We start from the raw sequence: 288358 nt of genomic DNA, 5'->3' as shown, positions 1-288358 counted from the left end.
TCTAACAACAGAGTCAGATTCAGTGGACTCTCCTGCATCCAGGAGGTCCATCTCAGCCTCAAACTCTTTGTCTGAGAGGCCCAACTCCGCCAGAGATGCCGTCTGAAGGGCCGCGCTCTTCCTCTGGCATGTCTGCTGCTGCGTGGGTTTCGTCACCTGGATCGATCCAGTGGGTGCCTTCTTTTCCCACAGCGCCGGAGCACCTTAGGCTCATCATTCTGTGTTCCATCAAATTAGGGTTTTTAAAGTGCAACTACTCACCCGTAAGGGTCTGAAGGCGCTAAGAGGGTTTGTCCTCTGAGTGTCAGTTGAAGAGACAGGTTTTAAAGTCCTTCCTGAATTGGGGTAGCGATAGTGACTACCTGAGGTGCAGGGCAGGGTGTTCCAGCTCTTTGCCGCGAGGTAGGTGAAGGATCTCCCACCAGCTGAGTTCTTTCGTATGCAGGGTATGCTGGCTAGTGCTTGTTGAGCGGAGTGGAGAGGTTTGGTGGGGGAGTAGAAGGTGATGCAATGGTTGAAGTAGGCGGGTCCTAGGTCATGGAGGACGAGGAGTTTGAAGTTAATTGTCTTCTCGATAGGGAGCCAGTGGAGGTCTCTTAGGTCATTAGAGATATGTTTGGGGCGGGGAAGGTCCTGGATGAGTCTGGTGGAGGTGTTTTGGATGTGCTGTAACTTCTTGAGATTCTTCTGGGTAGTACCGACATAGAGGGTGTTGCCACAGTTGAGTCTGCTGGTAACCAGGGCATAAGTTACCATTTGCTGCAGTCCTTTGGGATCCATTTGTAGTTCTCCGGAGAAGACAGTGTGTGAAAGCAGGAGGATGCAACGGAGTTTACTTGGTGGGTCAATATGAGGGATGAGTCCAGGATGACACCAATGTTGCGTGCGTGGTTTGTTGGGGTAGGAGGGGGGGGGGTGACGAGGGTCGATGGCCACCAGGATTCGTCCCAGGCTGATGTGGATGATTCGAGGATGAGGAGCTCAGTCTTGTCAGAGTTGAGCTTGAGGCAGCTGTCCTTCATCCAGGCGGCGACGGCTTCCATCCTGTTGTGGAAATTCTTCTTGGCAGTAGTGGGGTTTTCGGTCAGTGAGATGATCAGCTGGGTATCGTCGGCGTAGGAGGCAATGTTCAGTCCGTAGTCCCTGATGATGGAAGCGGGAGGGGCCATGTAGACATTGAAGAGTGTGGGGCTTAGGGAGGAGCACTGTGGAACTCTGCAGCTGATCTCCATAGGTTCTGACAGGTAAGAAGTCTGACTCTGTGTTCGGCCAGACATTAAGGAACGAATCCACTGTAGTGCCTTTCCGCAGATACCCACTGCGTGGAACCTGGTGCAGAGGGTGCGGTGTGAGACTGTGTCAAAGGCGGCCGATAGGTCTAGTAGGATGAGGGCTGCTGCCGTGGTCCAGGAGCGAGCGGATGTCATCTGTGGCAGCGAGGAGGCCAGTATCTCTGCTGTGATTGCTCCTAATGCCTGTTTGGGAGGTGTCCACGGTGTTGTTGTCCTCGATGTGCTTACGGAGCTGAGTGTTGATGGCCTTTTCGATTACCTTGGCTGGGAAAGGCAGCAGAGTGATGGGGTGGTAATTCTGAGGATCCAGGTGGCCAGCCATGGGTTTCTTCAAGAGTGGGCAGATCTCAGTGTGCTTACAGTCCTCAGGAAAGGTGTCTGTCTCTATGAAACAGTTGAGGGTGTGTCAGAGCTCAGATGCAATGGATGTGTTGGCCTTGTTGAAAATGTGGTGAGGACACAGGTCTGTAGGGGCTCCGGAGTGGATGCTGCTCATGATGGTGCGGGTTTCGTCTGTGGTGAGGGTGGTCCAGCGGTGCAGGGCCTGTGGTGGTTTGATGGGATGGATCTGGGGGGTTGCTGGAGGGATTGGAGGGTCTTGGGATCCAAAGCAGTCATATATGTCTTTGAATATACAGTGAAAGAAGTTGGCTAGCCTATCACAGAGGTCTTGAGATGGAGAGGTGCTTGCTGTTTCTGATTGGGGTTGGCAGACTCTTTGACCACTGTGAAGAGCTCTTTGGTGTTGTGAGCAATTGCGCTGATGCGGTGGTAGTTGGACCACAGCACTCCTGGTGATCCGACTGCCAGATTGTGATCCTGGTGGTTGGACCGCCAGGTTGGCGGCAGTCAAAGTCGTGGTCAGCCATGGCAGTGCTGAGTTTGGCACCACCGTGCTGATCACAACTTTGCTTTCCGCCAGCACGCTGCCATGGAAAGGCTGGAGGAAAGACAGTGCTGGGAGCCCCACTGCCAGCACCCTGGCAGACAGTGGGCATTCCGAGGCAGCTATGTGCGATGGCATTGGCTTCGGCTCCCTAAGGGAGCCAATGCCGCTGCACTGTTTTCAACGGGGTGACTGGTGGAAACGTCGTAATACGATGTTTCTGCCGGTCAGCCCGGTCAAAACATCACAATACGACAGTGGTGAGGCCACTGGCTTAATGCCACCTCAACACCGCTGTATTGGAGTTGTGGAGGTTCAACTGTCCAACTCGTAATTAGGCCCTTTATCGCTTTCTAGATCAGTATAGATGGCACAATGCTAATCCTATGCCTGAAAACATTACTAGAAAAAACAACATTTGAGGTGAGCAGATTCAGATTCTTGCTGGTGGTGTAGGTCTATATAGGAGCTGCTCTCCACCTAGTTTTAGGATCTACCCAGTGTTCAGTGCTTCTTTTTTTTTTGCATAATTTATGTGGCACTCTAAGCCTGACATAAATAGCTTAGTACTTTAAAAAGTATATATATTAATATTCACACATATAACATACAAAATATATACACAAATGACAAATATAAAAAACAATTCAATATCAAAATATATTAATTAATCTCACCAATAAATAAAATAGTAGAATATTAATACCCAAAAAACATATCTACTAGAAATAATATAAGCATTTAAAAATGAAAAAACAATATTAAATATAAAAAAGAAACAAATAATAATATAAATCCTACTTCACCAATTTTAGGAAAAGTGTTGGACTCCGGAAGGATTAGATATACTAGTCCCACTATTCCCACTCCAGTCTAAACAACAGTAGGGAAAGTATTGCACTTTAGAGGGGTTAGATTCATTACTCCTACTCCATTCTAAGCAATAGGAGGGAAAGTGTTGGATTTCGGAGGCTTTAGGTTTACTATTCCCACTACATTCTAAGCAACAGTAGATAAAGTGTAGCTTTATTATTTCACTCCAGTCTAAGCAACCATAAGGAAAATGTTGGACTTCGAAGGGGTTAGATTTACTCTTTCCACTCCACTCTACACAACAGTGGGGGATTTGTTGGACTTCAGAGGAATTAGATTTACTAGTCCCACTCCAGGCTACATAACAGCAGTGAACGTATTGGCCCTCAGAGGGGTTAAATCTACTATTCCCACTCCAGTCTAAGCAGTAGGGAAACTGGTTGACTTCAAAAGGATTACATATATCAATACAAGTCCTATTAATTTACAAACAATTTCTGAACACCTAATATAAAACATTATTAAATTACAGTAGACTGCAAAAAATATGTATATATTTTAACAAAACTACAAAAAAGTATATATAAATTACAAAAAAAAAAAAATGACGTTGAATTATATCAAGATCCCTAAGTATCAAAACATTACCAAAATTATGGAATCATTATTTAACTTCAGCTAATACATAAAAAGCAAATACAATTTTTATAAAAAATTATCATTACACAAACAAAATTTCACAAACACCATTAAATAAATTATTTAACAAAATGATAAATATAAACAAAGTATACATAATTAATTACCAATTAATAAAGTTTAGGTAAATATCAATTAAATATATAAATATAATTATGTATTTATTTTCTTCTGACCTACACATCCAAAATAAAGAGATTTAAAATACATGTATAATACACATATAAAATTCAAATACATATTAAAAAAAATAAAACAGTACAACAATTACACAATAATAAATGAAGTAATTTACATAATTAATAATGAAATATGTAATTAATAAACAATTAACATTAATTTAAACTGCATTTAATTTTATTTACCTTCCCTCGCCATACCGCCACAAACACAGCAACCTGCAGCTAAAATATAACATAAATAAATCACTGTTAATATATGTACATAATTAGCAATCAGTTAAATCATTAACAGTTAAAAACGAATTAATAGTTTTAAATTATTTATAACTCAAATAACTTCCAACCATATACCCCTAAAAACCTAACAACATGCTACTAAAATATTACTATTACTAATAATAAAACTAAAATGAAAATGACAATTTTAAATTAAAACTTTAGCACTTAAACATTTACATAATTAATAATCAATAACAAAGTTAAATATCAACAAGAAACAAATGACTGCTAAATTAAAAATATTTCTAATTTAAATAAAATCCCACTCTACCCCCCCACAAACCCAACAACTCACTACAACTCTATAATTTACTAATGTAAAAAAATATGAAATCACTTAAAATTACCAACTATATTTTATAAAAATAATAACAATCATACCAATAATACTAACACCTAAAATTAGTATATAAACTAAAACACAATAAAATAATTTTAAAACAATATTTTTTACAACTATATCACTGAAAACCATATCAAAAACAACAATAATCTTGAAAACAACATTATCTACCCAAAAAATATTCTTGACAATTATATTCTGTACCGCTGCATTTTTTTAATCACAATATTTTTTTCCTGATATTTATGTTCTCAGATATTTAAAATTCAATATTTTGTCCACACAGCTTGGCCCTGACCCCACTTTGCACCTACATGAGCAGTGGGAGAGCGACAAGTGTATGGTATGTTTTTGGCTGCAAGTGGCTTTCCTGTAACTCTCACTCCCAAAACTGCTTTATTAGGAACACATATCGAGTTGTGGTGGGGAGTCCTGGTAAAAGGAATGCAGAAGAACTTTCTGAAATACACAAAAGCAATAAAAAGACGAATTATATTGAAGAAAAATGAGGATCCCTTTATTGAACTCTTTTTACAATACTATAATTTTTCTGCATGTTGCACTTTTTATTGAAAATCTTTAAAGCTATGGCAGTTGTTGCCAGATATAACAGGTACTTACCATGATGAAGTTCATAAAAGTAGACAACAATAGCTCAATTGCAGAAATTTGTAGATGATAATGACATAATAGATCTCTTGCAATAGAGATTCAGGCTAGGTAAGAATACTGAACCAATAGTTGTAGTGTTCGTAGTTGACCTGAGGGGGGGGGTCCATGGTGCTAGTGCCCTGTTTCTGTTTGACCTATTGGCAGAGTTAAACACTGTCCCCCACCCACCTGCCAACCACAGAACTTCTGGTTCAGAAGATGGATATTAAGTTGGTTGAGTCCTACGTATTAGACTTGAATCAAACAGTAGCACTCATTCCCTCTGAGGCAACTGCTAAGGTCAAATTGGGAGTGTCTCTGAAGCACATGCCGAAGGCCCAGCACCTGTCAACGCCATCCCTTGCAGGGCCACCCTTTAATCTGATGTCTAGCACAGCTTGGACAAACAAATTCACACTGATTGTGATTACCGCCTTTTTAGTTTGCAATGTGACAGAGGAAAATGTGTGGTCATGTTGTCAATGTGCAAACAAGTGCCAGTGCTTGTTTTGTGATGATTTGTGTAGTACTTTAGTATAAAAACATTTTGGTTTCATCAAACAATACTGGCCCTTTTTTCAACAAAAAACATACATTGGGCTGGTAGTTCCTGGCATTAAACTTTTCCTATGTGATTGCATATTGTGCAAGAGCAGAATGCTTCCATTCATAGTGAAGTTAGCTAATGGCTGAAGTGAGCTGACCCTTTGCCCCATGCTGTATGTTGTAGCTGGTGGAAGAAAAATGTGAATGGATGAAGCAGGCTTGATGAAAGTCTCTATAAGTACAACATATATATCATTTTACTTAAATCTATAGGTCTTAACTAGCACCAGACCTAATTAAAACAATAGTTCAAATGCTAACATGATGTGGTACTGGAATATAGTTGCCAGATTATCATCTCAAATAAATATAATATCCTAAATATTGGCCTTAAAAAGGCTTGCCTTGACCTCTTCCACCACCCTCACCAGTTATAATGGCAATACCTTGATCATAGTCCAGTTTCTATTTGCAAGCAGGACAAAGATTAGTTTCTGAGCTCAAATTTCGACATTTTATACAAAAGCTATTAATAGGGAGAGTCCCAGGGGCATGGCCAAGGCGGCCAAGATGGCAGGTGCTCTTTGATGATTTCCCAGCCACCGGGGCCTTGTTCTGTTCTGAATCTTGTTGCTGACCTTCCCTGGGGCAGCTTATGCAGTGTAGCAGTAGGGGAAGGCACCAGCAAACCCCCCGGACACAATTTGTTGCTCCGGTGGCCATGGTGCCCTGGCAGGTGAACTGTGGAGGACGCAACCTGATCCTGCCAAGATATCTTGCCATGGCGGAGTAGAGACAGTAAAAGCACCGGCGACAATGCTGAGACCAGAGATGTGCCAAGCCTCAGGTAGGAGGGGGCAGACTCTGTGCCCTTTTTCTCCCTTTGCCACCCCGAGACTGGAGTACTCTAGATGTGACCAACCCCTGAGAGGCTGAAATTAGGCCTGAGCCAGTACCCGTTGGGAGGCAGCTCGGCCTGCGCGGACACAAGAGAAGCAGCCACCTATCCCGGCTAGACAGAGAGGTGCACCCTCCCCCTAGAGCTACATTTCAGTAGACCCTTCTTGAGAACATGACAGGGGAACAGGGCCTGCACAGGAGCATAGCCTGGCTGCTCGAGGTGCCCGTGGGATCACTCGGCTAAAAATGCCATTGTGCACTCAACCCTGCTGGGGGGAAACTTTGAGAGATATGGGACAGGGGAGCCTCATCCTGGGCGGCACCTCACAGCGACCCAGAGTTGGAGATTGGGGGCCCAAGGACCACACTGAGGAAGGATAGGGTAAAGCTCTGGGGCCTGCCCTGAATGCTGCCTGAGCTGCCTGATCTAACAAGAGTGGAGGAGGGCACCGAGGACCTCGTCCCCCTCCTCTGGTCTTTTCTTTGCACCTGGTGGCGGACTGATGGTGTGCCTCAGCTGACAGGGGCAAGCATGGGGGCCCCCCTGGGTCCCAACAGGGACACGGCCTGCAACCTTGGGTGTATAGTTCCTCAGTGATCCCTGTGCAGGGTGTGGGGACTAGGATGCAAGTCGTGCTGCAGCAGCCCCCCCACAGATTCCTATCAGAAGACCATTGATCGCTATACAACATCCCACTTGGAGACCCTCAAATTGACCGGCAGGGGAGAGGTTACCCAATGGAGACCTGACCCACTGGACGACCTCATGTTATGGAGGCTCTGCAAGCATCCTGAGTGGCACCGGAGACCAGGATCCGGGAACTGGGAGTGGATGTGGCACTTCTGCAGCAGGACTTTCGTAAGACCATGGATTGGGTCACTAGCGCAGAGGACCGTATCTCAGATTTGGAGGATTCTGGTTCTATTCTTTAAATTGAAGTGGTGCACTTGACTTCAGTGGCACGGGTCCTGTGGTTCTGTGCAGAGGATGCAGAGAATTGTGCACAGATGAGCAACCTATGCTTCATTGGATTTCCTGAGGATTTGGAGGAGTCCAACCTGGAGGCCTTTCTGGAGCAGTGGCTCTCTTAATTGGTCCCAGCAGGAAGACTCTCGGTCTGGTATGTGATTGAACAGGCACATAGATCATTTGTGGCGAGACCACCTCCGGGGGCCCCAATCTGGTGATTGCCAAGGTACTTAACTATAGTGATAGGGATGTGATCCTGGGAGCAGCAAGGGAGAAGGGTGCATTGACCTTTCAGTCACTCACTCAATGTAACCGCAAGGTGCAACAACAACACAAATCGTTTGAAGCTGCAAAAGAAAAACTACATACGATGAAAGTACCATATTTGCTTCTGTTTCCAGCTAAGCTGAGGGTGGTTCATGCATCCAGAACACTGCTATTTGATCATCCATTGGTGGCATGGGAGTAGGCTATGGAACAGCGAACCCTACAAGGTTACTTTCTGCTGCCTATGGAGACTTGCCAAATAGCACCAGATAAAACATCTACAGAATGACGTGGCTTTATGGGCACCTGTGGGTGCTCCTGGAATATCTAGCAATATTTGATTAGCCAGCAGTGAATAGTCCTGATTAATCTTTTGGGCCCCGGAAGTGCCAGCTCAGGAACTACTGAACTGTAAAGTTTTTGCCTGTTGTATGGAACTGTTCTTGGGACGATAAATGCTTCTATGGTGCAAGTGTAGGGTTAGGGGTGCCTGGGGGGTGTTCAGATGGGGATATTTTGCCTTGTTGGCTCACTGTTTTAAATGTTTGAGGCAAATGGTCAGATGGGGGGATAATGACCCATTACTACATACTTCAAGGTTTCCCATGTGGGCTGCATGCATGCCCAGTGCACTGGGTGTGCTCCTGGGGTGCGCTATGCCTTTTGAAAATCTAGCCACCAACGTGCCATGACACGATTTACAGTCATGCCATGGAACGTCAGTGGTCTACTTGACACGATAAAGAGAGGGACGGTCCTAATCTTTTGACAATGGGATGGACCCAAGGTCTTGATGCTTCAGGAGACAATTGCTGGGAACGAGGTGTCAGATCCTCATCCGTTATGGTTATGACAGGGTGTATCACTCAGGGCACTTTAGAGGGCCCGAGGAGTGGTGGTTCTCATACATTCCCACTTCCCCCTGGTGGCGTCCTGGGTGTACCTGGTTGCTCAGGGCAGATATCTGGTGGGTTGAGGGGATAGTAGCAGGTTAGGTCTACAACTTCCTTCGTGTTTACATACCTGCGCAGATGAGAGGACCAACATTAAATAAGGTAAAAGAGGGAGTGTTATGCTCACCCAATGGCCACACTGTCCTGGAAGGTGGCTTGAATGCTGTGATGGACCCAAGACTTGACCACAGAGAGGGGACTGAAGGAGAGAATCCGGGTTGGCAAGATGTGTGACTGGTCTCTGCCTTTGCGACGCATCGTAGGTGTGGCATGTCAACACTAGAATATACACATACTTCAGCAGTGCATGGCACATGGTCGCGGATTCACCTCTTCTTGATGCCTATGAGCAATTTGCTTGAGACTACGGGGACAGAACATACTCCCCAGCGGCATCTCAGATCATTCCCTGGTGCTGTTACCGATGGAATGCCCGACTGGGGAAACCCATCCTATAAGGCGCTTGATAGCCTGGTGCCTTGCCGATAAACAGGCCACACGCTTCCTAGCACTGGACCTGAAGGCATTCTTGGAACTAAATGAGAGGTCAGTGGCATTCATGGGTACACTGTGGGTGATCGGGAAGGCTTATATGCAGGTAACTGCCCGATTGTACCTTAGAGTACGAGAGAGCATAAAATGGCAACACATAACGGACGTGGAGGCCTGCATAACTTGCTCAGAGACTGAGCTGGATAATACCAGAAGCCGTCAACAGAGTGGAGAGACAAATCCAGCAACTTACACTACTGGCTAGCAACCCACTGGGCAGCAAACCAGGTTATTCCGAGGATTAGGGGCCCTTCTCCTTGTTACTCACTGGGGCAGAGGTGACTTTGCAGGTGACTATCAAGCCGTATTGGCATTGCTGGGAGCAAGTCTCCCGGGAGACTTTGGCACCCTTAATAGCAGGGACCTGCTTTCTCGGCTCCAGAACGGGCTGAGATGGAACAGTTTGAGTCTTCGTTAATTGAGTACTGTCCCATTCCTTCCAGATCTGCTTTGGTACCAGCAGGGATGGCCCCTGTAACCTCTGCTGTTTTCCTGGCAAGGGAGCTGCTGGCAAACTGGATCAAATGTGGTGCACAGGTGTGGGAAATTGCCCTTTACGCAAACGATGTTCTGCTCTTTCTGTTGTGACTGAAACTACTGGACTCAGGCTCCTTCAGAATAAATGGTCCAAATCTCTGATGTTCCCCATCACCTGGGCCATGGAACAAGGGGACTGGCGTACTAAGGTGCTTACCCGTCTGTTAATTTTTCAAGACTTGGAGTTTATATGTCCACGCTCCGGGACTTAACATGGTCCCTGAACTTAACACTCCTAGTGGTTAACATGAAAAGGGACTTGGACCAGTGGAATCGTTTGATTCATATGATACTAGGTAGTTCGGCCCTCTTTAAAATGATCCTCCCGAGATTTCTATATACCTTCCAAACTTTCCCATACCTGATCCCACAAAAATGGTTCACAGATGTTCGGTCTGTGATGAGATCCTTCCTGTGGGTGTGCAAAACACAGCAAATAGTGTTTGGCAAATGCACCCAGTCCTCTTATGATGGGGGCATAGCAGCAGTGAATGTTCACTTCTTTTACTGGACTTTATAGCGAGTAGTCCGTTAATTTTTTGTTTCTTTACAGTTTTGCTCTATAAAGGGCCATAACCAATGCTTTGTATTAGAATTTGTATAGCCGGTGAAAAGGGCATAGAAGATGTAGACTTATGAAAGGGAAGTATCCTTGAGGAGCTTTGCTGTAATTTTGAGCGTATTCTTATTAAATTTGCTTTGTCCAGTCCAAAATAGTGAATATTTTCACACCCAAGTAATCAAACTCAATTACTCTTTCCAGCCTCGAATCCCCACTCCACCCAATAGGATTCATGAGGATTGAGGGCCATAAATGTTTTTTTGTGTAATTACTCTCTAAACCTCAAGTATTACAAAATTCTGCAAACTTATTCAAGAGCAACTGAGCACCCCTAGGTGTTTTGGAGATGAGGAGTGTGCCATCTGTGAAAAATAGTGCAGGCCTTCTACAACCAACTACTACTGGGGTATCATGTGTACAGCTGTTAAGATGACTGATGAAATCATTTATATAAAGAGAGAATAATGTGGGTGCCATGACACATACCTTTCACAGCCCTCTATTTATTGAGATGCATTTTGCTAGCGGCGATTATATAGGGTTTATAAGGTTTTAACTGTTGCTTTTATTATTTACATTTTAATTTGAGCACACATTGATAGATTTCCTGACTAAGGTGTAGTTGCCGCTCTCCAGTAATGATGGTGCACGCCAATTGTTGTGGAGAGGGCTTCATTATTTTGAAATACTCACTTCCTGTTTGGGTGGGGGTTTCCAGACTAGCTGCTCACCTTGTAGCCAGTATAAAGGCTGATGCAGACGCGGATGCACTGCTTCATTCTGATTGATTTGATTTTATTAATTCATCTCGCAGGGCGCAGAGAGACAACTCTGTCTTCGCCATTCTGGGAACCGGCAGCGAGCAACGCTGTCCGTCGTGAATCTCAGCAGATGATTGTCTTGGGACACGGACATGGCATACGCAGCCAGTATCTGATTTGATGATTCACATTTCGATTGAGTAGGAGCTGGCGGGAAAATCTCCCAGATTCACCCGCCCAACCCCAGGGCTCCCCGCGAGCCCGGCCCCTCCCCCAGCCCGGTGAAATAGGCCTACAGAGTACTAAGAGTACCGACCAGTGGGGGTCACCCTCACATTCAGGGAAGTACTCCCTCATGGGGACCTCCCTCCCGCGATTCTTGGAGAACAGAGGCTAGAGGCACGCACAGCAAGCAGTTATATTCTTACAACTGGCTAGCCTGCAAAGCTCTCCAGTGAAATTACCTCACCACTGCCACGCAATGGCGGCAATTGCAGAAACCAATGCACACTCTACTGACACTACAGATGATATGGAATGGTATACCAAAATAAAGAGAGGATGCAACTGGTGCCCAACCTCACCAGAAAAAGCACCCAAGCTTGTCCGTGCACCACACAAAAGCTTTGAGACTGCCAATCACTTTCAAGCTCTGCAACATATCACAGATTGCAACACTGACCAACTAGGCAACATGACAACTGGAACTGAAACAACTCCTTGCCCTACAAAGCAACTGCGGATCCCACCCATCATTTTGAAGAACTTGCCCACTCACAACGATCTTGTGAAACTCTTGGAGGAGCACTGCACCTCCTCTTTCATGATAAAGCCCGAGCAGGACCACGCCAAAATAATGCTAACAAGTCCAGAAGATTATAGGAGTTTGACTAGCATACTTACGGAGCAAAAGCTGGAATACCATACTTTCTCCTTGACCATTGTAAAAGCACAATGCTTTGTAATACGGGGACTCCTGGCAAATGCATCCCTTGGGCATATCACCCGCAATTTATTAGATCTTGGACTTTCAATAAACACATAACGCAGATTGCTTCGCCTACTGACAAGCATAAAAAGTTTCCACTGTTCATTGCAACCATGTCTGCAAGCCAAGACTGAAAACCTGCTGATCTCTCAGCAGTCACAAGACTCTGCAGCTGCACTGTTACTACAGAAGCACCTAAGGGGAAACAGTGATCAGTTATGTGCTACAACTGCCAACGCTTGGGGCACACCTCTGCTTTCTGTCATCAGAAACCAAGGTGTGTATGCGGTGGAGGGGAACATACCTCCAACCAATGCACCAGGAATAGAGAAACAGAACCTACAATATGTGCAAACTGCACAGAAAACACCCCACAAGATACCGCAGCTGCCCCTACCTACAGAAAGCAAAAAAGGGACAAACCATGAAAGCGAATTCCGCAATAACAAAAGATATCTCGCCCCTCTCTGACATCGACACCAGATGAGGACCAGCGGAAAACATACGCCCAGAAACCCGGAACACCACACAGGATCCCAACCCACTCCTCAAGAAACAGCCATGGCGACACACATGTCGATGGAAGGACCTATGCAGATGTTACAAGGCCCAAGGAAGGCAACCCACCAGCAACAACCACCCCAGTTTTGTCATGCGTATCAAGCACTGCTGTCAACTGGCAGGAACTTATCGTAAAGATTGCAAAAGTACTAGCAGATAGGAATATCCACCCTGTGGTGACAATGATGGAGAACCTCATCGCCAGACTTTTCTATGGTGAAGAAATCAACCGTCATGGCAGCCAAGACTAAGAAAAACTCTACCTTCTTGATGTGGAATGCCAACAGCATTCAAAAGAAAACTGATGAACTCCTGCACTTGATGGAATCTAAGGACATGAGTGTAGCACTTATCTCTGAGACCCATTTACAGATAAACCAGAAGCTCAACCTAGCAAATTATAGAGTATGCCGAACAGACTGCTCAACTGGAGCCAAGGGCAGAGGAACAGCTGTGACCGTTAGCACAAAAGTGAAGCATCACGTGGGGAGCATTGAAGCAACAGGTATACAGATTCAAACATCTGCAGGCCCCCTCCGACTGATTGCCACCTACTCACCACCAGGCCAGCTATGCCCAAGTAACATAGATGCTCTACTGGACTCCAGCATCCCAACATTAATTGGAGGAGACCTTAATGCGAAGCACCAATGCTGGAACTCTCGGACCACAAACAGCAAAGGACATGCCCTTCTTGCCACCTCAAGAAAGAAGGACTTTGCAGCTGCTGGCTCAAGTCGTCCAACACATTATCCAGGCAACGCACGGCAGAAACTGGATATTTTGGACATTGTCATCATGAGGAACCTTTCCCAGTCTATGGAACTAGAGACTTTAACAGCACTGATGTCAGACCACAACCCGGTTTTGATCACTGTTGTAGACTAAATTGAATGCCAACTGCAGGGGGCAAGCTACAATTACAAAAAGACAGACTGGTACCTCTACAAGAGAAGCTTGGATGAAACCTTGACTCTTGATCCAATACGCTGTATCAAAGACATTGACCAAGCTGTTGACTGCTTCACCAATGCAGTCCACACTGCCATCAAAGGCAACATTCCTCAACAGATACCTCAAAGCTGCTCCCAAGCGGCATTAAGCATTCAATGGCTGAGAAGAATAGAGCACGAAGACAAATCAACTGGAGTTGTCTTCCTGGACTTAGCCAAAGTTTTCGACCGAGTATGGCACAGAGGACTGATCTACAAGCTTATTAAGCTGAAGTTTTCGAGCTATCTGGTAAATCTGCTGACCAGCTGCCTGGAAAAACGCACCTTCCACATGGCAATGCGTGAGGGATGCTCAACTATACGCCCTATTCTGGCTGGAGTACCTCTGGGATCAATCCTTAAACCAATCCTCTTTACAATATTTACAAATTATATTCCCAGGGACTTGAAGAAAATAGACCTCGCTCTCTATGCCTATGATATTGCAGTTATCTCCCAATCTTTCAGCAAAAAGGAAGCGGCAAAGAACCTTGTAGCTTCGCTCAGCAAAATCTCTGGATGGTGCAGTGAATGGCAATGAACCTCAACATAAGTAAAACCACAGCAACATTTTTCACCAGGAAGTAGATCAAAAAGCATACAAAGCATCCACAGATCTGCCTCAATGGAGAGGAGACAAAGTGGGAAAGCAGCAGCTCGTACCTTGAGGTGACATTTGACTCAAAACTTAGCTGGAGAAACCACATCGAGAACACATGCCAGAAAGCAACAACCAAACTGGCTGCATTGTACCCGCTTCTGAGAACGAAATCAATGCCTATGCGGAGCAAAGTGCGCGCAATAAATGCGATTATTCGACCCACAATGACATCTGCTTCACCAGTGTGGAGCGGTTCCTAGCTGGAGTATCAGAAGCCTCTGCAGCCACTACAGAACAAGGCCTTACGGATAGCTACAGGTGTTCCCTGCTTTGCAAGAACAGCAGGCCTCCACAGAGATTTGGGTGTTGAGATGTTGGACGACCATCTCTGCAAACTCAATGTGAAATTCTACAAAGGATTGGATCAAAAAGAAAACCTACTGATCAATGAAACTTGCTGACATTTCTGCAAACCCTTCCGACCGCTATCCGCGACCCATCACAGCACTGACCATGTGAACCAACTTCAACTGTGACAAAGAGTCACAGATCAATAAACAAACAAAAGAGTGATTTAACAAGTCCAAAATGTATGTGGAGTAATGAGGCTACCACCTCGGTATCTATAACACACTGCTGTCAGAAGGAATCTGACAGCAAGAGAAGAGAAAACTGATGCTTTTGCTAGTGATGATTATAAAGGGTATTTTTAGCTGTTGCTTTTATTATTTGCATTTTATTTCAAGCACACATTGATTGATTTCCTGACTAACGGTTAGTTGACGCTCTCCGGTCCACCACGGTGCACTGATTGTTATGGAGAGAGCCTCATTATTTTGAAATATTCACTTTCTGTTTGGCCGGGGGTTAACAGACTTTGTAGCCAGTATAAAGGCTGATGTAGGCACAGACGTGCCGAAGGCGTGTTGATTGGCACACCAAAGGCAAGCCCGTCTGCGCTCGTCCGCGCCTGGACGTCACCAGGATCCAGGCCCTCTGCACCTTTTGGGACAGATTTCAGACAGTCTCTCAGTATTACTGAGATTGCTGAAGATTTGCTGGCACTGAATCACTCTGTGAAAGTGAAACCATGTGGCGCTGCTTTTCTTAATGACCTTGCTGGCCCTATTGCCTGTCTATGTTGGAAATGAAAGAATGTGAATGGGGCTTCAAAACTGTCTCTCGGGGTTTCTGAGCAAACCCTTTGTCATCTTAAACCACCTCGTGTCATGGGCTCTAATTCCGTAGGCACAGCAACCTATGTTCTCAAGCACCCTGAGACACGCCAGACAAAATGCTTTCTTCTAAATATTAGATCTTTTCCAAAACACACTTTTGAACTGTGGGATCTACTACGGTCCTTCTGGCCTGAGATAAGTTTCCGAACGGAAACCTCCACTGCGACCTTCCAGGCATTTATCACATGATTAATGTAGACAGAGAGGACAGAGCTGGGGTGGATTTGCTATTCTGTTCAAGGATACTATGAAAATGTAATTGTAGATCCCCTCATTGCAGATTGGGCAGAAATATGTATTTTTAAATTTGAACTCTTTACCGATCATAGTGGATGTGGGGCTCTAATTTATCAACCACCTGATCCAAAAAACAATTCACTCAGAAGCTTGTGGAATTAATTGCAGCTCATGTCTTGGCCTCACAACAATTTGTGCTACTGGAGGTTTTTGACCGACTTTTCCTCGTTGACCTAATTCAAAATGTCTCAGGTCCCACTCAGCAGGTGATTCTTTGGACCTGATTTTCTTTAATTCCACCTCCCTGACCTGTAACAGCCCCTACCTGGTGGTGTGGTCAGATCATGCTATCATCCACTTTCACATTTCGCTGTTCTATAAGCCTAGCACTGTCAAATGTACCGAAATAAGGATAACAGGATAATAGTCCAAGATTCTACTCTCCTCCTTTGCGGAGGTTTACCTCTCACCTACCCTACTCTTCAAAATGTGATTGACATCGAGATAGGGCTATCCTAATGTCACAAGACATTAACCCTGGCCTTTGACAACCTAGCATCTTTGAATTCCTGCTCATCTCAAATACAACCAAACTCCCATGCACCTTAGTTTTCCTCTGCACTCGGAGAGGAAAAAGCTTCCTGTAAAAAGCTGGGCCAGAGCTGGCAGCTGTTCAAGGAGCCTGAGACCAAGAAACTGTTTAGAACAGCCTTGACCAACTATCACCGCAATTTTTAAAAAAGCTAGACAACTTTATATAGCAAATCAGATTAATACAGCTGGTAATTCTTCTAAAGAATTATTTAAAGTTCTTAATTCCTTCATTAAACCGCAAGCCTGCACCCAATTTACTCAGGCATCCCAAGTTTTATGTGACTCTCTTGCTTACCATTTTGAGAATAAAATAAACAATATTTATCTGAACTTTTCTAATTCTACAGAACAGACAGTCATATATCCTGAGCCAAATAATGTTAATGCTGCATGTCCAGCTCAACTCAAGCAGTTTTCCACTTATGTACCAGAATCAATTCAGCTGATTCTTACCTCAGCCAAATATGGGTCTCACTTAGACATTTGTCTACCCAACATTGTAGTCTCCTTAGCTGTTTGTTCTCTTTTTAACTTATCTATAACTATTGGGAAAATCCTGTCTGCTTGGAAAGCAGCACAAGTTATACCGATTCAAAGGAAATCTAATGCGCCGCCTGGTGATTTAAATAGCTATCCCCCTTTACTACGTTCTCTTCAGTGGGTGCCGGTGCACAGCATGATTATTTATAAAATCTGCTGCATTACTTTTAAGGCACTCATCAGAAAGGGTGCTCGCTGTTTATCCTCTCTAGGCTCTCTTCTTAATATCCAGGTAAAAACGTGTGATTGCGCAACAAAATGCTGCTTACTGTGCCCAGAGTCAAATAGATCAGGGCAGGGAGGTGCTGGTGGGGGTGGTTGGGGTAGATTTTTCTCCTTTTTGGCGCCCACACACCGGAACTCTCTCCTATTGCAACTACGACAATGTTCTAACTCCTAAATTTAGAAAGCTACTTCAAACTGAGTTGTTTTAAAGTAATGCCTTTTGGTCACCCTGCTACTGCTTAGTAAGCTCTATGCGCTGAGATACCCATCTCGGGATACAAATTGTCTTAACATCAGATAACATAAAATTCAGTCAATTCGACCTTGTCTCCTCACCTCACTAGGGCGTAATTTCTATAACAGAGATAAAATTATTCGGGATCCCCATTTGGTCTAGGACAGCCCACAGTTTTTAACGAGGTTTCAGGTTGAAAGCTGATTTCAAGTCAACGAGTATGACATTTATTTAGTACTTCTATCTTCCAGTAAGTAATATAAAGCCTGATATTCTAATCAATTGTTCTCACATTTTTCCTAAAGCCAGCTTGTAAGAGTGTCAGGATTTTATAGTCATCAGCCCATTCATGTAAGTTACAAGACAAATGTTTTGGAGGCTATGAACTAAACTTATCAGCCGATAATTGCATGGGTTGTCTCTGTTCCCCTTTTTGTGAATTGGGACTATTTCTGCCCACCACTCAAGATGACATTAGATAAAAGGTTTATGTATGGGGTCCAGATATCCAATTCAGATGCAAAGAAATCCCCATGGATTTTATCAGTTCGGTGCCATGTTTTGCGTCTCAGATAGCCCTCACTGTATCATCATTTAAAGTTTTATTGGCTCAGAAGTATTACCAAAAGTAGTATACCCTAGCACATGTGGGGTTTTCCAGAGGAGCTAGAGAAATAGCTATACTGATTAAGAAAAACATTCCCTTTCGGGTTACGCATACATGGGAGGGCCCGCTGTGGCAGATATGTTGGGGTGCAGTTATACACGGGCAGTTTGAAATGACTCTGGTGTGCATATATGCCCCTCCTCGACTCCAGACTTCCACCATGGCCAAAGTGATAGACATCTTTCTAGACTCTACCTCTACGATTAACATAATCGGCGGGGATTTCAATGATGTTGTGGCCCCAGTCCAAGACCATTCCAGGACCCATGAGTACGCTCAGGGGACGGCATTGGCACGGTTGCAAGCAGATTTGGATTGGTCGACCTTTGGTGGGACTTACAGCCAATGGATAGCAAGTACTATTATTTCTCGGGAGCCCATTGGGTGTACTCAAGACTAAACTATATCTTCATGCCCAGGGGAGAAATGGAAGAAATATGTAAAACTGAATACTTGTCAAGAGGCCTAACGGACCACTTCCAGTTGCTGGTCTAAATAGGGCACTTCTGCGATAGGTGCAATGCCAAATGGAGGCTAAATGCTTGGGAGTTGAAAGATAAGGATGTTGCAAATAGAACAGATATACAGCTCTATTTCCAGGAAAACGAAGAGACAGTAGATTCCAAGGTCATCCTCTGGGAAGCCTTTAATACAGTCCTCCGCGATAGGATCCAGAACAGAATTGCACAAAAGAAAAAGAAAAGGTGGAACTTGAAGGGCTTGAAAATCAAATCCTCACACTTGAACGGTCCCCTGGCATGGAGAGCGATCCTCCAGTGCTCTGACAAATTGCAGTCCTTCAGACAGAGTACAGGGATACCTGTAGGAAGTTGGCCTGGTGTCTGGTGAGGACCTATGGTATCATCACCTTTTGCCAGGTCTAAGTATCCCCTATTAGTGAGGTGTAGTCAGTGTCTAGGAAGCCAGGCTCTCTAGAGGTAGCTGTGGATGAGCAGCCAAGACTTATCTAGGAGACATGCAAACCTTATGCAATACCACCTTAGTCACACAGCACTTAAACACATGAAAGAACTGCACAGTGTTACAAAAATAAAGGTATTTTATTTTAGCGACACAAATACTAAATTACTATATAGGCAATACCCCAATTGGAGGTAAGTAAAACACACTAATATATGCACAGTAGCAGTTAGGAATTAGCATAGAAAGCAATAGAAAACAGTGAAAGCAATAGACAATACTGAAGGCCTGGGGGGACCAAACCATATACTAAGAAAGTGGAATGCAAAAGTTGGGCCCCCACCCAAGGAAGTGGAATCGGTAGAGGGGAGCTGGAGGAACTAGGAAACCCACAAGGTAAGTACCAGAGTGCCCTCTAGCGACCAGGAGAAAAGAGGTGAGTAACTGGTTCTCCCCAAACCCACCAGAAGTCCGGAGGTGACATGAGCCACTACCCACCCGTCTGTGGATGCAGGATCTGATCGATGGTGAGACAAAGACAGTCAGCAATGCAGCCCTGGAGGAGCTGAAGAGTTCCTGAGCGATGTAGTCGACGTCCCATGCTGGATGAAGAATTGCAATCGGTCTGTGGTGTGGGAACAACATCAACAAGCCTTTGCAAAGGCAAATGCCGCAAATGAAGAAAAGTGGAGCTGCCAGGGACCATGAAGGGAGTCCTGGGTGACCCTCAGCAACCAGGAGAGTCAGAAGAAGAGGAGGCAGCCCCCACGTCGCAGGAGAGGAACGCATAGGGCTGTGTGTTGTAGGGAAGAGTGCTGGGGGCTGGGGCTACACGGAGCCTGAAGATCCCTTGGAGGAGATGCCAACAAGCCTTGGTAGCTGCAAGAGACGCTGTGCAAGGGGGTACTGTCCTGCGTGGAGAGGCAAGGACCTTCTGTCTCCCACGTTGGACACCTGGCAAAGAGGACCAAGTGGACCACGCCAGACCACCACCCATGATGCAGGTTCCATGCAGCTCAGGAAGAGCGGAGATCCACGCAGCCAGTCGTTGTTGCAGTTGGTGCCTGCAGATGCAGGGGAGTGACTCCTTCACTCCAAGGGAGATGCCTTCTTACTTCTAGGTGCCGACCGAAGACTTGCCACCCTCAGAGGATGCACAGCCGGGGAAATGTTGCAGTTGCTGGAAGGGTTCGGAGAAACTGTGTTGCAGAGCAGAGTCATTGCTGTAGCTGCCGATTTTAGGTTCCTGTGGAGTTCAGTTGCAGTTCCAGTGGCCAGAAGTCGAAGTAAACATTGCAGAGGAGTCCTGCTGGAATTTTGCACGTCGAATCTGAGGACCCACCCAAGAGGGTCACCCTTAATAGCCCTGGAAGGGGGATTGGTCACCTAGCAAGGTGACCACCTATCAGGAGAGGGCTGCGACATCACCTGCCTGGCAACTCAAATGCTCCCAGAGGCCTCTGCCCACCTTGGATTCAAGATGGCAGAATCAAGTGTCCACCTGAAGGAACTCTGGGCACCACCCCTGGGGTGGTGATGGGCAAGTGAGTAGCCTCCCTTTCCATTGTCCAGTTTTGCACCAGAGCAGGGACTGGAGGACCCTGAACCATTGTAGACTGGTTTATGGATGGAGGGCTCCCAAGCGAGGTAACACCTTTTTCCAAAGGGAGAGGGTGTTGCCTCCCTCTCCCAAAGGAAATCCCTTGTTCTCCCTTTCTGAGCTTGAGCTGTTCAAGCAGCAGGAGGGCAGAAACCCATCCGAGGGGTGGCAGCAGCGTGGGTTGCCTGGAAAACCCCAGAAAGCTGGTAGGAACAATGCAGGGGGTACTCTAAGGATCCCCCAGAGTGCATGCAATCATACAACCAATACTGGCAATAGTAGTGGGGTATGATTCTGACCTGTTTGATACCAAACATGCCCAGGTTCGGAGTTACCATTATGTAGCTGGACATAGGTAGTGACCTATGTCCAGTACATGCACACACGAAGTCTCGGAAAATAAAGCTGGAGTTCATGGGGACACCTCTGCTCATACAGGGGTGCCCTCACACACAGGAATCTACACCCTGCCCTCTGGGCTAGGAGGGCCGACCATAGGAGTGACTTACAGTGACCTGGTGCAGTGACCTGAAGTGAAAGGGTGCATGCACCTTTTCACGCAGGCTGCAATGGCAGAACTGCAGACACATTTTACCTGGGCTCCCATGGATGGCACAATACATGCTGCAGCCCATGGGGAACCCCTGGTGCCCCAATGCCCTGGGTACCTAGGTACCATATACTAGTGACTTATAATGGGGCACCAGTATGCCAAATGTGGGGTGTTTGTTTTCCAGGCAACCAAATTGAAAGGGAGAGAGCACATTCACTGGGGTCCTGGTTAGCAGGATCCCAGTGCACACAGTCAAAACATATTGACAACAGGCAAAAGTGGGGGTAACCATGCCAAAAAGAGGGTACTTTCCTACACTACTCTACACCAGCTATATGAAACCGGGGATCAGGCAGGGAAAATCCTGGTGTGGTTGAATAAGATGGAACTGGAGCCTCTTTGGGTGTAGACCATCCTTGGGCCAAATGGAGAGATTTGAGACCATGATTTTCTCGTTGTCAATGAGTTTGCCCATTAGTATAGGGAGCTCTACAGGGCTTCATAATACAGACACTATCGCAAATTACATGGCCATGATTCCCACACCGGCCTTTGAAGCGGAGGCCCGAGGCTCCCTGGAGGGGGAGCTAACCACAAACAAAATATTGGCAGCAATAGCTAAATTGCATCTTGGAAAGACCCCAGTGCCCAATGGGATTCCAGCTGGACTCTTCAAACAATATGCTAACCTACTTGGGCCCCAACTCCTGGGCCTCTACACAACTGTCTGGGCCACTGGGGAACTCCCCCCTGATCTTGGAAGAGCCACCATTGTAGTTCTTCCTAAAGATGGGAAACCCAGGGATCGTTCGTTGCAGCTCATACAGCCCAATCTCGCTACTTAATATAGAGATCAAGCTGCTAGCTTTGATTCTGGATACGAGGCTGCTGCAGGTAATCACTCACCTGATACATCAAGACCAGTCAGGATTTATGCTTGGTAGGTCAACTCGTCTTAATTTAAGATGCACACACAACTGGCTAAACTCTGTCCTAAAGCTCTCGGCACCACATGTTTTTATCTCCTTAAAAGCAGAGAAATTGTTTGACGCAGTCCACTGACCATTCCTTAAGCAGACATTACTTAAGTTTGGATTTGGTCCGCACTTCATGAAATGGCAGGCAATATGTGACAAGACCCCTGTGACAGCAGTCGGAGTCAATGGGAAGACGTTGGCCGTATTCCCAATTGGCAGAAGAACCAGACAAGGATGCCCCCTGTCCCCACTCCTATTTGCTCTGTCACTGGAGCCTTTAGCATGTGCGGTTCAGCACCATCCGGGGATCAGAGGGTTCCGCATCATTGAGCTGGATGACCTGGAAGAAAAAATATAGTTATATGCTGAGGGTATCCTGTATGTCGCTGAACCAGAGAGTACCGTACCAACACTTTTTCAGGTATTGGGAGATTATGGGTCTCACTCGGGCTGCACAATCAATTGGGACAAGTTGCCATTGTATGCACCCACCGGCTTGTCCAACCCGCTGCCACTGCCACATGGGCTTAGAGTGGTTGACGATGGCTTCAAGTGAGTATATTTCTCACTGCGAAGCCTGAATATGGGCATACCACAACGCAGGGAGGGTTCTGTAGTATTTGTTTCTTAAGATATTGTTTATTTATTAAGTGTACTGGTAATGGTATGTTCCATCCTCCCCTGCCCTGGCACAATGTTATATCTTGGAATGTGAAGGGATTCTTGAGAGAGCAGTTGGAGTAGAGAGGTGGCTGTGCCAGGTGTGGCTGGAGTTCCTGGATACTATTCCTGTAAATAAATAAGTGAGATATTCCTACAGGATTTCCCGATCTTCTTATTTTTATGATACAGAGAATACTACAGGTTCTCCGAGACTTTCAGGAGGATGTGACATGGTGGAGAGGCCCGCTCACTCTGATGGGATGAGCAGCTATGTTTAAAATGATTACACTCCCCAAATTTCTATATGTGCTTCAAAGCAGCTATTACCCAATTTCCCCTCCACTCTTTGCCAAAATTAATGGGGAGCTGCAGACCCTGCTTTGGGACGGGCGTCGCCCAGGGGGTCTCCCTCAAAACACTTCGATGCAATCAATATAACAAGAGGTTGGCACTCCCAGATATAGAAGGATACTATTGGGCTTCCCACTTAATTATCATAAACAGTTGAATTTATGCCCCACAGATCACCTAACGTTCCGCTTGGAATGAGCTCTCCTAATGCCCAGAACTAATTTACATTACCTGTGTGGTGGGGGGGTCTCAGATATTGTCACACTAAATGCCTGGAATAATGCCACAGAAGTGCTGAGATCAGACCGTAAGATCACCCCTATGGGCAGGTACCTGGTGATGACATTTTACAAAACTGAGAGGTTTCGAATGCTGAGATGCTATCGGCATTTCCAAGGTAAATGATATTTTGGAGCAGGGTGATATCATGCCATTTTCTTCCATGCAAACAGGATTTCATATGCACTCGACTCAGTTTCTAAAATATGCCCAACTGAGACATGCCTGGCTGGCCGAACCATTGTGGTGGAGGATCTGCCTGGCTATGCCCTGCTAGAGGGATGTTTACTCAAGGAGGAACTAGGAAGAGGGGTCATTTCAACTACGTATAAAACTTTCAATAACAATATGCCTGATCCTCTAGGCCAACTGTGAGATAGATGGCACAAGGATGTGGGGGAACTTGAGGATGTAGATTGGGAGGCAGCATTGATGTACCCGCGCAAAATGGCCATGAAATCATTCCTGCGCTTGATACGGTTTAAAATTTGACACAGGGTCTACTATGATTGCAACAAACTCCCAAAAATGGGAAGGGCGCCGGAACCAGACTGTCTGCATTGTGAGGCAGATTACGGGACCTTTATTCACATGATGTGGTAATGCACACACATATGATGATACTGGCCCGCAATTTGTAAGGAGCTTTCGGCCATCCTAGGGGTTCCACTTCCTATAGAACCCCGGTTTGCTTTGTTGGGGATCCCAGGAGACATAGACATAATGCGCTGCAAGAGAGATATTGCCAGGTACTCGGGTGCAAAACAGGTGCCTTCATTACAGGAATGGCAGCCAGGGATGGATTGTTACATGGTGGCGGAAAAAGTGGCATACCGCAGCAGGGTCTGTCCACGAAAGTTCCAGAAGATGTGAGGCTGGTGGAGAACCTACTATGAGTTAGATTTAATGGAAGGAGAGGCTGTTACAACCTTCAATCAGACCCCCAGTCAGAGATGAGAGAAAATTGCTTATTACGTTGATTGCCTACTCAATATTCCTCATGTGCATGGTACTCGGATGTCCTGCAAAATGCACTGGTATCTCTGTGTGTTATCGATTGATATGTATGTTGATCTAGCTGTTAATAGCCTTGATGTATGACCGTATTTCTATAGTTGGTGTTAAAACTTCTACGAAAACTTCAATAAAAAAATATATTTTTAAAAAGTATTATATTCCAAAGGATTGTCCCAAATACCATCCTTAGGCATGACTGTTATATAATATGTAAAATGTTGTGACCAAGGGTCAGATGTAGCAAAGGTTTTTACCCATTCTGTGTCTATGGGAAAAAGTGTTCGTACATATGGCCCCAAGTTACAAACTGAATGTGGAAATCTACACTAGTGGAGCCTGTGTGCAAATCTTGTGCAAATATCTGCCAGAAGTGTTTATGATCTTTTGTCTAAGCTGTGTAAAGCGTATCCTGCCACCTACTGGTGTCCCAATCTCTCTTTGCTCTAAGCTGTTCCGTTCCATAGATTTTCCTACATTTCCTAATCTGATCATGATGGCCCTTCTTGACAGCAAAGATGAGCTCTTTCTTTGCAGAGCTACATTCCCTCTTTTTACAGGACTAGAGACACAAGCCTACACCAGACCACTGAGGTTTAAGGTATTGAGGGGGGTCATTACAACCCTGGCGGACGGTGGTAATTTAGCGAAAGGTACTGCCAACAGGCTGGCGGTACCTATCCCCAAATAATGACATTGGCGGTTTGGCTCAAGCCAAACCACCAATGTACCACTCTGTCCGCCAGGGTAGTGGCAGCCGCCGGGCTGGAGACTTTGGTCTCCAGCCAGGCGGCCGTCATAATCCCACCCTCGAGATTATGACCCCGCCTACCACCATGGTTTTTGTGGCAATCGTACTGCCACGAAAACCATGGCGGTAGGCACTAGGGGACTCCCCTACCCCCCTCCCCAGGGCCCTCCTCCACACTCCCCCTGCCTCTCCAGACCCCCGACATCCACACACCCACACGCATGCACACATACATACCCACACACCGCAACACACACTAACATACATTGAAGCTCACACGCATTCACAACACATAACATACACTCACATTCATTCATTCACACACGCATTCCACGCGGCTCACACCCGCATGCACGCATAAAAAAACAGACACAAAAACAGACACACACACCCCCACACACACACACAACACACCCAAACCCCCCTCTCCTGTCAGAGAACCCGACTTACCGGCTTGCAGGGGGTCCTCCGGCAGGAGACGGGATGCGGCGCTGCTGCCAGCAGCAGCGTCTGCCAGAAAAACACTGCCCGGCCGTATCATGAAACATGATACAGTAGGCGGTGTTTTGCTGGCGTGGTGCTGCTGCTGGCAGCAGCGCCACCTTACCGGCGTCATGACCGTCAACAGAATTCCACCAGCCTTCTGGCGGAATTCCGTCGATGGTCATAATGCGGTTGGCGGCTGGTAGCCACGGCGACGGTATGTTGACGGTCGTCGCGGCGGTAGAAGGCATTTGCTGCCAATGTCATAATGAGGCCCTTATTGTCTTGACAACACAACTGAGATAGCTTAGTACTACAGTCCGTTCTCTAATGTATTTGCTTCCTAGGTGGTCTCTTTCTCCCAGGCCCATCTCCGGTACTCTTCCAAAGTGATTAGATGTCACCCTCGGGGAAAATAGAAGGAGGAGGCAATGAATCTCTGTCCTACTAGGACCAACAAACCCATCATCACTGTTCCCCTTTGTGTCTATCTAATTGGTAATGGTGAAAAGGACTCGTAATTCCCTAAAAGACCTCTTGCGAATAGAAGAGGGAATGCAAAGTCGTCACGCTCCAGTTACCACATGCTTGCCCTTCATGCAGTCTTTCAGAACTCCTCTTGTCTGTATGCCACAAGTAAGGAAACACCCTCTGTTAGAAATGGGGTTTCTGATTGGCTAGGGTATGCACCTAAGCCAGGCAGAACCCACAAACTCTAGTCAGGAAGAGGGAGTTACACACCCAAGATAACCCCTGCTCGCCCCCTGTGTAGCTTGGCACGAGCAGTCAGGCCTCTCCCAGAAGCAATGTGTAAAGCGTTTGCACAACACACTGTGGCTCATATATAACACACCCAGGGCCTACCTGAGTATTTACTCAAATCTAAACATTAAGGGCAGATGGCCCCTGGTCTGGGGGAGGTGATGATGCCCCTTATAGTCACAGATTTGTCAAAGGGAGCGATCTCCTATTGCACCTATTCAGGCTCCTTCCCAGCCGCTTGTCACAAGACCAGGGGCCATCTGCCCTTAATGTTTAGGGCCTCCCAGATTTGAATAAATACTCAGGTAGGCCCTGAGTGTTATATATGAGCCCTTCACTGTTAATTTAGGAGAGGCTTTCTATTCACAACACACTTAGGAGGGATCCCAGGCCCTGAAGAATGCCCCAGACCAGTAAAGGCTAGACGCGTGGGGAGAAACATGTTGGCCATTAGGATTAGAGCGACATTATGAGTCATTATACTCAATAGTGTCCCTACTTTGCTTTTATTTTACCAACAGACACCATTATTAAAAGGTGTGATCCACACTGGTGATCTGCTAGGTAATTTTATTCGTACAACTGGATCCCTATATGATCCAGAAAAACATTATTTCAGCACTCCCTCTGGGTTCATTTAACCACAAGGTTGAGTCCGCCCAGGTGGTATTGTCCTAACTGGGTGGGGATAGGTGGCCAAATGATGAAGCATGACACTATAATGTGTGTGAGACCACCTATTCCATAAGGAGGAACCCCTGAGATAGGTCCCCAATACATGGTTATCACAATCATGTTTTATTTTGATTGGATCATGGAAAAGAGTGATCCTATCCCAGGTTAAACAGGTCCTGTGGGTCTGTTCTGTGGATCCCCCCCACCATACTTTTTGTGTATATGGTCTTTGATTTTGGAAGGCAGTGTGGGGGTGATAACCTTCCTTGTCTCTCTCTATGTATAAGTACTTATTATTCTACAACATAAGCAGTAGTCAGGAAAAATGTTACTGAAGAAATGCACTTGTCATAAAAGTACATAACTGCCCATACCAGGAACATTAGCAAACATTCGTCAAGTCATAAACACAGATTAGCATAAATGCCCATAATAGGAACATTAGCAGACATATGGCAACTTATACAAAACAGGTTAGCATCACATTCCTGCAATATTCATAACGAATATGTGACCATTCAAAGTACCTGTTTGCAGCCTGAAGGCACCTCGAGTGCCACGAGGTAAATTGGGCAGGGGGCCCCCGGTGCTCCTCCGCGCCAAAACGGGGGGCTGTTTTATGGTTAAGGGAGGGGGGCGGCATGCACCTCCTCTGTTTTTATTCAGGGGCCACTCCTGGGGCCTGACCCAAACTAGAGCACCCACGGTCCCTACGGGCCTCCCAGGGCCACAACTGGCCCTCCCAGCGGGAGCTGACCACACAAGGATGAAAAGGGGCCAAGTGATGCAAGGAGCCTCCGAAGAGGCTTCTACCCCACCTGCGATCTCTGTGTACAAATGGGGGCCCGGTGGGGCGGGGAGCCTCCGATGAGGCCTCCTCTCTGCCCTTCTCCACAGCAACTCACCTGGGGACCTCGGTGGAGCGCGGAGGCCTCCGATGAGGTCTCCTCCCCGCCTGTCTGGCTACACACCACCTGGCTCGCCCGCACCCGATCTGGTGAGCGTGTCTGCTGCAGCCCGCCGGGGCTGCAGCGGTGATCAGCCCAGAGTTGGGGCCTGCTGGTGCCTTGGGGGCACTCTTTGGAGCATGCTTCACCCCGGGGGCACGCTAACAGCTTCCCAGGGCCAGGTCCAACACCCTACCCACTCCCACCACCCCTTTTTACAAGTGATCCTAGGCATGCATTACATAGCAGGATGTCAGCAAGGAAACTCAGTACAGGGGTTCTCTTGTCATGCCTTTAACAATGGGAACCAAGGGGAAATGAGCAATGGGGAGACCACTACATCACCACCAGATAAGCATGTGCAGCAAGCCACAAGCAAATAGCTCTCTTGCCCTTCTGGGCCACTTGCCTGAAGCAGTGACTCTTTGACAGAGTCACGGTTGCCTTATCAGTCTCGCCTTTCCCCGGGTGCTTGACTTCAGCGTTGAAGTCCTGTGGCCTGTCTTTCCAGCCTTCCAAGACCATGAACAGTCTGGAGCGCCCTCCAGCGCTGATCATAGTCTGCCACACCATGCTTCCCAGGTACTCTAGGTCTTCTCCTCTGCTCTGCCTGTAGTCCTCACGCGTTCCCTGCGTCCATCTCTTTCAGGGTTCGCTCTCCCCTTCCTCCCGATGTTCCAGCCTTTGAGGTCGCAACAGAAGTGAATGGCTTCATGACTAGAATGCTAGTCATTGCATCCGTGGTGCCCCTGGAGTCCCCACCTTTACCTGACACAGGGGAGCCTTCACACCTATTAAACCTTGATACCTGCTTATTAATAGTGACAAAGTGTTTGGTCACCAGGCTACTAAGTAATTGCCCAGAGTTCTAAATAATTTTTCATGCGTTTCCACAATCATAAATAAGATGTTACCTTTGTTTGATTGGGAACTCAGCAGATCTACAGCCTCCACAATAACGCTCTAAAGGCACAGTAATATTTCTGGTGCTGGTGTTGAGAGATCTTGGATTATTTAATATATTGTTTATTGTTTGCCAAAGGCAGTGCATTGAACAAATGCAAGACAGCAGTGATGTTCAGTCCACACAGTCTTTTTCTTGCTGTAAGGATAATGATATGTTTATAAAGCAGACTGTTGTCCTTTCCCTGTATAGTGTCTCCTCCTTTTCCTGCCTTTAGATCTCCTCCGTCAGTACCCCGGCCAACGAACCATCGGAAAAAGAGGATAAACCCAGGTAAGTGTGTGTTGACCCTCACGTTAAGGGTAAATAAGTATTCCGGTCAGTTGGGTCATGACAAGTGAGCACCGACAGGAAGACAAGGGAGCAGATAGGTACACATGTCACTCTACCTTTGATGAATGTGTGACTACATGGAAGTGCCACTTGTCATGACCAGAATACTTAATTACCCTTGATGTGAGTATGTCACGCCACGAGTCACAGCACGACCCGCTGCTCACTCCACTGCCTCCCTAGCATCCCTCATTGTACAGCAGGACACCCTAAATACTTACCTTCAGCCTGGGGAGTCCTGAAAAGGGCCATTCTTCACTTTACTTTTCACGTAGGCCGAAGGCATTCCTCTTCTTGCGGGGGCATATTCTTGTTCTGTCATTTCTTCTTCCCAGAATTCCTGGGGAAGGGTTTTTACTTAACCAATCCATCCTGGAGGCTCTAGCATCTATTCCTGCAGAATTTTCCAATCCATCATGGTGCTTCACTTCTTCCTCTATGTCACTTCCTATTTGTGGGTAAATAAGGAGCAAAACTGCCTTTCTCCTTGCATTGCAGGACTCCTTGCTCCTGCTGGTGTGCTCTCGCTAGTGTTTCCTTGCTCCTGTTGGTGTAGCTTCACTCCTGCTGGTGTATCTTAACTCCTGGTAATGTATTTTTACTCCTGCTGGTGCCTCTGTGCTCCTGCTTGTGGTTCTCGCCCCTATTGCTTCCCTTCTGAACCTTTCTATTCTCCCTGTTCTTGGCATTCCACTAGCCTTTTATGCATCTTCTAAGCTTGCTGCAGTCCTGGTCTACTACCACCAGTACCAGTCCTCATTAGCCTCCTGGGAGTCTCCAATTGCCTTCAGAAGTGTTTTCTCTTTGGGGGCTTTTCCTCTTGGGGGCTTCTTCTGAAGGGCACTATCTGCTTAGACATTCCATTGTCAGTGGCATCACAGCTACCAGAATGGGTCGCCCCTATCTTTGGCAGGCAAGGACAGTAAAAACCTGAATTCACTGATTTCCCCATTGCTCCAAAGCTGCGAATAGAAGTCCGTCCGCTGAGAAACCTGACAGATTGTCAACAAATTTAAGATTGGGTATGAGGGACGTACGCATCATGTAGTTGCATGGCCTGAGTGTGTACTTTGAAGGGAATCTTAGGAGCCCTGATGAAGGCCTTTACCCGTTAGGGTACTGTGGAAGGCTGAAACATGTAGTAAGGATAAGGATGCTTGAAATATCGTCATTCAAGTAACATCTGTTGTGTTGCTTTTTAATTATATCGTAGATACTAACTTAATAAGGGAAACTTCCTTGGATTTACCACAAGATATTTTAGTCTTTAAAACATCTGTATCCTTGCTCCTGTCCAGTTAAGATTTATCAGGAACTCCCAAACTTTAGCTGAGACAATCAGGGTGGTTTCTATCTTCCCTGATGTGGAGATTTCACTAATTAGGAAGCATGCCATTATTTATAGTGAGTGATTTCTCCAAATTCCTTTTGATAATTTCTTGGTGAAAAAGACACTGATTGGTAGAACCTCTGCGAATGAAACCTTGACACTTGTTGTGTTGTCTAGTCAGGGAAAAAATAGAACACAAAGTTTGATATATGTAAAAAAAGATTCTGTAGCCAAAATATAGCACCTGAATCTCGGTGTCTAACTACTTTTTCTTTCACTGTTTTTTTAGTATGCTTATACAAGATTACCTCAGGGGTACAAGAATAGCCGAGGACTCCTTGTAGCAAGAATAATGGAGGTCTTACAAGAAGATCATGTGGCCCCATCATGTATTAACCCCTAAATTTTAAATGATGAGTTGACAGAACACCTAGATATGGTGGGCAAGATAGTGACACCATTAGCTGATATGGATATATAATTAACATTACACATCTAAAATTGTATATGTTGGTGTGATTTTCTTTGGATATGAATTATCCAGCAGTAGTAAAGGATTGGCACCTGACTTCCTACAGAAGTGTGCTACTTTAAAATCTTCCAACACATTAAGGAAGTTAAAGGCCTTAATAGTGCTTGTTAACTTTGAAAAACGTATTTGTCATATTATGCTGAGTGGATTAAGACCAAATGTACACAGCTATCTTGCATGAATTGCAAGCAGACATGTTAGAGACTACATTTTTCAGCCACAGAACAACAAGACAAGCCTAGTAAGTAGGGTTGTTCACAGCACTTCAGGCTACCAATCCATAGTTTATAATATAATGAGGGACAGATGACTCCCTTGACATACAGATCGCTTTTGTACACTATACTGAAAGAGCATCCTCTTGTTCTGCTTTACACCTTCATCGGGTGCAGTGGGCAGTTTCTTTAAATGCAACTGATGTAAAATTTGAATATAATCCAACACGTTGGACTCAGGAATTTCTACAGTACTCGCAAAATATTTCACAAACTACAAGTATACCCTTCACACATGAGGACATGAGCGTGTCGTCTACTGATGGTTCTGCATAGATTGTAGGTGGTACTAAACAGAAATACTCCATGTCTTGTGTTGCAGTGCAGGAAGATTTGGAAGATGGGATTTCAAGGTGCTTTGCACACATACTAAAAGTTCTAGGTGGCTGCACTGCACAACTAGCAGAAATACATGCCATCCTATTTGCACTTCAGAAAGCCGATAAAAAAAGTTCCCATACTTTCTGTGTCAAACTCAGCATTCTCTGTACAAGGCTACAATGTAGATTTACTGCATTTACGCTTAAACTGATTCAGAGATTCAAAAGATAAATTGATAAAAAGTAAACAACTTTAGGGAAAGTTAGCTGTTCTAAAGGAAATGCTTCTTTTGGTCCATATGCAGCACACCATGACCCAAGACAGTGAAGAAATGGGGCACCGGAGAGCCAGGAAGCAATTTGGCCACTTCTTTGATGTGCTTTCTTGCTCAATTTCAATAATCACTGATTTTTATCCTGCTAACCTTACTGCTGCTGGCCCTTCTCTGAGGGAAGCCTGGCAATTTATCGGTGTGTAGCGTAGGGTACTGACTTGCAGACAGGGCCCTTCTAGCTTGGACCTTAGGCAGGCTTGCTGACTGTGGGCTGTCACTGTGGAGCCAGGGCTGTGCGGGCTCTTGTATAAGTGGGCCTACTTCTCTGCTGGTGCTTCCCGAAGGGCTACTGAAGTTCTCTGCCTGCCAGGGCTGCTGTCAGGCAGGTGGTTGGGGTCTGTGGATTCTGCGGGGTCAGGGATATGGATGGGATCTGCATGATATCACGGCTTGATGAAGGAGGTTACATGCTTGGCTTCATTGGGTGCTGAATCGACCTCTGTGCAATCCATGACTCGTCAAGGTCCGCAGTCACCATTGTGTGGGTGGAAGCAAAAGACATGCCCTGTTATTTGGGTGCCTGGCAGGTGATGTTAGGAGTACTGCCAGAGTAACTGGGCTACTCCCCTGGGCCTTAGAGACATCTTGAAATGACGACGAGGTATTGTGCTGGGTATTGACTAGGCCGCTATGTTGGTGGGCTTGTGGGTCTGCAAAGGGCCATGACTATTTGGGACTGCACAGCTGTTGGGTGGGTGACCATCTATGTGCTCCCAGCAGCTATGCTGGTGAGCTATTGCTTGTGTGTTTGTGACTGGGGTGCATTCTAACACTGGACTAGGGTGATGGTTGGGGCTCGTCTGCATGCATCATTTCAAAACCTGTGGGTTCACTTTGAAGGGGAAATCCTGAATGCTCTGTGTATGGGGAACCTTCCTAAGAATCATGCACAACGTGAGCACCTACCCAACAACTAATTTTGCACATGTAGCTCTTCCCTATCTATGTACCCTATGTGAGCTGATCAGTAACTAAACTGTAGTAGGTGGTAACTGGGAATAGTGGCTAAAATGGAGCGGAAGAGGATACACTTTGTTAAACAGCAGGAGACAAGGCGTTCAGAGAAACAGCAACAAAAGCCAAACGAGCCTCGGGAGAGTGAGACAGCTGTACTTTTTAAATACATGAAAGGCAGCCTGTGGTCTATAGATGGGAAGATCAACAATTTGACCAGGGTAATAGATCAGGTCCAGGAACAACGGGATACGCAGGATACAAGTCTGATGGTGGCAGTAACAAGGATCTCGGATGTGGAGGCCTCACACTGTGAAGCGTCACATACCTTATCTAAGTTGATACGTAAAATAAAAACGGTGAAGCAGATGAACAAGAACACTGAGGTGCATTTGTGAGTGAAACAACAAACGAACTCTGTGGGTCACAGAGTCAAACAGGGTAACCAGTATGGGATCATTTCTCAGACCTTGTTTGAGAGTGAGGACTTCTCTGAGGTTTTATTGTTGAGAGAACACATAGATCCCTGGTATGCTTTGACAAAATGTATGTGTTTTGGCACCTTGTTAACTCGCCGCTATGCATTTAGATATCAGTGATTTGTAACTGGCGAACTATCTGATTGATAGTTATTCACACATATCTGACAAGGTAGTTTCAATTATGTCCAACAAACCACATACTTTTGAATTATGTTTTGGTATAAATGACAGTGTTAATTGCCTTCCGGTGGTCATGTGGGCTAATGGGCTTTGCCTCGGTACAGGGACTGGTGATTTTTCACCGTGAGCCGGAGGCACTCTCCAATGAGCAGAGTGCACCTTCGGTGACAATGTGCCTGTCTGGATTCCTTTGTTTATTTCTTTTAGTTGAAGGTCTGAAACTCGCTAATGGACATGGGGTGTTTTGCCAAATCGTTTGGCTGGGCATTCTGTCGATATCAGGAAGACACACTGTATAAGGTGCACATTTTCACAATATCTGATTTACTCATGCCCCAGTACGCATGTGGCAATGATTTCACTCTGCTACCACACTGAAAATAATTCGCGGGAACATTGAAGGTATCAATAACACTCATAAAGCCCGTAAAGTGCAGCCCAGGTACTTCTCCTCATATTCCACACACTGAAGGGAGATTGTGACTCTTATAAAGAAGACTACCAATATCTTTTCAAAGAAATGGACTAGTGATACACTGGGGAGGGTTCTTCTGGGCAGTTTGGACTTGATGCAAATTGTGTTGGTTAATATATTTGTCCCCGATGTTGAAGCAACCAGAATATTTCGATGATATGCTCAAATGCAGTTTTACATGTCTGTCAATGCTATCGGGGGGATGGGAGAGGGGTGGGAGGTATAACGTTTGGCCCACAACAGGGTACGAATTCTGTCACTCATAGACTGCTTCCAAAAGCTAGGAAGGCATTGTCCCATATTATCTGGATGTATAATTTAATACAATATAATACTTTGCAGGTGGCGGACACAAAATGCAGATGCTATTCATCAGTGCACGATACAAGCTCCCACAATGACCTGTGGCTTGCCTCTCAATCCTTGATGAGGAAAGTCTGAAAAGTACATATTCCACTCAGAATCGTATGGGCCCACTTCCCAGTTGTGCTCTGTTTGGATAGTTCCTCTACCCTGCAGGAGCTTAGATTTTCGGGGCCGAAATACCAGACTCGACGTTCTACCGTGAGGTCAGATCCAATACACTGAAGTACTTCATGTTTAATGAGGGCACAATGCCTGATGTGGGAATGCTGAGGGAAGTGTTCAAAGCATGTACTCTGGCTATCTGCGTTACTAAGGAAGCAGGTATCCTTAAATCGTTATGCACATGTTTAGACTAGCTGGAGAGGAAACTTAAGCGCATCTCTGAGCAGGGATAACCTACACTACTTAAATTGCAGATGACTCTGAAAGATTTTACAGAGACAGCTGAGTGTGAAGTATTATATCTGGGTATGATGTTTTGGGTCAATTCTGAGCTGCATAATTTGACAGCTATTTGAGCTCTGTGAAAGGTATGATGCCTTATGTTATGCTTTCTTTGAAAAAGCAATAAAAAGTACTTTAAAAAAGATTGCTCTGGCTGAGGCATTTGGGGAAGGAGACTGTCAGGAGAAAACATGGGCTTGGGTGCTGAAGGCTAGCACATATAAAGTAGTAAGGTACCTCGAGGACTGATGGAGTTCTAAGGAGTTCCTTCATGTTCCGGCCCCTAGGCTGCTAGATGTATAGACTGCGGCAGTCACTAAAAAAAGACTTACCCCTTCGGCAATGGAGGCTATATTAACTATACTCCCTAAGCCAGGTCATGATCCATACCAGTGTTTGGCATATAGACCACTTTCATTTTTAAATGTCGATAAAAAGACCCTGGCTAAAATCTTAGCATAAAGATTGCAGCCTTTGATGCAGATGTTGGTTTTATCAGAACAATCTGGGTTCATTTCCCAGAGGTCCACGGCTTTAAATTTATGAACTTTCATGGCTGTCTTCCATCGGATAGATCCGAGCTTACCAGCAGCAGCTATTTTACTCGACCCAGAAAAGGCATTGATGCTTTAAAATGGTCATTCGTGTAGGAGGCACTCACATGCATAGGACTTGAAAAGTATTTTCTGACTTTGTTATCTGCGCTGTCATACCATCCCATTGGATCGTGTTAGAGTACATAATCTGCATACAGAGCCTATATACATCAGTGGGGGTACTGCTCTCAGTTGCTCATTGTCTACGTTGATCTTTGCTTTGGCTGCTAGCCTCTTGCATGCCTGTTTTGTGAATGTCACTTCCAGTGAAGAATCTTTGTTAAATGTAGGCCTGTGGTGATCTTGTTTATGCTGATTGCCTTGTTCCATTCTCTCTCTCCTGCTCTAGATCACAGTCTGCACACTGTTTTCCATTTCATTTGCTACTGCGTACAAGAAAAAGCATATAGCTTATTTTTTAGTGGTGAATACTTATACAGAAATGTGAATGTAAAAAGGGTTGTTGTTTTAAAACAGTGCTTAATACCTGCATTTATTTGGGTGCAATGGGCCCAGACAGACGACTGACCCTCTTTTTGTGTGTGAAAAAGGCTGCTTTATTGAAACAGGTGCGCATCACAAAACATCCTAGGTATTGCCTTACAAAGCTACAACCTCACTTTACATTCCCTTATCAACTATCCCCCCACCCCTAAAGTCCCACCCTCCCCTTGAACTTTGCAACACATCCATACGTCATGACCTACTGACTCTGATAATTGTAACACTTGAACTTCCAACCCTGCTTAACAGTAAATATGTGAACATGACTAAACATGTAGATGGCGTGACGTAATCTTAACTTCTGCTCTCTTTCTGTTGAGAACTTGTTCGGACCCTCCCTTACAGCCTGGTTCACTCATGTCTAGCACAATAACCTTCTGTAAAGCCCTGCAAACTTAAGGGCCACCCAATAAGCAAGATCTAAAAAGGCTTAAATTTCCACTTGCGAACCTCCTGGACTGACATGCCGCCAAAAAGAAGACCACCTTTCCAGCTCCCTTATGTCCTCCCGAGACCGTCCCCTTCTTCCATCTTCTTTACCAGCCCCAATCCTTAAGGTGTTTGTGCCGTAATCCTTAGCGGACGCACCTAAAATTATGAGCCCATTCAACAAAATCACTAATAACTGAGAGGAAGTGACTCTCCCACTGTCTGCATTTATAAAAAACAAACTGCTTGCTAAAGGGCTACTCCACCTAAGCCTTCCACCCCACACTAATGGGGAAACATCTTTCCTGTCTTGTGCAGGGAGCAGCACAGTCGTTCCCTGTGACCTCTGATCCATTATGGAACTACGCCGTTGTGAAAAGAGCAAGTTAAAAGCTTTGATTATTTGGATGTGAGACTGGCAGATAATCTGGCATGGGGGCCCTAAGTGGAGAAGATAAGGATCACTTCAGGGCTCGAAAGATCTACTGGACCATTTGCTATCACAAGTTTTATTTTATGAGGTCGAGCTACTTTTTTATTTCACTTGACCCTTCTGGTGAGTGGACAAAGAACAGGTGTTCTGTTCTGTCAAACACTGAATTAGCAATTAAGATGCCTTTAAATCTTATTCTTTTCAGGTTTTCTCTGTGCTCAGAGACAGAGGTCAAAAGTTAGTTTGTCTTCTTGCAATGCAAATACTTTTCCTTGTGACTGCAGAGTTCCAGGATTTGTAAGGTGAACTGTCTGACCCATGTGAAATGAAAGGCTTTTGGTATCAGGTTTTCCTAACACACAACATTTATATAACTGTCAACTTTACAAATATCTCAAAATATATTTCAGTAGCTGTGAAAGACCATTTTTTGTACTTCTGTGTGATGAAAAAATATTTACTGGGATGAAAAAAAGTCAGCACACTTTACTTGGTAATGTGCAAATGATAAATGTTTTCTGAAACCCAATTTTCACAGATTATTGTTAATACACTATAGAGTTTTATCAGTAAAGCTGCAAGTTAGTGGGACGGTTTTTGGACATTTCTTTGAAATGTACTGTCTGTAAATGACAGTGCGCTACCACATCATGCTTTAGTAATATATTTATTAAACATGAGTGTTTAAACATAAACTGAGAAACACTCCTGCCCTGATGGCAAAGCTATTAGTAAACTAAGAGGCATGCATGGATCATTTGTACCCTCTATGTGGGTTAGATTTATTATACATGGAGTAAACGTTTAGTGTATTTAATCAAACAAAAGAGGATTTCTTTTACAACAGAAATGCTGAACTCAGATATTTGAAGGTGCACTCATATGTGAGAATGAAGAAAAAAGTGACTGTAAAATACAATATTTGCCTAGGATCACACAATTTGAGACTCGTTTCCAGGTCAAGTAGATTATAGTTAGGTCAAGTAGATTATTCAAGCTAGTTGACCTGTAGGTCTAGTAAAATGTTTATGATTTTTCAAGGCCTGCTCTTTACGCCAGAGAGCCTTGGCAATAAGGAGGAAGTACAACTCTATGAAGCTGGGACACCCTGTCACCTCCGCTTGGAGTTTATAGGGCCTTGGCTGTTGCGGCAGCCGTTTCAGTCCAGTTCAGTTCCTAAAAAGGAAATGGTCTCAATTGGACCTACTGTTTTTTCAAGTGCCAGTGGCATGCAAGTGAGCCTTCCGCTGGAGAAGAAAGTGGGTATACAGTTGTTATTGAATGCCATGCTTGCTAAGCCTAGGGTCATCGTCCGGGAAGTGCAGGTGGTTTTAGGTCATCTTAACTTCACTCAATCCAGTTCAATTCCTACAAAGGAAATGGTCTCACTTGGACCTACCATTTTGTTCAGGTGCCAGTGGCACCCCACATCCTCCATGAGTTCCTGAAAACTTACCAGCAACTTCTGGCAGTCCGTGGAACCACAGTTCATGACAAAGAATAAAATCATCCACATAATGAGTCACCCATTTGTGGCCCGTGCACTATGTAAATAACCACTGAAGAAAAGAGCTAAATCGCTCAGAATGCACACAAAATAGAGCAACCCATGGGCAGAGCCTTATCCATGTACTATTGTCCCTCGAATAGTATGCCAAGGAGTTGGCAGTCTTAGGGATGTACCAGCAGCAGCCAAAATACTGACTTGTCGCTGTTTGCTATTGTGTGCCATATCCCGCCTGTTCCACCAACTCCATTGCCACATCAACTGATGAACAGGACACTGAGGAAACCTCCTCATCAATAAAATCATTGACTGATAGGCCCGTCGGCCATGACAAGTACTGTGTTGTATTGTCCCAGTTCAGCCTTTGGAACAGCGCCTATGTGGTATACAATCAAATTTTCTATTGGCCAGGCATCCTCTCATCCCAAACTTCTTTGTGAAGCTTCTCCCACACTACTTGTGGATGTGTTTTGGCTGATTTTAGATTCTCCGCCCGCCTCCTCTCACTGGGTCACTCATAACCTAATCTAATACCCTGCATGAAACGCTCCAACAAGATTGTGGCATCCACCCTCTTTGGGTAAAACTGTAAACAAATGGGCAGTCTCTCCAGCTTAATCAGAGTATGAACCCTTTACCCCAAACCCATGTCCTCCTCAGCCACCCCTATAGCTGCCCTGCATGGTGGAAGCAACCCCTGCCCTCCTGACTGTTGCTGCCACTGGCCAGAGCTATTCCCTGTTTGGCCACCATGTTATCCCCCTGTGTTTCCAAAGCATTGCACAAGGGCATGCTTTCCTGCACACTTGGAACACTTGTGTTTAAATTTGCAGTATTCCCTTGTGCAGAGGCCTTTATTGAAATCCCAGCAGGACCCCAAGTCTCCTCCTTGACTCTTGGCTGAGTACCCCACCCCTTCCCAGGTGGGACGTGCCTGGAAGGGCCAGTATAAGATTAGAAAACCCAGTGGTTGTCACAAATCTGTGTCTGTTTCCCCCTCCGGATATAGCCTCCGGATCCACTGTCATCCTTGCTCTGAATTCCTCATCACTCAGGTCTGTAATTCTTTTTACAATCAACACCTATTTCTGAGGATGGTCTCATACATATTTGATGTAAGAGACTGAAACATTAAAACATATCCACTAGTACCATCCCCTACAGCATGATATGATGAAACATGATAGGCTGATAGTCTGTGTAGAACTGGGGTTTCTTGTTCGCTAGGGTATGCACCTAAGAAAGGCAGAACCCACCACTCTACTCAGGCCAAGTAAGTTACATACCAAGGATAACGTGTTCACTCCCTGGTAGCTTGGCACAGAGTAGTCAGGCTTATCTCCAGTCTCCAGAGGCAATGTGTAAAGCGTTTGCGCAACACACTCACACTAGTGACACAATAGATACATCACTAAAGAGACTCCACAAAGGATTATATAAACATATGGCTTCTATTTTTCATATATATATCCTAAGGCCAAACAGTGTCATAAATAATAAGTATTGTGCACATGAGGCAATTACTATAACAGGGCTGATAATACCAGAATCAACACACCTTGCAACATAAGGTCAGTCATTACCTAGAACATGAAACAGTCACAGGTTATGAAATAACACTTGGATCATCCAAGGTCCCAATATAAGTATGGATCACCAAATACCCCCATAAGTACATAGGACGCAGTGACATTGCACGCCTCTTATGCGTTATATGGTGATCAGCAAATACTTGAGACACGGATGTCTGTGAATATGAAAGAGGATACATGAATTACTAGGTTATTGCGAGTATCATAACCTGGTTAGAGAAAACGACATAACTCACATCTGTAATGCAGAATTTGTCAAAGAGAAGCACCCCAGTGACAGTAAGTAAGCATGGGGCGAGTAGAAACCGGACCGGCACTGGAGTCTCTGTGGGTCTCCTAGATGTGTTAAGGTAATTCACAGCGAGCAACTCAGGCTGATTCCTCTCAATGTTCGGTGGCCTCCAGTGAGGTCCCTCCCCAGGGTTGCAGACTGAATAATGCCCCCAAATTGTAATTGATCCAGGGCCCTGGAAAAGTGACTCGGAGGAACACGTGTGAGAGAAAGACCTCCTGCACGTCCCTTCCTACGTGAGCAGAAATACAAGGCCTTCCCTCCTGTGGTACCTTCCTGCGCTCAGGTGAACATGATTCCAAAACAAGCACAGAGCCACCCACTAAGGTAGCGCGGAGGGGTGTGCACTCTCCCCAGGGGCCCCCATTCACCACCTTGCTTCGCTTGGGTACGAGCCTGGTCTCTGGAAAGTCGCAACTCATCGGGATCGCCCAGGGACCATGCACAGTGCTGCGCTCGGTCCCTTCGAGTCAGCAAGGACAGATCAACAATGGCCTCCTCATCTCTCAAGGGAATGCAGGGCCCTGTTAGGAGGGTTCTTGACCAATGCTATTGTTGCTCAAAGCAGAGAGGCCGTGCTTCGGGACAGCACTCGTCTCTCCAGTGGTGTACGTTATGGTCCCCTCACCAGGGACCGCAAGGGGGAAACCAAACACTACTTTCTTGCAAGAGTAACAGGGCACCCCAGCTAGGCACAGTGCTGATCTCGGGGGGAATAAACAGCACTCGCCATGCTCTATTTGTCAAGCAAGATGCTTTTCATCCCAGCTTGTAGTTCACTTGGTGGTTCCTCCTGGCCGCCCAGCAGTGCTTAGTGAAGTCAAAATCAAGGGGAGGCTGGCAGCAAGGCAACAAGCAGAAAAGTAATCCATTGAGTTCTTTAGGCCACTCAGACAGCAGGGCAACAAGCAGACGAGCAGTCCAGTTGAGCCCTTTGTGCAGCGCAGCAGTCCCTTAAATAGAGGTTCAGTCCCAGTTCTAAAAGTGCTGTGAAAACGTGGGATCAGAGCCCCTGTGCTTTTACTCAAAAATGTATTTGATATAAGGGGTGAATTCAAACAAACCCTTTCAAGTGTAACGCAACCCCTTTCAACCCAGCACTGGCTCTAGACATCAGTAGGGGTAAATAAGCCCTTTGTGTGAGAGAAGGACACAGCCTATTGACATGTAAGTTGCGAACAACTTCTCCCTCTCCCAGCCCAGGATGACTAGCTGTATGTAGATGCCTGTTCTGTCACACCCAGCCATTCCTTTATTGTGGATGTCTGGAAAGTATGCGCAAAGTGTAACTGTCACTCTACCCTAGATGTAGATTAGAGCCAGGCTGCAAAACACTAGAGTTATAAGCACAGAGAAATGCCCAGTTTCTAAAAGTGGCATTTCTAAAATAGTAATGCAAAATACAACTACACCAGTAAGCAGGATTTTATTACAAGACCGGAGGCTCATATTATGCAGTCTTTTCTTGCTTTAATTTTCAATAGCAGCCAAGTAAAAAACTACAGTACCCAGAAAAACAAACTACAACGATGACATCATAGCTGAACAGCCAATAGGATATCGAACACCAATATTAATATCTTAACTGCGAGCAACAAGTCCTCTTTTCTTGCTGCTCGCAGTCAAGATAAGTACCTCCATTATTTTCTTCACTTCACACTATGATTGTACTAAGTGCCTTATTTTGACTTTATTTCTGGTATTACCAATATTTAATCGTATACGAGCGTGTTTTCTGTTTAGACGCGCGTCTAGTTTTCTTTAGGCAGCGCGTCTTTCAACGGTCGTTTTCGCCTGTTGTAGATGCGCGCATGCACGGGCACGCATTCCGATCATTCTTATGCATTCCTGAGGTACCTCTTTGATAGAACTTGCGCTGGGACCGGCATTTTGAGTGTATTTTCGCTCGTTTTTTCCCCGGTTGGTCTCAGCTCTCTGCCCTCTGCTGCTCTGACGCTTTCCCCATTCAGTCTCCTTTTAGGACTGCCTTTCGTTGGGGGTAACCGCCCCTATTTCCTGGTTCCTGCCCCCTTTAGCCACTCCCTCCCTCTCTCCTCACATTTAACCCTTGTTTTACCAGTTTCCTTCTCTATTTCAAGTTTAATATTTTAATATATTTATTTTTCTAAATTTAGTATATATTTACTGACTTTGTGGCCACTATGAATGAGGAAGAAGATTCCCAAGTCTTTCAAGAGAATTTGAAATCCTTTATTAAAGATTCTGTCCAGCAGGCAGTGGCTGTTTCCATGTCTGATATAACAAAAAATTTAGAAGCCTCCTTTTCCAAAATTATGTCTTCTTCCAAGGTGCCTTCTAACAAAGGCAAGAAACGTGCGGCTACCCTCCCGGTGCCGTCCAAAGGCGTTTCTTCTGGTCCTTCCACCTGAGAGGTATCTAAATCGGGTCCCTCTCCCTCTCCAGTTCATATTACACAGTTGAGAGACACTGATGATGACGATGATGACTCTCCTAGTCATACCGATGATATGGACGGATCTTCGGATCCATTTTTGTGTGGGCCTCTGGAGAAAAGGCCTAAAATTTCTCCTGGTGACGGTGGTGACGTTCACCCTGTGTCTCATGTGTTAGTCGACCATGCTGGCGAACTCTTATTTGACCCTTCCCTCATGGTTCATCCAAACTCAAAGGAGTGGTACCCGTCTGATCATGTGGCTGACTATGTTTCATTCTTTTTACGCCATCCTCTCGACAAAGCTACCCGCAATAAGCTTAAGTCTGAGTGTCCTCGTCCCTCATTACCGGATAACATTACCTCTACCCCGGTTATTGATCCCAATATGCAAATGTTTTTAACCAAATTTGGCAAGGATCCCAAGAAGGGTGTTGACAGAGCTTGGTCAGGTTGTCAGGACAAGCTCCTGGATTTGGTGGGTCCTCTCACCAGAATTTTTGACTTGGCGGAAGAGGCCAAAATGGATAACAGTCCTATAGACCCTGAAGTTCTCTTGAACTGGGTGCAACGCGCTATCTGCATGTTGGGCAATGCCAATACTCAGCTATCTATTGAAAGGAGGAAAAGTCTCCTGTTGAAGATTGATCCTAAGCTGGCTTCTTTAGCCTCCAAGGATGATGGCCTGTCGGCTAAGGGCCAACTATTTGGGGATTCTTTCATCAAAGATCTTGGGAAATATGTGTCCACCTTTGCCTCCCTGGACAAGGCCCAACTTTCTATGTAAAAGATCTTTTCATCTTGGGTTTTTGCCAGGGCCGGCAAAGGCAGGAGTCGCTTTGCCGGCCACTCCATCAGAGGCCAATATGCCAACAAAGACTCCTACAATCAGCAATCCCAGCTTGAGACCTACACGGGATACAAGCCAAGATTCTATCCCCGTCGATCAAGAGGCTACCGTCACAGGGGCTACGCCAACAGGGGAGACCAAACCTCCAGTAAGTGTTTCCAGTTCTGGCCTTCCTCCAGTAGGAGGCAGATTGGCTCTGTTTCTAAATTCATGGCTTTCTCTCACCTCAGATCCCTGGGTAATTCAATCCATTCAGGGGTACCTGTTAGAGTTTTACCAAACCCCAATTCAATCCCGTGTTCCTCTTCCCCTAGTTTTTTCCCAAGATCAAACCGAGCTTCTGCGCGTCGAAATCCAGTCTCTCCTTTCCAAGCATGCGATAGAACCCGTCCCGTTCGACCCTTCGGGTTTCCTCAGCACCATCTTCCTCGTCCAAAAGAAAAATCAGAAATTTTGTTTAGTGTTGAACCTAAAGGCTTTCAACAATTTTATCATTTACCGACACTTCAAGATGGAAACTATTCTCCATCTCAGGGACATTCTGCTTCAACACAATTGGCTGGTCAGATTAGACCTTCAGGATGCTTACCTCACAGTGCCAATTCATCAGTCACACAGGAAATTCCTTCAATTCCAGTGGCTAGACTCCTTTTATCAATTCAGAGTTCTTCCTTTCGGGCTTTCTTCCGCTCCTTGGTGTTTCACCAAAATTCTCAAACCCGTTGCGGCCTTTCTCCGCTCTCACGGGGTTCGTCTAATCCTTTATTTAGACGACTTTCTGTTGATGGCACAAGACAAACGTCTACTTCTAGACCATCTTCAACTTTGTCAGAACCTTCTTCTCCGCTTAGGCTTCCTTATCAATTTTCAGAAGTCGGTCCTAATTTCGACTCAAAAGTTGGAGTTTCTCAGTTTTCTAATAGACACTACTCTGTCGGTGCTTCAGCTTCCTCAACACAAGGTATCCTTAATCAAAAAAGAGATTCGTCAATCCCTATCCCTTCCTCACATCTCCCTCAGGACTCTGGCACGTCTGGTAGGGCTTCTGGCTTCCTCTATCCAAGACATCTTCCCAGGTCCTTTACATTATCGCGCCCTTCATCGGCTCAAGATCCGCCATCTTCACAAGGGCCCCGCTTATTCGGATCCCTTGGTCCTAGACGCCGAATCCAAGGAAGAACTTCTATGGTGGTTGACACATCTAGACGCCTGGAATGGCAGAACTATCTTCTCTGCCGCCCCAGATCTTGTATTAGAATCTGATGCAAGTCGGACCGGTTGGGGCGCAAGATGTGGTCAGTTCTCGACTGGAGGCGCATGGTCTCTGAAGGAGTCCTTCTTGCACATAAACAGTTTAGAGATGCTTGCAGGTTCCTTTGCCATCCGCACTTTTGCAAAAAACAGAGTAAGTTGCACCATCCTTCTCAGGATGGACAATTTGTCCGCGGTCAGGTATATCAACCACCTAGGCGGTACCAAGTCCAAGATTCTCTCCACCCTGGCGAAACATCTTTGGGAGTATTGTCTACCTCGTCGGATCTCGGTCAAGGCAGTGTTTCTGCCAGGCAGGCTAAATACAGTAGCGGACTGGTATTACAGACATCTTCACGATTCCAGCGATTGGCAAATGCACCCTTCAATATTCAGGCATCTTACTTCCATCTTTGGCGAAATGTCCATAGAACTTTTCGCTTCTCGCCTCAACTCCCACCTTCCTTCCTATTTCAGCTGGAGGCCAGTTCTGCAGGCTCTGGCCACTGATGCTTTCCTTCAGACTTGGCCGTCATCCCTTCTTTACGCCTTTCCTCCCTTCCTGTTCATTCCTTGAGTCCTTGCTCAAGCACGCAGACAACTATCCACTCTGGTACTCGTAACTCCTTTCTGGCAGACTCAACCTTGGTACCCAACTCTATTGGAGTTGGCAATCGATCGACCCGTCTGGCTTCCTCACTTTCCCAACCTCTTCTTAGATCCCCAGGGCCAACAACATCAGTTGATTCTCAACGGCTCATTGTTCCTCATAGCCTGGAGGATTTCGGGTCGTCCTGGAGAACCCCAGGAATTTCGGAGGATGCTGCTAAACTCATCCAGCAGGCCAGGGCCCCTGGTACCTCCAGAGCCTACAAGTCCGCATGGGCCCTTTGGAGCAGCTGGTGTTTGGACAGGAATTCAGATCCCTTTTCAGCTAATGTAGTATTAGTGGTAAATTTCCTGGCTTCCTTAGCCTCTCAAGGTAAGGCCTATCGCACTATTAATATTTACAGATCTGCCATCTCTGCTGAACATCAAAGAGTCGATGGCAGGCCAATTGGTGAACATCCTCTCATCTGCCAATTATTAAAGGGAGTAAGATACGTTTTTCCACCATCTCCTAAATATAATGTCATGTGGGACGTTAATCTGGTATTACGATTTCTCACCACTTGGCCAGATAATGATTTGCTCTCTCTCAAACAGCTTTCGGCCAAGTTAACCATGCTTTTGTGTCTAGTCTCCATAAAACGTGTCTCAGATGTTAAAGCATTGGATGTTACTTCCTTTTTCTTCTCCCCCCTTGGTGTTTCTTTTCAGATCAAGAGACGTTCTAAAACTAATTTAGCTTGTGTTAATTATCAATTTTTTCCCTCTCAACCCAAACTATGTGTTGGAAATTGTTTGAAAAGTTATGTGACTCGTACTGCAGATTTGAGATCATCCTCTGCCTCCCAACTGCTTATTTCCTTTCAGAAGCCTCATAACCCTGTTTCTTCCCCTACTCTGGCTCGTTAGGTTAAATGGGTCATGTCCCTAGCTGGCATTGATATAGGATCCTTCGGTGCCCATTCGGCTAGAGGGGCTTTGGCCTCTCGCGCCTTTTGGGCAGGATCCTCTTTACAGGATATTCTCAAGTCTGCAGATTGGTCTAATGAAAGTACGTTTAGAACTTTTTATTGTAAGCCGATTACTCATGTTTCAGATTCAGTCATTGCTATGCTTTGAACATGCATAATATGAGCCTCCGGTCTTGTAATAAAATTGAGATTTTCCTAGCCTTGGTGTCTGAAAGGCTAGATTTTATTAAAGACACGGAGGCGAGTATTATCCCACCACTGTTTTTAACCCGCCCTATATCTTTGTTTCAGTGCCAACTCCCTCTTCCAGCGTTGGCTCGTCATGATTCACATGGACAACTCTTACCAACTTTGGATTCGGCGTCCACTCTTCCCAGACTGCACTCCGCTTTCGACATTTTCGAGATTGTTGCATGGACATGGGGACTTTGGTTTCTATTTTTTATGCCATTTTGTTTGTTACTTCTCCTCTTTAGTTTCGCATCAAGAAAAGAGGACTTGTTGCTCGCAGTTAAGATATTAATATTGGTGTTCGATATTCTATTGGCTGTTCAGCTATGATGTCATCGTTGTAGTTTGTTTTTCTGAGTACTGTAGTTTTTTACTTGGCTGCTATTGAAAATTAAAGCAAGAAAAGACTGCATAAAACTCGCCTCCGTGTCTTTAATAAAATTTAGCCTTTCAGACACCAAGGCTAGGAAAATCTCAATTTTTCACTATCATTCCAAACATACCAAACATGTGCACACTACTCCTTTCAGTTCAGAAATTACTACTTAAAAGTATCTAAGAGAATTCCCAATGCTAACCTATGAGATGAGCAGCCCTCACAGTAGTGAAAAACGTAATAGGCTGTTTGTCATTATTAGGACATGTAAAACATAAAACTACATGTCCTACCTTTTACATACACAGCAACCTGAGCAACCTGTCCACAGGGCTATCTGGGGCCTACCTTAGGGGCAACTTAGGTGTAGTAAAAAGGGTGTTTAGGCCTTGGCAAGTAGTTTGAGATGTCAAGTTAAGTTGGCAGTAAACTGCACATGCAGGCACTGCAGCTGCAGACCTGAGACAGGTTTGAAAGGCTACTTCTTTGGGGTGGTGCAATCAGCACTACAGGCCCACTAGTAGCATTTAATTTACAGGCCCTGGGTATATGATATACCACTTTACAAAGGTCTTACATGTAAATTAAATATGCTAAATAGGTGTAAGCCAAACATACCATGTTTACGGGAGAAAGCACATGCACTTTAGCTCTGATTAGCAGTGGTAAAGGCCTAAAACCAACAAAAAGGGTGTTGAAGGCAAAATGTTTGGGGATAACCCTGCAGAAAGGGCCATTTCCAACAGTCTGCATTAAAATATTATATATTTATCAGGTTTCAAACAGAGTGCACCTCTTTGCATTACATCTGTATGTATATGGATTAATTCACCAACTTTCATGGTCATTAGTGATTGGATTTTCGTGATTTCAACCACCTTTACTATGCAGAAATACTATGTAATTTACTCCTTAAGGAGTCATTTTTTATCTGTATCTCAGCATGCAGGGTTTTGCATTTGTTTCCCCTTGTTTGTGTTTGGCCAAATGATTGCATTTTTTGCCTCCATGTTGGGAGACCCATTGTTAACGTCTCCTTAGTCAGCTGTCTGTGACTTCCTATCCACGTCTCTGAGTTCATTGTCACTGTCACTATGTAATACTGTTTTTCTGCTCTACATCTCTACCAATCTCACTAGATCCCTGGATCCCAGTTCCCATGTCCCTGGTACTTCCCTGCGGTGTCTCTGTATGTCTGTGTCTAACTCACTATGTATGGCTTCCCAAGCCCTTGCTTCACTATGTACGGCTTCCCAAGCCCTTGCTTCCCGTTATTGTCTCCTTATGAATCTATCTCACTGTGACCATGCTCCCTGTGTTATCATGTGTTCCTGTCTCCCAAACCTGTCTCTCCATGTGTCTACACTACTGTTTTGTATCAATATCAAGGAGCAGACACACTGCTTCATATTCATTAACCTATGGTCCCTAAAACTAGACAGCAAATGACATGAGTAGAGGGTGGAATGTGCCTTTCTGTGCACTAAGGCAAGCTGTGAAAGGATCAACTAGAAATGCTGGGAGCAATGAGTTTTCAGCACGGCACGTCGGTCACACAGTTCCAGTATATGGTCTCCTCAGGGCACTTAAGGGTCCTCTTTTTGCGCTGTGGCAGAGTCCGAAGTCCTGTTGTCTGTGACGGTGTCTTCATTGTGCCTCTTCTAGATTTCAAACTCAGAAATGAGGTTCTGGTCCCAGGGGAGTCCCTTAAATCTTGGTTTATGGGGTGGCAAGGGTGTGGGAGACAGTGGTCAATGGACTACTGGTTCCTCCGGCTAGCCCATCCCTTAAGTGATGACTTCTTGTGGGAGAATGTAATTTTTTTACCCAGAACCCACTGTTCCTAAGGTTTGCCAACATGCAAGGTTCCTTCTTCGGCTGTGTAGACCTCCAGCCCACCCTAAAGGTGTGGCTAGTCACTGGAGTTTACACCTCCTCAATAGCTAATTTTTCCACCTGCCAGTGTGGTCAGGGTGGGAAGGGCTTTGTCCTCGAGTGGGGGACAAGAGATTACACATCAAGAGTGGTGCCACCAGGGTACATTCTAGTTAATCCTGGTTAGAGAATTGTGCTCAGGGTTAAAAAACACAGTGTTCGAGACTAAACATGGGAGAATCGGCCAGGCCATCATGGAGCTGGACATCTGGAGACTGCCCAGGTGCCAGCCCATGTTATCCTATGGACTGCCGGTCACTTGCAGTTGCATTCAGTTTAAAATACTGCTACAGGGCCACATATGCTCATGCATACATGTCCACACTTGTAACACAGTGCACCCTGCCTCCTGGGCTATAGGAGACCTGCCTTAGGGGAGACTGACCTGTGCTATGGCAGTGAATGGACTCTTCTTGCACGTGGTGTGGGTAGAGTAAAACTTGAGCAGGCAAGCTGCTCGTGCAGGCTGACATGGCAGCTTTGCAGGCTTACTTTTACTCTGGTCAGACAGGGTGGCACAATCATAGGTGCAGCCCTGGTGACCCCTTTACCATCCCTGCCTGGGTACCACTGGTACCATTTACTAGGGCCTTACAGGGGTAGTAAAGTCCTTGGCAATTGGATTGGTAATCATCTTAGTACAATTTAAGTGAAAGAACACTAGCTATGAGGTCTGGTTAGCAGGCCTCAGTACACTGACAGGTCAAAAGTAACAGCGTCAAGCAGTGGAAATTGGGGGATGACCAGCCAAAAAGGGGACGTTACAACAGTGAGGCTTCATCTTTGACCTCTCCTCTGGCATCTCAGGCACTACTGTTAGTGGCATTGGATCTTTTGTTAAAACGGGGTCCTGTATCTCCGAAGTCAGGGACAATAATACAAGGCACCTATCCAGTGGCATGAATATGCATCAGTATCCTTCACTAGTACTCATGATAAATACCAGCGCACTGGGCTTGGGAACAACCCCTAAGAACAAGTCATGTCAGTTCAAGTGGTTTCATCTGGAAAGTCAAAGATCGTCCAATTGGATGGAACTTATGACGATCTTCAGAGCAGTTAAATACTTTCATTCCAGTTTGAAAAACAAGAATGTGTTTATAAAGACAGACAATACAGTCATGTCTTCTACATAAATCATCAGGAGCACACTCGTTCCAAGACCCACAATCAGCTGTCCATTGGGGTTCATGGGCTGAAAAGAAGATCATATTTAACTCATCAGCAGTCCATCATTGAGAAAGACAATCTTGCATTGGGCACCAGGAAATTACCCTCAGCCCAGGATCTAACTCTACCTCTACTCCAGAAATACTTTTCTGAAAATATACTAACAGTTTGGGAGACCCTACATGGATCTATTTGCATCAAGGACCAATGCCCTTCTTTGTAGTCTTTGAGCCAGGGTCCCAAAAGTGTATAAGGCTTTGGTGATAAAATAGCTGAATGCTTTCCTTCCCTTTCCATTGATTCACAGGGTCCTCCACAAATTTCAGCTAGGAGGAGAGGAATTGATCCATACTAGCCTCTGAGATCTTGGTTTCCTCAACTGAAGTGCCTGGCACTTCTGCTGCCTTGGGTACTTCAGAGATTCCCTTATCCTCTCAAAGCTTCTATTTTGCTTTTCCGACTTCGACTAACTCTGTCAGCTTGAAATTTGAGAAGTCCAACCAAATAACAAAGGGTCTTTCCTCTTCTTTGGTAGAGGTTATTCAGAGTTCAAGGAGACCTTCCACACTAAAGGCTTATTTGAAGCACTGTAAATCTATTGACATATGGTGTTCTGCTCATAATCTATTTTTAACTGTGTTGCAATACTTTTTTGTTGTTATTCACTTAAATTGTTCTATTCCAATGCTCTGCTCTCAGTGGTTTGGTATCAAAGCCTTCAGAACTTTTTCTGAACCTCTATTATTGAATCTTTGATTTCCAGGCTGTTTAAAAGTTTTTTGTTAGCAAGACTAGGGAGGGCTCCTACCTCTTCATATTGGGGTGTTCCTCCAGTAGTAAGAGACTTACTGTTTCGTCCTTTTGAACCTTTGGAGGGTGAGGACTTGAAATTTCTTTTTTGTAAGTGCTCTTTCCAGTGGGCATTACTTCAGCTCGTAAAATTGGGGAATTTTAGAGCTTTGAGATGCCCACCCCTTACATTTGGTTTATTGATGATAGGGTTGTGTTAAGAACTTATCTTACTTTTATTCCAAAGGTCAGTTATTTCCTAAATCACAAGAAATAATTCTTCCTTATTTCTTCTTCTCTCCCTCTAATGTAGAAGACCAATTGTTGCATATTCTTGATGTCAAACAAATTCTTTTGATTTATGTTGACAGGTCAAAGCAGTACAGAAAGACTGATTACTTATTTGTGGCTACTGGACAGTTTAAAAGGATTAAGAAAGAAACCACTATGGCCCTCAGAGGACTTCACCTTTGGTGCACTTCACTAGTAATGACTGGGACGAGGACAAGTGAACATAGGGGTAATGCCACAGTTACTTACTAGTAATCTTCATCATCCTTAATTCATCTCGTTCTCGTCACAGTATTTTCATCCCACCCACCCTCCTTACAATCCTTTTGACAGGGCTTGGATATATATACTGTAGGAGCTAAGAGTACCAACCTGTTTATGGCACCCAGATTGGGTGGGTGGGGCTAGCATTATGGATCCTCCTGCTTTGTTTCTATTTTGGATTACCACCTGACAGGTTTTCTTCCAGCATCATAGGTATTTTAATTTCCTGGCTGGTCCATCAATAATCAAAATCACTTAAAGATGTATTTTTATCACTAGTTGTACATACTTCAAAAAGCAAATATAAACAGAAAACGCTTTTAAATGTGTTCTAATACATGAGTTAACAATCTCTAACTAATAATTAAACAAAGGCAGAAAAGTCATTTTACAAATAAACACATTCCATTTTGGTTAAAGGTCTATTTAATATGGCATCAAGGCCTTTGCACACTCTTAAAACAACAAACGGACGGTATTTTTGTTCTTGGAAAGGTGGCAACTCGATTCCTGTTTTGAGGTAACATCACCTCACTAGTAATGACTGTGATGAGGTTTCGGTGGATTAAGGGTAATGAAGATTAACAGTAAGTAAACAGGGGCATTTCAGTACCATCTCCTAGACTTTCCAAGACCACATAATGGAGATTTTCTTAGCTTTAGTGAAAGAAAGTCTTGATTTTATTAAACACACTGAGGCGAGTATTATGCTAACTTCTCTTGCTTTAATTTAAACAGCAGCCAAGATAAACTACAAATCCCAGCAGACCCAGCTGGGAAACTGCAAAAAATATGTCATACAGTGTGTAACCAATCAGATTCACAGGAGAGTATAAACATATTGGCTGAGAGCAACAAGTCCTCTTTTCTTGCAGAGCAGTTAAGTCACTCTGAATAAAGGTACAATCAGGAGTAAAATAGCACATGCCAATAAAATTGAGAATAAAGCTTCAAAACGATATACAATATGAACAGTCTTTTGATCAAGATCCGGGATGAAAAGGTCTTGAAGTAGAGTCCTTCCCTGAATCCAGGAGGATGTGGCCATCGGAGTATCCTGGTAGGGTGAAGAAAGAGCCTTTGGATGTCTGGTTGGTAGCGGTAGCTGTACCTGATGAAAATAAAAGGGAGGGTTAAATAGAAAAACAATAGTGGTGGGATAATACTCGCCTCCGTGTGTTTAATAAAATCAAGACTTTCTTTCACTAAAGCTAAGAAAATCTCCATTTTATTACAAGCACGGAGGCTCCTATTATGCTAGTTCAAAGCATAGAAATGACTGAATTAGCTACATGGGAAACAGGCTTGCAATAAAAGGTTCTAAAAGTTGAGACATTTGACCAATCAGCGGATTTGAGAATGTCCCCTAAACTCAATCCTGCCCAAAAAGCCTTGGAAGCCATAGCTCCTCTGGTGGAATGGGCCCCAAAAAGGGAGATATTGATACCGGCCAGGTCCATAATCCATTTTACCCAACGGGCTAGGGTAGTGGAAGTGACAGGATTATGAGGGGATCTAAATGAGACGAGGAGTTGAGTTTCAGAAGACCTTCTCAAATCTTTAGTTCTTGAAATGTATTCTTTCAAACAAGTTCCTACACATATATTCGCATGATCAGGGAAATAAGGATAAAAAACAGACATTAAATTAGTTTTTGTTCTTCTACGAACATGAAGAAAGCACCTTGAGGAGTATACTGTACAGAAGTCACATCTAATGCTCTTACGTCAGAAATACGTTTAAGGGAAACTAGACAGAGGAGAATGGTTAGTTTAGCAGAAAGAAATTTTAGGGATAAAAGGGAATTAGACGGTTGAGATAAGAGAAACTGTAAGATTACATTAACATCCCACATGGAATTGTACTTAGGTAAAGGGGGTTTGGAAAAGCGAACTCCGTTTAACAGTCGACAAATCAGAGGATGTTCACCAATGGGTTTATTATTTATTCTATCATGTTCCGCGGAAATTGCGGACCTGTACATGTTGACTGTTCTGTAGGCCTTGCCCTGGGCTGCCAGGGATGCTAGAAAATTAACAACTAGGACTACATCTGCTGAAGTGGGATTGGCATCCCTGAGCAGACACCAATTATGCCAGACTGACCAGGCTGATTTGTAAGCTTTGGTTGTGCCGGGAGCCCAGGCTTGACGTATGAAGCTTGCAGCTTCCTGCGAAATTCCTGGGGTTCTCCAGGCAGACCCGCACCCATCCATGAGACTAACTGAAGAGATTGCCTGAGTATCAAGTCGTGAGGCTGTCCTTGGGGATTCAACAAGAGGGAGGGAAAGAGTGGAAGAAGAACAGGGAGGTCTATGAGTAATTTGAGAGCTGAAGGGAACCAAGGCTGACCCTGCCAGAGGGGGGTAATCAAAAGCACTTTGGTGGATTGACGACGAACCTGCGCCAAAACTCTGGGAATCATTATGAAGGGGGGAAAGGCATAGTTGGTTTGGTTGGACCAGTCCCATTGAAAGGCGTTGGTGGCTAAAGCCTGGGGGTCTGGTCGCCAACTGTAAAATTGAGGGATTTGAGTGTTTAAACGCAAAGCAAAAAGATCGACAGAGAAGGGACCGAATTTGGAAGAGAGATTGTTGAAGATGGAAGGGTGAAGACGCCAAATCTTATGCATGGAAGATTGCGCTTTGTCCATAGAGGTAAAAGTTTGTACATATTTACTGAGTTCTTTAATGAAAGAATCTCCGAATAGCAAACCATTGGCTTCCGGACCCGTTTCTTTAGCTGCGAGAGTATTGAGTTTGGGATCGATTTTGAGTAGCAGGCTTGTAACCGGACGGTTCCGGACGCCGATATACAAAATACCACGACGGCCGCGATTGACGGCCCCCAACACACTCGAGGGAGACGCCACCCTATGACGTCAGACGCCTTCGGCGTCTGGGCGGAAACTGAAAGAAAAGACGGACCAAGAGGAAACGGGGAAAAGAAGACGGAAGAAGACTCTCGCCGAACGCGACCAGGAGAAAAGGACGCTCGGACGCCGGAGACCGAGAGGAAGGAAATCGTCGAAGGAGCAGAGGATCGGAGGGAGAAGGAAAGCCTCAGGGGCCCTCCCGCCCCCGTCAGTGAGAAGCCGGGAGACTGTGAAAGCGCCGGCCGCGTCCCCGGAAGGGCGTGGCCAACTCAGGTACGTTCGTACCACAGCTGGGGTATTACGAGAGGGTGGCTGTTGGGAACAGGGGGGGACAAGGGAAAGAGAGGGAGATCCTGCAAGGAAGGGGAGACCATCTAGCAGAAGATCCTAAAAGTAAACCTAACCGCACCAAGGTACCGACAGCCAGAAGACTTCTAGACAGAAAGGAATGCCGGAGAACACCTATAAATAGAACCACAAACTAGAGAACTGTTGTATCCTCACCTCCCTTCACTTATGCCTATTCCCCCACCACCTTACTAACCTTATATCCTTACAATATATATATATCCCACTTACCTGTTTTGTTGTCCTTCTTCTATTTTTGTTTCGGAGAGCCTGGCCCACTGACGTAGAGGAAGATCGGAGACCTTCCCAAAGCTGGACCCGGCCACTTGTGGACTATCACTCACAACCCTGAAAGAAAAGAAAAAGGGAACTTTGTTAATTTTCTTTTGGACTACAGGTGCTTTATCCTTCTGAACCAGGAACATAGGATAAAAGGCGACACCCATAAAACCGAAGCACAAATAAATGAACTAAACCCTCACCTTCTGCGCCTGTCACCTTATTCCAATATCCCTTTCATTTGTTTTGGGATAAAGAACCCATTACAGTGGTGTCAGAAGTGGGATATTGGAACAACGACAGGTAACCTAAGACGATGGAGGGTACCCCTACCCTATCAGAGATGATGCAGCAGCTAGCCGCAGGGCAGAGACATCTGCAAGTAGTGTGGGAAGAGCAGCAAAAGGAGGCTAAAGTGGAAAGGGAGGCCCTACAAAGCGCTCTTAAAAGTCAGGCCACTATCATGGCCAACAATCAGTTGGTCCATGAGACTGCAATCAAAAACCTCACGGACACTATTGCCGCCACCCGGGTACATCCGAACGTTCCCAGTTCGGTCCTGCAGCGATACCAGGAGGGCGAAGACCCGGATGCCTTTTTCACCAATTTCGAGCGGGTTGCTACTTCCGCCACCTGGCCCCAGGATAGATGGGGCCAATATATCGCCCCGTTATTAACAGGAACTCTCCAAGCGGCTTATCAAGCTGTAAACCCAGGCGGAACGACACCCTATCAGGATATTAAGAAGAGTATCCTGGAGCGAGTGGGGTTTGATACAGAACACTACCGGGTCCGGTTTAGGAAAGCCAAATGGGGGCCCTCCGAGAATCCCCGGGCCCTGTATTTCCGGATTAAGGACTTGGGACTCAAATGGCTAGGTCCCATCGGGACCAATAGGGAGGATATCATTGAGATTATTCTCTTAGAACAGTATCTAGACGCCCTACCTACCAATACCCGTAATTGGATTAAGCAACACCCAAGTCCAGATACAAACACCACTATTGAATTAGCCTGTGCTTTTCACCGCTCCCTCGAGTTCAAAATCCCTCCCGTACGGCCAACCCTTAACCCCATCCGACAGAACCCCGGACCCTCCCCATCCCTAGGCCGAAAACCAACCGAGGATCCGGGGAAAATGCGAGGACTAGAGAGACCCTATACCCAACAACCACAGTGTTTTAGCTGTGGAGAGTGGGGACATATCGCCCGGGTATGCCCGCTGAAAACGGAAAAATCCGAACCGATGGAAATAGGAGTCACTAGGGGGAGAGTCTTCTATACAGGGGGAAAGGAGACCCGATACAGGAAGAGACTTGTTATCAATGGCAGAACCACAGTGGCACTTATCGACTCAGGTTGCAGTCAGTCTGTGATACGTGCTGATTTACTGGAAAAAAAAACCTTTACTCCCGGACTTACTGTATCCATATGTTGTATTCATGGAGATACGAGAGAATACCCCCTGATCTGGACGACCCTGTCCTGGGATGGAAAAGAAGTCCCCATAAGGATGGGGGTGGTAGAACGGTTAGTCGAAGAAGCTATCATAGGAACCGACTTCCCTGACTTTTCGGAGCTTCTTGACAGTACAAAAGACTCTGAGGACATGAGTGTATGGTGGAAAAGAGCTCCCTTTTCTAGTACAACTATAACCCCACCGGTGGTTAGATACAGACCCTCCCGAAAGGAAAAAAGAGAAAATAGAAAAGTCTACGCCCAAGGAAACATGAGTCCAAATCGGGTAATTACAAAGGTCCTTACCCTTACTGACCTTCCCCCATTCCGTAGTTGTCAGAGAGAAGACCCGAGTTTGGTCCATGCCTGGAAAAGTGCACGACCCCGGAAACCCCAAGACAAAGGCCCTTCTTTCACCATAATTAAAAACCTCTTATACCGTGTCACTGGTAATAACCAAGAAGAAAAGAAACAGCTATTAGTTCCCGAACCTTATAGACCACAAGTCCTACACCTAGCCCATAGCCAGCCGGGGGGGGGTCACTATGGAAGAGAGAAAACAGAGGAGTATCTGTTGAGGAAATTCTACTGGCCGGGGGTCTTTTCACAAATTAGGAGGTTCTGTCAACAATGTCCTAAATGTCAAATGATTGATCCTGGTCCCAAAGGAAGGGCTCCCCTGCAACCGCTTCCCATAATAGACATCCCCTTTTCAAGAATAGGAATGGACATTGTAGGCCCTCTCCTACCTTCTTCTAGGGGATACCGTTACATACTAGTATTAGTAGATTATGCCACTAGATACCCAGAAGCCATCCCACTCAGCACTATTAACTCCAAGAGCGTAGCCCATGCCATGATAGGGTTCTTCTCCCGAATAGGCTTTCCCCGAGAAATCTTAACAGACCAAGGTACCCAGTTCATGTCCACCTTGATGTCACAAATATGTCAGCTTCTGGGGATCAAACAGTTGCGGACAGCGGTTTATCATCCTCAAACGGATGGTTTGGTGGAAAGGTATAACCGTACTCTGAAAACTCTGTTAAAGAAATCTATTTCAGAGACAGGTAAGGACTGGGATAGAAAACTCCCATTAGTGTTATACGCTATCAGGACCCATGAGCAAGCCTCCACGGGCCATAGTCCATTTGAATTATTGTTCGGACGACAACCCAGGACCTTGCTAGATATGGCTGCAGAGTTATGGGAAGAGGAGGATGGAGAAAAATCCCTCTTAGAATATACCCAGGAGTTAAAATCCAACATCCAAAATGTGTGGGAGAACGTAAGGGAACATATGGAGAAGGCCCAAGAAAAGCAGAAAAGATATTACGACAGGAATACCCAATTAAGGACCTTTTCCCTAGGTGATAGGGTATTAGTGCTTCTCCCCAGTTCAGACAACAAGCTGCTGGCAAAGTGGCAGGGACCCTATAAAGTGATAGGGGTAGTAACACCAGTGACCTATAAGGTCCAGCTCACAGACAATTCCAACCGGTCACAGATCTTTCATGTTAATCTATTAAAAAAGTGGGAAGAGCCACAGGGAGAACCAACCAGGGGTTGCCTAGTTAACACCGTTAAGGAACTGGAGATAGGGTGGTGTCCCACTGAACATCCTAGCGGAAACGAGGTGCCTCCCATAAACAGCGAAATCTCAATCCAACAGAGGGGGCAGTTAACCCAGCTCCTCCATGATCAGGCCCATGTATTCTCCGTGATACCAGGCCGGACCAAGTTAGTACACCATCAAATCATAACCCCACCTGGCAAGGTCATACGGTTACGACCATATCGTATCCCTGAAGCTAGAAAGATCCTGGTAGAAAACGAAATAGAAAAGATGTTAGACCTAGGTATTATAGAGCCTTCCCAGAGTCCCTGGTGTTCACCGGTGGTATTAGTACCAAAACCAGATGGGTCTATTCGTTTCTGTATTGACTTTAGACAAGTCAATTCTATATCCCAGTTTGACACATATCCTCTTCCACGGGTGGACGAACTACTAGAGAAGTTAGGAAAAGCTAAGTACATGTCTACACTCGACTTGACCAAAGGCTACTGGCAGATTCCTTTGACGCCAGAAGATAAAGAGAAAACGGCCTTCTCTACTCCTTCGGGACTATATCATTTTAATGTTCTCCCTTTCGGGTTACATGGGGCACCCGCCACCTTCCAGCGTCTCATCGATACCATTCTACGACCTCATACCAGGTACGCTGCCGCGTATCTGGATGATATCGTTATCCACAGCGAGACTTGGGAGGACCACTTGACACATTTAAACAACATCTTTACAGCATTGCGAGGGGCTGGATTAACAGCCAACGCCTCCAAAAGCCGGTTGGCATTCAATGAGATCTCGTATCTAGGATATCATATAGGGAAAGGTATACTCAAACCACAAGTGAATAAAGTTGAAGCCATCCTACGCGTAGAGACACCCACGACGAAAAAGGAGGTCCGGTCATTCTTAGGCTTGGTAGGGTATTATCGAAGATTTATACCCCATTATTCCACCGTGGCCGCTCCCCTAACCGATCTCTTGAGGAAAGGTCAGCCCAAAAATATCACAAATTTAAACCCAGTACAATACCGTAGTTACCATACCCTACAAAGATATCTCACTACCCAACCAATTTTAAAATGTCCTGACTTCACTGTCCCCTTTCACCTCCAAACGGATGCCTCAGACGTGGGCCTGGGGGCCGTACTTTTCCAGAAAGATGAGAGAGACATTAGTCACCCCGTGGTCTTTATTAGTCGTAAACTTTTTCCCAGGGAGCAAAAATATCCCATTATAGAGCGAGAATGTCTCGCCATCAAGTGGGCGATTGAAAGCCTCCAATACTACCTCCTAGGAAGGTCCTTTCTATTATATACGGATCACGCCCCCCTCACCTGGCTCTCAAGATATAAAGATACTAACAGTCGCATATTGAGATGGTTTATGGAGCTTCAACCTTTCTCCTTCCAGGTTTGCCATCTCCCTGGTGATCTTATGGGACAAGCTGACTATTTATCCCGGTTTCCGGGACCTTTGGGGCTCGAACAGCCCCATTCAAGGGAGGGGATGTGTAACCGGACGGTTCCGGACGCCGATATACAAAATACCACGACGGCCGCGATTGACGGCCCCCAACACACTCGAGGGAGACGCCACCCTATGACGTCAGACGCCGTCGGCGTCTGGGCGGAAACTGAAAGAAAAGACGGACCAAGAGGAAACGGGGAAAAGAAGACGGAAGAAGACTCTCGCCGAACGCGACCAGGAGAAAAGGACGCTCGGACGCCGGAGACCGAGAGGAAGGAAATCGTCGAAGGAGCAGAGGATCGGAGGGAGAAGGAAAGCCTCAGGGGCCCTCCCGCTCCCGTCAGTGAGAAGCCGGGAGACTGCGAAAGCGCCGGCCGCGTCCCCGGAGGGGCGTGGCCAACTCAGGTACGTTCGTACCACAGCTGTGGTATTACGAGAGGGTGGCTGTTGGGAACAGGGGGGGACAAGGGAAAGAGAGGGAGATCCTGCAAGGAAGGGGAGAACATCTAGCAGAAGATCCTAAAAGTAAACCTAACCGCACCAAGGTACCGACAGCCAGAAGACTTCTAGACAGAAAGGAATGCCGGAGAACACCTATAAATAGAACCACAAACTAGAGAACTGTTGTATCCTCACCTCCCTTCACTTATGCCTATTCCCCCACCACCCTACTAACCTTATATCCTTACAATATATATATATCCCACTTACCTGTTTTGTTGTCCTTCTTCTATTTTTGTTTCGGAGAGCCTGGCCCACTGACGTAGAGGAAGATCGGAGACCTTCCCAAAGCTGGACCCGGCCACTTGTGGACTATCACTCACAACCCTGAAAGAAAAGAAAAAGGGAACTTTGTTAATTTTCTTTTGGACTACAGGTGCTTTATCCTTGTGAACCAGGAACATAGGATAAAAGGCGACACCCATAAAACCGAAGCACAAATAAATTAACTAAACCCTCACCTTCTGCGCCTGTCACCTTATTCCAATATCCCTTTCATTTGTTTCGGGATAAAGAACCCATTACAAGGCTTTTGCGTCTTTCATGCGCCCTAGAGGCGTTTGTGTTGCCAGGTAGGCAAATCGCCCGTTGGGCCCAATTGGAAAGGATGACCGGGTCAACTTTCTTGCCTTCCATTCTGGCTTCTTCTGCCAGGTCCAAAATTCTGGTGAGAGGGCCAGAGAGGTCAAGCAACCTGTCCTGACAGTTGGTCCAGGCTCTGTCCACACCTTTTTTTGGATCTTTCCCAAATTTAGTAAAAAACATTATCATATTAGGGTCGATAACAGGGGTATCAGTGATGTTGTTGGGGAGGGAGGGTCTGGGGCACTCAGACTTAAGTCTATTGCGTACTAACTTATCTAACGGTTGACGTAGATTTTTTAAAACATATTCAGAGACATGGTCACAGGGAGTCCATTCAGTGGAATTAGGGTGACGGATAAGGGATGGATCAAACATCGGTTGACCCGCAAAATCTAATAAAGTACTTTTCGATTTGGTTTGAGATGACTCTCCCAATTTGTTTAGAGAAGTTTTACGCCTCTTCTCCACAGGCCCTGACCAGATCATTATGTCTGGATCATCCTTATTGGTGTCTTTATCCGTGTCGGAATCACCCATATCGTCATCTGTATCTCCCAGATTAGTGATTTGAATGGGAAAGGAAATACTAGAGGTGGAGGGTTGGTTGGGTACATCTTTTGACGGAGAGTCAGAATTAGCCTCAACATTGTCTGTCTTTCTTTTCTTGGCCTTGGAAGGGGAGGCAGTAGAAAGTAATCGTTTAATAGAGGCTTCAAATGTTTTAGAAAAAACAGAGATTGAGGAAGAAACCGCTTTCTGGACGGAGTCTTGTATAAAGGAATCTAAATCCTCTTTAAATTGCTGAGCGTCTTCATCTTCAGAATAATTTTCCATAGCAACAGGGATAAATGTAATGTTTTAGTCAATTATTAAAGGACTAAACTATGAGTGCCCCACAAACAAGGGTTAACTAATTAATTAAGTCACCCTTCTGGAAACAAACAATAAAAAATATTTATGGGCGTCTGATAGAAAAAGCCTGAAAACGGCTTTGCAGTCTAATTAAATTGAGCCCCGGCAAGAAAAAACGGCTTAGGTATAAGGAATGCGGAAGAAAGCTCACCGGAGTCACTGTTTGAATGAGAGAGAGAGAGCGAGCGGAAGCGCTAATGTAGCGTGACCGCAAAGCTGCGATTTGAAGGAGAAACAGCAGATCTGACGCGCGTTGAATAAACACGCTGTCAGAAGCTGTGCCGGCTCGCGTTCTGTCAATAAAACGCTGCCGAGCAGAGCGCGCGCCCCAGGCGTTCAGTTTAGAACGTTGGGGACGCGATAACAAAACTATGAAACGGCGCTAATACCGGCAATAAAAACGAACCGAACAGAGAAAGGGGTTGAGAGGAAGCACATAACCATATAAATGCATAATGAAACTCTATCAAGAAGAAAAAACACCAAATATACATGTTAAGGAAAATGTAAACACATGAGTAGAAAGATAGTACTTATCTTGACTGCGAGCAGCAAGAAAAGAGGACTTGTTGCTCTCAGCCAATATGTTTATACTCTCCTGTGAATCTGATTGGTTACACACTGTGTGACATTTTTTTTGTAGTTTCGCAGCTGGGTCTGCTGGGATTTGTAGTTTATCTTGGCTGCTGTTTAAATTAAAGCAAGAGAAGTTAGCATAATAGGAGCCTCCGTGCTTGTAATAAAATATGTACAAATGGCCACTATTTTATACTGAGTCAGCAACATACATGCCAATGGATCCGATTCATGCAGGAGCCTCTTGATTTTTGAGCAAAAATGCATTTATTTTGACTGCCTCCCGCCTGAAATGGGGTTTCCTTCGAGAGAGGTCCATGTGAGAAATGCATTCTCCCTAGTATTATTTTTAATATGCTACTTTACTTGTCTAAAATGTTGCCTTGTATGAAAAATGTGGCAAATCCTTGTTGCTAAGCTGCCTTTTGTAAAAGGTTACGAGGTATGCTTTATAGATTCTGTGTTAAGTGGTAAAAGCTTCCTGCCACATCACAGAACTGCTTCCTGCGTGAAATGTAGATTTTCCTAGTAATTTATGACGGAAAGTCTTAATTTTATTAAAGACACGGAGGCGAATATTATGCGTTCTTTTCTTACTTTATTTCAAATAGCAGCAGTCAAGAAACTACAACTCCCAAGAGGGTTAGGAACAGACTAACCAATGGGAGTAAAACAAGAACTAACGATGGACCAATCGCATGAGGCCATAACCATAGGGTGTACACTTGACTGCAAGCAGCCCTCTTTTCTTGAACGAGCCAGTCAAAGAGAATCATAAAACAAAGGGTAAATGAGTCCCACAATTGCAAAGGCCAAGGAAACGGAACAAACTTCTTGAACCACAGTGATAAACCGGGAGTATAACGGTGAGATAAGGTGCTCCTGAGAGGATTGTGATGACACGTCTCGTGGGTTCTTCTTGAAAGATGCGATGAAGGCGCCAGCAGCGTTATCCGGAAGCTGGAGGTAATGCCGGAGTCGCTGGGAGGGAGAGAGAAAGTACATATTAAAAAGTACAGTGGTGGGATAATATTCGCCTCCGTGTCTTTAATAAAATTAAGACTTTCCGTCATAAATTACTAGGAAAATCTACATTTTATGACAAGACCGCAGGCTCTATTATGCAAGTTTAAAGCATATCAATAACTACTGAAGAAGCAGTTCTAACAGGTTTACAATAGAAAGTCTTGAAAACATTATCATTAGACCAATCTGCCGACCTGAGAATGTCCTCCAAACTAGATCCCAAAGCAAAAGCTTTAGAGGCCATGGCTCCCCTGGAAGAGTGGGCTCCAAACACAGAAGTGTCAATTCCCGCTAGGGACATAATCAATCTGACCCAACGGGCCAGAGTTGCGGAAGTCACCGGATTATGATGTTTGCGAAAGGAAATTAAGAGTTGGGTAGAGGAGGACGTTCTCAGGTTAACGGTTCTTTTTTCGTATTCTTTTAAACAAAGACCCACACATAATTTCGGTTTATCAGGGAAAAAGGGATAGAACACCGAATGCAAAATAGTTTTGGTACGTTTGGCAATGTGAAACAAAACACCTGAAGGTAGAAACTGGCGGGCAGAGGGCCTTAACATCGGAAACTCTTTTGATAGAAATTAGGCATAGGAGCATAGTGAGTTTGGCAGACAGCAATTTAAGGGAAAGACCCGGATTGTCTGGCCAAGAAAGTAAAAGGTTCAGAACCAATGAAACATCCCAGACATGGGAGTACTTGGCCGAAGGAGGTTTAGAGAGTTTGACCCCTTTTAAAAGGCGACTAATTAAGGGGTGGATCCCGATAGGATTGCCATCGATATTAGAATGGTTCATAGAAATAGCGGATCTGTAAAGATTGATAGTACGATATGATTTACCCAGACCTGCCTGGGCCACTAAGAAATTAATAATTAGGTTCAGATCCGCTGAAAAGGGATCGGCACATTTTCCCACACACCAGCTTGACCAAAGAGACCAAGCTAATCTGTAGACCCGCCTTGTGCCAGGCGCCCATGCATTATTGATGAACTCTGAAGCTTCCGACGAAATAGGGAAGGACCGCTGGGTAGGCTGGAAATGAGCCAGGTTGATAGGACTAACGATTTGTTGAGAATCAGATTGTGGGGCCGTCCGAGCGGGTCTAGGAGGAGAGACGGAAATGAGGGAAGTAAGATTGGAAAATCTGCCGTGAGATCGAGGAGGGGTGGAAACCAAACTTGAGATTGCCAAAAGGGGGCTATCGGGACAAGGGACGTCATTTGGCGCCGGACTTGATTCAATAACCGGTTGATTAGAATAAAAGGAGGGAAAGCATAATTGAGGGAGTGGGACCAATCCTGAAGAAAGGCGTCTGTAGCTAAAGCCAACGGATCCGGACGCCAACTGAAGAAGCGAGGAAGTTGGGAGTTGAGTCTGGATGCAAAGAGATCCACCTGAAAGGGGCCCCATTTTCTTTCTATTTGGCGAAAGACAGAATGGTGTAATTTCCAATCGCTGGAATCCGAGATATGTCGGGAATGCCAATCTGCATTGGAGTTCAGAGAGCCTGGAAGATACTCGGCAAGAAGAGAAAATTTGTGGGACAGACAAAACTCCCAGAGGCTCTTGGCCAGAAGAGAAAGGGGTCTGGACCTGGTGCCCCCTAGATGGTTTATGTAACGAACTGCGGATATGTTGTCCATGCGGAGTAGAATGGAGCAACTTGCTCTGTCTTTTGTAAAAGTCCTGATCGCAAAGGAGCCTGCAAGAAGCTCTAAACAATTTATGTGCAATCTGGACTCCTCTGCGGACCATATACCGCCAGTCGATATTGAACCACAACGGGCGCCCCAACCTGTGAGACTTGCATCTGATTCTAATACAAGATCGGGCACAGAGGGGAAGATGGATCTGCCGTTCCAAGCCTCTAAATGGGATATCCACCATTGGATTTCGAGTTGGGATTCTTGGTCTAGATATACGAGGTCGGAGAAAGCCAAACCTCGACGAAGGTGAAGGATCTTGAGACGCTGAAGGGCGCGGTAGTGGAGGGGTCCTGGGAAGATGGCCTGGATAGAAGAAGAAAGAAGACCGACGACTCTTGCAAGAGCTCTGAGGGAAATAGAGTCTTTCTGGAGAACTGAAACCAATTCTCTTTTGATTGCGGAAACCTTGGCCCGCGGAAGAGACAGAGATGCCGAAACCGAATCTATTTGGAAGCCTAGAAATTCTATTTGTTGTGAAGGAACCAGTACCGATTTTTTGAGATTTAAAAGGAAGCCGAGTTCTGCTAGGAGTGTAGATGTTACCTGTAGCTGAGACAGAAGAGAGGATTTGCTTTGATGCATAATTAGAATATCGTCGAGATAGATAATGAGTCTGAAACCCAGGGATCGAAGGAAGGAAACAACCGGCTTTAAGAGCTTCGTGAAACACCACGGAGCTGACGAAAGGCCGAAAGGAAGGGAGGAAAAGTGATACGTTTTTGAATTCCAAAGAAATTGTAAATATTTTCTGTGAGAAGGATGGATCGGCATAGTGAGGTATGCATCTTGAAGATCTAGTCTGACTAGCCAGTCGCCTTGGAGTAAAATGTCCCTGAGATGGATAATAGTCTCCATCTTGAAGTGTCGATAGACGACAAACTGGTTGAAGGATTTTAGATTGATTACTGGTCTTAGTTTTTTGTTCTTTTTGTGGATGAGAAAAATAGAACTGATGAAACCGTAGGAATCCGGGATGCAACTTTGGATGGCATCTTTTTCTAGCAAGGATTGGATTTCCGAAGAAATTAGAGATGACATTTCGAGAGAGAACCTTGGAACAAGAGGGGAACCTGACTGGTAAGGAGGAGAGAGAAATTCGATGCGATAACCCTGGATAGTGGAGAGAATCCATGGGTATGAAGAAATTGACTTCCATTTTTGAAGGAAGAATCGAAGGCGACCTCCCACGGGAGGGCCAGAACGTTGGCTTACCTGAGGTAATGGCAGCTCTGGAGATGCGCTGGCCACGATTGCGGAAACCCCTTGATCTTTGGGGATAGAAGTGGGGTTTAAACTCTTGGTTGTAGTAATAGGAGGGGTTAGAATATCCTCTGGAGCCTTGGTTTCTATATTGGCGGCCGGTAAAGCGGCTCCTACCTCTACCGGCCCGGGAAAAAACACGCTGGTTGAAAACCTTCTTTAGAGACTGTTGGGCTTTGTCAATAGACGAAAATGTGGAGACGAAACGACTAAGGTCCTTGATGAACGAGTCTCCAAATAGTTTACCATCGGCCTGAATGCCGGGATCTCTGGTAGCAAGATTAGCCAGCTTAGGGTCCATACGGAGAAGGAGACCCTTACGTCTCTCGTGGATGATGGCCGAATTAGCATTTCCCAAAAGACAGAAAGCTCTTTGGGTCCAAAGAGAAAGGTCCAAAGGGTCGATAGGAGAATCCTCTAATCTAGCCGACTCGGCTAAGTCCAGTATTCTTGCAAGTGGACCGACCACATCAAGGAGTTTATCTTGGCACGTGGTCCAAGCTTTGTCTACCCCTTTACGGGGATCTTTTCCATACTTTGTAAAGAATGTGATGAGAGACTCGTCAATAGCTTGGGTTACAGTAATATTAGAATCTAAAGACGGTCTAGGACATTCAGATTTGAGTTTAGAGCGAGTCTGTTTGTCCAAAGGAAGGCGCAAACGGGAAGAAATATATTCAGCCACGTGATCCAAAGGAAACCACTCCGTGGAATTGGGGTGATGAATGAGAGAGGGGTCGAACATGGGAACACCTTCCGCATCAACCACACTGGTAGAGGGCTCACTAGAGGAACATTTGATACGTTTGGTGGGGGGAGAAGAAGGTGAAAACGTATCATCAGGATTATCTGATAAAGATAATTCGTCCATGCCCTCTTCATCCATGTCCAAAACCTTCGTAATAGCAATCTTTTTTGGCGCTGGTATATGCTTCGATTTTGATTTACATTTAGCATGTGAGCTTGACTTTTTAATAGAGTTCCCCTCCTTAGAAGGAGGCCTGGGAGGAACCAAGTCCTCGTTCTGGTGTGAGACAAGCTCACTCTCTGTATGTGCGCCTTTTGCTGTTTTAAAAGAAGCGTTCATTTTGCGTTTTCTGCCTTCCCCCGCAGAATGGGCCATAGGTTTGGACATCATGGACCTTACTGAACTCTCAATGTTCTTTGACATTGTAACCATGGATGCTTTTAACGCATTTTTAACTGAGGATTTTATAAATTTGTTTAAATCCTGTTTAAAGGATTCCTCATTATCCCCAGAATCAGAACTGACAGATGAAATATCGGTATCCATATTTGTTTACAAATGACAGACTGGGCAAAATTGGGATAGTTGAAAAAATATGCCCTGAGAAAAAACAAGGGAAGTTAAGGGTTAATAAAAGAGCAACACGCTCTTTGAAGCTTGGAAAGGCCCTCCTATGGGCGGGACCGAGGGGGAGGGTCAAAGAATTTCCAAGACGCGTCGCCGAACTGCCCCAGAAACGGCACGGAGCCGGCGCTGAGCTAAAGCGGCTTCGGCAGCCGCGGAGAGCTGAAATGCCTCGTCTGCCAGGCGCGCAATGCGAAAGCGCTGACAGAAACGAGGAAACACTCGAATAGAACGTGCGACGGAGCGCGCGCGAGGCAGGAAACCAACGGTAACCCGGAGGAGCGAGGGGGGGGGGCAGAGGGGCTGGGGCTCGCCGCTATAGAGTTACTAAGCCTCCGGGAAGACGTTATGGTTAAGGAGAAAACGGCATATAAATAAATAAAACAATAGACATGCAAGGATAATAAAATAGCTAAATAAGTAGACGCACGACCAAAAGAGTGTACTTATCTTGACTGCGAGCAGCAAGAAAAGAGGGCTGCTTGCAGTCAAGTGTACACTCTATGGTTATGGCCTCATGCGAATGGTCCATCGTTAGTTCTTGTTTTACTCCCATTGGTAAGTCTGTTCCTAACCCTCTTGGGAGTTGTAGTTTCTTGACTGCTGCTATTTGAAATAAAGTAAGAAAAGAACGCATAATAGAGCCTCCAGTCTTGTCATAAAATTCCTCGACTTTAGCCTTTCAAGAGTCGGCAACTTACAATTAGGGAAAGCAATACCGCAGTGCAACAAGTAGTATATATTAAATATTGCAGCTTGCCATAACGGCGCGTATTTCAAATTTGTAATGCGCAGATGTTTTCAATTTCATAAGACCGATGTGCCATTTAGGATTAAACCCGCAATCATTGTTGGGCGGAAAAATAAAATATCACAGACTGCAAACTTCGGCCTCCGCGAATATCTCAGCACACACACTCCTCCCATAATTCATTGTGAGAATGTAATGTGCAGAAGTCACCAGAACGAGCGACACAAAAGAAGGACTCCATTTGCACCGTTATATTACAAGACTACATAAAAGGTACTGGCCGTTCAGAAAACGTTTCACAGTGTACGCTTTAAAAACATCACATAAACGTTTTTTTGTGTTTCGATCAATTGTTTTCTATAAAATCAACAATAGCGGTACAGAGAATAAGTGAAACAAGTTTAAAAACAAACAATAAATGTTATGTTAGTCTTGTACTGTTTTATGAATTATTTCGAATTTATTTTGTTAGTTCGTATCGGTCTCATTAAACGAAATGGGCTTATTGATACTCCAAGATGGCCGCTATCGTAATGTGTCTCCGGCTAGGGCTGCCTCCGTCCTCTCTCTTCCAAGTCCCAGTCTTACTGTGGGTGGTGTTGGGAGGAGGTGTTGGCCGCATTGTCGCTGTCAGTAACGCTATTCGCAGGAGTCGAGGCCGTGGGGATACGAGCATTTGGTGCGGGGGAGCCCGGGGCGGCGAAAGAGGGCACTATAAGTGGTGACAACCATGGCTGAGACCATCGCAGATACCCGCCGTTTGATGAGCAAGCCGCAAAACCTGAATGACGCCTATGGGCCACCGAACAACTTCCTGGAGATCGAGGTGGGAAACCCGCAGACCGTGGGGGTGGCCCGAGGCCGCTTCACCACCTATGAGATTCGCCTCAAGGTGAGTAAAAGGGGTGCAGGTGAAATTCCTAACGTGCAGTCGGGTAAAGGGGCGCAGTCGGCGAAGGCTGGCATAGACTGAGTTGGACGATACATGGGAAGTATAAGATAAATTGGGCAGCACGAGAACGTGTGCGTTGAAGGATAGAGATATAGTGATTTACGAAAGAGGGCAGTCAGTAAGCTAAAAGCTAATATTGTTCTGCAGCGAAAGCATGGGGATACTAAGCTGATGGGTGGTAAAGGCAGTAAGAATGGTGCCACGGGCAGTAGGGCTGTGATGGCGAATCAAATTGGCGAGGCGTGATTGTATGGACATTAGAAGATGAGGCACTTAACGAAGGTGGAGATGCAAACGCATCCTCGAGAGACCCAAGATGTTGGCGTAGACAGTTTATACAAGTACATTATCATTCAAGGGATGGGAATGGAGATCAACAGACATCTGTAAGGAACTGGAGTATTATATCTAACAGTATAAGCCCATTTGAATGGCGACAGTAAATTGTTAAATTCACTTTCTTATTTCGATAGTTTTATTTCTATCATATGGGGTGCTGGTTGAAGACACAATTGGTTTATCGTTGTGAATTATAAGCCCATTAAAATTAACATAAAGCCGTTCAGGAATGCTTGAGTCTTTCGTGTACAGGACTGTAGATTTGCGTACCGAATATGCATTTAATTCATTCTTTACTGAAGACTGGGCAGAATTGTCAGCATGTCGGAACGTGCGCCAGCTGTTGAAATTAGAAAAGTGGGGCGAAAACATAGTGGCTCCCAAAAGGAATCTATGTGAGCCAGCCCATTTGATGGCATTATTATTATTGAGCTGCGCAGTGGGCTTTGCGACACTGTGATCCAAAATACACAAAAAGTATCACTTTGAAGTTGCCAGATGAGGTTTTTTCCGAGTAGAGGGCTGGTAGCTGTGGAAGGCAGGAAGTCCACTCTGCTTCCTGCCACATGACAGTGGGAGTGCTTCCTGCAGGAGATACCTCCGCGTTCTTTATTGAATCAGCACTTTACTTCTTCGGAAATCATATCTACAGTGCAACAAGTGAATCTATTCATGTTGCTTTCTGGCACAATGCTGCGCACATCCAGTTATAGATGCTCAGTCTTTACATTTCATTGCAACCAGTGTGGCCCATCCTGTTGCTTTCTTGTCAGCGCCAAATTTCTCCCACTTATCTGTAGAAACATTTGCAGTGGCTTGTTGAGGAATGATTTGGGTTACATTAAAATCACACAGTTCTGTAAAGAGTTCAGTTTTGTCACGCACCGCAGATGTTTCAATCAATAACAAGGAAAGTAGAAATTAAGGTGTTTTTGACAGAAAGGGGCGTTGACAATGCCAGGGCTTGGGAATACATTGCTTTTTCTGTCTTAAGTTATTCCACACATGTTGGAGTTTTCTTTCAATTGAAACTATATGTGTTTCATAATATGAGTCATTTGCGATTGAAACAAAAAAGTTGATATGTAAAAACTGATTTTATGGCCTAATGCTAACTAGGCCTCAGCTAGACCTCAACTCCATACTTGTAAAGTAAACATGCCTGCTGAGTTTATAATAGTCATTGCATGTTTTTAGTTCTCATTTATACTACGCAGCAAAATGTGCACTGTTTATTTTGTATGACATGTTCTTGAAGAACTCCCTGGAGGAACAGCCTTTGCAACTTTTTTAAGGCTGTTCCTGCTAGCACACTGTATTGCATTCCTTCTTGATTCATTTCTATTTTTTATGTAACTAGTATGTTCTCATTCATCCGGATGACATTACCTCAGCAGGGGGGAATCAATATTCATATAGTGGGATAGTCACCATATATTATGTTTTAAGATGCTGAAATGTGATTTGCCAAAATAATGATACTTTTGCTGGCACCATGTTGACATTGCAGTGTCTATGATTTTCTATGGTACAATTTGCTATATGAATCCTCAAATTTTGGTGTGAGCTATATACTTTTGGAGTTTTACCATGTGTGTGGACTGATTATTGACCAGCTTAACTTTTGGGACTTAGACTGTTTTTCAGATTGTTCTTCATGCTGTGTTTTGCCTAAACTCTAAGAACTTCATGGCAAAATACTTTTATTCCCCTTTGATTCAGTGAGACTGCAGCTTTGGTATTTTTTTAAATTTTATTTTACTGTATTACACAGCAATAGTTTAATAAACGTTCATGGTTTTATAAGTTAATGATCTTGAATTCAGTTTTTGAGTCATTTTTCGTAATTGACTACATTTTGAAATGCTGTTTTGAATCTTGTCTTTATGGACATATATCCTCATCTGTTCCTGAGGATAACACCGTCCCTCACCCTGCATCTGGTCACTGTGAGCGTTTTAACTATCATGCAGATTATATAAGAGAGAGCACACATACACTTACATCTGTAGATCATTTTTTATTTCATTTTACTGTGTTTTTCGTCCCTAAAGTACAGTAAATCTTAATGTTGTTGATTTGGGACCTGTAGAGACCCTCTCAGGTGCCTGAATTGCCCATCTTTTAATTGTACCTTTGGCATTAAAGAAAATTAAGAACACCTTTAGAAAATTGGAGAATGTACTTTGATGTATATTGTGCATCAGGCATTGAATGATTTTTAATGTCTGATCGTTTATTCTTGTGGCTGTATTCGGGCATACTACTGTTTTTATTCTCTGCTTTTGAGAAATCAAGCTGTCTTGCAATAAGTATATTCCAGCCATCATTCCTGTCAGTCTTTTGTACACAATTAACCTACATTACGGTGAACCACAACGTCCTGATCACTAGATTAAAAAAAGTCAGTATAGAATATACAAGTCTCAGATTGCTCAATTAATGACTTAATGGGAAGACTGAAAGTATGAAGTTGACCAACTTTAGTCAGTCTGGGCGGTCGCTTCTTTTGACTTGTGGGAGCTAAGCTGTGAAACCAACTGCCACCAGCTCTGAGACAAATTCTTCACTATCTTAGATTTAGAAAAAACACCTAAAACCCATCTATTTAAATAAATGCCTGGCCCTTTAGATTATACTGATTCTAGAGTCGTTGCATCAGGAAGCCATTGGTATGAGAATGCTTTATAGGAATCTAAATCACTGTATGAAGAAGGAAATCTTACCCAGCCTTCCTCATTAAAAGAACGAAGAGCCTTCTTTATTATGTAATTCAAAGAAGTGGTGCGTTAAGTCTGTACTGTTTCTCACAGGGGCTGCTCGGCTCCTGCATTACGGCAGAGGACCGTCACCACCCCTCCCCCACCGGCAGCAGCAAGAGCTGCAAACCTTTAGAAACAAAACAACAATAATTAATGTTTACTGTTGTTTTATTTCTACAAGGGGCGGGACATGGGGGTGACGAGCAGTGAGGGGAGTGCACAAAGCACTCCACCCCCCCAGTGCACATGTATGTTTGGCCAGCCGTCTTAGGATGGCCAAACACATATGCGCACAAAGGCTCTCTCCAACCCGGCACTGTGTAGCCAAGTTGGAGAGAGTTGGCCAAGGCTCCCAGTCTGCGTTGGAGCGCCTTGCCAGGGCGCTCCAGCCAATCATAACGCTGCTCTGAGCAGTGTCATGCGTGGCGCAGGGCAGGCTGGGAGCCTGTGCCTGGACTGTGGTGGTGACGCGGCAGCAGCGCAGCGACTAGGTAAGTTTAATTACTTATTTATATGTGTGTGTGTGTATGTATGTGTGTATATATATATATATATATATATATATATATATATATATATATATATATTTGTTTTTCTTTCCCCCACCACTTTGCCGAGTCGCCAGCCGCGACTGGTTTCTCATAGTTTTACCATTGACAAGACACGTAAAGTCTAATTACTGCAGCCATGGTTTTAGAGTTGCAGTAGGAAGGGGTGCATAGATTTATAAAATATCTAACTGTCCATGGGACGGGGATGCGTCATAAATCTACTTGTCCAGTAAAAAAAATCCACTCACTATTGATATCATACACCATGATTTGACAAATTATGTCAGTGTTTTCACAAATCAGGTGTGATAGTAAATATTGTCTCCAATTCTAGCAATGCCCTGATTTTGCTACAATTCTGCAAAAGCTACATACTGGGTATGGTAGCTTCAGGAAGCAGTAGTTTCAGGGTTTGAATACCCTTTGAGTCTGTGCACACATACAAACTTTGCAAGTTTAAGAGTTTTCACACTGGGAAATATTGGTAATTTACCCCTGACCGGGGCAGAAGTAAAACTTTTTCCACAATGGGAAGAAAGGGTTTGGATGGAAAGGGGACTTTGAAGCATTTATCAGATTTTCGCACAAGCAAATATACACATAAGTGTTTTCTAGATATTCGGTTTTCAGGCATGCTTCTGTCAAGTCTTGTGAGTTCTTAAAAATCACAAATCTCCACTAAATACAATTGGTGCACGTTTATGATTTAGCACCCCTAATTAGGTAGGACATTAGCCAAGACCTTTGACTATAGTAAAGACTTATTGATTATATTAAAATAAATTATAATACACTTACGCCGGCTTTCAGCCAGAATTCCTCATTCTCAGTTCTGTTATTGCCATTTATATCTTTCTTCCACTCATTACAGCATACATTATGGGGCAGTTTATCAAGTAGATCAATTTATCAATCTACTTCAGCCATGTCATTGTGCGTGACAGTGTTTTCCTCTTTCTCGAGGACCGTATCCACACACAAAAGTAGTTTATCTTAGTGTCAGGGACTACTATTGCAATATGTGCTTTTTGAGTTCCAAAAATATTCTTACGTTTAGCTAATGTTATATTTTGGCAATGGCCCGCTCCCCTAACAATAAAGATTTATAAAAGCCAGGTCAAAACAAAACATGCATTGACAGACCTGTTGGCTTTCCCAGTGCATGTTTATTTTTATGTTTCCTATAACTTTGCTGAAATTGGTTTTGCGCTGATTCTCTAGTAGTAATCTATTTTGGAAATACTAGATTGCATCAAGCATGTTTTACTAAATGTTGTTTCAAAGAAATGAAATGATATTTAAAATTGCACAATATTTTAGCAAAGAAAAAACACATTTTGATTGCAATCAATCCCCTGACTAGCTTTCCAACTTCTGCACGTATTTGCATCTAATCGTAGAGCATCCTGGAAGCACTATAAGCAGCCTCAAATTGATACACTTTTTACACCTGTGCACATTTTTAAGTTGGACCTTGTCCTTGACCTTGAGCAGTGTGGTCTGGGTATCATGATGTTGTCTGCATGGTGTTGAAAACTGACTGTAATCAACACTGAAATTAGTGGTGAAACTAGTGTGGAAACCACAGGTAAGCTAGACTCATCATATACACTGTGTGGAATTTCAAGCTTAACCTACTTTCCTGTGTCAAAATATGACCATGCAATTAGTCAATACTCCATGATCAGCAGTTATTAAATTATATATCGCTTTGTAATGGGAGGTGACCTGCATCAAAACACTTTTCCACATTAGCTCAAGGATTATTTTTACAGGTTCCAAATAACTCACACAATGCACATTCGTGATCTGTGGGCTCCAGCTGGCCAATGAAAACTTCAGTGGTTTACCTTGGAGGGTTCTTAAGGGTTCTTCATCCATTATTCTTAAGGTACTTAAAGTTACAAAGTGCCCTCGTAACTATAAAGAATTATTAAATACTTAATACCATATGTGAAACCATCACGCTCCGGGTTTGCAAGACCATGTTCCTACCTTTTGCATTCTTCCAATGTTTTAACCCGTGTGACTAGATAAGGAATGACACAGTTGTATGTTAATATTCCCTGAATTCCCTTTTTGTCTTTCTTTTTATGCTTTTTGTAATTACTCTTCTCATTATTGCCATTGATACTTATGTTTCTCCATGTGTGTTACTGAATTCAGAAGGGTGTAGAGCCTCAAGAAATATCACAGACAAGATTACAGCCATTTCTGCTTTCCCTATTTGCACTGTGTATTAATTATTACGTTTATTGGTACGACTAAAGCAGTTTCTTTTAATTCAGAAGATAAGAACATGGCTGGACAGTATTGTCTTAGTTGGCTGTGTGAGTTCTAAGCTCTGGTCACTTGCCCTATCCTCCCTGAAAAGCCTTTGACTGCACCCCCTCACTAACCCGAGAGATGCATGCCGAAGGGAAGAATGTTATTTTTCCCCAGACCAGTAGTTTTAACGTTATCAGTGGGCGTTTTAATGTCAGTGGGGGCTTTGAGATCTGTTGCTGGACCCTCTAATATAAAAAGCAGAGCTAGTTTCTTTTCCGACTCTTTCGGTTCTAGGTAATGTTTTGCAGCGTTTGAAAGTTAATACAATTGTTCATCAACATCACGTACTCCACATTGCCTCTTTTTCAAAAGTAGACTTGCATAATTTACAGGTCTGTTGATCAGTGCTTAAATGGGCCGGTACTGTCCTGTACTGAGTACCAGCACTTTTTTGTTTTGAGAGGTAGAGGACCGGCACCTCGCAAGAAAAACGTAATACTTTTACTTGGAGAATACCGGCCCTTCTCTGAAACAAGCAGGTACTCTGGCACAGAGTACATGCACTTTAATTTTTGCATTTCAAGCACTGCTGTTGATATAACCTGTGCATTTGATGCTGTTTCAGGCAGAGAGGTACATTTCTTAGTTAGGCTATCGGACAGGGTAGCACGTTTAGGAATGTGACATTTTCTGACAGAGTTTTGAGCAATTGTAAAAGCTGAGGATAATCGTAATGACAGAACAATAGCACCTTGTGCACGCGCAGTTAATTTTGTTTGTTTGGATTGAAGTAGATTAGCAAAAAATGCATTTGTCAACTTAAACAGGGGACATTAACTTGATATTGGGCGCCCTAAGTTTATTACTGTATATTCTTTGTTAAGGAAAAAAACACTTAGAATATTTTAATGTGTATATTTTAAAAATGTTATGTGCTTTCCCAGAACTCCCTGTAATGCAGATGTGGATAATGTACTTGCACCTCAAAGTAACTTGTTTTACTTTTTTACCATAAATTAAACTTATTTTTGTGATGGCATGAATCTGCTGCCCTTTTGCAAACACAGACATATATCACAGGAAAAAACTATTCATGCGTGGTATTCTAGAATACAGTTTTTTTCTTCAGAATAGCACTTACAAGTGTAGGAAAGTACCATCTTGCCTGGCATGTTACCCCCAATTTTCACTGTATATATGTTGTTTTAGTTGTATGTGTCACTGGGACCCTGGTAACCCAGGGCCCCAGTGCTCATAAGTGTGCCTGTATGTGTTACCTGTGTAGTGACTAACTGTCTCACTGAGGCTCTGCTAATCAGAACCTCAGTGGTTATGCTCTCTCATTTCTTTCCAAATTGTCACTGACAGGCTAGTGACCATTTTTACCAATTTACATTGGCTTACTGGAACACCCTTATAATCCCCTAGTATATGGTACTGAGGTACCCAGGGTATTGGGGTTCCAGGAGATCCCTATGGGCTGCAGCATTTCTTTTGCCACCCATAGGGAGCTCTGACAATTCTTACACAGGCCTGCCACTGCAGCCTGAGTGAAATAACGTCCACGTTATTTCACAGCCATTTTACACTGCACTTAAGTAACTTATAAGTCACCTATATGTCTAACCTTTACCTGGTAAAGGTTAGGTGCAAAGTTACTTAGTGTGAGGGCACCCTGGCACTAGCCAAGGTGCCCCCACATTGTTCAGAGCCAATTCACTGAACTTTGTGAGTGCGGGGACACCATTACACGCGTGCACTACATATAGGTCACTACCTATATGTAGCTTCACCATGGTAACTCCGAATATGGCCATGTAACATGTCTATGATCATGGAATTGCCCCCTCTATGCCATCCTGGCATTGTTGGGACAATTCCATGATCCCAGTGGTCTGTAGCACAGACCCTGGTACTGCCAAACTGCCCTTCCTGGGGTTTCTCTGCAGCTGCTGCTGCTGCCAACCCCTCAGACAGGCATCTGCCCTCCTGGGGTCCAGCCAGGCCTGGCCCAGGATGGCAGAACAAAGAACTTCCTCTGAGAGAGGGTGTAACACCCTCTCCCTTTGGAAAATGGTGTGAAGGCAGGGGAGGAGTAGCCTCCCCCAGCCTCTGGAAATGCTTTGTTGGGCACAGAGGTGCCCAATTCTGCATAAGCCAGTCTACACCGGTTCAGGGACCCCTTAGCCCCTGCTCTGGCGCGAAACTGGACAAAGGAAAGGGGAGTGACCACTCCCCTGACCTGCACCTCCCCTGGGAGGTGTCCAGAGCTCCTCCAGTGTGCTCCAGACCTCTGCCATCTTGGAAACAGAGGTGCTGCTGGCACACTGGACTGCTCTGAGTGGCCAGTGCCACCAGGTGACGTCAGAGACTCCTGCTGATAGGCTCCTTCAGGTGTTAGTAGCCTTTCCTCTCTCCTAGGTAGCCAAACCCTCTTTTCTGGCTATTTAGGGTCTCTGTCTCTGGGGAAACTTTAGATAACGAATGCATGAGCTCAGCCGAGTTCCTCTGCATCTCCCTCTTCACCTTCTGATAAGGAATCGACCGCTGACCGCGCTGGAAGCCTGCAAACCTGCAACATAGTAGCAAAGACGACTACTGCAACTCTGTAACGCTGATCCTGCCGCCTTCTCGACTGTTTTCCTGCTTGTGCATGCTGTGGGGGTAGTCTGCCTCCTCTCTGCACCAGAAGATCCGAAGAAATCTCCCGTGGGTCGACGGAATCTTCCCCCTGCAACCGCAGGCACCAAAAAGCTGCATCTCCGGTCCCTTGGGTCTCCTCTCAGCACGACGAGCGAGGTCCCTCGAATCCAGCGACACCGTCCAAGTGACCCCCACAGTCCAGTGACTCTTCAGCCCAAGTTTGGTGGAGGTAAGTCCTTGCCTCACCTCGCTGGGCTGCATTGCTGGGAACCGCGACTTTGCAAGCTTCTCCGGCCCCTGTGCACTTCCGGCGGAAATCCTTCGTGCACAGCCAAGCCTGGGTCCACGGCACTCTAACCTGCATTGCACGACTTTCTAAGTTGGTCTCCGGCGACGTGGGACTCCTTTGTGCAACTTCGGCGAGCACCGTTTCACGCATCCTCGTAGTGCCTGTTTCTGGCACTTCTCCGGGTGCTACCTGCTTCAGTGAGGGCTCCTTGTCTTGCTCGACGTCCCCTCTCTCTGCAGGTCCAATTTGCGACCTCCTGGTCCCTCCTGGGCCCCAGCAGCGTCCAAAAACGCCAAACGCACGATTTGCGTGTAGCAAGGCTTGTTGGCGTCCATCCGGCGGGAAAACACTTCTGCACGACTCTCCAAGGCGTGGGGGATCCATCCTCCAAAGGGGAAGTCTCTAGCCCTTGTCGTTCCTGCAGTATTCACAGTTCTTCAGCCTAGAAAGAGCTTCTTTGCACCAACCGCTGGCATTTCTTGGGCATCTGCCCATCTCCGAGCTGCTTGTGACTTTTGGACTTGGTCCCCTTGTTCCACAGGTACCTTCAGACAGGAATCCATCGTTGTTGCATTGCTGATTTGTGTTTTCCTTGCATTCTCCCTCTAACACGACTATTTTGTCCTTAGGGGAACTTTGGTGCACTTTGCACTCACTTTTCAGGGTCTTGGGGAGGGTTATTTTTCTAACTCTCACTATTTTCTAATAGTCCCAGCGACCCTCTACAAGGTCACATAGGTTTGGGGTCCATTCGTGGTTCACATTCCACTTTTGGAGTATATGGTTTGTGTTGCCCCTATCCCTATGTTTCCCCATTGCATCCTATTGTAACTATACATTGTTTGCACTGTTTTCTAAGACTATACTGCATATTTTTGCTATTGTGTATATATATCTTGTGTATATTTCCTATCCTCTTACTGAGGGTACACTCTAAGATACTTTGGCATATTGTCATAAAAATAAAGTACCTTTATTTTTAGTATAACTGTGTATTGTGTTTTCTTATGATATTGTGCATATGACACTAAGTGGTACTGTAGTAGCTTCACACGTCTCCTAGTTCAGCCTGAGCTGCTTTGCTAAGCTACCATTATCTATCAGCCTAAGCTGCTAGACACCCTATACACTAATAAGGGATAACTGGGCCTGGTGCAAGGTGCAAGTACCCCTTGGTACTCACTACAAGCCAGTCCAGCCTCCTACATTGGTTGTGCAGTGGTGGGATAAGTGCTTGAGACTGCTTACCACTCTTGTCATTGTACTTTTCATAAGAGAAAAATATACAAAACAAGGTCAGTGTATATACACATAGCCAAAAAGTTTTTGCATTTCCTCTTTTCACTCTTTTCTAAGTGCTGAAAAGTACTTCTAAACTTTCAAAAAGTTCTTAAAAGTTTAAAAAGTTTTTTTTTCTGTCTTTCCAAAAAAAGTTCTGAAAACTTTTTTCTCTTTGTCTATCACTTTAACTCTCTCTAAAAAATGTCTGGCACAGGCCAAAAAGTTGAACTGTCCAAACTTGCATATGATCACCTTAGCTGGAAAGGAGCAAGGAGTCTCTGCATAGAGAGAGGTTTGAGTGTAGGGAAGAATCCTTCTTTAGAACTGTTAATTAATATGCTTAGAGTACAAGATAAGGCCATAAGTGCCCAATCTGTAGAAAAAGTAGCTAATGGTTCTCAATCTGATCCAGGGACTCCCCCAGGAAAAGGTTCAGGAAAGAAACTTCTCAGCCTGCCCATTACTAGACAGTCTAGCATAGTTGGTACAGAGGTTGAATCACATCATACTGATGATGTGCTCTCACATTATACTGGTAGCCAAGCTGTTAGGGTGCCCTCTGTAAGGGACAGGTCTCCTTCTGTTCATTCCCATCATACCTCTGTATCTAGAAATGTCCCTCCCACCCACCCTGATGACAGATTGTTAGAAAGGGAGCTCAATAGATTGAGAGTGGAGCAAACCAGACTGAAGCTCAAGAAGCAACAGCTGGATTTGGATAGACAGTCTTTAGAAATAGAGAGGGAAAGACAGAAGATGGGTTTAGATACCCATGGTGGCAGCAGCAGTATTCCCCATAGTCATCCTGCAAAAGAGCATGATTCCAGGAATCTGCATAAGATAGTTCCCCCTTACAAGGAGGGGGATGACATTAACAAGTGGTTTGCTGCACTTGAGAGGGCCTGTGCTGTACAGGATGTCCCTCAAAGGCAGTGGGCTGCTATCCTATGGCTATCATTTACAGGAAAAGGTAGGGATAGGCTCCTTACTGTAAAAGAAAATGATGCTAACAATTTCCAAGTTCTTAAGAATGCACTCCTGGATGGTTATGGCTTAACCACTGAACAGTACAGGATCAAGTTCAGAGATACCAAAAAGGAGTCTTCACAAGACTGGGTTGATTTCATTGACCAGGCAGTGAAGGCCTTGGAGGGGTGGTTACATGGCAGTAAAGTTACTGATTATGACAGCCTGTATAACTTAATCCTGAGAGAGCATATTCTTAATAATTGTGTGTCTGATTTGTTACACCAGTACTTGGTGGACTCTGATCTGACCTCTCCCCAAGAATTGGGAAAGAAGGCAGACAAATGGGTCAGAACAAGAGTGAACAGAAAAGTTCATACAGGGGGTGACAAAGATGGCAACAAAAAGAAGGATGGTAAGTCTTCTGACAAGGGTGGGGACAAATCTAAAAATGAGTCTTCATCAGGCCCACAAAAACACTCTGGTGGGGGTGGTGGGCCCAAACCTTCCTCTAATCAGAACAAGGAAAGGAAACCATGGTGCTATTTATGTAAGATAAAAGGCCATTGGACAACAGATCCCAGTTGTCCAAAGAAAGGCACCACAGCTCCTACCACTACAACCCCTACTGCTACACCTAGTGTCCCTACTAATAGCAGTGGTGGTGGGAGCAAACCTACTAATAGCCAATCCAAGGGAGTAGCTGGGCTCACTTTTGGTAATTTAGTTGGGGTTGGTCTGATTAGGGAGACCACAGAGGCTACTTTAGTCTCTGAAGGGGCTATTGACTTAGCCACTTTGGTTGCTTGCCCCCATAACTTGGAGAAGTACAAGCAACTAACCCTAATAAATGGTGTTGAGGTCCAGGCCTACAGGGACACAGGTGCCAGTGTCACAATGGTGATTGAGAAACTGGTGCACCCTGAACAACACATACTTGGACACCAGTACCAAGTAACCGATGCTCACAACATAACACAAAGCCACCCCATGGCTGTTGTAAATCTCAACTGGGGGGGGGTATCTGGTCCAAAGAAAGTTGTGGTAGCTTCAGATTTACCTGTAGACTGTCTATTAGGGAACGATTTGGAGACATCAGCTTGGTCAGATGTGGAGTTGGAGGCCCATGCAGCAATGCTGGGCATCCCAGGGCATATTTTTGCTTTGACAAGGGCTCAGGCCAAAAAGCAAAAAGGACAGGGAAGCTTGGATCCTGGAACAATGGACCAAGTGCTCCCTAAAGCTAGGGCTAGTAGAAGCAAACCACTTCCTACTATCCCTCCCTCTACAGTGGATTCTACTTCTGAGGAAGAAGAATTCCCTCCCTGTGCAGAACCTACACCAGAGGAGCTGGAAGCAGACACTGCTGAGCTTTTGGGTGAAGGGGGGCCTGCCAGAGAGGAGCTGAGTGTGGCACAGCAAACCTGTCCCACATTAGAGGGTCTCAGACAGCAAGCTGTCAAACAGGCTAATGGGGATGTCAGTGACTCACACAGAGTTTACTGGGAGGACAACCTCTTGTACACTGAGCAAAGGGATCCTAAACCTGGAGCTGCCAGGAGATTAGTGATTCCTCAGGAGTACAGAAAGTTCCTCCTAACACTGGCACATGACATTCCCTTAGCTGGACACCTGGGTCAAATGAAAACTTGGGACAGATTGGTACCACTGTTTCATTGGCCTAGGATGTCTGAGGACACAAAAGATTTTTGTAAGTCCTGTGAAACCTGTCAAGCCAGTGGCAAGACAGGTGGCACTCCAAAGGCACCCCTTATCCCACTGCCTGTGGTTGGGGTTCCCTTTGAAAGGGTAGGGGTTGACATAGTTGGCCCCCTTGACCCTCCTACTGCTTCAGGCAATAGGTTTATCTTGGTGGTAGTGGACCATGCCACAAGATATCCTGAAGCTATTCCTTTAAGGACCACTACAGCTCCTGCAGTGGCAAAAGCCCTCCTGGGAATATTTTCCAGGGTGGGCTTCCCAAAGGAAGTAGTATCAGACAGAGGAAGCAATTTCATGTCTGCATACTTAAAGGCCATGTGGAAGGAGTGTGGTGTAACTTACAAGTTCACAACACCCTATCATCCACAAACAAATGGACTGGTGGAGAGATTTAATAAAACTCTCAAAGGCATGATTATGGGACTCCCTGAAAAACTCCGCAGGAGATGGGATATCCTTCTACCATGCCTCCTTTTTGCCTACAGGGAGGTACCCCAGAAAGGAGTGGGCTTCAGCCCCTTTGAACTTCTTTTTGGACACCCTGTTAGGGGTCCACTCACACTTGTAAAGGAGGGTTGGGAACAACCTTTAAAAGCTCCTAAGCAGGATATTGTGGACTATGTACTTGGCCTCAGATCAAGGATGGCTGAGTACATGAAAAAGGCCAGTAAAAACCTTCAGGCCAGCCAAGAGCTCCAGAAGCAATGGCATGATCAGAAGGCTGTTTTGGTTCAGTACCAACCAGGGCAGAAAGTGTGGGTCTTGGAGCCTGTGGCCCCAAGAGCACTCCAAGATAAATGGAGTGGTCCACACACAATTGTTGAAAAGAAGGGTGAAGTCACCTACTTGGTTGACTTAGGCACTGCCAGGAGTCCCCTTAGGGTGCTCCATGTCAACCGCCTGAAACCCTACTATGACAGGGCTGATCTCACCCTGCTCATGGCAACAGATGAGGGACAGGAAGAAGACAGTGATCCTCTACCTGATCTCTTCTCTTCCACAGAACAAGATGCTCTTGTGGAAGGGGTAGTTTTGGCTGATTGTCTTACTGCTGAGCAGAAAGATAATTGCATAAATCTCCTAGGACAATTTTCAGAACTCTTCTCCATTGTGCCAGGCACCACTTCTTGGTGTGAGCACACTATAGATACTGGAGACAGTTTACCTGTCAAAAGTAAGATCTATAGGCAGCCTGACCATGTCAGGGACTGCATAAAGCAAGAAGTTCAGAAGATGTTGGAACTAGGAGTGGTTGAGCACTCTGACAGTCCATGGGCTTCTCCTGTGGTACTGGTACCAAAACCCAATTCTAAAGATGGAAAGAAGGAAATGAGGTTTTGTGTAGACTATAGAGGTCTCAACTTGGTAACCAAAACAGATGCTCACCCTATACCCAGGGCAGATGAGCTAATAGATACACTGGCATCTGCCAAGTATCTAAGCACTTTTGATTTGACTGCAGGGTATTGGCAGATCAAAATGTCAGAAGATGCTAAACCTAAGACTGCATTTTCTACCATTGGAGGACATTACCAGTTTACTGTAATGCCTTTTGGTTTGAAAAATGCACCTGCCACTTTTCAGAGGTTGGTGAACACAGTCCTGCAAGGGCTGGAAGCTTTCAGTGCAGCATATTTGGATGATATAGCTGTCTTTAGCTCCAGCTGGGATGATCACCTGGTCCACCTTTGGAAAGTTTTGGAGGCCCTGCAAAAGGCAGGCCTCACTATCAAGGCTTCAAAGTGCCAGATAGGGCAGGGTAAAGTGGTTTATCTGGGACACCTTGTTGGTGGGGAACAGATTGCACCACTTCAGGGGAAAATCCAAACTATTATTGATTGGATTCCCCCTACCACTCAGACTCAGGTGAGAGCCTTCCTAGGCCTCACTGGGTATTACAGGAGGTTCATTAAGAACTATGGCTCCATTGCAGCCCCTCTTAATGACCTCACATCCAAGAAAATGCCTAAAAAGGTATTATGGACAGCAAACTGTCAGAAAGCTTTTGAGGAGCTGAAGCAGGCCATGTGCTCTGCACCTGTCCTGAAAAGCCCTTGTTACTCTAAAAAATTCTATGTCCAAACTGATGCATCTGAATTAGGAGTAGGGGCAGTCCTATCACAACTTAATTCTGAGGGCCAGGATCAACCTGTTGCTTTTATTAGTAGAAGGTTGACCCCTAGAGAAAAGCGTTGGTCTGCCATTGAGAGGGAGGCCTTTGCTGTGGTCTGGGCTCTGAAGAAGTTGAGGCCATACCTGTTTGGCACTCACTTCATTGTTCAGACAGACCACAAACCTCTACTTTGGCTAAAACAAATGAAAGGTGAAAATCCTAAATTGTTGAGGTGGTCCATATCCCTACAGGGAATGGACTATACAGTGGAACATAGACCTGGGAGTAGCCACTCCAATGCAGATGGACTCTCCAGATATTTCCACTTAGACAATGAAGACTCATCAGGTAATGGCTAGTCTTATTGTCCTTCGTTTGGGGGGGGGTTGTGTAGGAAAGTACCATCTTGCCTGGCATGTTACCCCCAATTTTCACTGTATATATGTTGTTTTAGTTGTATGTGTCACTGGGACCCTGGTAACCCAGGGCCCCAGTGCTCATAAGTGTGCCTGTATGTGTTACCTGTGTAGTGACTAACTGTCTCACTGAGGCTCTGCTAATCAGAACCTCAGTGGTTATGCTCTCTCATTTCTTTCCAAATTGTCACTGACAGGCTAGTGACCATTTTTACCAATTTACATTGGCTTACTGGAACACCCTTATAATCCCCTAGTATATGGTACTGAGGTACCCAGGGTATTGGGGTTCCAGGAGATCCCTATGGGCTGCAGCATTTCTTTTGCCACCCATAGGGAGCTCTGACAATTCTTACACAGGCCTGCCACTGCAGCCTGAGTGAAATAACGTCCACGTTATTTCACAGCCATTTTACACTGCACTTAAGTAACTTATAAGTCACCTATATGTCTAACCTTTACCTGGTAAAGGTTAGGTGCAAAGTTACTTAGTGTGAGGGCACCCTGGCACTAGCCAAGGTGCCCCCACATTGTTCAGAGCCAATTCACTGAACTTTGTGAGTGCGGGGACACCATTACACGCGTGCACTACATATAGGTCACTACCTATATGTAGCTTCACCATGGTAACTCCGAATATGGCCATGTAACATGTCTATGATCATGGAATTGCCCCCTCTATGCCATCCTGGCATTGTTGGGACAATTCCATGATCCCAGTGGTCTGTAGCACAGACCCTGGTACTGCCAAACTGCCCTTCCTGGGGTTTCTCTGCAGCTGCTGCTGCTGCCAACCCCTCAGACAGGCATCTGCCCTCCTGGGGTCCAGCCAGGCCTGGCCCAGGATGGCAGAACAAAGAACTTCCTCTGAGAGAGGGTGTAACACCCTCTCCCTTTGGAAAATGGTGTGAAGGCAGGGGAGGAGTAGCCTCCCCCAGCCTCTGGAAATGCTTTGTTGGGCACAGAGGTGCCCAATTCTGCATAAGCCAGTCTACACCGGTTCAGGGACCCCTTAGCCCCTGCTCTGGCGCGAAACTGGACAAAGGAAAGGGGAGTGACCACTCCCCTGACCTGCACCTCCCCTGGGAGGTGTCCAGAGCTCCTCCAGTGTGCTCCAGACCTCTGCCATCTTGGAAACAGAGGTGCTGCTGGCACACTGGACTGCTCTGAGTGGCCAGTGCCACCAGGTGACGTCAGAGACTCCTGCTGATAGGCTCCTTCAGGTGTTAGTAGCCTTTCCTCTCTCCTAGGTAGCCAAACCCTCTTTTCTGGCTATTTAGGGTCTCTGTCTCTGGGGAAACTTTAGATAACGAATGCATGAGCTCAGCCGAGTTCCTCTGCATCTCCCTCTTCACCTTCTGATAAGGAATCGACCGCTGACCGCGCTGGAAGCCTGCAAACCTGCAACATAGTAGCAAAGACGACTACTGCAACTCTGTAACGCTGATCCTGCCGCCTTCTCGACTGTTTTCCTGCTTGTGCATGCTGTGGGGGTAGTCTGCCTCCTCTCTGCACCAGAAGATCCGAAGAAATCTCCCGTGGGTCGACGGAATCTTCCCCCTGCAACCGCAGGCACCAAAAAGCTGCATCTCCGGTCCCTTGGGTCTCCTCTCAGCACGACGAGCGAGGTCCCTCGAATCCAGCGACACCGTCCAAGTGACCCCCACAGTCCAGTGACTCTTCAGCCCAAGTTTGGTGGAGGTAAGTCCTTGCCTCACCTCGCTGGGCTGCATTGCTGGGAACCGCGACTTTGCAAGCTTCTCCGGCCCCTGTGCACTTCCGGCGGAAATCCTTCGTGCACAGCCAAGCCTGGGTCCACGGCACTCTAACCTGCATTGCACGACTTTCTAAGTTGGTCTCCGGCGACGTGGGACTCCTTTGTGCAACTTCGGCGAGCACCGTTTCACGCATCCTCGTAGTGCCTGTTTCTGGCACTTCTCCGGGTGCTACCTGCTTCAGTGAGGGCTCCTTGTCTTGCTCGACGTCCCCTCTCTCTGCAGGTCCAATTTGCGACCTCCTGGTCCCTCCTGGGCCCCAGCAGCGTCCAAAAACGCCAAACGCACGATTTGCGTGTAGCAAGGCTTGTTGGCGTCCATCCGGCGGGAAAACACTTCTGCACGACTCTCCAAGGCGTGGGGGATCCATCCTCCAAAGGGGAAGTCTCTAGCCCTTGTCGTTCCTGCAGTATTCACAGTTCTTCAGCCTAGAAAGAGCTTCTTTGCACCAACCGCTGGCATTTCTTGGGCATCTGCCCATCTCCGAGCTGCTTGTGACTTTTGGACTTGGTCCCCTTGTTCCACAGGTACCTTCAGACAGGAATCCATCGTTGTTGCATTGCTGATTTGTGTTTTCCTTGCATTCTCCCTCTAACACGACTATTTTGTCCTTAGGGGAACTTTGGTGCACTTTGCACTCACTTTTCAGGGTCTTGGGGAGGGTTATTTTTCTAACTCTCACTATTTTCTAATAGTCCCAGCGACCCTCTACAAGGTCACATAGGTTTGGGGTCCATTCGTGGTTCACATTCCACTTTTGGAGTATATGGTTTGTGTTGCCCCTATCCCTATGTTTCCCCATTGCATCCTATTGTAACTATACATTGTTTGCACTGTTTTCTAAGACTATACTGCATATTTTTGCTATTGTGTATATATATCTTGTGTATATTTCCTATCCTCTTACTGAGGGTACACTCTAAGATACTTTGGCATATTGTCATAAAAATAAAGTACCTTTATTTTTAGTATAACTGTGTATTGTGTTTTCTTATGATATTGTGCATATGACACTAAGTGGTACTGTAGTAGCTTCACACGTCTCCTAGTTCAGCCTGAGCTGCTTTGCTAAGCTACCATTATCTATCAGCCTAAGCTGCTAGACACCCTATACACTAATAAGGGATAACTGGGCCTGGTGCAAGGTGCAAGTACCCCTTGGTACTCACTACAAGCCAGTCCAGCCTCCTACAACAAGCACTTGGTGTTGGAGGCTTCTACTTGTCAACTTATTGTCCCGCTCGCCCGGCGGTCGCCAACTGGACAAGGTCATTCAAGAGCTTTTTTTTTTTTGTGTTTTTTTTTTTACAAATATATATATATATATACATTTAAAAAAAAATTTTTTTTAAACAAAATGCAACAGCAGTGAGATGAGGTAGGAGTGCACCACAGACCATATGATTGCCGTTTTCAAAGTATATGCATAAAGTAAGTAATTACACAACATACTGCAAAAAGAAGAATGGTATTAGTAGGTGCGTTGCATAAAGGAGGGTCTCAAGATATTGTGTAAGTGGTCAAGGAGAACTGTGATGTATCTGACTGCTGTATAGTGAACTGGGAGGGTAGAGCAACCAAGGGAGAGGGTGGGCTTATCACCGAGGAAGATACATGTGGTAGCAACACACTTAGAGAAAATACTAGGAATGGGAGACCAGATTAAAAAAAAGTGGGTAGGAGATAATCCGAGCAGGGTGTCTGAGGGCCAAGGTTGTACAGGTAGAGGGCGCCAGGCAGAAGGAAAGGAGGTGGAGGGGAACGCAGGCCATGAGGGAGGGAATAGAGTACTGGAAGTCAATAGCTGCGTTGGTATTGCAAGTGATGTCAGTTTGGGGAAACTTAGGGAGGTAGGTCATGGTTTCACATCTATTCTTGCAATACCAGTAGGAGGGTGGCGCATTGATAGAGATGGGGCTCTTGTGAAGCCTCGTTGGGCCTCCTTGTACCAAAGGACTTCTTCCTCCGCAGTCCCACACTTACTCATTGCCTCATACTAAGCCTTTATCAGTGAGGGTGTTGGGGAGCACCAGTAAAGTGTGAGCATATGTTTGGCGAGAAGAAACGTTAGGGCTACAAAATGAGTAAATAGTCTGGGTCTCTTTTGCGGTCTAAATATGCCCAGGGCACACGCCTCCCATGTATGTAGGACCTCTTGTAATGTAGCGTGTATGATGCACCAGTAGTTGTGGAGTGACGGGCAGGACCATAAAATATGTTTAAGGTCAGCGTTCAGGTCGTGGCAGCGGGGCCAACTAGCCCGCGCACCTGGATAATAACTGCTTAGGTGGGTGGTGGTGAGGTATGCTCTATATAGTATGTATAACTGAGTATTTTTGAAGCGAGAATTCCATGATACTGGCTGCGTGTGTTCTAAAGCCTGGTCCCATTACTTGTCATGTAAGACGTGCCCAAATTCCTCCTCCCATCTATCCCTTAACACTGTGAGAGGGATTTCTCAGATTTCCTTATAAGGTGATTAAGTGGCGGACTGCGCCCTTCGTGAGTATGAAATGTGAGACCAGATGGTCTGATGTATCCCAGAGAGTATGACTAGTGCTTTGGAGTTGTTGGTATGTAAGAAATTGACCAGGGGGATTGCATAATCTGCCACTAATTGTTCAAAGGGAAGGAGATGGCCCTCATTATTAAAGAGATAATTGATAGTAAGAAATGAGCGCTCCGTCCAAGGGGACAGATCTGCAGGGGTGAAGAAGTTACGGAATCTGGGGAGGCTGACCAGAGGAAGGTAGGGTGTACAGGCTGGCCTGTTTAGTGTGAGGCGATGGACACATAGCTTGCAGGCTCATGCCACAGACACCTGTAGGGACCAAGGAGATGAAGGTAACACTCCAGGAAGGAGGATATTGGGCACCGTAGCGGTCAACAGAGCTCCACGGGTGTCACTAGTTAAACCCATTTTTTCGGACGCAGTTCAGCGTGAGAGCCACTGTAGCGGTGCAGCTAGAAAATAGGCTTCAAATGAGGGGGCACCGAGCCCACCACGTCCTACTGGTAGTTGCAGTTTTTTTTAGAGCAACGCATCGATACTTGGAGACCCACATAAGTGTGCAAATGAGGGAGTCCAGTTCAGTGAAATATGACCGTCGGAGAATGACAGGGATGTTGGTGAAATAATACAGTAGTCGTGCTAAAGTGACCGTCTTCGACAGGGCTGTTTTGCCAATAGGTGCAAAGAGGAGCGATTGCCCAAAGGTCACCTGTGAGCGGATGCCGGCTAGGGCTTATGGAGGTGCCCTCATATAAATCCAAGTGGGGCATGGTATAGATAGACACCCAAATAACAGATTGCATCTTGACACCAACTGAGCTGTGCTCCGCCCAGTGGCGTCTCCAGTACTGGTTGGGTGGGAGTGAGCGGGTAAATTGCTGATTTGGACCAGTTAACGCATAGTCCAGAGATTTTAATGAAGGTAGATAGTACGGTGTGAAGGAAGGTGAGGTCTGATGTGACATCTCTGAGATACATGAGCAGGTCAGCTGCATAAAGCAGGAAGATTTGTGTCTGATGCTCGAGGGGTATACCCCATGTCTGACCCTCTCTGAGCAGTTGTATAGCTAAGAGCTCCATTGCTAACACAAAGAATGGGGGGGAGAGTGGACATCTTGACGAGTGCCATGACTCACCGGGAATTCGTCTGAAATGAGGGGGGCCCAGCCGTATATGCGATGCGGGGTTCTTGTGTAGCAGTCGGGTATATGCTAGTAAACACTTTCCCACATCTAAGCGATCAAGCACAGTGAAGAGGTAGTCTCAGAATAAGGTATTGAATGCTTTTTCTAGGTCTGGTATGAGGCATGCGGCATTGGCGAAGTGGCCCTGAACCTGATCTTGGATGCGAAAAAGACGGTGTATGTTGTGCAAAATGTTCTTCCCCAGGACCAGTTCGTTCTGGTCTATCTGTATAAGCTGTGGGGTCACTTTGGAGTATCTAGTGGCCAAGATTTTAACTAGGATTTTATAGTTGACTCTTGTGATCTCTATAGGCCTATAGGCACCAAGGAGTGTGGGGTAACTGTCAGATTTTGGAATGGAGATTACGAGCAATTCACGGAGTGATTGGGGTGGGGGGAGTTCTCTGGATTGGATGGCTGAATCAAATATTTGTGTGAACCGGGGAGCAAGACCCAGAGATTTACTATGTGCTAGATCTTAAATATTCTGTGTGACCTCTGTAGTCTTGTTAAGGTATCAAGAGTCTCACCTGTGTCTACGGGGATGCGCAGAAGGATTAGGTCTGTGAGAAAAGCTTGCATTACGGCCATGGTAACATCTGGGGAGACCTGGTAAATGGAGGAGTAGTAATAGCAGAATTCTTGCAGGATCCTGGATTGGGAACGCTCGGTTACCCCGGGCGCAGATCAATCTCAGTGATGGGGCCTGCGGAAGGGTCATGTTGGATAAGCCAGGGAAGCAAGCACCCGGATTTGTCCCCCTCCCTATGTACCCTGGGTGCATGGGCTGTAAAGTTGGAAGGGCAGTGTAAGCTAAGCTGTGTTTGCCTTTTGGTGAGCTGCAAAAGCTAAAAGTGTGCAGTCAGAGTCCGTCCATCTTCCCAGATCAGCCATGCGTTTTTCGGCCTGGGTGATCTCATGTTCCAGAGTTCTTCGCACTCTTACAATTTCTTGTACGCAAGCTCCTCTGATCACTACCTGGAGGGCATCCCATTCAGCTTTTCAGGTGTTTGCTGTGTTATGATTTTCTAAGAAGAAATTATGGATATGTTGTTCCTGAGTTGCTCAGAAGACAGGGTCTTCCAGACAGTCACAAGGTAATCACCACGTTGGTGTCAGGGGGCAGGCGATAACCATGTCAGATTCAAGATATGAGCAGAATGATCGGAGACCACACGTCTGAGGTAATCTGAGTACCTCATCAGGGGCATTATTAAAGTGGAGCAGAGAAAGGGACCTAAGCGAACATGCAGATAATGAGGAATGGAGTGAAATGAACAAAGTCTGTCAGTTGGGTGCCTAGTGCGCCAGGGTTCCACTAGAAACCAATGAGTGGTCCAATGTAGGAACAAGGTTGGGAGGCGGGGCAGTAGATGAGGGGGGTGGGAACTGTCCATGGCAGCATCCAGTACGCAGTTATAGTCACTGTCTATGGTCCAAGGTAATTGGGTTTTGTGGGCTAAGACAGTGGAGAGGGTGTCCCAAAAATTCCTCTGCACTAGATTGGGTGTATAAATACTACCAAAGAGCACTGGATGGCCATCCAAATGACCCTCCAACAGGATATATCTACCCTCCCTGTCCACTGTTACAATGGATTATTGAAGGGGATTGCAGGTCTCACCCATATTAGGGAGCCCCGGGCATATGCTGGATAAGTAGTAGCATGAATAGTACCTCACCACCTTTTAAAAAAACTGGTTAATTTTTCAAGCGTGGTGTGGGATTCCTGGAGGAATATTACTTGAGCATGTTGGTGTTTAATTTACATACATACTGCATATCGTTTTATGGCTCTGTGCATCTGGCGCATATTGAGGGTAAGGAATCAAATGTCTGTTGTGGGAGTCATGGCGGTGGTGAGAAGTGAGGGAGGAGTCCCTGGAGGAGGGGGTGAGGAGAGAAGCACTTGGTGTTGCCGTATGTCCCATCCACTTGGTGTATGTTGCATCCGTTAGCCTCTGGTTTGTAGGATGGGAGGAAGGAAGTAGAAATGTTTAGAACCAAACCGGGGAGGAACTGCATGCAGAGCTTCTCGCAAAGGGCGTTATACCCAAACCAATCTTGATAAAGAGAGAGACACTCACCGAAGTGTAAGTGGGGCATGGACGGCAAAAGTGCCCTGTGTTATTGAATGTGGAGTACGTCAGGCCATAGCTAGTGGGAGATTGTTCTTGAGTAGAAGTAAAAATAGGAGAGTGCACAGGGGAACCCCTACGCCTACCCGCCAGCCCCGTGAGATCGGCCATTGTAGCTTAGCAGTGGTAGAGCCACGGGGAGCAAGAAAGAATACTGAATGGAAGGATAGGGAAATAAGCAAAACCCTTGGGGTAGTATTTATTGTGCAATACTTCATACAGCCAGGGTGGAGTACAGAAGTAAGTGTGTTGTGGGCATAGTCACGTTAAGTGAAAAGCACCTCAAAGCAAGCAATAAACCAAGTTCAGAAAAAGAACAGTTTACATTTAGACAGGGCCATCTGTATTCTGTGTGGTCACCAAGGGAAGCAGTGGGGAGTCCTAGATAGCGTCCTCTGAAGCATAAGAGTTGTCTTCAAAAGGGAAGATGTGTGGGCCATTTTTCATCATCTGTGGAGATTGTACTTGTGCCCAGATGGGCCGCTGCTTGTAGTGTGTTTTTTTGTGGTCTGCAGTGGTCTGCTCGAGATCTTGAGCCTGATGTATTTGCGGAGGATTCAGGGAATTGTTGTAGAGAGTCAGTATTGTGCTGGTCTGCCCAGTTTCAAGTGTCTTTATGGGCTGTAAAGAAGTTGGTAGTTCCATCGAAGATGATCTACAGTTGGGCTGGAAATAGTAAGGGATACTGGACCTCCCCATTTGCCAAAGACGTTGCTTGAGTTCCGTAAAAGAGGTTCGGTACTGCTGCACTGTGCATGTATAGTCCGGGATGAGCATGATGGTTTTGTCTTCCACGTGCAATGGGCTAGCTTGTCTGGCAGCCCACAAGATGGCATCCTGATCTCCGAAGTGTAATAGTTTGGCTAACATGGGATGCGGGGGGCCCAGGGGACAGGGGAATGTTGGCCCAGGACCCTGTGGGCCCTCTTCAGAGTATAGAAGGTTCTAAGGTTGGACGCTGAGGTGAAAGTCTTAGACCAGTTCACAAGGTATGAAGTGGGATCTTGTCCTTCAGTGCCTTCCAGCGACCCAGGATGTGAATATTGCTCCTGTAGGCGTGCCCCTCAGCATCCTCCGCCGCTCCTCTACGCGCAGTACTCTTGCCCGTATGTCATGGATCGCTGCCTGTTTGCTGGATATCGTTGGCTGGATGGCGAATAGAGTCTTCTTGCCTTCAGAAACCTTATCAACGAATTTGCGGTGATCATCGCGCAGAAAACTGAGTTAACTGGTCAACTTGCCAAATGTAGATTCCATTGTCACCCTGGAGTGTTCACTTGCTTCTAATACTTGATCCAGCTTGTCAGGCATAGAGGGTGAAGGGAGGGGTCTTGGCATGGGAGTGTCTGGATAGCAGATGGAGGAAGGGTTGAGGTTGAAGGTGGCACTGGTGTTGCAAAGCGTAGACATCCCATCCTGAGTGTCGGGATGAAGAGCACTAAAAATAGTCCAAAGGCTGAGTGAGGGCCAGCAGTACATATCGAGAGGGAGGAAAGATGCCAACGTTGCCCAAAGAGACTGTGGCGTTTTAGGAGTTCCTCAGAGTTCCAAACATACCAAGAGAGTTGGTCTCAACGTGGTCCGCCTTGAGGGGCGATATTGCTCCAAGGGCCAAAAGGTTTGTGGCACCTTGTGTGAGCAGGTTGTGTTAGTGATCAACAAAGGAGTAAGTAAGCCCTAAGACCGCCAAGAGCTGCCTGCAGGTGGAGGGGGAGGGTTTGATGTGGGGCCCAGAGGTAGGTTGGGGGGCCCCCTGAGCCAGAGACTCAGCCTTCCTAAACTACGGGTAATGTTCAGTTGCTCTCCCCTATCTGGTGATGTTCTGTAGGGGACGAGCTGCTCAGTGTCTTTGCTGTTTTAGTCCCTATGGATGCTAGTATGGGCAGTATTAACAGGGCTGACCAGCACAAGCGAGGACTATGTGGTGCAGTAGGGGAAATGGATGGCAGAGGTTTGTGGGCCGGTGACCGTGGACCTCGGGCCCTCTAGTCTCACCCCTTGCCGAAAAAGAAGAGCCCCAGGCAATCGCACGGGGGAACAACACTAGTAGAGTTGAACTGGGAGCTACTAGGAGAGTGACAAAAAGGGAAAGGCACCAGAGTCCAGAAATGTGCCCCCCCCCCCCCCCCCCTTTCATCCCCTCCCCCTCCTCAGTTGATGAGCAAGTCCTGTGACCCCACATGAAGAAGGAGAAGGAGGAGGCACCACGTCGAGTCGGAGGCAAGAGGGATGCCTTGAGCCATTCTGGGTGTAAGCTCCCCCCCCCCACCAAGCTTATCACATCACAACGGGGGCCTCCTTTCTTCCTCCCGACAATCGAAGGGGACACGGAGCACTGTGTTGGGTGGGTCACTATCTGTCAGGGATTCTCCCCGTGCTGCAGCCCCCAGGGCCCGGAGGCCTAGTCTTTGGTTTAGTGTGAGGATCAGGCCTGCCACGTTGTAAGAAGAGGACTGCGCAGGAGCCATGGTGTTCAGGGTGGCGAGGTTGCGCAGGCTCACCTCAGTCGCCAAAAGGAACCCATAGCTCTGGGAGCTGTAAGCCGGTTAGCAGGTGGTGCCACAATGTTGATGTGATTTTAGGTGGGCACCGACTCGGATAGCTTCAGATTAGTTGGACTGGCAGATAGAGTGCGTTTAGAACGCATCCGCCATCTTAGCCGGCTTGGCCACGCACCTCAGGAGCCCCCTTTATCATGTCCTGCCGACAGTATTTCACATGCTGTGTTTTGTAGTTTACTTTTAAAATTGAAAAACAGGTTCTAGGGTGCAGTATGGCATTGGCGAAAAAAAGCCAGAACTGTGTGAATTTGCTTTAGATAACATTGAGCAAGTTGGTGTCTCTAGAGTCTTTGGTGCTTGAACCTGGCATGCGTTCATCATTGTACTAGTAGACGGGGAGGGACTGTCTTTTCACTTAGCCTCTGGTTTGGTGAATTTGGTCGTTGAGAACAACTATTTGCAATGCTAGTATGTTTCACCTGGGAAACCTATTGGTTTGGCCAATGTTTTCCCCCATAATTGGACAGTGCTCTTACAGCAGCCGCCTTGTAATGTTGTTTTAAAAAAAATAAAAAATATATATATATATATATATATATATATATATATATATATATATATATATATATATATACTTGGCTGAGGGTATGCATGTGTGTTTATTTATCATTTGTTTGTATCAAACATACATATAATAATAATACACTTGTGGGGAAGCCAATATAATACACCTTCTGCCAGACCATAACAGTCTGGTTTAAGTGTCTTAAGTGTTTCATGAGGCATACTCGGGCATGCACGTGGAAAGATAAGAGGAAACCGATCCAGTTGTGCATAGCAGGTAGGAGTGAAACTATTCCCAAATGTCCTTCGGGCGAGCAGTAGGGTGTATGTCTGCCACATACGGCGCCATCATGCCACGGAAATGGGTTAAGTCTTTGAGCTGTTGCAGGTAATGTCCTCTGCATCCATTCCATTGCCACTCGTCTCTTTTGCCCAAAACAAGAACATTGATGCCAAGTGACACATTGTGGTAGACAGCATATGTATCTCTGATAGAGGCATCTGAGGGTAGAGGCCAAGGGGCACCTCCAGCATATCACTCAAAATGCCAGATAAGCTCTGCCATTAAAGAACACATTCGGACATGCCAAATTAAAAAAAATAAAAAAAAATAAGTGAGCGAAGAAGGAGGACGGTGGGGATGGAGGACCGGGAGAAGCATGTGCACAGAACCCTCTTACGGGAAACAGTGAAAAAGCTTTTTTAAGGAAATTACCAAAGGGATGGAGAGGAGCAGTGGATGAAGAGGGGGGGGGTGGGTTATTAGTGAAGGGAAGAGAGAGGAAAGCTATGCACTCCCATGAGTGCAGAAGCTGAAAGAACGTAGTCCCCTTATGTCAACATTTGAAGGATACAAGTCTTTTAATCAGAAATCGTGTAAAGAAGCTGTGCTCTCTGTTTTGAGAAAACGCAGAATTGGAGAGAAATCCCTTTGAATAGGAAACAGGGAACTGAGATAGACAAGCACACCATCCGGTCATAAGCAGGGGGCTGACCCAAAGCTCGCATTGTAGGTTGTAATTTGCACAATAGGTGTTTAATAACAAACGTCTAAAACTGTAGGTTGAGACCCACAAATGGGAGAGCACCTGCAGAGGCATTTTCTGGACATTCGCATAACACTGAAATCCCACCCATATTACCCATCCACATTTCCGTTAATGACGTTTAAGTGTCAAAATGTGCTCTAACAGTGCTTAGTGAGGACTGGCTTGTGGATTATGTGATGCCAGTGCCCAGGCACATTTAATTCACTGACATAATTGCATGTTTACAAGAAACTGCTAAGCTGTCTGTTATTTAGATACCTTTAGAGTTAACCCTTGAGACCAGTGTTCCTGGATTGGCATTGTTGACATTTGTGGCCGAAGGTAAATGTGTATAATCTCAATTTTTAGTTTGACTGGAAACGATTATGTTCTCATACAGACTACCTCACACGTTATCCAGATTTGCTAGTAGACTGCTTGGTCTTATGATATACTACAGGTGTTGTACTATGTTCTTATTCTCAGTTATGTGGCTGTCTCTTTCGTTGATCTTAGGTGCGTGATTTTGGTGTTTAATGGTCAGGAATTTCCTAGCTGCCTAAAATGTCATCTAGGTTGGTAGACAAGCTACTGTTATGATGGATGTAATGAGATGTTATGTTTTTTTTCAAACATATTTTATTGAACTTTATCAGTAACATTAAAGGCACATTGGGAGCTCCGACTGCGGCATATCATGTCTTTGCTACAGGTGTATCCGTCTAATCAATTGCAGTGTCTCGTACCTGGAACACAGGGGTACTATCTATACAATAACCAAAGCATGCCCTGAAATGTGGGCTATATTTATATAAGTACACTGTCAATGTTTCCCCTCTCTTCATGTCACCCTACAGTATTGGCGCTCCCATTTCGAGTGCCTAGCCTCGACCCACCCTCCCCCACCTTATGCGCCATGCTGCTTCAAACTGCCAATATGTGCCTGATGTCTGTTGCTGTGTCAGGTGTCGCCGGATGGGTTCTGTCCTCTCCTCCCTGAACTACCTCAGAACGTTGGTGTTGGGTGATAGGGAAGTACCTGTCAGGTATATGAGGTATTGATCGTCTCATGGACCTCAAGGGGATGGTGCATTGTCCCGAGGTGCTTCGTCCAAATTCTTAAGGACGCACACATGAGATGTTACGTTTACATGTTTTTTTGTGGTTAGTGCTGCTGTGAACCTCTTACTAGTTAACTCTGTGGCATGCCTGTTTTTTTTTGGGTGTGTAAGATAGTTTTTTTTCTATGTTCTTTTGTATGCTTCTGTTTATTCTTAGTGGGAAGTCCCTTGTGAACCACAGGATAACTGGCTTTAAAGCATACTTGGGCAGTGTTGGATGGGTATGGTATGTCATGCCTGTTTTATTATTATATTAGGTATTTGAGTGCCCTGTGAAAACAATTCTGACTGCACATTACGTGAGGATTCCTTTGGAAGCTTGGATCATGAGTACCCCCTTCGTAAGCCAGTTTTTCATGCTTATTCTGTCACAGGCGTTAAAAAACAAAAAACACTCACATGTCATATCATGAAGTACCCACCTCCCTGGTCTTCCACAAAGAACTTGTCTTCAGAGCTGCAAGAGAAGTGATAAAAGGAATAATACTGATCCGCATCACATCTGGATCACGAGAGACCTGAACTATGCAGCACAATTGCAGATGTTGGTTTCCCTGTGACTCCGTCAGATTTCTGTAGACGAAAGGGAGGTGGTGATGTGGACAGTGATGCTCTAGCGTCAAAGCTGACATCTCCCTTGCCTGCTGCGGTTCAGAGAAGACCCATACCAGACATGATTTCTATCTGTAATGTAGGTGACTCGAGAAAGGCACTGCCAGCACTGTGCCTGCTCACTCATTGAGAGTGGAAATCGTGGACCTCAGGTTGGAAGTTTGGGGTAGGTGGGATTCAATGCTGAGAGTGTTGGAGGATACCATGTTTTTAAAGTAGTTGTGTTGGAGGGAGTTTACTAAGGGAGGTTGGAAGAGTCTGACCGCGGTGGAGGCAAGTGAGGAAGTGCGTTTTGGGTGTGGGACTTAACCCAACTTCTCTCACTAATCAGGTGTTGATCCGAAGGGCATACACAGCATAAAATTGTGGATGGCTAACTATCTATAGGTCACATTTTTTCATCTCTTGGTTCCAAAAAACACAAATTGTGGCTTTGATTTCATTGTCTGATATCATTTAGAACAACTTTATGGAAAACAACTCCTATATTGATAGCTATTTGTCTATAATTATATATGTTTTCCTTACACTAACTGAAATCATGAAGTACAGACTTAGAATGTTGCTATTTGTGATTAATCCCTCGAAAAGGATCTGTGTGCTGAGAGAGACTTTTTTATTTCAAACTTGCTGCATCCCTGTGTGAAGTTCTATGTAAAAAAAGCACGGTAAGAGGCATTGTTGCATAAATGTGACCGCATGGTGTTTCGAGACATTTAAGTTCCAATTAGCTCTTCCTGTAGACCATTATGTAGACATAGAATTATTGCTCCACAGCAACCTGCAGATTAGGAGTACCCTTTTTATGGTCTGATTTGACAGTACAGTTGTCACCAGACTATGTGAGCAGTACTAGAGAGGGGTTTTGGCTCTGCCCACCTGTTTGAAGCAAGGAATTCATGTTTACATTGCGAATAAGTTGTGTACTTCCACAAAATGTGCTTGCCTTCCATACACCCATGATCACTTTATTAATTTATCCAGCTGCCTGAGCTTGAACTTCGATGGGCGCACACATTACACTGTAATACTGTAAAGGTGTCCTAAATAACTAGATCATTTATGGTGTTTTTCTCCAGCAGCAGCACAGATGGAAGGAGTGCAGTCATTAACCTATAATAGAACATTGGAATATTGAGAGCTCTGTTGAAGATAATGGCGTAGCTCCTGGCTTATAATGGCTGGTATAAGCCTTTTGCTCCAACATTGCAATGTGTGTCTTTTTGTTTCTCCACTTTTTAATTTAGAAGATTCTACCCTTAGTAGATGAATGCTCTTATAGTCTTTCACCCTCGGGCTGTTTCTCTTGTTAAAGGCCCCCTCCCTTGGACCTATAACTCGGGTTCAGGGCCTTTAACAAGCAGTATAGCTCTTGCCTGTAGACCAGTGGTTCCCAACCTTTTGACTTCTGTGGCCCCCCACTTTGTCATTACTGGAACCGGAGGACCCCCACCGAATCATTATTGGAATCCGGGGACCCTCCCCAACCCCCACTGAGTCATTGCTGAAAGATGGGGACCTAACCTGTTAACATTATTTAATTTTCTAAGCAGTCACGGACCCCCTGAGGAGGGGTCGCGGACCCCCAGGGTTCCCCGGACCACAGGTCTGGAACACTGCTGTGGACTTTAGTTTAGTTCTTCCTTAACAGTGCAACTGTCACCTGATCTTTTAACCTACTCCAATATTACTCTACAGGTCTTTTCTATCACATAAATACTTTGCCATTCCAATGCTATTTACTTGTAGTGCTTCACATTACCATACTTCATTACTTAAAATCAAACCTATTGACATTGCCTATGCGTGTTTCCTTTTCTTTAAAAAAAAATAATAGAAATCTCATTAGGACTAACATATCTTAGTTAAACCGGATGGACAACACCAGCGATACTTTAGTTTTGGCAAAGCTCCTGACTTCGACCAGTCAGTCTATTGAACATTCCACTCCACGGGGAGAATGATAACTGGGGACGGTCAGTGTTGATTTTGACAGCTGCTCCGTGGTTCTTGGACAGTTTACAGAATGACCTTTCGTGCTTTGCTTTCGAACACTAACTTTACTTGTGGCGTTTTCAAACTTTGCACCAGGCTCGCTGTCCACTGTTTTTGTACATCATGTTCAACCCAGTGTGCGTCAGCCCAGGATTTTAGGGGAGCAGTTTTTTTAAATACTAAAATACATTTCGAGCACTACCTCAGTCACGTGTCAGTATAGTAAAAAGGGCTAAGCTGCACTTAAAACACGCAGTGTAGCGGTACAAGGCAGGTTACCAGTGTGTATTTCGGGGTCACGATGATGAAGTAGATTTTTTCAGTCTTTCATCGTGCTTAGGGGGCATTAGAAAAGAGTATTTTGCAAAGAGTATGAGCCACTACAGGTCGAGGAAATAAATACACAATAGTGTTGCAGATTGGTATCATGGTATTTTATCCATATTGTAGTGTTGCATTTAAATACAACTTCCTAACACTGTCTGGGACTCAGAAACACATGTTTTCATGGGTGGCCCTGCACACAGTGAGGCAGTGCTTGATTAGCAGAGGTTTGTGTTTGTGGCAGTCCCATACAAGAAGCGTTTTGATGTTGCAAGTGACTAGAGAAGTGTTTATCTGGTCTTGGAGAGTAGCTCCTTCCAGTGTGATGGATGAGATGTGAGAGCTAAGAGTTAAACGTATACACAGCTAAGCTGCACAATCCCATCTAGAGGGGCAGAGGCACTGGAGTAGGGTGGGTTGGCATCAGGGAAGGTCTCAGTAATTAATATGGCAACATGAGCAGAGCAGCGATGCTCAGAGATGACTGAAATGTTGTCATACGGACAAAAATGGGACTTGAGCAGTGGCCGTGAATCTTGGCAGTGAATACTGCCTTCTGTGTACAAATAAACCTTGTGAACGCTGAAAGAAGTGGAAGAGCAATCAAGCTTTCAGCAATTTGAGCCAAAATAAAAAATCTTTTTAAGGTCCAGATTTTACCTACTCATACTAGGCCGCAAAAGGGCAAAATTTTGAGCTGGGCTTGGGCACTAAGCTCATCTCATCCTTCCGAAGGCTTTCAAAGGCAGAAGAGTAATTGTAGGGAGATACTCCAACCAGAACCGCGCTGTGCACATACAAGGGTGAGAAACAGAATGCATGAACGTTTCTTCCCTGGTGGCACAGTTGAGAATCAACCCACCCTGTAGTTACCATTCTGTCTTCAACCCTTTAGTCGAGCCCAATACTTTTTCTGAAATCCCAGAGGCAGTTACTCTTTTCTACATTTATATTATGAAGGATACCCTGCCCTTCTAGAATGTCCATTTAGGCAAACCTCCACTTTCGTTTTTAGTTCGGAATTACTTTTTTTTTTTTTTTTTTTAACCTGAAACGTAAGTGTGGTGAAAGACTTAACCCTCTACCAGGAGAAAGCGAGGCGTCCACTCCTCATAACAATGCAGGATAAATCCGTGGGTTCCTGAGTTAGCTCAGCTCGTCACAAATTTCTGTAGTGAGGATGGACCACAGGTAAGTTGTGTGAATTCTTTATTGAGCAACATCGTAGGCGCAGGCGAACAAGTACACACACAACTTACTAAACAGCTCCAACTCTCTCAACATTCCAAACCCTTACCTATATACATAGAACATGCTAACCAATACACAATCAAAATTCTACATGACACATTTGCATTCTACCCCAATACTACAGTTCCCTTGTTTCAGCTAGGACAGCAGCGTGAGGGGAGGAGCACTCATCCACTTTTTCAAACCTTATTGAGGTGGGTAGAGGCACAAACACGTGTTTCTTCAGCGCGTAGCTAGGTACTAAGGCAAACATCACATCGACTTTGGATTCCTTCAATTCAACTTGTCCAAACTTGATGCGGTGGAAATTGTGTTAGCGGCAGGAGCCTTAAAGCAATCTTAAGTGCTGTTTCATCTCGTGGGAGCACACCACAGTTGCTGGTAGGAAGGGTTATTGTGGAATAAAATAATTTATATTTGGCGACGAGGAAGAGGCGTGTACACATAGGTCTAAGACAGAAAATTGGTCTCTTCGACGGAAAGAAGCAGGATCCCCACGCTGTGTGAGGGATTTAAAATTTGAAAAACACAGGTTGTGGTTCTCGGAAAAATGGACATGTGGTTGTGCAATGTCAACTTTTGGTCTTTAAATAAGGGCTGAACGTTTGACATTCAGGCAAAACCAAGAAGATATTGTCTGTAGTATTGCACCCAATCTTTGTCGTTTTTTTTTTTGTGGTTAATCTGAAGTACAACATTCATTTATTTACCAAAGATATAATTACAGTTGTGCTGCAGTCATTCTACGGCCTCTCCCTTTTGTGTAAGAATTTTACCTCAAGGAAGAATTCATGTTGTTTGTTAACTGTGTCCTTAAAGGGCGTTATACACTTGACTCCTTTTATACATTGTTATAGGATTTGTGCCAACGCAAACATTGAAAGCATTGGCAAAGCCAATAGGTCTAGGCTATACCAGATCTATTGGCTTTGTCCTTGTTTTTAACCACTTCGCATAGCCTCTTTCCGACATGGCCGAAAGTAAAGAAAATTAAAACGTTATGATGCTTTCAACACTGGCCTTGTCAGAGCTCTTTCATTTTTCATACTTTCATCCAAGTTTCACAGTGGCCGTGCTGCTAAGCAATATGGCTAAAAAATATTGACAAAGACAATGGATCTCGTACATGAAAGACGTATTTGCTCTGCCAATACTTGTTTTAAAGGTCATGTGCCCATCACAGCTAGCCTTCAGTTCACTATTGAATGCAATTCTGTCAGGCACGCGGCTGCATGCTGCTACCTTCTCACGTTTTACAAGTTACACTGTGGCACACATTGAAAAACTAGCATTAACAAAGTCAATACCTTGCTACTATGCCAGAGGTATTGGCTTTACCAGTGTCTTTTAGCCAAGTTGCAGACCAACATATTTGCTGTGCAACCCCCATGTCATCTGACCCTGCTTGCACTGATGAAGACGGGGTAGGAAGTGGGTTAGAGTGCAAAGAATGATGTGGGGAAAGAGCTGGGGTGAAGAGGAGACAGCCTGCAGAGGCTCTCATACGGAGTGCTAGAACCCATATTTAAACAAGCAACGGCGACGAGTAATCAACTATAGAGAAGCAGTAATGTATTCCCTGATAGGGCATAGGCCAGGTGGCTCAATCAGTTCAAAGGACCAAAGCCTGGAGGATTGCCCGAGAAGGGGGGAAGGGGTCAGGTTTGAGTAATAGCATCGGCTCAACATTGTGTGATTTTGAGGAAAACACCTAATTGCCCACGTACCTAAAAATATACATATATTAAAAATGGAACTAACATTGTTTAATGTCTCTGTGCCTAAATAAAAACTTGAATGCAACATAACAGGAACACCTGTTAAGCGCTCCCATACCTTCCGGTCAAATTCCCGCTAGTTGGGAAAGAAGCCCTGGGGGGGGGGGTGGACGGGAAAAAGAATAGTACCTTAATCAGACTGCAAGCAGCGGACGGCCACTAAGCTTAATTAATTTGTACTTAGTCTGTTCTCCAATGACAGAACGGAACCGACGCAATGGCCTACGATGCCCAATGAAAAGGCTGCATTGAAGAGTGAAGATGGAACAAACCAATGCAAAGTGAGGGCGGGATCCAAGGCCTTTACTGTAAACAGTAACCCTCGCAGCAAATGGCGCATGCGTGCTGTTAGTCGAGACCTAAGAAGTAGGTAGTGATGGAAGAAGCGCCTATTGATAATGCTGTAATTTGCACCGTGGTTAAATGAAACCACGCCATATTCTTACAACACTGATAAGCTCTCGGCAATAGCCCTGAATTGTCAAAAAAGCTGACAGTTGGGGAACATCATGTGCCAATCACACACAGATAAAATATAACTGACTCAAATATGGTATGTGAAGGGTTAAACGTCTCTGAAGTCGTGCCTGGTAGTATATTCTGCTTATTTTTGTGTAGGCTTTTATTACATTAGAGTCCATAACAACCAATTCTATAATGCAGTAGGTCACTACAACCTAACAGTTGAAAAGATTTAGCTTTTTATGTTGTGAAATTTAAAGTTTTTACACACACTGCAGAGTATATTTTTTGTGCGTAAATCATACGGCACCGGTCTATACAGGTTTACTTTAATAATTGTGTTTATTTGTAACGTTAAACTCCCTCGGGTTTCCCTGACTATGAAGTAGTTGTAAATCCTTGCTTTGGGCAAACAAGGCTGATGTTTTGCTTGAGCTGAACAAGATCATGCAACATATTTCTGCTGCATTCTTTAGCCTTCTCCAGTGGTGCCATCATATTTTACAAATTTAAGCAATGTGGGCTGCTGCGGGCAGCAGGTCGGTAGTTCTGTCTTTGTAAGTTCTGCCCACAGATGGTGTCTGCTTAGAGCAACAGCTGAAACTCACGTGTGAATTAAACGTGTATAACCACGCATATGAGAATCTTTGTGGCTTGTCCAGGCTCTTCCTCTGGTTCTCTTTAGAAACATATTGTTGGTGTCGTTCGTGCACGTAGCTGTCTCTTAGAGCCCATATTTATTTTTCTTTATCTGCGCTTCTTTTGACAATCCTTATTTTCTGTAGTTTGTGGGTTAATTTGCTATGCACTTTATTCACCCCATCACTTTTCTCTCTCACTTAAACAATGCTTAAACGTGTACCTTTTAGACTGTTGGTTTTCTTCTGATAGAATATTGACTCCTGCGTGTGCCTTTACGTCTTCAATTTGACTCATATCGTCTTCTTCCCTCGCAAACTACTTGATCTTTGTCATTTTCTGTTAACTGTAAGCACCAGGCCCAAAAATATGAACTTAGGAGTTTGTTACTTGATGTTTAATATGCCTGTTGTGGTAACAAAGGCCTATGTAAGTGGCTGAGCTATTGTAAAGGCGCTGCATATGTGTAGGGTAGACGTGGTGACATTCAGTGATTGGTTCCGCGCTGCAACGCAACCTCAAGATCCTTGATGGCTCAGGTAGGGAGGACATGCATGCGGTAGTGCTTGTAGCCGCTTCTTGCTCTATGAGTTACCTTTCTGTTTACAAACTAAGCCTGCTGTCAGCAGTGCTTGCTTGGCCGTTATTGAGTTGAGAGCTGTCTTGATCCTTGTGACTTGTGCTCATGCTTGACGTGAAAAACAGATTCGCCTTTATTTCATCAGCTGATTTGTGCACTGGCCAGGGCTGTGGTTGTCATCGGACTCGCTGTGGAAGCTTTGGTGGTATCACGGGGATTTTTTCCAGTCTGGAAAGGCGAAATAGAAGAGTGACCATTTTTATATTGCTTCTTGTACCCTACGTGAATTCACAACCAATTTTTGTAAAATGGGGGCGCAGTATCTTATTGCGTGCATGGAAAGGTTGTAGCTACTTAGCAGGCTCACGTCTATCATCTCATTTATTCTCCCCCCTGACAAATGTTCACGAAATGTTCCATAGAAAGTGTGCTGGTAATTCTTATTGCTCACAGAAAGTTTCCGGGTGATATGTCAAGCGGTGGCCGCTAACAGGGGTGCTAACACTTCAAAAATGACGTTTTGGCAGCCATCTTGGGTCTTGGTTTCAGCAGAGTCCCTCCAAAAAAGTGGAGAAAAAAAAGGGGCGGGTATGGTAGGGGCACCCTGAACCCTTAGCTCTGGTGATGGGGTCTCAGACTACCTCCACCACCACTCCCAAGTTTAAAAGCATTTTATTTTTATTTTTGGGGGGTTTTCACCACAATTTGCGGTGGATGCAGTGGAAATTTGACCCAAAAAAAAGTGCGGGCTCCAGCACTAAACTGTAGCCCCTAGGTGGGCCAAGTCCTAGGGGCATTCATGTTTTAATGCGGGGGAGAAGTGGGGGAGCTCCTGTCCCCCCGTTGCCCTGTGGACAGCTACATACCTGGGGCAAATAAAATTATGTGTGCGGGGGCCGACCCTCGACACAGCCCCAGGGACCATCACCTCCCTGAGGCTTAAATGTAATTCAGTGAAGGGACAATGCAGTCCCCAGCAGCCACGGGGACCGCCACCTTCCCGGGGCAACAATAACAATGGATGTGGGGATGGGATAATGGGATGGACGAGAGAGAGTCATTACAATGATCTCTCCATGCAATAACTACAGTAAGTAGTCACCTGTGCCATAATGGTTAAGGACACAGACCTTCACACAGAAAGTTGAGGGATCTAGTCCAGGTGTGTCTGTGGTAATTTCTATTCTTTAATTTCTTTTAAACTCTAAAAGTTTAAGGATCATACTGAAAGCTTATCTCACAGTTTTTTTTAATTGATGAATATATTCTTTTCAGTTTGTCCAGAAATTTCTCATTCCATCATCCATCAAAGCCTAAAATACTCTCTATCTCTCTCCCTCTTTCTTTCTCAATTCCTCTTTCAATCTCTTTCACCCATTCACACACAAACTCAGACCCACTCACACTCCTGCACCCACAGACCCACTCAGACCCTCTTGCACCCACTCACAGCCCCACTCCTACCCTCACGCACACACTCAGACACACTCAGACACTCACAGACCCACTCATACCCTTGTGCATCCTCTGACAGACCCACTGAAACCCTCACGCACCCACTCAAAGACTCACTCAAAAACTGACGCACCCACTAAGACACTGATGGACGCACTCTCACACCCAGACAGACATTCTCACCCACAGCTATATCCTCTCATACCTATTCTCACAGCCAGGGAGACAGGCCGCGGCCCAAGGCTCACATATAATATGTGGAGTAATTAGCTGTTCATGGTAACGGTGCAAGTTATAGTTACCTTAGGGCGCAAGTTATAGTTACTTAAAAGAACCCTATTACTGCTGAATTTCTATGGTTTTGTACGAGTAAATTCAGAACCTAACTATAACGTCCCTGTAACCTTTGTTTTTTTCAGTGAATTTCAATGTTTTTTTAACATAAAGCTATTTTAATTCCTGTACGTTATTCCAACCCCCTTGCAGCCAAGCTCTTATAACCACCCAGCCCCACACCATGCATGTCCTTTGGCTGTGGGCATGGCAGGTTGGCCACAAGCCCAGTCTCTGTCAGTGGATCTGTGAGTGGGTGCATGAGTGTCTGAGTAGGTGTGTGAGTGGACGCATGAGTCTCTGAGTGCATGTATGAGTGAATGAACTAGTGTATGAATGAGTGTGGTTTTTCTTTCAAATTTTTCCATATTTGCAAAAGATTCACGATTTTTGCACGAATATCGCCATGGTGATGCAAAAATTATTTTAAATCCATAATTTGCACCTAAAAGACACCTGGATCACACCTCTGAGGTCAGGGTACCTTCACCCTGACCCATTATGCCACTTTCAATTTGGATTTTCACCCCCGGGGACCGTGTCCTGTGAAATAAAATGGTAGCCGCAACTTAGTAGTCAAGTTGCGATCAGCCAATTTCAATGCCTATTTTTGCATGCGTAGTCACGAAAGATTTGGGAATTTCGCAAGTTATTTACAAAATATTCACAGCCAGAGATGTACAAATTTATTTTCCCTTTAATATCTCAAAAACGACTGAAGAGAATCACACCAAATAAGCAAAAGCATAATCTGCGTACAACAGCTATCTTTCTGCTATCTTTGGTGTAATTCCTTCCAGTGGTTCGGCCTGTAGTCATGTCTAAAGAATAGTATGAGAATTAACATGAAAAATGCGATGTTTTTTTACCCTCCTTTTTCTCAACCCCTGCTTGACACATCACACCGAAACTTTCCATGCCCAACAAGAATAACCACAACACTCTTGTTTGGAAAATTTAGTGAAGATTCGTCAATCGGTGCCAAAGATATAGGCAAGTCAAAAAACACTTTTTCTATGGAAACATGGTCCTAACTATAACTACCAACTGGCGACCACCACTAGGTAATAAAAATATATATATACACACAAATTAAGCACCATGGAAAACCAAATAGTTACACACACATATATACTCTGGGTAGTTCCCAAATTTAGGTGGAGAGCAGCTCCAATAAGGAACACTCTACAACACCAGCGACAATCTAGATTTGCTCACCTCAAATGTCTGTTTATCTAGCAAAGTTTTTAAGCATAGGATCAGCACAGTGCTATCCCCGCCGAGCTAGATAGGGACAAAGTATTTTGCCATTTGTACAGCAAAGTCTTTAAGCATAGGATTGACACAGTGTCATCCTCGCCGAGCTGTAAAATGACAAAAGCCATTTACCACTCCAGGCACAGTATTACAGCTTTTGGACTGGTCAAATACCATCCAAGCCAACCTGGAATGAGTAAAGCAACCCCTGACACGTGTTTCGCTCTCATTAGAGCTCTTCAGAGTGGTTTAGCTTTGTCCAGACACAAGGGAGCACCCAGTATAAGTCAAAACAAGACCCTTTCAGGGTTAGAGTGGTGCATAAAATATGCAAAATACAAGCGAGAACTCTGGGTAGTTCCCAAATTTAGGTGGAGAGCAGCTCCAATAAGGAACACTCTACAACACCAGCGACACTCTAGATTTGCTTACCTCAAATGTCTGTTTATCTAGCAAAGTTTTTAAGCATAGGATATATGTATATTGGTGATTGGTGTTCCATGGTGCTTAATTTGTAAGTGAATGAGTACTGGTGCCTAAACCTCTGCTCAGAAGACGGCGGTGCAATTAAATGTCAGAGTGCCGAATACCAAGGCAGTGTAGCCTTCAATTCACTATCAGACAACCCCTTCCCTGTTCTGTCACTCTTGCAGGTTCCTGCTAGCTCCATTCCTGACGATTTTTCCATCTTTCCCTTCCTCACTCTTTCTGCTTTTCGTGTTTTGCCTTTCTTTCTTTTCTTATCTGTAAATGTCTGATGCTGAAAAATAAGTGCCAGTCCCCAAAAAGTAATGCTAGTACCCTACACCTGAAGCAGGAGTTGGGGGAAGAGATTCTCGCTGTTGTCTCTGTGCGAGTCAAATGTAATCGAGCTCTGTCTTTGTTGGGGCGCTTTCTTGACAGGTGAAAAGCGCACAGTTGACCATGGTTTCGTCCTGTAGCCAGCGTTTGCATCAACATCCTGCTAACCAACCGTCCCAGATACACGGCCAGCCCGGAATTGAGAAGAACACTAGAAGGGAACAGTGTGAGACAGGCGCATTACCTCGAGCAGGGCACACTGTTTCTTTCCGTGCAACCACACTTAATGTTCAGTCAAACAGGACCTGATGGTTGAGAAAGTGAAGACTGTTGGAGTGGTGAGCCAGTACAGTTCAACGTTGAACTGCAGTTGAGTTTTGTTGAGAGACATTTTTGTTATTTTTTTACCTATTCAGCAAGATTTTTGTAGGCGTCAAACATGATTGACGGAATAAAGGAAACACAGGTATGTTTTTTAACCAGTCGGGGGAAGCCGGAATAAGAAATGCTGTTTAGTTCTTAGAAACTATCACGGCTACTTTTACCATAGAGTAGGTGGGGTAGTTTAAGGGGACCCTCCTTTTACTACATTGATATGTACCCTATCACCTTGGTTATATGTGAAGGTGCTCTGTTGGGCTACATTGGCCCTTTGAAGTCATGTAATGGCGCCTGTTCCATGGAACAGGAACGTGCGTGTGCTTTATGTATGATGAGAGCGGGGACATAGTGCGGCATCACCTCTTAACAGTAATAAATGCAGATGTAGCACTACATCTCTCATTATGGAAAATAAAAGCCCTTGACTTCGCGTGTAATGGGCACCATGGCATGTTACCTATCCTTGCCTGTTTTTTCTGTCCCAGTAGTGGCTTCTGAATATGCTCATAAGCTATAGAACCATGTACTTGGTAGCCTGATAGATTTGTTGATCGATGTCGTGAAGCTGAGCGCCGGACCTCGCTGCACAAGAACTTTGTGTCATGTATTTTCTCAGTGAGAATTTGCGTTCTTTGTGATACTTTTCTGATTGCAAGCTGCGCTGTCTGGGCAGCAGTTCTACTCTGGCTCGGTGACTTTTTGCAGGCTAATCTGATCCTTGTGACATTTGCGCACGCAGGATGTTGATGTCAGTTGTACAGCTACGCATGCGGTCGCTGGAATGTGCACGTGCCCAGGAGCCATAAATTGTGCCAAGTAGATTGCAGAAGATTATTGTTGAGGCATCTGAGTGGAATGCGCCCGTGCTAGAAGGTAGCAGCCAAAGTCGGTATAGACATTTTTCATTTATGTATTGCGTTTTGTGCCCTCATACTTATTTTGGTAATACTGACCTAACATGTAAAAGTATTTTAAGATTTGACCTGCCTAGAGCTCTTTTTTTAACTTTAAAATAATCATTACGTCAAGCAAACGTGTCAAGAAAGGCAAAAACCTTGTAACTGTTTCATACAGGGCAAGTTCATGGGCGACAAGATGTTAGTTACATTAATGTCACAACTCTTGTATTGGTGAATGTAAAGCCCAAGAAGGCTGTTCAGTCGCCATGGCCCAGTTTTTTGTGTTCTCTGCGAATCAACTGTAGCTGTAGAGTACAAGGTCATTGATGTTTTAAAGGCTCTTGCTACCTCTAGTCCAGTGGTGTTAAAAGTTTTTAGTGCAGCGCTTCTCCCCACTCCCAGTAAAAATATAAATCATCGGGTCCCCCTCAGAATGTTTCACAATTCTGTTAAGTTGCCAATGTTTTATTATGTCTAGAGTATTCAACCATTGCAGTTAAGTTCTGTTAGCTTTTTTATTAATGCAATCAAATAAATAATTGCCAACATACTATTCTGGTGCGGCAGACCTTACTAAAGCGTAAAAATATCTACACTGTGATTATTAGCAATGGGAGCAGGGGTTTTGAGTAGTATTTGGAGTCCGTTTCCTTTTGACACATACTCCCAGCTAGGATATAAATGACAAAATATGTTAGTGGTGGCCCATTACTGAGTGGCTTAGTGCCGCTATTTTTTTTCCCTCTTAAAGCACTGTTATCTGCATAATACTACTTTTGGCCACAGCCTGGCAGCCCCACTGGGATCACTTGAGATCCCCCCCACCCCCCCCCCCCCACCCCCCTCCAGTTTGAAGACCCCTAGAGCCTGATACCAAAATTACTTCTCAGCTACAGCACTGGGGTGTAACGCTATAATTGAACCAACAAAGTGTTACATTGGGATGTCTCATAAAATGGGTAGAGTCCTAGAGCCTCATTGTGTGTAGTGTGGAATACATCTCTGTGAAAAACGTGAGATTGTTTTTGTAAACTTGTACTTAATTCTGTTGAAATGTGAGATTGCCTTTGTCTTTTTACGGGCAGAGATTGTGCCACTGAGTACTTACTGAGTTTTATAGAGAAAATGGCTTGCCCCCCAACCATATCTTCTTTTTTAAGAGATTTCCAGTAGAGACATATTTGACAATCTAAAAGTACAGTAGTATTAGCCCTGGCATAATCAGAGGCTATTGTCAGAGCTCTTATATAGTGAGGTTGCTGCCCTAATTTGTCACCGCAACACATGACTCCAAAGGGACATGAACATTTATTTACAGGACAAGTAGGTTTATGATGCAAACTGTTTCATGGACAAGTAGACCATTTAATAAATTCCACACCCTGACTAGCATAACAAGATATGCTTGCTGGTATGGCTTTAAAGTTCAAAATATCTAGCAAGGTCTGTATGAAGCATCTGGCTTGTGCATCTCTCTTTGCGAACCGAATTGGGAAATTCTTATTTTTCTGATTTCATTACAAGACCGAAGGCTAGCATTATGCAATAACCTTTTATTGCTGCCCAACATGCAGCCCTTTAAAGAACATTAATACATCATAAAACATTAGAATGTTCCGTGAATATAAGTATACAGCGCATACAGTCATCCCCTTTAATTGGCTGCTCTGCTACAGATAAGTACTTGTAACATGTTTTTTTTTCTTTTTTATTGTATATCTATTGTAGTTTTTTTGTTTTTTTTTGCCTTCTTGTGGTTTGTTGTTGGTTTGTAATTGCCCTTCCAGTTTATGGTCGGGCTTCGAGTGTGTAGTTTCCCAAATTTATTATTGATTTCCTATCACATCTGTTCTAGTTTAGTCTTATTGGCCCAGCGCTAGCCTCCCTCCATGATATTTCCTTTCTCTAAAGGAAAGATTTCTGCTCTGTTCGGCCGCCGACACGGCCTTGCCGACTCTGTGGCTGTGTTTCTAGTTGAGAAGCTTTCCTCTTCACTTTCAGCACATGGAGCGTTCCTCTTGTCTTTTTTTTTTGTTTTCTTTTTTCGTTTTGGAAGCCGGAGCGTGCCGGTATTGAGTACATTTGACTGGAACCAAAACATACCCCCAGGCGACCCTAAATTCCGAATATTGCTAAATGAGTCTCATTTGGAGATATTTGGAATTTAGGGTTGCCTGGAGATATTTTTTTGGTTTTGTTTTCTTTCCCTGGCCCAGGACCCTTATCTCTAACAGGGAATCCCTCAGATGTATGATCATTTGACTAGTGCAAGACGCGATAGCGGAAGCTCTTGGTCCTCACTCGCGCACCTGCCACTGTCATGAAAAGAGGACTGCAAGTCCTCCATTTCCTTTGATTTCCTCATAACCAGGCAACACTGTGTCAGAAGCGTGCTGTTAGGTAATTGAATGAAGTGACGCCACAGCGAGTCTTGTCGCAAGCGTCCCCTAGCAGCCAACTGTAACAGCAACCAGCTGTATCGGAAATGGACTCATGACCCTTGCAGATAACTCATTTATTTGAATATCGGCACTCTTAAATAATAGTTGGCTCCCCTCTAGTTGCTCTTTCAAGGTACTGCAGTACTATTTTGTTGTGGGGATTATTTTTTTATTGAAGTGCTTTTCTTGATAAAAGAATGTTTTACTTTATTAACTTCCATACTGACAACTATTCTGTCATTTGGAACTCAAACGTTATCTTATTATATTTATTATGGAGCCTACTAATCTCCAAGTTCTAGCTGTAGTAGATTCTGTGGGTGATTCTTTTAAAAATAATTCTAGAAGATTAATTTAGGTCCTCAGTGAAGGAGGCGGTGGACACCGCAGTTGCAATCAGGAAGAAGGATACCCTCTCTGAGGAGAATTATTATACTCTTTCTGACAGGGAGTCCCCATCTACCTCTGTGGCCTAGAAAAGGGGTAAAGCTTCCCAAAAGAGGAAACACATTGAGAAGGTGCGAATAAACATGCCTACGGTCCTAGAGTCTGGTGCTTGTAGCTACACGAAAGGAAGAGGTCACCTTTACGGGGCACAGAGAAAGGGTGTCCATAGCGACTTGATTAGAATAAGCGACTTAAATGGCACTGAGGAATCACAGGACGTTAAGACATCCCCGATAGACAGTTTGGAGAATTATGAAATAAAATGGGATGAATGTTTTTGATCCACAGGAGAGCACTGATTTTTTGTTGTTGATTTTTTTAGGGAACTTAGATGATGACTTGGAACAGGCTTCTCTCTCTGCAGAGATAAAGGACCCCTTTAGGGGAGAAATGTTTAACTCTATCGTGATTAAGCATCGGCTAAGCGCGGAATGGTGGCTCATGGACCACGTATCCAAATTTCTAAAGCTATGTGTTGAAAAATCCTTGGACAAAGACTCCCCTAATTTGTTGTGAGCAGAGTTCTCTAGACCTTCTACTAGTGACAAAACCTGTGCTATTCCCAATTTAGACCCTGAGCTGATTACCTTTTTATTCAAGTTTGGTAAAGATGCCAGGAAAGGGATTGGGATATGCCTGAAACAATGTCAGGACAAAGGGCCTGATTACGACCTTGGCGTATGGGATACTCCGTCATAAATGTGACGGATATCCCATCTGCTATTTTACAAGTTCCATTATATCCTATGGAACTTGTAAAACAGGCTGGATATCACACATTTGTGACCGAGTATCCCATCCGCCAATGTCGTAATCAGGCCAAAAGTTATTAATATGGTGGGTCCTTTGACTCACATTTTGGAAATGGCCAAGAGGAAAAATATCAGAGTTGATATGGATCTTTTTAGAGGCTGGGCAGCGCTAATGTGAGGAAAGCAGTTATAATGAGAATTAATCCAAACTAGCTGATCTGTCTACCAGGGAGGATGTGGGAGATCCAAATGGTCTACTCTTTGGAGAGAGATTCATAAAGTCTCTTGGAAAGTATGTTCCCACTTTTACTACCTTCAGCAAGGCTCAAAACAATATGAGAAGAGTCTTTGGCTCTAGGACTGTTTGTTTTTGTAAGGGCTGACAGGTGGGGACAGGCTGTCAGCCGTGGCTCGCTCAGGTCACAATTCTATAATCAAGATGCAAGAGGTTACAGTATCTACAGAAGGGATTACTGCCCCATCACTATTTTCTACCCTCAGAGAGGGAGAAATTCAAGATCCAGTGGTTACTGGATCTCAAGGTGAGCTCTATTTGTTCTTCCCATGCAAAATTAGGAGGAAGGTTGAGATTCTACATTCAGAATTGGGGAACATTTACAGGAGATGCTTGGGTTTTAGAGACCGTTACTGGATTCAAAATAGAATTCTGGAAAGCTCCAGTACAAATCAAGAAATTTGTATTTGATTCAGAAAAAATTGACCTGATAGCTGCAGAGGTGTCTTAGATGTTTGAAAAGGGGGCCTTGATTCATATTACAGGTGCAGAAAAGGAGATGAGGGGTTTTGTGAGTACAATTTTGTTTTAGTATAAAAGGACAAAGATTGGCGCCTTGTCATAAACTTGAGGGAGTTGAACATGTTTTTGACTTACAGGCACTTCAAGATGGAGGGAATCCTCTTTTGAAAGACATTGCACAGTCAAACGATTGGTTGGTGAAGTTAGATCTAAAAGGCATTCTTCACAATACCTATGGCAAGGTACAGCCAGAGATATCTATGTCTCAAATGGCGTGTGTTCTCTATAAATTCCTTTGTCTCCCTTTCGAACTATCCTGAGCTCCATGGTGTTTCACCAAAGTGATGCGTCCAGTAGCAGCCTTCCTCAGAGAAAGGGGTGTACGGTTAATACTTTACTTACACAATATTTTACTGATATTTCAGGACAGGTCAGAACTTTTGAAACATTTGTCATGAACAATCTACCTTCTGGAGAGCTTAGGTTTTTTGGATAAACACAGAAAAATCTGTCACAGTTCTAACTCAGTCTAGAATTCCTGGGGTTTCAGGTAGATGCAGTATTGTTCCAATTGATTCTTCTGCACAAGAAGGTGACAAAGATAAGGAAGAAAATGCAGGCGGTATTGTTGAAGGAGGTGGTAATTTTAAGGGACCTTGCAAGCATTTTGGGAATACTGTCATCGTCCACTCAGAAAATCTTCTGAGGTCCTTTACATTTTAGAGAGTGAAAGCTTTGACTCTAACGAGAGGTTTATGTTTTGGACTTTCTTTCCCTGTCGGTGGATGCGGGAAGGATTTGGAATGGTGGTGGAAAAATTAAGAAGTATGGAATGGCAAGGCCATCTTTGGAAATATTCCTGAACTTGTACTGGAGTCGGATGCTAGCAATTTAGGTTGTGGAGCTTGCCTGGACACTGGTGGAGAATGGTCCAGGGAGGAATAGTCACGCCACATAAATTGCATAGAGTTGTTGGCAGCTCTGAATTCCTTGAAGAGTTTGAAATATTTGCTATGGAACAATGTTTCATTGATCCGCTTAGACAGTTTTACAGCATTTTTATATGTGAATGAATTGGGTGGTTCAAGGTCAAAGGTTCTGGTAGACCTGGGGAGGCAAATTTGATATTTTTGTTGGGATCACAAAATTGTGTTGAGCAGAATTTATTCCAGGTCGACAGAATGTAAGGGTATATTGGAGTCCCAGATTCCTCAAGGACTTCAGTGATAAGAAATTGAATCTGGAAGTTTTCAGTCTGATCCAGATGCTATAGGGTCCGATTCAAGTAGATTTGTTTGCGAGCAGGCTGACTTTCCAGGTACTCGAATACTTCAGCTGGAGGCCAGATCCGGAGGCAGTAGATGCTTTTCTGCAGAATTAGGGAAGAAAAGATGGTTATGCCTTTTCCCTCCTTTTCCTGAGGGTTTTGATGAAAGCAGGACAGGAAGATTGTAGCATTATTGTGGTGACTCCTTTTTGGAAGATGCAAGCTTGGTTCCCAGGTGTGATGGAGCTCACAGTAGCTATACCCCGTTTGGTTCCAGTATCTTAGGGTCTTCTAATGGGTTCAGAAGGCGAAGAGCACCCTTTGGTTTTAGAAGGGAAAATGAACCTTCTCGTTTGGAAGATTTCAGGGTTTCTAACAGATATTCACAAATTTCAGGAGAGGTAAAGATTTATTGGATGAATCTTGGGCCCCCAGAACTAGGAAGAGGTATAAGGGTGTCTGGAAGAAGTGGTGTAGCTGGTAAATGGAGAGGGGTTTCTAGCCCGTGGGAGCTCCTGTAGCTGAGGTAGCTAATTACTTAGCAAATTTATACAATTCAGGTCTCACATGTAGAACTATTCATTGTTATAGGCCAGCTATTTCTGCTGGTCATGGAGTAGTTAACAATTTTGTAATTGAGAGTGACTCTTTGATTATAAAGGTAATGAAAGGTGTAAGATTAAGGAGACCTCCTAGAGCATGTTATGAATCCGTATGAAATGTCAGCTTAATATTTAAGCTTTTCATTTCATGGCCTGGTAATAATTACCTGTCTTGCAGGCAGATCTCTTTAAAGTTAACTACTTTGCTCTGTTTGATTTCTTTTAGTAGGGTTTCCAATGTCAAGGCATCGGAGATTTCCAACAGATTCTGTTCTCCTGAGGGGGTACACTTCTATATATGGAAAAGGACAAAACAGTGTCTGATTCTATTTGTTTTCCTTATTACTGTGAATGTGAGAAGCTACGTGTTGTGAACTGCGTAAGAGCCGATGAGATCAAAATGTTAGAATGTAGACCACATGGTGAAGATCAGCTGTTATTCTCTTATGTTAAGCTGTACAAAGTAGTCTGTACTTCTGAGTTAGCTAGATGGGTGAACATAGTTATAAGTGAAACAGGTGTGGATCTTTCAAGATTTGGTGCCCATTCTTCTAGAGGTGCCCTGGCTAGTAAGGTTTTCTGGACAGGTGTGTCGCTACCAGAGATCTTAAGAGCTGCAGATTGGTCAAATGCTAATACCTTTGCAAAATTCAGTTTGAGACTGGTAGAGCACGTATGTTGTGCTAAAAGGCTTTAAACATGCATAATGGTAGCCTCTGGTCTTGTAATGAAATGGCGATTCTGTAATTATTATGCAGAGAGAATCTTGATTTGATTAAAGATGACAGAGGCTAACTTTATCCCACTCTCCTGACCCTTGCTTGTGGTCAGGGTGTGTGTGACAGTTTTCCGGGTGGCGATTGGGAGCCATTTGAAAATCTTCCTCAGCATCTTCTGGATATGAAAGTGTGAGGCGGTAACGGCATTGACTTGGGCAGTCATGTTGAGTTTGTGGTCGATTATGATGCCAAGGTTCTTGGCATGGGTGGTGGGTGTCAGTCCTAGGTGCATGGCCACCAAGTGGAGTGTCATAGTGATGTGCTCTTCCTGAAGATCACAGTTTCGGTCTTGTTGGTGTTTAGCCTTACAGTTTGTCACAGTTGATCTTAATTCAGTAGGCGATATCAGTCATGCAGTCATTGAATGTGATCCAGGTACTGGGTGTCTTGTTCATGAGGGAGCGAATGAGTTGCATGTCGTCAGCATAGGAAAGGACATTGGTGTGTTGAATGGTGATAGTAGAGGGATCATGTATGCATTGAAGAGGATCGAGGTCAGGGAGAGTCCTCGTGGAACTCCGCAGATAAGACCCTGAGCGTCCGAGGTGTATGGTGCCAGTCTGACTGACTGGGTCCTTCCAGTCAGGAATTAGCAGATCCATTGGAGTATGTGTCCTTGGATTCCTATTTTGTTGAGATGTTTGGTAAGGATGGGCCGGAAGACTGTGTCAAATGCTGCACAGAGGTCCAAGAGGGTTAGGGCTGCTGTGTCTCCTCTGTCAAGAGTCATGCGGATGTCATCTGTGGCGGCAATGAGATCACTTTCTGTTCTATGGTTGAGTCCAAAAGCAGTCTGAGTGGTGTCGAGGAGTTGGTGGTAGTTAAGGTATTTGTTGAGGTGTCTGTTAATGGGTTTTTTCTGAGACCTTGGAGGAGAGTGGTTAGAGGGAGAGTGTTGAAGGAGTCCACAGGGGGTTTCTTCAGCAGTGAGAGAGCAGTTGCATATTTCCAAGCATCTGAGAAGGTCACGAAAGAGGTGGAGACATTCAGAATGGGTGTGAGCATAGCGCTGATGGATTCCAGCCCTCTGGAGCAGGCGTAGCGTGAGCATGGGTCTGATGGGCCCCCTGAGTGGATGGAACTCATGGTGGAAGTTTTTTTTTTTCTGAGCTGATGGCAGCCATGTGGTTCGCATTGGTCATCTGGATAAGATCAGGAGGAATTTGGTGAGGTCTGTCGGGGGTGTTGCGGGCTAACGTTGCTGTAAATGGCAGTGATTTTGTTGCTGAAGGAAACAGACCTTAACTGATGTTGGGAGCTGGTGGGTAGGTTTCTTCTCTCCTTAATTGAATATACAGTACCTTTGAGACTGGAGTCCACACATAGAAGGTCGGGTTAACTAGAATCTGCACCTGTCAATTTATGAATTAGAGTTCTGAAGGCCAACAAAGCTGTAAATGGTATGTTATAGGTGACAGTTCCACTATAATGAATTCTTATTGCTTGGTTGAAAAAACACTCAAGTTGGCGGATCATGCTGCTTTGGAGCCATCAGCATTGTGATGGCAATTTTGGTAAACTCTTTGAGACAGCTAATGAATATGTAGGAAATCTTCTTGGACAGGATTGGTATAAAAGTGCACTATTATTTCTTTGTTGTAAAATTATTTGAGAGCCTCTAACGGTTTTCTTTACTGCTTTTCCTTATTTATTTAGTATTTGTAACTAGTTCGTATGTTTGCTATGGGAGAATTTTTGACTGTATAAAGTTGTAAATTATTGTTTTTACTTAAAAGCGAATGCAAAGAAAAGCAGCTTTGAGCTAAAGCAATGAAGTATTAGAGTTTCAATGAGGTTAGCTCTGCTCAAAAGATGTTAGGGGGTGTGGCTTCGTGTGGCTTCATAAGCCGTTCATGGTTCAGCCTTCCAAGCTTTGGAATTTAATTGCTGTTGTGGGAGTGTTCATGGACACCTACAAAGGCCATTTGGAAAGGAAAATAACGGAAAGACGAAATGTCCAATTTACAAAGAAAGGTGTGCTTGAAGACTACCTGTCCTGTTTCAACGTACATTTTCACAATTTTGTAATTCTCAGACATTAGCAGTTTTAAGCCTAGACAGCTGCATGCGTTGCATCTTTCCAGTCATACAACTGGAAAAGTTATTTGATTTTTTTGGTTGTTGGTATGCACAGTGCAAGCTTTAGAGTATGCCACCTATGTGCAATTGCACATGTTCTTTTATCGTGGAAATACATGTTTCTTTGTCGAGAAACCCTTACCCTACACTCTACAAAGTTTCAGGTGTTCAGTTCCCCTTTGCATCATGGGGTAAGGTGAGAATGGGAACTCCAGCACGTTGCCCTGGCGCGCGCGTGTGTGTGTGTGTGTGTGTGTGCGCGTGCGCGTGCGCGCGTGTGTGTGTGTGTGCGCGTGCGCGTGCGTGTGTGTGTGTGCGTGTGTGTGTGCGTGTGTGTGTGCGTGTGTGCGTGTGTGTGCGTGTGTGTGTGTATGCGTGTGTGTGTGTGTGTGTGCGTGTGCGTGCGTGTGTGTGTGTGTGTGTGTGTGTGTATATAAATATATATATATCTCCTAAGTATCCTTTTGAAAATACCTCGTAAGTATATATCTGATCATTGTTCATGAAAGCTGTCGTGACTTGGGCCCAGATGTGTTTTGAAGCCCACCCTGGCCAAGTATTTAAATTTCTGTTTCAGATCCGGTGATCCAGCCAGTCATTGTGTAAATCTTGTAATCCTCGTGTGCTGCATACCAGACAGTTACTCATCTTGGGCTTTCTGGCTGAGGAACGTAAACACTCTTCATCAAAGCTGTAAGCCAGTGTGGTCTTCTTAAAGGCTGAGATTTAGGGAGGGCTCCGACGTTGCCGTGTAGCTCACATTTTTACCTTCACGCTACCAAAAGTAATATCTGAACACTTCTAGGCCTGATAAATGAATACCAACGATATTAAACCGAATTTCTAGCCTATGGTTTGTTCAGGTGTAAAACGTAAGTTTATAATTTTATTTATTTGAGATTGGAAATGTGAAGGAGGCCAAGAAACAGTTTCTCCCTCCTGTTCCTGAAACACAAGCATTTCAAACATACGATTATGTTGAGACCTTATATGACTAACAATCGATTGCCATAATCTACAATGGACGTTATCCAGCACCAAGTACAATCACTGCACCCGAACTCTCGCAACAATATAATCTTCTGCTGAAAAGCAGAACAATCGCTTTTGACAAAAGCAGAGATTAATCCAAGACTGTACTTGGGAACCAATAAAGTATTGAAGTGTTGCAGATTTATTGCAAAAACATAAAATCATGATGAGCAAAGGCAAAGTTTTCTGGGAGGAATATGAAATGTAAGCAAATTGTATGGTAAGCAACTGTTGGAAAGAGGTAGACAGCTTAATGTCTGTGAAGACAAACCTGGCACCTCATACAGTTCCTCAACATGCCACGTGATATATGGGCTCCTTCGCACCTTGTCCTGATGAAGAGCCGATATCTCACAATGAGTGACAAATCAAGTTTCAACTCTTACAGACAGGGGGGTTTCTAGCTCGTGTGAGGAGGCTCCACACAGCTGATTTCGATTGAGGATTTTGCAACCTGTCCAGGAATTGGTTGGCAGCCTCACAAGATTTTGTTTTTTCTTAGGGGCCAGTAGGAAGAGTAGGAATGACTGTTGGACTATGCTTGCCACAGTGTGCTGTTTCTCGTGGCCCATCCCCTTGCAGAACTAGCTCCACAGTAACTGGCTAGAGACCCTACCCCCTCACCAGAGCCCGCCCCACCTCTCACCCAACAGAGACATTTTCGATTTTGACAGGTCTTTAAAGAAAAAAGATAGGTTATGTAAATTTATGTTATTCTAACCTAGACGTCATCAGTAGTTTTGTAAAAATGTCAGTTTTTCACTGTTAACATTATACTTGGAGGAAAATAATTAGAAACACCGATGGTTTATGCAGTTAATGAAATCTATGTGAACAAAATACAATTGACGTGATCTCAAGCTAAAGTATCCTGGTGGACTATTCCACTGAAAACAAATACATTTTGCACTGTGATGTGCAGTGAAAAGGTTCCATCCTCGTTAGAGTCTCACATATTTTCTCGCTTACCAAATAATGCCAGCCTGCCACCCTCCATGGCCCATGCATAGCTTTATCAACACACTAGAATTACAACTTGTGTATTTTTATGCAATAGCCTTTTACAGGTGATATGTTTTTAAGTTGGAATAGGCAATTTAAACAACTGGTTTGTTTGGAATTCTGCATTGGATCAGACATTGACACCTGACATAGGTCGCAGTGCTTCAGTGTTTTGTAAACAGTTTTCAGTCTCGAAAGGCAAAATATCAATGTAGGGTTTGATAAATTGGTTTAGCAACCGGCACTAACAGTGTGTGGGGCGTTACATGGTCTCAAACTAAAATATGTTCCACTAAGGTCACTTTTACACTTTCATAAGATTGCCGATATCCAGCACATCGTGCAGACATGGCAGGGATGGCTTTCGTGAGTCTCAGCTCCAATTTTCTTCCACACGTCGTACATCTAAATACTCAGTTGCCATGGATTACTGAATCTCCCGAAACAGAGAATTCGCTGTGACGAGGTTTCTCGCTGTGATTCGAGCTTTATTCGTGGCTGCACAAAACCTCAACCAGCCAATTTTCAGTTACTCTTAACTCGCTCCTCTTGCACCAAACCCGGATGCAATCTCCCCCCTCCCTCACGATCGTAATTCATGTTGGAAGCCTTTATTTCCCCACCAGCCAATAAGTGACAGCACACCCATACCTCGTCGTTGCCTTTTTTGAGGACATGTAGTAGATACATTGGTTTCTCTGCCTTACCCTGGTGAAATATCAGGTTATTGCTGCACTTATCCCAGCTCTAAGGTGATTTGTGGGATTGGCCCTGTTGATAATGTGTTACCCTGATGAAAGGGCGTGACTGGATGACTGTGTCCGCAGTGAAAATGTGTATCCTTTATTTGGCACCTCGGATTGCTGGTCTGGGCCTGTAGTAATCTGTATTCATGGTGCAGTACGCCATTTGGCATTAATTTAATGCCATCGGAAATTGCAACACTTCATTTCTGAGCCTAATTAGCACAAGTGTGAATGGGCACTGATTTTAAATGACAAATCTTGTTGTGCCGAGGTTTTTGGATGTTTATTATGCGTTAAATTGCAGTCTACACACAACATTGTTACTGGCTCTAGAGATAGTGAGTGTACTGAATTATAGTCTAGCCTGGTTCTTAGGGTCAGGTATACTGAGTCTAATGTTCTCAGCCAAAGCGCTTGCCAGCCCTGCCCCATGGAAAAGACATGGTTTTTCCCACGTACAACATATCATACCAGGGTCCCTTTTTCTTTATTATACACCTTTACAAAAAAAAAATGCAATTTAATACACTTTCACCTTTTATGGGTAGTTGTTTTCCAGACTGTACAATTTTTTACTGCACACATTAGCTGTGGAAGTTGGAACCTATATGAAATAACTTCTGATGACTGTACACAAATGTATGAATTCTCAAGTTTAAAAAAAAGTTGTGTTTTCACTGTCATTCTTCGAATATTCCACTGCATTCATTGGCCAGTTGTATCATTTCAGACTGAGTTTTTGCAAGTTTCGGTTTTACATACACAGCGACTTGCTTCAAAATCGAGACAGCCGTTACACTTGAGTTATTGTTTGCCGAAAGTCTCATATGCATGTAAGCTGACATTGCGATCAATCACAATGGAGTGTTGCTGCGTCAGTATGCAATGTTGCTTAATATTGTTTTTTATTTACAAAAGACTGCAGTTAGTTCTGGAGCAGACAGTACATTTCCTGTTTTTCCGCCTTTGTTTATTTCATCATTAATTTGCATGGCTTAGTCTTTAATTTCTTTTACTTATTCTCAGACCTGTCCCGTGGACTACGACCTATACTCCTCTGTTAACCAACACAACACCGAGCAGTTAAATTATCACCTTCAATAGTTAGGAACTCAACGGTGCAGTCTGAGCGATCAAGGGAACACTTAAACCAGGATAGAACTAATAAAAAAAAAACCAAGCATTTGCAACGCAATAGGCCTTGCGTTTGCTTGAGTTAGAGCTACTGGCATTGTAAATTCATAACTGAACTTTTCTTGTCACATAAATTGGTCAACCCTGCGTCATAATTTCGTTTTATCCTGCCATATAATTCCAGTGGTCCTGCATATAACTAAAGCACTTTCACTTACCTTCCTCCTCTATCTGCAGCAAAAAATGAAAATGTTGCAATTTAGCATCCTAAATTAAACCTGCCATGCTAATTCCAATGGAATACCACATTCACCACCCCACCATCAGAGTTGCTGGCTGGCTAACACAATTCTACAAAAAAAGACAAAAGATAGCCACAGAGGAGAAATAAACTAGAAAGGTCACCCAAACATATCAAGAGTGTTCAAACAGTCATAGTGTAATAAGAATGTTAAATTGGCCGGAATCATGGTCATAATTGTAATACGGAGAGATTATTAAAGCATATACAATTATCATATAAACCTTCATCAGAAATACACTTTTGGCATTAGACTGTAATGCTTAAAACAGCCCCTAGAGAGCACCATCAAACATAATTTGTAAGAAATATGATCATGTAACCATATTGTTAGTCCCTAGAGAGAATACCCCATGAAAAAAACTGCAGAAAGTAATGCAGTGTGACCATATATTTAGCTTCTGGAAGGCATTTTTAGGTCTAGCAGGCATGCTGCAATATTACAAACAAGGTCTTTAAAAGAACATTTCTCCCAGCTGTAAAACAAACGTTCTAGCCATGAGAGAGCTTAAAAGACACTGAATGGTGGGAGGGGTTATTATTTTTGGGCCCCCACTAACTTAGTGTGGGGACCCAGAGATGTAGACAGAGCATTTCGAAGGTGGTTCTATTGTCCTAGGACCGCCAGAGGCTGAGTTATGATGAAAAATGTTTTGCAAAAGTAATGCTTTGCAAAGCATTATTGGGCGAGTGTTCATGCCGTGGATATTATAGTATGTTGACTGCAATGCTCAGAGCAGCCTATAGAGGATTCCACAATAAAAATAGAACATGGAAGATACATGGTCATGTAACCATAAAGTCAGCCCTTAGAGAGAACAGATGAAAGTAATGCAGTATAACCAGTGCCTAATTTGTGCTTGTTATTTCCAGTACGGAGCACTGGCACATATTTTTGAGGGCTGGCACTTATTTTTGCGGGCCGCCACTTATTTTTCTGCCTCATGCATTTACTGCGAGCAAAAGAAACATATGGGAAAGAGAGAGGAAGAGAAAAACGAAAAAACGTCACAAAGGGGAAAAGCAGAAAGCTGCAAGAGTGAGCTGAAGGGTCAGGGAGTGGCTGTAAATGGATTGAAGAGGCCCTAGATATGTTCAGCATTATGCTGCCTCAGTATTCCGTGTTTGCACATTTAATTGCAGCAGCTGCATGTTTAAGAGGAGGGCTTTGGGCACCGGCACGTTTCTATTTACAAATTAAGCATTGAGTGTAACCACATATGTAGCCCCTAGAGGGCATAGTGCATTACACATTCTCTTGGTTAGCAGGCCTATTGCAATGATATTACAACAGGGCCCATAAAAAATTACTTCTTCCACATGTAAAACAAAAGTTCCAGCCACGAGAGAGCTTAAAAAGATGAATGGTGGTAGGGGTTATTATTTTGGAGTCACCACTAACAGAGTGTGGGGGACCCATAAATGTAGACAGAAAGAGCACATTGTGGTCATTGTTTTGAAGGTGGTCCCATTGTCCTAGGAACACCACAGGCCTAGTTATAAGCAAAACTGTTTTGTAATAGTAATGCCTTGCAAAGCTTTATGGGGCAAGTTCCGTGCCACAAATATTTTAGTATGTTGATAGTACTGTAATGCTTGGGACAGCCCATAGAGGACACCACAATGAAAATAGCATTTGTGCCAAACATGGTCATGTAATCATATATTTAGCCCGGGAGGGCGTAGTGCATTACACATTTTCAGGGGTAGCAGGCATTTGGCAATGATGTTATAAACAGGGCCCTTAAAACACAAGCTACTCCCAGCTGTAAAACAAACGTTCCAGTCATGATAGCTTAAAAAGACACCGACTGGAGGGAGAAGTTATTATTTTAAGGTCCCCACTTATCTATTGTGGGGGCCCAGAGATGGCCTAGGCAGGAAGAGTGTGTTGTGCTGAAAGTTTTGGTGGTGTTCCCGTTGTCCTAGAACCACCACATGCTGGGTTATGAGCAAAAGTGTTTTGTAAAAGTAACGCCCTGCAAAGCATAATGGGGCGAGTTTCCCGAGTGCAGTGAATATTGTAGTATCGGCTCTCCCGCTTTGCCGGGAGAGAATCTTTCACTTTGAGGATTTCTGTTTTATGTAAAGTATTTACCAATTTCAAGTGTATTAAGGGGTGAGCCACAAGAAATGACTGATTAGTAACTGTGAACAATGTGACCAGCGCTCCAATACCGCTGATAGAGTTCCCACTTTTGAGCCTGTTCTCGCTGTGAGTGCCATGGCCATCATGCTGCACAAGGGGGATAGACAAAAGAAAAAAAATAGTTTGCCAACACTGAAGTATATTGGCAGTCGTGCAATATTCCATGTAACAGGGGCAGTCTGCAAGACGTGACAAAAATAGCCTCATGGCGGGACAAACGTAAAGCATTTACCAATGACATCAAGTGATTTTTGAAAGGCAAGCCCAGGAACGAATGAAAGTGAGGGGCGTGAGATGGGCATGGTTAAAAGCCTACAATACTTACAACGGGTCAAAGTGCTAGCGTGCTCGACCTAACAATAGTAATAGTGAAAAAATGGGAGCTGGGGACATTTTCTTCAATGCCTTTACTCGCTGGTCAGTGGTTAGATTTGGTTTGGATGTGTTGAGTAAAATATATGGCTTTTATTGGTTTGTTCTCCTGCCCTTCATATTTCACTGCAGTGCTGGCGTGCTGCTTTTTAGGTCCCTGCTCACCTAAACATTATATTTCAATCTTGCACTCTGCAGACCTCGTGTTATTACAGTAATGTGCTAGTAGGATTGATAGTTTTGTCCCTGGTTTATTTAAAAGCATAATGTTAAATGTATTGTCACTGTAGTACGCACAAATCTGATAAATAAGTTGAAGGTTTGGCTTTGTTACTCGCAGGGACGTGAAAGATCATGTAATATTGATGTAATATATTTTTGCGACATTAAGCTTTTAGTAAGAAATGTGGTTTGCTACCACTGCTGTGACTTTTTACACAGGAGCACACTGCCTGTAAAGCTAATAAAAAAAAATCACAAGATTCTGACAGGAGACTCATTTGAATAGAAAATGTCTCATGGTGAGACATTTATTGTACAAATCTCCAGCATGCACCAATTTTGTGAACGTAAGTAATAAGAAACAAATGAAGAAATGTTCACATATTTAGCAATAGCGAAACATTTAGGAACAACTGAAGTTTTACCAAGATAATTTAATTTTGCCCAGGCCTTCTCATAAAAATTTGAGTAATAACTGCTTCCGAAGCCGCAAATATCGCACTTTCAAGCACCTTCATTTGCGTCAAACATTGTGCACCTTTAAAATGTATGTATTTCTGAATCCATAGTGGCGCTGAAGTAAAGTTACATATTAACTTTTGATGCTATGCCACAGATTGTGTTTGCTACATTTAATTTTATGTATTAATTGTTAATTTTACTTGATATTTCTTTAGCTTGGTTACGGTTGCCCCATGATGGTTTGGGTTCTTCTTTATTAACTTGCCTGTTATCACACTGTCTCCAGTGGCAGCCTATTCCTCTGACTGGAAGTGTGACTTACTTCCAACTTGAATTCTCCTGTGGATGCTGGCTGGAATGTAATTTTGCTTGCAGATGCATGCTAAAGGCATGTCTACCTGCACTAAGGTTACGTGGATGGTGGGGCCAGCTGCACCTCTGAACACAGCAGTGCGAATCAGGGGTGTGGAATTTAACAAAATATCTACTTGTCCACGGGAAAGGCTGCGTCATAAATCTACTTATCCTGTACAAAAAAATCTGCTTGTCCCTCTGGTGCCAATTAGTGCAGCAACAAATTATGGCAGCAATTTCATTATGTAAAGGTTCTGATAATAGCCTCTCCTATTATGCCAGGGCTCATAAAATACGGTTTGAATACTAGCAATTTCCTTTTGCTACCTTTCCACAGATCACATGCTGGGGCTGGAAGTAGCTGTGCTCAATAGTTCCAGGGATTGAATGCCCATTTGAATCTGTGCAAACCTACTAGTTGCATTTTGTAGGCCTTTTCACCTGATCTTCTTTGATCTTTTTCCATACTGAGAAAGGTTGGAAATTTACTCTTGACAAGGGCAGAAGTAAAACTTCGCCCAGGGGGTGGGGAAAAAAGTGGTTGGAGGCAAGTAAACCTGTAAGCACTCATCAGATATTCGCATGAGCAAATCTACGCATGCATATTTGCTCGTGCTAAAATGCAGTTCATAAATATTTTCTAGTACGAGTACGATTCCCTGGCCTACTTCTGTAAATTCTTGTGAATTCACTTAAGTCATAAATCTGCCCTAATGCAAGGACATATACCATAAGTGCACTTTTGTGACTTTCTTTAAGAATTGGGCCCCTAATTAGGTCTGACGTTAACCAAGACATTTTGTTTTTGTTAAAATTCTTGCTCTCCGTCTATCTCTGGCTTTACTGTGACAACATTCTGCTCTTTCACAAGAAGCATATCTCACACAAAGTAGTTTTGTTTAGTGGCAGGCACTTCTGATCAATGTGTGTTTTTTTTTAGACCAAAAAATATTTTTTCTTTTTGACAATTTTTGTTATAAAGGTCGGGGCCCGGAAACTCCCACAGCAATAAAGTTTTACAAAACCCATGTCAAAACAAGACACGCATTGACAACACCAAAAGACTGACCACCAATGTCTGACCTATTGGATTTGTCAATGCTTGTTTATTGTCATGCTCCCCATGATTTTGTAAAATATGATTACACCGATTTTCCGTTGTTCCTTTTTAGCGTGGATCAACATATTTTACTAAATGATGCTTCAAAGAAATGGTACCTAAAATTTCATAGTAGATTAGCAAAACTGACTTTTTTGTAGTTACATTTTTGTGAACATTTCATTTTGAGAGCACAGAATCAAACCTGCTTTCAAGCTTCTTCAAATATTTGCTTCTGATCAAAGAACATTATGGGCGCATTGGACGTAGCTTCTTATTGTTAAACTTTGCAAATGTCTGTATACATTTCTATGGTGGAACCACTCTCAGTAGTACAGTTATTTCCTTAGAGTGCTCAGCCTAATAATAAAGGCTTTGCATTAATGAACCATAAATACAAGCTTGAACAGCATTAACATATGGACACAAATACTACCTTAACTGCAAACAATGCTCTTCCCTGTTCGTTGATGTGGTGCTCTAAACTGACAAAGGCTTTCTGCTACAGGTGGTTGGGCCTACTTATCCTAAGGACAGTATAAGCATGAAACCTTGTTGCCCTTGACCCCAAACAGCACATCCCTGTAGCCCTAAGTACTCCATTCCTTCCACTTTACTTAACCGCCAAGTATTTCTTTGCAGCCCTATTTCAGCACTGCTGATATTCCAACAGCTTCTCCTCATGCTGTTCTGATTGAAAGGACACTTGAGAACTGCTTTTCTCTTATGAACATACTGCATCATGAGTGACAGTAACCCTTACTTGGTGGTGATTACACACTCCTTAAAATACTCTCTTGGCCCATATAATGTCCTTGGTCTTTCCCCTTACTTTTATGTAGTTTGATGTGATCATCGCTGTAATCGGTTATGCTGCAGTTTTATCGAATGGTCTGCCCTTCCCCTCACCATTTTGGGTTTTGGTCTGTTGTATAGGCAAGCATGGTCTGTGATTTTCTTTGATGAAAGTATAGACAACCTACGTGCCTCATTTATTGTTACCTGAAACAGCTGCCACCAAAAACTCCATCTGGGTCTTTAGAGCTTTGTCCTTGGACTAGGCCATCTCCTTTCACCTTTAGAAACTAGCTGCTTGTTAGAAATGGGGTCTCTAGTTGGCAATCGGTTTGCACCCTGTCCAAGTAGGGACCCTCACTCTAGTCAGGATAAGGGAGATACCCGCTCAGATAACCCCTGCTCACCCCCTTGGTAGCTTGGCACGAGCAGTCAGGCTTATCTCAGAAGCAATGTGTAAAGCATTTGCACATAACACACAGTAATAAGTGAAAACACTACAAAAGGACATCACACCAGTTCTAGAAAAATAGCCAATATTTATCTATATAAAACAAGACCAAATACAATAAAAATCCAACATACGGTAAGAAAAATATGAATTCTGCAAGATTTACTCAAAACTACAGTTCCTTGAAGTCGATAGCTCCACCTCGGGCTATCACGGTGTCGTGACCAACAAAACCAACAGTTCAGGCCAGCCGCGGAGTTGCGGGCCAGCTACGGTGTCAGGAAGACCCGCAAACAGTACCTTGGATTTGCTGGGCGTCGTGATCCTCGTGGTGAGCTCCGGAGAGCGGCGTCGCTGGCGTCTGTTCCGGAGTCGGTGCAGGAGTCGTCAGGCCCTTGAAGTCACGCACCTCGGATCGAACTCCGGACTGATGAAATCAGGTGCACTGGCGTGGATGGCGTCGGGTCTGCGGTGTGAAGCGGGACGATGCGACGTGCGGTGCCCACAGGTCACGGTGCAAGCAGTGGCTTGGTGACGGCGTCCAGCGGCGTCGGTGAGACCGGGGCTGCGGTGTGAAGCGGGCGGTGCAATGTGCAGTGTCCACAGGCCCAAGCCAGCGGTGCGGGATGGGACGGTGCTTCGTGACCCTCACGAGCGGTGTCCACAGGCCACGGTGCAGGCAAGGATGCCTGGTGACGACACTGAAGCCGATGGTGCTGGCGTCGGGGGACCGGAGCTGCAGCGCGGGACGGGACGGTGCTTCGTGCTCCTCACGAGCGATGTTCATAGGCCACTGGGCAGGCAGCGGCGCCGGTGTCAGCAGGAGCAACGTCGTCTGGGATGCCCAGGCTGCGGTGTGAGCAGGTGACGTCGGAGTGCGGGGCCACAGGTCACGGTGCGAGCAGCAGCTCGGTGAAGTCATCCGTTGATGGAGTCGGTGACACCATGGTTGCATGCAAAGTGGGGCAAAGCGGCTCCGTGCGGCGTCGGCAGCTCACGGTGCAGGCCAGCGGCGTCGTTGGCGGTGTCGCAATGGTTTCTCCTCTTGAGCAGCACAAAACACACAGTTCCCAGTGCTGCAGGTCGAGGAAACTGAAGTTTTTGATGTCCCTGAGACTTCCAACAGGAGGCAAGCTCTACTCCAAGCCCTTGGAGAACTTTCTCAAGCAGGACACACAGCAAAGTTCACCCTTTGCACTCTTTTCAGGGAGAAGCAGCAACTGCAGGCCAGTCCAGCAAAGTAACACAGCAAAGGGACAGTACTCCTCCTTCAGCTCTTCAGTTCTTCAGCTCTTCTCCTGGGCAGAGATTCCACTTCCTCCCAGAAAGATTCTAAACATCTGGGGTTTGGGGTCTTCTTCTTATACCCAGTTCTGCCTTTGAAGTTGGCAAACCTCAAAGCACAGTCTGAAGTGTTTGCAAGATCCTTCCTTGTCCAGGCCAGGCCCCAGACACACACCAGGGGGTCGAAGACTACATTGTGTGAGGGCAGACACAGTCCTTTCAGGTGTGAACGGCCACTCTAGCTCAGATGGCTCATCAGGCTACACCCCGCCCCCTTTTGTGTCACTGTCTAGAGGAGAGGTGTGAACAGCCCTACTGTCAAACTGATCCAGACCGACAGTCCACAAACAGGCAGAGTCACAGAATGGTATAAGCAAGAAAATGCCTACTTTCTAAAAAGTGATATTTTCAAACAGACAATTTAAAAAACAACTTCACTAAAAGATGTATTTTTAAATTGTGAGTTCAGAGACCCTAAACTCCCCATTTTTATCTACTCTCAAAGGGAATCTGCGCTTTAAGGATATTTAAAGGCAGCCCCCATGTTAACCTATGAGAGAGATAGGCCTTGCACAATGAAAACCAAATTTGGCAGTATTTCACTGTTAGGACATATAAAACACACTAGTATATGTCCTACCTTAAGCATACACTGCACCCTGCCCCTGGGGCTACCTAGGGCCTACATGTAGTAAAAGGGAAGGTTGAGGCCTGGCAAGTGGGTACACTTGCCAAGTCGAATTGTCAGTTTAAAACTGCACACACAGACACTGCAATGGCAGGTCTGAGTCATGTTTTCAGGGCCACTAATGTGGGTGGCACAACCAGTGCTGCAGGCCCACTAGTAGCATTTGAATCACAGGCCCTGGGCACCTCTAGGGCACGTTACTAGGGACTTCTTAGTAAATCAGATATGCCAATTATGGATAAACCAATCCACAGTACAGTTTATATGAGGAGCAATTGCACTTTGGCACTGATTAGCAGTGGTAAAGTGCGCATAGACAATAACCCAGAAAAAACAGACCTAAAAAAATAGGAGGAAGAAGGCAAAAAGTTTGGGGATAACCCTGCAAAAAGGGTCATTTCCAACACTGCTATTGACATTCTAGTTTCCTTACTAACACCAGTTGTTGGTTGCACCAGCTTTTGATAATTCTTGCCCTACATTTACAGTGCACCCATCAGTGCTGAAAGGACTCTGCTCCCTGGTTCATAGTGGAGCCCCAAGCAGTGGCGTAGCGTGGGGGGTGCAGGGGGGGGACGGCCGCACCGGGCGCAACATCTTGGAAGAGACTCGAGTGCTAAAATCCACGGGTTAGGGGGCGCAAATTACTTGCCTTGCCCCGGGTTAGGGGGCGCAAATTAATTGCCTTGCCCCGGGTGCTGACAACCCACGCTACGCCACTGGCCCCAAGCCCTCAAAACAACTTACAACTGGCAGAACTCGTTCAGCACAATAATGCTTCTATATATTGATGTGCTTAGCAGGGTGTCCTTTTAAAGTACAAAAAAGCCATCCCTGCCACACTTACTGCTTATTCCCTTAACTGTATTTGCGCATTGTCTTACAGCCCCAAAACCACCAGTGAGGTAGCCAGTCAAATGTCTGATGTGCCTGTAATCTGCTTTTCGTCACAGAAACTCATTAGGATTGGTCCCTGTTTCAGGACTAGTCCTTTGAGACTTTTCTTTGTCATTCAAGTGCTCTCCTCTCTACCTACAAACACTGAGAACTTGTCATTTTCGTTCTTCTCTGTCCAAAGAAACAGTGATACAGACAATTATGACAACCAAGTCATTATCACATGTTGACCCTAAACGTCTGTGTAAGGTAGCTGATTTTGCCTTCGAGTTCCGGCTCGAGTTTGGCAATCTACATCTCCTGGGTTACTGCCACTGTTCCAACTGCTCTCAAGTAGACAGTTGTAGTTCTTCTCATAAAGGACATTTCTTGTCCTTCAGTTGTCTGTAAATTCAGACCTTTATTTGGTTGCCTTTACAGTATAAAATTCTAGCAAAGGCGGTCAACACTCAGCTTTATGTTTTTTCAGAACTTTCTAGCTGGCTTTATCCTTCACAATCCATTTTCACTTGTCTCCTTGAGACGGAATTTTTTTTAGTAGCAGTACTATGCAACAATAGGATTCTGTATCAAGGAGGGACGTCTGCCTTTATCATCTTTGTGGCTATTGATACTGCAGTTCACAAGATATTTTGTTAAGGAATACATGGCACAGGCATTAGCTGTTACCTTTTGACTCGATCAAACCATTTTTTATTGGACTCTGATAAGACTGAGCTCCTCTTTTTTCCAAACACCGTTCCATTTGGTTATTTGTCTTGTGGTTGCAAATATGGGAGTTACACAAGCTCCTGTGGACAAGTCATTATTGACTCCTACTCGTCCTTTGCACTATGTGTTAATAGCTTGCCCTCTTCATATTTTGATCTGCTGTAGACACTTCAAAATATACTTCCTTTTTTGCCCAGTGAGGGTCAAGGAATGGTAATCCAGGTTAACATTTTGTCACTCCTTGATTTTGATTATACTGTCCCCTCAGGTCTGGCGGTATATTTACTTACTAGACTTAGGACTGTGCAGGGAAAAAACACTCTCCTCTTAGATAATAACAGAATACTTATTTATATAGATGTGGCGAGGTAGTGATTCGACTGGTGGAGAACATGTGAGTCAGCCACCAAACCCTGCTGAGACTGAAAATACAGCCAGTATGTCTACAAATCTCCAGGGTCAAAAGTCATCTGGTTCCCTGTAATTTTAGGGCTGGGTCGACATATTTTTTTGCAACATGACAGGTGAACACATAAATCAGACAAGGCTTCTGCGGTTACAAGAGTTCCAGCTTCCCAAAACACAATAATAAATAAAAATGCTCACCTTTGAACCTTGTCCAGTAATGCAGCAAGAAATGTGTAGGGACAGCGGATGTCTCAACACAGAAATGGCTAGCTTGTATTTTTCCAGGGTCAACACAGGAATAAAGGTGACCTACACATGTTTTGTTGGTGTTGAAGAGAGGAGCACGGGTGAGATTACAGGACACACTTTAGATATGCATGTTTTTCCTTCATGCGTGTGGCCATGTTTTTTTCACTTACAGCAGTGTTCAAAATTTCCTTTGTGCCTTTGGCTTAATTTAACCTCCTACTCATTTGTGAGTTTGCATCCTTTCAGTTTGCACTGACTTCTAGTCAGTAAACCATTGACCTTCAGTGCTTTCTGTCTATTACACACAAATACCATGCAGTACCTTCTGTTTCCAGCTCTTCTCCTTTCCATGCTCTGTGAGATCTGAAACCTTTTTTAGGTCGAGCGCGCAAGTGCTCTAGTATGTTGCAGTCTATCAGTGGGCTCATCACTATTACTTGTTCATGGGCTTGTCTTTCAAAGATCCTTTGTTATCATTGGCAAATGCTTAACGTTTGTCCCTCCTTGGTGGTGTTTTGTTACCGCCTTGGCCATGGCCCCTGTCACATGGATAATTGCACATTTGCCAATACGTTTGACTGCAAGCAAACTTCTTTGTCCTTTGGTGTCTCTCCTTCGCGCTCATGCTCATGGCGGCCGTGGCGGTTTGAATTGGCTTGCTTATGTAATTGTTTTACTTTTCATTTTTGATTTATGTGGCAAGAAAAGTCCAGTTAGAAATATACAACCCTAATAGCTCTAATCTGAACAAAAGCGAGACCCATTGCATTGCAAATGCTTGTTGTTTGTTTGAGGTTCCTAGATTAATGCTTACTGGGTCAGGTAGTCAGTCGCTCCTTCTCTGTGCTAACTGCATCTCATTGGGACAATCTTCTTCTGTCCACTGCAGAAGATATTCAGCTTTTCCAAAAATCAAAACACCTACTTATTCTCAAATTAATAATTCTCCATTTAGCAATGTAGTATATAATACAGTGCTCGTGTGGCCGTGCTCTCAATTAGTTTTATAAATAAATAAATGACTACAGTCTTGTTTATAACTTTTCTTAGCTTTAGCATTTATGTGTTTTTTTCAGTTGATATGGTAATGATCATGACTGCACCTCTTGTACCTGGATCTCCAAGGTTTTAGTGCAGTACTGTAAAATAAGTTAATTCATTATCACTTTTTAAATCCCCTAGAATCCAACACCTTAATGTGTTCTCAGGTCTGTCACCTTAGTGATCCTGTAATACCTACAGAGGTTTAATATTTTGGCGATAAACTTTAAATGCTCAAGGCTTTGACTGTTGCTAAAAGGTAAACATTTCAAAGTTTATTTTTAATTTGTCCTAGGTTAAACGTTGCTTAAGCGTGGAGATATAGAAATACAATTAGCAGGACTTTCCAGTTATTTTAGGCTTATACCAATTTTAAGGCAACAATGTTTTTTGTTTAACCAAGTGAGAAAAAAATCCCAGAAGCCACATATCCATCGGTATGGCCCAGCATCTTGCTTATTTATGTATATATTGCAAGAGAGAGTGCTGGAAAACTGTGTATCCTCGTATTCATGCCCTTGACCTAGCTCAAGCATTTGATCACACAGGATCCATTTTACAAATATCTTTTTCCGAAGTTTGGAGAAAATGAGAGTATTGCTTTCTTCATGTTAATGAACCTCTTTATATGTTTGCATAAAGCGTAGTAATTTTCCTTTGAAGACTAATTTGAGCAAGGTTTAAAAGCACAGTGTTGCCTTCACATAACATAATGGAAAGGTTATGAGTTCCTAACTTTTGGTCAAAAGCGAATGGTCTTATATAAAACCTCAGGCATGTGTGCTATGAGCAAGGGGAGAAGGTGCAGGGTCAGAGCCCACCTCTGTTTTAGCCTGCTCCCAAATGGCATATGATGCACAGGTTTGCTTCCACTGCCCGTTTGTACTTGTGGCTAGATATTTATTGGCTCTACAATGAAGGCACGCTGTCGAGTGGAATGTGCCAGAAAGTTATGAATACTGCTTACATTTTTTTTTTTTTTTTGGTCCTTTAAATGTTTTTATGGAAAAATCTGAACAGTTTAGGGTATTATCCATTGTTGAGGAGTTATTAGTTCTAGAATTTTGTGGCAATCTGGGATACTGCTAAGTAATTTTGTGACTTGCCAAGCCTATCTAGGAAATCAGCACTTCTACTTCTGTCTTCACAAAACCAGTTAATGATTGACTGTTAGTCAAGAGCTCGTCTATTGTGTCTTAGAATTCCACACAATCCCTGTTTGTGGACTGAAAATTGACCAGCTACACTTGATGGATGGTTAATTCGATTTTCTAAAACATTTCAGTAAATACAATGGCGTATGACTTATGATGTGTATGCAAATGTTCTAGTGTGAGAAAGTAATACAACTGATACCTGCAGAATGACTCTGCCATCTTGATCGTTATTACATGCTTGTGGTTTCAGCAAGTTCAGATCCGAGCAGTTGATTTCATTTCCAGTTGTTGCATAGTTGGATATAGTAACAAAGCTGTAAAAGTTCAAAGTTATGATAAGATTTTTTTTTTTATAAATGTTACGATGTTTTTCACACCGTTGTAAGTGTAGTCATGCTGCCTGCTTGGAGAAACCTATATGTTGCAAAGTGATAGTTTTAGTGGATGGACTTTTCCACAACTGAACACTGTCTGTTCTGATGGATACAACTTCCTGTGGATTCCTCACCTAATGAATACTCCCATGGCGCCAGCATTCAACGGAAATCTTCTTCCTAGTCTCTGCATGTCGACGAGAACGTCACTCTAGCCCACGCGACGCCGTCTGACGTCATACAGGCAATAAGAGGTCCTCGCCGACGTGCCGACGTCAGTTCCCTTTTTTCCGTGCATTCGAAACGGTTATCTTCGAGGGAGCTACTGTTGCTTTCGAAGTTACAGTGTGTTTTTCTGCTGCGTGATTTTTATCTGAGAGTTACTATGTCTCAGAGGAAGTCTGGTTTCAAGCCTTGTCGGAGTGTGGGGGCAAGATGTCCGTTACGGACCCACACTCGGACTGTTTATGGTGCTTAAGCTCCGACCACGACGTCGCAACATGTGATTCATGCCAACACATGAATCCCAAGGCCCTAAAAGAGCGAGAGGCTAAACTCTTCATGGCGAAGTCGAAGAGGAAGGAGAAGAAGCATCATAGGAAGTCCTCCTCGCCGAAGACTCATCGGCGTCATCGAGATTCCCGGCGCCGTAGGGATTCACGGCGCCATTCCAGCCAGAGGTCTCGATCGAGGTCGCCTTCGGCTCGGCGTCGTAAGACTTGGGAGGTCAGTCCCACAGTCACTCCACATCCATCAACGCCGTTGCCTTCTCCGGCTTCGCCGACTTCGCCTGGGCAGACATCTTCAGTGATTGAAGTGACGCAGCCTCAGGTGTTCTCTCCGACGTCGCAGACGTCGAGGATGGCGTCGGGGTCGCCTTCGATCCAGGCACCCCAGTATCCGGCTTTTCCAGCCCCTGGAGCCGATAATACCGCGTTTTTGAATGCGATGTATACCATCTTTCAGCAGATGGCTCCAGGAGGTGCTCCGGCTGGTCCTTCGGGGCCTTTGGCCTTTTCATTGGGTGATCCTGCGCCTCTTCGGCCGGCACCCTTTATGCCCTTTCTCCCTTTTGGGAATGTGGGCTCGGCGCCGGTGTCGGCGCCGGTGGCCGCTCCGGTGGCTTCAGAGGGATTGGCCCCGGAGGTTTCCATCCCGTCGACTTCGGGGTTTCGCCCAGTGACTCCGACAGGACCATCGGAGGCTCCGAGACGCGCCTCTCTGCATCCGGCTCCTACCTCGGCGTCGAAGCTGCCTGTGGCGCCGGACATGGCGTCGGATGGATCCGGCGATCGGCGTCGTTCCTCGAATTCGGCGGATGCCATGTCGACGCCGCATATTGAAGAGAGGCTACATTCTAGGAGGCTTGCTCTCCGTCTCTTAGAGGAGCAGGAATACGAACGGGTCTTGGAGGAAGGAGAGATAGAGGATTCTGGCGAGGGTCTTCATGGACTGGATACAGCTAGTGGGCTGGATACTTCCCCTGAGTGGGACTTGTCATCTCCAGGGGAGTATACTGAGGAGGCAGCCACTTTTCACGCTGTGGTAAGAAAGGCAGCTAACTTTCTTGAATTGCCTTTGCCGGTAGCGGAGGCGAAGCAAAATTTGTTGACTGAGATCCTGCATCCGGCCTCTACTGCAGCGGAGCCTCTTTTACCATTCAATGAGGCTTTGCTTGATCCGGTGTTGGAGGTGTGGAAGAAGCCGGTATCTTCCTCGGCTGTTCATAGGGCTGTGGCCAGGAGGTATCGGGCTGCACCATCTGACCCTGGCTTTCTGTCCAGACACCCTACGCCGGAGAGCTTGGTGGTCCAGGCCTCCTGTTCTTCTAGATCTGCGCCTGGATCTTTTCCGACGGTGCCGGGGGATAGAGACTCCAAGAAGTTGGACTCACAGTCCAAGAAAATATTCTCATCCTGCAGCATGGCGTTGAAATCCACCAACGTGTCATGTATCTTGGGGAGGTACATCTATGCTCTTATGGACGAAATAACATCTTCACATACGGAGCTTCCCCAAGGGCTTTTGAATATCGTCTCCGATGCCCAGGCTGCTGCAACCCAGGTTATCCAATCTGGGTTGGATACGACTGACTCAGTGGCTAGGGCGATGGGCACGGCTGTGGTTGCGAGGAGACAGGCTTGGCTTCGCAACTCAGGGTTCTCTGCGGACGTGCAGTCGACCCTGTTGGACCTCCCGTTTGATGGGGACAAACTTTTTGGAGCCAAAGCAGATTCGGCCTTGGAAAGGTTTAAAGAAAGCAGGGCCACAGCCAAGTCATTAGGGCTGCAAGCCGCTTCTTCTGCCTCCTCCAGGTTTTTTAGGAGGTTTCGTGGATTTGGACGTAGCTCTTCCTCCTCTTCCTTTCGGGGGAGGTTCCAGCAACCCGCCTCTTCTCACCCCTATAGATCATTTAGAGGGAGAGGTAGGGCCCGCACCAGAGGAGCCTCTCAACAGCACTCTGCCTCTTCCTCGTCCTCTGGAGGGGTGCAGCAGGGAAAGCAGCCTTAGGCTTCCACCATTTCCCACTCACTCCTCTCCTGTAGGGGGAAGATTACGGCATTTTCTCCACAAGTGGGAGACTATTACAACGGACACTTGGGTTATCAGTATTGTGGAGAAAGGCTACACCCTTCCCTTACGGGAGTTTCCGCCCCCCCTCCCGCCCCGCCCATCTTATTGTTCAGAAGAACACCTCCTGTTGCTAGAACAGGAGGTTCAAGTCCTCCTTTCAAAGGGCGCGGTGGAGTTGGTTCCAGAGCAGGAAAGGGGTCGAGGTTGTTACTCAAGGTACTTCCTGATTCCCAAGAAAGATGGTCGGTTGAGACCGATCCTGGATCTGAGGATCTTGAATTGGTTCCTCAATCAGGAAAAGTTCAAGATGCTGACCCTAGCACAGGTGCTTTTGGCGTTGAACAAAGAAGATTGGATGGTGTCTGTCGACTTGCAGGATGCTTATTTTCATATCCCGATACTCAAGTCGCACAGGAAGTATCTCCGGTTTGTGGTAGGGTCGCAGCACTATCAGTTTGCGGTCCTCCCGTTTGGTCTTACTTCAGCACCTCGAGTCTTCACGAAGGTGATGTCAGTGGTTGCGGCAGAGCTCAGAAGGAAGGGGATAGCAGTATTCCCTTACTTGGACGACTGGTTGATCAAAGCCAAGTCCCCGGAGCTTGTGTCGTATCATCTGCAGTTAACAACCCAGTTGTTGTTCGACCTGGGCTTTTCGGTGAACGTGCCCAAATCTCACCTGGAGCCCTCTCAGCGCCTCCTGTTCATAGGGGCAGTACTGGATACAACATTGAATCGAGCCTTTCCTCCGCCTCAGCGGATTCAAGATATTCAAGAATTGGTTCCAATGTTTCGAAATGGAGCGGTAGTTCCAGTCCTCAAGGTCCTTCGTCTGCTCGGTCTGTTTGCCTCCTGCATACTGTTGGTCACGCATGCTCGCTGCCACATGAGGGCTCTTCAGTGGTGCCTCCGAAGGCAGTGGTCTCAACACAAGGGAGATCTAGAAGGTGCGGTCAAGATCTCCAGAGATGCTGCTGTGGACTTGAAGTGGTGGATTGCGAGCAACAATCTTTCGCAAGGAAAGCCGTTCGCGCAGTCGCCACCAGTGGCCACGGTCATAACGGATGCTTCCACTCTAGGGTGGGGAGCTCATCTGGGGGATCTGGAGATCAAAGGACTTTGGTCTCCAGAGGAACAGATGTTTCATATCAATCTGTTAAGAGTTACGGGCTGTACGTCTGGCTCTCAAGGCCTTCCTCCCATCCCTTCGTGGTCAGTCGGTACAGGTCCTGACGTACAATACTACCACGATGTGGTACATAAACAAACAGGGTGGAGTAGGGTCGTACCTTCTCTGCAGAGAAGCTCTTCGACTATGGTCCTGGGCAAAGGACCATCAGATTTGCTTGGTAGCAAATCATTTGGCCGGGGTCTTGAATGTACGTGCGGACAGTCTGTCGCCAATTCTCGGCCGACCACGAGTGGCGTCTCCATCCAGATCAAGTCTGTTTAATCTTCCAGATGTGGGGGTTTCCTCGGATAGATCTGTTTGCCACTCGGGAGAACGCGCATTGTCCGTTATTCTGCAGCCTCCAGTATCCGGTGCAGGGAGCATTGGGGGACGCGTTTCTGATAACCTGGTGCGACCGGTTGCTTTACGCGTTTCCCCCCCATACCCTTGATTCCTCGAGTGTTGAGGAAGATTCGCCAAGACCGGGCCCAAGTCATCTTAATATCTCAGGATTGGCCAAGGAGGGTGTGGTACTCCGACCTTCTCCAACTCTCGCTGTGCCCTCCGCTCCGTCTCCCTCTCAGGGCAGACCTCCTCTCGCAGTCGCAGGGGCAGGTTTTACACCCCAACCTCCAGAGTCTACACCTACATGCCTGGAGATTGAACGGGGCAACCTGAGTTCCTTCTCTCTCCCGCCTGATGTAGTGGATGTTATATTAGCGGCCAGGCGACACTCCACTAAATCTATCTACGCTAATAGGTGGTCTAAATTTGGTATGTGGTGTGGAGAGAGACAGATTGATCCCTTACATGCTCATCTGTCAGATATTTTGTCTTTTGCTCTGTCTCTAGCGCAGAAAGGTTGTGCAGTGGCTACCATTAAAGGTTATTTGTCTGCCCTGTCAGCCTTCATTTGTCTTCCAGATCAACCATCGTTATTTAAATCCCCTATTGTTCTCAGATTCTTGAAAGGTCTTCTAAATAAATATCCTCCAAAACCATTCGTTATGCCTCAATGGGATTTGTCCTTGGTCCTCACTTTCCTTATGGGGTCCCCTTTTGAGCCTATGCATTCTTGCCCCTTAAGGTATTTGGTTATTAAAACAGTCTTCCTGGTGGCTATAACATCTGCAAGGAGAGTGAGTGAGTTGCAAGCCTTATCGGTAAAACCCCCTTATACAACTTTTTATGGGGATAAGGTGGTGTTGAGGACCAAGGCTGCTTTCCTCACGAAGGTTGTTTCACCCTTCCATTTGGCTCAGACAATTACTTTGTCCACGTTCTATCCTCCGCCTCATCCTTCAAAGGAGGAAGAGAGACTACATCGATTGGACCCAAAGAGGGCGTTAAGCTTCTACATTGATAGAACGAAGGACTTCAGGCTGGAGGATCAGCTGTTCATCGGATACGTGGGCAAGAGGAGAGGAAAGGCAGTCCACAAGAGAACACTTTCCACGTGGGTTGTTCTTTGCATTAAAATCTGTTACTCTTTGGCAAAGAAGGATCCTCCTGATGGCATTAGAGCTCATTCCACCAGAGCTAAGTCGGCCACTTCGGCCTTGGCCAGAGGTGTTCCTGTGGTCGACATCTGCAAAGCCGCAACTTGGTCGTCCCTTCACACTTTTGCGAAGCATTACTGTTTGGACTCTGAGGTCAGAAGGGACGGCCATTTTGCACGGTCAGTGCTGCAGGATTTCTTGGTTTGACCATTTCGGCACCCACCACTGGGAGTGGTACTGCTTTGGGACTCTATTCATTAGGTGAGGAATCCACAGGTAGTTGTATCCATCAGAAGAACGAGTTACTTACCTTCGGTAACGACTTTTCTGGTGGATACATTAGCTACCTGTGGATTCCTCACGGTCCCACCCGCCTCCCCGTTGCCTTTCTGGTCTTCAAGTAATCCTTGAGTGCGCTCCTCTTGGTCTTCAAGGTTGCAATAGATGTTGTATATATGGATACTTGTATATAATTATATGTATATATATATGTATATATCTTTGTGTATATACATGATTTGCATATATTTGTTGGTTTAAAAAAAAAAAAAAAAAAAATTATATTAAATCTACAGCTATTTTATTGCAATGTTGTGTATTTTACAGTGTTATGGGATGTTGCCTTGCTCTATCATTGCATTGGGTTGTTCTCATGCACGTAAAAAATGTTGGTACTGACGTCGGCACGTCGGCGAGGACCTCTTATTGCCTGTATGACGTCAGACGGCGTCGCGTGGGCTAGAGTGACGCCCTCGTCGACGTGCAGAGACTAGGAAGAAGATTTCCGTCGAATGCTGGCGCCATGGGAGTATTCATTAGGTGAGGAATCCACAGGTAGCTAATGTATCCACCAGAAAAGTCGTTACCGAAGGTAAGTAACTCGTTCTTCTTGTACAGTCCATTCGGGGATTGACTAATTTTATCATTGGAACAAGTAATAAAATATGATAGCAATATGGAAAGCGATCCTCTGGAATGTGCTGTTGAAGAGTGTAATGCTGGGGTGCAGCATTCCTTATAATTTGGAAGATAAAGAAATAGCAACTTGCCCTATCATCTGCCGGTATGTAATTTATCCATTAGGGAAAACCACTTTGCCAGAAATTGGTTATAAAACATGAAAACATTGATGCTTCACAGCAGCAAACGTAACAACCTGGTACATGTGCATAATGTTACATTTAGTTGGGGACATTAAACCTCCTGTAACTCACTCAACTTCAGTTTGCTCAATGAAGGATGGCAGTGTTAGAGTCGCTCACTGTTCTCACACCAGCACTCGAATTAGTTTTAATATGATGTGTCCTACTTCTTATTTCCTTAAACATAAAGTAATTGTTTCTGTTGGTTCATTCAGTTTAGCATCTGTTAAAAGAACTAATTGCAAAAAGAATCAACCTGGCAGATCCTGTGGGGGATTTCAGAGAAGGGGAGGTGTATCATGGGCCCATCCTCAACACATTTGTGGGGATGTTGTGAAGTGTTTTTTTTATTTTATTGTGAATATCCCTATGTCAGAACACCTAATGGGTTGAATTTTGTGAAGTGTGTAGAATTTTTACAGGGATTAATGTTTTTGATCTTACTGTAATTTCTACATGCCTTGGAGTAAGTTGTGGTTGTTATGTATTTCCTTAAACCAGATTCCATGCAACAGCGTAAAAACTGAGTGAATGACAAACTTGAACAAGCATTTGCAAATCAATGGGCCTCGCAATTACTTGCGTGAGAGCTGTTAGCGTTGTAAATTCCTAACTGGACTTTTCTTGCCACATAAATTAAAAATGAAACGTAACACAGTTGACAGAAGCGAGCCGATTCAAAGTGTCATGGCCGCCACAGGCATGAGCGCAAAAGGAAGAGACAAAAATAAAAAGAAGTTTGCTCGCAGTTAAATGTATCAGCAATGGTGCAATTATCCATGTAACAGGGGCAGTCTGCAAGGGGGTAACAAAACCGCTCCAGGAAGGGCCAAACGTAAAGCATTTACCAATGACAATAAAGGATTTTTGAAAGGCAAGCCCACGAATGAGTGAAAGTGATGACTGTGGTTAAAAGCCCACAATACTTACAACAGGTCAAAGCGCTTGCGCCCTAGACTATAAATAAGGCATTTACCGCTTTTAGCACATGCCCCGCATCTGTCACTTTTTAACCATTTTCATTTGTACTACTTCCATTTCAAGCTCAGGGAAACATGGTTGAGGTACAGGTCTGAGGGTTGCTACTCAGAAGAATCCTTCTATGTGTGCTGGTGTAGCGTCAGCAGCACCACTCCTTCGTCTCCTAAATTTCTCCAGCCTCTTTTCATTTTAGTGTCCATGAGTCCTTGCTCCAAAAGTTCATTAATTTTACAATCTTCTAAGTCCCCCTGAATCATCCAGAAATAAAAGAGTTTGGAAATGTCTTCAAAAAGTTTTCACCTTTGAAGGTTAAGTCTTTAAATATTTTAAAGGCTACAGGTATACAGTATTTGGTTAGGTAGCCCTTATTTTTAGGAAGGTAGGCATTTGAGCCTGCCCTGGAGTTCTCGGCATATCACTTTTGCTTGTGATAGTGTCCCTCTTATGTTCACCAGATGCTCTCCCAAGTGCTTCGTCAGTGGAGTACAAGAAGTATTGGTTGCTACTCACAACTTTTACTGACTTTTCTGCAACTACTTCCAATGTTCCGTGCAGCTGCATACTGCACAAGAATAGCTACTGCACACCTTTGCCTATTTTTGCGATATAAAATAGTCAAGATATTACCTCTAGGTGTGACGGTATATATTGAAAAGGGTATGATTCATCATTCTATTGCATGTATTATATTTTTTCCATCTGAAGTTTCATTGCTAGTGGTGTACTACTTGTTTGAGGACAGCCTGGAATTAAATATTCAGGATGTATTAACTTACTGCTGATTTTTTCATTTGAAATTCATCTACGACTTCAAATGAACCCTTCAGTATTCTTACCAACCACTCAATTCTGTGCCTTGCAAAAAGGCTTGTTGGCTACCAATTACGGGAGGAGGAGTAGCAATCTTCCATGTTGAGGGGCGCATGCCATTGAATGCCTCTTGTCTAGGAGAACAATAATTACTATTTCTTGGCTCTGTAAATGAACTGTTGTATTGTTGTGGCAGCACTGACAATCAGAAGCATTGACTGCATTGAGTGTTTAATGTCACTGTCTATTCAGCCTTTTTGTTAGCTTGTTACTTTTCCTGCAAGAGAGTATGTTCCATGTATTTGACAAGTTTATATAGTGCCAATTGATTGACCAAATTACAATTGGGCTCTTGACAGAATACATTAATGCAATTGAAGCTACAGTTTATTAACCCTTCTAGCGCAAAGGGTGTTTGTGCATCATTATGTAACTAAATAAATGTTTGTAAGGTATTCAACCAGTTTTCTGCCTTTTGCCGTAGAGGATAACCAAGCAAATTGGAAGGTTTTTTCAGCATACCTGGGGTTTTTAATTATATATATATATATATATATATATATATATATATATATATATATATATATATAACCACATGTATGTAATTGTTCACATACTAAAGAAGTAAAGGAAAATATTAATATTTTTTAAATCTGACATGACACTGCAGCTGTTATTTTACGTTATGTGATCAACAGAAAACAAGCTTTAACAAGTATTGGGAAAGCCAATAGGTTTAGCCTTTGTTTTTTTCTGTTGCATTTTATCTTACTAACTGGATAATAAATATTAGAAAAAAGGTTTAAAAAATGTTTGCTTTAAATTTGATAAACCGTTAATAGTTGTTTGTTGTGATGTATGTTGAATTAATATCCCAGGGTTCCACACTTAATTGTACCTTATTTAATATGACATTGTATTAGAGTATAGTAATGTGTTGTTAGAAAAAGTGCCACTGCACCTGCTGCACCACTCAAATCAGTCCCCTTTTAACTGACAGGTAACCACAATTGTGACTGCCTGTTTAGTAGTAAAACATAGCAATATTTGACGCTTAGATGAATTATGACAACTTTGGCTCCAGTGCCACTGCACCTGCTGCACCATTCAACTCATGACCCTATTGCCTGTTGGTTTACATCTGCACTCGATACTCTATTGAAAGATGGCCGACATGTTTACACACATTTCAACGCGCATTGACTTGCGTTCAGTTCACTTTTTTGCGTACAAACACTAAGAAATAACCACTCAACAAAAATCGGAAGGTGTACGTCAGGCATGCTCCATGTAACGGCAAAAGCATAAAAGAAGAGCAGGAAGTTACCTGCTAGCCAATAAAAAGCAAGTAAATTAAAGCGACGTTGGAGCAACATGTGAATGAACAAACAGGAAGGTCAAGTGTGTAAGGGGCACAGTAGGGGTGGGTTCTGAGTCCCTTTAAGGATTTTTTTTTGTAACATAAGATTTTGTTAGCACTGCACAATTGCTGTGCTGGTGAAAACTAGAAAATAAAGATTGTTTTGTGTGGAAGTGCAAATTTAACAAAAGGATTGCAGGAGTGGAGGGACGAAAGAGAAGGGGGTTCAGGCGCAAAGGAGAAGCAGGTAGAGGAGCGGGAAGAAGCTCATGAATGAGAGAGCAACACGGGGGAGAAGTACAAAGTGCAAGGGGAGAAAGCACATGAGAAGAAGCAGCACACAAAGAAGACAGCAACATGGGAAGCAGGGAAGAAGAGCAAGAAAACAAGAAGCATGGAGGACATGCCCAAAAGAGATCAGAGCGCAGGGGCATCTGAAGGAGCACAGAAGGAAGAGAACTAGAAAGCACATCCACTCTCATGGAGTGCTTGATTATAAACAAAAAGGTAGTTCCCTAAGAGCAGTGGAAGGACACAAGTCAGCTATATCAAGAATATGATAAAGTGGCTATGCTCCATGGGAGGTACAAACACACGATGGACATGACAAGCCATTGAATAAGAAGCATGGAAATGAAAATGACAAAGCCAGCCGATGTTAAGGAATGGGCAAACTAAGTTCTTTTTAATCCCACAACAGATCTTATTTAATCAGACTTCTGCTTGACCTAAACACGCATTGACAAAGCCAATACGTCTCGCCTATAAGAGCTACTGGATTTGGCATTGATTTTTAACCATGCTGGACAGTGGACAAGAGGTGCTGGGGCAGCAAGCTGACTACAGAGAATGGAGGGGAAGCAAGCTGACAAAAGGGCTGGGAAAACAAGCAGACAACAGAAGGTGGGTAGGAGGAGCTGATGGAGCAATTGGACAACAAAAAGTGGGTAGTAGGAACTGAAGGTGAATGCCAGACTATCCGCTTTATATATACATAAGCCAACAAAAATACTGGCTGAATTAAGTAATTAAATTCCCAAAGGCTGATTTAAATAATTAAATTCCCAAATGCAGCAAAACTCCCCTCGCATGTATTGTAAGACTGGGTAACTACAAATTAACGCTAGTCCCAGCATATGTGAGCAAGAGCCAATAGTGGATTTAAGTGCATAGAATACATTTTAGCAGTCTGTTTATTTTTGCAGATGTTTTCACGTGGTCAGGTATATGTTTGTGTATTACAGTGACTTGAAAGTAACACCTTAAACAACAACTACACTGCAAAAGTCTATAAAGCGTTAAATAAAGAATCAATTTCAAAGTAAAGAGAATCATTGAAGACCCTAAATGATCAGGTCCCTGTAGACAATAGTCTGTTCGGTACATTGAGCGAGTCGGTGGTTGATTACAGTTGTTCTTTAAACATCAGACACGGCGACAAGTTAAAATCTAGATATTAAGCAAGACGTGACCAAAACTCTGATATGGCCTTCAAAAAGCCGATAGGATTACATCATCAGTTTCAGTGAATATCTTGCGCCCAAAAAGGAAACAAACCAGAATGGGCCGGTTCAAGACAAGGCGGAGAAGGAGGTGTATCCGTTGTATTCCCCGAAACAAAAATGCAAATCCAGTTATAAATTACATGTACCAAAGAGTAACATCTATTTATAGCCAAGCGCAATAGGGTACAAACAGTGGAAAATGTAGTAATTATGAGCTAGTGCAGGATCTCGCAAAAACATTTATTTGTGCAACACCATGCTGAAGTATTTCTGTCACGGTTTGTGAAAACAAGTTGCTTTTCTAGAAACTGCTGCCAGCGTCATTTTGGGTTGCAAAAAACCCTTGCTTACACTCCGATTTTTGCCCTGTTTTATAGCAAAAAAACAAAACCTAGATATTACGCATTTCGAACATGTTTGCGATTTTTAAAACTGCACACACGACACTGACGATTAAAAGGGACGCCAAAATTCAACAGGTCGCTCTTATTAACACGCAACACAAATCCGCTTTTCATGTAATCACGAAAAAGAACCCACACAATGTAAAACTGACATAAATCTCATTTCGGTTCTGTGGCATCGAATGAGTGATAGTGTCCCAAGGAAATCCAAAACCCCAAGTACCGAATAAAATGTCGATATTAACAGCCAAGCCAGCATGCAAGCTTATCAATTACCTTCCGCACAATCCAAAAATGGCACATCTCGTGTTAATTTGGAAACGAATATCCCCCTCCCAACACCACGCACCGACACAAAGCACGTAGCAGCCCCGATCGCATGAGCCCTCGGCCAGCCCTGGCGCAAGAAATAATCAATTTCGTGCGCAAACAGTTCTCCAAAAGGTAGCAAGACTGCCCCAAAGCTATACCAGAAACTACCCAAAGCAATCACAGCACCCAACACTCCAGCAGCAGAATAGTCTACCAGTTCCCAGACTCTTGCGAGGATTGGGCAATCTCAGACTATATCCCAGCTAAATACAGGCCTCAACAACAAACCTAGGGCCGCAGCGGAGGCCAGCACTTACCGGCATCATCCTGCTGCTTGCTTTACTCCACCGCAAGATGGCCGACACGTTTACGCACGTTTCAGCACCCATTGATTTGCGTTCAGTCCATCTTTTTGCATGAAAACACTAAGAAGTAACCAATCAGCAAAAATGGAAGGTGTACTTTGAGCACTCTCCACGCCAAGGCAAAAGCAGAACAGAAGAGCAGGAAGTGACCTGCTAGCCAGTAAAAAGCAAGTAAATTAAATCGATGATGGTGCGACTTGTGAATGAACAAGCGGGAAGGTCAGGTAAGTAAGTGGCAAAGTAGGGGTGGGTTCTGAGTCCCTTATAAGCAATGTAGATTTTCCTAGTAATTTTTGAAGGAAAGTCTTAATTTAACTAAAGACACGGAGGCGAGTATTATGCATTCTTATCTTGCTTTATTAAAATAGCCGTCAAGAACTACAAATCCCATAGGGCTTAGCAACAAGCTAGCTAATGGGAAGAAAAAAACGTATTAACAGTAATCACCAATACGATATCAACAGGCACTGTAGAGTACACCCTTGACTGCAAGCAGCCCTCTTTTCTTGTGCGAGAAAGGTCAACTAGTATCGTAAAATAAAGGTAACAAAGAACCAACAATAGCGATTGCCAGAATGGATGACAAAAGTTCTTGGCAACAGAAGATAAACCATTGAAGACGTGGAGAATATTGGCAGAATTGTGGGTAAGGAAACTTGGAGTCCTGAAGATGGAAGGTTGATAACTGTCTGACATCATCATGACGAGGAAGGCGGTAATGCTGGATTCGCTAATAGGGAGGGAGAAAACAAACATGTTAATTGTAAATGTGGTGGGATACTACTCACCTCCGTGTCTTTAATAAAATTAAGTATTTCCTTCATAAATTACTAGGAAAATCTACATTTTATGTCAAGACCAGAGGCTCCTATTATGCTAGTTTAAAGCAGATCAACAACTAATGAAGCTGCGGTTTGAATAGGTTTACAGTAAAAGGTTCTTAAAACATTGTCATTAGACCAGTCAGCCGACCTCAGAATGTTCTCAAGGGAAGAGCCTATTGAAAAGGCTTTAGATGCCATGGCACCCCTAGAGGAATGAGCACCAAAAAGTGAAGTATCAATCCCTGCTAGGGACATTACCCATTTAACCTAACAAGCAAGTGTAGCTGATGAAACTGGTTTATATGGTTTACGGAAGGTAAAGAGTAATTGATGATTGGAGGACATTCTAAGGTTGAGCGTACGCTTCTTGTAGTCTTTTAAACATAGACCTACACAAAGTTTGGGCTGAGTAGGAAAGAAAGGGTAAAACATTGTATGTAGATTAGTTTTTGTAAGTTTGCAGATATGAAATAACACTCCTGTAGCAGTAAACAGGCGAGAGTAAACATCCAAAGATTTAACATTAGACACACGCTTAATAGAAATAGGACAAGAGAGCATAGTTAATTTGACTGAAAGCATTTTTAGGGAAAGGTCTACGTTGTCAGGCCATGAAATAAAAAAGTTGAGCACTATGGTTACATCCCACAAATGTGTATATTTGGAGGTAGAGGGCTTGGAAAGTTTGACTCCCTTCAGGAGACGGCAGACTAGAGGGTGTTCGCCAACAGGTTTGCCGTTGATATGGTGATGGTGCATGGAAATAGCTGATCTATAGAGATTGACCGTCCTATAAGACTTACCTGAACTGGCTTCTGAAGCCAAGAAATTAATGATTAGGTTCATATTTGTTGAAAAGGGATTGATACATTTTCCCACATACCAACTTGACCATAGAGACCAAGCTGATTTGTAGGCTTTTCTAGTTCCCGGAGCCCAGGCATTGTTAATGAATTCTGAAGCTTCTGTTGAAATAAGAGGGGTTTGTTGGGAAGGCCTGAGATCTTCCAAGCTGAGAGTGTTAAGGAATTGGATAGAATTAGGTTGTGAGGGAAACCTGCTGGATCGAGAAGGAGAGAAGGGAAAGACGGGAGGAGGACTGGAAAGTCTGTTGAGAGCTCGAGGAAAGAAGGAAATCAAACCTGAGACTGCCAAAACGGGGTCACTATAATCAAAGTTGCTTTTTATCGTCTGACCTGGGCTAACACTCTGTTGATTAGGATGAAGGGGGAAAGGCGTAGTTGGTAGTTTGAGACCAATCTTGTTGCAACACATCTGTTGCTACAGCCAGAGGATCTGGGCGCCAGCTGAAGAAACGTGGCAATTGTGAGTTGAGGCGAGAAGCAAAGAGGTCCGTGTGGAACGGACCCCATTTTTGGAGAGGAGATGGAAAATGGAAGGATGGAGTTTCCAATCGCTGGAATCTTTGAGATGGCGGGAGTGCTAATCTGCTACAGAGTTTTGGGAACCTGGGAGGTATTCCGCTTGGAGAGAAAAATTGTGGGATAGACAGAATTCCCAAAGGCATTTCGCTAGCTGAGCTAGAGGCTTTGACTTGGTTCCTCCGAGATGATTTATGTAACGAATTGCAGAAACGTTGTCCATACGGAGAAGAATGAAACATTACACTTTGTGTTTTGCAAGGCTTTTGATAGCAAAGGAGCCCGCAAGCACCTCTAAACAGTTTATGTGCAATCTGGACTCCTCTGGAGACCATGTACCTCCAGTTGATATTGGACCACAATGGGCGCCCCAACCTGTTAGGCTTGCATCTGATTGTAATACAAGATCGGGCGCTGAGGGGAAGATGTTTCTGCCGTTCCAGGCATCTAAATGGTGTATCCAACATTGAATTTCTAGGCGAGAGTCTGTGTCTAATTTTATCATATCGGAGAAGGCCAAGCCTTTGCGAAGATGAAGAATTTTTAAACATTGAAGTGCTCGGTAATGAAGAAGACCGGGAAAAATAGCTTGGATAGAGGAAGAAAGTATACCTACTATCCTTGCTAATAATCTGAGAGAGATTTGGTCTCTGAGCAGAATGTGGCAAAGTTCTTTTTTGATGGAAGTTACTTTTGATAGAGGAAGATGGACGGTAGCGGAAGAGGAGTCTATTAGGAAGCCCAAGAACTCTATTCTTTGTGAAGGTATCATCAACAACTTTTCTGAGTTTATCAGGAAACCTAGTTCCAAAAGAAGAGTGAAAGTGAGATGGAGGTGAGAATAAAGAGTTTGTACGTTTTGATTTATGAGTAAGATGTTGTCCAGATAGATTATCATTCTGATACCTAGGGACCTGAGAAAAGTGACAATAGGTTTCATGATTTTCATTAAACACCAAGGGGCTGAAGAAAGACCGAAGGGGAGGGAAGAAAATTGATAAGTTTTGGATTGCCACTGGAATTGAAAGAATTTCCTGTGAGAGGGATGAATAGGAATAGCCAGATAGGCATCCTGTGAATCCAATCTCACAAGCTAGTCGTGTTGGAGAAGAATATCTCTGAGATGGATTATAGTCTCCATTTTGAAATGACGATATATGACAAATTGGTTGAATGATTTGAGGTTGATTACAGGTCTTAACTACTTGTTTTTCTTTTGGAGGAAGAAAAAAGAGCTCATAAACCCTGAGGGATTGGGAATAGTGAGTTGGATAGCTTTTTTGTGTAAAAGAACCTGAATTTCCGTAGAAATGAGATTGGTTACTTGCACCGAGAACCTTGGAGGAGGAGGAAAAACATTTTGAAATGGAGGAGAGTAGAATTCTATGGAATAACCCTGAACAGTATTTAGTACCCAAGGGTCTATTGTAATTGAACGCTATTTTGGCAGGAACAAAATAAGGCGCCCTCCTACGGGAAGGCCAAAATACTGGCGTACCTTGGGGATTATTGGCCCTGGCGTAACGTTGGCCGCGGAAACCTCGGGATCTCTGGGGGTAGAACTGGGGCTTGTAATCCTGGATGTTGTAGGAATTGAACGAGGAATTGAAGGAGCCTCTTGATCCGTGATTGCTATAGGTACGGCCAGTAAAGCAGCTCCTGCCTCTACTGGCCCGTGCAAAAACACGTTGGTTAAATACCTTTTTTAAGTTTTGTTGGGCTTCGTCGATGGAAGAAAAGGTAGAAACATAACGGCTAAGATCCTTAATGAAAGAGTCCCCAAAAAGTTGACCTTCTGTTGGTATTCCAGGATCAAGAGTAGCCAGATTTGCGAGCTTGGGGTCTAATTTCAAAAGTAAGCCCCTCTTTCTTTGATGAATGATGGCTGAGTTTGCATTGTCCAGGAGGCAGTAAGCCCTTTGAACCCAAAGGGAAAGATCTGTAGGATTTACATCTGAATTGTCAAGTCTAGCCGACACCACCAAGTCGAATATACGGGTGAGAGGCCCAACCATATCCAATAACTTGTCCTGGCAAGTTATCCAAGTTTTATCTACCCCTTTTCAGGGATCTTTGCCGAATTTTGAGAAGAAAGTGATCAAATATTGATCAATAGCAGGGGTTAAAATAATTTGTAATGGTAGAGAAGGTCTGGGGCACTCAGACTTAAACTTTTCCTGAGTTCGTTTGTCGAGGGGAAGACAAAGGCGTGAAGCAAGGTAAGGAGCAACGCGAGACGCAGGAAGCCATTCTGTGGAGTTTGGGTGGTGAATGAGCGTAGTGTCAAAAATAGGTAAACCATCGGTATCTAAAATAGAATGAGGGTCAGCCTTGGTGAATTTTGTTTTCTGTGGAGGAGGAGGTGAGGAAGTGGTATCCGAGGCATCAGAATGGACTAAGTCGGCCAAATCATAGTCAGAGTCCAATATCTTAGATATTTTTATCTTTTTGGGCGCATTATCAATATTTTTTGTTTTTAGTTTGCATTTGGTGTGTAGAATACCACTGCTTACATTAGTAGAAATATTCCCCTCCTTTCGCGGAGGCCTTGGAGGAATTAAGGGCCAGATGTATCAAAGGTTTTTACCCATTGTATGTCTATGGGAAAATGTGCTCATACATATGGCCCTAAATCCTCAATCTGTGGTGAGGAAGACTCACCTATCAATTGTACGCCAATAGAAGATTTCTTTTTTGATACAGGAGACGGTTTATGCTTTCTGCTTTCCCCCGCAGAATGGGCCAGTAGAGTATTGGACATGATAGTTCTGACGGAATTTTCAAAATTTGTTGACATTTTTTTCATAGAAGCTTGTACAGCTTGTTGAACTGAAGACTGAACAAAATCAGTCACGTCCTGATTAAAAACTTCCCCATCATCAGCATTACCAGGGGATAGAGGGGAACTGTCAATCTCTGTTACAATATTATATAAGAACTGGAAGGTCAGTTAAAGAAAAAAACAGGCAAAAAAGGGTTGAAAACAGGAAAGGAAAATTGGGTGTGGACAGAAAGATTGTCACTCCCCTAAGGCGTGTTCGTGAAGAACCAAGCGTCCGGAGAAGCCGAGGATGAAACAGCAAGCCGCGCCCCTTTGGAAAAGAAAAGGCGTGACGAGGGCTTGAGGAAGTTCTGTTGCGGGCGAAGACCGGCAGAAGGAAGCCGACTGGAGAACAGAGAAGCCGGCAGGAGAGGAGCGCGTCTGAAGACGGTAAGCGAGCGTGACGGTTAAAACCGTTGGAGCGTGCGCACGTAGGCTGCAGACAAGAGAAAAGGGCAGGAAGGGGGGGGGGAGGGGAGTGCGAGGAGCGGGAAGCTCTGAACGAAAGATAAAACGCACGAAGTGCAAAATAAAGCTTATAAACGGAACGGAACGTTCCTGTTCTCAAAACAAAGTAAACCATGCAGATATATAACACGACAAGTAAAAATATTTGTGAAGGAATAACGAAAAAGTACTTATCTTGACTGCGAGCAGCAAGAAAAGAGGGCTGCTTGCACTCAAGGGTGTACTCTATAGTGCCTGTTGATATCCTATTGGTGCTTACTGTTAATACGTTTTTTCTTCCCATTGACTAGCTTGTTGCTAAGCCGTATGGGATTTGTAGTTCTTGACTGCTGCTATTTTAATACAGCAAGATAAGAATACATAATAGGAACCTCCGGTCTTGACATAAAATTTATTTTTAATAACATAAGACTTCGTAAGTGCTGTGCAGGCAAAATCTAAAAAGCACTACAGAGAATAGATTTGGCTCAAACAACATGTTTATCTTCCTCCAACATGTTTTATCTTCCATGCCTTTGCAGAAAAAAGAGTGCTTGTGCTTAATGGAGCAACAGTGCAGTGTGTGCTTAGTGGAGTAAGCCTGGGTTGGTTAAGGGACAAGTCGGTAATCAAGGCTGAATGTCTTTTCTGTTTGTTATGAAGTTATGACAAAGGCTTTATGGTTGAATCATTAACTGTGAAAAGCATATCTTAAGACCATTAGGTATTTATTGGTGGATTAAAGCTTGTTAAAGCCATTAGACAAGAGTTGTCTACCATGGACTACAATATAATATAGTATTAAGCAAGGGGCTTGGTTACGTTTTCTAGCAAACCTCCTTTTTGGAATTTTATTGGTGCTTAGGCCTGGCTCTATTGTTCAGCTGTCTGCAAGGGTTTAGGTGGCCACAAAAAGACAGCTGAGAGAAAGCAATACTAAAAGAGGGAAGGGTTGTGCCTCTATCTACACGTTGACCTTCTCTCTACAGCCATTTGATAGAATAGTAGTTGTGTTGGTCTTCCTCAGAAATAGTTCCATTGCTCCTAACTGGTAGAGACCTTGCTAACCAGACCCAAGGTCGGATATAATCAGAAGGGGCTTTGCATGTTGCAACCCTGTAAACAATACAGTCGGGAGAGTTTCACATTGTGATCTCCCTGACAACTACTATAGGAAAGAGTTCTATATTGTGAGCTCCTTCTTAAAAACCATAGGCAAGGCTTTATTTACATTGTGATTCCTCTGACAAATGCAGTACTAGTATGATTTATATTGTGAAGTCTGGCAAATGCAATTGTAAGTACATATATGTTATCAGCTCTCCTCCAAATGCATCAAAAAGGGATTCACTACAGAGGTCATGTCACTCTTATAAATTGACCACAGTTGATGCTTTGTGTTTATGGACGAAGAGTTTATATTCCTGTCATTGTGTACTTTAGGTATGCCTGAATGTCTAATTGGGACTATGTAGGGAGAGACCACTGTAATGTTTATGTTGCATATAACCCCTTAGAGGCTTTTCACATCCCAGTGCAGAGTCCTCTTTTGATCTTTGGGGCTCTTTGCAAGCCCCCATACCATTATTTCCTTTTAATGTATTTATTTATTTTTTGACCCCCAAAAGTTGGGGTTTCTAAAGGTACCGGGGGTTTGTGGCTTCCCTGGAAGAATTTGAAAAAATAACCAAAATATAGCAACTTAAAAATAAAAATGGGAAAACTGCTGTGCATGAAAGTGGTTTTCTTTATAAATATGGCCCCAGTAAAGGTTTTCTTTTGTTAGGAAGCATCTTCGTCTTTAATGCTATGAATGTGCCATTCTTGTCCACCACACTGTAGAGGTCATGCTGTCATCCTCTGTTTTAAAGAGGTTTAGTTATTAACTATTCACATACCAAATGCAAGGGAATGGGAGGAATCTATTGTCCCTCACCCTCTAATTGTATACTATACACACACTCCAAGAGGGTACAGGATGTAGTTCAACTATCCAGAAATCCCTTTTGTTGTTTCTTAAGTGGGACCAAATGGGTGGTAAAAAATTGCCCTCACCCACTAGTTAGTGGCATGCTTCATCATATGGCACGCTACTACACCCAGGTGTAGACCAACATCCTGAGCGGAGTGTTATTCTTTTGATGTTTTAAGGTCCTATCACCTTGGTGTATGGGATCTTCTACAGCAGTTGAAGTGTTAAAACTGTTTTGGTGGGTACCCACTCTAATCTTTATTATAAAGTCCCCCTGACAGGATTCAAAACGCAATGTCATGTGGGGTGCTTACCGTTGTTTTTGCCAGAGAGTTCATAATGTATATCCTCTTCTCATTAAATGTGTCACATTGGATATGTCAGATAGTTAAACAATGTCTAGCACCTTTAACAATTGGAAGGGTTTTTGATACATATGGCCCCTTTTTTAGGGTCGAGCCTGTGTTGCATGCGCTCGCGCATGCGTATCGCAGCGAGACGCTTTAGTGTTTAGAAAAGGGCTCTGAGCCCTGTCGACGTCACGTCAGTGTTTTTCATTGGTTTGTGGGCTTGCCGACGTCACGTCAGTGTTTTTCATTGGTTTGTGGGCTTGCCTATTAAAATCTGCTTGCTTTCATTAGTCGAAGGCATGCATACGTCATGCCTTTTCCGGTGGCTAGCCCTCCTCGAGCGCATCAACCAAGTACAGAAAACATGCGAGGCTCGCTGTTTTCTGTCCGGCTCGGGGACTACTTTTTCTCTAATTTACTAGCACGATTTCGCTTGGCAGAAGTCAAGCGCTTTACACAGTTAATTGCACTTTTTCGGGTTACGTACATAAATGCACTTTTGCCGATAGGTGAAAAGTCGGGTTAGGAGTTTACAACGCTATCAGCTCTAACATGAGCAAACGTGAGACCCGTTGCATTGCAAATGCTTGTTTGTCTTGCGCTGGAAAATGCTTATTGTCTCCAGAAGAAGATATAGCATTCCTGTCAATGTATTCTTTGAGTCTTCCAAAAGTGTTTGATTGGTCCCTCTATGCAAAGACTGTATGTTTTTTTTAATGTTCATGTTAAAGGCATCAGGCAAGACGATTGCAAGAGCCTAACATACAATCCCCTGCATGGACTAAGACAGAGCTGTATTTCCTGCCCGGCTGTCACATTCCACTCGCAAGATTGTACATTTGGAATTAAGTTCACAACAGAGTATTTTTATAGTTTTGAAGAAGTAAGACATGAGAAGTGTTTAAAGTAGAAAACGAGTTGATGTATTGTTGCATTGAGATATTAACAGTGTGCATATCTGGGCATAAGCAAAGATATGTTTCACGATCCAGCAAGAGTCTTGTGAGATCATAACTTTTTTTTTTTTTTTGGTTTTTTTTTTAAATAAGAATTAACTAGAAACTCATCACAGAAACAACAACCACAATGTGCTTTACTACTAATGGACTGTATGAAAAATTCATCTACTCCTTTTTGCTCTTTGCAATCCCGTGAGATCGTAAAAATGAGTTAAAAACAATACACATTTAGTTTCTTCACAGTTGTTGATGCTTAGACATCACCTTTCTACATCTAAATCTATGGTGACAGCATGCCTTTTTGCTGCTCCCTTATAAACCTTCTTTATTTCATTCCCACAACACTTCGAATTTTTCACACTGAACAGTAATAGCTACCATTTCATTTTTAACATTCCATCAGCCAGCCAGTCAGAATGCTCACGAGACTCCTGCGAGAGGGTGAAGGCTCACAGGGAAAAAACTAGCCTCTCGACCAATCACAGTGCTCCTTTTTTAAATTTGCACTCCTGCAGGACTCTAGCATGCCCAACCGTCCAAATATAGAATTATTTTTAACCCTTCATTTCTCAAAAAAAGGTTGAATGGATTTACACCAAATCACAAAAAGCACAATCTGCAGACCAAGATCTAGCTTCCTGCCAAATTTGGTGTAATTCCGTTCAGCAGTTTTTGCTGTATCATTGTTTTGAGAAGTCTATGGAAAATTCATGAGGATTTCCCTCAAAAGTTCTGAGGCAGAACCAGCCGACCTCAATGTGAAGCTGAAGAAGAGAATGTTCACTTTCTGAACATCTTAATCCTTTTCAACTCCCTGTTAGGAGTCTTGGGGAATGCATTAGGATTTACTGTGCCAGTGGAAACGTGGCCCACACAACTCTCAGGGGTAGGGTGCTGCGTAACAAAAGCCTGGTCACCAGGCACCAGTCTGTAGCTCCTGGCTACCTACCTGTTCACAGGTGGGCAAGAGCAAGCTTTAGCTTAAGTGCCCATATGGGTATCAGTCAGGTTATCATTAAATGACGTATAGACTCAGACAGTGCTGGCCCAGGGTGCAAAACCCCAGGAAGGGCATTTGTTTTTACTTATACAGAAGGCAGCTGTAGGTCCACATCCTCAATTGCGTGTCTAATGGCTTCAGCAAACGAAGCACTCTTCTCTGTTAGAGTTGGGCTCATAGGATGAAATCAGCTCTGTATCAGGGAAAGATCATGGAAAGCATCAAGCACACTCCTAAATATCCTTTTGAAAATGCCTCATAAGGATAAATCTGCTCATTGTCGGTGATTGCCATTGTGAATTGGGCCCAAATGTGTTGTGAAGCCCACCCAGGGCAAGTTTTTAATATTCAGTTTAAGATCAGTTGATCCAGTCATTGTGTAAATCTTGTGTTGAAGCAGATATGCTAATTAGAAAATCTTTAATGATGTTTATGTGCTTGAATAATGAAAAGATTGTAGAAGAATTAATCGTAGAGAAAAATAATGTGCACTTTTGAAATTGTGCCCTTGGGGCATGTCAGCCATGTGTACGGGATTGTACGAATATAACTGAAACTGTATGAAATAATGAAAATATACGAGAAAAATGTATTAGTATGTCATATTGAAATATATAACCTATGTTTTACTTTAATTTGTAGTGTTAACTTAGCTGAATTTATGGCCTAGTTTTCCTAGGCCTCGCACACACAGAGCAGAAATAATAACCGCGTTTGCAAGAAGCTGCAATGACCCTGAACTGCCCGATGTTAAAGTTGCCTAGCTAGAATTTTCTGCAATGTACCGGCGAACAGTAGATGATGAAGACAATTTGATACAATTATGTGTAGAGTAAGCTAAATGTACTTTCCCAGGTCTTGAACAATGGAGGCACTGACTGAAGAGGAACATGCAAAACTTCCGATACCTGAAGAGCCGGATGATGAGGACATCGTATAGCGGACCAATCCGCATCTTGTGAAAGGACTAATATTTAAATTGGTAGATTTGTGAAACAAATACTATAGGTTAAAGGCATATCTGCTGACCGACTGACCAATTAGGAATTAGGGGGATGGACTGGGAGACCCTAATTAAAAAGTAATGACAAAGGGCTAAAAAGAGAGATGCGAGGGGAGAATTGATGATGTCAGGAGATGCTGTCCGAGGCTTTGTCGTTGGGCTCATACTCTGAGAGCCTGATGCGTGTCTGATTAATTTGATGATCTGAAGACGAAGACTGACTTTGTTGCTGATCAATTATGTGGATAGGTAGCTATGAAAATGTGACTGACTAATTGTGCCTTTTCTTGTAGGTACCAACTGCGCTAATTATAGAATTTTCACTTAGATAGATATTTTCCAAATTAATGTTTTTCTTTAAATTGTTTTGCATGAAGCCCCACATGCTGATGCTAATCTTGGCTAGGTAGGCTGTAAGGGGTGACGTTGACAGTGACAAATGACTGACGAGCTATTTGCTGAACTCTGCTATTAATACTGGTATTCTTTTAGCGTATAAAGGTGCATTTATGTATGTGTTTACTTCAAGGTATGAGATGATGTTTTCATTTATGAATTAATAATTGAACTGATTGAATAAAGATTGATCTAAAAGATGATTTAGAATTGTAATCAATAGGAAATAAAACATGTTTACCTCTTCACTGAGTTGTGGTTATTCAAGAGAAGATGTTTTATTAATTGTAGTTTACGCTAATTATTGATTTCTCTAGTCACTACATGACTAGGATACTCCATGCGATTCAAAAGGATCATCGACCTATACGCGCCCCCTTGTAAGTTTACTTACTGAGGACCAAGCGCTCTTGCACTTGTAATCCTCTAAATTTTCCCCCAAAAGAGTGCCTGTGATTCTTGTTGTGCTTGGAAAGTTTCATTGGGATCTGTCAAGTGGGGGCCGAGGGGAAAAAAAAAAAAAGGAGGGGTCAAAAACAGTGTGCTTCCCATGTTAATTCCCATAAGAGTTTTGAACACAACTGCAACCCAAACCACTGGACGGAATTACACCAAATTTGACAGAAAGCTAGATTTTGTTCTGCAGGCTGTGCTTTTTGTTCTTTGGTACAAATTTGTTAATTAATTTTTGAGATATTAAAGGGAAAGTAAATTTGTATATCTGGGTGGAGCCTAAGCACGGATCTCATGGTGAGATCTGATTGGCTGTCAGCACTTAAACCAGAAATTGTTGGCAGCTATCTTGGAACCAATCTACCTGATTTCAACCCATTGAAATGCATTGTAGTGAATGGCTGGTTTTGAGGGTCACAAAAAGGAAAACATATAAAGGGTGATAAATTTTAGTTACAATATAAATCACTTGTTGATGGTACATGTTAATTTTTGGAATTGTGGTGTATTCTAATCTAATTTTACCCTGTTGGTATTTTTCTCATGATTTTCCCATGGACGTTATGAAAGGTGCTCCAGAAGCTAAAATGGGAGCATATTTTCTGTAAATTCACACTATCTTTCTCAGCCATATGAGAACAAAGTCTGACATACCCAGTAAAACATGTACGTCCAACAGGAGCAGCCTGTTAGTTGATTCTCCCCTATTCTACTGCAGCCTCCCAGAGTTTCCTGAAGAACTAGAGAACTAACAGTCTTGTGACAAAAGTGTGGCATATCTGAAGCCATCTTGATTGAACCTTCTTTGGACATTTCTACCCCTGCTGGATAATTGCATCATCAGTTTCGACCCTTCAGAGATACTTCCAGAGGATTGCTGTATAGACAGTCCCCAACCCCATCACCATGGCAACCACCACTTCAGCCTTTCATGGCTGGGGGGTGGGGATCAAGCAGACTTTGCACTGGTCTCCAGGGATCATGTTATTCTCAGTTCTCCTGCCCTGCAGTGTCCGTCCTCAGACAGATGAGTCCTCCATGTTGTCCAGCAGGGTTGCGCTGTCTCGATTCTTTTCATCCCACCACAGCTTCATCTCACATCAGAGCGGCTTTTAGAGGAGCAAGTATTGATTTTACTGCAAGAGATGCAGGATCTCCTGTAAAAAAAAGAACCCATCAAGAGTGTGCTGGCCTTGGAAGTAGGGATGTTACTCCTGCAATTTCCTTGTGCTGAAGAATGACTGAGGCCTTTGTCATATTTTATGTCTTTGATCCCTGAATGCCTTCGTGGTATAGAAAGAGAAATTCAAAATACTTATATTGGCCTAAGTTCTGGCTGCCCTATATCCAGACGACTAGATGGTTGCATTGGCCCTGCAGGACTCGTACTTTCAAGTCGCGGTCCTTTAGTCCTACAGATGTTACCTGCCAGGAGCATTTTTAGTTTACTGTGCTTCTCTTTGGCCTTACCAGGAAACCTCAGGGTGTTCACAAATGAGATGATGGTGGTACCAACCATTTTTTAAGGTTGGAGGTAGGTTTTCCCCTATCTTGACTACTGGATGTACAAAGCAGTCTTACCACAGTCGCCGTAGACAACCTCCTGACATTGAGTCAAAGTCTTACCTGACTGCATCACAGAAACTTCCTTTTATGAGAGCTGCTCTGGACATGGTGAAATTTAGCACCCTTCCTCTACCAAGACATTCCGCCTATGATTCTGATGGTTCAGCCTCGGTCTGGGATCTCGGTGAGAGCAGCCCTCCGGCTTCTTGGCCTACTAGCCGCATGCATCCTGCTTGCCCACTTTGCCAGGTGGCATATGTGGACTCCGTACTAGGATCTCAATCTTCAGTGGGACTAGCACCAAGGAAAACTTGTTGGATGACATCCAGGTTTCAGAGGAGAATTGACGAGATCTGCACTGGTGGCTGTTCGACTGCAACCTGATAGTAGTGACAGATGTATCCCTGCTGGATTGTGAAGGTCATCTTGGAGAGGTGGAGATCCGATGACTCTGGACTCCAGTGTAAACCCATATTTACATACATCTGTTGAAGCTGTGGGCCATCCGCCTGGCATTGAAAGCCTTCCTTCCATCCATGAAGTGAAGGATAGTGCTTGTTCTCACAGACAACATTATAGCTATGTGGTACTTTAACAAGCAGGGTGGGGTTTTGGTTCCTGTGTCCCAATGCATTATGCTTCTGGAACTGGTTTGAGTGTCAGTGTTATCCTTGATCTTGACACACTTGGAAAGACCTTTGAACGCCTGGACAGACTTGCTCAGCCGGCAACACCTGACAGATCAAGAATTCTAGTTGTATTCCATGGTTGCAAAATGTCTCTTCGTTGGAATTGCCAAGAACGCTTTCTGTAGGAGACTCAGGCTAGAGTGGAGAACGGGTCTCCTGTATGCCTTTCTGGCCCTGCCCTCCCGCCTTGAGGTATGAGGAGATAAGGAACGACCAGATCCAAGTCATCCTAGTGGCTCTAGATTGGGCCAGGCAAATGTCTTAATCTGAACTTCTGGGCATGAGTATTTGTCCTTGGATCAAGCTACTGCTTTGATAAGATCTTCTGTCGCGGCAGCAGGGCAGAATTCTGCATATGAACCAGCTTAATCTACACTTCGATGTGTGAATATTGAGCAGTGGCTGTTAACTGCACTAAAAAAAAAACTAGCTGAACTTGTGGATGTCATCCTTTCCGGCTGGCGTCCCTCTACAAAGTCCATTTACATCAGATGCTGGGACAAATTTCTGGCTTGGTGTTGTGTCTGCATCACCATGCCGAAAATGTGGCAAGCCAAACTGTTAGATGTTTTGGCCATTTTGTGTTTGCAGAACCAACGGTCCGAGTTTAAATGACCTGTTGTGATGTGTTTTATTAAAGATCTAACATGTTCCTTCCTGAAAAGTTTGTGTTGCCACAGTAGACTTTTAATCTGGTCCTTGTATTCATCCTATGCCTCCCTTTCGAGCAAGGCATGTTGTTGCCTCTTTTGACTCTGAGCGCTGTCTTACTCATTACAGCCACATTAGCTTGACACATAAATGATCTCCAGGCTCTCTAGGTTCAACTGCCCTACATCATCCTTTTTTTTGCAGACACACCGGCATCCTTTGTGCCAAAAGATGTATCTCTTTATCACGTTGGACAATCCATCACCCTCCCAATGTTCTCTGCGCCTCCTCACCCCTCGTAAGAGGAGGGACTTAATCAGCTGGACCCCGAAAGAGCCTAACGCTTTTACATTGTTCAAACCAAACACAATTTGATGGGCAGTCAGCTTTTTGTTGAGGTCTCTGGGGCAATGAAAGGTAAGGCAGTGCAGTAAAGCACTTTGTCAAGGTAGTAGTCCTTTGCATTAAAATCTGTTAAACATTGACCAAGGAGCAACTTCCAGAAGGACTGAGGGCTCTTTCCGGCAGGGCCAGGGCTACTACCACAGCGTTTGTATACCAAGTGCCTGTTCTTGACATCTGTCAGACAAGATGTGATTATCAGTGACATGTTCTCAAAGCACCACTGTCCTACCGGTCTGACAGGAGGGGCATTTTGCCCATTTGGTCCTACAGGACGTTTTGGTCTGAGCCCACTTCACGTTCCCTACTTTGATATCTATTATAAGTGAGCAATCTGTGGTTATAAGCATCTGTCAGAACAACAAGTTACTTTCCCTTTGTTACCACTGTTTCTGATGGATACCCTGTCTAACTACAGATTCCTCACTGCCCTCCCATTTTGCCGTTCTGTGGTGTTGCCTCATTCTTACCATCTGAAAAGGTGGGAAATTCTAGATTTGCACACTGATACCCGAGATTGTTCATGATCTGGGTCCAAGGGCGCTAAACGAGTCAAGGGGGAAACTGATTTCAATGCTGTGGTGTGGCTCTTAAATGTGGCTATGCTCCATTACTTCCCAGGCAGGATAAGGCCAACAGAGAGCTGCACAGCACAACATAACACGAGCACTGCTGTGAAAACGTCTGAATCCGGTCTGGTGTCTAGGGAATATTCTGCAGGTGAGGAATCTGCAACTGAAGACTCCACCAGAAAGAGTGTAACCAAAGTTTAAGTACTTGTTCTTTTTCTCATAGGTCACCTACAGCGCTATGTAGTGAAAATGGCTTATGGGATTTATTAATTGAAGGAACATGCCTGCATGAAATTCTCACATAGGCCACTTATACACACATGCCACTCAAGCTTGTGAGCCACAAGGCCTACTAAGGTGTGTGTTATTTATTATTTTAAAGTAGGGTCCTTTCCTGTCAGCAATGTTTCCTTGTCAGCCGGGTGGGTGAAATAACATGTGCTGCAGTGCACTGGTGACATTAAGCTTTCCGTGCCATTATTTTATTTTTCTACACCATATACTATGGCTTTGCTTGAAAATAAAATATGCCAATTGATGAATAGACAGTTTTAGCATGTTTTAGGTGTCGGAGCACAACACTGGGGACTAGACAGTAGTGCGCTGGTGTACAGTTTACAACCAACAACACCAGTCAGAATAAAATAGCAGTCCACACTCAGAAAGAGGGATTTTCTCACAATGAGTCAGTTCATTTCTTGCTAATTCTATCATTCCCTTTGTAGGCTGGTTTAGAACTTAAATTTGAACATGCAAAGATTATAAAATGTTAGGCCTGTCACTGGTTTTAGATAATATAGCCACATAATGGAGTCCTTCCCTCTAATGGATGAGGAGAGGCCTGGTCATGCATGCCATTTCCACTATTAACTGAGGAGAGCAAATCTAACACCATAACTAGCAAAAAGCAGATTAAATGGATGACTGATTAACTCGCTTAAAGGCCATCTGTGCTGCGACCAGTGCTTAATGTGTGCCTGTGATTGCGAGTGTTGGGCACTAGCACTCATTTTAGACAGCCAAGAGTTATTTTTAATGGTTAAACTTTGACCTGCAGTAAGAAGAAGAGGTAGAGAAAAGTAAGAAGGGAGGAGAAAGATATGAAAACAGTGATAAAGGGAGAAAACAGGAATAATAACAAAGAACCTTAAAGAGTGAGATATAGCTGGTGGTGGGAGAAAGAGGGTTGAAGAAGAATCAAATCTGGGGCCCCTAGGTAATGGGCAAACTTACCTTTTGACAGCACCGGCGGCAGGCTCTAAAGAAGAGCTTTGGCCCCCCTTTTGATTTGTTTTTTTTAAACAAATGAACTGTTGGTACAGCTGACCTCTTTAAGAAAATCATTTCTTTGTTTTTTTATTCACATTGTTGAATATCATATATTTCAAGGATATGAGGACCTTAGGATGCCTTGACCATTTACAGTCAATTTGCATTAAGGTATGAAAATATTTAGAAAACAGACTGGTCCATTATGGAGGGTTTACGTTTGTCCCTATATAATACAACTAAGCTCGCCCCCCTGCTATACCATCGTAAAAAAAAAAAATTGTTGTCCAGAGATTTTCATTTTTGATTTGTGTTTTTGGATCATTAGAGAAGTAATTTAGCATGGGTAGGCACTGCTGATCCGGGCCGGGGAGGACATTTTAAAAATGAGAGGTGTTGCAGTGATGATGTAATATTTCAGGAACCATGAGACCTATATACTTCATTTTGGTGTCAAAACATAAGTTTTGGGGGCCAAGTAGTCTTATAGAGACAGAAATTAACTCATTAGAGCAACCCTTCTGCCATTTTCCAAAATGGCGCCTATAATAGAGGAAGAAGAGACATACAGAAATGAAACAAATAAAAATAATTTTAAAAACAAAGTTTAGGACCTGAATATAAACAAAAACAGTGTTTATCACTCCTGTTTTAGACACATTTTCGTAGTTCACTTTATTTGTTAAGGCAATCGCTCATAGTACATTTGAAGAATGTTGAACATTTGAGAAGAGCATATCAACAGGGACATCTTTTTGTAGTACAGGTGTTGCAGGTATATATATGTGTACGTTCTGTGGGTAGAGACTTTAGAAATTTTGTAGGTTTTAGCACCTCATCAATATCTGCCCAACCAAATTCAGACGAATCTTTCTCTACATATGCATGATCCAAAATATTTACACATCTCCTGATCAAGTAGAGCGCTCTTTTAATGTGTCCATGCACAGAATATGATGTGAGTGGAAGGTCACTTAGTGGAATTGATCTCTTGAACTCATTGTAACGAAGATTCTCTAATGTGCAATAGCCAGAGCTCGTTTTCCTCACATGCACAAGGTATTTTTGTACATCTTTAAAGTCACATTCTTCTTCTTTCTCAGCAAATCCTCTTAGAAACTTAATAGGTTCAGCAGTTAAAGCTCCAAGCTTTGTTCCAATTTTGCTCATAGTGTCCTCTCCCGTAAGAATATGTGCCTTGATAAGAACACTGTGCATCTCTGCGTCAAGTGTTTTGTACAGAATATGAAGCAAGATTGTCTTTTCTTGCTTGTTCCATAATGTATCCATAACTCTGATTATCCTTGACTTATGAACGTTGCAACAAATCTAAGTAGCACAATAATAACATCTGTGCCATTTGAAAGTACAATGACTCGATTGGAACCATTTCGAAAAGCCCCTCAACTTGTGGCACAACATGAAGGTCAGCTTAGTTCAATTTGCTGTTAAATTAATTAACAATATGGCCCATACCTTTTGAATACATCTCTGCAGGCACCAACTCCTAATTGACAATCATTCCTATTGCAATAATGGAAAATCCGTGTTCAGTGAAGCATCAGCAATGTTTTTGGGGAGTTAACTTCTCCAAGTTCATCCTGTTTGATTTTGATGACCAGAATTTATCAAGATGCACAGGTATAGATGTTGAATTTGTGATGCAGTGAAGGTCCATTCTTTGAAAGAAAGTTCAAGGTACAGGGATGTGGAATTCCTATCGCCCGACGCCCGGGACATCTTGTTTGGGGTCAAGGGCAACAAGATTTTATGTTTACTTTGTCCTTGGGACAAGTAGACCCAACCCTCTGCAGCACAAACCCTTTGGCTGCCTGTTTACAGAGAGTGGAACTCTCTGCAGTTGAGGTAATGTGTTTCCAAGAGATAATGCTGTTCGAACTTGTATTTATGGTTCATTATTTGAAAACCTTCATTATTAGGGTGAGTGCTGTAAATAAATGTTTTAATGTCACACTTCACTACTGACGTTGGTTCCAGTACAAAAAAAAAAAAACGTGTATACACATGTTTGAAAAGTTTAGGCTATGAGGCTAAGTATAATGCTCCCAGAATGCTCTCTGATTATATGCAAATGAAGTGTCATTTAGTAAAATGTTTTGATGCATGCTAGTATTTCCCAAAAATATTTCTAATGGAAAATCAGTGTAACCATTTTCAACACGATTATGGGAAGCATGAAAATAAACAAACACTGACAAAGCCAACTGATCTGACATATTTTTATAAGTCTTTTAGTTTCATCAATGCGTGTCTTGTTTTGACATGGCTTTTGTAACACTTTATTGTTGTGAGAGCCACCAGGTCCTCAACATTGTAACAAACACTGGCAAAAAAAAAAAAAAACGTTTTTGAACTCTAAAAGCACATGTTGCCACCAGTGGCATAACAAAGGCCCCGCAGCCGCCCTCCAGGGGGCCCCTTCAGCACAGCACCTGCCCTGAGTGAGTCTGGAGAGGGGGCCCCTCCATGTTCTTTGCAAAGGGGCACCCTCCAGTTTCATTACGTCACTGATTGCCACTGTAGTTCCTGACACTGAACAAAACTACTTTGTGTGCCAATATGCTCCTTGTGGAAGAGAAGAATGCGATCACTCACAGTAAAGCCAGCCGAAAGAGAGAGAAATAGAAGTTTAATAAAAACTAAATGTCTTTGTTAGCACCAGACCTAATTAGGGACCAAGACCCACATGTAGGTGTAGGCAAAAAGCACATTGCGATGCACAAACCCAGTTTTGCGATTCGGTAACCAGACTCGCAATTAGGAAGGGGTGTTCCCTTCCTAATTGCGACTCGCAGTGCAATGTAGGATTGTTTTGCGAATGCGGGCGCAAACCAATCTCAGTTTGCACCCATTTCAAATGGGTGCTAACACTTTCACAAAAGGGAAGGGGTCCCTCTGGGACCCCTTTCCCATTGTGAATGTCACTGTAAACATTTTTGCAGAGCAGGCAGTGGTCCTGCGGACCACTGCCTGCTCTGAAAAAATGAAACGAAAACGTTTCATTTTTCGTTTTTGTAATGCATCTCATTTTCCTTTAAGGAAAACGGGCTGCATTACAAAAAAAAAAAAGCAGTCACAGACATGGTGGTCTGCTGTCTCCAGCAGGCCACCATCCCTGTGAGGCCGCCATTCGCAAGGGGGTCGCAAATTGCGACCCACCTCATGATTATTCATGAGGTGAGCATTTGCGAAGCCCTTGCGAATCCCAGATGGTGTCAGGGACACCATCCTACATTCGGATTTGCGACTCGCAATTTGCGGGTCACAAATCTGAACCTACCTACATGTGGCCCCAAATTCTTAAAGAAAGTCACAAAAGTGCACCCATGGTATATGTCGTACCCCTATAAAATATTTGTGAACTGTATTTTAGCATGGGTAAATACGCATGTGTAGATTTGCTCATGTGAAAATCTATTGAGCATTTGCAAGTTCATTTTCCCTCCAGCCACTTTCTTCCCAACCCTGGAAGAAGTTCTAATTCTGCCATTGTCAGGAGTAAATGTCCAACCTTTCTTATTATGGGAAAATATTAGAGAGAAGCTGGTGAAAATCTTTAAAACATGCAGGTTAGTAGGTTTGGAGACTCAAAGGCATTCCAGCCCTGGAACTATTGCTTACTGCTTCCTCCAGCCCCAGTATGCAGATCTGCAGAAAGGTGGAAAAATAAGGAAATTGCTACAGTAGGGATTGAAACTGCTAGTATTCAAGCCCTACTATGGTAGTAGCCCTGGCATAATCAGAGAGGCTATTATCAGAGCTCTTACATAATGAGATTGCTGCTATAATTTGGCGCCACACTACATGGCACCAAAGGGACAAGTAGATCTTTTTACAGGACAAGTAGATTTGAGAAGCAACCTGTCCCGTGGACAAGTAGATATTTTAATAAATTCCACACCCCTGAAGGTAATTGTAAAAGACAATATGCAGTTCTTCCAAGTTACACACTGACTTTGATATATGTAGAACAGTCTGAACGACCTCTCCGAAGCTTTGCATGGATTAAAATCTTGCCCATTCGCATTGTGAAATAGTCCACAACAACAGCAGTTTTCAATGAGGACACATTTTAGAATTGAAATTCTTCAGGGAAAGGTTTTTTTTTTTAGCTCTTGTACCAGTTTGTGCTTCACTGGTTTTGTTGCTGCATCTCCATCAAATGATGCGTTTGTTGGAAGAAGATCGTGCAGCAGAATGTCCTTGATAAATTCACCCCTTTTTTCTTACTACATTCATCTTTCTATGTGCTTGCAAAAGTTTTTTTTTTGTAACATGTTGTGTAGTGGCTGTATGACGAATCTCGTATTATGGCAATTAAAGCTTGGAATTTTAGCTTTAGTTATTATGTAAAACAGCCTTTTCTCTTTCAATACAAACCTCTCCTGCCTCAGTTCTGCGTATAGTTTCAATCCATGTTCCAGGACATCTAGTAGATGTGTCTTTATATCGTTATCCACTTATTGTTTTGGTCACAATGTTGTGTAGTCGCACAGGCTCATTAATTTCAAAGGAGTTTCCTTGCTGCTGCATTAAATGAAGAAGGCTGTCAACATGTTTATTAAACGTACCCCTCTCTTTCCCACAAGTTCGTGGTGAAGAACAGTTTCCCAATGGTCCATTCATTTTGAATTTGTCATTCCTCTGAAAACTTTGCAAATAGAAAGAAGTTCATTGAAAACTAGCTGCCATTGAGCAAAAAATTCACTTTTCCTTGTAGGACCAACAAGTCCTTTGGAGCTTTTCTGTGATCTCTGGATTGTCTAGATAGCCCAGTTTCATACCTAGAGCCACAACATTGAACCTTTCCAAATACCAGGAACCATGGCACAGGTAGTTTATGCAGTCAAATTCGGAGAACACAACAATCAGTGACTCCGTAGCCTTCACGTGCAGCTCCTAATCATCTTCCTGATCAAGACGTACCAGGTTTTTCACTAGAGCTATTGTGTAAAAAATTTCCCCAGTAGTTGCAAAGTTCTGATGTTTCTTCACGCTCTTTGACAAACTCTACAAACTTGGTTTTCGGGTTTTCTGATTTTAAATTGAGCGTACTGAACATCGCTTGGCTTTGCGTTACGTCTTCTGAATGAAGAACACCCCATGCCTTGCTCACAAGCTATTCAAAACCTAATTCGTCATTCTTGTTCTAGAAAGTGTCGTAGTTTGGACTCTTGCTGTGGGCTAGACTGCTGGTTTAAGGATGACAGTACTTTTGTTGGTAGGCGACTGCGTCTTTCCTACAACAAGTCGCAACTGTTATCCCAACCTTACTGGCTCACTAGCAGCACCTCACCAGAAACACAATAGTAAAAGGTGATTTATGGCAGCCGTTTACGCATGGACTCAAAAAATAAGACATCTCAGGGAATATCGTGGTTAAATGGAGATTACCCTTTTCTCACAGATATATTATGTCTCATACAAACACAGGCAATGACACAGATGCAGTAAAGTTATAATAGCTTTTTATTTAACATAACTGCAATTTGCGATAAGTTGCATGGACTGCAATGATTAGGATAATGAATATAGCAAGTAACAGTATTGTTAAGACGAGAGTCATTGTTACGAAGACCCCCACCATTTTGCAATACATATAAAAGATATGAGATGTAAGATACCCTACTATCCTAAGAAAAAGGCCTAACCTCCTACTTAAAGGAGAGCTGGGTTCGTTAAACCTAATCTGCCAATGCCGTGTCCATGAGAGGAGCCCCCAACCCTCGTTACCTTGGAATGAGGTCTCTATCTCAGACTCCGCAGGGACACGAAGACTGGGTCAGCGTCAAGATGACTGCAGCATCGGTATCAGCGATGGTGGCGATGCCCTCTGGTCAGAATCCCTCTGATTATCTGTCTAAAGTGTGATGTATTTATACAGATCTAAAAGGTCCCCTGACGTAGGTGTATTCCTAAACAGTAGATAACAGGCATGCTTGGGACGGCAATTAATATCAACAATCCCTCGAAAGTATAGAGAGGGAAAATCCCTAAGTGTGAACACCTACTGTTTGTTTGTCTTTGGCGCTTGATCTTGACGCCTTGGCACGGTGACACTGATAATGTAACTCATAACAAGTGGCCTAACTATAAACAAGGCAGCCATCTTAGAAGAAATAAATAATTAAATGGGCTAAGACAGAGCAAGCTAAGTAGGTTAAAAGTCACTAGGTGACGGGGGCACGAGTCTACAAGCCAGATGCTAAGCTAACTCCTGCTATCCCATTAAAACAAACTAGAATTCACTACAAAAGCATTCCAACGCAATGTTTCTATACCCTCAAATATGATGAACATACCTTGTAACAAACTAACATAATGAGTACAGCTCAATACTGACAGGACAGTTTTGCTTCCAAAGATTTTGGCCTCTATAAGTGCATAGTCTATGCCACATCCACTGAGATAACTTCTTGCACACCACAACACAACTTTTGTCATGTGGAAAACACCGATCATTGGAGATTATCAAATTATACTGGATGGATCAGAATAATGTCAGTTACACCTTCATTGCAGAAAATTGGTAGGCTCATCTGGTCTTCAAGCTGAGCACGCATATTTTGGAAACATTTTAGCGCTTTGTATACTGTTGCGTAGTTTGTGACTAGTGATGGTATTACTGGTAAAAACCTAACCTTCACATGTGAGACAGTATTCTAGGAGATCAGAGCATGATTTCCCGCTCACGGAGGTACTGGCTTTTCTTCATTCTACAGTCCACACCGAATAAGCAATATGATAAATTCAGTTAAATCAGCTTTGTGGACCACAGCATCAGGTAGAAGAAGATCCATGTCCTCAGTCAGATTCAAACTTTCTGGGATGTGTTAATGGCTTGTAGTGATTTTGCACACATTGGCAAGGCAGTTCGGTTATAAGTTTGCAGCTTTGTTTGTTTATACCTATAGTTGGGTTATAAGTTTGCAGCTTCGTTTGTTTATACCTATAGTTGGGTTATAAGTTTGCAGCTTCGTTTGTTTATACCTATAGTTGGGTTGTAAGTTTGCAGCTTCGTTTGTTTATACCTACAGCTGACACAGCTTGTTTTCCAGCAGCTACTTAATTGTTAGTCTTGAAAACGCACCATGGCAGTATCATGTGTGCTGGATTTTCCAGACAAAGAAGAACTGTCTTCAAAATCAAAATTATCAAGAGCAGCAATTGTAAATCCTTTCCTGGTAAAGTGACTTGACGTGGTGTTCCATTGGAATAACAAGATTTTTCCGCATGAGCTACTAACAAGTTCCTGCTTGGTACGATGTCATTGTAAATTGTTGTTACACCAATCCTAATCATTGAAGTGACTAGCTCTCTACTTTTGCACTTGTCATAGATTGTGTGGGCAGTCATATTGTGTAGCAGTTTTCTTTTTGCCGTGATGTAATTCATAAAACGTGATTTGGAAAAGAAGATATATTTGCACAGCATAAGCCTGTTGGTTCATGGGATTGTCTTCCACTTCTTCACTTATATCTTCAAAGCTATCATCAATGTTGTCTGCTTCTGTTCTAAACTCAAGAACTTTAGTTTGTAACAGTTTTGCTTTGCTGATATTAAACAATAATATAAAAAGTGTTAGGACAACATCCAGCTTTCTTGTTGACCCCCATGATTTGCGGAGCTCTGGGGCATCACAAAATTGTTAAGTCCAAAATCTAAATCTTTCAGCATGTTTCTTAAAATGGTTCGTGCTGATTTTACTACATCTTGTGATCTTATTTTGGAAGCAAGAACTTCAGGAGTCAACTCATCTGAGAACACCATATGCACAGTTATTGCTCACGGGTGTTAAAGGGGCGGGATGGCAGGTGTGTGGGGGATAGCAATAAAATTTTAAAAATAAATGAAATGAACTTACTTTGTCTCACGTGCCACTACTCTGCTGGCTGCAGGCACAGCCTCCCAGCCTGCCCTGTGGCCAATCCTGACGATGCACAAAGCAGCGTCAGTATTGGCTGGGAGCGCCCAGCCAGGGTGCTCCCAGGCAGACTGGGAGCCTGTGCAGGCTCTCTCCAGCCCAGCAGCAATGTTGACGAGACTGCCGGCCAAACACACATGCTCTCTGAGGGGGAGTTCTGAGCACTCCCCTTCAGAGCACGTCACCCACGTGGTCCCGCCCCTTTACAAGAAACAATAACAAACTTGGTTTGTTATCGTTTCCTTGTAAAGGTTGTGCAGGTGGTGGGGGGGGGGGGCTCCTCCGCCCTCATGGAGGAGCAGCCCCTGCAGCTGGTGGGGGATGACGCTCCTCCGCCCTCGTGGAGGAGCAGCCCCTGCATATGTGGCTGTTTTTGTTTTGTTAGACTGACAAAAACGAACTCCATCAGTGTACATTCTCACCAGAAAAATCTTAATTTCCTTATTATGGATCAATTCAGTTTCATAAATGTTGACCATTATTTCTGCGATCTCACTGAGTGTGAACCCGTAGCCAGCACTCGAGTGGCTTTAAAACTTTATTTGCTTCTTCAAAAAATGCAAACTTAACTGAAGGCTGGTGGTTACATTGCTGCTGGGAACTCATTATACATTCATATTTTCCAATGTATGCACATGCAGTTTGGGTTGGTATACACATTCTCTGCAGATACATTGACCTTGCTGTTTAGATCAGCTATTTGCTGAAAAGTTAATCTTGAAAGGAAATTAGCTGCGAATAAAAGACGTGTTTGCCCTTTGAGACTCACACTTTCTGTACATTGCTCTTTCGTCAATCTCTTTGGTCCTTGTTCTCGCTAAACCACAGATAACGCATTGAAAATACTCTGCTTCCTGATCAGTTATTGGAGGAGGACACGGGATAGCCATCGATCTTCTAAGTGGATGGGCATTGGGTCTGGTTGTCATTGCTTTTTCAGAAAACGTGAATTTTCTTGTGATTCACTGTTTTTTTGCTATTTGTTTTTACATTTTTCCACGCTTTTTCTATTGTATACGCCTTGTAGCACTTGTTAAAATATTGAAATACTTGATCATCTTCACCCTTCAGTTTCAATCTTTTATGAACTTTGTCTTGCCGTATTTTGTAGCATCTCAAACTCTTCTGTCCAGCTGCAGATGATGTTTGCTTTTCTTTTGGATTAGTTTGCCATGTGACACATTTTTATTTGTTAAAGGAGTCCTCAGATTTTATAGTTAGCAATACTCTGTCGGGAGGTGAAGAGCCTCTGCTGGCACCTGCTTCGCTCATGTTTGCGAATTTGAATCAACGGAAAACCTGAAACAAGCAATATTAAAATAATTTACCAATATGATGGCTAAAACACATCATTGTAGAGTCACTATTTTGGAAAGTGGTGGATGGGTTGCTCGGAGGAGTTACTTTCTCTCTCTATACGACTACTTGACCCTCAAACCCTATGTTTTGACACCTAAATGAAGTATACAGGTCTCATGGTTCCTGAAATATTACATCATCACTTCTACACACATGCCATTTTCAAAAATGTAATCCTGAAAAAAAACGGCCTGTATTAGCAATGTCTACCCAAGCTAAATTACTTCTCAAGTGATCCAAAAACAAATCAAAAATTAAAATCTCTGGACAACAATTTTTTCACGGAGGCATATCAAGGCGCCAGGACTAAATGCACTAGGGAAGGCTTGGTGGTTGTTCAGTGGGGTGTGACTGCTAGGTTATCTGACTGAACTCCGATGGCCATCTTGTTTTTTTAACTATTTGTAACACGAGTTCTGCGCATCAACTTTTTGACTTGCCCAACAAAATTAGATTTCTACAGCATCAGTATAAAAGGAGATATTTTTGAATTAATAGTGATTAATATCTTCATGGTTCTCTCAGGTTGCTTGATATATTTAGCTTCAGGTGCTAGGCACTCTGCTCCTACTTTGAAGCCCCATTATGTGTATAGTGTTGAAAATCCTTCGAAATATAAACGCTACACTAAAACTGGCCTGTTAGTTTCAAGTTCTCACAATATTTTATTTGTTCTGCCACTGTCCTATTTGCAATATAATAAACAATAATATATTTTAGAAATCACCAATGGGTCTGGAATTGTGACACTTAGGTCCAGCCACGACCTAACCTGCAATAACCTGTGGATGCAAGTAACTACTTGTAGAAAACACTCCTCTATACAAAACACTGAAATTAAATAAAAGGTGGTTTTATACACGTTTCCAATTTTGATTAGTGAACGTGTATTTTAATCGGAAACAAATGTTGCACTGAATCGGCCAAATTTCATGTGACTCAACAAACATGCATCAGTTCAAAACGCGTGACTGTCCCTGAGACATTCATTTGAGCGAATTAAAAATGTTTCAACATCTTATTACATATTATCAATTGATTTTTATTAATAACTCGATTACTCGCATTTAGTCTACTGTTTAATCTAACTGGTTCATAAAAAAATAATTTGAGAATCGTGCTTGTTGATATTCAGTTACGTTTCCCTTTCCTTTTAGGGTTTGGCGTTCTCTACCCTCCAGTAATTGAAATGTGGTCTGTTTTCTAACACTTTACTATAAACTTTAACTGTTTTATGAAACTGGAGAGGAGTCCGTATATTTTAAATTTGAGTTCTCGAATGGAAAATATAACATTTTATTCACATATTATAAGAAGCCATCTCTTGCATTGTCTAGAAGTAGCCATATCTTGCATTGTCTTTTGTAAAAGTTACTAAGTTTTGAGATGTAACATATCTCTAAGTAAATAATTACTATATATGAAATTACTTAATGTCCATTACTCATTTTTTCTGTTTTGTATGTTTATACAAGAGCATTAGTTTTTCCCTGTCATTTTCCAAACGTTTTGTGGGTTAAGTTGTTGGGTGGCAATATGCAGATGTCACCAGTGTAAGATTTCTATTTTAAGCTCGTTTTGTTAAGATTCATATGAAGTGTGAAGATTATTGAGGAAGAGAATATCACAAGGGCCGACCTTCATCTCCTACAGAATGCCCCTGCGTCCTTGATTAAAATTCTATGCCAACTGATTTTAGCGTAAATGTGTGAAAGTGCCCTCAAGATGCTGTTGTGCCTTAAGTAAGTGCTGCCCTAATTTTGAGTTGATTTTTAAAAAGCTGTAATGTGGCTGAGGCTTGATTGTATGTCCCAGATGCTTGTCTGTAGGCCATGTCTCTATTGCATCCCATCTCGAGTTCAAAGTACCATACTGTGGATTTCTTAACCTGCTGTAGTGTTGCTAAATGACTAAGAAAGTATTTCTGCTCATGAATGTCTTGGCACAGTGAGACTTGTAGTGGAATCCTGCTGCAGGTACATTTCAAAAGTGAGAAATTAGTAGTCCATACCCGTTCCATTATATAATTTATTTAATGACAAGGTCTTTCTTGCTGCTGTGAGCACTCTCTTAGGCCTACATGACCATTTAGGGATGATGTCATTATATGAGCTTCATAGATCATCATTGCAGTTCTTGTCAGATGCTAATAACAGTTCTGCCGCCATATTGAGCATTAACTAATTTCAAAGCAAGTCATGTATGTTTTTACCCAACTACTTTTTTGGTTACTTTTGTAGGACAGTTTGCTTGTAAATATATTTCCTGCTTATGAATACTTACCGAATTTCAAGCTGGATTTTGTCTGGTGTGGAGTTGAAAATGTATTTGCAAATAGATATGGTCATGCCTTTTTGTTTTAATGTAACAGGTCCAGATACTTTAACAGTGGATTTGACATCTCTAACTGGTTTGAACTTTAGGAATATTGGGAGTGATCAGTCAACATGCAGCAGAACCAAACACTGTCTGTACTCGCCTATGGAGATCTAGGAGTGTTAGAAGACGAGAGGGAAAAATGATGCTGGGTGCACAGAATAACCAACTCTTGTAATACAAAAGCTGTAAACAATAGCAAGAACCCTGTGACAAAGAAGTAAAGGAGAATTAACACAGGGCTGGTAATGCTCACATCAGACCATACACAGCTGAGCACAAAGTGGAGGATGAGGCTAGTGTGCTGCCCCTCACGATAACCTCAATTTGCTTTTTCAGGGTCTATTTTAAGAAGTATGCAATGCAGACATTTATAAACATTTGAGCACCTGGACAAGACTGCAGCTCGACATGGGCCTGAGATCGTTTTTCCCCTCCATCCACCTTATTGTTCACAATCAGTGGTTTGTAGGTTTCTAGTCCTTAACCCGAAACTCAGTGCAGACTGTGTCGCCAAAAACAGCTCAGCTTGCCACTATGTCCATCTACTGTAAAGTGGATGGTTTAGGAACCCTCTTCATTGGGTGCAAGGTCTGGCTCGGATAAAAGGAGGATATGTTTGACTGCACTAAATGGCTAACTGGCAAAGTTCGAAGGGAAAAGAAACAAGTACCTAGAAGAGAGTTGGGCAAGATTAAAAAATGTACTTGTAACCGCCAGTGTGCATCTGAAACCAGGATTATGAGGAAAGATAGAATAAAAGAAGATGGCAAAGCCCCTCGTACGTTCTGTCTCTGAGCCCTTCCAAAAATGATTTGAAGTTTAAAAACTGCAGTGAATGTCCTCTACTAACTAATAAAGACAGATTAAAGCGCCTTGTCTTAATTGTAAAACCACGCCAGGTGTCAGTGATGAAAAACAGTCTTCAAAATTGGTGCTGTAGGTTAATTTTAGTGCCACTTTTTATTTATTTTATTTACCCATTTAACAAAGATATTTGAGCAATGGACAAAAAGTGCACAGTATTATCGGGGAGCGTCAGAGAAATTAGAAAACAATGAGACTGAAAAAAGATATGCTAAATTGAATAAGATTATACATTTACTAATGAATGAAACATAGTTCATATTGGTGGAAATAAAATAGCTGATATGTCTTATGCCCGTCTACTAAACGTAAAAGAGAAATGCTCAGGAAGAAACGTTTGGTAAGAAATATTATGTGTAGAAATTATGAGAGTGAAACATAATGAAGCAGATAAGGTACAAAACAGAGAGTTGTCGGATCTTCTGGGGCACAAAGGGAGACTTTCCGTGCCCTTCTTGAGAAAAGAGAAATGAAACATCATCTTGAATAATGGTATTGTAAAAACAAATTCCTCAGGCACAAGCAGTAGGGAAAAGCAGAATTCTAATGTGTCAAAAGCCAGAAAAAAGATGTCCCAGAAACACATGAATGAGTAGTCTGCCATTCTTCTAATCGATGCCACACAAATGCCAGTGCTAGTGAATATAATATTCTGATAGAAACAAATCAGTGGGCAAGTAAAAATTATCAAAAACCAACATGAAGGGTCTAAGGAAGTGGTGAAGTCCAGAGTTCATGAATTGTTATGGAAGAACATTGGAGAATACCTGTTCCTCTGCAGAATCTAAAATTACTCCTCTTGGGTAGAAATATTGCATATTTGTTGGAAGCTGAAAGTACAGTCTTATCAGCCTTGTAAAGAAGGTGCAGGACTGGATGGGTGCTTACAACTTTCCTTGTCATCGTATTAATCTGGTAGATATCAAGCAAAGGTGAGAATCTACCCCACTACACAACCTACGGAAGTGATACCCACAAAAAACAAATAGCACAATTAATAATGCTGAAGGAAACCCAATTATTGAGTGGAACATTATTATTTCATTACATGATAATTATGGTCTCCTATTGCTAGATCATGCATATCAATGGAAACATTGTAGCACATACAATTCAAGATTATGAAGTGTTTTAGAATTCCTCCCTCAGAAAAGAGCTTTCTGCTTCCGTTCAAATGATTGTCTCACTTACCTAAATCTCAAAGGCCCTAGTAGTGTGCACCTGTATTACCAATTGTTATGACTTCAAGGTGATGGAAGATAAATTGGAGGAGCTCATAGCCCTTCTGGAACAGAACACAGGGAGTTGCAGAACTTTAATAAGGAGTGACTTGAATATATGCAAAGGAGGTACACTTGGCACTGCGGAATAGAGTATTTTGAAGCAGTAAGGGCACAAGACTTCCAGTTGTGTAACACTTGTAAGAAGTAAAGAACAGTTCAGGGGAAACAATTGCAGATATCCTTTGCAGCTCTAATTACATAGTCAACCGCAACAATGCACTCTACCCCAAATGACCTCAGCATAGAAACTGCCAACTAGTCATATTCACCCTCATCGCTGAAAGAAAATGTATCTTTAAACCGTGTCTGACTGGACTGAGTCAATATAAGAGCATGAGTTAACCAGGAATATTTAAGAAACACCACCAGAAGCTCAACTTTCCACGTCAAAGTGGTAAACCTATAAAGCTGTAAAGTGCACTTTCTGGACTGCTAATACTTAATTTGCCTCGCACACATTGTTAAACTTCCCAACTGATTTAAAATCTATAATGGCTGGTACAGGGGCCTTCGTGCACCTGCGCTAGACATCAGACATTCACTGTAGCAGAGCTGTCTTAGGCAGCAACTAGACTGCATTTTCTTTTTATAACAAGAGTGAAAAGCAAGGAGGGGTCGTAGCCCTGGAGCCCTAATGCGAAAAACGCCACTGCAGAAACAGGAACGATATTTAGATCGGGCACTATTGTTTCTATTTGGAAATATTTTAATCGTATCATATGAATCATAATCTAGATTATCCAGGCTTCAGACCTCTGGCAAGCCTCAGTGCCTCCCAATCTGTAATGTGTTGAAGTGTCAAAGATAAAGTTAACCATGGGAGTGGCAAGCTTAGGCCCTGCAGTGCCCGTGGTTACATGCCACTCAGCCAGTCACCCCATCTTTTCCCAACTTGTCACAGAGTTGGGAATGGGTGTGGTGAATGAGAGACTGAAGACTCAAATCTGCAACAGCGTAGGTTTGAGGTTTCATTTTCAAGTGTCCCAAGCTGAGAAACTTTAATTTCAATGCTGAAAGTAGTAGGAACAGCAAAGGGGACCTACACAAACAGCAAGGTAGGTAAAAATGCTTTTTAACACAATGTATGCATGTGTGTGTCCATGAGAATGTGTGTGTATATGTGAGCATGTCTGTGTGTGTATCTGTGAGTAAACATGAGAGTGTCAGTGAAGGAATGAGTCAAAGTAAGAACAATGAGTGATAAGAGTGAGTACAAGCGAGAATGAAAGAGGGATAGAAAATGATGGAATGTAACTGAATGTTAGTGAGTGAGACTGAGTGAGTCAAGTCTGATGTGAGGCTTAGTGAGTCAAAGAATGAGAGTGAGTCAATGTGAGAGAGAGAGATTGAGTCGCATTCAGTGAGAATGTGTCTGAGTGAGTTTGAGTCAGAATGAGTGTGAATAAGTGCATCTGAGTGAGTCATTGAATCAGTGAGAATGAGTGAGGTTGAGTGAGAATGACTGAGGTTGACTGTGAATGAGTAAGACTGAGTCACAGTGAGATTGATTCAGAATGAGTAAGACTGAGTGAGGCGGAGTGTGAATGAGTGACACTGTGCATGAGTGAGATAGAATCACAATGAGTAGGACTGAGTGAATCAGGGAGGACGAGTGAGTTAAAACTCATGGAAACTAGGTGAGACTGAGTGGGAATGAGGGAGTCGAAGTGAGACAGCGGTGTAAACTGGGAAAGTCAGTGAGACTGAGTAATTCAGAGTGACATTATGTGAGTCAGACCGAGAAAGAATTAGTGAAAAAGAATGGGACTGATTGAGTATGAGTGAGTCACAGTAACATTGAGTGAATTGGAATGAGTGGGACTGAGTGAATCAGGAAGAACAAGTGAGTCATTGGGAGACTCGGAGACACTAGAAGAGAATCAGTGAGACTGGGCAGGAATGAGCGAGTGAGAGTAAGTAAAACTCAGTGAGTCAGTGAGATTGACACAATCAGAATGGTTTAGAATGAGGGGGGTTGAGTGAGAGTAACTGGGAATGAGGGAGACCTTTGGTCAGAGTGAGAATGAATGAGATTGCATAAGTCAGTGAAACTGAGTCAAAGTAAGTAAAAGTGATCAAGTGTGAATGAGAGTAAATGATTAAGACTGAGTGAGAATAAGTGAGAGAATAAGACTGGCTGCAAGTGAGTGAGAGCGAGCCACCCCACCGAAACCTCCAATTGAAGGAGTCTGTCTCTCTCACCAAGCCAAGGATATGCCCAATGGTCACCAGCAGCCACTGTGTTCCTGTTACATTTTAATATCCCATTCTAAACAACTGTCTGCAGTAAGAGTTTCAAAGGTTGGGCTGATTTATTGGGTCACTCCTGCAAGTTTCACCCTCGGGATAGGAGGTGAAAAAACAGTACCGGGGCTTTTCAAGTTTAATGTGTTTCTCTCTTTGAAGAAAATTAAAGACTTTAACATTGCAACAAATTTTAGGGTTAGTTTTGCTGGTCTACTTGATGTGCTCAGAGGGTCGAAGTTGGAGATCCAACGTTAATCCAGGAGGACTGGATCCTAACTACATTCTTGGGATTCTCACTCCCTCTGTAAACGAATCCAATTTAGGTTAGGTTTACGTAAATGTATAATCTATGCATATCTTAAAAATCTGGCATGGGTCCAGCTCGCCTGGTCTGTGTAGAATACTCTTGATATAAAGGGATACCTACTTGGTCTTTTTTGCCTGGAACGGCCTCATGAAGTCCTTTATAGCCAGAACTGTCATTAATAGATCCATGCATCCTGTAATAGTGTCATTGAGTAGGTCCATCACAGAGTGACTTGTGTGAAACCTCTTTCAGGTTATCAGAAACTCCTTGTTTGAAAAAGTAAGCATTGGCTAAGCCAATAGGTCTCGCCTATGAGAGCTATGGCTTCTGCAGTGTTTTGTAGCCATGCTGTACAGTACTGCGTATGCTTTGCAATGTAGCTAAAATACATTTTAAAAAGTACTGTGATACAGCCGTGGCCAATGAACTTTGTTTTTTTACAGTGTATTAGCACTGGATGCATCAGTCTTCTTTAAATATTATTATTGTTATCTATGCTGGCCAGCAGCCACGCTACTGTACTGCATAGCTATAAATTATTGCCAAAGTCTGCAGTGCCCGTGCTGTACAGCAGGGGAAAAAAAGCAATGGCAGAGCCAGTAGTCTCAAAGCGAGACCCATTGGCTTTGCCACTGCTTATTGGGTTTTGGCACAGCAACCTCTGTGATTTTGAGAAACTCAGTTATTCACCCCATGCATGAAAAAGAAAAAACATTTGATTGGCAACAAAATCCTATCACATAAAGAAAGCAATTGTGTCAATGGCTTAGTGAAATATATAATTGGAAGCCGTTAACATCTGCCGTCACAATGAAAGCAGATAACATCTGTTGTCATATTAAACATCCATTTCAAATGAGAAGAGTATTTCTTTGAAGTAGCTACAAATGGCAGGCGATTTAACAAGGAGGACAGGGAGGACGAAAGTATAGAAGTAGTAGCTCCACCACAAGTGTAATCAGCAGAAGGACAACAATCAAGCTGAAGCAACCAGTACTTGGTCCATGCTCCAGCAGAAAGAAGAGGAAGTAAATTAGAAGGCAGCACACAAGAGGGACAATAAAGCCAAGGAATGTAAAGCATAGAATCGTTCCTGCAAGCGAGAACACATGCAGTGCATGAAATGTGGCAGGTGAGACCCAAGTACCACAACAACCAGAACCATGTTTTTTTTAGGGGGGGGTGGATGCCGTACCTCCTCTCTCATTGCTGCTTCTATAGAGGTACATAGGAGGTCAGGGATGAGTGCTGTTAGGAAGGCCCTCAACACCCACCTCAGAATAATCTAACTAATGGTGATAAAGTTAAGAAAAACTATTTGTTTTTAATGGTTCCTTGGTAATGGGTGAGTATTGGATATGGATTTTTTTTATTTTCACATAGATAAGTATGCCCTTCTTTAGATGGCATGGGTGCTCGATGCACTCTTTACATGAAGATATATTAATGTTTTTTGATGTTCAACTAGTATAAGCATCATTCTGTGACCGAAGCTAAATCTTCTCTGCAACCCTCTTTTATGGTCTGTAAACTTCATCTGCTTGAGAGCTTGTGAATGCCTGTCCTTGCTATCTAAAGACTTTTTGTTGAACTCGGGCACATATTGGTTAGTTTGAGTCTAAACGTTTCTCAGTTAGAGGCTTGTAATATGGTCATTCGTGTGATAGCTTTTCTCTTATTTGAAGTTGTTGACTTGTCTTTCGTTAGTCATTTATATTCTGAAGACTATAAATACATAATTACATGCGAAACAAGCCTAATTAACAATAGTTTAGGAAGAAAAATAGATCATTCAAAACGCAGGCATAAGAAACGTGGAGGGAATCAGGAATTCACAAATAAAAAATAAATTCCGTTAAATAGGGGCTACTGTGTGATGCATGGAATGCGGACAAAGTAGGGAAGTTTGAACTAAGAACACTTAAATTCCAGTTAATATGTCATCTCTTTGTCCATCTTTTATTATTGAAAATTCCCAAACGCCAGTCAGTAACCACATCTCTGGTAAACCTGCACTGGCTTCCAGTACTTAAAAGAATTCACTCTAAAACTCTATGCAACCCTCGCCGAGCCATGTATAAGAAGGGTCCGAGGAAGAACCAAAGACTACTAACAGTCCAGGATGCAACAAAAACACTGCACTCCACCAGTCAGTAACTGTCTGCTATACCAACGCTAAAGAGAGATCAAGGAGTGGAGGTGTTTTTGGGTTTTTTTTTTGGCCCCAAAGCTCTAGAACGTCTTTCCACAGCAAATGAAAACGGGGTCAGAACTAAAATTTAGAAAACTGATAGCGCTGTGAGGCCCTGATGGGTAGCCATGCACTCTACAAATACCCATTGATAGAATTGAGTACAATAGAGCATGTGCATGAAAACTACTTGCATCAGCAGAGTGTAGCCGAAGATACTTTGAAATTGCAGGAGTCATTATTTCTAACAAGCAATTTATGAACTCTGACTTCAGTTTTTTAGTTTGTTTTTGGTAACTGTGTGTGTTTTGTTTTACACAATGCATTTGTTACTTTCATAAGCCTATCTCGTAACTTGAGGTGAATCTGGAGATTATGTTCATTGTACATTGAACACGAGAAAGAATTGAGCACAGGCTTTTACCATTCTTCTGGTCATCTTTGAAACAGCATAATTTCGGGAGGTAAGCTTTTTTTTGTTGCGGTTATCATCTATATCGTGTGTTTAGTTTCTCACTGCTTCAACATTCTTGAAAACTATTTGTGGATCAAGTGCAATTGGTGTTTTATATAATGGAGATAAACATCTGATTTTTGAACAGGCCAGAAATAGTTTTGGAGTGGGGACAGGTCAGTTTCTGCTTTACGCTCGGGTGGCAAATATAGTCTAACTCACATTGGAAGGGTTCCTGGGTATATCCCTAGACTTGAAATTGGCTACATTCAACACATTACAGATAGATGCGAACCGATATCAGCAATGTATAGAGCACCCTGCAATCAGTGCTCGACCGTAGCCTTAAAGATTTAGGATAAATGATTAAAAAGATCTTGGTATACAATTTGCAGAGAGAGGGGTTGAACATTAACCCACCATAAGATAATGTCAAGCAGTACAAGATTTTGTTTTCCATTGTTGGAGTTCCTACTTTGGTTCTGCTTTCCTGCCACTTTTACTGAGTAAAATCTATCTACCAACCAGGGTAAATCTATACAACCACGTTGGAGAGACAGCGAAGCTGACCGCCTCCATATGTTACAGACAAGTCAAGTGTTTACAGCCTACCGGAAGTACTTAATGACTGTCCTTAAAGGCGTGGTGTGGAACATGGTCATTCATTCCACAAAACATTGCGTATTAAGACTACATCTTAGCCCTAAGAAGGAAAGTACCCAGTTTTGATTAGTGGCTATGTCTGGCTCTGTTCTTACTGCCTGCCAAGAGGCGCATAATGATCCATTGGATTGAACCACATGGCCCTTTTTTTTTTTTTTTTTTTTGCATGGCGACGAGATGTAAATGAAGAGTTGACTGCAGAGAAGACCCGTCTGCCCAAAGTAACAACAGACGAGCTCGGAGATTGGCAGGAAATGCCAAATAATGTGACTAACAGTGAAAATGATTATCCCTCACAGGAATCTTGTTTCTAAAGAAGCTCACAGTGATAATGAGGGAGCTGACCTCTTGTCTGTTTCGCCGCTGCCTGGGCTTAACTCCGCAGTCTGCTCACTCGTCTTCCACTCGGAATGTACAGGTTCAATCCTGCTGTTCTCACTTATGATTTCCTGCTTATTTTTGCCCATTCCAGTTTATTTGCCTCTGGTATTTTTGGATACTTCTAATGTTGTGTTGTACTTTGTTATTATCTGTTCACCACAGTGTTTTGTCCAGTTGAGTTAGTCTCCCAACCCACCCCATGCCCGCTCCTGCCATTTTCTCCCACCTGCGCTCCTCAATTCCAGCCCAACCTGCATCCCTGTCCACCCCTACCTCTTCCCGAGGCTATGTATTGAGGCCACATCGTGGTCCCCGTGAGCAGCAGCTGATCTCTTGTCTGTTTTGCTGCTGCCTGGGCGTAGCTCAGCAGTCTGCTCACTTGCCTTCCCTCAGAACCTACAGGTTAGATCCTGCTGTTCTCCTTAGGCTCTCTCGCTCATCTTTGCACATTCCAGTTCATTTGCCTCTAGTATTTTCAGATACTTCTTTTGTTGTGTTGTACTTTGTTATTGCCTCTTTGCCATAGTTTTTTGTCCAATCTGGTTGTCCAGTTGGTCTCCCACCCCTCACCCTGCCCAATCCCACGGTTTTCTCCCACCCACCCCTAGCTCCCAGCCTGCCCTGCCTCCCTTGCAGCCCCTCTCTCTTCCCAGTGCTGTTTATGGAGGCCGATGCGTGGCCGGCACACCAAAATCAAGCCCATCTGTGCCTGTCCGTAACCGTGCCCAATGCCAGGAACCTCTGGATCTACCACCGCCTGCCACTACTCCAGAGATGAGATCCTTGTGCTCAACTTCCACACCTCATACAGTTCATGCTGCTGTGCCTCTCAGCACTCCACTGAAGGATTCTTCACATGCCGCCACTGCCAGTTCTCCTACAACATCAGTGCCTCACCACAATCAAACAATGCCACGCCGTTACCCAAGACTACCCAACGCCTCCTTTGCTGCATCCTATTCAACGTCCATTCCCACTACAAACATGCCATGGAATTATGGGACGCCATCACCTCCCTCACTCTGGATGTGGCCTTCCTCACTGAGACCTGGCTCAGAGCGTCTTCGGCGCCCGACATCACTGTAGCTACCTCAAACGGGTTCAAGATCATCCACTTGGATCGCATATGCAGGCCTGGAGGTGGGATCGTCATTCACAAGGGCACCCTCCGCTGCTCCGCTTCAACTGAGAATGATACTCAAATCATGGAACACCTCCACTTCCTGATCAGCCCAAACGTTAAAACTTCCATCAAAGGAACACTCGCATACAGACTCCCCTGGACCACGACAAAAGTTATGGAAAGCCATCACTGAACTGAATGTCATGCAAGCTATTGACACCCAGCACTGCTTCTTCCTGGGAGACCTGAACTTCCACCTCAACGACGCCAAGATCACTAATCTCTTGGACAGCATGAACACAATCAGACTCAACCAAATTGTCACTAAGCCTACGCACATCGCTGAACACACACTGGACCTCATCTTCACATCCAGCAATAGTCTGTCATTTGACCACACCTCAGCGTTCACCTGGACTGACCACTCCATCGTCCTATTCGCATCAGCCCACTAATACGCAGCCAGGCCAGCACACACCTCTGATCAAAGTTGGAGCAAGGTTTCAGATCCCCAGTGGTGTGAAGTCCCGCAACACTCAAGGCCCAGACATCCCACCAGACACGGACACTGCCGTCAGACATTTTACCACATGGATCTAAAACAGCACAATCACAGTTGCTCCCTTCAAACTGAGCAAATCCAACAACCATGCCAAGCAAGCAAGCTTGTACTCACCAGAATTTAGAATCCCCAAGCACAAGTGCCCGCAACTCAAAAGAAGATGGTGCTCCTCAAAGGACCCAATTGATAGTCCTCTTTTAAGAACAAACGCATCCTTTACCACAAACGCATCAACAACGCCAGGAAACCAGCCCTAGTCACCCACATTTGTACCAGCTCTAGCCACAGTAAAGAGCTTTTCAAGATCGTCAAAGAATTCTCCAACCCATCTGCATCGGATAACTGCACCACCCCTTTACAGAACCTTTGTGACTCCTTTGCCGACTTCTTTCACCATAAAATAGTCGCCATCTACAAAAACGTCACTCCCTAACCCTCTGCATCAATCTGCTCACCCCCTCGGACACTAACCGCCACTCGATTTCCTCCCCCCCACCTCAGGCCCCTCGACCAGCTGCACCATCACCAACTGGAAACATATTACTATGCAGGACACCACCGACCTCATGAGATCCATCCAATGCGGATCCCCCTTGGACCCTTGCCCACAACACATGTTCAATCTAGGCAGCAGCACCATCGCCAGCATACTTGCTGACATCATCAACTCCTCTATAAGCTCAGCCACCTACCCGGAAGACTGGAAACATGCAAGAGTCAAACCCCTGCTCAAAAAATAATCCGCCGATCCCAACCAACTCAAAAACTGCTGACCAATCTCCCTGCTTCCATTCCTAGTGAAAGTACTCGAAAAAGCCATAAACCAACTGCTCACTACCTACCTAGAAGACAACAATTTCCTGGACCCATCACAGTCCAGCTTCCACTCTAACTACAGCACAGAAACTGGCCTCATTGCAGCCATGGACGACATCAGACTCCTCCTGGACCGCAGAAACTCGGCTCGCTGCAGCCTTGACTCAGTATTCCACCACGCACTGCTCACATGGCTCCACCAAATTTGAATCAGAGGAAAAGCCCTGAAATGGATTGTCTTTTATTTCGGGGAGAATTCAGAGTCCACCTTCCACCCTTCACCTCAAAACCCAAACATATTGTTTGCGACATCCCTCAGGGATTATCACTCAACCCCACCCTCTTCAACCCCTACATGACCTCTCTAGCTCACATCAGAAGAAACCATGGATTCAACATAATCTCCTACACAGATGACATGCAGCTCGTTCTTTTGCTCCCCAAGAACACCTCCACTACAATATCCAACTTCCACAACTGCATGAACAGTGTCGCAAAATGAATGAATGACAGATGCCTCAAACTCAACACGGACAAGATAGAGGTACTACTGTTTGGTAAAGCCACCTCACCTTGGGACGACTCCTGGTGGCCAGCCGAGCTGCGACTCTCCCCTCACCCCTGCCAACCACGCTAGAATCATAGGAATCATAGACTAAAAAACTCAACATTAGGTGCCAGGTCAACCCGATCTCCTCAACCTGTTTTCTCACCTTACACATCTTCAGATGGCTCCCGCATAAAACCAGATGCACCATCACACAGGCCCTCATAACCAGCCAACTGGAATATAGCAGTGCATTCTACGCCAGACTCACCACTACCCTGTCCAAAAAAAAATAAACTCTACAAATCATCCAAAACTCAGCCACCAGACTCACCCTAGACCTCCCAAAGACAACGCATGTCACCCCACACCTAAGAAACCTCCACTTGCTCCCTGTGCTCAAACGCTCCCGCTTCAAGCTCCTGACATTCGCCTACAAATCCCTCCACAACCTAAGACCAACTTGACTTAACCATTGCATGGATTTTCCCTCCCTGCCCCCCAAAGACTCATTTGTTACGCATCATTTACCTTCTCGATCACACAACAAATTTGCAGCAGCAATTACAGGGGTCGCTTGTTCACGTACCTAGCAGCAAAGGCCTGGAACAGTCTTTCCGCTACCTAAGGACATCTCCTTCCGCCCATGAGTTCAGAAAAGATTTCAAGACATGGCTGTTCGAATGAAACAGGTGCAGCAAAAACAGCACCTACATACCCTCACCGGTATACAGGTACAATGATTGATTGAGGGTGCTAGTATAAGAGAGAGAGAGAGAGACACACACAGATACAGACTCTTGCCCTCTTTTTCTCCATCCTCTCCGAGTGGTGTCTGCAGTCTTCCTTGCGACCTGTATGATGCACAGATGTACTGTATTGTCATTTTTATGGCTGTTTGAATTCAATACAAACTGTAGTTTGAAAAAAATTTGGGAAGTTACTTTCAAAAGGCAGCACTCACTTTCTATCCGACTTAAGGAAAATAGTTGAATTTTCACTAACAATTCGATATCAAAAGAATCGCCAGGACATCCATATGACTACTGCAAAAGTAGTCTATAAACATTATACTGAGAGGCAAATCCAGGTAGCCACAGTTGTCTTCAGTTTGTTTGTTAGAAGCTAGGTAGGATCTAAAGTTTCTACCCTCTATCTTTCGCTTGTCGATAAGACAACTTATGTTTGTGATGGAGAGCCGCACAAAAATAAAGAAAAATATTAATAGTCAGCAGGTACCAGTAGATGCTAGCAGTGGGCCTGTAGATGAACAGCACGCATCTTATTTTACAGTAAATGATCCCTCCCTTGCTAGTATCTAATGGGCTAAATCCGCCCCACCTGAAATCATGACCCCAAATGACCTCCAGTGGTAGTTCATAGAATGTGATTGACTGCACCTTAAGTCCTGGACAGGTTTTTTTTTGGCAGCGGATGAGCATCATCAGCAAAATCAAACCTTTACGTAGCGCAGAATATTTGTGGCGCCCTTTACTGTGTAAAAATATCTGCACAGCTCCTATTTAAGACAGGAGAGACGTGTAATGTATTCCCGAGCAGTAATGGCGACTTCATGGTTGAGATACTTGGTTATAGAAGTTTAGTGTTTTTTCAATGCTAGTGCATTTTTTTCTTTTTAAAGGTGTTAATCTTGCTCTAACAAAAACTCGCACAAGTAGAAGGGAAATAGTACATTACATTTACAAATCGTTTATTTATTGAATTACTTTAAAGAACGAGAATTCCGTTATAGAATTACATTTGTAAAATGTTTTTTCATTTAGAAGGAATGAGATTCTCACAGTGATTAGTTAATGACAAATGAGAAGGAAAATAAAGTGGGCCTGAAGGTTGCCTAGAGCAGGGCAGTTAAGAGGTAGATGGATTGGTACAATAACATCTACAAGCCTAAACACCAGCCTAGTAGCAGCGAGTGTTCAAGAGAAAGTTATGTTCCCCTTTGACTATAAGGGTTTTACCACCACCAGAGCAGACCTTCCAGTGAGAGAAAGATGAAGCCAAACTCCTAACTTGGTGCTGTACACCGGGTCTATTGAGAAAGCCCAATGAGAAGTGGAGGAATTTGTTAAAGACTTGGGTGCCCATCGATTAATTTGTATTATTTATTATTGTGGTTTTAAATAGCACTTAGACGTTGATGACGTAGGAGAGCTTTACAGATTGCAGAAGCAGCCATAAACTTTGGCATAGGTTCAAATACTGTGATGTGTTATGCTAAGCAACTCTTCATACCTGTTAGGTGAAGATATTCGTTCTGTCAGTGCTCCCAGAAACGTGATTCTTGTCACTGGTTTCGAGACTAGGCGTGACTAATTTAAGGACATTTATGCATTAACCTGATGTTTGTTTTAAAAATATATATATTTTGTTCATTTCTCCTGAAAGAATAAGGAGACGTTCTAATTATGGGATTGATCCTGTTGCACCTTCTTGGTGCTATCCCAAAGATGGGTTGTGCCTGCGCTTTTCTTGTTTGTTAATTTCAGTACTTCTTGAGTGAGCCTGTTTTTTTAGGCCTCACTAGAGGCAGCTTTAGCTGTTTGTTGCTGCTGGCCTTGTAATCAGTGCCTAACATATTTTGGAAAGTAAATTTGAATAATGCTTTTAGTAACCCAGAGGTCAGCAGAAGGTGATGATTTATGTAACGTTTGACATCCTAACATAGAAAGCTGCACTGACAGGTATTTTAAATGTGCTTATGTTTTCATTTGTTAGTGGTCATAGTTGGGCCTTCATTATTAAACAGTATGTTAGTGAAATACAATTTGATGTTAAAGCATATTTTAGACTCTAGACTAATTTCCAGTATTAGAACGAATTTTATTTTCTAATGTTTGTGGGATTAATGAACTTAGGTATGTGCATGAAAGGAACAATTGCACATTTCTGCCACATTTATTGAAATGTACAAAGTTATCATTTGAAGTAAAATGTATTGCTCATACTAATTAACTAATAATATTAACAAGTTATAAGTTTATATTTCACATGTTTTATTAAATTGTAATGATTAACCGTAATGCAATGAATATTTCTTATGTTAGCTTAAATGGGCAGTGCAGGGGTCGTATTTTGCAGTCATGTAAAAGTTCTCATGAGAATCTTTGCAAGTAGCAGTAGGTTCATTGTTCAATTGCACAAAGACTTTTAGTTTAGTTTAGTGACCTTGGAGAGGAACATCCTGGCCTGTGGACTTAACATGAACTAAAATGTTGCCAGTAGTGTACTAATTCACATGGATGAAAGATGGTTCTCAGCGAAAGTCTGAGAATTTGCTGGACTGTTGAAACTTTGGAATCACCAGATGTTGATGATTGGGTGATGCCCCTTTTGTGTGACATTTTATAGTAGGGGTGGACTTTGAAAGTTTAGACCAGAGGCCTGCAAATCCTCAGATGACTTTCAGACTCTATCTGCATCTCTCCTGATCACTTCTGACTGAACTTTTATGCTGATCCAGACGCTTTGCTGATGAAGAATCCATGAATGCTGTCCCTTGGAGAGCTATACCTCTCTCAACTGACTGCCATTTCCTTCCACTTGTCCTTTTTTCCAGAACAGATAGAATCTATCATGCTGTCACTTATACATTTTATTTTTCTAGCTAGAATTCTGTAGTCGGAGATGTATTTTTCTAATAATTTTTGCCCTTTTGTATTTTTGCCTGGGTGTGTCTGGCCCCACATGTTTCCCAATTTGGTTAGCCGTAGGGACATCCTTTTTCCAACCCTAAATTGCATACTCTGCCTAGTTGAATTTGACAACTGTTGGTGCAATCTGACCTGAGATATATTTCTGTATCTCAGATAATTTCATTATTGATGTGCATAATTCTTCTGGAATGCCTAATTGTGTTGATGCTTATTTGTTTGAACTTCTTTCGCCTCTCGGGCAACCTATGGTGCTTATGTACCTTTATAGTTTCATTTTAGGCATTGTCTTTATGACTTTACAACTTTGTGGTTGTAAGGTAAAGCTTTGAAACTTATTACTAAGTGAAGTTTTCCTTCCGTGGCCACATTGGTCACGGTGTCAAAATTGTTGGGGTGGGGTAAATGTAAATTTGTGTATGGTTCACCACACTTCTTTCTTGGTCAAAAGCTCTGCGACCTTGATGAATCGTTTCACCTCTGGAGGATGAAAACACGCATGCACATACATACACTGAGAGTGGGCTTTGCGTCTGTGCTTTCTTGTCTGCCTCATTTCTCTTTTTCGGACGGCTATGGTTGTATGGCTCATAAAGCTTTTTGGTCTCAATATATACTTTCAGTGAATCCTTTTAGCCCCTCGCTCCTGACGCCAGGGAACTCTTTTATATTGTGTTCTGCGTCCAGGCTTCTTGTTGGAGCCTAGACTGAATTAACACACATGCATTTACTAAGCGAGGCTGATTGGCTTCACCCATGCTTGGTCCTTTATGGATTTTATGTTTTGGAACTTTTACGCGGATGTCGGAGAGTTATAATGTTGCGCAGCTACGTGTGTTCTGCGTGTAGTTTAATTTTGGAACAGGAACACAGTCTCTAAAAACATTACCATGACGTATTTCTTTGGCTATCCAAAAGGCAATAATACATTGTAAGTGTTTTAACGATGACACTTTTACCAAGGGTTGGTATAAGGGGGAGATTCGTGAAGTCCTGCAGTAAAATCGTGCAGAAAGTGAAATATGTCGTTTGGATCTGAGAACTCTAATCCGTAATTAGAGGTGTGCAGACATCTCTTGTGTATTTGCTGTGGTTAAGGATAAACAAGGCAAAATGGACCTTGAGGTCTTCGTTTTTTGTGATTGGAAGCACAATTTTAATAGACAGTGAACATCATGACCTTTCGAAATGAGCTCGAAAACATGAGCCTCGTTTGGTTGTCTGCAGCCAGTGTCCAGGCCACTCTAAGCTAGAGAGAAAAGGAAACCTGCAACTTTTATTTGTTTCTGGAGCCTGCGTAACGGGGTCGCGTGCACAAAATTCCATGAAATTATTATTGTGCGTGTTATGCAGAAACCACAAGGAGATCCGCTTGAAGCCATAGCTCGGGCGCACGTTGGCCTGGTGAATGTTTCCTGCAGAGGGCAGTGTGGCACCTTCTTGAAGAGACGGAGTTTGGCCACATGTTCATCTCTTCCTCGTCATTTACGCAGCATCGGATTTGTAGACCGGGGATCATGTCAAAGTAATGATTACTTGCACTTCTTTAACTTAACAGGCCGAGTACACCCACTTCTGCATAGGCTCCATACTTCTTACAGTAGAGTATTGACACTATAAAGTAGCAAACAGGTGCTGAGGACCCAGTACTTAATTTGGTGCCACGGGCACCACAACAATTTAGGGAGCTGATTCTTTTTTTAGCATAGGCGTCTGGGGGTGCCAAAGCACCCCCAAAATAACCATATTGGATTCCAGAAAGTGAATGAACAATAAACATGCCTTTACCTTTTCTTTTAACCTTGTCGCATTTTTAAATCGTTAAGACTTGGAGGTCAAACGTTAGACCATGCCTTCTGACAGATTGCTGTTTATTATTTTTAAAGGGCTATGGATATCGACTTTTCTTCCACTGACTGCAAAGTGAAAAGATTTTATAAAGTGAACTATGTGACAGCCTTAGTTACTGTGGTAAAGGGAATATGATGGGAAAGGCAGTACTATGTCAATTTTTTTCTAACAAAAAATTTACTACAATTATTTAACTATACATTAGCAGCAAGGAAAGCTCAAATGAGGCAAATTTTTACTTGTAAAATATGATGGGAACAAAGATTTTAATATTGGCATAACGAATTGATACATTTAACTTGGTGATGCACAAAGTGTTCACTGTTATCATTTGTGCTCTGTATAGTTTTACCAATGAAACTTGGTGCCTTTGCAGATTTGGTGAGAATTTCAGTGGAAAATGTACTGTCTGTAAATGTCCGTTCACTACCACACCATGGTTTAGGTATATATATATACACCCCTACCCCCAGGCTCATACTACGGTTGTGTGACCCTTGGAATTTCCACCAGCCCTATGACATTTGGTGATGTAACATTGATGGCAGCAACCCACTCTAAAAATTGTTCCAGCACCACTGCTTTTAGAAGCACATTTAAAAATGTAGACCAGGCAAAAGCTCCCCCAAACCAATAGAGTTTAAATGCTGTTGTTGACACTTTTAGGGAAGTCCAGTAACCTTTGCCAACCTGTTTAACTCTGTGCTTTTCAGAAATACAGTGCAATAGCCAAAACAAATGGAACGGGGTAGGAAAATGTAAAACCCATAAGATATTGCCTCAATTCTCTTTACAAAAAAAAGAATCAGTCAAGCATGTCCACTGCAATGTGATGAAATTCATTAAATATCTGTCCCAGTTCTTAAAACTGAAGTAAGCTTTCCTGAAGCACTTTTAGCAGCTATAACACTGACCGCAACAGTGCACACTTTCTGTACAAACGGAACAGTTAAATCACACATAGTCAAAGTGCAATGTTCTCTGACACAAAGAACAACGGCATAGTTGTTATTAGTGCTGTGACAGTAGTCCCAATGCTGTATAGCATAGTGGCCATCCCAGGACTTTGAGTTCTAAACTGTGCCCCTATTCATTGTCCTTTGCCACCCAACAGGGGATGTATTTTTCTATTTGGCCCTATTTTTCAATGTATTCTGTGGGATAAGCCAGCGAATCTCACTTAAAGTGGGTGGGATTGTAAGCAACTAGGATGTGGTATTACACTCTTCTTTGGAAAGTGCCAGCCAATGGCAGGAGAAGAGAGAACCTCTGGGTAGAAGTGGGAGACACTAGTGGTTCAAATGGACAGCAGTACCTAAAGAAAACTTTAGGCACCTACATTGATTTATTTAGTTTTGCAAATGAGGCCATTGTTTATAATAAAGTTAACTTTAAAATGCTAACAACATTAGAGTAGAGTTGATGATGTTGCGGTAATAAGGTCATTTTCTTTAATTGTTACGTATGACAATTCCAAAACTGTTAAGCTTTAATATTTTTTGCTACATGCATTCTTTAATTTATCTAACTGTACCCTAATCACCCCGTAATGCTTCAGATTACTGAACTTTTAAAGCCGTGAACAACCCCTTAATGCTATCTTTTCATAACCCTAAAAAGTCCTTACTACCCCTTAATTCTACCCTTCCCTGAATCCTATAACCCATTACTTTCACTTAATTGCTACCCTTCCCTGGACTACCAAAAAACATTGCTACCCCTTAACGCTACTGTTCCCTTCACCCTAAAAAAACTCTTATTACCCTTTTACGCTACCCATCTATGAAGCTGAACTACCCCTTAATGTAGTGGCTCTGAGTGAAGGGGTGGGTTACTGCTGTGACTCAACATCGTTGAGGCAGAAGCTGTACTTGCCATAACCAGAAGGGAGATGTCTCTTCTCCTTGAGGCCCATTAATCGGATCCCTGTGCACACCAAATGACTGTAGCATCTGTTCCAGTTCTGATCCTTGGCAAGCATTTTCCTATAAATTCGGAAACTCCCGTATTTACAGCCTTAGAGGGCTGTTATGTACTTTGGGTGCTCATTGTCATTTGTAGGCTGGACCATGTACAAGAGGCTGTGTCACTGTTGAGTTTCTTGCTACCATGCGATGTTTGCCTTTCCTCAAGTTTTTTAATTTCATTTTTTTGACAATGCTTCTCAAATTAGCCCTGACAAAGCCAATTGCTTGGCACTCGTATTAAAAGAACATCACGGCCTACTGGCTTTACCACTGCTTGTTATTTTGTTGCTCCCTTTGGCTTCTGCCAGTGGCACAGGTTGGGCCTACCCCGATGCTCGTGCCATGTAAACAAATGAAAGCCCTACTGGTGATTGGTCAGCTGGGTCTAGCGCTTTTATATTTCCCATGATCAGGATGGTCCTGCTTGCCCCAGCATGCTGAGGGTGAACTCTGATATGGAGGCGGTTACCAGCTACTGTTTTAAATACCATCGAGAGAATAGCCATGAGAAGAAAGCTCAAATTAGGTTCAACAGGAAGTTCTAGCTGCCACAGGTGCAAGCAAGTGCCCACGTTTGCAGTATCCGGCACAATAGTCAGAGGTGTGGCAGAGGCTCGACGAGGTCCTGAGAGTGAATTATGTAGAATGAGGTGACCGTAATCACAATCGTGTCAAAAGTTCAAAAGGGAAAATAGAGGGTAAATTGAGCTGAATTGGCACATCTACCCCGGCTTTGTACCTGAAGGCTCGATAAGTTGTTTTGGAGATTAACTTTATAGACTTCCGCACCAAGAAGTATGAAAATTCTAAGAGAACCCTTTTCTCAGGCTTGATCTTCACATGTTGAATGAAAGAGAGCAGCTAATCCCCTCTCTGAGGTAATTTGAGAGCAGAGAATTTGAAATGCAAAATATCACCTGGCGAAAACATGTTGTAAGGGTCGTCTTTGTCTTAAGACACTTCACGAGACTTCATGTTTGAATGAGGAAGGCTGATTTGCGGGTAAAAAGCCAGTAGGTGAAATTAGATAGAAATAATCCATTGCGTGTATTTATGTGATTCATCGTCCTGCGCGCTTGGTGAGCTCATGTATTCACTGCCGAGGATTAGAATACTTTTCCCCACCGAATGCCAGTCTGTAAACAGACGTTTGACTTTGTTTCATAATGCGTCCTTGTTCAGTGCCATTTTGCTCTCCTTTATTAATGCAATGGTCAAACGTGGTTTCCTGTGAAAGAAACTCGAGCGTTATCAAATCTCCCGTTGAGATTAGGTTTCTTGAGTGAAACTACTTCTTGAGCTCTGCTCAGCAGCTCTCGAAGGAGCTGCAGATAGGTGGCAGAGTGCCGTGGACCTAGGTGCGTTTTGTGGTATGCTGAAGACCTTGTGTGAATTCTCAGCAGTGGCACCCTCCTGAACAGCAGTGTGGCGCACTACACAGGGAGATACTTTCACTCGCCTCTCACTTCAGATAAATAACTGCTCCATGGAGAGGGGATTGTGTGCCTTCGCTGATAATTAAGAAACATGTTTATCTGCGGTCATTCCAGATAAATACATAGGGGACAGGTTGGAAAAGCTGACCCAGTTTGCCTTATTGCAGCTCTAGAACGCTGTAGTAACTCCATGTGGCTCATGGTGTTCGGGGCACGCGCTGCAGAATCTGTGGCGCCCAGAATGCATAGTTTCCTGGTAAATTCACACAGCCTTTCCCCCTTCTCAAGTTGATTAAAATGAAAACCTTTGGGTTAAGGCTTTACCATCCTCTATTAGCCCAATTCAGGTGATAGTACATACCATGTTTACAGATGAGTATAATAAAATCATATTGTCGATTCCATTTATCATTTATGCTATGATTTCATTGCGGGAATGGCATGTATGACCTCTTTGGCATGTTGTGCACAGTCAGCTTTACAGCGGTGCTTCTTGAGTGGTACTGTCCTGTCAGATACAAGGTACCTCGTCTAAAACCGACAATCCTCCTAGTTTGGTCACCGTTTTAGCTAATTTATAATAAATAAATGCAAAACCCACAAATTAAAATGTTCAGTCTTTTCTCCAAAGCAACAGCCAACAGAATAAAATTGGAATGTTCGATCTTATGGCAACCAGGCCGGTGATGCCTCTGAACTCATTCATGTTTCAACTACTTGCTCCGATTAGCAGAGATAATGGAAACACACTACGTGTAACTGCTTCTGTATGCTGCACCAGGTTCCATCTCTACTTAGAAACCTGATAGCCTCGCCTCACAGGTTTCTAGCACTAAATCTGCCTTTGGAATTCATGAACTTTTTGTACAGTGCTAAGGGCTATGTGATATTACAGCAATCTCTTCAGATGTTCACCTGTACTAAAAGGCACACCACAAAGTTTGTTTGTTGTTCAAGCCATTTTTAAACTTACCAAACCAAAATTGCACTTCGTTGTCTCCCACTAATCAAACCTGAACCTTTGCTCCAAGTCTAAGAACTACCTTAAATCAGCATGGTCCCACCATCCAAAGACATTGTATTTTTATTTGCTACATAAGCTTTCCCTTGAATTAAAGGATCTTCTCCACCCTGAAATAGAGTAATACATTTATCCTATTCCCCTCAAAAGCCACTGCGGTGACATCAGGTGGAAGAAGTTTCACCTATCCCCAACCATGCTGAAAATTTCCAACAGAACTGATGATGATCCTTGATCCTTGCTCCATCTTTGTGCCCAGGAATGTTTAGATCAGTACACCTTCTATTAGTTTCTACAGTGCCATTAGACTCGGGTGTATGATGGACCCACGCATGCCATTACCACACATGCCTTTACAATCCAGTCATTACAATGCACGCGTCTTTACCACGCTTGATTTACAATGAAAACTTTTACCAGTCATATGCCTTTACCCCGTATTCCTTTACAATGAAAAGTTTGTTGTAAAGGCATGTGTGGTAAAAATTTAAGAGGTAAGTATAATCTCTAAATCTATATACACACACACACACACACAAAATGTTTTCATTGTGGAGAAAAAGCTACACGTGCAAGTGCACAAATCTGCATTATGGAGTCAGGCACAGTTTAAACCAAGTTGAAGACCTGTACCAGTAAATTTTGTGATGTTCAGATACTTGTTGCTATCTATGACATTCGTTGATTTCTAGGAGAACTACTGGGATTCCTTTAAAATCTCATAGAAATCTGACATTTACTTAAAACAGGAGAAAACCTACGGTGGCCGACTGATTACTTTTCCAACCTAAACCAGGCCGTCTCGCTCCGGTTTTCAGAAGATCCAAGGTGCCAGAATATACTCCACTAGTTCTGAACATCTAACTAAATAATTATTGTTTTGCTGGTGGCGTGGCAGAGGAAAAATGCACCCTTACTTATTTCTTCAGTTATCTTTCTTTTGATCTATGAATTAACCAGGTTTATTATTCAAGTTAATTCTCCTAATTTTCTTCTTGCCATCATCGCCTCTGCCTCTTAATATTCACTTGAGAATCAGTTCAGTTCTATATCTAGGTTGCAACCCTTCTCACTCAAATGACCCTGAATCATAACACCACAGACTCCCACCTTCTAGCTGCCGTGCTCTGTCACTTTACTGCTGTGTTTCTGCTTTGATTTGGTCAGCATTGTTCACGGGGAAAGGGAGCCATTGGAATCTGGTTTGTATAAATTAACATAAACAGACGAAGTTGATGCTGCACCTGGTGACAACTCCTGTCCGACAGGGAAGGAAGACACGTTGTAATGGCAACAGTGTTGTCATTCACAAACAGATCTGTGCATTGTTGTTGATTATACCTCTGTGCCAAAAAAAGGTCAACAGCTTAATAACCAGTAGGCATTGTTGATATGCCTGATTCATGCTAAGGTTCCGAGTAGAATACCGGGTGAACTTTAAGAATGTTTGATTCATCCACAGGCCAAAAGCCCTTAGAGTCCTCATAGGTTAGTGTCAACCTTTTTCAAGAGGTGGATTCTGGTCTCTGGAAGCAACAAAGGAAGCTGTGCCCAGCAGAGACTTCTGTGGTGATGGGTTGTACATTTTAAGTTAGACGTACTATTGAATGTTCTCCTCCTTACATTGCATTATTTTATTCACATTGTGTAGTGCTAACTCCCATTGTTATTGCATCTTGGCACATTTGTTATCTAGGTCCCCTTTCGTGCAGATCTGGAAGACTGTCTCTAGAACTGGAGGAACCATTATTTCATAGTATCTGTTGTTTTGTTGGTGTATGGTAATGTACGGACATCCAAGAGTTTTTTCAGTGGTACATTTTTATATAGTTAGTTTGCCTGAGTTGGTAAGAATGAGAAATTAGTTTGATCTGGAGTGCTCTTGTGGATGTCTGTGGGTCGGTGTTCTGAAGGACATTAGTTGTTCCTCTCAGTTGGGGATTGCTTGGTCAATTGTCCAATGCTTGGCCAGAGTATTGACATTTTTATGGGCGAGCGCAAAGCGCTTCGTCCATTCTGTAATCTTTCTTTGGGCTTCAAACCACGCCCATGCCACGTCAGTCACTTACATTGGTTCGTGGGCTTGCCTTTTAAAATCCGCTTGCTTTCATTTGTGAAAGGCATGCATACGTCATGCCTTTTCCGTTCTTTAGCCCACCTACACAGCACCGGTAAACTACAAAAAATGTCTGGGGTCCGGACTACTTTATCTGTTTATTTTCCACGCATCGTGCTGCATTTTACGTAGTGCCATCGCGCTGCGTTTTATTTTTTCTTTACAACGCTTATAGCTCTAACTCGAGCAAATGCGAGACCCGTTGCATTGACAATGCTTGTTTATTTATGCATTACAACCCAGGACATATAATGATGTTTGTCAGGAAGGGTTACATCCATCCTATTCTGTCTGTTTTTAGTGTGTTTGATGGTGTGGTATCTGACAATGCTGTTAATTTGGGAAGCTTTCCAAATTATTTGGGTTTGGTGCCATGATGAGCTGATTGTAGTGAAGTGGGGGTTGTTTAGGGTGTGCTGTGTTAGTATGACCATTCACAAATTAAATTAAATAAACTGTGTTTTGAATTGTTGGCTGCAGAATGCTTTTGAATGCCCAGTGAAAGCCTTGGTATATATTATCAATACAATTTTATTTATGTTTTGGAACTTGACCGAGGTCCACATAAAAATAATCATGTAGTAGTACACTTAAACAAAAACTATAAAACATCAGAAGTCCATACAGTGATAACATTCCACAAAGTGCGCAATAGTGCGTATCGTAATTGTACAAATTGCACAAATCCATATAAAATTCATGAAACAAAACATAAGAGGCAAAACTAAACTTTTCACAAAAGTGAAAATTGCAGGATACAATAATCCAATAGAAAGTGCAAAGGGCAGGATTATAAAATAATGGAAAACAGTCAAAGCAGAAACATCTTATATGCAAGAGCACTAAAACGATTTCGTCACTGCAACCAGAATTTTCTGTATGGCAACCCCACAGACATTTTCAAAATACATGCAAGAAGCATTTAATTTTTTTTACATTTTTCGCATAAGCCATTTCAGTGGGAGGAGCATACTAACAGAGTTGAGCATCAGCGGCCGAAGTTATATTATGTTTAAGAAAAATGGACTTCAGGAAACAGTGTCGTGCATAATACAATTTTGGCCAGACAAAAATAACAAGATTCAAATTTTGAACATGGGAGAGGCAAAGCTCACAGTACCTCCCCTTCCTCGGCATACACTCCCAGGCTCCTGTAATTTCACTTAGTGGAAGTAGGTTCAGCCTTAATGATAAGCTATGTCTGTGTACCCCATGCAGAAGATTACATATGAGATATGGTTGAGGTTGTTTATCGATAGCCTGCTAATATTATATCATTTCTTGCAGTCTGACTGCAGAGTGAGATGTCTGTACTCCTTCTCAATGTGAACAATAACCTTTTTATCAGATTTTTCTACACAGCTTTTGGAAGAGGAAAGACCTTAACCTGTGAAAGTTGAAAAATGTCCAAGGCTTTTAAAAAGGTGGTATAAAAATAACTATTCCATCTAAGTTTGAAAAATTTCAAGCTTCGACGCTGCACGCAGCCACTTTCCCTGCTCAGTATATAATTTGCCCACCTTAGAGCCACTGCCAACGTAAGCACAAAAGTTTAAGGCAACCCAAATTCCAATCTAATAGCTTAGTCGGAGGCCATGGAGTTCAAATTTCAAATTTGGCGCCAAATATGCCTCTCTGTTTTTTCAAAAAAAGCCCAACACTAAACATTCATCACTTCACAAGTGTGACTTAGGTTAGGAGGAATTTCTCCCTTGTACACTGATAAAACATGTGAAAAGTGTCACGACTCACGTGCTGCTTGCGCCTGGAATTTGCAGATCTGGTGGCGTGGATCTTCAATGTTCGACTTTGGCCCAAAAAGGGGCGACTCTTTCTGGTAGCCACGGTGCTGTAGGCAATGGAGACGCCAAGAACAGACCGTGCCCTTCAGAAAATAGCACCAGAGGAAAAAACCCCTCGGAAAAAGGGGAAAAAAAACTCCAAACCGGAAGATTCCTGGAAAAAACAAGAACAAACAAACAGGAATCCAAAAGGAGCAAAAGTCAGGAAACACAGAATGCTGAAATCCAGAACCAAAAGGTGAGGAAATCAGGAGCGAAGACACTAACTGAGCAGAAAGTGTTGCAGCGCAAAGAAAGAAGAAAACACAGCCCTTATATACTAAAAAACAGGAAGTGACCCACAGGAAGTAAAAGGACACCATCTTAGACAGGGAAACAACACATAGAACAGAATAGAACAGGAACCATAGAGAATAGGGAACAAGGAATGCTGGGAAAGAACAGGAATCTGGGAAGGGGGAAAAGACATAAAGAAAGGCACAACAAAAGACTGCAGGAAAGAAGAAAAAGAAAAAAGAAAAAAGAAACGAAAAGACAGGTAAGAGGGGTCATAGACCCCAGCATAGTGGAGAGCAGAAAGTAGAACGGGGCCTCGATAAGCGCAGGAGAGGCTGGGGGCGCGCCGCGTCTTCAAGACGCGGTGTGCGGCCCAAGCCGAACGCCCGGCTTGAGTCGAGCTCTCGGCTCGCGCCGCACCGCGCGGCGCGACAGTAGGTCCCCCTCCCGAAGGTCCAGGTTTGAGAGGAAATAAACAGTGAAAGCGTTGAATCAGGAGAGGTGCGTGAACGGAAGAAGCATCTTCCCAAGAGCATTCACTGAGAGGATAACCCTTCCAATGAATCAGATACTGAAGGCGTTTGTGAAAAAGACGAGAGTCACAAATTTCCTGTACTTCATATTCAGGAACATCATCCACAAGTACAGGAGGTGGACAAGGAAACTGACGTGAGTAAGGGTCAGGCACATAAGGTTTAAGCTGAGAAACATGAAAGACCGGATGAATCTTCCATGTATGAGGTAAGTGAAGACGGACAGTGACAGGATTGACCAATTGAAGAATACGGAAAGGCCCATAGTAACGAGGTGTGAACTTATTTTGAGAAAGACGTGAGGGTAGGAATTTGGAGGAGAGCCAGACTTTATCTTGCGGATGATAGTCTGGATTGGTTGCACGTCTCTTGTCTGCAGCCTTCTTCATATATCTCTTGGTATGTAACAAATTAGATCGAATTAGTCTATGGATTTGGAGAAGGCGTTTGGAAAAATAGGTAATAGCGGGTAGAGGAGAGTTGGATTGTGGAGAAGTAGGAAAAGAGGTAGGATGAAAACCATAAGAACAGAAAAAGGGAGTGACCTTGGAGGCACTATGGACTGAGTTATTGTAGGAAAATTCAGCTATAGAGAGGTAAGTGTTCCAGTTACTTTGGGTAGAATTGCAAAAGCATCGAAGATATTGCTCAAGTCCTTGGTTCAGACGCTCGGTCTGGCCGTTGGTCTGAGGATGGAACCCTGAAGACAGGGCTCTATTAATATTTAGTGTTTTACAAAAATGCCTCCAAAATCGGGAAATGTACTGGGGTCCTCTATCAGATATTATGGTATGTGGAAGTCCATGGAGACGGAAGATATGATCAATGAATATTTGACTTAGTTCTTGAGAAGTAGGTAGCCTTTTCAGGGCAGTGAAATGAGCCATCTTCGTGAAAGAATCCACAGTGACCATGATGACCCGGTTTCCTGCTGATGGTGGGAGTGAACACATAAAATCAGTAGAGATGGTATGCCATGGGGCCGGTGGAACAGGCAAAGGCTGTAGTAATCCTGCAGGTCTGGTATGGGGTATCTTGATTTGGGCACATATGGGACAGGCCTGAACGTATCTTTCCACATCCAGCTTCCAGGTAGGCCACCAGAAAAATCGTGAAAGAAGTTCTTGTGGGCCTTGATGCCTCTATGACCAGCCACAGGTGAATCATGGCACATTTGTAATGCCTTTTCTTGCACCTTGTTAGTAGGGAGGAATATCAGGTTTTGATAATAAAAATATCCTTGTTTCTTATGTAATAATGGTCTTAGTTCTTCTATGTCGTGGTCCGATAGGTTGGCGTATTCCAGTTGTACTTCTTCCAGGAAAGACTGAGCCACTCCAATGATCTTACTGGGTTCCAGAAGATACTGAGATGAGGAAGGAGTACACTCTGGATATCGGCGAGACAGAGCATCAGCCAGAATGTTTTGAGATCCAGGAATATATGTGATGAAAAAATCGTACTGACTGAAGAAAAAGGCCCAGCGGGCCTGACGACTATTCTGGCATACAAAATTTCGTAAACATTGTAGGTTACGGTGGTCTGTCCTCACCTCAAATGGTTCCTTGGAACCCATCAGAAACTGTCTCCACTCAAGGCAGGCTGTTTTTAGAGCCAATAATTCCCTTTCCAGTACAGAATAGTGTTGTTCAGCTGTGGAAAGGATATGAGACAAGTAGAAAACAGGATGTTCAAGACCATCATCCTCTTGTCGTTGGAGTAAGACAGCTCCGATGGCTCTCTCAGAAGCATCAGTTACGACTATAAATTGTTTGGTGGTATCTGAATGTCTCAAGATGGGGGCTTGGGTGAAGGCTCTCTTTAATTCTTGAAAGGCTGCTTCAGCCGCCTCAGTCCAGACAAACCCTTTCTTTAAATTTTCCTTTTTTAAGGTGTGAGTTATGTGGCTAGTCAGTCTGGCAAAGTCTAGAATGAATGGTCGATAGAAGTTTGCTAACCCTAGGAAACATTGTGTTTCTTTTATGGAAGAAGGAGAAGGCCACTCTAGGATAGCTTGTACCTTTTCTTGATCCATAGCTATGCCGGTGGGACTTAAATGATAGCCCAGATATTTGACTTCCGTCATGTCGAACTCACATTTTTCTGGTTTGCAAAATAGTTGATGAGCACGAAGTCTTTGAAGAACTTGTTTCACATGGGAAGAATGGAGCTCAGGATTTCTAGAATAAATAAGAATATCATCTAGGTAGATCACGACTGTCTGATTCAGAAGGTCTGAAAACACTGAGTCCATAAATCTCTGGAAGATTGCGGGGCGTTAGTGAGACCAAACGGCATAACCCTATATTCAAAATGGCCAAATGGAGTCCTGAAAGCTGTCTTCCATTCGTCGCCTTCTTTGATGCGTAAAAGGTGGTAAGCTCCTCGTAAATCTAATTTAGTAAAACGTTGAGCCCCTCTGATAGCTTCTAGTATGTCCCTGATGAGAGGCAAAGGATAACGATCTTTAATTGTTATTTTATTCAGACCTCGAAAATCCAGGCAAGGACGAAGATCCTTTGTCTTCTTGGGAACAAAAAAGAGAGGAGCCCCAGCCGGAGACGACGATGGAACAATAAGACCACTCTGTATATTCTCGTCCAGATACTCTTTTAGAACTTCCCTTTCGGGTTCCGTGAGAGAGTACATCCTCCCAAAAGGAACAATTTTGCCGGGTTCCAATGGAATAGCACAATCATATTCTCGATGTGGAGGTAGCACAGGTTTCGACGGTCTTTGGAAAACATCCTGAAACTCCAAATAGTGGTCTGGGACCCCTTGGACCGTATTAATGGACATACCAGTGGCACCTTCAGTATCTAAGGATCTTTTCGGAGACCAATACTTGTCGGAAGTAAAACAGTTCTCATGACAAAATTGCGAAGACAAAGAAACTGTCCGGGTTACCCAATTTATATACGGGTTATGTCTGATGAACCACGGAATTCCAAGAATGATGGTATGGTTGGGGGACGTGATAAGATCGAAGGAAATGTGTTCTTGATGGTTTCCCACCTGTAGACTTAACATCAGGGTAGTGGTGTCTACAGGACCCGAGGATATCAAGGATCCATCCACGGTGTGTACCTGTTCGGGTACTTCTTTTGCTTGTGTAGGAACTTGGTGAGCAGCAGCCCACGTCTTGTCCATGTATATACCACTAGCACCACAATCTAGTAATGCCATAGTCTTTTCTTGACGACCGTCAGGAAGTTGTAACAGGACAGGAAAAATTAACAAGGCGGTTGTATTGTCATTAAAGGAGCTGATGGAAGGTATAGCTGTAGATCCCGTCCCCTCCCTTCTTACAGAGGACGGGAGGTGGCGTTTCCCGAAGGCCTGGGCGGACGTACAGGACAGGTACGAAGCATGTGACCAGCAGAACCACAGTACAGGCACAACCCTCTCTTGCGTCTGTCTTCTCGTTCACTAGCAGAGAGCGGACCTAGGGTAGTATCCACCTGCATGGGTTCCCCTTCGATGTCTCTAGCAGGAGTGCGAGGTTCCTCGGAACGCTGCAGGCAAGCTCGTGAGCTACTTGGCTGGGAAAACCCTCTACTCCTTTTCTTTTCCGATCTCCGTTCCTGCAGACGATATTCGATGGACAGTGCTTGATCCATCAGGCCACGAAGATCTTCCGCTCTGGTAGAATGTACTAGTTCATCCTTTATTTCTTCTTTGAGTCCTCTACGAAATAAAGTTACCAGAGTACGTTCCACCCAAGTGGTCTCTGCCGCCAGCTGACGAAAACGGGTTATATATTGCAGGACGTCTTGCGAGCCTTGTTGGATGTCACACAGGACTTCTTCAGCAGAGGCTTCCAATCCAGGACGGCTAAACATCTGTTTGAAGCGACTCACAAAGGTGGAATAGTCCGACAATACAGGGTCGTTGGAGGACACCATCGGGGTTGCCCAGGCCAAGGCTGGACCGGATAAGGCACTGATAAGATAACCCACCTTGGTCCTGTCGTGGGAGAATTGGGTAGGTCGGAAGGCGAAGTACACTGTTAATGCATCCAGGAACTCACGAAGCTTGGTTGGTTCACCAGAGAAACAAGGGGTAGAAGCGGAGATAGTTGGAACATCACTGGTGCGGAGAGCCAAAGCCTGTCGTAACGCAGCATTTTCATTGCGTAGTTGTTGCAATTCCTGAGCTTGTTGCTGAATCGTGGTCAAAAGAGATTGTTCCGGATCTGCAGCAGCCGCCACTGTGTCATCCATGGTGTTTGAGGACGTCGGAATGGTTAGGCGCTGCAATCTGTCACGACTCACGTGCTGCTTGCGCCTGGAATTTGCAGATCTGGTGGCGTGGATCTTCAATGTTCGACTTTGGCCCAAAAAGGGGCGACTCTTTCTGGTAGCCACGGTGCTATAGGCAATGGAGACGCCAAGAACAGACCGTGCCCTTCAGAAAATAGCGCCAGAGGAAAAAACCCCTTGGAAAAAGGGGAAAAAAAACTCCAAACAGGAAGATTCCTGGAAAAAACAAGAACAAACAAACAGGAATCCAAAAGGAGCAAAAGTCAGGAAACACAGAATGCTGAAATCCAAAACCAAAAGGTGAGGAAATCAGGAGCGAAGACACTAACTGAGCAGAAAGTGTTGCAGCGCAAAGAAAGAAGAAAACACAGCCCTTATATACTAAAAAACAGGAAGTGACCCACAGGAAGTAAAAGGACACCATCTTAGACAGGGAAACAACACATAGAACAGAATAGAACAGGAACCATAGAGAATAGGGAACAAGGAATGCTGGGAAAGAACAGGAATCTGGGAAGGGGGAAAAGACATAAAGAAAGGCACAACAAAAGACTGCAGGAAAGAAGAAAAAGAAAAAAGAAAAAAGAAACGAAAAGACAGGTAAGAGGGGTCATAGACCCCAGCATAGTGGAGAGCAGAAAGTAGAACGAGGCCCCATGCTATGTCTGGGGCCTCGATAAGCGCAGGAGAGGCTGGGGGCGCGCCACGTCTTCAAGACGCGGTGTGCGGCCCGAGCCGAACGCCAGGCTTGAGTCGAGCTCTCGGCTCGCGCCGCACCGCGCGGCACGACAAAAAGTGCCCCTGCCCACAGTATTTATACAGCCTTTGAATGGCAGAGGCCTGAGCCAGCTCTTTACTTCTGCAGTGATTCATTCCTACGAGCAATACTACAACAGTTACTAGAAACAATTCTACCAAGATAAGTGTAAAACTGCACTGTTTTTATCCCAGAATTTGCCAAAGTCTACTTAACTTTTTCTCTAGTCTCACTCTCCCAGTTTTAAAAACCATAACTTTGCTCTTAGCAATATTTATCTTTAGAAAATGCTCCTTAGTGTATTTTTCAAAACCACAAGCCGTCTTTGAAGACCCATTGATGTTAGATCCAACAAGATAACATCGTCCGCGTAAAGGAGGTAGCCAACTCGCATCAGCCCAAGTGTAGGAGGATCTCTATAGAATCAACTGCACTAGGCAGATCATGAGTATAGAGGGGGGAAAAGCAGCAGTGCTAACAAGCACCTCTGCTTTAAGCCACTCTCCTGGATAACCCCCCTATCCCTATTCGAAGAGTGCAAAGCAAAAATTAGCTTAAGAAGGTGAGCCAGGATTCCTAGCGCAGATAATTTTCTCTGCAGTGTCGCCCGGTCTACGCCATCAAACGCTGTGGAAAAATCAATAAAGGCAGAATACAGTGACATACCTCTACTCTTGGGGTACTTTTCTATCGGTGTCTGAAGAGCAGTAATATTATAAAGGATTCCGCAATTCTTTTGAAAGCTCACCTGTTCAGATGGATTAAGGTTATTCCCAAATGCCCAGTCTTAGAGATGAGAAAGCAGACTTTTAGCAAATAATTTACCAGTCACACCCAAAAGAGCAATTTGTCTGTAACTGGCCAGAGAGGACTTTGAACCTGTTTTATAAAAGGGTAAAATAATTTACCAGTCACACCCAAAAGAGCAATTTGTCTGTAACTGGCCAGAGAGGACCTTGAACCTGTTTTATATAAGGGTATATTCCAGGTGGCTGGAATATCGTCGACAGATAACAATGCTGAAATAGAGGACATGGGAATGAAGCCCATAAAGCCATCTGTTGGAACTATCCAGATTTTATCAGGACCCATAGCTACTGAAGTACGAGCCCCTTAAATGTATCCTTCAATCTTCTTTCGGGTAGGTGGGCTGAATAACTCCAGAGTTTCTGTTTTAATTCTAAAAACAGGATGATCACAAACACTTGAATTACTTACATACAAATCTGAGATATATGACACCCAGGCGTCAGGCGTCTCCTGAAATCGATATAGCCTGAGTCATAACTCTAGAGACATAGTATCTAGCTATAAAAGCCCCATATTTATGAGAATTACATGAGACTGCTGCTTCCCTTGAGCTAATCCACTTCTTGTTTTCCTTCCTTCTACGCAACGCTGCCTTTAGTCTCGTTGTGACCCGCTTAAGGTAATTAATCTTTGTCTACAGGTCTGGGCAAGCTTTAAGTTCTTCCTTCACAAGACAATTTATTTTTTGATTTACCTTTTTAACAGCCTGACCTCAGATCAGGCTTAAGGTGATTAACACTTTATTTACCCTCAGAGTTTGAAAGAGTGCCATCTGTTCTTGAAACCAGGAGATCGGATTACAAGAAGAGAAGACCGGTTGAAGTGAACATGTGGATTCCAGATTCTGGCCTAGGAGCTTCAGTTTAGCATAAGACCAAAAAGTGCGCCCATTAGCTTTATTATTTTCTACAGAAATTTGCTTTAGATTCCAGTCATCAAGAGCCATGAAATTTAAGTCAACAGACGCAGTGAGGATACCATGATCACTCAAATCAGTCCGCACAAAATGCATTTCAGTGCTAGCATTAAAAACTTAACAGGACACCACCATATAATCAGTTAAGGACTCTAGAATAATAAAACATGAAAGAAGCTGGGAAATCCTCAGGGCCCTGACGATCTAAAAAAAGACAAATTTGCTGGATCTCAAGCTTTTAAAACAACCAAACAAAACAAATTCCCCTCCTATCGATTTAATCTTTTCTGGAAAGACCGCATCAAGAGTACCCCAGGCCTCGCCCATTTCAGAATCCCTAAAAGTCGTACATGCTGAGTTAGAAACCTTAGCATTCAAATCACCAACAATTATTATTAAAGGACATTCCTCCATATTGCTTATGTTGAACACAAAGGAAGGCATAGAGTTTACAAACTAATTTTTTGCCTTACCAGGGGGAATGCAGACATTTGCAAGCAAAAAGGATGACAACCCACCACTCCATTAGTAACTTGCAACTTTAAACAAAGGCATAGATTAGAGGGGTGCAAAGAATACCTTTGGATTCCAGTTAAAATTGTTTTGAAGCTAAATTGCAATTCCCCCAATTGCATGACCTTTAGCGGAAGGAGTTGCTCCACAGAAGTACACAAAGTACTTCTCAACTGTAAAATCAGTACAAACCGGTTTCCTGCAAATATATAATTGACTGCATAAGGCGCTATAAAATTCAACACTACATTAGAATACCTTAAGCCTGCCATTTTCCAGGAGTCTAATTTTCCCAGTGGGCTAGTTCTCTAATACCGGGAGCTTAGCATTCATTCTATCTTCTTTCAATGAGCAGGCTACCCAGTTCCAAGAGGAGGACTCATCTATCCTACAAGGGGTCCTGGCACTAAGTCTCCTTTCCCACAGTGCTTATTACTCTCCTGTCTGTGTTGTTCCCTAAAGAGATGGTTACATCTTTCAAGCTAAGAGATCCCATAAATCGTACATCCTGAACTACATTCTGATACTTCCGCATGGAGTGATCATATTTTAACTCTACGCAATTCAAAACAGATAACACCCAATATCTCTCTTCCAAAGTGACCAGCATTTTATAGAGATCAGTGATACCACGATCCTAGAGTAGAATGTTACCCTTGAACACAGGAGAGTAGCAGATGAATTAAAGCGCATTATATCAATATCATTAGTTGTAATCAATCGCAGAGCCTCAATTTCCCACAGCAAGTGCAAAATGAATTGTCTGTTCCTAGGACCAAATTCCCCATCAGACAGAGATACAAAATTCAACACGTTAGAACTTGGACTAAAACCTTCCTCACCCCCCATAGATGTATTAACTATTGACTCATGACCAGCGGAGGACTTTGGGAATTGTGGAAAAAAAGGTTGTGCCTCACTATTGAGAGGTCTAGTGGCCATTTGATTGCTTCAGTTGGGCAAAACCCCCTGAAAACCTATCTGAGCTTGCAACACTAAATCCTCTCTTGCTGCTGAGGAGGTCCTGCAAGTTATACTGGCACAAGGGCATTCATTGCCACCAACCACCCCACTCTCATAAGCTTTCAATGACTTATTTATGACTTCTTTAATCTCAGTGGCAGGCTCCCCTTTAGAGAATACAGACCCCAATTCCTAGCGGGAAATATTTATACCAGGTCCTTCTAGGCCAGTACTGGATACAGGCTACACAGGGATTCCTAGTCCACAGGGCACAGAGCTCGAGTTGGAGAAGGTGTTGTTTAACCAGTCTGGGTTTCCAAGAGACTCCAAAGGTTTAGGCTCAATTGGAAAACCTGCAAACTTTAACGTTCCTTGACATACATTTCATGATGTGCCATTTCTTTTTTCTTTTTCCCTTTAGCGATTTTACTCTGGTCTCCGCTGGATGAATCAGTTCCTCCAGGGTAGTCCCGTTAGCAGAAGATGGTGTAGGGGCAGCATCAATGGAAGGGTAGGGGATTGAACACCACCACAGGGGGCTACTGTTTCCATCTGCTGCTCCATTAGTTCTTCCTTATTATGCCCCTGAAAAATATATTCTAACAAATGCACAATATTGTAGTCTTGATTTTTAGTTGTTACTCCACTAACTTCTTTAGGAAGAAATAACTCCCCCACCCCCTTCGCCGGGGTTACCCACTTGCGTGCCCTATTTGTTCAACACCCCCATTATACTCCACGCTACAAGTGCTACTAATTTGAATAGCCTGCACGTTCAACTCTTTTGCCCTTTGGCCTTTCATATTGCTCCCACCTGAGGTAGTAACGTGTTGAACCCCTAAAAGTATAGAGGACAACACATCCAGCACATGATCAAGACTGGAGACAGATCTTTCTAGGAGGGATAAAATAGATGACAAAACTTCCTCAATGCTGAACATAATTTCAGATGAAACCTTCCCGTCACCAGACCCATTTTTGTCAGACTGCTGTACGATTTCATGTGGACCTTCAAACACCTTGGAATCACAATTTAGTGCATTCATGGAATTCATAGGTTTCAATGCATATGAAGAATTCACCAAAACCTAGGAATACCCTAAAGAGAGAGTACTACAATATAGTGTTGGCAGAGAGGGACTGCTGGGTAGACACTGCGAAGCCTGACCCAATTTGCCCCCTCCAGAATGGTAAGTGATTTCAGGCATGCTTCCCTCTGTACATTTTTGTCATTTTATGATGACAACATTAGGCAAGGTGTAGTATTCAGACATAAGTGGGCTCTCGGCATGGGCTTCAAACGAGCTTCCCCAGCCAGCCAATTTCAAAGATCTGGATAAGCTTCTTGATCATGCAAACAAACTGATGATTCCACCGAGCCCCCTCTTTAAGCGAGTTCTAGTTTCTGTAGCAAGCCAGTTTCGGGGATGAATTCAGGGCAAGTATTTATCAAGTGGAATGACAAGCAAATAGATGCACTGTTGGTCAGAATTCAACATTGCTGGACAATTGTGAGCGGTTTGAATTCCCTCACCCATATCAAGACTTTGTGAAGGAAGAGAGTCCAAAACAAGTGCAACAGCTCAGCCTCTTTCCATGCGCTTCGTCATTCCTTCTCCCTCTTTGGTATTTGAGTATAAGAAACTCATATTGTGAGGATAAGACTTCAAATAAGACAGTTGTTAATGTCTACGACAATTTTTTTTTTTTTTTTATCTCAATGGATAATTGGAGTCACCAATTAAATGGCCAGATCGTGATTTCCTCTCTGTCATTTTTCTGTTGCTCAAGAAAGGATGAATGGATCCAACAGCAATTGCCACGATCACCTGTGCATCATTTAAGCAATACTTAAGCATCCTCTGGGTCAGCCCTGAGGATTTCTTGCCACGTGCCTGGGCAGCGCACCAGAAAGATGTGGGCAGGACCCCCTGGTCAGGGTATAAGGATATAAAGGGTAATGGGAAAACAGGGGGGGGAGGGTAAGCAACCATGGGCAGTGCGCCGCCCTCTGACTTAGGAAGGCTGCTTCCGCATAACAGGGCTCAACCACAATGCAGCAGACACTAAACCACTGCTCCCCTATTTGCCCCCTATTTGCTCTTTGGTTTTCCTTGACCCTCTTCAGGCACCTTAGGTGCTCCAACAAGAACTCTGCATCTACCAAGGTTGAAACTAAGACCAGATGAGCCAGAGAATGATGCCAATAGAAAATGGTTTAGGCGTTATTGGCGAAATTTTGTCGAGGGCCTCTCCTCCTTAGGGCCCACTTGCAAGTCTCATACAAGTCTCTTTCAAAGTCTCAAAGTATCATATCTGGGGGTGGGATACTGCCAGAGGCAAAGCCACAAAACATCAAAGTTACTAAAACCGCGGCCTGCCACGCACTGCCACTCCCACTCTTACAGCTTTTGCCTCTAATTTGCATCCAGTGCACAGTGATAACCAATGGCCAATTCATATGTACAGTGTAATGCAATGCATCCAGTGTCCAGTAAGTGACCTCAGTGCCGTCCTGGGAGAGGAATGGAGCATGGAGCCTGCTCCGTGCTACTCACAGCACCGCTGCACTGACTGGCGTCTGGCGTCACCTGGCTGACTAGAAAAAACCCAGAGTTGTTTCCAAAGAAGGGCAAGCCTAGAATGGAAAGTAATTTAAGTGACGCTAAGGAAAAGGAAAAATTGCATAAAGCGGGAAGACACGAACTTCGTGTTAATGAGGCTCCCACTCCAATATATTATCCGTAGGAGTGTTGCTTACATGTCCTAAATACTCTCTTTAATATATTGTATGCTTGTTATGTACCGTAGGCGGACCTTTAGTCACAGTTTTAAAGTGCTTCTAGATGCGCTACATATTCAGTAAGCACATCTCCTTACATCCTAGTTGTAAAGCCGAAAAAATTGTATTTCAGCATGCAAGCTTTAAACTAATTGTGATCTTTGGAATGTGGTCTCGTAGGTGGCATATAATAGTCATTCACAAGAGTAAGATCACGCTCATCACTGTAGCAACCCAATACTCATTATCCATAGTCTCTTCGGATTACAAACACCTACTCTCATCAGCAGGGCCAGGGTTTTTCATTTGTCTTCTATTCCAAACCAGGGCTGAGGTTTACAGGGCATGTAAAGACAGACTAGCTGCACACACCGTAACCCCGTGATATTGTGCCAAGTCTTTCAAAACAATTCGTGTGTTTTCCATGTTTTGAGCCTGTTTAGTAATTACAACTAACTGTTAAAGTTCAGAATCTATATATTGAAGTTGCTACATTAACTGTTTGATCGGTATCTCTGAGTTTTTCAAAAGGCTTATTGACTTGTACCATGCATGATAAAAGTGAGCATTGTCAGAGACCCATTACAGCTGTGGTCTCTTACTAGGCTGCTGCAAGAGTTTAAGGAAGACCTCCTTTTCTGAAAACTGGCCATACTACTTTCGTGGAGCAGTCTGACATTAGATTGGACTTTTCTACATTGCTTTATTTGCTCTCTGCGCAGCAGTTGTTGCTAGGTTTGGATGCTGCATATTTCTGAAAACATAAAAATCCTTCTGTGTACATGCATTGGGCTTTGTATTTTCTGTCACACCCTCCATCCACAGCTATTGATTTGGCAGAAAAACACTATTATTTTTAGGTATGACTTGACAACTTTTACTGTCTTTATTACCATTTGTATACAATATACCGAGACTGGGCTTAGAGACTGCCCCCTTCAGTCACTGGAGTGCTTGTCCCCTCCTCTTAACCCATTGCTTTGAGACCGTGTCAAACACGTGTTAGAGAAGCTCCGAGGAGTATCTCTTTCTAATCACTGTGTTATTGGTCATTGGATGTTATTACTCCAGCTCCTAGATCATGACTGTGTTGCATTGCACGAAGAACATTGTTTTGAAGCAGCAGCAGACTATTTGCTGAATGGAGAAGCTATGTTTGAAGGAAAGCTTCTCCCACTAAAAGCATAGTGTAGTAAAATCTCTCATGCAATATATGAAGAAATCTTGAGTTTATTAGTACATAACAGAGACCGTAGGAGCTCGTTATCAGGCGACAACCAACTATCTGTCCCCCACACTGTTACTATTCAAACCCTAGTCCGCATTCTAATAGAACATGGTGATCTCACAATACATATGATGTGAAATCAATAGCACTGTATAATCTGTAGTTTAGAGTTGTCTAGAACACTACATTATCCTTTTCCTCTCTAACAAAAAGTAACATAATTGTCTTATAATATTAAATAAGAAGAATAGCAATTGGGAACCATTAGCATAGCTTTAACATATAGCACATAGGTAAATTACAAAAACGCTTCAGAGATTAAATTAAACTGATAATGAATAAACAAACATACTTAATCATAGGCAGCTATATACAAATGAGAACACGAAAAAAACATCTTGGCAAACATATATGAACCTAATCACACAAAAATCACATGGTGTTAATATTCAACAAGAGAAATACCTACTTGGTACATATATGATATAGAAAGCATTAAAAATACCTAATTGGTACATATATGGTATGGAAAGCATTCTCCTCTGATGAACACTTATACGACCTACAACTTCTGGCAGCATTCTAGATTTAGTTGTAAGATTATTCACCTTAAGTTCTTTTGTAGATCTAGAACTAGTCAACTGACTACTCTCACCACTTCCACTTGGACCACCTTTAAAATTATTAGTAAAAGCATTGTTACTATTGGCTTTTACCACTTTTCCTACATTCCACCAATTCTGCGTATTAACTCTGACAGCATTCCCACAGACTTTGTTAATAACCAGGGGATAAGTATATTTCGTATGACCTTTCTTTGTATGACCTGGAATTTTGATGCATATTTTATCCCCCACTTTGAAGAACTGGGAACAAATACGCTTTCTGGAATCAAAGTACTTCTATTGATTGTCTTGAACCATTTCAACATTCTGTCTTACAGACCTGTCCTACCCACTTTGACATTCACCCCAGATATACTTTGATTGAAGGTTTCCCACCTCTCAAAAGTTCAAAAGGGGAGACCTTAGTGGACGAGTGTGAGGTTGTGCAGTAGAACCACACCACAGATCGTATTGCATTTTGAAGGATACACTTACCAGCAATTGCCCATTGAACACAATTTCCCAGGACATGGTTCACATGCTCTACTAACACGTTCGTTTCTGGGTGGTAAAGTGAACTCTTTAAGTATTAGATATCACCCTGGTTTAGGAATCTTTTTAGGTTCGTCCCTCACAAATTGTACTCCATTATCATACACAAGAAAAGATAGGAAGTCTTCTCATAAAAATACATCTTTAAAAAAAATCTATGACATTTTTGGACGTTGGGTCACCTATGAACCGAATCTCAGGCTATTTTGAGTAGTACTCCATTAGCACTATTGCAAATCTAGAGGATGATGGGAGAGCATTGAGGGAACCAACAAAATCAACACCTACTTTCTCCCATAGTTTGGAGGGCAACTCAATAGGCTGTAAAGGAGGTCTCTTAGTCTTGAAACTATTGTCACATCCACTGCACAATGCACAATCCCCAATATGTTCAACAATGTGTTTGTCTATACTGGGCCTCCAAAATGTTTATCTAATCCTGTGCTTGGTAAGGGTTTTACCTAAATGTCCCTCATGTGCCCCACATATAATTTTTTCAAGTAAACAATCAGGGTGGGCTACCAATTTTCAACTTCACATTAAAATACCATTTTCTACAGATAATTTAGAGGACAATGTCACATACTTCTGAAATTGGAACGGCACATTTCTTACTTTAGACCACCCCTTCTTCACAAAATCCATTATCTGAACCATAGCCACCTATTTGTTAACTTCTTCCTTCCATTCACTTTCACTAATTGCGCACATCCTCAATATCGATGGCTGCTGTAAAACATTTGTCATGCTCATTTTCATCACACATATCTGTATCAACTTCTTCCACAGGAAACCTTGACGAAGTAGTCTGCTCTGATATTCCTCTTACCAGGAAGATACTAAATCTCAAAATCATACTGAAATGCTGGAGGTATGATCCTTGATCTTCTCTCCTGATAACATGGAAACTAAAGGTCTGTGATCAGTATGTAGAGTAAACTTGTTGCTCCATACGTAGGGTTGTAATTTCCTGATAGCTCACCAATGGGCTAACAGATCCTTTTAAATTACAGAAAAATTTATTCCTGCCCCTCTCAATACTCTTGAGGCATACCCTAATGTGTGTTTCACCCCATCTTTCACTTGGGTAAGAATGGCTTCTAACCCAAAAGTGCTAGCATCAACTGTGATCGTGCATAGTAATTCTGGGTCAAATTGTTTCAAAATCCTTGAACCAGCTAATTGAGATTTAATTCAATCAAACATTTCCTGACAGGTTTTGCCCCACTCAAATGTAGTGTTTTTCCTTAACAAATTTAGTTAATGGTTTGACTTTAGAAGCATAATCGGGTAGAAATTGTGAATAAAATTCACACAATCCAATAAACGATTTAAGGCCTGTTTTGTAAATCGACGGCGAAGCATCAACAATAGCTTTGCCTAATCCGCTTCATGGTTCAATTCCTTGTTCAGATACAACATGCCCTAAGTATTCCACCTTATCCCTAAGAAATGTACATTTTTCAACCTTCAACACCATACCTTTTTCTTGCATAATGTTTAGTACTTCATTCAAAATGTTGTCATTCTCATCTCTAGTGGCTCCGTAAATCAATACATCATCCTGAAAAATGACCACTCCTTTCACCTTCCTGAGCATCTGAAACATTACTCTCTGGAAAACGGCAGCAGCCAGTGCTAAGCCAAATAGCATGCTGCAGTATTAAAAGGTGCAAAGTGGTGATACGAATGCTGTGAAATGTCTGGAAGAGGGATCTAACACAACCTGATGACAGGCTGTTCCAAATCTCATTTTGAAAACCATTTTGAAACACCTATGAGTGTTAATAGTCCAGAGATCTTCAAAAGTGGTTGAGACTCTATCCAAATATGTTTATTGAGACTACAAAGGTCCACACATACCCTTAAATCACAATTTTTGTTTTGTGGAACAACCAAAGGCGACAGCCATAAAGAGGACTCAGCAGGTTCTAGGATTCCCTCATCACACAGCTTAGTAAGTTCTTTCTCCAGTTTCTCTCTCAAGCTGAAAGGCACACTACATAATTGATGTTTGGCTGGTATAGCTCCTTCTTTAATTTTGATTTGGTGTGTGAATCCCTTAATGGTGTCTAATTCTTTAGAAAATACAGATGGAAATGTTTTCACTGACTCTTCAGTCAAATCATTTTTTCCAACTACACACACTTGATCCTAAGTGCCTGGTCTTACAACCATTTTGAACAACCCTTGATGAAACTATCCCAAAATACACTATTCACAACATAGACTTTCCCAAGGATTTACCTGCCTTTCAGTTCTAGTATGACCTCAACAAATCCAGCATGTTCTATTTGGCAACCTTTGTATGGAACTGGAGATCTATTTGGTGGTTCTAGGCATTTATTTCCCCATATTTCCCTAAACAGTTCTTCAGTAATCATCGTGATCCTACCTCCGGAATCCACCAATAACTTAATACATTTGTCACCAATGCCTATATCAACATAGGGATATAAACACATAGCAGGATCGCCACTTACCACTGAACTATCAGTAATAACCATATCTCTAATGTCATCTTGAATCTTATTCATTTCCACACATTCAGCCTCAGAAACATTTGCAACACCAGCCATTTTAGTATTTGAATTATCATTTTTGAGTTGAGAACCACTGTGTCTACCACTTTGGCAGTTCTTATCAAAATGGCCAATTTTGTCACATATTCTGCACCTCACAATCTTAGCCGGACATGGTTTGTTACTTCTATAGTGGCTGGGATTCCCACACCTAAAACATATGTGTGTCTGTTTGAACAAATTAACCACTGTTGCCACGTGTCACTTTAATGGACTTGTCTTGCTTAGATTTTACAACATTTATGGTTTCAGGTGAGTTGTTCTCTAATTATTTTGCAGAAAGTTTTGAGGTCTCAATGCTTTTAGCTGTTCTTATGGTCTCTTTAAGAGAAGGATTTCCCATCGAAAGACGTTTTTGTTGACTAGACTTAGACGTGCACTTGGAAGTATACTGATCTCTGACTAATTGATCAGTAAGCATATCAAACTGGCAATCTGCAACCAATTTCCTGAGTACTGAAGTATATGTCAACATCTTCACCACTCTGTTCCCTTGTAAAAAAACTTGTGTGTGATTGCAACAAGCCTGGGTTTAACATCAAACCGCAACATTAATTTTTTGTCTGTTTCTTCATACTCATCAGCCTCTTCACCTTCATTAAGTACTAGTGGTGGAAGATGTTTAAATACGGGCCTCTCTTCAAAGCCTAACAAATGTACTAATAATATCTTTTTTCTCTCTGGACAAAAACGTAATTCTCCAATAGCCCCCAAATACATTTCAAATACATTATATCAATTCCTCCATGAAATAGGTGGGTTACCTGGAGTTTCCAAAAACTGTGGTGGAGCTGGTACATACTGCATTTTCAACAATAGAGAATACTAACAAAAAACTATTAAAACAGTGTACTAATAAATGAGAGATAATATACTAATACTGATGGTTTTAGAATAAGTACTGTGAAATATCCACAGTTTACTGTGTGTGTTTCACTGAATAATTTCTATGTGTTGGAACCCCATAATAACTGGTGTGCATATCACCGATTTATGGGTTACTGTATGCACTCAATAGGGAATATGCTGTTTTACAGAAATTCAGATTAACGTGCATTCTTCATGTATAGTTTGAAATGTACTTGTTACCGTATCTTGTGTGCATATCATCAATGTACATATATTATAAAATGTTCCAATTACACTTAGGCAGGTGTGCACGTCACTGGTATGCACGACGGAAATGAAGTGACAGGGTCTGTAGGAACTTTTTAAGCCACCCTATGTTTTATATCCTGTGTGTTTATTTTTGAAGTGTCATGGATAAACAGTAAAACTGATGTTTAAATACTCTTGAACTTGACTGTTGCGATGGTACTTGTCAGTATAATGAAAATATACATAAACTGGACCTTGCCTGTATGTGGATTGAGAAGCACAACACAAGAAAAAACCCACCTTCAGACAAGGATTCTGAAATAACAAAATCCCTATTAACAAACAATGGAGCTGCTACTTTTGTCATGGTTCCTCCCATTGTATCGTCAGGAGAGTTTGCATGTAATGAAATTTCACCTTGACTCAGGATACAGCCCAACGGTCTTCCTGAGCAGTGATGAATTGAATGATTGATACAATGTCTTCCTGCCTCTGCTTAACTTTGTAACAGCATCCACAAAAGATGGTCAGTGTGTGTATAGCATGCACTAGCGTGGGTTCAAAAACTGCAGTCTCTGTGAGAAGCTCGTTGCCAGTATACTTCTAGTAAAATCTCCCACGCGATGTATGTAGAAATCTTGAGCTTATTAGTACATAACAGACTGCAGCGAAGGAGCTCGTTATCAGGCGACCACCAACTCTTCCACATTCTAATAGAACATGGGGACTTCACAATACATATGTCACATCAATCAATCAATAAATCATGGTATTTATAGAGCGCAATACTCACCCTTGAGGGTCTCAAGGCGCTGGGGGGTCACTGCTGCTCGAAGAGCCAGGTTTTGAGACGCTTCCGGAAGGCGAGGTGGTCCTGGGTAGTCCTGAGGTGGGCAGGGAAGGAATTCCACATCTTGGCTGCCAGGTGGGAGAAGGATTTCCCTCCAGAGTTGGTTCGGCGGATGCGAGGGACGGCGGCAAGAGCGAGGCTGGTAGAGCGAAGTTGACGGGTGGGCGTGTAGAAGGCGAGGCGACTGTTGAGGTATTCGGGGCCCTTGTTGTGAAGGGCTTTGTGTGCGTGGGTGAGGAGCCTGAAGGTGATCCTTTTGTAGACGGGTAGCCAGTGCAGGTGATTCAGGTGGGCGGAGATGTGGCTGTGACGGGGTACGTTGAGGATGAGGCGTGCAGAGGCGTTTTGTATGCGCTGAAGACGTTTCTGAAGTTTTGCGGTGGTTCCTGCGTATAGGGTGTTTCTGTAGTTCAGGCAACTTGTGACGAGGGCGTGGGTCACAGTTTTTCTGGTGTCGGCAGGGATCCAGCGGAAGATCTTTCGTAGCATGCGAAGTGTGTGGAAGCAAGAGGACGAGACGGCGTTGACTTGCTTGGTCATGGTGAGAAGGGGGTCCAGGATGAATCGGAGGTTGTGTGCGTGGTCTGAAGGGGTCGGTGCGGTGCCCAGGGCCGTGGGCCACCAGGAGTCGTCCCAGGTGGACGGGGAGTTTCCGAGGATGAGGACTTCGTCTTGTCTGAGCTCAGCTTCAGGCGGCTGAGCTTCATCCATTCTGCGACGTCTTTCATTCCATCCTGCAGGTTGGCTTTGGCGGTGGCTGGGTCTTTAGTGAGGGAGAGAATCAGCTGGGTGTCGTCGGCGTAGGAGATGTTGATATTGTGTTTGCGAGCGATGTCGGCGAGGGGGCTCATGTAGACATTGAAGAGAGTAGGGCTGAGCGAGGAGCCTTGTGGGATGCCGCAGATGATCTCGGTGGGTTCCAAGTGGAAGGGCGGGAGGTAGACTCTTTGGGATCGGTCCGAGAGAAAAGAGATGATCCAGTCCAGGGCCTGTCCTTGAATACCGGTGGAGCGGAGGTGGGTTATTAGGGTGCGGTGGCAGACGGTGTCGAAGGCAGCCGAGAGGTCGAGGAGGATGAGGGCGGTTGTTTCTTCGTTGTCTAGTAGGGTTCGGATGTCGTCGGTGACTGCGATGAGGGCGGTTTCCGTGCTGTGGTTGGCCCTAAAGCCGGACTGGGAGGGGTCGAGCAGGTTGTTGTCTTCGAGGAAGTTGGTCAGTTGCTTGTTGACGGCCTTCTCGATGACCTTGGCCGGGAAGGGGAGGAGTGAGATGGGGCGGAAGTTCTTCAGGTCGTTGGGGTCCGCCGTAGGTTTCTTCAGGAGAGCGTTGACTTCCGCGTGTTTCCAGCTCTCGGGGAAGGTGGCAGATGCAAACGAGCTGTTGATGATGCTCTGGAGATTGGCGGCGATGCTGGTGTCGGCTTTGTTGAAGATGTAATGTGGGCACGGGTCCGAGGTGGCGCCGGAGTGGATGGTGTTCATGGTTGTTCTAGTCTCTTCGGCGCTGATGGGTGTTCAGGCGTTGAGGGTGATGGTTGGGGCTGCGAGTTCCGTGGTGGTCGGCGAGGTCTGTGGTCCGAAGCTGTTGTGTAGGTCAGTGATCTTTCGATGGAAGAAGGTAGCGAGGGAGTTGCAGAGTTCTTGTGAGGGCGTGATGGAGTTGGAGCTGGCGTTGGGATTGCAGAGCTCTTTGACGATGTTGAAGAGTTCTTTGCTGTTGTGAGTGTTCTTGTCCAGTCTCTCTTTGAAGGATGCTCTTTTGGTGGAGCGGATCAGCTGGTGGTGTTCCCGGGTGGCGGTTTTGAGGGCTGACCTATTTTCTGCGGTATGTTCTTTGCGCCAGGTTTTTTCAAGGGTACGGCAGGTTTTCTTGGATTCTTTGAGGGCGTCTGTGAACCAAGGAGGTTTCCTGATGCTGGTTTGTCTTGGGAGGCGTCTGAGGGGGGCGAGGTTATCAGCGCAGTTGGTGATCCACTTTGTGTATTTGAGGGCTGCGTTGTTGGCGTCGGAGGTGATGGCAGGTTGGTTATGGTTGAGAGTGGAGAGTAGCTGTTCTGTGGAGGTTTTGTTCCAGGGTCTGCGGGAGATAGGTTGTGTGCGAAGGTGGTGGGTCTTGCGTCTGAAGGTGAAGTGGACACATCTGTGGTCGGTCCAGTGTATCTCGGAGGAGTGGCTGAAGGATACGTGGTTGCTGGCGGAGAAGATGTGGTTGAGCGTGTGTCCAGCAGTGTGGGTGGGGGTGTTCACCAGTTGCTTGAGTCCGAGGTTGGCGAGGTTGTCGAGCAGGGTGGTGGTGTTGGGGTCGTTGTTCTTCTCCAGGTGGAAGTTCAGGTCTCCGAGGAGGATGTAGTCTGGCGAGGCTAGGGCGTGCGGGGAGATGAAGTCTGTGATGGATTCGCTGAATAGGGCGCGTGGGCCAGGGGGCCTGTAGACGAGGGTTCCTCTGAGGGTCGTACTGGGGTCGGTGTGGATCTGGAAGTGCATGTGTTCAGTGGCGAGGAGGGTGTCTTCGGTGGAGGTAGTGACGTTGATGGAGCTCTTGTAGATGATGGCGATTCCTCCTCCGATTTGGTTGGTGCGGTCTTTCCTGGTGATCTTGTATCTGTCAGTGATGGCTAGGGCGATCTTGGGGGCCGATGAGGCGTTCATCCAGGTCTCAGTGATGAAGGCGACATCTGGTGCGGTAGAGTCCAGGAGGTCCCATAGTTCGATGGCGTGCTTGTGGACTGAGCGTGCGTTGGTGAGGATGCACTTGAGGTGGTTGTTGGAACGTGGGCTGGTGGACGGATTGCAGTCGCAGTGGAAGGTATGCTTGCATGTGTGACAGGCGAAGGGTCCATGGGTGCGTTTCGGCCTGGCTTGGTGGCAGGTGGTAGTTCGTCCAGGGTTGAGTGCGTGGAGGGAGGCGGCGTCGTAGCTGAGCTGGGGGTTTTGTGAGCGCTGGGGGCCAGGGGTTCTGGTGCTGGGTGCGGTCCAGGCGCAGACGGGCTTGCCTTTGGCGCGGCCACACAGCGGCCGCCATAGGGGGAGGAGGGGTCAGCTGGGAGGCGGGAGGGAGGACGACGAATGGGAGCGGGGGCGGGCCGCACGGGTGGCAGCGGCGGGAAAAGTGAAAAAAGGAGAAAAAGAAGAAATTCACTGGAGAAAGGCGAGAATGGCAAGAGAAATAGAAAAGTCAGAGGAGGAGAAAGCTCAATGGGAAAGAGAAAAGGACGAAAGTCAGAGGAGGAGAAAGCTCAATGGGAAAGAGAAAAGGACGAAAGACAGAGGAGGAGAAAGCTCAATGGGAAAGAGAAAAGGACGAGATACACAGGGGAGGAAAGGGCAATGGAAAAGAGAAAAGGACGAGATTCACAGGAGGGGAAAGCGCGATGGCAGAGTGTAGAGGGAGAAATTCACCAGAGGAGAGCCAAATGGAGAGGAGAGAAAGAAGAGATGGACAGGAGAAAGCGCAAAGGAACACCTACGACCTACAAGAGGTGTCAGGGGCCTGGGCAGGTGGAGCTGCAGTGTCGGGGAAGCGACCCACCCGAGGTCTGTAGTTGGGAGTTGTCTAGATTAGAACACTACACATACTTTTTGCTTAGTTAGATAAATGCTTGCACGAAGTATGATGTGTTCTATAGTATTTACCAGGTGTTAATGTTTAGTAAAAATGTTAAGGGAAAACAAATGCAACATATAAATACGCAATAAATTATTTTATTAAAAAATAACACCTGACAAACATTAGTAGATGATACTTTAAGTGTTTGCACCTTTAGGAAACGAAAATAGATGTTATGTAAATGTATTTTTATTTAACATTTTAACATCGGGGGCAGTGTTTGAAATTGAAAAATAGAAGTGCAGGTACTCTGTATCCGAGTACCCGCTCAAAATAAAAAAGTGCCGGTACTCAGTACCGGCCCATTTAAAGCACTGCATCAGGGCATTAGTTAATTTTGCAATGACATGCTGCAATGAGCAAACACGGTTAACAAACAGATAACAGACACCAAAGTTTTGAGTTTGTTTACAGGGAATGTATTTGTGTCATATGTCGGCTGTGGCTAAGCTCTAGTCCTATGCTCTGCTGAGTATCAGCATCTTCAACAATATTTGCAGTTTGCTATATCAAGCAGTCTTTTTAAGATAACCACTATTTTGAGGGTGGATTGCCATTCAGCAGGTTCAGTGTTTTTCTAGGTTATTTTTTAATAAATTGACTTGAACCATTTTTTGTTAAAGATGACCGCTTGTTTGACTGCATATGAGCTGAACACGCAGCATCATCTCTCCTGATTCTAAGACCCTTTGTAAAGTGTAGGTTTTCTTGAATAATGTACATGTGACATCCCCATTCCGCCCTCTTTTTCCCACTTGCATCAAAGCTTTGAACAACCCACGTTTTTTAATCTTCATTCTTTGCAGAACGTTCTGACCTAATTACAAGATTGCTTGAACTCTTCTAGCCAAATTATTTTTACAGTAAAGGGATATAGGAGAGAGCACCAGTGATCTTATGCTTAGGAATTTCGTAAGAAAAATTGCATTTTAGTTAACCGAATGAGGTTGGTTCTTTTCCCCCACTACGTTCTACAGTTACTGTTTTCTTTAGTTAAAATGCTGCTGCAGTAGAGGAACACATAATATACATGTTATTTAGGTTCCACATGGAGTTTATCTGCACAGTTCTGGGAGGGCTCCTTGGAAACCCGTCTCCTGAAAGGGACACAATACTCTTGTTGGGTGTCGTCTGAGTGTGTCATGTACACAAGCAGACCCTTTCTTCCTCAGGTCATAAAGCGCCATCATTTCTCTGCCTCTATTAAAATATTATAAGTTTGAAAAGGGACATTTGTGACGTAGTGGGTCTCTGCCTAGTTTGGTTATAGACTGACGCTTACGTACTTTCATCGCACATTTCAGTAACGTCCACTGTGAGCCGCACAGAGCTCTGCCAATGCCAGTCTAGCCTCACCCTTGCACAGCTCCTCTGGGCACCCGCATCTTGGGCCACGGTAGATCACTGTCTGCACACCTCCAATCTGCATCACGAGGAGCTCTGCAAATGCACCTCCATCCAAAGCCTTAGTAGAGCTTTGAAATTAAACCTTTATTAATAGCACTGCATGTTCCAATATTAGGACCCAGTTTACTGTGCCAGTCCATATCTTCCGTTTTCAACCTCCTGCACAACATTGACACTCCTCCGGTTTGCACACCCACCTAGCTCTGCCACTGTGAATGCAACTTTTAAAATCATCATAACGCTTCTGATACGCCTCCCACGCTTTGCTCGGACATTATTCCTACAGCCGTCTCTCCAACATAGTGATCCAAGCGTCAGCAGGCACATTGTTCCAAAAATGCACATCCACGTCTGCAGTCAGTTTTTTGAAAACGCACCATCATACCATACACCAGCGTAATCTTGATACATTATTTTTGTAATTGCATTATTTGCCCTAAACAAATGCATCTTTAAGCAACTTTTTACAAGGCCAGTACGCCCGGTTTAATGTGCAAACAGTATTTGTGCATGTCTGTGTTTGCCTGCCTTAGCACCCTGAAGCGAACTATTTTAAATAAAGGAAATTTGTCAGGAATATGCTTCCAGATCTGGCATTAAACCTAGTTTTAGATTTTACAAACCCATGCAATAGTGCTTTCACTGCAGTGTTGTAGATTTTCAACATATAATAGGGTAGTACGAAAGCCTCAAATGTATGTTACTTTGGCGTTGGCAAACTGAAGTAAGAGGGCCGTGCACCCTAAATTAAATGTGAAAGGTTGTGCACAAGTTGTTTCAGTCCCCATCGCGTACAGTGATGTGTTGCTTTTCTGCTAGCTAATCACATAAATACGCCCTTTCTTTAGCTGGACGTTCTCATGGTGTGAGTTTTCCTCTTGCCTGTGGCACTCTCTGGCTCCCTAGCTCGTTTTCTCTCATTTGTTCTGTTTCTCTCTCTTCATTACAAAATGCTCATCCACAGGGGAAAAACTAGTTTGGCTATTTTAACTTGTTCCCGTGTTTATCACATCTTCAAAATGATTTCTTGTTTTTACTCAAGTGACTGCCTTGCGGAGATTTGAGAGGTGGGACCCCTTGTGAATATCTGCTTTAGGTTTGTTGGCGCTGTGATTCCTGTGAAATCTTTTTCAGATTTTCAGGAAGAATTTGTTCTTGTTGCTTCACAGCTCTACCGCTACTTGCTGTTTCGGCATAGGCTGATAAAGTATTTTTTAGTAGAGGATATTAACATACACTGGAATGGAAAGTCAGTCGTGGGGCTGGATTTAGTCTTGTCCTAAATGATCATTTCACAACAATGGGTGTTGGCAGAGGCACATAATATCGAAGGCTGGAAGGTGGAATTAGACTTTTGTAGGGTGTTGAAACAACTGATTGATGAAGCCCGAGGGCGCCCACGTAAGCACCAGAAGGTGTGGAGAGCATTGATGACATATCTTGGGGTCGTACAATAAAGGTGAACGTTGTAAACTGCTGGGAAACATAATGGGACTGGAACCTTGAATGTGATTCTGTTGCTTTGAGAATGTACATGATGAATTGGAATTCTCTTGTATTGGCCATTCGAATAAATGTACTGGTGTGATGGTAGTAGTTTTGTTGTTTATGTTTATTTTGTTTGGAAAGCCACTAAAATAGTTTGTATAAAAACTTTTTTTTTGTTTATATTAAAATGAAACATTTTCTCCTTTTCAGACAAACCTTCCTATTTTCAAATTAAAGGAATCATGTGTTCGAAGAAGATACAGTGACTTTGAATGGTTGAGAGGAGAACTTGAAAGAGAAAGCAAGGTACCGAAAATAAAACATTGTAATGTTTGTGTTTCAGCTGCTGTCACACAGCCTTACTTTTCTAGAAATTGCAGTGCCCTGTCAAACCATGCATCGCTTTGTCCTGAGTCAACCTTTGCAATTAATTCAAAAAGATAATAATTGTTCTCCAGCATTAGATCTTTTCTATATACACATGCTAAAATTGTTTTCCTTCTTCGGGCTGGGAATCCTAGGTACCAGCATTAAACAGTGTAAAAATAGCTATAGACCCAATAGCAGTGTAGCAGTGTTTGTTTAGTAGCACAGCCACTTAATTTGCCTTGCATAAAAACGGATAACGATAAGGCACACCCTGACAAGCCAACTATGACAAGGCTACTACTCAAACAGGAACTAAACCAGGGATGACGCAAACTGACATGGAAGAAGGGCGCTGTTCAGTTACACTCCCAGGATAATCAAAAGGAAGTCTGACTTACAAACACTGACTCTCCATCCCTGCTACTTATCAAGCCCAGCTCACTTCAATAAATTCTGTCGTTTAAAGAGTTTATTATTTTGCTCATACTTGTAAGTAGGTTACCACGGACCGGTGGGTGCTCTAAATAGTATGGTCAAGACACTTTTGAATTTCTAATAAGTCTGCCAGTCATCCACCTGAGTAAGAGCACCATCTGCACTTGCGAGAACTGCAACAAGAAATTCTTCTGCTCATTCTGTAAGGAGCAATGAAGAAGGTGCCAAAAGCCCAATGGAGTCTGGGCTTCTATTCCAAAGTCTTCCTGTCACAAAGAAAATGGGAGTGGAGACCAGTTCTAAACCTATGAGAACTGAACAAGTTTGAAAAAAATCAGTCCATTTAAATGGTTATCCTGAAGGAAGCCCTTGTGGTGCTTCAGGAACTGTAGTTCCTTGTCTCCCTAGATCTTCAGGACGCTTACTTCCATGTTACGATACACTCGAGAACCATAGGCAATATCATTGATTCACCATGGCATAACAGCACTACAAATTCAAAGTATTTCCTTTCAGACTAAAGTCATTTTTACAACTGGCTCATCAAGTCTACATCACATTAAGAAGCACACTCCTTAACATCCTCTTGCATCAGCCTTTCCATTAGTTTGGTCTAACAATGAAAGTTTAAAAAAATGTCCTTCCATCTTGCAAACACCAGCAATTTTTAGGAGCAATGCTTGACAGCTCAGAGCAGAGCAAGTGACTAAACCTAAAGCATTGGTTAAGACCTTCAGTTCCAAAGAGATCATCTAAACCAGGACCTACTAATCGCTACTGCATGCATCAGTTTAGTACTTTTATGCAGATTGTGGATGAGACTTAAACAGCTAGAGCTGGATGAGGAATGAAGACATGCGACTGGATCATGGAAAAATCTATAACTAGTATGATGAAGGTTCAAACAGGCTCTGCTGTAATGAAGATTCCCAAGCAGTTTCAATGAAGACCTTCCATTCCAGCCATTGGCAAATTAGGACAGTGGCTATGTCAATGGAACGATGTTTCCCAGGTGGTGGAGACCCCTTATAACTGGTGGGGCATCAGAATAGGCTTACAAGCAGTCCTAGTGCATTGGCAGGCCCATTTGTGCTGATCAGGACAGATAAAATGACCTAAATGTACTGCATCGATAAACAGGGTGGTACAAGGTCTTGTTCTTTTTCCTAGGAGGGGCAAATCGTGTCGGTCTTGGCCATAGCAAACAAGGAGCATATTGCAGTGGAATATCTGCCAAAAGTCCAGAATAACCAGGGAGACTCAGTCATGCCCAATGAGACGCCCATGAGTGGAAGGTCCCCAGGTTCAGCTGCAGCAAATTTTCAAGAAATGTGGTCATCCAACTCTAGATCTACTTGCCGATCTGCAGAAATAAAAATGCAAGTACTATACCAGCAGGTCCTGGCAACCAGGATTCAAGAGCAATGCATTCTCTAAATGGTTGACCATTTTCACTTAAGCTTTTCTATTTTTTCACTTATTCCCAGGATGGTAGGTATCTAATGCTCTTAATCGGAGTACCTCAATATGGCTATGCCAGTTCTGGTACAGCAACCTGTTGAGACTGTGATGTCAACTAGTACAGTTCAGTACCAAATCCCAAACTCCTTTCCAGACAGAGTGGACAGGTTCTCTTCCACAACTTGATCGTTTGGTCATCTGGATATCCCAGCTGACTGTAGGGAGATATTGGTGCATGCACGAGCACGTGTTACATCAGAGATTTAGAACACAGAAAAGAAAGCCCTTCTGTGTGTGGTACAAGGATAAAGGGCTTAAATCTGTATCAGTAAAACCCCATCAAGTACTGCTGGATTTGCTATACCTGGCCCAGAACAGTCTCCAGTACTCTTCTGCCAGAGTTGATTTTGAGAATGCATCCCCATGTTTTTTCCAAAGGGTCATCCAACAATTTTTATTAAGGGCCTTTTTTCAGGCTTTCTCTTTCTTCAGACATTTGCTTGTGCCACGAGAGTTAAATACAGTGATTAGTCAGTTGATGCTGCCTCCTTTTGAGCTAGTCCATAGGGCACTTCGGAAATACAGCTCATGAAAAACAGGGCTGTTGCTGGCATTCACTGCAGCAAGGAGAGTTGGCGAGCTGGAGGCATTCACCATAAAATATCAATACAATTGTTTTGCAAAAGACATGGTCATTTCGCGCACCAACCCCAGGTTCATGTCCAAGTTCCCTCTGGATTTTCAAATATATGAACTTGTCCTCTTTCATTCCTAGTTTCCCAGTCCCTCTGCTGCCCTAGTGCTTCTTTTCTCCACTAGAGAAAGCAGTTACAACCATTGTATTGCCACCAAGCACATTTAATCATGGCCAGATCCCATGCCATGTACACGTTCTTAACACTTGTCTCCAAAGCAGTAAATGGTCTGGTCACAGCTACTTTGTTGACTTACTAGTCAGATACACACCCATTTGAAATCTAGGTCAGCTTAACCTCCACCTTCTTGCTACTTCCATCATGCACCACACCAGGATGTCAATCTTTCTGCTTTCTAAGACCTTTCCATTGAAACTCCCTACCACCAGACATTCAGGCCTTTTCTTCTCTGAAAGACCTCAAAACTGTGCCAAAATGTCACTTGCTTGAACGTGAGAGAAGAGGGTGATTCCTTCCCACCATGTTGTAAATATGTATAAAATGTATAACTTAATTTCAGTGCTTCCTCCGTTATAATTAATTCACACCCTTAGGCCCCTTTAGCTAGTTATAGTTTTTAGCCCTACTGAATGTTTTGCCATTGCCATTCTCCGCCACAAAACTGGCGCAGACAACCCTTGCAATTTTTAGTTTGCCTAGCCTAATCTGACCTTTCCAACCTTGTTGTTTTACATATAGAGTGATCAATTCTCTGCAGAATGTTTCTGAAACAGAAATTCTGCTCCCGTCAAATAGAAAATCATGAGGCACATAGCAAAACTCATCTAAACATGGCCCTACCTTCACCACCCCACAGCCAATCTAGAATATTAGCACTAGCCTGTCTAAAACCTTTATTAAAAGTTCTGAGGCTCCACATAGTATTAGTTGATCTATAGCATATTCAGACTTCAGTAGATTTTCTCTAGAGACTTACCTCGTCATAGAAAGTACGCAGTGCTGGAATGGCAGCATTAGACTAGTGTTATCTTCCCCCTATAGAACAGTTAGTGACTATGGCATCCGTTGCTCCTGTTGCCACCATGAGGTCGTTGCATGACTTGGTCTCTGTTCCTTCTAAACCGTGTTAGAGTGATAATCTGTACTGGATCTCAGTTCAGTCTGTACTATGTCTTTATGATGCCTTGGAACACCTGAAGCATTAGGTTGAGGACAAAGGAATATGAGATTCCTAATTTATTAGCCTTGCAGTCAAACTCATGAGCACTGCTTTACGATCCCTGCCTTGGAGTTCCCTTTGATTTTAAAGGCCTGCCCGCTGGTCTTACAAGTCCCATTTAATTACATCTGATATTGTTCCACCTGTTCCCCTCTTCTCCATTACATTTTCTCCGTTTGAAAGAGTTATCAAACTTTGAAACTGTTCTCCCAGCGAGGCTGAAATGTCTTTTGAAGGTGGTGTGCTCTACATGAAATGGTATAGAAAGTTAGTGCTGATCTCAGTTGGCCCACAGTCTCAGAAACTCCCTGTAAAAGAAATCCTGCAGCTATATAGCCTTTTCATGTCTGTCTGATTTTTGTTTTTCTACAGTGTACAGTAGTGTTCTCTCAAACTCTCCCTTTGTATTTGGTCAACCTATTGCCAATAATTTTTTACTGAAAATGGCAGTGCTTTTGGTAGGTAAAACAGTAGGTATGAGAAAGCTGGAGGTGTAAGGGCAGGTGTTGTACCGAAGTAAAAATTTTTGTTTCATTTAGGTGGTGGTGCCACCTCTACCTGGGAAGGCTTTTTTCCGGCAACTTCCTTTTAGAGGGGACGATGGAATATTCGATGATGCATTTATAGAAGAACGGAAGCAAGGCCTTGAGCAGTTTATAAATAAGTAAGTAAGGACTTGTGTCAGTTAATCACTTCACTTACAAAACTGATGGACGTGTTGGAACTTTCTTCCAAATTGTCTTTAAGAGTTCTAGAAAGTGCCACAAGTCTCGTTTCTGCCATTGCAGAGCGCTGCATGTGCAATTCTTAAAGTGCATGCTTTTGTTCTTTTATGATATTTGCATGTCATGTTAATCATATCTCTATGAGAACTTCAGGTAGGAGTGTAACACGGTATGACACATTAACATGTATAATTCATTAAACTTAATTACAAAAAAAACTATTAAAACAGATAAGCACATCTCATAAAAATCAAACACAATGTACAACGTTATCAAGTAGCATTAAAGCAGGGGTACCTCATATTCTAAGTCATAATTACTTACACATTACCCCTTGTTTCCCGGGGGTGGTGTGTGGGCTTTCCAAGGTTGGAATGCTCAGTAAGTTTGTGAACATCCAGAAACTTACATCTTGGTGATTATACCAATTAATTTTTCACTGTAGGAATACATCTTTCTGTTGTGAAAAGGGAAACATAGCCCATAAAAGCTGAGGATGAAGTGTAAGAGGTTTCTTCACAGGGAATATTTTTATTATGGAAAAAAGAAACAAAAGCAAGCATGTTTAACAGTTTTTTCTGCATGTGTGTGCATGTGTATATTCTCAAACTTAGCAATGGAATTCATGAATTGCTTCTAATCGTATTCCTGGACAGCTGAGATTCTCAAGAGGTTTCAAGGTATAGCCTCAAAAAGTTTTGTGAATTCCAAATAGTTGCAAAGCTCCACCCTTGCAAGGTCAGAAATGTTTCTCTAGAATCAGACCCCTAATGTTACATTAAGAATGTGCCTGTCTCTCATGGAATAGATTCTAGGTATTTGTAGAAGCTTCAAAGAGTGAAAGGTGAGGTGAGCCTGCTGAGACGATCCATAGAGTTGTCATACAACTCACTTTTTAGGTTTGCAATCTTGTTCCTGCCATCGTTCAAAAAGTCTCACTAAATAGTGCCTAACCTGAAGGGATTCCCAGAGAACATTATGAAAACTGAACACAGTTGCTTAAATTCTTATTACAATTTTCTCAGCCTTGAAATTGGAACATCCTTCACATGAACCTGAAATGCATAATACATTTTAAGAACCCAGTGGGTAGACCTCAGTGCTTTTCAGCTTATGAAAAGCACAAACCATATCATTGTCTTAATTTTTCTCTCTTATCACTGGAGGGCCCTCCTGTGTTTTTGTTTTCTGATAGATAATCACAGATACCTCACATTTGAATTTCCCCACTATACCTTGCCTGGTCCCAAAACGTTTCCAGCATTTGCTCCAACATGCCATTAGGTAATGCCATTGGACTCTACATTCTCCACCCCTTCTCTGGGAGTGAGGGTACGGGTCTGAATATAGGCAGCACCCCCTTCACACAGAAGTCAGTTCGAGTTTTCCATCCACTTTAACAAGGATCTGGAGCTCATCTTCCATACTTTTGTAAATGTTTTTCCAAGTCATCCTCCAGAACAGTTTTGCTGATAGTGTGCTAGGGATGTCTCTCTATGCACTCTCGAACTACAGGCTTCAAGCTGTGCATACAGGAAACAGGTATCATGGATCTACATAACATTTTTCTTTGGTATCTCGGATCCAGCATGATTCAGTGTCATGGGACAAATGCTTCCTACTGCCTCCAAAGGACATCCAAGAGCAGGAGGCAAAACCTTGTCATCGAGTATAAGACATGGGGAAGGTGGCACTCCAACTTTCAGGCCCACTGTAAGGCGCGGTCCTGGTCCACGTTAGTCCTTGATTAAGTCTAACACAAAGTCCAAGGACAAGTCTGAGAGCAAATACAAGATGGGTTTAGCTCTGGGCCGATTCAAAGGTAGCTGTGCTGCAGCTTGCTCCTTGGGCTTGATAGCTCCGACCCAGCAAACCCACGACCAATATAACAAGATGTTCATGGGTTACGTGGAGGGCCTGGCATACCACCAGAGGTAGCCATCTCAGCCGTACCCATCCCATACCATTTCGGGCTCCAGGGGACCTGGTGGTAGCAGAGGATGGGCCCAACAACACACTGTTATTCCTCCTCTTCGTCTTCTGCCACTAAAATGCTCTGATTCCACCTTAGGACGTCACTTGTCAGGGGGTGACAAAATAGACAGTCTCAGGCTAGTGGGCCCTGCAGGTTGTCCAAGCTTTACCCCTTTTTATTTTTGTCATCATCCAGTTCCTTCTGTTTTTGCCCATACCTCGGCAGAACATGCCTCCATTCTTGCCAGAAAGTTTCAGTCATTTCTGGTCAAAGGGGCAGTCTCAAGAGTACCTGAAAAGGAGAGTGGCAGCCCAGAATTTTCTAAGGCTTTTTGATCTCCAGGCCTTGTGTCTTCTTTTGATGCCTCATGCCCATTGGCACATGTGGGCTCTTCAGTAAAATCTTTGTTCTCAATGGACTCAACACTGAGGGTGCCTCACGAACCACATCTATGTATTATACATGGTGCCTGGGATCTTAAGTGGAGGATGATGGACTCAATCCTGACATGTAGTAGGTCGTGTTCCCTACCCCACCCAGAGCTCATTCTGGTGATGGATCTGTGCTGGGGGTGACCCGAACAAGTTGGAGATTAGATTATCTGGTCTCTCTTGGAGCAGGCCATATGACATCAGCATTATGGAGCTCTGTGTCATCCACCGGGCTTTCAAGACATTTCTGCAAAAGCTGCTCTGTGCATGGTCTGACAAGAAATACCATCATCATGTGTTATTGCAACAAGCAGAACAAGGTGCTAAGCTAGGTATCACTGAATATGTGGCACTGGATGGATCTCCAAGGGATCTCACTTCATGTCAATCAGGTGGCAGGGCGAACAAGCTCAGCAGACACTATTGAGCCGACTACGAGTGGTTTCTGCACTCGCAAGGTAGGTCAAGGAGTCTTCACCAAGTGGCAATCACCTTGAGTAGATCTTTTCACTACCACAGAAAACGCTCACCGTTTAGCCTTTTGCACTATCAATCAATCAATCAAGAAATTTGTATAGCGCGCTACTCACCCGGAGGGTCTCAAGGCGCTGGGGGAAGGGGGACCGCTACTGCTCGAACAGCCAGGTCTTGAGTTGCTTCCTGAAGGAGAGGTGGTCTTGGGTCAGGCGGAGGTGGATGGGGAGGGAGTTCCAAGTCTTGGCTGCCAGGTAGGAAAAGGATCTTCCTCCCATGGTGGCTTTTCTAATGCGTGGCACGGCGGCGAGGGCGTGGCTGGTCGATCGTAGCTGGCGGGTGGGAGTGTAGAAGGTCAGGCGGTTGTTGAGGTACCTGGGGCCCAGGTCGTGGAGGGCCTTGTGTGCGTGGGTGAGGAGACGGAACGTGATTCTCTTGCTGACGGGGAGCCAGTGCAAGTCTCTCAGGTGTCCGGAGATGTGGCTGTGACGGGGGATGTCAAGGATGAGGCGTGCAGAGGCATTCTGGATGCGTTGGAGTCTTTTCTGTAGTTTGGCCGTGGTTCCGGTGTAGAGGGTGTTACCGTAGTCTAGTCGGCTGGTGACCGTCTTCCTGGTTTCGGTGGGGATCCATCGGAAGATCTTTCGGAGCATGCATAGGATGTTGAAGCATGATGATGAGACGGCGTTGACTTGTCCGGTCATCGAGAGGGAGGAGTCCAGGATGAAGCCCAGGTTGCGTGCGTGGTCTGTTGGTTTGGGTGCGCTGCCCAGGGCAGGGGGCCACCAGGAGTCGTCCCAGGCAGAGGGTGATGATCCAAGGATGAGGACTTCCGTCTTGTCTGAGTTCAGTTTCAGGCGGCTGTTCATCATCCACTCGGCTACGTCTTTCATCCCTTCGTGCAGGTTGGTTCTGGCGGTGGCTGGGTCATTGGTGAGGGAAAGGATCAGCTGGGTGTCGTCGGCGTAGGAGATGATGTTGAGGTTGTGTTGGCGTGCGATGGGTGCGAGGGGGCTCATGTAGACGTTGAAGAGGGTGGGGCTGAGTGATGATCCTTGTGGTACGCCGCAGCTGACTTCGGTGGCCTCGGATCTGAACGGGGGAGGCGGACTCTCTGGGTTCTTCCGGCGAGGAACGAGATGATCCACTCTAGTGCCTTCTCTTGGATTCCGATGTTGCTGAGGCGCTGCACTAGGGTGCGGTGGCAGACAGTGTCGAACGCTGCGGAGAGGTCCAGGAGGATGAGGGCCGCTGTCTCCCCGTTGTCGAGCAGGGCTCGGATGTCGTCGGTGGCTGCGATGAGGGCGGTCTCGGTGCTGTGGTTGGCTTGGAAGCCGGACTGCGAGTGGTCGAGGGATCCATTAGTCTCGAGGAAGGCGGCTAGCTGTCTGTTGACTGTCTTCTCGATGACTTTGGCAGGAAACGGGAGGAGCGAGATGGGGCGGTAGTTCTTGAGGTCGGTGGGGTCTGCTGATGGTTTCTTCAGGAGGGCGCTGAGTTCGGCATGTTTCCAGCTCTCCGGGAAGGTGGCGGTGTTGAAGGAGCAGTTGATGATGTCCGGGAGATGGGGTGCGATGACTGAGTCGGCTTTGTTGAAGACGTGGTGGGGGCATGGGTCAGGTGGAGAACCGGAATGGATGGTGTTCATCATCTGGATGGTGTCTTCGGTGCTGACCGGGGTCCAGGCGCGGAGGGTGGTGTTGGGGGGCGTCGGTTTGGTGGTTGGGTGCGTGGTCTGTGCGCCGAAGCTGTTGTGTATGTCGGCGATCTTGCGGTGAAAGAACGAGGCGAGTGAGTCGCAGAGGTCTTGTGAGGGAGTGATGTCGTTGTTTCCGGCGCTGGGGTTGGAGAGCTCTTTGACGATGCTGAAGAGTTCCTTGCTGTTGTGTGCGTTGTTGTCTAGTCGTTCTTTGAATGCTGTCTTCTTGGTGGTGTGGATCAGCTGGTGGTGTTTGCGGGAGGCGTGCTTGAGGGCGGTCATGTTGTCTGTGGTCGGGTTTTTTCGCCAGGCTTTCTCGAGGGTGCGGCAGTTCTTCTTGGAGTTCTTGAGGTCGTTGTTGAACCAAGAGGCTTTCTTGCTGTTGGGCCTGGTGGGATGGGTTTTCAGAGGTGCGAGGTTGTCAGCGCAGTTGGTGATCCACTGTGTGAGGTTGTTGGCTGCTTGGTTGGGGTCCGCTGAGCTGGCGGGAGGGTTCTGGCTCAGTGATGTGGAGAGCTGGTCGGTGGTGATCTTGTTCCAGCTCCTGCGGGGAGCCTGTTGTGGGTGGTGGTGAGTCGTGGTTCTTCTGAAGCTGAAGTGGACGCAACTGTGGTCTGTCCAGTGGAGTCCGGTGGAGTGGCTGAAGGAGATGTACTTGCTGGAGGAGAAGACTGGGTCAAGCGTGTGTCCTGCGTAGTGGGTGGGGGTGTTCACCAGTTGCTTGAGTCCGAGGTTGTCCAGCAGGGTGGTGGTGGTGTTGTCGTTGTTGTTCTCCAGGTGGAAGTTGAGGTCCCCTAGGAGGATGTAGTCAGCGGAGGGGAGGGCATGTGGGCTGATGAAGTCTGCGATGTCTTCGCTGAATTGTGTGCGGGGTCCTGGGGGTCTGTAGATGAGGGTGCCTCTGAGTGTGGTCTTGGGGTCGGTGTGTATCTGGAAGTGGAGATGTTCGGCGGCTGTGAGGGTGTCGTCGGAGTTGGTCGTGATGCGGATGGTGTTCTTGTGGACGATGGCGATGCCTCCTCCTGTCTGGTTGACGTGGTCCCTCCGGGTGATCTTGTATCCGTCCGGGATGGCGATGGCGATGTCGGGCGCTGAGGAGGCGTTCATCCAGGTTTCTGTGAGGAAGGCGACGTCTGGAGATGTGGTGTCGTGGAGGTTCCAGAGTTCCACGGCGTGTCTGTGGATAGAGCGGGTGTTGAGCAGGATGCACTTCAGGTGGTTGCTGCTGGTGCTTGGCTTGGCGGGTGCAGTCCGTGTCTGAATGCAGGAGAACTTGCAGGATTGGCAGGTGAAGGGCCCGTGGGTGCGTCTAGGGGTGGCTCTGCAGCAGCTGGGGATCCGTCCGGTGTTGATTGCGATGAGAGTGGCGGCGTTGTAGGTCTTGCGGGTGGGCTGGCCTCTGCGGGGGCCAGGGGGTCTGGCGCTGGGTGCGGGCCAGGCGCGGACGGGCGCAGACGGGCTTGCCTCCATATGAGTGGGAGAGGGAGGGAGGAGCAGCTGGGAGGTGGGAGCGGGGCGGCCAATGGGGTGCGAGGGGGGCGGAGCTACGGGACGCGGCGGCGGGAAACGGGCGGCGAGGGGGAGACGCGGTGCGCAGGGAAACAGAGATTTAGGACCACAAACTGGGCAGAACAAGGTGAGGGGAGCAGTACAAGGCAGCAAAAGGACACAGGAATAAAGCAGCGGTCAGCGGTCTCACAGGGGCTGCGTGGCGGTGAGGGGAGCGACCTGCCTGGTAAACAGGGTCAGAGATCGATTTTCTGCCTCAGAGCTCAATTACTGACCTGTTACACCTTCCGGGAACTCCAGCCTCTTCTACACATTGACAAGTACTATTGCTTCTTCCCCAGTTTTTGAAAAAGGACTGGAAAGACCTGAATGAAACCATCTTGATAGTCTCAAAATGGGCGCATAGAGTGTGGTGCTCTGAACTGAGCCTGAGCATTTTGTGTCCATCCATAGAGAATGAGAGGAACCAGTTGAGTGATTTTGACTTGCTCACAGAGCTATTGGATGTCATATTGGCGGTGTGATATCCATTCACCAAGTTGATCTAATTTGGATACTGGGCAAAGTTTGTGGCTTGTTGCAAGGACCGCCTGGTCGATCTGTTGGATTCTAAACTGTCATATGTTTCTGTTTGTTCTGTCTTTGGACCAGAAAGGTCTTGCCACCACGGTCAGTGTTAAATGTTATTTGTCGACCCTCTCTACCTTTCTCATTTTTCCTTTTTACCCCTTCCTAATAAAGTCATTAACTGCAATGCCATTTTTTTAAAGGGACAACAAATGTTTACTCCTGCACCTTTTCGTTTTGCTGGAGTAGGACCTTAACATGGTTCTAACTTTTTAGGCTGCACGCCTTTTTAAATAATAATATTTTTGCTGTACTTTTTAAACTGTGATGCAGAATATTCTATAGGCATGTTCAGTAAAGATTGTGATGATTCACTGTGTGTAAGAGATTTGTAGGTAGGACAAAGGCATACACCTTTGGTCTTGTTTGTGTCACATATACCTCATTATTGCGCAGTAATGGAATCAGGGGTCACACCCATAATTAGACGATGTGAGATGCCCCAGCGCTATCGGGGGTCATCATGAGAGAGTAAATAAGTGAAGTGGAAGTCCAATATTTTTGGCATGTGAGATGCGAGAGAGTGTGGACGCATAGGTGTCCATGTTGTCACTGCAGTAAATTAGATCTGTGATCCGTTCTTTATTGCTAGGAATAGGTCCCCTTCCCCATCTCACAGCTACCCTGCTCTTGACTAGGAGGAGTGCCAGCACCAAGAAAGATTGTGAGTGTGTGGGTATATCCTTGACATAGCCCAGTAGTGCCAAGAGTGATGATGTGACAAAGGTAAGGGAAATAATTTCCGAGAGAATAAAAAAAAAAAAAAAATTCCAGAAGGTAAAGATATGCAGATAAGTCCAGGCCAAATGGTAATAATCAGCAACCAGGCAGTGGCAGCAGTCCGGGCTTGTGAAAAAGCCTATTGTGCGGAGTAGTGCACCGGTGTCCTGTATTATATGCTAATATTTAAAATAGATCTGTATGTGCCGACTATTAAGCAACATTTTTTTAGTTGTAAACTGTAGTTCCATGTTGCAATATTCAGATCACTTCCCACTTTGTTCTTGCTGTGGTTATTGGATGTGTCAACGTCTCCATAGTTGCATCGTATAGTCTTGTAATTAAACCCCTGGGAGAAATGGAAGCAAATACCTGTGTTAAGGCAGGGAATGTGGGCGGAGTTTCTGGGAGGTGTATGAAGCAGATAGCAGCATTGTTTTAGAAATGCCAATATAGGAATTTATCTAAGGAGGAAGTTCCACCCGTCTGCTTAAATTACTCTATTGTCAAATATTTCCCTTAGCTGTCGAGTAACGTGTCCATATGTATGGTCAGGTTACTAAAATCCCATCGGGGAAGGTGATAAGAGGTGTAGTACACATCATTTCTTGCTCAGTAGTGTAGGATGGGAGGTGAAAAGCAGGATGTATTCATTGGAAAAAGTACTTGGCTTGAGCCACTAAGTAGTAGCGTTCTACATTAGGAGTAGTCATTCCACGTTTGGAATAAAGCAGAGCTAGCATATCCCAAATTATCCAAGGGTGCTTGTTAGCCCATGTGAAGCCTATTAAAATTGAATGAATTGTGGCAAAGATAACTTTTGTGTAACCTAAATGAATATTGACAAACACATAAAGCAACTTGGGGATAAAAATCATTTTGGTGACAGCAATTTGTCCTGGTAGTGAAAGTGAGCAGAGAGCCCAACATTATCAATTCTTTGAATTGTTTAATCATCATTGGCCTCCATTATATGTTCTAGTTCATGATGTAGTTTTCATTCTCCAGTAACGTGTTGGGGCATCGCACCGCTTTTTTTTTAACAAACTTTATTGAGTTTTATTGTTCACAACACATCTTTTGCAGTGAAGTAGTACAATATCATGTTTGCACTATACTGCAGTAATTCCAGAATGACAATATACATAGCTGTGGACGTCGGCATTGAGCACCTGTGAAATATATTACTGGATTTCCCGCCCTGCAACCCCAGCACTCAGAACTCCCCTCCCCACCCCCTCTCAATGCATGCCCCCACCCCTTCATGAGTTTTCGCTATACTATTATTTTGTTTTGTTTTTCTCCTAAGCCCCATCCTTAATGATGGCAGTTGATTGCAATAGGAGGAAAAGAGTTTAGTCTGGCATCTGTCCCAGGTTCTCTATGGGCGTTGGGGAACGTCCAGGGTGTTTGGGTCAGATCCATTTAGGCAGTTAACCAGATGATCCCATCCCATGCCTTGGCTTTGTCAGTTGACCCTTGCTCCCTTCCCCTCTCCTGAAATAGTACAGTACTTTCATGTTCCACCCATTTATGGAGGTCTTCCCTCCACTTAGCCAAGCGGGGTCCCCTGGGACATTTACAGTGTATAGTGATCTCCCTTTTTGCCAATACCGAGGCCAGGTCTACAAATCTGGTAGTAACCATAAATGTGTTAGGGTGCGGGTATCCTTCAACAGGCAGGCTAATGGGGTGAGTGGTATGGATCTCTGTGTGATCTCATCTGATAGAGACTTCTAGTTGCCGATTCCTTACCTTAGAATTTATCCCAGGTGTCAGACTGGATCTGGAGATTTTTCTTGGAGCAGTACCCTTGAGCGCCGTCAGCTGGCATCGGTCGACTCCGCGTCCTTCATTGGCATGTCTCCATGTTGACATCGCGGTCATACATAGGCGCCACCTCGGCGCGGTGACGTCAATTCTTTACTTTTTGGGCCACGCGCACTTCCAGAGAGAGCTACCCTAGTTTTTTTTGTTTTAAAAAAAAAAACTAAATTCAACCTTTTTGTTGTGTTTTTGTGACTTTTTGGTGCATTGAGGGTTGTCCCCGAAGACTGGCTTCAAACCGTGCGATGCCTGTCACTGCATGATGTCGGAGACAGACCTGCACCTGGTCTGTTTATGGTGTCTGGAGTGTGACCAAGACCCGAAGTTTTGCTCAGAGTGCCGGGCCGTGCAGCCGAAGTCTTTGAGGGAGCGGACCCTGAAGCTCATGGTGGCCCAGCACTCGACTCCGCATCGCTCCCGGTCTTGCTCGAGAGGAAGGTCTCAAGACCGCTCACGGAGTTATCACCACTCCTCCTCCAAATCTTTGGGTCGTTTGGGTAAAAATAAGTAGTTGAAGTAGGCCAGGCGTCCTTCGGCTTCACCCCATCGCTGAGCCGATGCGACACAGGACGAGTGTCGGCGCTCAAGACCTCCATCTGCAGAGCCTACTTCTGGGTCTGCTTCACGCCTCCCTGAATTTCTGGCATCCACAACGACTCCTGTCCAACTCAGACTTCTATGAGGCCATGATCCTTGTAGGAAGCTGGCCTGGTTTGTGGTGGGTACCTGTGGTATTTACACCTTATAGCAGGTCCAGGTATCCTCTCTTAGTGATACAAACCAGATACTAAAAAAAATGGAATGCGAACAAGGTACCCCCCCCACCCCACCTAGGTAAGTAAAATCAGAAAACCAGAAAGGTACTTAACAAACTACCCCCCCAGCGACCAGAAATGCAGGAGTAAAACACTGGATTTTCCCCAATCCACCCAAAAGGAGGAAAAGTAGAAAAAGAAGACACCCAGTGAAGACTGCAAGAAAACCAGCAGTGAATTCCCAAAGAAAGAAGACCTGTGGAGAGAGGGGACCAAGCCCAAGAGTAACAGTGGAGTCCAGGAGTAGTAGGAGCTACTACCTAATCATCCGTGGATGCAGGAGTTGGTTGACGGTGATGAAGAACAGGTCAGCCCTGCACACCTGGAGCCGAAGAAGAGTTCCTGAGGGATGCAGATGAAGTCCAAAGCTGGAAGGAAGATTGCAGATGGGTGCCGGAATTCCACCAACAAGCAAACTTGGGGTTAGTGGAAAAGAGGTGCTGCCAGGGACCAGCAAGGCCCAGGAGAACTCAGCCCAGGATGGCCCTCACTGATGTCCTTCTGGGTACTTGGTCCAGACCCAGCACAGGCGCTCCTGTGACAGGACATTCGCCCGCTGCCATTGGCTCACCCTGAATGACCTTAAATTCCTGTCGCAAAACCCCACTCCTGAGAGCCTTGCCATCCAGGCTTCTTTTTCTTCCTCTGATGCATTCCCATCCGCTTCCCCGGATCAGGAATCAAGAAGAGTGGATCAACTTGGGAAGAAGCTGTTTTCTTCCTCCAGTCTGACATTGCGGTCTGTGAACACCACATGCCTTTTGGGTCGCTACACCCATCCATTGTGGGATATGGTCATGCAAGTCTAGCCGTGGATCCTGGTGGAGACCTGGGCCATCGTCTCCCAAGCTGTTGCCGATGGGAGGGATGTGGCTAATTTCACGATTCGTTGTGGGCTTGACACGACTGACTCAATAGGCAGATCGGTTGCGTCAACAGTGGCCTTAAGGCACCATGCCTGGTTGAGAACATCTGTTTTTTCGGGGGATGTCCAGTAGACCCTTATAGACCTTCAATGTCATCCATCTCTCTGCAGACAAGGCAGACTCGGCGCTCAAGAGGTTCAAGGAGTCCCGGGCTACAGCTCGGTCCCTTGAACTCGCGACTGCCCCTCGTCCAACATAGTCCGACTTTCGCCCCTTTCATGGTCACGGAATTGGTTCCCTATTGCGTCCTTTCCCTTATAGCTACCGAGTTGCGCATGCAACTCAGCAACTGCGCAGCCGGGGACGCGGAACCCACGGACTCGTGGGACAGAGAACAGAGGTCTGTCCAGTCCACCCCGCCCCTGCCGCAGCCTCCAAACCCTCCCAGTCCCTTCCCCCACCTCGATCCAGTTAAGGGCAAGATTTGCCATCACCCACCCCAGTGGGAATCCATCACGACAGACAGATGGGTTTTGCAAATAGTCCGAAGGGGCTGCTCCCTCCCCTTCAAGACTTCCCCTCCGGCCATGCCCCCATCTTACGCCCTCTTACTGGAGGATCATCTGGCACTTCTCCACGAGGCATTGCAGCTCTCTTGGCCCAAGGAGCCATAGAGAGGGTCCCTGCACCAAAAGTATGTTGTGGTTCCAATTCCTGCTACTTTCTGGTGCCCAAAAAGGAAAGGACCTACGTCCTATCCTAGATCTTCGAGCCCTCAATCTCTTCCTCAGGAAGGAGAAGTTCAAAATGCTCACTCTATCTCAGGTCCTGCCTGCCTTGGACCCAGGAGACTGAATGGTAGTGTTGCACTTGCAGAACGCTTACTTCCAAATACCCGTCCTGCTTGCCCACAGGCGCTACTTGCGATTCGTGGTAGGTCGCGAGCACTTTCAATTTACTGTGCTCTCCTTCGGCCTTACCAGCGCCCTTCTGGTGTTCACGAAAGTGATGGCAGTGGTTGCAGCTCATCTGCACAGATAAGGGGTTTCAGTCTTCCCTTTCCTCGACAACTGGCTGTTGAAGGCGAACATGCCACAGAAAGTCATCTCCTACCTTCAGACTTCGGCAAACTTTCTGCACTCGCTGGGATTCACTGTAAACATGCCGAAGTCACACCTGACACCTTCTCAGACGCTCCATTTTATTGGAGCTGTTCTGGACACAGTGCAGTTTTGGGCCTATCCTCTGAAAAGCGAGTCCAGGATATTCAGGCTTGATTCCGATGTTTCAGCCTCTATCCTAGGTTTCGGTGAGACTGACTCTGAAGCTGGTGGGCCTCATGGCCTCCAGCGTCCTGCTGGTGACACATGCCAGATAGCATATGCGGGCTCTGCAGTGTGACCTAAAGTTCCAGTGGGCGCAGCATCAGAAGAATCTCTCCGACATAGTCCAGATCTAGGAGGGAATTGTAAAAGACCTGCAGTGGTGGCTTTCGAATTGAGATTGGGTCAATGGCACATCCCTCCCCCTTCCCCAACCAGATCTTACAGTAGTGCCAGATGCATCACTCCTGGGATGGGGCAGCCACATGGGATAGGCGGACATCAGAGGTCTCTAGTGTCCGGCGCAGTCTGTACTCTACATTAATCTTTTGGAGCTCCGTGCCATCAAACTTGCATTGAAAGTATTCCTTCACTCTCTAAAAGGACCAGTAGTGCAGGTGTTCACGGACAATATTATTGCCAAGTGGTACTGCAACAAGCAAGGTGGCGTGGGGTCGTGGACCCATTGTCAAGAACCTCTATGCCTCTGGACATGGGTTGCACATCAGGACACAACCCTGGTGGTTCAACATCTGGTGGGCTATCTGAACGCCAGAGCAGACAAAGTCAGCCGTTGATTCATACTCAATCATGTCTTTCAGCAGTGGGGAGAGCCTTGGTTAGATCTGTCTGGCACCGCAGGGAATGCGCAATGTCAGCTGTTTTTTGCATTGGAGTTTCCAAGGTGGCATTCTCTCTGCAACGATTTTGATCTCAAGTGGAACTCAGGCCTCCTTTACACCATCCCATCAATACCACTTCTGTCCAGAGTTCTGAAGAAGATCAAGAGCGGCTGGGCCCAAGTCATGCTTGTGGCTCCGGACAGGGCACGAAGAGTATGGTATCCAGAGCTACTGTGCATGGCTACGGATCCTCCAATCAGACTTTCCCCTTTGGGAGGATCTTCTGTCACAATAGCAGGGGACTGTTCTCCACCCGAACCTGTCCAATCTTTGCCTTCATGCGTGGAGATTGAGCGGTGGCAGTTGACAGCTGACGATCTTCTGCCTGAAGCCTGTGATGTTATTTTGGCAGCCAGGTGACCCTCCACCAAAATGGTATACGCCTGTCATTGGCATAAATTTGTGGCATGGTGTACCAACAAGTCTGTTGATCCCTTTTCTGCTCCTCTCTCTGAGGTCCTCTTGTTCATCCTTTCTTTGGCCCAGCAGGGCTTTGCTTTGGGCACAATTAAAGATTACTTGTCAGGTATCCTAGCCTTTCTTAGATTGTCAGATCAACCTTCCTTATTCAAGTCTCCCAGTGTTAGAAGCTTCCTTAAGGGCCTCACCCACTTGTTTCCTCCAACCACGTTTATTATACTCCAGTGGGTCTTGAACCTGGTCCTGACCTACCTTATGTATTCCCCCCTTTTGAGCTGCTGCACAATTGTCCCTTGCAGCTGCTCACAATCAAGACTGCATTTGTTATTACCATCACTTCGCAGAGTGAGTGAGCTTCAAGCTCTATCTTCCAGACCCCCATTTTTGTCCGTCCACCCTGACAAAGTTGTGCTTTGCACAAGGCCTCTTTACTTTCTAAGTTTATTACACCTTTTCACGTAGGCCAATCCATCACTTTGCCTACCTTTTACGCACCCCCACATCCACCTCAAGAAGAGGAGAGACTCCATCATCTGGATCCAAAAAGAGCATTGACGTTCTACCTCAATCGTACTAAAGATTTCCGGGTGGATGATCGACTTTGTTGGCTATGTGGGTGCAAAGAAAGGGAAGGTGGTGCAGAAGCTTACCGTCTCATGATGGGTTCTGCTTTGCATCAAAATGTGCTACGCTTTGGCTAAAAAGCTACGCTCTGAAGGCTTGTGTGCTCACTCCACCAGAGCAACTACTGCTACCACAGTGTTGGCACGCGGAGTTCCTGTCCTGGACATCTGCCAGGCAGCAATGTTAGCATCTTTGCACACGTTCACGATGCCTGGACAGACAGGTCCGCAGAGACGGCTTCTTTGGTCATCAGGTCCTGCATGACTTTTTAGTATGATCTTGGTTCGCATCCCACTTCCGGGGATGGTAGTGCTTAGATACTCCTTAAGATAAGGAATCTGCAACTAGAAGTCTCTTATCAGATGAAAAAGTTACTTACCTTTGGTAACGATTTATCTGGTAGACACATATTCTAGTTGCAGATTCTTTACCGAACCACCCATCCTCCCCACGTGCAAACTGACTTGTAGGGACAGGGATTTCCCTTTCAGGGCCTTAGCTCTGGCGCTCCATTTTCGATGTTCTTCATGGATCCGTGCTCTGGCGTGGAAAGTCGTGAAAAGAAACTGACGTCACCATGCCAAGGTGGTGCATATGTATGACTGCAATGTCATCACAGCGACCAGGACGCCAGCAGTGGACGCAGAGTCGACCAGTGCCACCTGGCGGCATGCAAGGGTACTTCCGAAGAAAAATCGCCAGATCCAGCCTAACACCTGGGGGAAATTCTAAGGTAAGTGTTAGAAATGGGGACTTTGGTTGACAGTCAGGTTACCCCCTATTCAAGCAAGGACCCTTACTCTAGTCAGGGTAAAAAAGAATCACTCTCAGCTAACCCCTGCTTAACCCTTTGGTAGCTTGGCACGAGCAGTAGGCTTAACTTCAGAGTGCTAGGTGTAAAGTATTTGTACCAACCCACACAGTAACTTAATGAAGACACTACAAAATGACACAACACAGGTTTAGAAAAATAGAAAATATTTATCTAAACAAAACAAGACCAAAACGGCAAAAATCCACAATACACAAGTCAAGTTATCAATTAAAAAGCAAAATGTGTCTTCATGCAGTTTTAAACACACACTAACACTGTTAGCGTGAAAATGTACCTTGGGTGCGTCAAAAATAACCCCTCATGGCCGAATGTGCGTCAAAAACGGCTTGCGATGCGTCTATTTCACACAGAAGCAAGACCTTGTGTCGTTTCTCCTTTCGTCGGATCAGAGCACGTTGTTTCTTCTCTCTGCAGGAGAGCGATGCGTCGATCCGGTCAGCACTCTCGAGTCCGGGCAGGCCTTGCATTGTTTTTACACGCCCAGCGGTGCTTGCGTCGTAAATTGAGCCACACGATGATCCGAAAACCACGCAGCATGTGTTGCGATCTCACCAGCCTCCTTCAGCGATGCTGCGCCTCGTTTCTCCAGCTCCGTGCGTTGATTCTTCGGTCGCGTTGCAGGCAAGCGTCAATTTTCAGCTGCGAAACCTGCAGGGCAGCAATTTTTTTTTTCCAGCTGCATATCGGAGTTGCGTCAATCTTATCCCCGCACGGCGTTCTGTGTGTGGATTTCTTCCTCTTGCTGCCAGCTCCTCCTTTCAGGGTTCCAGGAACTGGATGGACACCACTTGGCAGAGTAGGAGTCTCTCCAGAGACTCAAGGTGCTGGCAGAGAGAAGTCTTTGCTGTCCCTGAGACCTCAAACAACAGGAGGCAAGCTCTAAATCAGGCCCTTGGAGATCTTCACAAGATGGAAGGCACACAAAGTCCAGTCTTTGCCCTCTTACTCTGGCAGAAGCAGCAACTGCAGGATAGCTCCAGAAAGCACAGTCACAGGCAGGGCAGCTGTTCTTCTTCAGTTCTTCAGCTCTTCTCCAGGCAGAGGTTCCTCTTGGTTTCCAGAAGTGTTCTAAAGACTGTGGTTTTGGGTACCCTTCTTATACCCAATTTCTCCTTTGAAATAGGCCTCCTTCAAGGCAAAGTCTCTCTTGAATGTGAAATCCTGCCTTGCCCAGGCCAGGCCCCAGAAACTCACCAGGGGGTTGGAGACTGCATTGTGTGAGGGCAGGCACAGCCCTTTCAGGTGTGAGTGACCACTCCTCCCCTCCCTCCCAGCACAGATGGCTCATCAGGAAATGCAGACTACACCCCAGCTCCCTTTGTGTCACTGTCTAGTGTGAGGTGCAACCAGCCCAACTGTCAAACTGACCCAGACAGGGAATCCACAAACAGGCAGAGTCACAGAAATGGTATAAGCAAGAAAATGCTCACTTTCTGAAAGTGGCATTTTCAAACACACAATCTTAAAATCAACTTCACTAAAAGATGTACTTTTTAAATTGTGAGCTCAGAGACCCCAAACTCCACATGTCCATCCTCTCCCAAGGGGAATCTACATTTTAATCATATTTAAAGGTAGCCCCCATGTTAACCTGTGAGAGGGACAGGCCTTGCAACAGTGAAAAACGAATTTAGCAATATTCCACTGTTAGGACATATAAAACACATTACTATATGTCCTACCTTAACCATACATTGCACCCTACCCTTGGGGCTACCTAGGGCCTACCTTAGGGGTGTCTGACATGAATGAAAAGGGTAGGTTTAGGCCTGGCAAGTGGGAACACTTGCCAAGTCAAATTTACAGTTAAAACTGCACACACAGACACTGCAATGTCCGGTCTGAGGCATGATTACAGAGTTACTTATGCGGGTGGCACAACCAGTGCTGCAGGCCCACTAGTAGCATTTGATTTACAGGCCCTGGGCACCTCTAGTGCACTGTAGTAATGACGTACTAATAAATCAAATAGGCCAATCATAGATAAGCCAATTACATACACATTTTGTAAAGGAGCACTTGCACTTTAACACTGGTTAGCAGTGGTAAAGTGTCCAGAGTCACAAACAGCTAAATCGGAGTCCAGCACACATCAACAACCTGGGAAACAGAGGCAAAAAGTTAAGGGAGACCACGCCAAGGATGAAAAGTGCAACTAGAATATGTCTATACCAGATAAATTGTTACCGAAGGTAAGTAACTTGTTCATTAATGCATTCAACCACCCCATCCCAAAACCTGGTCAGGCCTGGGCATGACCATACCATGTGTAACATTTCAGCCCCCTGCTCCTCACAGCGGGGACAAGCTACTGAGGTCTCTTGGAAGAGTCGTATTATTTCACCAGGGATAAGGTATGCCCTATGCAAAAAGTAATAATTGATTAGTTTGAAATGGGCGTTCTTGGACACTCTGTATACAACTGCGAGTTTTGCCGTCCACTGCGCCACCGTGATTTGCAGTACAATGTCCTTCCCCCATTTCTCCTTTTATTCTCGCAGTGGCATAATAATATCTGAACTAATGGCTTGATATAAGTGAGTCACTGCTTTAAAGCTGTCATACGAGGTGCACAGGACCTGACAACTATTGTGACGTGGTAGTTCAGTCGGTCCTATCTACCAATGCGCCTATATCACCGCCACCACTGCACTATGCTGTAGGATGTGACCCCTTGGAATCCCGAACGTTGTTGAGAAATCCTCGAATGATCGGTGTTCCACCTCTCTAAAGAGATCCCCCACTCGCATAACCCATATTGAGTCCATTCAGTCTATCCCCTCAGCGCTGCTCTCGAATTAGTTAGCTCGAAGGCCCACAGTGGGATATCTGGTGAATACTGGCTACTGGTGCGAGTGTGTTTTAGGTTACATTGCCAGCAGTGCTTCGCTACTTGTAGCATTAGGGTTCTCTCCTGGAGTCTCTGCCTAGGGTTCAGGAGAATTTGCAACAGTGTTGAGTGACTTGGTGTCATCTCACCTATAATCCCATTAGATGGGAAGAAAGCCATTAGGTTAACCACTGAAACAGTGCAGCCAAGTAATATCCCTCAAAATCTGGTGCTGCTAGGCTGCTGTCCACTTTCTGACGCTGTAATTTGGATATTGCCACCCTGCATCTGCCCGATCCCTTTATAAGGGCAATTAATAATGTATTTAGCTCTTTGAAACCCCAATGGGGGATAAGGAGAGGCAAGGTTGAGAGTAAATATAGCAACTGGAGAAGGGCCACCATCTTTGAAACTGCTGTTCTACCATCCACAGATAACGTCAGGGTTTTCCAAAAGTATGTGCTGACCCGGAGCCCTCTGATGACCACCCTAATATTGCCCTCCAGTAGATCTTGAGGGTTAAGATAAATCTCGGCTCAGGTACTTTAGACAGGATCCCTCCCATATAAGGCAACGTAGGTTCAGAGGTGGTGGTGCATCTGGGCATAATAGAAATAGCCTTGATTTTTTTTTATAATTAATACCAAGACAGAGGCACACCCAAATTCCTACAATAATTTAATTGCCCCTGGTAAATCATTGCGCATTTCAGCTGAAAGAGGAGCACGTTGTCCAGGTACAAAGCAGTATAGTGTATTATACCCGCAATGTCTAGGCCTCTGATTGCCACACTGGTTCTCAGTGTGCTAGCAAGCATTCCACCGCTATTTCGAATAGCAACAGGGAAAAAGGACATCCTTGTCATGTTCCCCTACCCACTATATGCGATTCAGAGATGCTGCTCTTAGTCCGTGCTCTGGCTTTGGGAGCTGAGGACAATAATTTGGTCCATAGTATAAACCCGTCCCCAAGGCCCATCTTATGCAAAGTCACATAAAGGAAGTCCCATCCGAGGCTATCTAACACTTTTTAGGTTGAGCATAGCAATGCGAGAGCGCTGCTTTTCTGACGTGTTGGTATGTATCTGGGCTTTTAACCACCTGCACCGCACGCCCATTACTATCACTGATTCATTGGCTTGCCTTTCAAAAATCCTTTGTTTTCGTTGGTAAATGTTTACATTTGTCCCTCCTTGGGGTGGTTTTGTTACCGCCTTGGCCATAGACCCTGTTACAAGGATAATTGCACTTTTGCTGATAGCTTTGACTGCGCGCGAACTTCTTTTTCCTTTCATGTCTCTCCTTCATGCTCAAGGCAGCGGTGTTGCTTTGAATCGGCTCGCTTAAGTCAACTGTTCTACTTTTTTGTTTTCAGTTTGTGTGGCAAAAAAAGTCTAGTTAGGAATTTAAAACTCTAATAGCTCTAACTCGAGCTAACACGAGACCCATTGCATTGCAAATGCTTGTTTGATGTTGATGCCCATTACGGCCGTCCCGTGTTTGTCAGGTTTGCCTGCCTCTAATATTGTCATAAGTCTACGAATATAGGTCACTGTATTACTTCCTGGGACTAACCCAATTTGGTCTGCATGTATTAGTTTAAGCATCGGGTAAGAGAGGGAAAGCTATTATTCAGCTAAGGATTTTATAATCCATGTTTAATATGGAGAGAGGACGGTATGCCCTACGTCTCGAGGAGGCCGGTCCGGTTTCAGAAGTATAACAAATGCTTGGTTGCTAGATTGATGAATCAGTCCTGCCTCACGGGCTGCCGCATAAAGGGTGGCCAACCATGATGCTAGGTCATCTGTGAACGTGGCATCAAATTCCACCGGAAGGCTATCTGTCCCTAGGATTTTGCCTCAGGCCGTGGTTTTGATAGCCCCCCCCCACTCCCCCACAAATCTCTAGGATGTTGATGTCCCTAGGACCTCACTGACTGTGTACGCTTTGGGAGGTTGGCTTTGTCTACAAGTGCCCCCACCCTTTGAGGGGGAAGGGGAGAGCTTTTAATGGGGATGCATATAGTGTTGTGTAATATCTTGCAAATCTGCTATTTATGTCGTCTTGTGAAGAGGCATTCACCTGATTCCATTTCTAGGATTAATGAGCCCCTACCATTTGGGCTTGCAAGCCAAGCTAGTAGTGCCCCGCCCTGTCCTTTTCAGCCTGGGCCCTAACCATATACGAGCAGTAGGCAAAGCAGCAAAGCTTTTCTGTGTACATAGCTACCTGCTCTTTAGCCTATTGCTGTTGTCGGAGATCTGGGTTCTCGGGTCCTACTAATTCCAATATTAATAATGCTCTCCAGTGGATTTCAGTCTTCCTTGTCAGTGTATGTCATACTCCTACGACTTCCGCTATAGACCACCTTCTAATAAAAGTTTTAAATGCATCCCATTCCACTAGGGGGAAGAGGCAGTGGCTTTGGTGTCCATGAAGTATACATGAATGGCTTCCCCAGTTGAATGTGAAAATACAGAAAATGTGTAAATCTCCACTTGCAGGCTCCAGTTTGGAATTCGTGGTCTTTCCCTGTGTCAACTGAGCAAAAGAAGAATGGGGTTATGGTTAGAAATCGTTCAACATAAATATTCCACATTTTGGACCATCCCTTGGATGTCCGGAGAACATAGAAAAATGTTTGGGGGTACGTTTAATTTGTATATGCCCGAATAAAATGAGTAGTCCCTAGATTTGGGATATAAATGTCTCGAGGCGTCATACCACCCCCATCTCTGTTGCCAGGTTTTTAAAACTCGTGCTGCTTGCTAAACCGGGGATCTGTTAGCAGTGGATGAGATCTATCCCATATGGGGTCTGTCACACAGTTGTAGTCCACCCTTCCAGCCAGCATTACGGAATGAGACGCGTAAGGCACCAGCACTCCTGACAATTCAGCCGGGAATCCTATTTGATCAGAATTGGGTGCATAAATCCCCACTGTGGACAGATCTCTGCCCGCCAAGTTGCCCGATAATACCGTGTATCTTCCCCCGGGGTCAGTCAATTCTGCTGATATTTGAAAAGGCACACCAGGGAGGATCCAAATAAGTTCTCCCCTGGCAAAAGCCGTGTGGGAGGTTGCATATATCTGGCCCTGCCATCTTTTTCTTATGACCTTTCTTTTAGCAGCGGTTAGGTGGGTTTCCTGCAATATAGCTATGTGTACCCCCCTTATTTTTAAGTAAGCATATAGTTTATACCGCTTGGACATGCTGTTTAAGCCCCTGATGTTCCAGTTAATAAATTGTAATTTGAGGCGGATGCTGTATGGAGTGCTTATGTCGGAGCTGCAACTCGTACATCAATAGTACCTTACTCTGTGGAAATATAGGGGCCCAGACCCACCCAAGGGGGCATTCGGTTAGTCAGGCAGAGGCATGCCATCTAAAAACTCCTATGTTATTGAACATAACAACCCAACTCTGCAGCCCCAGGAACATAAGAAAACAGTTCCCCATCCAAACGTCCATACAAAATTCAACTTGCGTGCTAGCATCTCATACAAACTTCAACAGAATGGGGGCAGGGGTTGCACCGGTTACGCCGCTACCCAGCTTCACTCTACGCCATCCAAGTAGTAATCAGGATAATAGTGCCCACAAACAGCCTCATCATCACATTGAAACTCTCCCCACATGTGTGGAACATTCTTGGTATTGTTCAGCTCTCATACGGTGGTTGCAATCCCCCATCATTCAAATAATCTCATCTGATGTGCCAGGAGTAACAATTGACAATAAATCTCTGGAGTCTCTTGAGGAAATAGATACGCTGTCAGAGTCAGTGTCTCAAAAGTTTCCCTCCCTTTCCTCTGAGGGGATAGGATTAGAGCTTGCCCTGCTTATGGCCTCTACTACTTCCACTGCTCTGGGTCACTCCCCCAAGCGCCTTTGATGTTTCTCCCCCGTCTCCAGGAGGTTGTCGATCCAGTCCCAGAGTGTTTGGGGGCGGAGGTAAAGAATTGCACTGTGCCATTGTGAGTCACTGAAAGCCTGGCAGGATAGAGCATGGCGTACGGTATTCCTAATGTTTGGAGCCGTTTCTTGGTGTCTGTGAATGAGGTCCACTGCCACCGTATCTCTCCTGTAGTGAAGTCTGGAAAAATCGTCACACTTTGGTTTTCCACTAGTAGTTCTCCCTGCTGGAAGGCCTGCCTCAGAATTTGATCTCAGACTTTTTATTGTAGTAGCTTGGCCACCACTGGTCTTGGTGGCGCACCCGGCAGTGGCAGGCATGCTGGTACCCTGTGGGCACGTTCTAGTGCAAAGAAAGCAGAAAAGCCCTCCAGAGCCACCTTGTCTTTGAGCCAGTTCTCTAAAATATTTACCATGTTATATGCAGGGCCTTCAATTCACTCTGGTAGGCCTATTATGCAACTGTTTCTCCTCGCCCTATTTTCTGCATCTTCAGCTCTGTTCTCCTGTACTTTAACTTTCTGCTCAGCTTGTGCCATCTCCTCCCTCATAGCCGCCATTTTGGGTGTTGTTTCTTCCAATGTGCATTCAGTGGCCGTGACCCTTTCAGACAAACTTCGGTGGTCATCTTACAGGAGCCAAATGTGTCAATTTTAAGCTCAAGTGCCTCTCTGAAAGCTGCAATGGCCTGCAGTATAGTGTGGGCCCCTGCTGGTCCCTGTGTGAGGGTTCCGCCCCCTGGGGTCTCGCCTCCTGTGGTGGCAATACTCTGGGGGGGTGAGGGGGCCATGATCTTGTGCATCCTTTTTGTTTGGGTGTTTGCCCATTTTCGGCGTCTGGTGCTAGGTAGGGGGATGTAGCACCTTGCTGCACTCCTGCTAGAGCGGGTATGTCAACTGATAATGCCACTCAGAACAGCAGTGTCTCTTGATTGTTGCAGTTGTAGCTGCAGCGGTCAACGTGGGGTCCTTTTTCCTAGTTTCAGTTGCAAGCTCCTATTGGCTTTCACAGTCCACTGGGTCTCTTTCTCAGCCCAAGGTCTTCTGGATTATAATGGGAGTTCAGGAGGTCAACTGCTCCACTCTGTTAATGGGACTGGGTAGTCTCGGACTGATCATATAATCCCATCCACTGTGAGATGTCCCTGTCCAATCTCACTCCTCAGGATAGGGCGCTGCGTGGGAAGGGATACAGAGCCACCCAATTGTCCCCCACTGGTCGCCTGCTTAGTAGGGCTTAGTGTTATGTGGAGGTGCTGCTCTCTGTTGTCAATGCAGTCTCTGCTTCCCTTTCCCTAGTGCCCTCCAAACTCCACTCACTTGTGCTCCGGTGCCTGCAAGTTCTCATAATAGCCGGAGTAGGGCCATGTCTGCCCCTCAGTCCTCTCAGAAGTCTTGCCTGTGTAGTGGTTATCCCGTCTGTCCCGGTGGGCCGCCCGCTGCAAAGCAGAGGTCATGGAGCCACAGCCCGCTGCCAATCTTAGCTCTACCAAGGGCAGAGGCACGCACACTTCCTTCTTTCCCCTCCGCAGCACCTCTTAGCTGGCTCTTGCTCTCTTACGGCGCAGGGCCCCAGGCCGCGACTCTCCCCATCTGTCCATCTGTGGCAGGCCTCACTGTCTCCACTCCAGTCCCACCTGTCTGGGCCTCTCAGTGCCAGGATCTTCGCACCGGGTCCCACCACTCTGCAGGTCTTTAGTATGCCCATAAGTACCCAGCTCTTCAGGGCAGGCAGGTTTTATATCTTCCTGGTGCCATTTCAAGGAATCAATGATGCTGCCATCTTGCCTCGCGGCCACAGAGCTGCTCCCCGTCCTCTGCCGTGATTTCTTTGTCATTCGCCCCAGGAGCCTGAAAATAGGTTGTCTTAGTGTTGCAGGGCTTCTTAACAATTGTGTCAAGGTTAACTTGGGCCGTTTTAAGCTACCGATGACCCTGGATGGTGGAGTTCGACAGGGAGCACTGTAACTCATATCTTATTCCATTGGTGCCTATCCACGCCTCCGTGGCATTGCACCACTTGAGTGGAAAATCAGTAGTGGGCTGAGAAGCAGCAGTCTTTTCAAAACCATTAGTGATTTATTCCAGTTTATTTAAAGGCCTGAGGCTTGCCCCAATATGATGATGTGTGGCTCACAATGACTGTATTTGTCTCTCTTTATACTAATCGACGGTTCTCTTGTTATCTAAAATAATAGCCGGGATAACAGACATGCCTGATGTGTCCAGCGGGCAATAGTGAAAGGGTGGGGCAGAAGCCCATTTAGTCTTAACCTTGCTGTTGAATGGGAATAGTCATTTTATCTGTCCCAATAAATCTTTCTCAATCCCAATCTGTGAATGTGTTGCAAACACCGATGCCCATGACAAGGAGTCTGATACCTTTTGGGCTTCTAGAAGTACTGCAACCACAGGGCGGTCTGGGTCTACGTACTTTGTTAACGGAAAGAAGGTCCCTAAGTTGTTTAATGTGGATCGGCAATACCACATTCTGCATATAAATCAGTGGTTTCTTGTAACTATGAGTTTGGCTAGAATTTTAACATCTAAATTGAGTAGTGACTAGAGGCGTTGGAATGAGCATTTATCCAGAGGCATGCCTGGCTTAGGTAGTATTGAGATGATTGCCTCTTGGAGGGTCAGAGGAAGCACGCCTGTCATGCGAGCCTCACAATATGCTTCTTGGAGTCATGGTGCTATTAAAGTGAGTATTCTTTATAGAATACTGAGGTTAGGCCGTCCATTTTCCAGTGCTGCTTTTCCTCCAGGTAATGACTCAATAGCCTCAATTACTTCCTTGACCTTAAGAGGTGCATTAAGTATTCACCCCCCCAGCCACCTCAAACCAAGGAAGAACAGCTTGAGATAGCTAGCTGCTTGGTGTAAATTTATCTTCAGTGTCGTCCACAGTATAGAGTTCAATATCATATTTTGTAAAGGTGACCAAATGTTCTTGGACAAAGTGTAGTGTGTCCCCTCAGAATTGTTTAATCTTAGTATGTGTGCGCAAGCATAGTTTTACCTCAAGATGCACACAAGGGTACGTGCAGGGCACTCTCCCTCTCCATATTGTCAAGTCCTTGCTGACTTCCTCAAAAACTTCACTTCCTGTTCGGCCTACTAGTCTGGTTTGTGTTTATGGAAGAAGAGTAGGGCCATGGTTACAGTTTTTTTCAACCTTTGTTCCAGTGTGGAAAGTGTGGTTTGAGTCAACTGCAAGATACCTAACTGTAGATGGAACGCCCTCCGATAAAAACCTCCTACATTATGGCTTTGCTGCTCACTGAAACTTTGTGAAATTTAAAATAGCTTACTATACCTTGACATGTTTCATCTTTAAATACTTTCAGTTAAAGCACTTGATGGAAACACCCATGGACTATTGGACCCCAGCATTTTGTGTGAGGTAGGAGTGAACAGAACAGGGAAATGCTCAGATAATGTCTTAAACATAGTAGCACCAAAACTGCCAGCGTTCATGTCACCCTTTGTCAGCCAGTAGTCAGTCTAAGAGTGTGAGTTGTGTATTGTGGAGCAGTAGAAACATTCTTGTGTAGAGGGGTGTAGTTGTCCCCATACATCACCCAGCTTACATTGTTTTATTGATCTAGTATGGTCTGGGCTGCTCCTGTTAGTGAGCATGAGGCTAAAGATGACCCAAGCTGGTATCTAGTGTAATACTAAAACCTTCTCCCCCAAGAGAGCCCTTAGTTTTCACATTGATTATACTAAGGAGCACTGAGTGGACAACCAACTCTTGTCAGGTTTTCTGCTGAAAGGAAGGTGAGGGTCGCCCAGATATAGATCCTATCCAGATCAATTGTTTTCTGCACGAAAATGCGCTATGCTTTGGCTAAGAAGAAGCATCCTTAGCTCATTAGAGTGAAGGCTGCCACTAAAGCTTATAAAGCAAAAAGTGTACCCCTCTAAGAAGCAACCAATTTCATGTTCGTGATCGGGGGAATTATTAACATCAGGATACAAAAGATCTGCTTACCCTATATCTTACTTATAATGAATCCCAAGAGGACAGACCCATACCACAAATTACATTACATAAAGTATTTCTTTATTTTGTTATCTTTCTCAATTTGCATAAAACTCTTTCATTAGTTTGTATTTTGTGTTTTTTCATTTTTACCTCATTATATCAAAAAGCGTTATCACATATAATATATATGTTAAGTGATTTCCCTAATTTCTGAGTATCATACAAAAAAGTTTTTTTTTTCAAATTTTACAAGAGCTATACCATATCAGTAATTCTGTAATAACATCACAACCTCACTTGTCAAACCTGTCTTATACTCATACCTGACATCATATTCATACCACACCTTGTACACACTACATAGCCCCTAGTTCAGAGCTACCCGTACACCCAACCAACGAGTCTGTTCTACCTTCGCCTTCCATTATGGTGTCTGAAACTGGGTTGAAATTTTCAACGCATGTTTCTGTGGGTTTACATACTTTATACCACCTTCTTCAGGACCAAGCATCCATACGAACAACTTTATATCCACCCAGCCAAATGGGACTATCTATAAAACAAAAAAGATTACCAGGGTCTTTTCCACATTTTAAAGAGCGCTGGTTCCATAATAATCATGTTACTCAGAAGCCCTAGACTGAACCAACACCTTAGGTTTAAAAAAAAAAGGATCAGTAGTGAAGAGAAGTGTCAAAAAAGGAGTTCACATACTACTACACAGTAAGGCCAGTACCCTTCTCAACTAGAAAAGCTCCCCATGGTGCATGTCCTTATAAAATGGGTGCTCATACCAGGACACCGCCTTTGTGCTATAATCCCATTCCCATCAACCTTCACAACAGAATCTGCATGCTTTCTTTAGACCAGGTAATGCCACATGCCACTACGGCTTAACCAGGTATGTTACAGTGCTGGACATCTGCTTGGTGTCCATCCTTACAATACCTTTGCCATGCATTTCTGCATTCATTTACAAGTTTATTGAGATTGCAGATTTGCCAACCTGATTCTGTAGGAATTCCTGGTGCAAAGTCCCCTCTGTGACTGTCCACCTTTCAGGAGGTCCTGCTCTAGGATCAGTTTGAAAGGTGGGAAATCTGCCTTTAGAAGAAGCCATCTGACGTACTAGTGATTTACCTTCAGTAGCTCTCATTCTAGTGGTTACACTATTTAACTGCAGATCCCTCATCGCTCTCCCTTCTCCCTATTCTGTAGAGGAACTTGTAGGTTTTATGAAAGTCACATATTAGATTCTCCACAGTATCACAGTTTGCAATCTATTACTGACCCTCTGCATCTTTGGGCGCAGAATGCTTTATGGTAAACTGATGTAAATGTCCAGGGATGGTGCCTGTAATTGGCTCCACCTTGTTACTTCTGAGGTAGAGTGGGGTAACTGATGGTGCCACCTATAGGCACACTGGAGCAATTGCTAGAATTAGAATAAAAAAAAAAAAAATCTATTCTAGTGCCTGGGGGTGAGGAATCTGAGGTTACATACTGAATCCACAGGGACAGGCAATACCTAAAGGTAAGTAACTTCTTTTTTTGCAGCGTTAACTAAGGTTGTCTGTAACTTTCAAACTGTTTGTAAGAACCATGATAGCCACCTTCCTTTTCTCATAACAGTTCATAGCAAATGTGGCTGATGTTTATTATTGATATGCATATATAATGTTTATCCATTGATAATACCTTTTCGTCATAATCGGAAAGAAACCTATTGCACTAGTATAAAAAGAGTGGATAAGAATTCTTTGAACTTGTTAACCTTTTTGATATGGTGGAATACAAGAGTCTTATCTACAACTGACCTGTCAACAATGCTCTCCCATTGCAGTATTAGACTGTTTGAGATAGGTTCCAATGCCTCACATAACCAACCAAACATTAGACCAGTCTGACCTTGCTGGGTTGAAATAGTACCTTACAGAATAAAACCAACCACAACCCTCCCATATCAATTCTGCACCTTAGGTTACCTGAAGAGGTGACATCCACCTTCGTAAGCCATTCTTGAACCTGGACATCCTAAAAACCAACCTTAACAATTCAGCCTGCCAGATCAGTGGTTGCTACTTCTCTAAAAAAAATCCCTGTCACTTACAGTTCTGTATTGAAAACCAACCACAACCTAAATACTTGGGTAATCAGTTCTTAACCTGGCCAAACATACTGTTTGGACAAACACATGATCTGAATCTCCTGCTTTGGATCTGTCATTGGTACACATTCTTGAACTATTCCGCATTAACAGCCTGAGAATCCCTGAGAATTTAAATAAAAACAGCCCACATTGTTAAAATGGCAGTCGGACAAAGAACAGTGTTTGTTTAGTACGATATTCACCTTATTTAGAAGCACTAAAACTTTAACTAATGTGGTGAATGCACTGAATACTCTCACTCCCTCTAGTTGCCACCACAGCTCAGAATTTCTTCTGCACAGCGAATGAGAGGTAATCCCTGGATATAGCTGTGCTCTGTCTGCTCCACTTACCTTGGAACTTCAGGAATTTCCGGCCCTGGTTATCATTCCAGGTTCATGTTCATCCGCTAGATCAGTTTGTTTCTGTCTTTTGTTGTTTCTTCTGGGCCAAGGGAGATTTTAGCCACAATGTCACTATCTCATTGTAAGAAGAAATCTCTCTTTAAAGCCTGCTTAGCTTGTACTTCTAAGAAACTTTCTGCTGATGATCAACATCTCCAGTGCATTTACTGTTTTTATGCAAATTTGACATTTATAAGACTTTCTCTTCCAAGACACTTCGGCCCTGATTTTGACATTGGCGGGTGGCGAAGGACTGTTCGGCCTGAACCCAGCCAGCCCTATTATGGCTTCCCCGCTGGGCCAGCAGGAAACCGGGCCTTAACATTGCAGCCGGCTCCTAATGGAAAGTGCCAGTGCAGCAGTCAGGCTCGGCGGTTTGAACAGCAACCTCTTTCTCTAGGGAGGAGCATAGTTCTGACTCCAGTGTCGTCATTTGGTATGTAATAAGCGCTGCACTCCCCAAGTGGCAGAGAGGTAGGCACCCCTCACCAAAAACTTATGGACGTCCCATTTCATAGCTCAGAGGTAAGTAGTGGTTCTTTTGTGTTCAAAGTATTGCCCTATACACGCCAAGAGCACCTCTCGAAATGGAGGATCAGAAAATGCCTCGGTATGCAATCACCGTGTAGGAATGCACTGACGTGGTCTGCCCTGTTGTAATTCAGCTAAGAGAGGACAATGATCAGAGTACGGGCCAAATACTCCACCTACACCACCATATGCCCCAGGTTCCCTGTACCTAGAATTAAGTTGATCCTAGTGTGGAGGTTGTGGACTGGAGAATAGAAGAAATATTTGCGGACCACAGGGTGACTGATAAGCCACATTTTGTGGAGCCCCCTATTTGCAAGCCATGTGCCAAACCCCTGGGACACCATCACATTCGATGCCTCGGGTAGCGGAGTGCTGGACCGATCCAGGCTAACGTCTGTTATGCAATTAAAGTCTCCCCCTACCCACACCTGGGGCTGTTGGGTCACGAAAAAGGGCCGGTGTAAGTGTTTCAACGAACCTGCTGAGATTGTAAACGGGAGCATATATTCCGACCAGCAGCAAAAGTGATCTATCTAGTTCTCCTTCCAGCACCACATACCTACCCTCTTTGTTTGCACGACAGGGCTCCATGGCATAGGGGACTCCTGGTGCTACCTATATCAGTACCCCATAGGCGAACGCTAACAGTCAGACAGTTGTACCATAAATCTGTCCATGCCAATTAGATTTGAGCTTTCCGAGTGCCCCCTCTTTAAGGTGGGTTTCCTGCATCCTAGCAAATTGCGTATGACAGCGCCTGAGATACGCGGGGATTCTATATCGTTTGGCGGGAGTTGCCATGCTTCGTACATTCCATGTCAGGACCTTGTGGTGTCAGACTTTTATGTCAGTGTTTACTCACGATGATCAAAAGGAGTAGAGCAATCCAAAAAGAAATTGCACAAACATAATGTATTCCAGTCCCCACCCCCTGAATATTCCTGCACAGCCAGTGATCGCCCCCCTCCCTGCACCCTCCTGCTCACCCCTCTCCCCATCCCTCACACTCCGTACCCTTCTCCCCCTCTCCCTTTCCCTTCCACCCCCTACCCACAGTGAACAGCCCCTCTCCACCCACACCAGCCCTCCACCAATCTGCCAAAACAAACATGTAACAGTGGACAGAACAGTACTAGTTAACACCCCTCCCAGGCAGGTAGCACTCGGGCCACATGCCAAACACCATGTGGTGTCGGCCCCTGATAAATAGTGCCTCATAGAGACCCCATTGGCAGGGATATATATACAGGGCCACAACCTGTCTGGTGGGCACTTCCCAAAGTCCGGCTGTCTGGGACACCTAGTCACATCGCAGGAGACCCTCAACGTGCCACAGCACGATGTTATTGCATAACCTCCAGTATCCCAAGTCAATGCCACATGATTATTGTATCGGCTTAGAAGGAGCTGATCCTGCTCCTAGAAGTTGGACCAAAAGTGTCTTTCACCAGACAAATCTTCTCTATTTCCTGCAAACACCCTGACTTACCTTCTAGCATACCTAGACACTTCTCCATTACCTGCAAACACCCTAAATTACCTTCTAGCAAATAACACTGTATTTATTTATGACGGTGTGAAGCAAAATGAAACAAGATCTCAGAATGGTTCAGAGACAATTCAAATGTTGGTAAACTAGTAAATAGCCAACAGCATCTACCTGCAGATGGTACAACTACCCAGACTATGCAGTTTTCAAGGAGACACACTTGGTCGAGCTCCTCAAGTAGAACTGTTTAGCTACTGGGGTCAGCCCCCTATAGATCTGTTAGCAACTGAAGAGAAGATTAAATGCTTTTTCTTTTGCCAGCAGGAATTTCCCACATTGTAGCTGGGGGAAATGTTTTCAATGAGTCTTACATATTTTTTTGAGCCGTTTCCCTTGGCCAAGACGGTATACAACAAAGTGAGGAAAGTGCTGTGCAAAATCATAACGATTGCTCCAGCGTGGACAAGACAGTACCAACAAGGTGAACTGCCACTGCTGTTGAGTTCTGCCTTGCATCTGTAAAAAAGGCCATGTTAAGCGAGCATTTCTGATGGATACAACTACCTGTGGATTCCTCACCTTATGAATTCTCCCAATGCGCCAGCATTCGACAGAAAATCTTCTTCCCAGCTCTCCACGTCAATGAAGACGTCACAATTGCATGGCTCCGCACGCAACTCCGTCTGACGTCACTGTAATAATAAGAGGTCCTCGCTGGCGTGCTGAAGTCCGTTCCCTTTTTTCCGTGCCTTCGACGCTAACGGTTTTCTCCTAGCTCTTGTTACTGTTTCGAAGGTGTTCCCTTTTTTTCTCTAGTTACAATGTCCCCTCCTTAGAAGTCGGGGTTTAAACCTTGTCAAGAGTGCAGGGGTCGCATGTCTGTTACTGAGCCTCACAATGATTGCCTTTGGTGCTTAAGTTCGGAGCATGACTTCGAGGAGTGTATGTCCTGCCAAAGCATGAATCCAAAGGCGCTGAAGGAGAGAGAAGCCAAACTCTTTTTGGCTAAAGTGAGGAAAGGGCACAGAAGTCATCGAAGATCGTCTTCACATTCTTCGTCTAAGAAGCGGCGCCTACACGACTCTCGGCGTCATTCAGCTAGAGTTCGATCACGATCCAGGTCTCCATCTAGACAGCATCGTGTGACGTGGGAGGTTAGTCCGATGGTGACTCCACAGCCTCAAAGCCCTCCGGCTTCTCTGACGCCATCGGTCTTCGAGGTGGTTGCGCCCCAAGAGAGTCCTCGCTTTTCACCTGGGGTGCAAGATTCTGATGCCCAGCCGGCGCAAGTGCTGCATGAAAATCAGCAGTATCCTGCCTTCCCGGCTCCAGGAGCGGATCCGGCGGCATTTTTGAATTTTCAAAGGTCTTTGGTCTCCAGTGGAACAGACTTTTCATATCAATCTGTTAGAATTGCAGGTGATACGTCTGGCTCTCAAGGCTTTTCTCCGTCCCTTTGCGGTCAGTCAGGTCAAGTCTTGACGGACAACACTACTGCAATGTGGTATATCAACAAGCAGGGAGGAGTGGGGTTGTACCTTCTCTGCAGAGAGGCTCTGCGGCTCTGGTCCTGGGCTCAGGACCATCGGGTTTGCTTGGTAGCGAATCATCTGGCCAAAGTTCTCGTGTGGACTGTCTCAGTCGGCATTTCTCGGCCGATCATGAGTGGCGTCTTCATCCGGATCTGGTCCTTCACATCTTTCGGGATGTGGGGTTCTTCACAGATAGACCTGTTTGCCACTTGGGAGAACGTGCACTGCCCGTCGTTCTTTAGCCTCCAGTATGCGGTGCAAGGAGCTTTGGGGGACGCGTTTCAGATGTCTTGGCACGACCAGTTGCTTTACGCATTTCCCCCATACCATTGATTCCTCGGGTTCTGAGGAAGATTCGCCAAGGTTGGGCTCAAGTCATTTTAATAGCTCTGGATTGGCAGAGAAGGGTGTTGTACACGGACCTTCTCCAACTCTCACTGTGCCCTCCGCTCCGTCTCCCTCTCAGGGCAGATCTCCTCTCGCAGGGGCTGGTTCTACACCTCCACCTCCAGAGCCTGCACCTGGAGTTTGAACGGGGCAATCTGAGTTCTTTCTCTCTCCCACCAGAGGTAGTGGATGTTATTTGATCGGCCAGGCGACACTCCACTAAGATTGTTTATACCGGCAGGTGGGCAAAATTTGTGGCTTGGTGTGGAGAGAAACAAATTGATCCCTTGAGGGCCCATCTGTCTGATGCTCTGTTGTTTGCTTTAACTTTAGCACAGAAGGGTTGTGCAGTTGCAACTGTCAAAGGCTATTTGTTGGCACTGTCAGCCTTTCTCTGCCTTCCGGATCAACCTTCCTTGTTTAAATCACCTATTGTTGTCAGGTTCTTGAAAGGTTAAATACATTTCCTCCCATTCCGTTTCTTATGCCTCAGTGGGATTTAAAACTGGTTTTGACTTTTTTAATGGGTTCACCGTTTGGGCCACGCATTCTTGTCCTTTAAGATTATTAGTCTTTAAAACAGTTTTCCTGTTAGCTATTACATCTGCTAGGCATGTGAGTGAGCTTCAGGCCCTTAGTGTTAAACCTCTCTTTACGTCATTCTTTGCTGACAAAGTGGTGCTGAAAACCAGGGCGGCTTTCCTCCCTAAAGTTGTCACTCCTTTCCATTTGGGGCAGTCTGTTACCCTTTCATTTTTCTACCCTTCTCCTCATCCTTCAAAGGAGGAAGAAAAACTCCATCGTTTGGACCCCAGAAGGGCTCTCCGTTTTTATATTGAGAGAAAAAAGGACTTTCGGTTGGAGGACCACCTCTTCGTTGGATATGTAGGAAAGATGAAAGGCAGAGCGGTCCATAAAAGAACCATATCCAGGTGGGTCATTCTTTGCATTAGGATCTGTTACTCATTAGCAAAGAAGGTTCTTCCTGAGGGTATTAGAGCTCATTCTACCAGGGCTAAGTCTGCCACTTCGGCCTTGGCTAGAGATGTTCCAGTGGTGGATATTTGCAAGGCAGCAACTTGGGCTTCCCTCCACACTTTTGCGAAGCATTATTGCTTGGACTCAGAATTTAGGAGGGACAGCCATTTTGCACGTTCTGTGTTGCAGGATTTCTTGGTGTGACCGGTCAGGCACCCATATCCGAGTGCGGTACTTCTTTGGGACTCTATTCATAAGGTGAGGAATCCACAGGTAGTTGTATCCATCAGAAGCACAAGTTACTTACCTTCGGTAACGCTTTTTCTGGTTGATACACTAGCTACCTGTGAATTCCTCACAGTCCCACCCACCTCCCCGTTGCCTGTCTGGTCGTACCCAGACTTCTGTATTATAAGTGTATATATGTTTTGGTAATTTTATATATAAGTTATTGTTGTAATTGTGTTACATCAATATGGTTTTATGTATGTATTCATTTGAGCTATTGTGAGGTCGGTTTTCACCTGTTCGCCTCAAAGGCATGTAAAAAATGGGTGAAACTGACGTCAGCATGCCGGCGAGGACCTCTAATTGTCACGGTGACGTCAGACGGAGTCGCGTGTGGAGCCGTGCAATTGTGACGTCCTCCTCGACGTGGCCGAATGCTGGCACATTGGGAGAATTGATGAGGTGAGGAATCCATATGTAGCTAGTGTATCCACCAGAAAAAGCGGTACCAAAGGTAAGTAACTTGTTCTTTAAGGCATTCCGCTTACTTGCGATGAAGTTGAGGATTAAATTTAGGATTCTTTGAAATAAGCATAAGACATGCTGTGATTATCACACAGGCTACCTACAACCACTCCACATCCCAACAGAGTTCTCTGTCCAATCATCAAAATATGAATAAACAGCAAGACTTCAAAAGACTACACTGGTAGGCAGAGCCCATGAGTACAGTCCCCCAGACTATGGAACGAAAAGATTGCTTACCTCGGGCATTTCAAGAAACAAATAAAATTGGAATTATTCAGGTCGGTATTTGAGTGAACATCTATTGTAATGGTAAGCAAAGCTCTGTATTAAAAACAACTATTGAAGCAGTTTCAGTTCCTTCACTTGGTGGAAGGTGTACCACGTGAATGATAATTACAAAGAAAGTAAGGACAGAGTAGAAAATCTGTCACAACGATAACGTTATCCTTTTCTCAAGCATATCCTATAAACTGAGAAGTCAGCTATCTGCAGTACACTGGCTAAGGCATCAGGTTACATTTCTACATGTAGGCTAATCTAAAGCAGTCACAGATATGGAAAGTTATCATCTTAAACAAATCATCAAGTAACTCTGTGATTGAAAAGATTGTGCATTAATATGACAGACATCCTTACCTCAGAAATTGAATGAAATTAACATATTTTGGTTTTGGCCTGAGTTTTGTATCTTTTTTAAAATCTAATTTATGTAAATTGTAGCTGAAATTGCAGTATTTAAGAAAAAAAAGTGCTAATTGTATAGTTGATTCTGATTTTAAGGTTTGCTGCTTCAAATGAACAATACATCTTACAATGAACTTGCAATTACATGGGGTTGATTGCAGGTGGTAGCATTATCAGCAATCCTTGTATGAACTTCTTTTTTTTTTTAACTGTCATTTTCCAGAATATGAATGAACATTTAGGGTGTTGTGCCGCGGTAAGAGATGTTGAATTTAGAAAGTTTGATGAAATCTAGTTGCCTGTGATATATCCCTTTGCAACATAGTTCCATTGGATGAATTGTTCTCAAAAGAAGATGAATTTGGAGCTTACCGAAATTAGCATTATATTAAATTTTTCCATTCCTTTTATTTTAACGACTACATTTTACTTGTGAATTCCAGTTACAGACAAGACATGCCAATTCCAAAATCTAATCGAACATCCGTGTTAGTTACTGTAATCGGAAGAAATCAAACCACCTTCCCCAAAACTGAACTTGCTGTCTCTCATTTGCTAACACTTTTATTCAAATGTAAACATGCTTGATATAAGACATCTAACAGGTTCATATATAAACATTTGATTGTTTCTTCTATTTTTCTTTCTGCTTCAAAATAGTAACTGTGACTGCATTAAAATAATAATGGATTTTGTTCCCTGTTCAACATTTACAGTCTTTTAGTGTAAACAGTGTGAATCCTAGACAGTAGAGATGGCAGCGAAACACATATGTATGAGCTACATCAATATAAATGTATACAACCAATTTTACTTTCTGCAAGCAAAGCAGTAAGTCATCCAAATGAACACTTCTCATAACCATCGAATAGTCTTGGTTAGTACATTTTAGTAGCAGCAAACACAATCAGCCACGGGTTCTATTCATAGTAGAATACCCGAAGCACGACGACAGAATGTATTCCATGAATGCTAATTTGAGACTCTATTCTTAAGTAAAGGTGCTTTTTATTATTACTTGATGGTCTTGTGTTACCACATCATGGCAGTTCCCAGTGAAACCAGAGATGCAAAACAACATTTCCCAGAATCATTAACAAATTGTAGACTGCAAAATTATCAGCCTTACATAAATATATCCCTACAAAAAGCATCACCCATCTGTACTAATTTCCTATATCTAGTCAACCACCTTTGCTATATGTTTAGGTCTCTGTTAATTTACTGTTCTAACTAGAAGATACATGCTTGATAGTGGAAGAAGGTGCAGATCGAACAGTGTGTGATAAATATTTGTCTAAGATCGAAATGTTGGTATTTTATTTTACAGGCTGTTTTTGCAAATAAATGGTTTGTCTGTTTAAACATGCTTAGCAGCTTGTGATAGTCTGAATCGTTTTCCGGTGATTAACCTGTTAACGTCCACCACACTACCCTGGTCTTTGTACCCCTACCCAACCCCCCTTATGTAGTATTTTTTAAAACATTTTCAGTACTGGAGACCAGGTTCCCGAAACTTGTGTGAAACCAGTGGTGGATCCTGGAAAGCTATAAATTTCTGTAAAGTTGACAACATTCAGAATTCAGCAAGGGGTCATTTGTGTAGATTCTTCAGGGTTTCCGCATATAGAAAGTAACATGTGAAATAAAACATTTTTGAAATTGAGTTGAAAAAACAGCAATTCTGCCTACGTTTTCATCTGTAACTTTTTCCATCAATGGCAGATTTTCATAAGTAATATACTGTTATGTCCGCTGGATCCTTCTGGCTATGGGGATATATGGGTCTTTTAGGTTCACCAAGAACCCAAGGTACCCAGAGCCAGTAAATAAGCTGTACTTTGCAATGGGTTTTCCTCGTGTACCGGGTGTACAGCAATTCATATGGTAAAATATAAAGAGTGAAAAATAGGTATAAAAGAAACCTATGTATTTCTGAATTGGACACAAGATATGGAGTTTAGAAGCAGTGGCTATTTGCACATCTCTGAATTTGGGGGTACCCATACTACCATGAGAATTAGAGGGTATTTCTTAAAATTACATCTTTGTTACACATTGTCTTACATTTGGAAAGCGCAAATGCAGAGAAAGACAATTGGTAATAACACGTGTTATGCTATTCTGTGTTCGACCAAGTCTCCCGATGAAAATGGTACCTCACTTGTGTGGGTAGGCCTAGTGCCTGCGACAGGAAATGCCCCAAAACTCAACATGGGCAATCAGATTTTTCCATCGAAAACTGGCACATTTTTTGCAAAGTGCCTAGCTGTGGATTTTAGCATCTAGCTCATCCGGCACCTGGGGAAACCTAGCAAACCTGTACATTTTTGAAAACTAGACACCTAGGTGAATCCAGGATGGGGTGACTTCTGGGGCTCCCACCATGTTCTGTTACCTAGAATCCTTTGCAAACCTCAAAATTTGTCTAAAAACAAATGTTCCTGATATTTCAGTGATGCAAAGTTCAGGAATCTGACGGGAGCCACAAACGTCCTTCCACTCAACATTCCCGCCAGTCTCCTGATAAAAATGGTAATTCACTTGTGTAGGTATGCCTCGTGCCTGCGACAGGAAACACCCCAAAACGCAACATGGATGCATCCCATTTCTCCACTGAAAACTGACTTGTTTTTTGCAGACGACCTAGCTGTGGATTTTGGGCTCTAGCTCAGCTGGCACCTAGAGAAACCTACCAAACCTGCACATTTTTCCAGGATGGGGTGACTTGTGGGGCTCCCACCAGGGTCGGTCACCCAGAATCCTTTGCAAACCTCATAACTTGTCTAAGAAACCCACTTTCCTAACATTTCGGTGATACAAAGTTCTGAAATCTGTGAGGAGCCGCAAACTTCTTTCCACCCACCATTCACCCAAGTCTCCCGATAAAAATGGTACTTCACTTGTGTGGGTAGGCCTAGTGCCTATGACAGAAAATGCCCCAAAACACAATGTGGATAGATCACGTTTTTCCACTGAAAACTGATGTGTTTTTTGCAAAGTGCCTAGCTGTGGATTTTGGGTACTAACTCAACTGGCACCTAGGAAAACCTAGCAAACCTGTACTTTTTGAAAACCAGACAACTGGGGGAATCCAGGATCGGGTGACTTGTGGGGTTCTCACCAGGTTCTGTCACCCAGAATCCTTTGCAGACCTCAAAATTTGTCTTTAAAAAACCACATTTTCCTCTTCTTCACATTTCGGTGATGCAATGTTCAGGAATCTGGGGAACGAGCCCCAAAAGTCCTTCCTCTCAGCATTTCCCCAAGGCTCTTGATAAAAATGATACCTCGCTTGTGTGGGTGCCCAAAGTAGAGTCAGCCTAAAAACAAATTTTAAAAAACTGCATGTATGAACACACTTTGGTGCCCCCTCAATCTCTACACATTTTTGGCCCTTCCCTTTCACAGGCACTTGGCCCATCCACATAAGTGAGGTATCATTTTTATCGGGAGACCGCGGGGTAGGCTTGGTGGTAGGAATTTTGGGCTGGTGTGTTAATCCGATACAGAAATTTGATTTTTTTTTTTTAAGCTAAATTTGACGTTTGCAGGGAATTCTGGCTAAGGAAACTTTGGTGAGTCCACGCAAGCCACATCACCCTGGACTCCCCCGGTGTGTAGTTTTCAGAAATTTCTGAGTTTTGTAGGTTTCCCTAGATGGCCTCCAGAACCAAAAAAGGAGGTTGCCCCCTTGCATAAACAGGTTGTTTTGTGATGGATAATTTTGATATGTCGACGTTGTGTATTGGGCAATTGGCCCACCTGCACAAGTGAAGTAGCATTTTTAATGGGGGGAGACTAAGGGGAACGCTGGGTGGTAGAATATTTCTGGTTTATTTCTGTTTTTGGAAGAATATGGCACAGAAATCCAAAGAAAATGTGTGATTTTAGTCCCATATTAAAGTTAGCAGGGCATTGTGGGTAACAAAACTTGTTGGGATCCACAAGAGGCACACCACCCTGTACTCCCCTGGGTATCTAGTTTTCAAACATATCTAGAGTTGGTAGGTTTTCCCTAGACATGAAGCAAAAACGCTAACAAGTCTCTTACTTCTATGATGTCCCAAACACTCAAATTGTGAAAAAAAACTGAACCAATGACTCACAGCTCATGAGCTGTAAAGCCAAGACAAGGCACCAACCCCTTTACAGGTCATTCACACTCCTTTCCCATGTGGCTCACACAAGACCATTCACACTCCCAGGCCCAGCACTTTACAACCTTCACAACAAGAGACAATGTAGAGAGAGTGTACACCCTGGCAGAGAAAGATTGAAAAGACAATTATTACTACACAACCATATATTCATAATGTTCACACACATACTGGTTGGATTTGGCAGGGTGGTTGATGGTTCAGTATATAAAATTGTACTAAGACATTTCACGAAAATAAAATGCTCTGTTAATAACTGAAAGGTAAAAAAACTGAACTGATGACTTACAGCTTGTGAGCTGCAAAGCATTACACAACTTTCATACATGACACACACTAGACTATTTATACCACCAGCTGCGGGACCAGCACATTACAACACTTACGTCAACAGACAGCACCATTCAAGGGCCCATCACTTTCGCATGCCCATATGCCTGACACAGCAATCACCAGCTGAAGGTGTGTGGACTGATGTTTTGCTGCTGGTCACTAGACACACACACTGCTAGCCAGTCACTACTCACACACTGCCAGCCACGCACCAGTTCACAAACACCACCAGCCCACGCACACCACCAGCCAAGTGCCAGTCCCCACACACCGCCATAGAAAGAAAGAAAACACAAACCAATTTTAAGTACATACAAAACTACAAACTCAACAGCTCTCACTAAATACATAAGACTAATGCCCACAGTCAAACTGAACAAAAAAAATAGAAAACGATACAGACCAAGCAGTACACTTTTACGCTCACGGTTGCTCCCAAAAACTATTTACCAAGTGGTGCTGTCTAAAGAATGAGGGCACACAGCCCAGGTTTAGAAGGACAGTTAGGGCTGTACATATTAGTCTCCTTCCGCATACCTCTTTGCATACAGACTCAACTTCTCCTACTGGGAAAGTCTTTTTGGACGTTGGAGGAATGTGATAAGCAAAGTCGCAATCTTTCAATCTAGGCTCATCCTCCACCACTCCAACTTTAGGAACTCATGCCTGTTCCACTCCAATAAGGCTGCCTATCACAGACTCCTGGAACAAATGCCATCTGTGACTCAAGAGAACACTCCTTGAACACCACAAAAGCATTAAAGGTTTGCTTAGTGGAAAAGATGGCTAGCCAACTTCTTATACCAAATGTAAGCTTTACCAACAGCAGCGTAAGGTTCAAACCTCCTGCTCTACTCCATCACCATCATCCGTGTGCTTATTATAGTCTGAAATGCACACTGGTTTGCGCATTTCAGCAGCCTCACCACAAACAGTCACAGGTGAAGTACTTTTATCATAGATGGTAGTCAGCATGTAGACATCCTTCCTGTCTGCAGAATTCACATCTAGAAGTTAATCACTACATAAAGCACTGCACTGTCCTCTCTCAACTTTTTTTTAATTTATTTTGTAAACAAGCTCTCTTGGGTAACCTTTACGGTCAGAGCGGATTGTGCCACAAGCCACAGTGTCTACTTCGACCAGTTCCCTGAGCAACTGCACACCAGTGTAGAAGTTATCTACATACAAATGGGACCTTTTTTAAAACATCCTCTGCCAAGTTCTCAGACAATTTTCTCACTAACTCCAAAAGTGGACAGATAACCGGGGGTGGTCAATACTGGAGTCCTTACCAGTGTACACCCTCAAGTTATAGACCTACTCAGTCCAACTCTCAGACAACATATACATCTTAATTCTATACCATGCTTGTCCACCGCTATTTCTTTCCCTGGAAAATAGATCTCTGAAAACGAACCACAAGTTGATCAAGGACAGGCCGAATCTTAAAAAGATAGTCACAATCAGGATGATCTTGTGGCAACACTGAAACATGATCAACAAAATGCAGCATCTGAAGCAAAAGCAAATACTGATCGCGACTCGTGGTTGCAAGTATAGCCGCTGACATCAAGGGCTAGTAGGCCAATATGAAGATAGCGACGGCTTCCTTATCAAGCCCATCAAAAAATTAAACCCAAAAACGTCTTTGACTCATCCAGATTTGTGGGAGTCCACCCGCTAGCTCTAACGTGAGGTTTAAGTGTGGCACTGTTCTCCATCAAATATTGTTCAGCATACCAATGAGTCTGCTGAACAATCTCACCCAAAAATACATAGTCCATAAACAACTGAAAGAAATTTATAGGGAAGAAGTATTCAGTATTCACTCTACACCCTGCAACACCAGTAGAGGTAGGCTACAGTGGCTGCACCATGTTTGGGGCAACCCAAACTTCAGCTCTTCCAATGAATAGCCTTGCATCCCAGATACCTTGTGCTGCACTATTGGCACATCAGTGTCCTCCTCGAAAAAAGGCACTTTCTCCGCCCGGAGAGTGGCTTCATCTTTAGATGATTCCTGTCAGACAGAAAATTCACTGCCAGAATCTTGCACTTCCTCTGCCTCAGATGCAGAGTCAGTCTCATAATCATGGTCAGAGGAAGATTAAAAAAAGCATACCAACAACCTGATGAGTGGTAATCCTGCGGCAAGCCATAATCGTTACTAATAAAAGCAACTTGACAAATAAGTCAACAATAACCAATGTAGTGTAAAATAAGTATTAAAGAAAGTGTGGCTTTATCACAAAGACTAATTACTCAAAACAATACCACTCACTTGCTAGAGAGAGCTAGACTCACCGGCACCTACTCTGCACAGACACAGCAAGCACCAACGATAGCCCACTAGAAAGGAAAAACAAAACAAATTACTCACAAGACAACACAAAATACATTGTGCACAAATGCAAGGAGAACTTCACACAATATAAAATAGAAGTTATTATTACACCACTTACAAAAACATATTCATGCAGGGAAATTACATACATTTGGACTAAACAATACAAAAAAAAAATTTCTTACCAAACACATACAACTGCACAAACTGTAGATCAACCACAAGCAGGAGTCTCAGCAAAGGAAATCAAAAGCTTTGCACTTGAATAAAAAGGAGAAATAAAACATTACAATCACAAATTCAAACTATGATATGAAACAAAACAGTTAACATTATAAAAAGCTCAAACTTCCACAGTGTCTAGTGTTCTAGTGTTTTTCTGCCCCCACGGGTGCAGGTTGGCCTAAAATTCTGGCCAGTCTGCCCACGGTCCGGCAGAAAATGATCAAAAGCATACCCCGCTAAAGGGCCCCAGGAAGCCACCACCTAACATATCAAAAAGTCTAGTGCGCTTGCCAAGGGGTCGCTCCACACTAATTTATCCAATGAAATCTCTGGTGTCTGGTGGGTTTCAGTCCCAACTCCCACCCCCCTCATGGGGGGGGTGGAGATGCCTAATCGGCCAAACAAACAGCTGATCGACACCTGAGGGGGCCGAAACATGAATCAGTAATTTCCCCCAAGGGAGCAACCCTTGCTTAAGGGGTCGCTCCCCAAAAAACCATAATGCAGACAAAAATCCCTGGTGGTTAAGTGGGTTTTGACCCCCGCTGGGGGCTAATTGGCTGAATAAATGGCTGATCTACCCCCCGGGCGCAAAACATGGACAAATTATTGCTTCAAGGGACCGACCCTTGCCTAAGGGGTCGCTCTCCTAAAAAACAAAAATGCAGAAAAAAATCCATGGTGGTGTAGTGTGTTTTACCCCGCCACCCCCCTAGGTGGGGGAGGGGCAAAGCGGATGAGAATATGGCTGATCTACTACCGGCAGGGGGTGGGGGACTAAAACATGAATCAATAATGGGCCGAGGGAGCTAGCCTTGCCTAACAGGTTGATCCTCTAAAAAATAAAACATAACACAATCCCTGGTGGGTTAATAACCCCCCCCCCCCCTCCCCCCTCCCCCCGCACCACCACCACCAGGGGGCAGATCAGCCCAAAAAAATAGCCGATCGGCGGGGGGAGCATGGATATTATTATTGCCCCCTAGGGGCGAGGCCCTTGTTCATGGGGTCGCTCTCCCAACACAATCCCTGGTAGCACAGTGGTGGACTCCTGCTCCACGATTGTGGCCCTTAATGCAACCATGAAGCAAGAATCCACTCCAATCAGGCACGGAGGAAAGGGAAAAAGTCTTTCCTTTCCCCCCTGTGTATGTTCCCTCCACCCCCCCTCCCGCCAAACCCCACTGAAGAAGGACTTACCCAAAGGATGTCCTCTCCCGAAGAAGCGCTGGAAGCCATTTGCTCCTGGCTGCATTTGATGACATCAGCATGTTGTGTGTGCGCTGTCGTCATCAGATCGCTGACAGGGGATTTGGGGGTGGCAGCGAAAGCGCTTCTGCAGCCATCCACTGGGTGAAAGAGGGGCTGCTCATGGGGGGGGGAGTGCTAGCGCCCCCCCATGTGGGTAGATGCGAGGACGGAACAGTTCCGTCCTCACCACACCGCTGCTGAGGACGGAACCGTTCTGTCCTCAACATGCAAGGGATTAATCACCTGAATTAGTGCTTATCTTCCTGGCGCTGACAGCCCATCAGCGCAGGAGCACCTACGCACTAGAATTTTTCTTTGCTGACTTTAATAATTGTTTAATGAGTAAAGATTGAGTGGCTAAGAACCAAGTAGCATGCGGCCTTTTGGTATTTTGCAGCTCTCGGATTTACTCAATGATAGAACTGGCAGTACTGAAGTGACCATAGAGGTTACCTTTTTTGTCTAGAGTACTCACTGTTTTTTTAATCTTTCTAAAGCAGATTGTAGCTGTGTCTGTTACTGTTTTCAGATTTAAGTTCTAAGGATGGATGTTCGAGCAGCCTTGTCCTGTGAATTGCTGTACATAATGGTCTCTGGTTATCTATCTTTGGTGTATGGCTTCCTCAACAATGTTGGACCTCATCTAATGATGTACTTTTGTTCTTTTGTACAGGGTTGCTGGTCACCCATTGGCACAAAATGAAAGATGCCTTCATATGTTTTTACAAGATGAAGTAATAGATAAAAACTACACACCGTCCAAAATAAGACATGCCTGAGCGCTACAAGAACGCAGTGAAATAAATGTAATTGTCACTTATTGAAAAGCTCTCTTTAAAAGAAGGTGATATCATTTTTGCATGTTGCAGAAAAGGTGGTAAAGTAAGCATCTAGGATACTAACAGTAAACATATTGCTGAGACTGCTTTTATTTTCTGACATTCAAAAGAAATGTTCATTTGGTTTCCTTTGCCAATTATGTATCGGAAATCCATTTTATAATTGTTATTAAAATGGCATCAGCTCAGTTCTGCACTTATACTGCTATGTAACCACAATCACGTTTTATTTCAATATGTAATGGTGTAATACACTAAATTTACTGACATGGCCTTATTATGTGAATCTGCACAGTTCTATTGTAATGGTCGTGCTTTTTGTATCCAATCACTAGCTAACCAGTATATCTACTACCCCAAAATAATGTTTTGACATACAACGTATGTTCTGATTTGTGTTACAGCATTTCGCAGTTTGTTTTAATTACCCCCCCCCCCCATGTGCAGGATAAACACGCTTGCAGTTGTTATTTTGATTGTAAGAGACTATATATCTGAAGGTGATGGGGGTAATGTCTTTTTATTCTGTACAAAAATATGAAATTTATATACTAAAACATTTGTCCAAAGTATACAGCTGTTTTCAAATAAAAATGAAAAACACAAAACGTTGATGTATGAATAGTATATTGTTTATTTTTCATATACAGTAGAAGAACTTGCATTGCTTGTTAAACGCATCAGACAAGGTTTTGAAGGTTTTTTAATTGCCCTTGGCGGAGTTATAAGGATCCTAAATTGGCGGGACTGCTATTATGCGTATTCTTATGGCTTTGGCTGGCTGCCTTTGTGCTGCTCGGCTCACAGTATTTAATTATGCCCTTCCTCTTGCTGCATTGTAGTCACATAAAAGTGTGTTGCTACATAGCTAAATGCACCCTCTGAATAGACAGAAGCCATCACTTTATTTTTCTTACACTCACATACTAGCCTCTGTTGCAACAAACCGCATGAGAAAAAGTACTTTGTTATATTATGGTGCAGCCTATTTCTGTAATGCAGTGTTTGGCAATTATTTAGCCTGTTAGTACTTAGTGGCTTATCTGTATATAATTTTTAAAACCTTGTTGGACACTCATGTTGCTCTTATGTTTGTTTCCTTGCCTTCATTCTGCCTTCAGTTTCACAGGAGAAATCCTGTTACCCTCATAGTTTTCCCTTGTTTTACCACCCAGCCTTCCTCATGTTTTGGTATGTCTCAGATTTGATTATTTACAGCACAAATCCTTTTCCTCCCCTATTCTGTTACTACACTTGTATACCACTACATTGACATTATGTCAAATACAAGGGAAGGAGTTGAAGAGGCCAAAGGTTGAGGCACACTTGTCTGTCTACCTTTACCGACTGACTGAAGTATTTCCTGGCTCCCTGAGGGGGAGTCTCAGGGCATGCGATGGAGAAGAAGGAAGGTGACAATGTTTTTCAGAGTTTCCTTCCCATTTCTGAGGAAGGAGCTTTGGGGCTCCTCAGTAAATTAAAATTGGGCTCTCCACTTGATCCCGCACCTCCCATATTATTATGCAGGGAAGAGTAGCACTAAATCCGGTAATAACTGATCTGTTGAACAGCTCGCTACAAAGTGGGATGGTGCCGGATTCCTGGAACATGCAGTGGTCAAGCCCCTTCTAAAGAAGCCTAACCTAAATGGAGCGGTCTTTAAAAACTACAGGCCTATCTCGCTCCTTCCCATGATGGCAAAACTTATTGATAAGCATGTAAATACACAACTATCGGGCTTTTTGGAGGAACACAAGATTTTGCATATAACTCAAATGGGCTTTAGACCGGGCCACAGCACTGAATCTGCCATGATTGCGGTTACGGAAGAAGCGGGAAAACGAATGCACCAAGGTCAGGCAACTGTAATAATAATGCTAGATTTGAGCGCAGCATTTTATACGGTCAATCACGATCTACTTATTCAAAGAATGGGAAATAGTGGGATCAAAGGAAGGGCGCTCAAATGGTTAAGCTCGTTCTTACAAAATAGAACCTTTCAAGTTCTGGATCGCTCTTTTCTCTCAGCCCAGTTGAAACTTTTATGCAGAGTTCCGCAGGGCTCATCTTTGAGTCCCACTCTGTTCAACATTTATATGTCCCCCTAGCAGAAGTCATAGAACCCTTTGGGGTATCCCTGGTGTCCTATGCGGACGACACACAGCTGGTGGTTTCCTTCTCCTCCAATAAGGAGGCGGATAACTTGGCCTTGCCTGCCTGTCTCCAAGCGATTGCTGCCTGGATGACAGAAAGCAGGCTGCAACTCAACGAAGAAAAGACAGAAATTATGTTTTTAGGAAAACTGGCCAACCCTGCTAAAAATATAGGACCAGTAATACATTTAGATTACTTACCCCTCCACCCCCCCCGTCCCAAAGCTCAGATTAAAGCCTTGGGAATTTGGTTGGACCCAAACTCACCATGGAACATCAGGCCAAGAGAACGTCAGCCACCTGTTTTGGGATTCTTAAGCTACTAAGGAAGATTATTGGCCTGCTTCTGCTATTGGCCAAAAGATTGGCCGTACAAGCCTTGATTCTATCTAGATTAGATTATGGAAACAGCCTCTTTTTGGGATCTCCAGGTTATGTGGTTAACAAACTACAGGTGGTACAAAATGCTGCAGCACGTCTGCTTTTTAATCTGCCTAGGACCACATCAGCAAAAAAAGCTTTGATTGAACTGCACTGGCTTCCAGTGGCAAAAAGGATAAAGTTTAAGGCTCTTTGCTTCTTCCACAGAGCTCTTTTTAAAAAGGATCCTCATTTTCTAAAATCATTAATTTCACTATACATACCTACAAGAGTGTTGAGATCGGCCTCTAAAGCCCTTGTAGTGGTACCCAAAGTAAAGAGAACATCATGGGGAGGAAGATCCCTGAAGTACCAGGGAGCCAGACTTTGGAACTCTCTTCCCGCGAATATTCGCATGATGACTCAGGAGACTGAATTTAGGAAAGCCATTAAAACCTGGCTATTCTAACTTCCTCTAAGTTCCCCCTCTCCAGTGAAGTCTAGCATTCCTCCAGTATGTTCTAATTTTTCAAGCTGATCAGCGCTACAAGGCCTCCGGGTAGCTGGCGCTATATGTCTCAATAACATAACATAACATATAACGCAGAAGTGTCGTCGGTGAGCATTTTGATAGGGCAGAAACTGCTAGCCTAAAAAGATACACAGTTACCGGAAGGTGTACCCTTTGATTGTTGAAGCTGAATATTCTGAGATGCTTGCAGTTAAACCATAATCTCCTGCAAGGTCTGCTAACGCATGTATGTGGGATAACGTGGACTCGATGTTCACTGATACATACACACTTTTGGACAGAAAAAGCACACAGTATATCATAGGTATAAAAATACCATAAATGGAAGTTAGGGGCTAACTTGGGTAAATCTATTGATCAAGACCATTGAAAGGGTGTGTTCTCTTTCAGAAATGAGGAATCAAAACTTGAATTCATATATAATTTCCATCGATATCCTGCCGAAACGCAAACCTTTGAGACGGCTATAGTTGTGGGAAGTCAGTGACTGTACAGTCAGTTATGGCACATCTAAAAAGTGTACACAAGTCAATGATTGTAGAGAAAGGTGAAAGACTTAATGAATAGGATAATCTCTTACAGGAGATGTCGACTCTAAGACCTCATTGTACAGTGCAGGCAAGAAGAGGACTGTCACAGACATTACTCTCCCAATGGCAGATAGTGATTAACACTAGTATGGAGATAAACATGCACACAATTTATTACTACCAAGATGGCTTCCTAAAGATCACAGCAACTGTTTTTGAAATACATAATCCAGTAATTTCAATTTTGAACGATTCAATTGAACGACCACTTGCTTGACAGTCTGATCTCCTGGGTTAATATTCTCTTATGATGTTTATTTACCTCCTGGTAACTAAAGCAAGGACGATTGTTGCTGAATTTATAGCAGATTTATTTCTGATGAGAGCTAAGTATGTGAACTCCCTATTTTATTATCGGTGGTTTTAATGGTATATTGTTTTAAGTTCCCTGTATGACAACCAGTGCGTGATGTGGAATTTAATAAAATATCTACTTGTCCATGGGACAGGTTGCTTCTTAGATCTACTTGTCCTGTGAAAAAATCTACTTGTCCCTTTTGTGCCAGGTAGTGTGGCGACAAATTATGGAAGCAATCTCATTATGCAAGAGCTCTGATCATAGCCTCTCTGACTATGCCAGGGCTACTATTATATTAGGGCTTGAATACTTGCAATTTCAATCCCTAGTATAGCAATTTCCTGATTTTGCCACCTTTATGCAGATCTACATACCGGGACTTGAGCAAGCAGTAAGCATTAGTCTTTGAGTCTGCAAACCTACGAACTTGCATGTTTTAAAAATTTTCACCAGCTTTTCTGTAATCTTTTCCCATAATGTGAAAGGTTGAAAATGTACTCCTGACAAAGGCAGAAGTAGAAGTAGAAGTACTTCTAGGGTTGGGAAAAAGTGTTTGGAGGGAAAGTAAACTTGTAAACGCTCAACCGATTTTCACATGAGTCAATCTACACATACATATTTACTCGTGCTAAAACACAGTTCTGTTTACACAATATTTTCTAGCAGTGCGATTTCCTGGTCTACTTCTGTAAGTTCTTGTGAATTCATAAAATCCACTAATTCAGAAACACATGCCATGGGTGCATTTATGTGACTTTCTTTAGGAATTGGGCCCGTAATTAGGTCTGGCATTAACAAAGACATTTTGTTTTTATTAAACTTCTGTTTCTCTTTCTATCGGCTGGCTTTACGGTGAGTGATCGCATTCTGCTCTTCCACAAGGAGCATATTAGCACACAAAGTAGTTTTGTTCAGTGTAAGGAACTACTGTGGCAATCAGTGGTGTAACAAAACTGGAGTGGGCCTCCCTGCAAAGAACATGGATGCCCCCCGCCACCCCTCCCCCCAAAATCCACTCAGGGTAGGTGCTGTGTTGAGGGTGCCCACGGGGCCTTTGTTACGCCACTGGTGGCAATGGGCTCTTTTTGAGACCAAAATCGGGTTCCACCCCCCCCCCCCTTTTTTGCAAGTGTTTGTTACAATGGTGAGGGCCAGGCAGCTCCCACAACAAAAAAGTGTTAGAAATGCTATGTCTAAACAAGACACGCATTGACAAAACCAAAAGACAAAAAATGACAGATCGGTTGACTTTGCCAGTGCTTGATTGTTTTCATGCTTCCTATAATCTGGTTGAAAATGGCTAAACTGATTTTCCATTAGGAATATTTTTTGAAAATACTAGCATGCATCAACACATTTTACTAAATGACGCTTCAAAGAAATAGCACATAAAATATAGTGGCAAAACGTTTTTTTTCTACTTGCTTTTTTTCTGAATATTTTATTTTGAGAGCAAAGATGAATCACTCTTGTTTACAAGCTTCTGCAAGTATTTGCATCTAATCAGAGAGCATTCTGGGAGCATTATACTTAGCCTTATATGGTTAAACTTTTCAAACTTGGGTATACTTTTTTTTTTTCTTTTTTTTTTTTAACTTGGATCACTGTCAGTAATACAGTGTGACCTTAAAACATTTATTTACAGTGCTCACCCTAACAATGAAGGCTTTCCATTAATGAACCATAAATACAAGTTCCAACAGCATTAACATGGACACACACATTACCTCAACTGCAGACAGTTCCCTTCCCTGTACACTGGCAACCAAAGGGTTTGTGCTGCAGGGGGTTGGCCCTACTTGTCCCAAGGACAAAATAAACATGAAAACTTGTTGCCCTTGACCCCAAACAATATGTCCGGGGCGTCGGGCAATAGGATTTCCACATCCCTCCAGTGGCATCTCAGAAATTGGGCATGTAAAATAAAATCGACCAGTGACTTTGAATGGTCTAAAATTCTGTATTAGGGACAGGAAATTACCAAGCAGTTTAAGTCTGTCACTTTGAGTCGTAACTGAAGATGTAAAGGTGATAACCCAGCTTGTCATACTCACTTCTCCAGACTCGAGCAGACCGAAGTTCTTGATTATACCATTGACTGTGAACACTTTCAACTGCTAGATTACTTCAGTGATCTTAATCTAATATGTGATACAGACAATAGGGGTTTCAAAATTAAATTAAGTTAGCAACACAACGGAGTTACTTGTTAATTTAGCTGAAATGTGCAAAGGTAGGAGATTTCCTGGAAATTTGACATTGGGGTTTCTTTAGAGCCATGATACATTCAGTCAAGAGATTTAATTCCAATAATAATCAGTTACATTTGTTCACTTTCATATATGATTACGGTTTACCTTGATCCGTTCTGCTATTCCCTTTGCTGGGCTAACTTGAAAATAATTCGTACGATGGTGCTATTAGAACAAAGGTTATAAACAACTAACATTACCTTAATTTTTCTAGACTTCTGCAGTTGGTCAATAAAACTGGCTGTTAAGCACCTGTGAATCAAAAAATAAAGCTGTCGAATCAGCATATTTTTAATTAAGGGGGGAATTCAAAATGTTTATAACCAGAGCTCAGTTTGCACTTGACAATATATATTGGTATCACATCATTATGGACTTGAAATTGAAGAAAGATTATGAATTTTGATTGTTGATCTCTCAGAGTATAATAAGTACCAGAATTTAATCCTGATTTTGTAATAACAATCAGACAGTGGCCTAGGTTTCAACTTTACAGCGAAGAGCCAGCACTTAACACCAATTCTCATGTGAACTCGTTAGATTAGGTCCCACTTTCTTTTGAGATCCCTACATCAGAAATTTTATTTGTGAAGCAAATAAATCCTCTATGCCCCCAACACTAATAGGATACCTTCTGCAGTACTATTGTTTATCTGTTTATAGGAGTTTATTGATTTACCATGCAATTTTACAACATTGATGCAACAGAGTGGTGACACCATATCACACAAATAAGAAAACCAAAACGGCAATGTCCAAAAAGAGATGATCAACCTCAATGATTGAGGAAAGGTAAAGGGAGTGCAACCTTATGGCTAATCTATGGACTCACAACTCTTCCAACCACAGCAACTAAAACCACCCTAGCACATATTTGTCTTAAATGTTTCCTTGCAGGATCCCTCTTGACAAGGTACAGTTCTTGAACATAAATATCCAGGAAATGTTTAAACCGGGTAATAATAGCCAATGGAGGGTTTGGGTCAAGTCAAAAGTGTGCAGCCAGAATCCTAGCCTTCAGAAACCTAAAAAAAACAATGCCTTTCAACTTCAAGGGGGCTTCATATGATGTACCAAAAATGATCAGCTGAGTGGATGAGTAAATATGACTTAAAGTAACCCTAGAAATCTCCTCATGGACCCCTGCCAATATTGATGCAGTGCGCAACATGAGTAGAAAATGTGCACTGTGTGCTCTCGCCTTACCACACCTAAAGCATTATGAACTAGCCCAACATCTGTAGTTGAATAATCCCTTCGTAGTGTATTATGTGTGTTGATGAATCTTAAAATTAGGTATTTTCAGCCTGGATACATTCACAAATCAATTACCCAGCTGGATCGACTCCATAACGGCGTCAACAGCCACTTGTGGTGATAGTTTACAAGTCCCTTTGGAAGTTAAGGTCGATATATTATTGCATTGGTTTGAATTTAGTAGTTTATAAAATGGACTAATCCTTCCTCCTCCATGGGTTCTCTGCAGCAGTTCAACACACCGTACATGATTCAACAGCCTTGAATCTTTAACTTGTTTGTTAAAATAATTTTCAATCTGCATATTCTTTAAAAAAAACTGTGCTCTGAACCACAAATTGTGTAACTAAATCCGAAAAGGATAAGACCTGATGTCATGCGAACAGCTGATCTACTGATTGCCGGTGCAACCTAGACCAGTCTGCAGCTTGCAGATTATTAGAAAAAGAGGGAAAGTCTGGGTTAAATCATAAAGACATATAACGAGTGAGAGGGGCAATCGAAAATTTAGCCCTTAAAATTTGCCACTCTTGGCAAAACACCAGGTGGATCTTAAACCAAGTACCTTAAAATAAGACGGATTGTGAAACCATACCCCTGGGCCAACTTCAACATACAGAGACCGCAAGTACCAGGACTCATAATATATCATTACTGGAGACATGCATCCCAAGATAGAAGACTAATAATAGTACTTTAAACTAGGAAGTGACCACCCATCTTTATCTTTTGGTAGTTGTAAAATCTGTATTGTGCAGCAAGGGCATTTATATTGCCAAATGAACTGGGCTTAAGGCCTTTCAACTCAAGAGAAGAAAGCAACTGTTAAATATAAAGGAATGGCTCTAAATAAATATATACATTTAGGGAGGATCACCATTTTGATCATGTTACAACTTCCCAGAAGACCTACTGGTAACCAGCTCCATTGTTCTAATAGGCACCTAGATTTATCCAAAACAGGTTGTAATTAAGTGGCTTAATATCCTTGACCACCCAAACTCCCAATTATTCTGCTGTTTCCACATCTCCTTTATCACCTTCTGAGCTAGGCTTGTTAAAAAGAATTTGCGTCCTTAATATATTGAGGTTATTTCCAGAGTGTGACCCAGATATCTGAGCTTCATGCTCAATTGCTACTTTGGATACAGATGCATCAGATGTGAACACCTTCACATCATCTGCATAAGTAGCTACACTGTACGTTGAAGCATTAATCTTCAGGGGAGCCAATTGTCCTGATGTTTTTAGACTGTGCAAATATGGTTCAAGATGCAGCGCGCATGTAAATGTGGACAAAGGACATCCTTGGTGTGTTCCTCTGTTTATTTTTAAAATCCCAGATGTAAGGCCAGCACTGACAACCTGTGTTGACAAGTTGTAATACTGAGTCTGAATTCTACCCAGCATCTGGGAACCAAAGCCCATTGCTGCCAGTGTTGCAGATAAGAAAGTCCATGATACCCAATCAAATGCTTTTTCAAGCAAAATCATGCCGACCTGTACAGCTAGTGCCGGTGCCACATCGAAAATAGTAACCGCAGGATTATTGTGAGCTTCAGTGTCTTGGTGTGGGGCAAACACATGCTGCTTACTGTCCACCCAACCGGCAATACGTTTCGCCAGAATTTTGGCATAGATTTTAGCAATGCAGTTTATCAATGGTATTGGCCAGTATGAGGAGCGATTCAGTGGATCTTTCCCTTTCTTCAAAAAGCTGTTGTAAAGGTCTCACCCCAAGACCTAGGGGCATCCCGGTCCTCTCATTGTACTTGACAAGTGACACAATAAAAATGAGGATACTCTAAAACGTTTTATAGAATTCTGAGAGTATGGTGTCTGGACAAGCTGCTTTCCCAGATGGGAGTTGCTCAACAGCTTTTAAAATCCCAGCCCCTGTAGTAGTTGAGCCCAGAATTGCCTGATCATTATCGGAAGCATTATCTGCCCTGATACTGTGGAAGTAACATATTGATTGATATTGTCCAGGTATGCCGTAGATGATTCCCCTTACAGTGTTATATAGTAGACTTGGAAGGCCTTCAAACCTTATTGGGGCCTGCTCGATTATATTATTCACATCCCGTATAGATAGCGTTTATTTTGACATTAGAAAGAACATGTGTAGGTATTATCTTAGAACGAGGACACAGAGGCAAGTCACAACCTCAAACTGGACACATTTGCCTGCTGTGATAGCAATATTCATTTGAGAGATGCAGACATAAGAAATCCCACTTCCTTTCTCATTCCCCTCTACTATTCTGATTTTGAGGATTTGTTGTGAATTGAAGTGTATTAATACCGATGCATTCATGTTAATACTTGAGTATTTATATTTTTATAAATCAAGATTATAAAACAAATAGAAAAGGAAAAGTAAATCCATGTTTTAAATTTAAATAAATTATGATAAAATACTAAAAAAATAATAATAACTGGTAACACTGAACAAGTAAATATAAAAAGATTTAAAATAAAAACTAAGACAATTTTTATTTTTACAAAATGTTATTATATAAAATGAAAGAAGTCAAAAATATTAAACAATATGAAACATTTTGTTAAAAAAGTATTGCTACAAATTTTCAATTTCAATTTTTTCAAAATTATTTCCATAAACCAAACTGCGACAACCTGTATTTTTATGATGGGTTTTTTAATGTGTTTCTATCTTGAGGAAAAGAAAGAATAATCCATGAAGGAAGCAGATCATACAAGTTGGATATTTCAATCCTTTAATTTAATTTGATTTTTTAAAATAAACATTACAAAACTGTATTTGGCATGTACTTTAGGTACTACATTTGTGGATTCCCAGTGAATCTTCAAGAGAGGATTAAAAATATCACCAAGAGTTGAAGAAAGAATACATCAACAGGAAAGACTAATTGGATTTTAATTTCGAAAAAAGTATTAATTTGTTTTTAAAAAAGCCTGTTGAGTTAACCTAAATTATAAAAGAAGGGTATCATTAATAGGAAAGTAATTAATAGTATAGGATGTATGCAGTATTGTCTAGGTAGACTGCAACAGTGAAAACTGTTGGATTTTAGCCAATGGTCTATCAGACATTTCTTTACTCTTTTTGGAAACTTGAGAATGTAGTCTACCAGTCAATGATAGCACCTTGCTCATTACATGGAAACTTTGACCCATATTTATACTTTTTGACGCAAATCAGCGCTAGGACAGATTTGTGTCAAAACGTTTACCGCCGGCTAACGCCATTCCAACGCACCAGCCGGGTGCTTTATTTATGGAATTACATTAGCCGGCGCTGCGGCCTAGTTAGTGTCAAAATAAATTACGGTAACCGGGCAGCGGAGGCGAACGGAAGACTGGGGGTTGTGCACCAAAGAGTGGTGCAAGTCAGGTTAGAGTAAAAAATATTGGCTCTAACCAGACTAGTGCCATTTTTTGACGCACTAGCCCCATGGAAGCTAAGACAGGAGTCATGCCCCCCTACCCAATGGCCATGCCCAGGGGACTTCTGTATGGGTATGGCCTTTGGGCACAGTGCCATGTAGGGTGGCCCAAGTTAGGTCCCCCTATGCCACTAAAAAGAAAATAAAAAAAATACTTAGCTGCACTTACCTGCACTCACCATGGATGGGTACCCCCATCCATGGGTGTCCTCCAGGGGTGGGCGAGGGTGGCAGGGGGCGACCCTGGGTGCAGGGAAGGGCACCTGTGGACTGCTACCATGGTCTCCTACTATGGAAATGAGCCCACAGGTCCCTTAACTCCTGCCTTGACCCAGGTGTTAAAAAACAGCGCAAATCTGGCTGGGCACCATGTTTTAAGGCCCGCCTCCTTCTGTGCGTAATTTTGACGCCGGAGGATAAATAAGGCACACATGCCTTAGTCATTTTTTGCATGGGAACGCCTACTTTACATGTCATTAGCGCAAGGTAGGTTTTCACATACAAAAAATTGCGCTCACTCCATAACTTTGGCTCTAGACTGGTCTAGCGCCAAAGTATAATTATGGAGTTAAGTTTGCTGCAAAATAAATTATGCAAATCCGGCGCAAACAGAGTATAAATATGGGCCTTTGTTCTTTCTTAAAGTTACCAGAAAATGGCACTGATAGAGGTGACCTTTTCTAGTTGAACTGGGCAATGAGTTATGCCAGCCATCAATGGTATTGTTGGTTTTTGCCCCACTCTCTAAAAAGGTTGTTTAGCTGTTCCCCTCCCTTTTCTTTCTTTCTTTGTTTAATTTATTTCGGCCAATGGCCATAAAAGCAAAAATACAATATCATATATTAAAAAATGAACAAATGCCGTTTGTATAAAATTTAAAAGCTATCCACTCTTGGTCTAAGTGCGAATCATACAGGGATAAAAATGCAATATTAAATACAAAGGCCCATATTTAAAAGAAAATGACGGACTTAGACGCGTCACCAAATTTGCAGCACCACGCGCCATCATTTTCACAATGCAGGGATGCACCATATTTAATTGAATATGGCACACCCCTGTGTTGTCCCCCATGCTGGTGCTAAAGTAGGCTCCCTGCACGAACTCAGGCATCCTTGCACCATCGTGCAAGGATATCTGTGTTGAGGGGTTTGATTGTTTGTGTGGGAAGGTGTCCCTTCCTGCACATGGACAATCACTAATGTTGATTTGGCCCTTCTGTGTGTGCTGCAGAATTATGTTTATGTGCAGGAAGGGACACCTTCCGCACTTAAACAATCATGTCTGGGATTTTGCTCTTTCTGTGCGTGCTGCAAAAAGCAGCACATATAGAAAAAGCAAAAAACAAGGAGGAATGAAAGTATTCCTCCTCGTTGCACCATGCTAACGTCACCCCTGGGGTGGAGTTAGATTATGGTGCTGCCTCAGGTTTACAAAATCTTATAAATCTGAGGCAGCGTCAAAATGTAATGGGTGTCGTTGTGGCACGCCCACAGCAACACCAATTTCACGCCCCTTCCACGCAAAGGACTTCATGTAAAGGGGCCGTATTTACAAGGTGGCGTTAAGCCACAAAAAGCGGCTTCACACCACATTGTAAATACGGGGCAGGGCATAACGCCACTGGAGCGTTACTAAAAGTGATGCTCCAGTGGCGCTAGGGGCTCTTAAATATGCCCCCAAATGCACAGATGCCATAGATATGGTTCATAAAAATATCCATTCTTAGCCG

The 288358-nt window shown here is 44.0% G+C and overlaps 1 protein-coding gene across 1 annotated transcript; it reads left to right on the top strand.

Annotated features, from left to right (window-relative positions):
• The first annotated feature begins 68804 nt into the window (after positions 1 to 68804).
• SNX3 (sorting nexin 3) lies at positions 68805 to 276368 on the top strand. Its single transcript, XM_069235451.1, has 4 exons — positions 68805 to 69116; positions 227468 to 227563; positions 231937 to 232061; positions 275591 to 276368. The coding sequence occupies exons 1-4, from the start codon at positions 68955 to 68957 to the stop codon at positions 275694 to 275696; spliced, it is 489 nt and encodes a 162-aa protein (XP_069091552.1). The 5' UTR covers positions 68805 to 68954; the 3' UTR covers positions 275697 to 276368.
• The last annotated feature ends 11990 nt before the right edge of the window (positions 276369 to 288358 follow it).

Source organism: Pleurodeles waltl, chromosome 5, assembly GCF_031143425.1.
Source record: "Pleurodeles waltl isolate 20211129_DDA chromosome 5, aPleWal1.hap1.20221129, whole genome shotgun sequence".
NCBI classification, from domain to species: domain Eukaryota; kingdom Metazoa; phylum Chordata; class Amphibia; order Caudata; family Salamandridae; genus Pleurodeles; species Pleurodeles waltl.
The sequence above is the reverse complement of the archived record's forward strand: the minus strand, read 5'-3'. Positions and strand labels throughout refer to the sequence as shown.

Excerpts from the sequence above, each read along its gene's own strand:
- SNX3 (XM_069235451.1), top strand. The coding sequence starts at position 68,955 with ATGGCTGAGACCATCGCAGATACCCGCCGTTTGATGAGCAAGCCGCAA. Across the intron at positions 69,117-227,467 it reads CCTATGAGATTCGCCTCAAG|ACAAACCTTCCTATTTTCAA; the intron begins GTGAGTAAAAGG and ends TCTCCTTTTCAG. Across the intron at positions 227,564-231,936 it reads AACTTGAAAGAGAAAGCAAG|GTGGTGGTGCCACCTCTACC; the intron begins GTACCGAAAATA and ends TGTTTCATTTAG.